This window comes from Pantherophis guttatus, chromosome 4 (genome assembly GCF_059756535.1).
Source record: "Pantherophis guttatus breed Tessera chromosome 4, ASM5975653v1, whole genome shotgun sequence".
Lineage (NCBI taxonomy): Eukaryota > Metazoa > Chordata > Lepidosauria > Squamata > Colubridae > Pantherophis > Pantherophis guttatus.
In genome coordinates, this window is record NC_142066.1 from 30,752,419 (window position 1) to 30,989,674 (window position 237,256).

Sequence of the window (237,256 nt, forward strand, 5' to 3'; positions counted from 1 at the left end):
GCTGAAAGTTCACTTCATTTTCCTTTTCTCAGTCCTTGAGAATTGATCACTATATCAAGGATAATATTGGAACTGTCAGTCAGTGTTGTGTGCTGTACTTCCATCCACTGTATCTTGCTAATAATTCAATCTTTTTCCCAACTTCTAAACATCCTTTCCACATTTTGGCATCAGCAAGTATGTAGATGTCTAAATCAACTGCCCAGCATTGGAAAGAGGCCACCTGCTAAGTTTTAAAGAGTTGTGTAACTGTTATGATCGAAGGGATTGTGTAAAGTGCAGAAGGCTTTGTAACTCTGGTGTGTGTTGTTTCTATTCCCTTCGTTCCTATGAATTACCCTCTGAGCGGTGCTGTCCTTTCAAAGCCGCTTCTACTCTTTTGAAATCAGTTTTAATATTGATGTATTTGACCAAACAGTACTCTTGGCTGTTAATAAATAAGAGATCTCTATATTTCAAATGTGTTGCTTCTTATTGTTTTTGCTTAGGGGTCTACCAGGGTTGGGGAAGAGCCTGGAAAACATTCTCATCCTATTGTCCTGTCCCTGTCCTGTTCACCTATATTTTTCTTAATGGTACTGAATCCTCAAAGCTAAATGCAGGATCATTTCATTGTATTAACTCTAACTGATCCTTGTTTTTTCTCTATCTTAATCCAACCTTCCTCAACCAACACTTACAAGATATTTGGGAGCTATAATTCAAGAATTCCCAGTTAATGTGACTAATGTTCCCTCACTAAGAAGCAAGTTGGGTTGAGGCAATTCAGTGGTGAAAATCCTATATTTCTAATACTATTTTGCCTATATTTTTAATTCATTTATTCTAAAGTGAGTGGAATAACAAAACATTTCCCAAAGGTGCTTTTTCAAAAGGCAACTGGAATTTCTTTGTTTCTTCCTTGAAGATGTTTCTAAAAAGTCCAGTTGCCTTTTGAAAAAGCACCTTTGAGACAACCATGACCTCGATGACTGAGAATCTCCAAGACATAAAATATTGCTAGTTTATATCATAAGGGAGACAGCTAACCATTCCTATTCCATTGGAGTTACTCCCACTCTACAGTCGTCTAAATAAGAGAACTAAGAACCCAAGCACTGCATAATTTGTTAAAGATACCTGAGAATATCATAGAAAACCAAGAAAACAATTAAATCATTAAACAAATCAACCCAGAGTTCTCTCACTGGTGGCACAAATGGCCAGGTTCAAACTATCCCTCTTCAGCCATGTTATGCAAAGATCCAGCTCTCTGGAAAAGGCACTAATGACGGAAGATGGAAGGAAAGAAAGAGAAGTAAAGGACAAGCAGCAGCAAAATGGATGGACTCGATTTCAATATGGAGATGAGTGCATCATTGAGGTGAACCTCAGGTAAAAGAACAGATTAGAGACAAAGGAAAATTTATGTAGTTCTAGGAGTTGATACCAATTTGATGGCACATAATCAACTACATATTAACGTGCCACCTTTTGCAACCAAAGAGCAAAGAGAGTGGTGCAGCTTCTTTCTTACGAGACTGCTGAATTGCCATTATTTATTATGCCCAGACAATCCCTATTAACAATAATCTTTGCCTGGTGCAGTATCAGAGCTAACCTATGTAGGTTGCAAAACTCTGGCCCACCCCTAGAAGGCAGCCAAGACAGTCTTCCAATTTTAATCCCTATAGAGCTGAATGATTTTATTCCATTTATTGCACAGATGCCTACATGTTATTACTCCGTATATTACTTAGGTTTCGGTTAGGCAAAGCAGCACATTAAATTAATACAGGAGCCCCATCCTCACCTCCCCATGCAATAAACTATATTAATACAATCAGCAAGGGAGTACCCTTCTCTCGTAGATAAAACATTTCCCACTCTGGTTTCTTCTATTTTAAACTTCTTTTAACCACCCGGGAGCAAATCCGATAGTCCTCCCCGCCCCCAAGCAGTTCATGACTGCATCCACAGAGACTTCTATGTTATTATGACGGCAGATTAGCGAGTACATATAATGTACGCCTAATATAAAAGCGATCTTGAAATGGAAGGAAGGGGTGGAGAAACGCCATTTCATTCAAAACGACGAAGAAGGGGAGAAAGCGTATCTCTGTGATAATCTACGCCAGGCACGCTGCTCCATTACCGCAGGCCCCGTTGCCAGGGAGACCGCGTCCCTGACTACCCGACACTGCCTCGCCTATTTTTCCTTTGCTGGGCTTGGATTGGATGTCGCGCGTCCTATGGCGCGACTGATTGAACCAGGGAGCTGTCTGTCACGACTTCCATCAGGAGGGCGGGCAAGAGGGACCTGCGGCTGGACCCACTTTTTCGGCAGAGGATCGTGGCGGAGGGGAAAAAGCGGGTAACCCCAATTAAAGGCAAACGGAGGGGAAGGGATGGCGGAATAGACCGGAGTGATTTTCAGTGCCGGTGAGCAGAGCAGGCACACACCCAGTGGTTTTAAAATTAAGTTCAGTGCTGGAGGAGGTTAAGGGAAACTCAGGGTAAGGGATGGGCCAACTAAATGCAGGTAATCCTCGATTTACGACCACAGTCGAGTCCAAAATTTCTCTTTAAGTGAATTTCGCCCATCTTCGTTGCCACAGTTGTTAAGTGAATCACTGCAGTTGTTAGTGATGTGGTTGTTAAGTGATTCTGGCTTCTCCATTGACTTTATTATTAATTAATTAATTAATTGAACTTGTATGCCGCCCTCTCTCCGAAAGGACTCAGGGTGGCTCACAACAATAAAAACAAGCAAAATCAATGTTAAAAATACCCAATAAGGTTATAAAAAGACCATTAAAATCCCCTTTAAAACCCCTTCTGTCCAAACCAGCCAGGCGAAATAACCATGTTTTAAGGTCATGGCGAAAAGAGCAAAGGTTAGGGGCCACCCGGAGCTCCAGTGGGAGTTGATTCCACAGGGTAGGTGCGCCCACAGAAAAGGCCCGCTCCCTAGGGGTTGCCAGCCGACATTGTCTGACCAACGGCACCCCAAGGAGGCCCTCCCTGTGAGAACGCACCGGGCAATGGGGAGCTGTTCCTGGCCGCAGATGGTCAGCCAAATACTGAAACTTTACTTCTCAGAAGGTCGCAAAAGGGGATCACATGACCTCGGATCACTGCAACCGTTGTCATAGGTATGAGTCCATTGCCAAGCCTCTCAATTTTGATCAGGTGACCATGGGGGTATTGTAATGGTCATAAGTATGAAAAACAGTCACAAATCACTTTTTTCAGTGCCGTTGTAACTTTGAACAGTCGCTAAACGAACTGTGGTAAGTTGCGGACAACTTGTATGAATATCAGATATCAAGGGTCATGCCATGTTGTTGCACAATGAATATATTGCTTTAAATCTCTTTATTGCCATTATGGTACTGCCTCATCCTCCTCTCACAGACTATTACCTAATACCATAGCATCTTAGGTGCATTATGCCTACAATTTACTCAGAAATAAGCTGGGTTTTTTTTTTTTAATTTGATTTATATGCCGCCCTTCTCCGGAGACTCAGGGCGGCTTACAATGCGTTAAGCAATAGCCTTCATACTTTTGTATATTTATACAAAATCAGCTTATTGCCCCCACAAACTGGGTCCTCATTTCACCTACCTTAGAAAGGATGGAAGGCTGAGTCAACCTTGAGCCTTGGAGAGATTCGAACGGGCAGTAAACTGCAGGCAGCTGTGTTAATAACAGGGTGCATAGACCACTGTACTATCAAGGCTCTTGGTTTGAATTCAGTGGCACATTCTACATAAATATATGTTTCAGACAAACTATCCAAGCCAGTATTTTTCAAATTTGGCAATTTTAAGATGGGTAGACTTCAAGTCCCAGAATTCCCCAGTCAATATCTGTGAGTTGAAGTCCACCTATCTTGCCAAGTTTGAAAAATACTGATATAGATCAGTAGTTCTCGAATTGTAGTCTGAGAACCTCTGGGGGTTCCTGAGACCTTTCAGGGCATCCTCAATGTTGAATAAATAAATATTTTAAGATTTCTCAGTTTTAATTTCTAATACAGAAAATATTGATAGGTATAACCCACATAAGCCTTTGGAGTTCTCCATTAGTGTTTCCTAAATTTCTTTCTCCCAGGTCTCCTTCCCAGTTTTAAAATTATGTAGGACTCCAAAAAACTTTTATTACTATGGGTTGTATTTATCAATGTTTTCTATACTAAAAAATAAAATTGATGTGTTTGCTGCTCCAACCATTTCTCACAATTGTTTAATAGGATTTTAATGTATCATTTTTCAATACAGGCTGGCAAATAATTTTGATTTCACAGACCCCTTGGACCCCTAACACTTTGAGAAATACTGATTTAGAATAATATTAGCTGGATTGGAAGATTGTGCTAAGCCATAATGTAGTAAGATTAGAGCTATTTCATCTTTTGCAGCTTATTTTATTATTGCAAAATTAAGAGGTGAGATCCAATTTCTGGTTACATCTATTTGATGCTCCATTTTAAAACAGATTAGTAAGCACTAATCAAAGCACCCAAAATCTGCCCTATATAATTAATTAACTTAACTCACAATTGTAATTATTTATGGGTAAAACCCTTTACCAGGGTTTTAGAAAAGAATTTCTCCAGCTTTTCCTACACAGGCCAGAAAATGAACTCATGATAATTGGCAGGTATTTTATTGCTGAAATATAGCCCTTTCCCTGCATAGCTCAGTATGATTGGGAAAAACCGTAACTCCTAATTCTTCCAAGAGAGAAAACTGAATGAAGACCATCAGAGGTAGACTATGCCATGCAAATGTTATATATTTATTCACATGAATAAATTGAATTTTTACTCCTAGTTCAAATCAATATGGTAATAATCATATATATGCCCCATGCATTATCTTTCCACCGCAACCTTAGAATCACATTTTACACTGCTGCCTTCTTTTTCATCTTAAAAAGAGCTTGCTACGCAGAATAGATGAGAAAATCTAAAACTAATCATCCTACTCAATTTATTGGGCTAATTTTTGGAGCCTTAACATTATGAATTCTGCTATAAGCTTGCACTTTTGAAATAAAATGAAAAGTTGGGAAAAGAATTGGGTGTCCTGGATATTAGTAGATAGATGGTCCCTAGTCTCTGCCTGAGGCCATTGTGGGAATATGACAAATGCCTTCGTGTTATATCAAATGCTGCAGCAAAGCCTTCTCTTCTGATTTTTTTTTCCATCTCTTCTAGTGAATTTTTATTTCCCTTCAATGCAAATGCTCTTTTACTTATCCCTGATTCTTGGCAAATTGGTGTAATTAGGGATTTGTATTCTATGCCTGTTCATGTCCTCTCTGAAAAGATTTGCTTGAATTAGGAACAAAGGTGTATATGGTCAGGTCGCTTAAATATGGAGATAAGCACTGGAAGTAACAGGGAGTCTGTTGTAAACAGGTTTGTCCTTTCAATTTTAGAATTTAGGTTAGCCTGAACTGTGTTGATTTACAAATGATGTAAGTCAAGTTGCCTTTCAGAGAAAGGTATGTGGTATCTACTTAATAAATTGCCCTAGGAGTAAAATCAAAAGAATAGCATTTTTTAAATTATCTTCTCCAGTCTGATAGAGTCTAAAAACATTAAAGTATTCAGTAATTCCAAGAACTGGAGTTGTTCACAAGAAATTAAAAATCCAGGCATCAATTTGCACAAGATGGGAGATAGCAATCCTATAAGATAGATCAGTTCTGTGGTAAAGGATGAAATTGAAAAGAGCAGTTTTCTTAGATTAACAAGGTCACGACAAAATGAAGACCTTGCTGTTTGGATCCATTTGAGTGGAGTTCCCTTCTAATTGTTTACTTGCTGTGTTTGGATGCCATTTTATAATTTATACATCGGGTAGCTTTTTTTAATGTATGGTAATTTGTTTTGGTTATTGTTTGTTTCTCTTACATGCTGCCCAGAGTGACACTATTAGAGGAAGATCAGGTTCATATAAGAATGTGAAAAGTAGATAACCATTATAGCAAGAGAGTAAGTCAACTGTGGTGGGTTCCTGAAACATAATTCCTAAATTTTATGTTTTTCTTATTATATGTTTTCTTTGCAGCCATGTTAGCAGCAGGTACTGGCAATGGTTTTGGCACTACAGCTTGGTGGGGGTTTTCTCCGGCACTCAACTTGCAAGCAATGTGTAAGTCACTTTTTTTTTCAAAATGCACAGTTCCTTTTTCCTCTCTGCTTTCATGTTTTATTATGAAATTGGAGCCTCATCCCACAAATGTGGAAGGAGCTTTTTGCATCCACTAGCAAAAACTCTCTTGACTCTGCTTCTATGTGGGCTCAATAATGTGATGCTACCTTTAGAGAGCAGGTACCTCTGAATAAAAAGTATTTCTTGGTCCACCAGATATTGATGTTCTATTGCATAATAGTCTATATATGTGTTACATACACAAATATACATACACACAGAGAGACAACCTGATGCTCCTGTGTGGTAATATTGCTCTTCCCTCCTCCCACCTTTATACCCATTATCAATATTTTTAGGTTCTGCCTATCCTACTCCTGCTATTAATTTTTAAGGTGTTTTTAATTGAAAATATGAAATTGATATGTTGCAAAGCAATCCATTTCTTTTTCTGGGTTTGTGTTTATTTTTAAAAAATGCTCTGGATCTGCAGGGTCATTGCATCATCCTGACAGAATCTTTTAAAAATAAAAATGTTAGCTCAGGGCTTTGTCAGAAAATGTCCTCTCCTAACTAGGAAAAAAAAAAGCTAAAAGAAGACCAAATGAGCTGGTTTGCCTTCAAATAAATGGGCAGTTTGGTAAATAATATCTATCCTGGCAGCTTTTTAAGAATAAGACAAAGCCTTCCACAATGGTCATTTTGTGAAAACAGTCACAATATGCTGTCAAATCTCAACATGCTCACTGCTGTAAAAAGGCTGTACCTCCTTGATATGGCTACATGCAAAAATTTAGATTCTCTAGTCAAATTGTCTGATTCCATAATTAAACAGAAGCTAACATAATTGCTACATGGCACAAAGTTAAAACAGCCTCTTTCTGCCATTTTCCATTTCTGCAAATTACTATTTACTATATATGCAATTGTTTACAGATGCACAATATGAAAACATTCCTTGCCAGTTTTTGAACATACAGGATTTTCCTATTAGGAAAATAACATATGCCTTTAACATAGAATATTGGCAATTGTGAACGAACATACTAATTATCTCTGTAGCTCTAGAATCCTCCACGGACCATCTGAAGCTATCCCAGAATGGCGTTCCTGAACTGAACATCCTGCTAGTGGGATCAATAGATGCACGACACATCCTAAAAACGATGAGTCAGATGCATCGGCAGCCTCGGAGAAAAATCAGTGTGCGTAACCTTTTCCTTATATGCCAGATTCCCTTATGCTACTTTTGCACTTTGGTTTCTTCTGATAATTATGTTGCATTTTCCCTCATTTTATGTTTTATTTCCTCCTGCCCACTACATTCTGCAGAGACTGAATGGTTTCTTGGGTTATTTGGCTAAACTTTGCAGATTTATTATTTTGTTAATAACTTAATAAAACACCTATAGCAGGAATCTCAACCCCCAGGCCATGGACCAGCATCGCTCCACGGCATGCCAGAAACCGGGCCATGCAAACAAGTGAAGCCCCATACCTGGGATGCAGGCAGCACACTAAATCAGTCCCTTCCAGTCCATGGAAAAAACTCCCTGTGGAACTGGCCGCTGGTGCCCAAAAGGTTGCAGCCACTGACATACAGTATTTCGACAACAGGACAAATCAAATTCTATAGCTAGGATGTAGATTTCTTTGCATCTGCTGCAGGAATAGCATTTCTCTGCTAGTGAGTGGATTTGCAAATTATTTGTTTCATTAATAAATTGCTGTCATTCTGTTAAATAATTTAGAATTGTCTTCATTTATTGTATTTTAGTCTATAAGATTTTGTCTGTTGCTCATCAAAATGGGAGTTTTCTTGGAATAGGCTTGCAACAGCGATAAGCTGTTGTTATAACAAAAAATCTTGGTTGCATGATGCAAAATGATGCAGTAGCAATCTTGCTGAAACTAAAACAAGTCTGAGTCTGATCTGGAGACAGCATAGGAACTTTACTATTGTAACACTTATTAGCAGTGTTCCAGTATCTCAGGGACTGCCACAAAGAAGGGAGGGGGTCAACCTATTCTCCAAAGCACCTGAGGACATGACAAGAAGCAATGGATGGAAACTAATCAAGCAGAGAAGCAATCTAGAACTAAGGAGAAATTCCTAACAGTGAGAACAATTAACCAGTGGAACGACTTGCCTCCAGAAGTTGTGAATGCTCCAATGCTGGAGGTTTTTAAGAGACTGAACAACCATTTGTCTGAAATGATATAAGGGTTGGACTAGAAGACCTCCAAGGTCCTTTCCAACTCAGTTATTCTGTTACTGATTTCCATGATGGAGAGAAGGCAGGTAATAAAGTGTAAATAAAAATAAATATTTGAAATCATTTTTAAGACACAATTGTCCATTCCCGTTGCAGTATATTCAGTCTTCAAAAAAAAAATAATGACCCTAACAGACTGGCTACAGAAATTATAAAAGTTTATACTTTGCAAGTATAAACAGTGATACATAAATGCTTGACGATGCAGTTGAGAATGTTTTGAAACATCAAGAAAATACCAGAATTCCTCCTGATATTTAATTGCTTTTCCATAAAAAGTCTATTATCAGTAGCTAAAATTCACCAAAGAGATTGAGAAGAACTGCACTTTCTTCTACAGGGGAAAGGATTTCTTTGTTGAGCTATATCAGAGGCACCAAAACTAGTGAGTTCTCTTCTCTTCTCAAATTTAAGTCATTCTGCCCATGTGATAAAGTGATGGTGGTTTATTGCCTCCTCTTTTCCTTTTCCTAAAATGTGTGATGACATTAATTAATTCCCGTCATAGTGAGGAGTCTGACAGGGCTGCTTTGGTAGCTGTCCACCAATGATAGTCCTTCAGCTCATCACAGTGCTGAAGTTCATGCGAATTGTGGTTGACATGTGAGGTGGAGGTGTGGAAGTAAAGATGAACAAGGGCATGTGTGACCACAGATGCAACATCACTGCAATCCCCCATAGCAACTCCTACATTCACACGGATGTCCTTTGGTGCCCTTCCTTCATCATGAGGCTATGAGTCAACGGTTGTGATTCTCACAGCAAACATTTTTTTCAGTGTCATTTCATAACAAGAGGATTGATGGGGGAGAATGGAGCAGGGCTGTGAAAGAAAATTTTGAATTCCTGGTAGTGGTCTCATAGGAGCTTTGCTTGAATCATTGAATTCTTTATGATAGGAATGAAGCATTGGAGTACAACAGTTCTTGGATAGTGAATCAGTTTGTAGAGGACCAATTGAATAGTAAAGTGGGAAAGTTTTTATAATGGAAAAAGAATTTTCCGGAAGAATGTAAGGATACAGGGAGTGAGATCTTACCATGTGGGTTACAGCTGAAGAATTTAGGATCCAGAATTTTTCTCTAGGAAGCTTGTTTGGATGTTTTCAACATCTAAATACAGATAATTCTCAATTTACAACATTTCATTTAGTGGCCGTTCAAAGTTACAACAGGACTGAAAAAAGTGACCTATGACCATTTTTCACACGACTATTGCAGCATCCCCAAAGTCATGTGATCAAAATTCAGATCCTTGGCAACTGAGTCATATTTATGATGGACGCAGTACCCTGGGGTCCTCTGATCACTTTTTGTAACCTTCTGACGAGTAAAGTCAACAGGGAAGCCAGATTCATTTAACAAGTTGTATTACTAACTTAACAACTTCAGTGATTCACTTAACAACTGTGGCAAGAAAGGTAAAATGGGGCAAAACTCACTTAATAAATGCCCCACTTAGCAACAGAAAATTGGGGCTCAATTGTGGTTATAAATCAAGGATTATCTGTAATGGAAAGAATGAGGGGTAGATTTGCTGCTCTTTTGGGATGCAACAGTATTGAAGAGCTGCACTATCTTTGTAATATCTTCTTTATTTACAAATACAAACAGTGAAGAAAAAAAGTCCAAAATATAAACGACAGAACGCTGTCTAAAACAGGAGACTAAGAGAACTAACTAACTAATTAAGAGAAGCCCTACCATCCCAAGCTTCCTGCAGTCAACTCTCTCTCTTCCAATTTATATTACTCTGGTGCACTGCACACCATATACTCAATCTCATTCCCAGACATATTTGCTTCTGTCAGCTTGAGTGGGCACCTCATTTTAAAAATGGATAAGAATTCACATCTCCCAGGAAATAATTTTCCGATCATGTCTTTTACTGATAAAACATCAATTGGTTATTCTGCTTTATAACCAGTAAAGAGGCAGGAGTGAGGCCAGTTTAAGCGCTGCAGGCCAGACAATCAGATATTTCATTTTGTGCTAAGCATGTCTTATTTAATTAAGAGACAAACTTAATAAGATGTTGCAGATCAGTGATGTTTCACATCTTTTTAATCTGCTTTAAAAAAAATTGGTCTTGATGACTCAGTAGTCCAATCGATGTAAGGCAGTTTCCATTTTGGTATTCACAGTGTAATGAGGAAAAATTTCCACTTTGCTCAGCTAATTGCCTCTCTCATTCACTTAGTTCTACATTCTGGAGAACAATCTGGAGGCTGTAAGTCGGCAGCTGTTGTTCTTGAACCTGGCTCTGGAGCCTCCAGACAAAATGGGCCTACAAGGTAAGGAGAAAGTATGGTTTCTCACCTACTCCAGCTTCATTCCCTCCTTTTGCAACCAATTGATTTGGGCTTCGGGATCACTCCTTGATGGTTGGGGATAGGTGGCAGATCCAGAAAATTGAATCTTAATGCCTTATAATTGGTATCTCTTTGCTACATCCTCCTTCACCCAAGAGAAGGGTGAGACATTCTTGGAACTAATGGGGAACACTCACCTCCGGAGCCAGACCGCTGCCTATCTGCAGGAGAAAGCAGCCCTCTTCATCCGTTATATCACAGACTCTGACTTCCAGCTGGCTAATCTTCCTGTTTTGGACTTCTCTGCACTCAAGGTGAAATGCAAAATAATCCAGCAGTCAGGTTATTATCAGTGAAGGAGCCACATTTACCATGCTGTCATGGCTCTTTGGGATCCACAATCTATAGCCACACATCCTGGATTGTGGACCCAAGTTACTGAACTCCACATTTTTATTTGTTTGTTCCTCACAGAGAGACTCTGGACACTATTTGATAAACCACTAAAAGCATAAAAGAGGCAGGGAATGTTTAAAAAAGTAATGAAAAGGCAGGGGGGGGACATTATTTTTGGGATTTAGCTCCTTGATGCTCTCCCCCCCCCCCTGTTTTCATGGGGTTCAGCAACTTCCTAATTCTTCCTGTTTGGATAGTTCAGGGAGCGGGACCAATTAGAGGCCATTTTTCAGTTCTGGCGGAATCCAGACCCACAAGCTTTCCAAATCAAGCAGCTTTGGGACCTGCGTCTCCGGCAATATCTGGGCACCCGTTATGATTCTCGCCGTGGGGTGTGTGACTGGGATCTCACCATGAAACTGCACGAGCATGGGGTATGTAGCTAAAATGTGGGAAAACATTAACCAAGCACATTTGGGGTGTGGGACTACAGAGACCATGGTAATGGCACTCCCCCTGCCCTTACAATACAGGTAGTCTTCAACTTAAAACAGATCGTTTAGTAACCATTGGAAGTTACGATGGCATTGAAAAAAGTGACTTGTGACCATTTTTCACACTTACGACCATTACAGCATCTCCATGGACTAGTGATTTACATTCAGATGATTTGAAACTGGTTCATATTTATGACGGTTGCAGTTCCCCAGGATCATGTGATTATCTTTTGCTGACAAGCAAAGTCAATGGGAAAGCCAGATTCACTTAACAACAGTGTTACTAATTTTACAACTGCAGTGATTCACTTTAAAAATGTGGCAAGAAAAGTTATCAAATGGGGTAAAACTCATTTAACCAACGTCTCACTTAGCAACGTAAATTTTTGGCTCAATTGTAATCGTACGTTGAGGACTACCTGTATTCTTTTTCTCCATCTAGGCCATAACAATAAACTTCCATGAGTTTTTCCATTGGCGTAATACAGGTGTGGCCTTTGAAATGCGAGAAGCCACCTATGATGTCCCCAACAAAACCTTGGCATCTGGACGTCTCATCAAACACGTGAGGCCTTTCATTTTCTTAAGATGCTGAGAGCTGGTAAGGGAATTCTGGGAGTTGAAGTCCACAATAAACTTCAAGTTGCCAAGGATGAGAAACACTGCTCTAGGTGATTGCTAAAGTGTGAAGAGAGAGAGGGGTAGTGTGATGTAGTTCTGATTGGACAATGATGTAAAATACAGATAGTCCTTGACTTACTATCACAATTGAGCCCGAAATCTATTGGTTTGTTTATAAAATTTATTGGCCATGCATCTTACCACAGGGTAATTCTGGGCAGTTTACAGTTATAAAAATATACACACAATTAAAACATAAATAAATAAATAAATAAAATCAGACATTAAAACCTAAGAACACATGGAGAGGGCAGAGGTTGAGTGGGGGGAATTGGGATCTGTTATTATTCAATCAACTTGACTTATGTGCTAAGTAGGACATTTTTAAGTGAATTTTGATCCATTTTACTATCTTACTTGCCACAGTTATTAAGTGATTGTAGTTGTTAAGTTAGTGACACTTTTTTTAGTGAATCTGTCATCCTCTGTCACTTTGCTTGTCAGAAGGTCTCAAAAGGAAATCACATGACCCTGGGACATTGCAACCGTCATAAATATGAACCAGTTGCCAAGCATCCAAATTTAGATCACATGACCATGTGGGTGCTGCAATGGTTGTAAGTGTGGAAAAACTGTCATAAGTCACTTTTTTCAATGCCATTATAATTTCAGACCGTTATTAAACAAATGGTTGTAAGTCAAGAACTACCTGTGTACATGTTATTTAAAAACCCTATCTTTTGTCCAAATTCAAAAGAGCACATTTCACTGCAACATATACTGCACAATAATGAGTAATGAGGGATTTAAGGAATGAGGAAATTGTATTAAAATCGCCTTGCCCCCAGACTCTTAACTTTCATATGATATAGTCTGGTAAAGCAACAGAGTGAAAGTGACATGTAGCCACTACTAGATTTTTCAAAAAGAATAGGACAAAAGTATCCAATTCACAGCCACTCTTTCAGAAATCCTTAGATATTTGTTGTGCTTTGATTATGTACACCATATACTAGTAGCAGATCTGTTGTGGGCTCAAAGAGTAACATTGCCTTTCTTTCAGCATTACTACAGATTTCTAATCTTCTTTGGTCCTACTTTTTTCCCATTTTCCCAGCCATTTACTCAAATTTCTCTACAGGATGAGAGACCACTTTCCTTATGATGGATCCTGGCAACAAAATTACAAAGAGTTTTGTGCTACCTTCATTTAAGATGTGAGAAAACCTTTTGTAGTTCCCCATGTGAAAGAAGTATAAATATTATTAGAATCTCAAGCAGTCACAAATCTAATTTGCAACTGTTAGTTCTCCCATCATGAGACCAGAGTCCACGGTCCAAAATGAATGGTGTTTTCCCACATTGGCCTAATTGTGCATCTGCAGGGAAGAAATTTTAGCAAAAGTTGGAAAAAGGGGATTCACTTTTTGTTTTTGTAACCCTAGCGCAGGGTCTCCAAACTTTGCAACTTTAAGACTTGTGGGCTTCAACTCTCAGAATTCCTCAACCAGCCATTTAATGTCTGAGCTGATCAATATTTAAAGAGTGGTACATATCATAAATCAGCAAGTTCACTATTAGATTATATTTCCTGTTTGTCTGTTAAAAATGTTTTAAGGCAACTTTAAGACTTGTAGACTTCAACTCCCAAAATTCCCTAGCCAGGCTGGCTGGCTGGGAATTCTGGGAGTTGAAGTTCACAAATCTTGAAGTTGCCAAGTTTGGAGATGCATGCCCTACTGCATTCCCTTTCCCCATTCTCCTTCTCATCTTTATAATTAAAGATGAGTTCTCACACACCCTAACTGGGAATTAATTAGGGATAAATAAGAATGATATTACAGACCAAATTAACTCATTCAGATTTCTCATCTCCTAGAAAGGGGAACCCATACCAGCACGAGGATATTGGGGAGATATCGCCACTGGCCCATATATCATATTTGGCATTGAAGCTGAAGATCCCAGTCTGCTGAAAACCATCAACGGCCGCCCTAGTAACGTAAGCATGACACTGGGGGGAGGGGGAGAGGCAATAGAAATTGATATTTATGAAAACTATGGCTGCATCAAGAGTAGCTCAGAACAAGATCTTGTGCTGGTGCACATTTTCAAGCCGATTATCTTTTCATTCACAGAATGCCCAAGAAATCTCCTTGCAAAATGTCACTGCCCTATTGTACGAACTGAGATATCACACCCGTTACGATCCTTCAGCCCCATCTGAACAGGGGAAAGATAATGATGGTCTTCAGAATGGAGGTGCCTGTACTGTGTTGGGTACTACACAAGGTACATGATTGGTACTTTCTCTTCCTTTTAACAAATACAGGTAGTCCTTGACTTACAACCACAATTGAGCCCAAAATTTCTGTTGTTACGTGAAACATTTGTTAAGTGAATCTTTGCCTCATTTTACGAACTTTCTTGCCAGTTAAGTGAATTACTACAGTTGTTAAGTTAATAACATGGTTGTTAAGTGAATCTGACTTCCCATTGATTTTGTTCAATATAAGACTGACATGACCCCGGGACACCTCAACCGCATTAATATGAGTCAGTTGCCAAGCATCTGAATTTTGATGACGTGACCCCAGGGATGCTGCAATGTTCTAAGTGTGAAAAATAGTTATGTCACTTTTTTTAGTGCCATTGAAACTTTAAACAGTCACTAAATGAACTGTTGTAAGTTGAGGACTGCCTGTATAGGTTTTATATGCTTCTTCTGCTCTTGTACGTAGTCATCAGTAATAATTTCCCAAGAATCGCACCTTTATAAATGCAGACTTTTCAAAAAGTGTTATGTACATCTGCCTGATCGAGGCTTCCTAAAGGAAAAGGGAGGCCAGGATGATTCAAGTTTGTGTATTAGATGATCACTTTGCTTTTATTCACCTATTTGTTTTCCTTAGTGCTTCTCTTCCTCAAAAACCATTCCTTGGGGCACTGCAACTACCTTATCTATTAGATCTATTTGTACAGGAGATTTTTACTCAGACTGCTGGGATATATTTACATATCCTCTTTTTAAGCTAGCTCTTTTTCCAACAACTTTTAGAAATGTAGTCTTCAACTTGTCCCAAAGGTGCTTTTTCTGGAAGCAACTGGGCTTTCTTGTTTCTTGCAACACCCTAATTTTATGGTGAGGTATCTGAATTTACTAGTTGAGTAAATTTATTCCTCTAGAGACTCTAGTCCAACTCTTTTTGTTCCTCTCCCTTTTCACTAGTTTGTGTTTTTCTGATGCTATAGGACTTCCTGCAACAGAAGATGTCCGTGTCCATTTCCTGCCTCTTGAGTGCCTTCCTGAACTCCATCACAAAGCCAAATATCAGCAACTTTTCAATCTCTTCTTCTTCTCTTGCAGGTAAGATTAGGGCAGCATGGAATTTCTCTGCTGGGGAGCCAGAATTCTTCCTTATTGGTTTCCTACTGAGATGTGGGAAATAACCAACATCACTGGGAGCTGATCTGTCTAGATTAGTGGTGTTACCAAATAGCTATTGGCCTTGTTAGAAAGGAAAACCTCCCCACTCATCATATTTGGTTGTTTCATAAATTTCATGATACAGCCAGCTCTCCAAACTCTTTTACAGGTAGTTCTCAGCTTATGACCAGTTGCTTAATGATCATTAATAATAATAATGCCAGCCTTGAAAAAAGTTACTTATGATCTGTCTCAGAGTTACAACTGCCATACAACCCCGCAGTCATATGATTGCATTTCACAAAAAATGGCAAAAAACACCCATTAGATATGCTGAATTTGCATAACAGCCATATGGTTTGCTTAATTATCACATGATTTGTTTAATGACCATTTTGGCTCGCTTTATCAGATCATAACAACAATTGCAAAAGTTGACTCAATGTGGTGACTCAGTTTACTACTGCAACAACTTATGACCAAAATACTGGGCTCCATTGTTGTAATGAATCAAGGGCTACCTGTATGAATTTTTTAAAGTTACTGACAGCTATCCATATTTAAAACCATTCCTCCATAGATACCATGTGGACAGAACATATTTCAGTCAGTATAACAATGCAAGTTTTTGTCACCATTATCATGTATATGTCAGCATAATAAGACAAGTGGAAGTTTGGGGAAATTTCATTAATATTTTTCTAAGTTAATAAACAAAAACCTCATAATTGCACAAACCACTCCAGATCAAGCTGAGGGACCAAGATGCTTACTTCCAATTAAATTCATTTCTTCTTTGTTTGCTTTTTTGTAGTATGGTGCATTACCTTAAACCAAATTTGAGTCTGCTGTCAGCTCCAAAAGCCACTCTTATTGCTGAGTTAACAAAGTAAGTTTTGCTTTTTTTCATTCTCTCATTTTCAGCAGGACAAGGAAACAAAGCTCCAAATTCTACACTGGGGTTGAATTTTTTTGAGAATTGATGTCACTCATGTTTGTTTCCATTCAGCTGCAGTGCTTGTACGAGTAATCCTCAACTTATCACAACAATTGACCCCAAAACTTATGTCACTAAGCAAAACATTTGTTAAGTGAGTTTTCCCCCATTTTACTACTTTTCTTGCCATAGTTGTTAAGTGAATCACTGTCATTGTTAAGTTAATAACCCAGCTTCCCCATTGACTGCTTGACAGAAGGTTGCAAAGGGGGATCAGATGACCCTGAAACACCGCAACCGTCATAAATATGAACTGGTTGCCAACCATCCAAATTTTGATCATGTGACCACAGGGATGCTGCAACAATTGGGTGAAAAACAGTCATAAGTGTTCCCAGTTCCAGGACAAGAAAAGAATATGGCAAAACTGATTGCATGAATAAGAGATAAAGACAATTTCCTCCTAACTCTCATGGCTGCTGATATGGTTTTTAGCTGTTGTTTCTGCCTTTGGACTGTAAATTCTGTTTGTGTGTGAAGTAGATTTTGTTCCAATGTCCTGGGTAATAATTTTTTCCATTGTAAATCTTACATCTTTTGAAAATGGTCTTATTACATTACAGACTAATGCAATAAGGGTCTGGCTTCTCTGCTGAGTGAATACAGTGTTTGCTCATTAATCAAACAATGCATTAAAGCAAATGACCAAGAAAAAATGCTGGACAACTGAATGGTTATCAAGACACAAACGACTCACAGCCTTTCCTTGTCAATTTGTGTGTCCTTGTAGTTTCTTGCCTGACCTCCGCAAAGAACAAGTATCTGAGTTCTCCTCCAGAGTGACTCGTCTGGCAAGAGACGCAGGATTTGTGCCAGTTGAAGAAACAGACAAAAAACCTTTTTCGTTGTTTCAACTTGGAGACCAGGAGGTTGCAGATAACCCCCATGAGATAATTCCACCAGAGATAGAAGTCCCTGGTCCCTGAGCCTACCGTTTTCTTATACACTAACTTTTTTAATGGTCCTTTAATAAAATAGGTTCTTACTGAAAATCGCTATTTGTTGATCAGTGTCTCAACTGTCAGATCAAGGAAAAAGGAGAATGTCTCATGCTTCTGAGACAATCTTATCTAATGTTTCTTAACCTTGTGAGCTTTCAGATGCGTGAACTTCAACTCCCAGAATTCTCCTCCCAGAGTTGAAGTTCACACATCTGAAAGTTCACAAGGTTGAGAAATACTGATCTTATCTGTCGGATGCATGGAAGAATTTTATAGGCACTCATATACAGTATACCGTATTTTAAGGTGTATAAGACACACCTTTTTATCCCCAAAAAGGGGGTGAAAATCTGAGTGCGTCTTATACGCTGAATATAGCTCCGCCCACCCACCGGCCCCCACCCTTCAGCCATTTTCAGCCAGTTCCAGGCGGCAGAGATCTGGGTCGGGGCACAGCCTGAGGAACAACCCTCCCTCTTCGGGACAGTGGGGGGCGGGAATCTGACCAGCAGCTTTGGGGAACAAGGTGGGTGCCACGATTTGCGGCTGGTCATCCCTCTGGCCGCGCTGACTTCACTCCCCAGCAATGTGAGAAGCCGCTGCCGCCGCTGCCTAACCCTCTCTACACCCAGGAGCCAAGCCGAGCTGAATAGGAGCCCCTAAAGGGAAAGGTTCCTCCTTTCCAACCATCGCTGCCCGGATTCCAAAATGCAAACCTCAAGAGTCGCGCTTCAGGTGGCGGCCAGTTCCCCTGCAATGTGCAGCGGGGAACTGGGAAGTGCTTTGGATTCGGGGAGGAGATTGTAGCGCTGACGGCTAAAAGTGTTTTTCTGCACATTGCAGAGCCACGCGCCCCTGTCCTCCTCCTCAGCAGACTCTTCTCTTTCCTCCTGGCCAGATCCGCTGCCTGAAACACGGTACACTTTTTTTTGTCTCTGCACACACCCCATGTTTGGAATCGGGAAGGGGATCGCGGGTCTGCCGCCCGAACTTGCGATCCCCTTCCCGATTCCAAACATTTATTCCCCAAAGCTGCTGGGGAGATTCCCCCACACACACTGTCCTGAAGAGGAAGGGTTGTTCCTCAGGCTGTGCTCTGTCCCTCCCCCCAGAGCATGCTAGGGGTCTCTTTGGGGGAAAGCGAGTAGTCCCTGCACCTCTCACTTGCAGGAGGAAGAGGAGGGCGGTGCCACCTTAAATGCTAGTAGGCAGAGGTAAAATACTTTTTTTCTTGTTTTCCTCCCCCAAAATTAAGGTGCGTCTTATACTCCGGTGCGTCTTATACACCGAAAAATACGGTAACTTGTTTCCTGCCCCTAGACATGATAGACTGGTCTTTTAGTACTTCAACATTGATGGGATATCTTCACTTAAGATGGGTTATCAACAACTTAATCCTGTACTCCAGGCCCCTTCATAAAACAGCCAAGCCTGTTCCCCAATAATGCAAGTGGGGAGGAATCTCTCCCTCTTCATGTGTTACCAAGTTGGTTGGATTCTTCTCTGGATATGTTCCCTAAATAGGCAGTCCTTTCAAATGCACCATTGCCTCTGGCTTCCTCCACAGGAAAACCAGCTGTGGAAGACAACAATGAAAATTTATCATAAAGATGGCTTGCTTGCTACATCTAATAATCCCCCTACCCCTTTGCAGGTTAAAGCTGTTGGTTGGTGTCCATTTCACAGAGAGGGACAGTGAGGCTCATCAGCCTCAGTTGCTTAACCTAATAACTTTGTGAACCTTCTCTAGAATCTGGCAGGCTGATGAGAACAGGAGAGGATTCCTTGAAACCAGGAACCTTTCTGAGCTGCTGCTCTAACATCTTTATTGGTATCTTGCTTACTAGGTAAAATATCAAGAATATTCTGGACTGACTGCAGTCTTTAAGAACTGCACTTCCGAATAAATTAATATTAAGATCTGTGTTGTGATGATGCAGAAGCAAACTGTGAGCAAGAATCACTTTCCCTGCCCTGTTGTTAATTACATCTGTATCTTGCTCTTTCACCCAAGTGGCTCAGAACAAGCTGTGTAGCCTCTGAAGTTTTTCCTTCTCAATAATCCCAACAGATAATTTGGACTGGCAGTAATTTGGCTTAGAAAGCTTTGGGGAGATTGGAACATCAGCCTATCCAGCTGCAGATCCACTCTAGACAAAAAACAAAACATCAACTCTAGGAATTGAATGCTGTCTTTTTCCATTGTAGTGTGTGACTATTTGAAGCAGGCAAATGCAGTGCCAGTTCCCAAGGTAGCAGGATTAGACGCAGCAGAGGAGCAGCTGCTAAACCAGACTATGAATCTACTCAACCTCATTTTCAGGCACTCTGAAAGTCAACAGCCTTAATCCCATCGTCGTATAGGTAACCCTCGATTTACGAACACAATTCACCACCACTGCAGCTCTTAAGTTAGTCACACCGTTCTTAAGTGAATCTAGTTTCACTAGTGAATTTGCTTGTCAGAAGGGTTGCAAAAACATGATCACATGACTTCAAGACACAGCAACTATCATCAATAAAAGTCAGTTACCAAACATCTGAATTTTGATCACATGACCATGGGGATGCTGCAAGTGTAAAAAATAGCCATAAGTCACTTTTGTCATTTTTGCCATTTTAACTTCAGTCACTAAATGAAGTTTTTTAAATGAAGGATTACTCATAGCTTACATTCGGGTAAGGGGGAATTCTGGTCTTTCCCCAGCCATGAATGCTCCAGAAGGATTAAGGTTACAGCCAGGGTATTAACAAGAGGGAGACAAAAAAAAGTCCAAGATGGCAGCCACAATCAAAGAGGCAGGACTTAAATTGCATGTTTGTGGCCAGCATCTTGACTTGGTTGATGCCCTCCTCCCTGCAGACATCCTGACTACAACTCCTAAAATTCCCAGATAAATGGGAATCTTACTGGACATGCTGGCTGGAAATTCAGTAAGTTTTAATCTTGGCACATCCAGAGGACAAGCTGAGAATGGTTAATCTATGCTGACAGAGTTGGTCACCACTTATTTATTTATTTATTGATTGATTGATTGATTGGTTCGATTTATATGCCGCCCTTCTCCGGAGACTCAGGGCATACTTTTGTATATACCTGCTTAGTAGGGCTTTCGCCCCGCCCCCAAGCGGTGTTCTTTTTTATACAAAATCAGCTTATTGCCCCCACCAACCAGGTCCTCATTTTACCTACCTCGAAAGGATGGAAGGCTGAGTCAACCTCTTGTATGAACCTCTTGTAACTAAAGTGCCAAGACAACAGTGTCTTTGGCATACAGTGGCCATGAGTAACACAGAGACTACAGAGCTGAAGAAGCTTCTTGGATGAGAAGCGAAATGTCTTGAAAGAAAAACAAGAAAGTCCAGTTGCCTCTTGAAAAAACAGCTTTGGTACTATGATCGTACAGGTGTGTGCCTGGCCATCCCAAATGTAGAGCATTTGCATAAACAGGTTTTATAAGATCACGTTTTGGACTTAATCTTATTCCACCCGATTGTTTCTGCAAGTCATGGGGGAACTTGGAACAAGAGTTTGAATGTACAGGTAACACTCGACAGACAACCACAATTGAGCCCAAAATTTGGGTTGCTAAGTGAAACTTTTCTCAAGTGAGTTTTGCCCCATTTTACCACTTTTCCTGCCACCGTTGTTAAGGAGATCACCGCCGTTGTTAAGGTAGTAACACGGTTCTTCAGTGAATCTACCTTCCTCATTGACTTTGCTCAGCAGAAGATCACAAAAGGTGATCAGGTGACTCCAGGACACTGCAGGATGTCATAAATATGAACCAATTGCAAAGCATCCAAATTTTGCTCCCATGACCAAAGAGATGATGCAACGGTCGTAAGGGTGAAAACCGGTCATAAGTCCCTTTTTTCAGTGTCATTGTAACTGATTGATCATTAAGTGAACCGTAGGGATCCCCTTGCTTTGATGGGATGCATGAAAGAGTTGGAATTAAAGGGACAGCAGTTAACCAACACCGGCCTTTCTATTGGGGCTCTGTCAACCTAAGCCAGTCGTCCCATCCCGTCCCCCATCCCTCTCCCCCCACCGCACCATCCACTTTTCCATCCTTCTCTTAGGCATATCAGGGCCATTCTTATCAGAGGAATGCATTCCTCTCTCCTCCTTCCCTAAAAAGGCTTAGCTGATGCTCGACAGCTCTCTTTATAAAAAGCCACCAGCCACTTTGGTATCCACACATCACCAGGAAACTGATCTCTTGCTGGCTGCCCGTTATCCAGGTAAATCAGAGGGACCATTCTGTTACTTTGGGGAAGTGGAGGGGGATTTTTCAGGTACATAATATATCCCTGTCCTCGGTTGGTAAATAGTTAATGAGCAAACAAGCAGTACAATGGTTAGTTACATCCTTATGCTTTGCCCTTTCTTGGTCTATGGGAAGATCAGAGCAGCCTTCATAAAGCATGCAAGAGGGGCTTCCTCCACCACCACCTTGCTGTCCGTATGTGGACAGAATATTCAAAATCAATGCAAAACAGGGTTTCCTGATGCCCTCCCCACTCCAACAGAGTTAACCCTATTAGTATAGAATAACAATTTAATTTCCTGAACTCTTAATCCTGGATTTTAAAGGCTGTGGGGACATTTTTGTTACTGCTGTCCTTTAATCACTGCTTCTTTGTTCCTCCTGCCTTCTATATCGATGGGTATTACCTTGTTCCCTTATTAACCAGCCACGCTGAGACCCCTTCAAGCTGATAAGGAATATTACTATGGGGAAGGGGCATCATTTTTTATCCGTCTGGCCACAAAAAAGGCTCTCTTGGAGTATTAAGTAGGAGGGTCTCCTGATCCCCACCAGGATATTGGAATTAGGTATTTTCTGACAGATGACAAGGCCAGAGCAATCTGGCATGACCCCAAACACAAGGGTCGCTGGGCAAGGCTTACTGGGATCCGGTTCCTTGGAAGGAGGGGACCAGCAAACCTCGGTTTCAAAGGAATCTCTGATCTAGCTTTGGCCCCACTGGCTGAAATTAAATAGACCTGTTTTTGTTTTGAATAAGTTTTGATCCTGGCAACTACAGGTAGTCCTTGCCTTCCGACCATAATTGAGCCCCACATTTATGTCGCTGAGTGAGACCCTTGTTAAGTGAGTGCTGCCCCATTTTACAATTTTTTTTCTGACCACAGTTGTTAAGTGAATCATTGCAGCTGTTAAGTTAGCAACTCGATTGTTCAGTGAATCTGGCTCCCCCGTTGACTTTGCTTGTCAGAAGATCGCAAAAGGGATCATGTGATCTTGGCACATTGCAACCGTCATAAATATGAAATTTGATTGCCAAGCATTCGAATTTTGATCGTGTGACTGTGGGGAATGCTGCAATGGTCAGTCAATAAAGGTGGAAAACGGAAAAGTCCGTTTTTTCAGCGCCGTTGTAGCTTCAAATTGTCATTAAATAAACTCTTGTAAATTGAGGACTACCTGCACACCAAGTCCATGCATTTCTTGGCAAGAGAGGTGTCTTGCCGTTGCCTTCTTTCTAGGGCTGAGAGAGAGTAACTGGCCAGCTGGTTTCCATACCTAAAATAGGACTAGGACTCTGGTTCCCCCCACTCCTGATCTAAACCATAGAATCAAACTGGCTCAGCCCAAACAAGCATTGGCAGTGCTGTTCTTTTCATCAGCCAGAGAATAAGAGAGAGAGATAACAAAGCTTTGAGAGAGCTTAGCAGGGCCCCTCCAGCTTTATTTCTGAGTCTCACAGCAGATGTCTCTCGCAAGAGTGCTGAAGGATTCGTTTCACACCTCACGCTAAGAATAAAGGCCTCCCAAGAAAGGGGAGGGCTGAACACGCAGCCGCTGTATTTTTGTTTTCCGCTGTATTTCTGCCCATACCTCTTCCCTCTGCCCAGCTTCCTTTCTTTGAAAGAGAGAGAGAGAAAAAACATCTTATTTTAAAAGCCTTGCTTTAAAATAATCAGAGTTGGGAATTTAGCCTCAATCCAGCTTTCTGTAAAAATGGTTGTGTGGCTGCACGCACGCACACATCATGCCATATCAAGTTGAGCGAACAAGCAGCCTTCCATCTGCTGTTAGTTTTGGAGCACGTGCTTTGCCTGCAAAGCTCACTGCCTCTCTTCCCTGTGGAACGACCTGGCCCCGTTTTTTTGAAGCGATAAGACAGCACAAATTTAGCAGCTCAAATTACTCAAGCGATAACAGGATGTCTCGTACAAGGTCTGGGCAAATGCGAGTTTCCAGAGAGGCCAATACTTGGCTGCTGGTGGGCCCGAGTGAGAACTGAACTTATAAAGCAACAACAAGAGGTTTTCAAGAGAGTTATAATCTCTTGATTACAGCCAGAGCAACTTTGCTCTTGCTCTTTTGTGTGATGATGTATGGTGAACCAATATTCTTTTAAAGTTCCAGGCCATAATAAGTTAGGGTGGCATAAATTGATTCTCACCACACAGTAAATATCCTCTTAAAACAAGGGTTTCCAAAGGTGTCAACTTTAAGACTTGTGGACTTCAACTCCCAGAATTCCCCAACCAGCCAGCCATGCTCACCCAGGAGTAAACAAACCAAAAATTAGCTTAAGGTGATGTGTGAATTCAGCCACAAGATAATCAGCAGGAATCTCTCCACCAGTGTACCTCACAGGATTGTTTTGCATAAATTGAAAGAATGATTTAATGTGATTATACATGAATAAATATATGTTTAAATTGAAATGGCCTCTGGTAATCTCTGGCAATCACAAAAATATTGCTATTGATAATTTAGTATGCATTTGTTTCTTCTTACAGGCTCAGACATCACTTGATTTGGCAATGTCTGAACTGTTCAGTATTTAAAGAGTTGTACATAACCATAAACACGCGACAAAATTAGCTGGCTGATCGGGGGATTGTGGGAGTTGAAATCCACAAGTCTTAAAGTTGCCAAGTTTGAACACCATACCTTAAAACATTTTTAGCAGACATGCAGGAAACATGGTCCAATGGTGGTGAATTTGTTATTTTTGGTAGTATGTGTATGGTATGTATTTTTAATTTGGCCAGGGGCCATTTCAATTTAAACATTTATTTCTTAATATATAATCTCTTAAAATCATCACTCCAATCTATGCAAAACAACCCTCTGAGGTAGACAGGTGAAGAGATTCCTGCTGATGTAAAATTATTTTGTGGCTGAATTCCCATATCATCTTAAGCTAAAATTTGGTTTGTTTACTTCTGAGTGACCATAACAATGCAACCAGGGTAGCCATGTCTGCATATACACATATAGAGACACACACCAAAATACATTGAAGAAGCTTATTTTGAAAGATGATAACAAAAGACTTAAAGGATAATGTTCCCACCCATTCTTATGTAAGCCGCTCTACCAGTCTTTTGGAGGATGAGGGAGGAAGGGGAGGTAAAACAGCAAGATAAATTGCTTCAAATAAATCTGTATTTCACATACCACAGACCTGCAGAAACAGTGCAAAATGCCAAAAGTATTTCCCAATTGGCAGTTACAGGTGTGACATTCGGGATTATGATCATCATATCATATCATAAGTTTATTTGTCAAGCATATATAAGATAACAGGCAAAAGTATAAACATAATTTGAATACATGAAAAGAGTACGTAAAAAGGAATATTAGGACAGGGACGGTAGGCACGCTGGTGCACTTATGCACGCCCCTTACAGACCTCTTAGGAATGGGGTGAGGTTAACAGTCGACAGTTTAAGATTAAAGTTTTGGGGGTTTGGGGAAGAAACTACAGAGTCAGGTAGTGCATTCCAGGCACTAATACAGTTAATACACTAATACAGATCCTAATAGCCTGAAATGACATCAAAAGAATAGGGCTTTTTGGCCTGCCTTAAAACCTGCCACAACTTGTTTTAAATGCTGCTTTCTTCTCTGCTACACAGACAGGTGCACCCACCCACAAAGGGCAAACATTTCTCAGGTTGCCTGGACATCCAAGAAGAGTCACGAAGGATAAGCATGACTGATGCTATTGGTGTTTTATAAGATGCTATTATTAGAAAGAAGCTTTTGGTCTCTAATGGAAAAGTGAAGGTAGTCCTCGACCTACAACCACAACAGAGGCCAAAACTTCTGTTGCTAAGCATGACATTTGTTAAGTGAGTTTTGTCCCATTTTATGACCTTTCTTGACACAGTTATTAAGTGAATCACTGCAATTGTTAAATTAGTAATACAGCTGTTAAGTGAAGCCTTGGTAGTACAGTGGTTTAAAGCACCCTGTTATTAACACAGCTGCCTGCAATTACTGCAGGTTCGAATCTTACCAGGCTCAAGGTTGACTCAGCCTTCCATCCTTTCTAAGGTAGGTTAAATGAGGACCCAGTTTGTGGGGGCAATAAGCTGACTTTGTATAAATATACAAAAGTATGAAGGCTATTGCTTAACGCATTGTAAGCCGCCCTGAGTCTCCGGAGAAGGGCGGCATATAAATCAATTTTTTTTTTAAAAAAAATCTGGCTTCCCCATTGACTTTGCTTGTCAGAAGGTTGCAAAAGGGGATTGCATGACTCTGGGACACTGCAACCGTCATGAATATGGGTCATGTGACCATTGGGATGCTGCAATGATCATACACATGAAAAACAGTCATGTCATTTTTTTCAATGCTGTCGTAACTTCAAACAGTCACTAAATGAACAGTTGTAAGTCAAGGACTACCTATAGACAGATGAGAGAGAGAAGAAAAGAAAAAGGGAAGAGGGAGGGAGGAAAGGAGGGGGAGAGAGAGAGAAAGGAAGAGAGGAAGGAAGGAAGAAAAGAAGAAAGAAAGAAAGAAAGAAAGAAAGAAAGAAAGAAAGAAAGAAAGAAAGAAAGAAAGAAAGAGACCTAGACGCATAATAGATGTTTTTTTTTCTTCTTTTTAATCATGTCTGACCCTTGGAAACTGCCTGAAGAAAATCTCTGCAGTTTTCTCCACAATTTTTTTTCAGTAGTTTGCCATTGCCTCTTTCTTCGGGTTGAGACAAAGTAACTGGCCCGAGATCACCCAACTGGCATTGTGCCTAAGAGAGAGCAAGAACTCCTGGTCTCCCAGTTTCTCGCCTGATGTTTTAACCACTACACCAAAATAGTTCCTTATAGGATAGATATTGTATTTGCATATTATTATATATTACAGTGTGCACGTACAGTATATGCTTATGTATTCAAGATGATAGAGAGATAGAGATGACAAAGACAGAGTTATGAATAATGTATTTTTCTTGTTCTCTTCATTCCAGTGGACCCGAAGGTTGCTTTCACAAGATGGCAGAAGAGTGAGTAGTTTTGTCTTTTAAAAGGCATGCCAGTGGGAATTATCGTACATTATTTACCAGAGGGAAGGGGGTACGGGGTGCATCCTGGGAAAATTTAGTGAGCAAGACATGAGTTCAAGAACCGCAGAAGAAGAGCGCTGTTCTTTGAGCTGGCAGACAAGACTCACTCCTTAGATTAAAAATAATCCTACTAAAATGCTGACAGCAGGGGGAAAGCTAGGAAGCAGTTTAGGGTCCTGGGGGATGGGGGAGCAACCAGGCAAAACAGAATTATTCAGTCTGATTGGTATCTTTCTGTTTTTTTCACAGGGAAGAGATCACCGTAAGTACAAATGAAGCAATTTCACCAGAACTGATAAAGAACAGTGTCCTTTATTTTATACAGGCATCTTTCTCTCTTCTCTCAAGAGCCTTTAATAAATTGGGAGAAATTGTCAAGGTGTTCACTTCATATGAGTTGAGTAGAAGGTAAATTATCCAGGAAAATGTTACTGTTACTGGAATTGTTCAGTCATTGCAGGCAAGTAAATACCTACACCTTCACACTTACATGCTTTCTGAAAAGTAATGTGTAAAGCCAGTTTGGTCTAGTGGTTAAGAAGCAATGGAAAGAAACTAATTAAGGTGAGAAGCAACCTAGAACTAAGGTGAGATCTCCTGACTTTTAGAACAATTAATCAGTGGAACAACTTGCCTCTAGAAGTGGTAGGTGCTCCAACACTGGAGGTTTTTAAGAAGAGATTGGACAGCCATTTATCTGAAATGGTAGAAGGTTTCCTATCTGAGCATGGGTTTGACTAGAAGACCTCCAAGGTCCCTTCTAACTCTGTTATCGTTATTTACATTAGGTTAGGAACAGGAGTGAAATTTAGCAGGTTCTGACAGGTTCTGGAGAACCGGTAGCGGAAATTTTGAGTAGTTCGGAGAACCAGCAAATATCACCTCTGGCTGGCCCCCGAGTGGGGTGGGAATGGAGATTTTACAATATCCTTCCCCCTGGAGTGGGGAGGGAATGGGGATTTTGTAGTATCCTTCCCCTGGAGTGGGGTGAGAATGGAGATTTTGCAGTTTCCTTCCCCTGCCTTGCCCACCAAGCCACGCCCACCAAGCCACAGCACGCCCACCAAACAGGTAATTTAAAAAATTGAATTTCACCATTGTTTAGGAGCCAGGAGACTGTGAATTCTAGTCCCACCTTAAGCATGAAAGTTGGCTGGGTGACTTTGGACCAATCACCAGGAGACTGTGAATTCTAGTCCCGCCTTAAGGATGAAAGCCAGCTGGGTGACTTTGGGCCAATCACCAGGAGACTGTGAATTCTAGTCCCGCCTTAAGGATGAAAGCCAGCTGGGTGACTTTGGGCCAATCACCAGGAGACTGTGAATTCTAATCCCAAAGTGACTTTTGGCCAGTCACTTTCTCTCAGCCCAACTCACTGGGTTGTTCTTATAGTGAAAAAAAGGAGACAGAAGAGTTATTTCTTTTGAATTACCTATAAAGTAATAAAAGATTTAAAAATCTAATAAATACGTAAATAAGTGTGCCCTACATCAGGTTTTTGAATCTTGCCATGAGGCACTTGTCTTTTGTCACTTAGGATCAACTTGACAAAAGCTTCTTTGCCAAGTCTAGCCAGATATTAGCTCCTTAAAAAATAGTTTAAGATAAGCTTTGCAAAATGTCACCAGCGTCACTCCAGATTAAAATCTATAAATAGTGCCTTCATGAAAAAAAACAAAACAAATAAACCATCTTCATACATGGCAATTTTTACAGACTTTTCTGTTAGCATATTTAAACATTTCATTTCTTAAAAGAAAATTATCTCTGTTCAAGCACTCTTGAATTCCCCCCCACCCCTGTCTTTCCTATTTGATATCTAGTCAGGGATGTCCACAGATCCCTCAAAATAATCATAATGGTGGTTGGGCCTGTGCAATTTAGTTCCTGCCCTTTACAGACAACATATATAAAAAGGGACACCATCTGAATTTTTGGCTTGTCATTAGACGACCCCAGATATATTGATCTTCAATTATCATCCTTCCTAGTTAGCATGGCCACTATTAGCGGTAGACCATGCTGGCTGGGAATTCTGGGAGTTGAAGTCCACAGGCCTAAAATTGGTGAGATTGAGAAGCACTGCTATAGAGCAGTGTTTCTCAATCTTGGCCACTTTAAGCTGCGTGGGCTTCAACTCCCAGAATTCCCCCAAAGCTGGCTGGGGAATTCTGGGAGTTGAAGTCCATGCAGCTTAAAGTGGCCAAGGTTGTAAAATATTGCTATAGTAGAACAACTGATACAGAAAGCATTAATGGGGCAAGGTAGCTCTAGGATGTCTCATTTTAGGCCTACAGAGACATGACACCTAGAGAAATTCACACTGTATCCAAAAGCACCCTTTTGTCCATCAATATGCCCATCCTGATGAAATCACAGCAAAAAATGTAGAAGTCATTCTGAGGAATCACGAACCTGGAAAACGAAGGAAAATATTGTAATACAGGTAGTTATTGAGTAACAACAGTTCATTTAGTCACCATTCAAAGTTTAGTGACTATTCAAGGTTCAACGGCACTGAAAAAAGTGACTTATGACCATCCTAAGTTGCAGCATCCCCTTGGTGGTGTGATCAAAATTCTGATACTTGACCACTGGTTCATACTTATGACTGTTGCAGGGTCCCAGAGTCATGTGGTCGCTTTTTGCAACCTTCTGACAAACAAAGTCATAGGGGAAGCCAGATTCACTTAACAACTGTGGCAAGAAATGTTGTAAAATGGGACAAAACTCACTTAACAAATTCTCCCTGAACAACTTAAATTTTGGGCTCGATTGAGGTCACAAGTCGAGGACTACCTGTATTGTCATCTTCCATAATGAATCCAAAATTCAAATTCCGCTCACTCAAGCGCCATCTAGTGGCAAAAATCAGTCTATGCAGAGGTTGAAAAAATAAAAGTTATGCATTATTGTTAGTAGCATTTCTGACTTTTTCATTTTTAATTTTCATTCTTTTCCACATGGTATTTGTAAGTAAGAGGATTTGTCAGGAAAATATTGGTAGTCCATAACTTGCAACCATTTGTTTAGTTCAAATCATTTGTTTAGTTCATTCAAAGTTATAAGGGCACTGAAAAAAGTGATTGACAACTGCTCCTCAAACTTACAACAGTTGCAACATTTCCATGGTCACCTGATCAAAAATTAAAGTACTTGGCAACTGGTATCTATTTTTGACAGTTGCAATGTCCTGGGGTCATGTGATTACCATTTGCAACCTTCCCAGCTGGCCTCCAACAAGCAAAGTCAAGCTGGATTTGCTTAACGACCGCATGATTGATTTAACAACTGCAGTAATTCACTTAACAACTGTATCCAAAAAAGGTAATAAAATCAGGCATGACTCATTTAACAACTCTCTTGCTTAGCAATCTGTTCTCAATTGTGGTCATAAATTGAGGACTAGCTGTAGGACCATGAAAGCCAACAATTAAAATACAAAGTACTTAAATGAACAGGAGCGGGTTTGTACCATTTCTCTCGCTTACATAAATATCCTCTCTCAAAATCTGGAATTTGGGGGTCAGAGCAGCAAGCGCAGTTGGCCTTTATATGTCAAAAACGTGGCTGCAGAAAGCATTTTGGAAATAATACATTATTTAAATCTGTAGTATGAGGAAGAGGAAGAAGAGGAATACATAGAGGAGGAAGCACAGGAGACCATTGTGGAGACAAAAAAGGCGCCAGTGGCTCCCAAACCTGCTCCTCCTCCTGCAACGGTGCCTCCCCTACGCCGAAAATCATCTGCCAATTACCGGGCCTATGCCATTGAGCCACATGACAAGGTAGGTTCCAGTCACCTTTCCAGCTGAATTGAAAAAAAGAAATGCAGAAATACCCAGGGCACGATTAAGAATAAGGGGCTCAGAAAATCAAAGGGGGACACAATGGGAGAAGAAATGCAGAAATGGAAACAATACAGCACTTTGTGTATGTGTGTCTCTGTGTGTTTTCAGAGAGCAATGTAAATTTATCATCATGCATGAAAACAATACATCAAGATAAAGTCAGGATAAATTTGCATGGTCTCATAGTGTAAGCTCAAAGTGCAATTTAGAAGTTGAACACATTGGTCTGCTATGTCTCACATCGACACTCGCCTTTGTGCATTTTGTGTCGCAGAATCAGAAAATTGGGTGTCCAGTCTCAGGCTTAGCATCTCAAATTTCCTTCTCATTTCAGGATGTTTCTGCTCCTTAAAATCTGGTCAAATCTTTCAAAAACATGGAGGCTATGTGATCTTTTCCAAATGGTCTCTGTTAGAAATTCCATTTATATAAAGCACCACACAGAGCAAACAAAAAGTACAGTCACGATGTGCTTTACTGCTCAACTATACAACTGTAACAAGAAACAGGAAACTCTACTCAAAACAAAAGAGCATAAATTATATACCATAGATCCAAACTTGTAAATAATGCCATCTAGTGGCTGACTAGTACTGTAATTATTGCATAGAAATACATTCCAACAATGAATTCCAACAGTCTCTAGGTGTCAGTTAATCTAGACCAGGGGTATCCAATCTTGGAAACTTTAACACTTGTAACAGTAACAGAGTTGGAAGGGACCTTGGAGGTCATCTAGTCCAACCCCCCTGCTCACGCAGGAGACCAAACGAAGGATTCGAACTGCCGACCTTTCTGATCTTGTGGACTTCAACTCCCAAAATTCCCCAGTCACGCTGGTTGGGAAATTCTGGGAGTTGAAGTCCATAGGCCTTAAAGTTTCCAAGGTTGGACACACTTGATTTACATTGATCCCATCTATTATTCATTTAGAAAGAAATTAAACCCATTGGACAAAGCAGATTATATTTTATTTCCTATCTCTCCTTTCCTCTAAGTGACTGCGATTCTTCCTTTGGAAATTTGTCACTTCATCTAGGCTAACCAGACCTAAACCAAATCAGATTATTCTGCTTCTCTCCTTTTCTATTAAACTGCTCCCCATGTTATGAACAGGATAAGCAGTTATCACTGTAAATTTAGGAAGTTCCTCTCAGCACCATCCTTCCGGAATGTGAAATATGCCTCTTAATCTCTCTTCTTTTGTTCAACCACAGATAAAATGCAAGATATCAGCTTCTCGGAAATTGCAACTCAAGGTAATGTGGAAATAGTGAGCTTCTGGGTATTGATACACTTAGAAAAGAGCACAGGGTGGCAAACACTTCTGGGGGCACATTTGGCAAGTTTCTAGGCGATTGGAAGGCAAAATGTAGTACGTGTAGTCCTTGATTTACAACCATTTGTTTAATGATCATTTGAAGTTACAAAGCCACTGAAAAAAAGTGACTTTTGACTCTTGTTGACTCTTAGAATTTTTGCAGCATCTCTGTGGTCACATGATCAAACTTTGGCTGCTTGGCAACTGGCATGTACCTTTGACAGTTGCAACCTTCTGACAAGCAAAGCCAATGGGGAATCCAGATTCACTTAACAACCGTGTTACAAGCTTAACAACTGCAGTGATTCACTTAACAATTAAGGCAAGAGAGGTCATAAAATGGGTCAAAACTCACTTAACAACCGTCTTGCTTAGCAACAGAGGTTTGGGGACTCAATTGTAAGTTGAGGACTATGTGTAGTGTGTAGAATCTGGTGGAAAAGACACACGGTAGATCAGATTCCAAGAGAAGAAAACAACCACACAACCACAACCACCCACACACGTACTTGATGCAAATACTTGGTAGGAAGGAACACTTGACAAAATGGACTTGCCCAACCTGAATGCCCCCCAGATGTGTGTGATTCAACTCCCAGAATTCTTGGATTAGTATGACCACCATTCTTGGGGTCCATCCATACTTCTGCAGAGTCCCTTGGAAGGGAAATGCTGGTATATTCATCAGGTTGGAGGAACGCAGGCAAGATATAAACCCAGTTTATTGACCCAAACTCTTGTCTTTTCACCCAGTCACTGATGCTCCAAGTGGCTAAGAGGGAAATGGAAAAGGAAGAAGAAGAACGCTCCCAGGACAAAGAGAAGTTTCTCTCCGACCGCTGCATCCCCTTAGAATTGGCAGGACTCAGCCTCACAGACCTTCAGGTCAGCATAGAAGTGGGGAAAATGAAAGAGGGAGAAAGCAGACCAAATTGCAGAAGATCTCTGACTGGTTGCTTTCCAGATGTGTTCAACTTCCGATGAAAAGTCTCTAGTTTGAAGAAAGATAAAGACAGATGCCAGATGAAAGGAAAACTCTAAAGTGTATCTTTGATCTTCAGGATAAACTAATTTAGATGTTGGCTTTTGTTAAGGAAGGTGATAAGCTCCTTGAGGACACCATTATGCATTTGCTGTACAACTTGCTTTGTGTCAGCAGCTCTAAAGCAAGAGTTGGACATCCCATCACTTGCAACATGATTCACATTCCACTTACTTTGAGGAGCAACATTACTTTAGATTAGAAGAAGCCACCCAATTAAAATTTTCATGTAAGCCTATGTTCAAAATTAGCTTTCTTCAAACAGTTGCACTCCGGGTATATGAACTAGACATGGGGTTTGTAGGACAATACAACTGGAAGGGCAGCTGATTGGGGAAGACTATTCTAAGAGAGGTCTTAGCTTTGAGAAAAATGTATAATTGTGGGTATTAATGGAAACTAAATTTCAGCATATTTGGAGATATTGGAGCGTTTTGAAATTGTTGTCTTTTTCTTTCTCCAGTTGGACCATTCTGATTCAAGTGGTTAATGTCTGAAAAAGTCAGTTCTCTGACTCATCTCTCAATAGCCTTCAAAAATGCACTTTGCACTTGTTCAGGAACACCCTGCTCTTTATTCGTCTCGATTCTGATGCTTGGTTTGTCTTATATTACCTTGTTTACTATAGGAGCTATGTCGGCAGTTCCATATGCAAATCGACAAAATTGATGAGGAGCGTTATGACATGGAGGCCCGAGTCAATAAGAGCATCAATGAGGTGAGCTTCTGAGCATGGGCCTTGGGTGGGATCTGGGCCACAATTGTCTTTACAGGGCACCACTTGTGGCTCCTGATCGTACAAGATAGAAAAAGAGCTAAGTGAATTTCAGATGAAGGATTTAGCCAATGGAATTTGGCATTTTAATGACAATAAAAGGGACATGCAAAAAACACAGCCTTGTCTTTTTCTCCCAGCTTTTTTTTTCAAAAAATCACTTAGGGCCATTGGGTAAATCAAATCAGGAAAAGTGAAACATATGCACACTATGATGTTCTTGGGAAGAAGGGTGACTTTTAAAGACAACTACAATATGCCCATTGCACTAGGTTTGCAAAGTTCAGAAAAGGAGTAAGAAAGACATAATAAGCGAAAGAAACAAATGACGTGAGATAAGAAGAATAAAAGGGAGTCCAGATAAACCTAGTTTGCCTCAGCAACGTTCACTATATCTCTCCGTATCATACAATCCTTGAAAAGCATTCTAGATCTTCTGCCATGTCCACCTGCTGCTTTACATTTTGACTGTTCATAATTTTTACCTCTCCATTTTTTTAGGATCTGGTCAGTTCCATCATGGATTTCCCAGCCTTCTGTTTCTTCTCACTCATTTACTCTTCTTTGTTTTGCAGGTTAATTCTCATTCATTTCCTGTATGTGACCAGATCATCTCAGTGTACTTTTTCATACTGTTTATTCACTTTTCCATTCAGTCCACGTTTTTTCAGAGCCAGCTCTTCTATTTCTACACTCATTTCTTTTCTGTCACATCCATTTTCCCCCCAAGTTCCACACTTGATATTAGTAAGGCCCTGCCCCACCTTCAGAAGTTCTTGTTACCTTGTTTCTTTCACTAATCTTATATTTTTTCTTAGATCTTCTAAGATCTAAGGCAGTGTTTCTCAACCTTGGAAGCTTGAAGATGGGTGGACTTCAACTCCCAGAATCCCCCAGCCAGCAGCGCTGGCTGGGGGATTCTGGGAGTTGAAGTCCACCCATCTTCAAGCTTCCAAGGTTGAGAAACACTGATCTAAGCGGTCACCATTTTCATTTATTCTTGGGGATCAGATTGCCCCAATCGCTTTTTCTGTAATTCTGTTACTGCATTTGCACCCATCTAATCTAGAATTAAGAATAATTTTTACCCTGAATGCAGTTATCCTATAGGTTTCTATTTTCAAATGCACCTACAAAAGCTTTAGCTCTTTCACAGATCATTAAACCTACATCTTCAGAGTTTGCAACAGTGGTGAATATCTGTAGCTCAGGCGTAAGATGAGTGTGAAGGTTCGTTGTCCGAGCTTGTGGGTTGGTCTCTGAACATTTTATTACCAGGCTAGGTACCATCTTCAGCAGAGTTTAGGGGATGTCAGTATTCTTCTGCTTATAAGGGCTTCAGGTGTGGGTATGTCAAGTGAGGGTAACTGCAGTGAGGAGTTGCATGGGTTGGCTGAGGGCCGGTGCTGCCTCTGGGTGGCTGTGCAGTTGGTCTGGATTCGTAGGGGTTTGTAGGCTGATTGTAGGTCCATGTGTCTGTTGATGGAATTGTTTGTGGAGTGCCAGGCTCCGATGAACTCATGAGCGTGGCGGGTGGTAACGTGACTGATGATTTTTGTGTTGCTCCAATTGAACTGGTGTTGTTTGTTGTTGGTGTGGATAGAGATTAAAGATTTGGCAGCCAGCATCCTCCAATCCAGGGATGGTATTCACTTACCTTCGCTACCAGTTCACAAATGTGAGCGTGCGCAGGATGTGATTATGTCCAGGTGGGGTGGGCGGAGTCTCCCACCGCCGCTATTGGTTCACCCAAACTAGATAGAACCGGCTGAATACCACCACTCAGTGGTGAAATGTAAAATTTGTTACTACCGGTTCTGTGGGCGTGGCTTGGTGGGGTGTGTGTAATGTGAGTGGGTGGGCGTGGCCAACTTTTTTTTTTTTTTACTTTTAAAAGTATTTTTTCTACAACCTTAAGAGGTTGTAGAAAAAAATGCTTTTAAAAGCCTCTGACAATCAGGCAACTCAGCTGGGATTGTCGGCCGAAGAGGTTGTAGAAAAAATGCTTTTAAAAGCCTCCGACGATCCCAGCTGAGCCACACGATCATCAGAGGCTTTTTTTTTTTAACCTTTAAAAGCATTTTTTTTGGCCGAAGAGGTTGTAGAAAAAATTATTTTAAAAGTTAAAAAAAAAAAAAAGCCTCTGATGATCGCGTGGCTCAGCTGGGCATGGGGGAGCAGGGACTTTTGCTACTGGTTCTCCAAACCACCCGTCGCCATTGCTACCAGATCGGGCGATCCAATCCGAACCAGGAGCATTTCACCCCTGCCCACCACTGCTCCAACCCCTTGGAATAGGAATAGCCCACAAACCCACAGCCACACTTCACCAGGAATTATTCAGAACCAAAGACAAGATACAGAAGGATGAAAGAAACAATGTAATCTACAAAATCATCTGTAACCATTGCAACTAATTGTACATGGGGCAAATATCACGTCAGTTAAAAACCAGGATCCATGAACACGGTCTGGCAGTCATACACCACAATCCCAAATCCTTCAACTCCACTGAAGATGTTACCTAGCCTGGTAATGAAACGTTTGGAAACCAACCCTCAAGCTCAGAGGACAAACCTTCACCCTCATCTTCAGAATTCTTGGTACTCTCTGAACTTGGTTGTTTGCTTGGAAACATTTCATTGCCCTATTAGATAACATCATCAGTGCTAGAGAATGGAGAGTTTGAAACATAATGAGGCCCAGCAGACCTCATGATCTTGCAAGGACAATGTTCTACAAACTTGGCAACTTTAAAATGTGTGGATTTTAACTTTTTCTAGTCTTCTGGTTGGAGAATTCTGGGAGCCGGAGGCCACACATCTTAAAATTGCTGAGATTGAGAAATACTGATTTACAATTTCAGAATCAGTGGTGGGTTTTAAAATTTTTTACAACTGGTTCTGTGTGTGTGGCTTGGTGGGCATGGCATGACATGGTGGGCATGGCTTGGTGGACATGGCAGGGGAAGGATACTGTAAAATCTCCATTCCCTCCCCAATCCAGAGGAAGGTTACTGCAAAATCCCCATTTCCTTCCAATCAGCTGGGACTTGGGAGGCAGAGAATAGATGGGCCAGTCAGAATTTTTACTACCGGTTTTCCAAACTACTCAAAATTTCCGCTATAGGTTCTCCAGAACTTGTCAGAACCTGCTGAGAACCACCTCTCTTCAGAATGCTCTTAAATAAAGACAGTTTATGGGAAAGTTTGAGGAAATCTGGAAGGACAGTACAACATTTCACTCCTAACTGAAGTTTTCTTCATATAACCTGACTTTCCACAACTTTCAGATGTGTTGAGACTAGAATTTCCAGTCACAATCACCTAATCTATGTATCTGGAGAGCATCCAATTGTGGGGAAATTGTGAAGTGAATTTGGTGCCCGGCTGCTACTAAATTTCAAGTGTGTTAGCAGGTTGTCTATTCTGATTCTAGATCCAAGATTTGAACCAGAAGATTTTTGACCTGCGAGGCAAATTTAAGCGCCCTGCTCTTCGCCGGGTGCGTCTCTCAGCTGATGCCATGATGCAGGCCTTGCTTGGCTCCAAGCACAAGGTCTCTATGGATCTGCGGGCCAACCTCAAACAGGTCAAGAAAGATGACACAGAGAAGGTAAGTCCGGGAGGATCAGCAACCAAGAATGAGAGGGAGAGAAGGAAGAGGAAGTACACAGATAGTGGCTTCAGAGTCATTCATTTCCTTCATTTAGGAAAAGAATGGGTAATCTTTGTTAGCTAGAGCAGGGTCTCCAATTTTGGCAACTTTAAGCCTGGAGGACTTCAACTCCCAGAATTCCCAGCCAGCAAAGCTGGGACTTGAAGTCCTCCAGGCTTAAAGTTACCAAGGTTGGAGACTCCTGAGTTAGAGACTGTGAAGGTGGTTTATGTTTTTTTTAATGGATTAAGAGTCATTTAAACACTCACTCACCTCCAAAAGAGCAAAATTAGTTTGAATATATTTTGCCCCTCAAACCTCTTCTGTGGAGGCTCTGCAGACCATACATGGGGTGTTACATCCCTTTGTTCTCTCCAAAAATTCCCCATTCCTGGCCTAGGATCGTTGTAGGGTGGCTGAAGTCGTGAGATTTGACTGAACCGCCCAAACTTTGCATACTTGCCTGCTTATTTACTTACAGCCTGGCTGATCATTCATTAGTGGTGAATAATTTCCAGGCACAAATTTCCCATCAGTGACGTTGTATGTCAAAGTCTTAAATTTAGTTCTTGGCACCTCGGGCTACATTTTACCACCATTGCAGCAACCTTTTATTTTTGTTATCCTTAAATAGCAATCTTAAAGTTCACTAGGGAGGAAGAAAGTTGATTTAGATGGCCAGTGAACCCTTTCTTCAATTCCTGGTTTGCATAAAAAGTCCAACATTACTTCCAAAGCTGCAGAAGAGTGCACAGGGAAGAGGTCAAAAAGTCAAGAGGGTAGCCAAAACAATGCAAAAAGACATTTTCATATGTATTATGAACACTATATATATTTTTTTTATTATTCCTTCCTGGAGGACAGCCTTGCAAAACTTTTTTTTCCAAGACATTACTTGCAAGGGTATAAAGCAGAGTTTCTCAACCATAGCAATTTTAAGATATGTGGACTTCAACTTCCAGAATTCCCCAGCCACTCTCATGCTAGCTGGAGAATTCCGGGAGTTGAAGTCCGTTCATTTTACAGTTGTCAAGATTGAGAAACCCTGGTATAAAGGAACATGTATAAAGTCTACTTGGGGAAAGGGGAATAGTTTGAGTTTTGAAAAACCTCTGCATTTCAAAAACGCATGTAGTAGTGCCTCTCCTTTCCTCAGTCTGAGTACTTATTCAACCAAGACCACAACTTAGACAATGTGGAAAGATTTCTCATAACAACAGAGATCCCTCTGGTCTCATCTGGAGAACTGAAAGAAATATCTGATTGGTCCAGGTCCAATCAGGGAGAAAGGCACTGAAGACAAAATGGAGGCTGGAGGCTAATTGGAATGAGGGTTCATTTATTGATGAACAGAAGCATATGTTTATGGTTCTGGTGCAGCTGAACACATGGAGTTAAGAGTAGGGGGATTTTATACCTTCTCTTGGGCTTTGCACTTGAGCTTCCTGTTCCTGTGCAAGGACATATATTCTATTGGCTGTTGTCAGACTCCCATGGGGCCCTGTAGGGGTCATGTTTGTCTGAGCTAAGATTGCTTGAAGTTTGGGCTGCTGATGCAATGTCCTTAGGAGATTGTGCCATATGGTGAGCTCTGCTGATAGATGGGCTAATCATCTATTATATCCTGGAGGGTCATGTCTTAATCCCATCTCCCTGGAGCTGGAAGTCTTTTGTCTTGAAGATAGGCTGGGCCAGTCTTTCTTAATGGGCACCAAATATCTGCTGGGGGCAGGGAGTTGCTTTCTGTATTTAAAACATTTCTTTTTCTCTTCTTCTTTTTTATCATCCAGGGAAATATAATATTCTGGCTTTTTTAATATTTCCCAAAATATTTCATTCTTTTAGGAGAGGGGTGGGTGCTAACTTTCTACAGAACGGTGCCAAATTCAGGAACATCCAGCTACATCACTGGGCACAAGTAACCTTTCCAAATTTGTGGGTGTTATAGATTGCTTCTCCAGGAGAAGAGGGACATTCTCAACAGTAAGAACCTCTCTTAGCTGTGAAAGGAATTCCATTCATTAAAGTTTCCTATGGCTTAGTTTGATGATTCCATAGAACCAGGGCTTCTATGGAATACTGGACACAGTGATGTACTAAGAACATAGAAATCCAGATTGTAGTCCATTCTCAGCTTTGGAAGCTCCATGAGGGACCTGGGGACCAGCCAATGTCTCCCAACCAATCACATGGGGTTGATTTGGGGAAGAATATGAGAAAATTGAACTGTGTAAGCTATTCTGAGTGCCAAGAAATAAAAATATAAATTAGCTAACAAGTTACTCCTCCCACAAAACCTGGGACGCCATTGATTTCCTGGCCTTTGGTCTCTCTCTCTCTCTTCCCACACCCCAGGAGAATCGGGAAGTAGGTGATTGGCGGAAGAATATCGATGCTCTGAGCGGCATGGAAGGGCGCAAGAAAATATTTGAGACCTCGGTCGCAGGGCAAGCCTGAGGCACGCAAGGTGAGAGAAATTCCTTCGGGGATGTATGAGTTGAAATACAAATAGTCCTCAATTTACGATCATTTGTTTAGTGACCATTTGAAATTACAGCCGCACCAAACAAGGCTATTTACAACTGATCCTCACACTGAGGACTGTTGCAGCATTCCTGTGGTCATGTGATCAAAATACGGTCGCTTTGCCACTAGCACTTTTTTTTTAAATTCTGGAGTCATGTGATTGCCATTTGGGACGTTCCTATCCGATTCCCGACAACCAAAGTCAATGGGAGAAGCCAGATTCAGTTAACGACCCTATGATTCACTTAACAACTGCAGTGATTCAATTAATAACCATGGCAAAAAAAGGTTGTAAAATAAAGTGTGACTCACTTAACAACTGCCTTGATTGGCAGCAGAAATGTTGATCCCAAATGTGGTTATAAGTTGAGGAATATCTGTTGATGGGTTGCTTGCATATTTATGTGAAAGGATAGATGTGATGGCTGGTCGAATCCAAGAGCATTACTGCTATTCAGTGATTGCAACTAGAAAAAGGCCTCTTCTCTCCCAGATGTTTGTCTATATCAGTGTTTGTCAACCTTGGAAGCTTGAAGATGGTGGACTTCAATTCCCAGAATCCCCCAGCCAGCGCTGCTGGCTGGGGGATTCTGGGAGTTGAAGTCCACCCATCTTCAAGCTTCCAAGGTTGACAAACACTGGTCTATATGTTCAAAGATTTATATGGCCACCCACCTGGTGATACATAATTCACAAGCAATAAAAATAATACAACTAAGAATCAAGAAAAATCAGCTGCCCAACCCAACAATTACTACACCCATTCATTTCTACAATATTTGGGCTCCAATCTTACTATTTTAGCCTCTGGGAGCTGGGAGCCCATGCAGCTCATCAACATTGGTATAACATGGGCAAACTGAGGGATGGCCAATACAGTGTGAGCTACCAATTCAGGACGGTTGTAATTTCCAAATGGTCTCCAAGGGCAGCCCCATGTAAAGAGTGTTGCAGTAGTCCCATTAGAAAGTCACTAAGCCATGAATGACCATGTTTTAGGTTGTTCTTACACCAGCCTTCCAAAATTCAGAGTCCTCCAAAAAGGTTGGCCATGACACTTAAAATTCCTATCCAATTTTTCCATACTACTGGTAGTCCTCGACTTATAACTGTTCATTTACCGACCGTTCAAAGTTACAACGGCACTGAAAAAAATGACTTGTGACCATTTTTCACACTTATGATCATTACAGTATTACCGATGACTATATGATCAAAATTTAAATGCTTGGCAACTGACTCATATTTATGACGGTTGCAGTGTCCTGGGGTCATGTGATTATCTTTTGCGATTTTCTGACAAGCAAAGTCAATGGGGAAGCCAGATTCACTTAACAGCCAGGTTACCAACTTAACAACTGGAGTGATTCACTTAACAACTATATCAAGAAAGGTCATAAAATGGGGCAAAACTTACTTAACAACTGTCTCAGCAACAGAAATGTTGGGCTCAATTATGATCATAAGTCGAGAACTACCTAATTCCCAACAACTTTTGCTACATTAGTCCAATATTGCAAAATAATCCTAAATCTGAAGGACTTTAGAAAAGTGCTTTTCTTCTGGGTGATGAGAGGTTGCAGACCCTTGCAAACTAGGGCATGAGTGTTCAGAACTGTTTCCTAAACTTTCTCGTATCTTTCTCTCCTCCCACCCCCACCTGGTTTCTTCCCCTTTTTTCAGGTTCCTGTGTGATCTCTGATCTGTAGATGCTATCAATCCCTTGTGAAACCTCATCCTCTGACCACATTCATCAATGGAGCAAAAACCTCACCTTGGAATTTTGTTCTGCAAACTATAATTTCCCTTTCTGTTGCTTTGGGGAGCATCTTAGCTCTGACCCTCACCCCAAAAACAATGCATTTAAAACTTGAAGTATACATGCCTACATACATGGGTTGCATGCCATCAAATCTTGGTGGTCTTCAGAAATGCTGCAGAAGATAAACTTTAGACCAGGGGTGGTCCAATCTTGGGAACTTTAAACCCTTACATTTCAACTCCCAGAATTCTCTAGCCAGCAATGCTGGCTGGGGAATTCTGGGAGTCGAAGTCCACAAGTCTTAAAGTTCCCAAGGTTGGAGGCGCCCTGCTTTAGATCTTGAATTTGCTCAGTGCCTCTCTGTTCTCTTTAAAGCAGCTCAATTCTTCTTTCAGGATTCCACACAAACCGGAAAAATAAAGGAGTGGCTGCTTTAAAGGTGGCATGAAGAATAGATCTCTTTTAAAGCATTTCTCTTTTTTTAAATTCTTGCTGAGATTTTAAAAGAGTTGGGCCTCACCGTGGTTGGGTTACTTTAATCAAGAGAAGAGAGTTGCTGTATTCCTTTAGCAAAAATAATTCTATAGCAAGCAAAAGCAATTCCAACACATACTAATAGTTGGATGATACAATTGCGACCACTAGATGGCTGTCAAGAGTTAAGATTTTGAGCATCTCTGCTACAACCTAATGGTGGAATGGTTTGTTACAGCTCAGATACAGTACAGGTAGTCCTCGATTTACAACAGTTCATTTAGTGACTGTTCGAAGTTACAACATCACTGAAAAAAATGACTTAAGACCATTTTTCACACTTAAGACCTTTGCAGCATCCCCATGGTCATGTGATCAAAAATTCAGATGCTTGGCAACTGATTCATATTTATGACTGTTGCAGTGTCCCGAGTTCATGTGATCCCCTTTTGTGACCTTCTGACAAGCAAAGTCAATGGGGAAGCCAGATTCACTTAACAGCTGTGTTAGTAATTTACCAACCACAGTGATTTGCATAAAAACTCTGACAAGAAAGGTCGTAAAACGAGGCAAAATTCACTTTACAAATATCTTGCTTAGCAACAGAAATGTTGAGCTCCATTGTGGTCATAGGTTTATGACCATTCTTTTAGTGACCATTCCAAATTACATCGTCACTGAAAAAACTGACTTGCAACCTGCTCCTCAGAGTTACAACTGTTGCAGCTTCCTTGTGGTCCCAGGATCAAAATTCGGTCACTTGGCAATTCACATGTATTTATGACACTTTTGGCATCCTGAGGCCATGTGATTGCCATATGTAACCTTCCCAGCTGGCTTCTGACAAGTAAAGACAATGGGAGAATCCAGATTCACTTAACAACTGCATGATTTACTTGGCAATTGCAGTGATTCGCTTAACAACCTTGGCAAAAAAGATCGTAAAGTCAAATGCGGCCCACTTAATAATATCATTTAGCATCATACGTTCCAGTCCAAAGCATGGTCACAAGTTGAGGACTACCTGTATGCCTCTTGATACAAACAATTGGCCTGGTACAGGTAGTCCTCGATTTATGACCACAATTGAGCCCAAAATTTCTGTTGCTGAGTGAGACATTTGTTAAGTGAGTTTTGCCCCATTTTATGACCTTTCTTGCCACAGTTGCTAACTGAATCGCTGCTACTGTTAAGTTAGTAACATGGTTGTTAAGTGAATCTGGCTTCCCCATGGCTTGTCAGAAGGTCACAAAAGGGGATGACATGACCCTGGGACACTGCAACCATCATAAATATGAGACTGCTGCCAAATCATCCAAATTTTGATCACTTGACCATTGGGATGCTGCAATGGTTGTAAGTGTGAAAAACAGTCATAACTCATTTTTTTTAAGTAACTTCAAATGGTCACTGAATGAACTGTTGTAAGGTGAGGACTACTTGTACATGCCTGTGTGTGCACACTTGTCCTTTTTTAAGGGTGCCTTTTAAGACTGGTATATGCACAAAGAGAAATTGCTGTCAAAGAGCATTCTTCTTTGCAATTCTGGTAAGGCCTAGGGACACCAGAGCTTTCTCCTGATCCAGCAGATGGCTGAAGGTCCGTCAGATCCTTCTTAGCGGGCAGGCATCCAAGGGACAGTTCAAAAAGACCATGATGGCGGCTGCAACCCTCCCACTGAAGCCCACCTCTTTTTAATGCACAACCACAGCAGCCATCTTGACTTTTTTGACTGCCCACTTCCTGCAGTTGCCCCTGTCTGGATGCTGCTTCACCCTTACTTGAGGTTCTTGATGCCAAGGAAGGAAGGAAGGAAGGAAGGAAGGAAGGAAGGAAGGAAGGAAGGAAGGAAGGAAGGAAGGAAGGAAGGAAGGAAGGAAGGAAGGAAAAAAACCCTGTGCCATCCAGTCAGTGCTTTTGTAGCTACCATGGTTATATTAAGGGATGTTGTAGAAAAGATCACAATGGTTTTTTGCATGGTGTTCCAGTCAGGATGTTGTCCAATCACTGACAGCCAAAAAGTTGCCCATTATACTGGCAAACACTGCCACTTCTCAAGGACACTGTCCCCATCAGTGCCAAAGGAAAGCGGTTGGATCCTGCGTTTTGCTTCCCAATTCCGATCACTTTCACTTTCTTGTGAATTCCCGTCAGTTTAGTTTGGGAAAACCAACCAACCTTTGATCCCTTGGCAACGGCAATTTGGCTCTTTGTCTAACATGGCTCCAGGGCATCTCCCTTGGCACATGCCAGCTTCCTGTACCACATGAGTTTTGGGATTAAGGTTTATTAAATGCTAGTATTTTGCAACAGTTTCTAGCCTCATTTCTATCTGCAAAAAATATTCCTTGGCCCTATACAGACAACATACTGGTAAATGGTGGGTGGTCTAAGTTTAGTCTTGGTTTGGAAAGATGCCATAACTTCCGCCCAGGGAGAACCATCATTAGACACTGGATTAGGAGCAGGGTGATCCATCTTCTAGTCCACTCTCAGCCCTTCAGTGGGTGACTTTGAGCCATTCTCAAGGTTGTTGTGAGGGGAAAGGAGAAGAGGGAGCACTGTGCATGTCATCTTGAATTTCTGAAAGGATGGAAATAAATAAATAAAAGACCAGGGGTAAAATTCAGCGGGTTCTGACAGGTTCTGGCGAACCGGTAGTGGAAATTTTGAGCAGTTTGAAGAACTGGCAAATACCACCTCTGGCTGGCCCCAGAGTGGGGTGGGAATGCGGATTTTGCAATATCCTTCCCCCAGAAGTAGAGAGGGAATGGGGATTTTGCAGTATCCTTCCCCTGGAGTGGGGTGGGAATGGAGATTTTGCAGTATCCTTCCCCTGCCACACCCAACAAGCCACACCACGCCCAACAAGCCACGCCCACAGAACCGGTAGTAAAAAAATTTGGATTTCACCACTATAAAAGACATACAGATTCTGAAACTACAATGAGTTGGGGGAGGACCAAACTGTGCGATGAAATGATGGTTTTTGGACATTAGACAGATGTCATATCTTGTATAAGAGCCATTGAAAGCAGTATTGAATGGATGGAATTGAATTCTGACTGATGACTTCTGAGTAACCCCAAAGTAGTAGGAACCCTGCCTGGGAGGGGTGTCCACCAGAGTGAGGGGCTGTGTCAAAATGGTGGATATGATGTTCCCTTTGAACATATTTGAGACGCCCAAAGAGTTGAGGATTCTCATGCACTGCTGTGCGGTCTGACGTTTTTGCCCTCCCTGCCGACACCCTCTATTGTTTATTTTCTCATTAATTACTGTTGCCCAATGAAAACATTTCTAAGAACTAACTTATTTGCTGTCAATTAATTGCTTCTTTTTCTTTTAAAAAAAGCCTTTTATTTGTGTTCACATTAAAATACACCATTCACGCTTCAGCTCACTGACAGTTAACACTGGTCACAATTAAAGCACAAGGAAACAGGTATTTTTACATAAAAATGAAGAAACAGAAAAAGAATACAACAATTTGCAGATTTGTGTCAAGTCAGTGAATTGTCAATAGGACATGTTTGACCAGAAACAGCTGCTGCTGAAACACACACAGCAGAGGCACATTCTTTTAATGACAATGTAGTATAGCTTATAAATAAATAAACATTCATAATCAATACATGTGCCTTTTTCTTTGTTTTTCTTATTAGAGTTCTCTCTTTCAAGTGGTACGATGGCTTACATAGGCACAATACAACCTTTTTTTAAAAAAAGGCAAATAAAAATGGGGCTCAAAGGGGATTTTGGCCTCTTTTGATTAAACCTCATTGCAGGGGAGTCTGTTGGGGTCAAAAAAGTCAAGATGGCGGATGGAAGCCCTGCCTTGTTTTTACATGCAGCCCCCAACCTCTTTGCAACCATTGCTATGGCTCATGAATTGATTTTTGCAGAAACAGTACTCAAAAAAATACAGAAAGGGGAGGTAAATACATATCAGGCATAAAATCATGATCATATGTGCAATTCAGATTTAAAATTCAGTTGGCTGGCCCTCGCCAGAAAGGGAAATAAATATGCAGGCTGAAAATATACACACATAAACGGTTGCATATAAATAACAATATATAAATATCTGTGCACAAAAGATTTTCACATTATGCCTTCCCTTTCTGCTTCCTTATCGATCTAGCTTACTTCAATAAATAAACCTCATATAATATATAAGTTACTTAAATAGTTGGATAAATAGAAATAAAACCTTGGATTTTTTTTTTTTTAAAGCCAGCAAGATTAACAATGGGAAACTGAAAATTTGAAGTGATTCAGACAGAACAGGAATTCTGTGTCTGTTTTGGAATTTGGGAATCCCACAAGGCTTCAGTCAATTACATCCATCCCTCTTATCATTCTGCTCCTTTGCCCTGATTTGTCTTCCTCATATTTACTCTTCATATTAATGCAATAAAATAGAGGTGGCAGAGCTTGTCCTGCTCTATCTGAAGGCAAAACTTGGGCTTCTCAAGTCCTGATTTTGACCCATTATGTTGAAGGGATCAGCTGACTCAATGTCATGTACCTGTTGAACATATTCGTAGTCCACGATCATGGGTTCAAGGGGAACCTTGTTTACTAAAGGTAGGAACTGGGAGAAAGGGGGCAGCTGACGGCTTTGGGCCAAATTCTCCATCAAGCTGAGGCTAACAGGAAGATTGTAGGCCTCTGAATAGTACACGTTATAGCCATCTCGAAGAACCATCTCGCGGAAGTTACAGGCCTCTTCTGAGTACAACAGCTGCAAAGGGAAGAGATTATTAAGTCTTCAAGAATGCAGAGCCTTTACAGACAGCCAAGAATAAAGAAGCAAAAACAACTGAATTTCATTTCATTTACCTTCGATGAGGCTAGGCTTAAAGTGAGTTTATTGTTATCTTGCTCCTATAATTGCTTCCTACAGTACGTATTAAATTCTATTCTGTCACATTAAAAAATACAATCAAGCAGCAAATGTTAGGGGCCGTGGTGAAATTCAAATTTTTTTTCCAGTTCTGTGGGTGTGGCTTGGTGGGTGTGGCAGAAGAAGGATACTGCAAAATCTCCATTCCCACCCCACTCTGGGACCAGCCAGAGGTGGTATTTGCCGATTCTCCAAACTACTCAACATTTCCGCTACTGGTTCTCCAGAACCTGTCAGAACCTGCTGAATTTCAAATTTGACAGACTCTAAAAATGGGACTTTTGACCCTATTCCAATTCCACCTCTTCCGCAGTCACATGATTGCAATTGGGCATTTGGCAACTAGCCTGCATTTATGTATGGTGTTCGGCAAAAACTGGCCCACAGCAAACAGGGTTCGCTTAACAACTGCTGCAAAACAGGACATCAAATCAGGTCCAGTCACACAGTGACCTGCTTTAAGACTGTCATTATATACGATGGTAATTGCAGGCTCTATTACTGGTGTAACTCTAGGACATGGATGTCAAACTTGATCAGGTCATGTGACATATCACGACGTATTGTGATGTTTTTTGCCTTTGCAGAGCTGGGATGGTCGTGGCCTGCGCATGATGCATCTGGCCCCTGGGCCGCCAGTTTGATCCCTGCTCTAGGAGTACTTATTGCCAGGAGATTATACAACAATTATCTGTGCAAATTGAGCATAGAATCAACAGTGCAGGATCATACCAAGTTGGTATGCCTGAGGGAAAAATTTTATCCAATCTTCTGCCATCATCTCTGTTATATTATTTCTTGTAGCTTCAGTTACCCATGTACTTCCTACTGTTGCATTTTAAACTAAGGCAATAATTTCCTTAGGTAATCTTTTCCACTGTCAGACAATTCTTATCACCAAGAACTTTCTTGTAGCATCTAGTCAAATCTGGCTGTGCACAATTTTCGCCTACAGAATTAATTCAGAGAAATTGAAGGTCATATAATCCATAGGTATACGTAGTCCTCAATTTACAACCACTATTGAGCCCAAAATTTCTGTTGTTAAATGAGACATATTTTAAGTGAATTTTGCCCCATTTTACAAACTTTCTTGCCACAATTGTTACGTGCATCACTGCAGTTGATAAGTTAGTAACCCGGTTGTTAAGTGAATCTGGCTTCCCCATTGACTTTGCTTGTCAGAAGGTCGCAAAAATGGATCACATGACCTTGGGACATAGCAATGGTCATAAAGATGAACCAGTTGCCAAGCATCTGAATTTTGATCACAGGAACATGGGGATTCTCCAAAGGTAATAACTTTGAAAAACAGTCATAAGTCACATTTTTAAGTCCCGTTGTAACTATGAATGGTCATTAAACAAACTGCTGTAAGGACTACCTGTAATTCAGCCCTATATACATTGCTGTACCTAAACTAGGCATTCAAACTACACCAAAATATAAATTGATTTCAGCTAAAGAAATGCTATTTTCACTGCTCAGGGGTTAATAGTGAATATAGTGTTGTATGATCAACAAATGTGCAATTTCTCCACGCAGGCTCAGAATTTGGCTTGAACTCTGCAGTGTTAACATCTTTACCATTTGTTTATTTGCAACGTTTATATCCTGAGCATCTGCCAAAAGTTTCTATTTCTATGCACTACGGTCAACTTGTTGCAGCATACAAGTTCAAATTTCAGAAGTCAAAAAAGTCGGATTGCAATTTGCAACCTGCATTATTTATTCCCTTCGTTTTCATAGACACAACGATTCAAAATAAAAAATATTTGTTTTTAAATTGTTTTTCTCCCTTCACAAAGTATTTCTGTTTCACTGGCCCAGTAATTAAATGTTTAACTCAAAAACACACTCCCCTTGAAATGAGTGTTTTTACCTTGTTCTAGTAGCATGCTAGAATACCCATGACCTGTTGGGTCATTGTTTCAGAGATAAATCCTTTGGAGACGCCTCAATATCTTCAACAATGACAGACCTTCTAATAATATATTTGAAAAGTTCTTAAAAATCCAGGGTGATATTCAGTGTTGCATCTCCCTTCAAAGTAGCCCATGTCAACACAGGAAAAGTTTTATGATATTTTGCATGATGTCATAATATGCTTCATGATAATTTTTAGATCTTAAAATGGTTTTTTTTTTAAATTTCCAAATTTCAGTTTCACAGGAGTCACAAGTCCCAAATTTTGGACGCATTCTAGAAGTTAGCCCATTTGAGATATCTCAGTTGAAAAAGTTTTACTGTACGATGTATCATTTCACCCAGTGAAAGATTATAGAACACGAGTTTTATTCTATATAGATGCAGATAGTCCTTAACATACAACCATTCATTTAGTGACCATTCAAAATTACGACACTCAAAAGTGACTTACAACTATTCCTCGCACTTACGACCATCACCGCATTCCCATGATCATGAGATGTAAACAAATACCTTGCTTAACAACTGAAATTCTGATCTCTATTGTGGTTGTAATTCGAGGCACTACCTGTAATACACATGCCAGAGTATATGAAGGACCCCTTTTTCCTGATTATTATATAAGACATAGTATACTGTATGTCTTAGTTTTTATTTCTATTTAATTTCTTTTTTATATTGTATTTCAACTGTATTAATTACTTTTATGAATCACCATTCAGACTCACCGATTTTAGATAGGCAGCTATGCAAACTGAATGAATAAATGAATATAGGGGACTGCAAACATAAATGCTGCTATGACTTTAAAAAGAAGACAGACAGCTTCTTAATGGATGTCACTACATTTTAGTTTGTTCCTAAAAATGTAGGTTTTTTATTATGATTTCAGAATATATCCACTAGTGACTAAACTATTAAGTCCCCTCAGCATCAAGAAGATTAAAATGGTTCAGTCTGCAGGAACAGTTTGCTTTGATTTTAATAACGTACTATCACACATTATTTTTTGTATGTATGATTTTGTGGGTGAAAATTTAATTTGTGAATGAAAACAACTTGGCTATCTCTGGAAAACACCTGTGTCTTTAACTGGTGCTTGAATGTTCTGAATGGCAGACTTAAAACTGTTGCCATATAATGTGTGAGATGATCCGCAAAAATGCATATTTTAGAAATGGGTGAACTCATAATCAGACAGGTGGATCTTTCAATATATAGCTTTATTTTACTCCATTGATCCTTTGCTTTAAACCAGTGTTTCTTCTTTGGAAATTCCCAGATGTGTGGACTTCAACTCCCAGAATTCTCCAACCAGCATGCTGGCTGGAGAATTCTGGGAGGAAGCCCACACATCCAAAAGCTGCCGAGATTGAGAAACACTGCTCTCAACACAGAGACATAACTAAGATAATTATACTTACTGAGCCATATAGATGTCCTTCAGAATCCATGCAAAGAAATCTAGAGGTTTTCTTAGCCAATATACGAACGACCCCCAACTTTACTGCTTTGATTTCCATCAAACCTGCAGATTGGTGGGGAAAAGAATGAAAATTATTTGTGAAAAAGTAGAACTCTTTAGAATGGTTATAACTCTAAGAGCCATCAACCTCTTCAGATCCTCTTCAGTCTTAATTTGTAACATCTGTAGAGTATAGCATAATCTGTGGGAGGCCACCAGAACACCTTCTATGGTTCCTGTTTCTACTACCTGTTTTACTCTGAAAGTTTCGTGTGACCATCTGCAGCAGAGGACAAAGTTAACATTTGTTTTATAGATAACACATGTGTTAAGAAGCTACGTGTTCTGAAATGTCCTCTTCTGAAAAAAAACATATTTCATGATCTAGTACCAGATGCTTCTCCAAAGAACCCAGCTGACTGTGCCCCAATTCCACATATAACTCTGGAAAAACTCATTTGGAGGAATCCAGAGTGATTCATTTCCCAAATACTCACTGAAGAGGTTCTGGTATTTGGAGCCACGCACTGTGCCATCCGAGAAGATCTCCAGGTGGAGGTGGGTCCGTTCATTGGCTGTGTAGAGATGGCGAAGCCGGACTTGCCCATCAAACTGGTACAGAGGGTTGGAATTTGGCACTGGAGAGGCCACAGTCCTGGAGACCAATGCAGCCCAGAAAAGCAGATTAATGGGAAGCAGGAAATAACCGTTGCATTGGAGAAGAACTGAAATGGACAGCATGGCTCAAGGATGGCTGATCCAGGCAAAATGTAGTTCTGGGATGGCAAAGATAGTCTCGCCCTCAGAAGAAATTCAAGGAGGAATGCAAGGTTCGAAGTCTTAGCCTAGTTTCGCCAGTCACTGGATTCTATTGTTCTGAGGGAAGACTATAGAGATTCCTGCCCTTATTGGTCTCACCCAGGAATTATGTCCAGAATTCAAAAAGAAATGCAGTCCAGAACTTCTGTAGGTTGTTATTCTTGGGATGGGAGCTGGGGAGTCTAGTAAACTTCCAGTCACCCAATCAATGGGAATAGTCAGAATAAGGAGAGTGTCTTCCTTCTTGCTCTGTCTTGTGCCAAGTTTGTTCCAAATCAGCAAACTCACCAATATATATACAGACACGCTCTACAACAGAGGTAAACGACCTTCCCCTTGACTTTTGCCTTGCCTACAACTCTCCGCCCACTTCCATTTCCCCACACACTCACTAGGTTCCCCAAGGGTGAGTCAGGGGGGGCTCTTGCTCCTACTGCTCCTAACATGGGGTCACGAGGATGCCAAAGTCTAAATATTATCATTCTGCAGCTGCTTTCAAGCTACCGACAGGAAAGGATGATGTAACTTAGGGAATAGAAGAAAATAATGGTTAGAAGGAGGGGGAGAGAAGAAAGGGGAGGGAGATGATGGAAAAGCTATGATTGCTTCAGCATCCTGGAACCGCTCTCTGACTTATCCAACCTGTCCTGTGATTCTATTAATATGTGTGTCTCCTGACTATTTATGCTCTGGACTCAAGCAGTTATCAGCTGTAGGTGCAACCATACAGTCATGCTCTGTCTCTGTGTAACTCTCACTGCCCTTATCCTGCAGAAAGAGATCATGTGCTTCAGATGCCAAAGACCCCTGGTTCAGTTCCTGAACATCCAGAGGATCTGAGCAGAGCACAGATCCTGCTGCAAACTCTGGGAAGCAATAGCAGTAGCATTTAGCACTTAGACTTATATACCATTTCATAAGGCTTTACAACCCTCTCTAAGCAGTTTACAATGTCGGTATATTGCCTCCAACAATCTGGGTCTTCATTTTACTGACCTCGGAAGGATGAAAGTCTGAGTCAACCTTGAGCCAGTCAGGATCAAACTGCTGACAGTGGGCAGAGTCAGCCTGCAATATGGCATTGTAACCACTGTGCCACCACAGCTCCACCTGGAGAAGCCAGTTACTATAGATAGTGGTAGGTAGGTCAGAATCTACTGGTGGATCTCAAGTTGTTGATCATTTAGAGGCTCTGATCCTTAGATTGTGTCCCCACCTGAAGCTAACTTTGATACAGAGAGATCCTGAGAAATGAAAGAAAGAAGAAATAATGAAGTGGCTTCAGATATTCATCACAGCAGTTATAAGTAGAAATATTACATCATCCACTCTTCTTTCTATAACATATTCTACCTAATCATCCAAACCATAAATCACATTTTTCATTTTTATGGAAAAAGTCCATAACAGGCTTCCAGTCACCAATAAATGTAGGTCATGATTTTTCTCTAAACAAAGAAGTCAATTTATCCATTTCAGCAAAATCTATCAACTTCACCAATCATTCCTCCATAATGGGTGGTGTCAAATCTTGCCATCTTTGTGCATATAGTAATCTCTCCTCAGTAACCATACTGAAATAAATATTATTCCCTCTGTTTATTCTGAGATTTTGCTGGGCAATCTCAAAGTACAGAATACTATTTAGAGCCACTGTTAGCTGGATGGAAGTGTCTTCAGTGTAGCACAGAATATGACATAAACGGACCCACCATGGCAATTTGATTTTAAAACCTTAAATGGATCTGGGTATCTAGAGATTGCCTTTCCCCAACAGATTTTTCTCACCTCATCTGGACAGCTACCAAGCTCCTAAGAATTCCCATTATTCCTGCTCTATAATAGTATATAAACAGAGTAGAAAAAGAACTAAGCAATAGTCATAATGAAGGATCAATGCTTTTCTAAATTCCTTTAAAGTTTTTATCTGAAGAATCATCCTGGTTTGCTAGAGATTTAAAAAATGTATATGTACTCACACCTTAGTCAATTCCTATTTGGATTATTGCAATGTGCTTTATGTGGTCCTTAAAGACCACTCAGAAGCGCCAACTGGTCCAGAATGCAACAGCACACAGACAGCTATGGTTATACCATCCAATTACATCGATGTTGTGCAATCTGTACTGATTCCCAGTTTCCTTCTGGGTGCAATTCTGAGGAAGATGCTGGTTATCACTTTTAAAGCTCTACATAGCACAAGATCTGGTTATTTTATTTGTGGGACGGTCTTGCCATAAGAATATCCACCCATCCCACTAGATCTGATAAGGGAGTGTTAGAAATATATAGCACCACAGAACAAACAAAGAGTACAGTCACCATGTGCTTTACTGCTCAACTGTTTAAACTGTAACAGGAAACAGGAAACTCTACTCAGAACAAAAGGAACCCTAGATTATAACTATAGATGCACACTAAACATTGCCATCTATTGGCTGAATAATTCTGTTGTTGTTGCAATACAAAATACATTCTAACATATATGGAATGTATACAGTAGGCATGCTCTGGTCCCTTCCCTGAAATTCTGTAATCTGGTGGGACCACAGAAGCGGGCAATGGTGAAATCCAATTTTTTTTACTACTGGTTCTTTGGGTGTGGCTTGGTGGGTGTGGTGTAGCTTGGTGGGCATGGCTTGGTAGGCGTGGCAAGGGAAGGATACTGCAAAATCTCCATTCCCACCCAACTCCAGGGGAAGGATATTGCAAAATCTCCATTCCCACCCCACTCTGGGGCCAGCTAGAGGTGGTATTTGCTGGTTCTCCAAACTGCTCAAAATTTCTGCTACCAGAACCTGTCAGGACCTGCTGGATTTCACCCCTGGAAGCGAGCCTTTTCCATGGCTGCCTCTACCTTATGGAACACCCTCTCCCTGGTGATTTTGCAGGGTCCTACGTTTTAGGCCTGGCTTGAGGAGGAGATGAAGGCAACAACCCTCAAAATTGCAGGATTTTCCGAAACAATAATGGAAAATTAGTTATGTTCCTCATAATTGGCAATATAATCCTATCTGCAGACTATACTGTATTTTTAAAGATCTCTAGATGGTTAGCATCAGAAATGTATTCATCAGATAAAGAATATTTATTTTTATATGCGGAACACATGGCCTACTTACTCCATGCATTTTCTTCAAATTAAAAAACAGCTAACATTTCCTTAAGAAATACCACATAGCTACGGCAATGAGCATACGCAAGCTGTATGTAACAGAATATGGAATAGAAACAGAATAACAAAACCCTGGATTAATTCCATGGCTGTGATTGATATTTCCTAGGAACTAGCGAAGGGTTAGTTCTGTATACAACAAATGTTTCTGAATCTGTAAAAGGAAAAGTGTATATGTTTTTGTGTGTGTGATGCACAAAATAGAAAGGAGAAAATGCAATTCTTCCTAAAGTTTATTTATAATTCTCAGCTGCACATGAGGGGGAAAGATCAAGGAAATTAATCAGGAATGGCCCCTTCGGGAAAAAACTGTTTTGCTACTGGCATGAGGTCAGCAAATGTTGCTATCCTTATTTAGAGTGTAGAGGATATATTAAGGACAGGGTTTGGTGAATTTCCCTAGTTTTATTTTTCTCCCCTCCTATTGGCAGCCAGTGGGAAAGCATCAACCAATTACTGATGAGAGGTGGGGCCTGAGGAAGAAGCAGGTTTTTACAAATGGCTAGAGGAGTAGGCTTAGCCACCCATTAAAACTTGCTCCAGCTAGCTTGGAATATTGGTTAAGGTGCCAGGCTTGAAACTAGGAGAATGTGAGTTGGGTGATCAGCTGGGGGATCATAGGTCAGTCATTCTCTCTAAGCCCTAGGAAGAAGGCAAGGGCAAACTATTTACAAAATCTTGCCAAGAACAATGGAGAAACTTATTCAGAAAGCCACCAGAAGTCTACGTGGATGTGCCTACACACATACGTATAGTAGTATGGCATGAATATTTCATATAAATACTTCAAAGAGACCCCAACCATCAGCTGTTCCGGAATACAGGTAGTCCTTGACTGTGGATCACCATTGAGCTCAAAATTTCTGTTGCTAATTGAGACAGTTGTTAAGTGAGCTTTGCCTCATTTTATGACCTTTCTTGCCACAGTTGTTAAGCGAATCGCTGCAGTTGTTAAAACTAATAGCACAGTTGTTAAGTGAATCTGGCTTCCCCCGTTGACTTTGCTTGTCAGACGTTTGCAAAAGGGACACTGGGACCATCACAAATATGAGTCAGATGCTAAGCATCTGAATTTTGATCATGTGACCATGGGGATGCTGCAAGGGTCTTAAGTGTGAAAAAGGGTGTGAAGCAGTGGTGAAATCCAATTTATTTTACTACTGGTTCTGTGGGCGTGGCTTGGTGGGTATGGCAGGGGAAGGATACTGCAAAATCTCTATTCCCATCCCGCTCTGGGGCCAGCCAGAGGTGGCATTTGCCAGTTCTCTAAGCTACTCAAAATTTCCGCTACCAGTTCTCCAAACTGCTCAAAATTTCCGCTACCAGTTCTCTAGAACCTGTCAGAACCTGTTGGATTTCACCCCTGGTGTGAAGTCACTTTTTCCAGTGCCATTGTAACTTTGAATGGTCACTAAACAAACAGTTTGTAAGTCGAGGACTACCTGTAGTGCCTCAAAGCTCTCCCCTTAAAATAGACTTATTTCAAAACCCTTGTGTCAAACCAGAGCTGATTATGGGACTCCTTCTGGGCTACAGGAGTGCCGTTCCCATCATTTGGGGTGATGCATTTGGAGTGTTATATTTCCATTATTAAGTCACAATAAGTATGAGACAGATAGGAATGCTTTTCTTTCCCACAATGCTCAGAAAGTTGGAATTATACAAGATTGGAATTGATGCAATATTATCCAGGAATACCACTCCCAGCAGCCTAGATAGCTTTTTATAACGTTTCTAAGAAATAATTCTCATTAGGCATAAGATCTGCAGCCTTTAATTAATCTTTCTATAAGAATGATAGGGAAGTTGTGAAATAATTATACCTTTGGGATAATTCTCTTTCCTTGAGAAATGTTGCTATTTCATGGCAACTCAAAAGAAAAAAGAAAGGAAGGAAGCCAAACATTGAATATCAGTACAAAAATTTGCTGGCAGTGAGTTGCTTAGATTTTTCCCCAAAGACAAGTAATGTTAGCTTTGTCCTTTTTTTGCCTCCCCTATATTAAATTTCCATTGACCACTCTGCCCACATCCATGTATGGGTGGAGAATGTTTTGCATAGGGAAATATATAAAATATGTGGACAACCTATGGGCCAACAGCCACATACAACTCACCCTCAGAACTCTTTTTCTGCTGCCACAATCCTTTGGAGTGGACTGATCCAAAGACTTTCTTCTGACTCTTTTGATCCATTGCTCTTCTCATTCCCCCCTTCTGCCCCCCCTCCCCCATTTTGGAGAATAAGGGAGGTAGCTAAAGCTTTTACAGAAGCATCTGCGACTGCTGATGTTATCCATTCAATTGTATCCGACTGTTGATGGTTCTACGGACCAGGTCTTTCCATATCTTCCAATCTTGTTGTCAACTCGCAAAGCATCCCTGGCCTGCTCTCGAGTTGCCATAGGCCAGGGGGGATGGTAAACCGGCAAAAGGGCACAGCAGCCAAAGACAGATGTACATTCCACACTTATCTCTCTCAAGGTTGTATCCCAGGGCTACCTACAGCAGCCGAGGGGAGTGACCTCTACAACCCCGAAATTGCTCCATTGGCAAATGTGAGTGATGACACACCCTGGGGGGAGGGGGGAACAGGGTCATAATTGGAGCGTAAATTATGTAGGGTCAGAGCTGGCTTCACTTGGGAATGTGCCAACATGAAGCTCCTAATAAATAACTGGATTTCTTTTGAAGCTTGGCTCAAGACCCATGATTTAATCAGGACATCCGTCGGAACCCTGACCCTTGCACTGCTTCTTTGAGCTTTTCTATGTTGTGGCTGGTGTCAGCTTGGACGGCGTCCAATCACTGTGTTCCTTAATGGCCTAGTTTCCTTTTACCACCAACCTTCCAGAAGCACCTATTTGGTGCCATAAAACTCCTGCAAATCCAGGCTGTTGGGGTGATATTACAATGATACCAACTATATCTTCAGGGAGCCCCCATTTCTTGCACATAGGAGATGCAACTAAAAGTTTACCACTCTTACTTGTCCTCTAGATCAGTGTTAACCTTGGCAACCTTAAGATGTGTGGATTTCAAGTCCCAGAATTCCCCAGCCAATAAATTTGAGAAACTCTGCTTTACTGTAGATAAAGCTGGACTATGAAGTGCAATTGGTCAGCCTGGCCAATAGCGAGCGATGCAAATAATTTTAGTTATCCAATGTGTGAAGGACGCCAAGTACCCCCATCCCTTGTTTGAAAACTGCCAAATTTTTAAGACTGACATTAAACAATGGTAAATTGCTGCCTTCTTAAATATTCTGAAAGCTATGCTGCCTTTGACATCTAAGTAGGCTTCCTTTAGCAATATATACAGTAGTCCTAAACTTACAACCATTTATTTAGTGACCATTCAAAATTTCAACAAAATTACAACAAAATTACAACAAAAATGACTTATGACCCTTTTTCATACTTACAATTGTTGCAGCATCCCCCATGGTCACATGGTCAAAATTTGGATGTTTGGCAACTAGCTCATATTTATGACGGTTGAAGTGTCCTGGGGTCATGTGATCACCTTTTGTGACCTTCTGACAAGCAAAGTCAATGGGAAAGCTAGATTCACTTAACAACTATGTGACTAATTTAACAACTGCACTGATTCACTTAACAACTGAGGCAAGAAAGGCAGTAAAATGGGGCAAAACTCACTTAACAACTATCTCGCTTAGCAATGGAAATTTTGGGCTCAGTTATGGTCGTAAGCTGAGGACTATCTGTATTTGGAAAGGTAATTTTGAGCTTCCTCGTGGCATAGAAATGATATATTTCCCAGAGGGCAGAATTTGGAAATCTGAGATACACTTATCAAAGGATGTCATTGACCACAACAGGGAATGTAATGCTGTTAGTTAATGATAACTAACTTCCTTCACTTTCTTCCAGTCCTTGAGTCGTTACAGGAAACACACTCACATTGCTTAGTAGTTAGTCAGTTTCTGTTTCCCAGTTTGGGTAGTGATGGAGGTCTTGTTTCTTTCCCTTGTTTCTTTTTTTCTCTCTTGTGAAATTTTGCTGTACAGTACTGCAATTCAAAAGAAGCAAGGGAGGGAAAAAGGAAATGAGTAAGAAGACAGTAAAAAAAAAAAAGGATACTCAGGAGCTGACAAGGATGTGCAAGAAGTTGTGTTACTTCCAGATGACGAAGTAATTGCCTAATGATTCTATCTCCTCTATCGTTCACTGTCTCCCATCTGTGATTCTCCCTTGTCTTCTGACAATATCTTCCATTGTTTCATTTTCCAAAGATAATTTGTTAAGGAGTTTGGAGGGGCAGGGAGAATGAGAGAAGACGAGCTACATACTGTACAGTAATCCTTTTAACAAGCTGCCTTCTATATGGATCACTTGGTTGAAAAGAAGAATGAATGAAGAATGACATTTTCAGAATTAAATGCTCCCCTGTATGAAAAAATAGTGTTTGTGAGTATAAAATAGTGCTGACGTAAGCAATACAAGTAGTAGTCGACTTAACAACAGTTCATTTAATGACCGTTCAAAGTAACTACTACGGCACTGAAAAAAGTGACTGCTGACTGTTTTTCACATTTAAGATCCTTGCAGTTACGTGATCAAAATTCAGATGCTTGGCATCTGACTCACATTTATGACGGTTGCAGTGTCCTAGGGTCATGTGACGCCCTTTTGCAATCTTTCTGACAAGCAAAGTCAATGGGGAAGCCAGATTCACTTAACAACCTTGTTACTAGCTTAACAACTGCAGTGATTCACTTAACAACAGTGTCAAGAAAGATCATAAAAGGGGGCAAAACTGACTTAACAAATGTCTCACTTAACAACAGAAATCTTGGGCTCAATTGTGGTCATAAGGGCTACAGGGGCAATTTAAAGCAGCCTTGTATTTAACATGTCTCTTAATACTCAGGCGTTATCAAGATTTTGTGCAGGTAAATGCATGCAATTCCATACAAGCCAGAGATTAGGCTGGCAAAAGAAGGGAACTGGCTTCCACGCCAGGCAGAGAAGAATGAAAACTTGTCCTTTGCAATTAGCACATGAAGAAAAATCCAAAGCCAGCTTGGAACTGAACTGTTGGAACAGGTTCAGTTCCAAGCTGGGAGAAAGACACTGAAAACATGGAGGCTGACGGAAAAGAAAAGTTTATTGATGAAGTAGAACCACCATTCACATGTGATTCTGGGCAGCTGACCAAATGGTTGAATGAGTGGATGAAACCCACCTCTGGCCAACTCGCTGCGGTCAACTTGTGTGGCCAACTCGCCACAGGACAACTCGCCATGGGAGAAAAGTTACACTAATATAGAAGAAATGGTGGAATAAAATCATTAAAGAAAAGACACAAAGGAAGGACAGAATGAAATGTGAATGACAAAAAAATAAATCAATTATTTAATTATTTAAAATAATTAAATGGAATTATTGAATTGTCCCACAGTGAGTTGCCCCATGGAGAGTTGGCCACCGCGAGTTGTCCCATGTCAAGTTGTCCATAGTGAATTGACTAGGGTAAGTTGGCTATGGCAAGTTAGTCACGACAAGTTGGCCATGGTGAGTTGTCTCATTCAGCAGAGGTGAATTGTAAAATGAAAATGAAGAAATGTATTTCTCTGTTGGCCTAAGAACCAGAAGAAAGGTGATTGGGCAGATTTTTCCAGGACCCCAATTGCATAAATCAGGTGCCCCCGCAGGAAAGACTCTGTCCAAAAGATTATCTTAGTTCATCTAAGTTAAATAATTGTACATGTGCCTACTGCTTCTTTAAGAGCCCGTTTGGTGTAGAGGTTAAGGCACAAGTCTAGAAACCAGGCGACCGTGAGTTCTAGCCCTGCTTTGGGCACAAAACCAACTGCGTGACTTGGGACCACTCATTTTCTCTCAGTCCTAGGAAGAAGACAAACTGCTTCTGAAAAACCTTGCCAAGAAAATACAGTTGTCAGGAGTCAACACTGACTGGAAGGAATACCCTCCCTCCCCAAAAACCCCTTTGCCCACCTGATTTGCACAGACAAATCATGAGACTGATAAGATTTTAAACAATTGCAGCCCCCTGTAAGTGGCTCTTGACTCTCCTGGAGCTTCCAATCCATCAACCGAACATCCAAGTTCTAAGTTTAGAGAGACAATAGAGAAACACCTGACCTGATTCTAATTTAATCCTGCTTACTCCTTCAGACTAAATTGAGAAACCTCTGTGAGTTCTCTCCTGTTTATTTTACGTTCCCCTTAACCAATAGACCATGCTTCCTTCAGGCCAGAGGGCTGCTTTATTTCAAAATGAACGGATGTGACTCTTAAGGAAGTAACTGATCTCAACCTCATGGCATCCCAGTGACTTCAGCAGTGTACCAACCACGTCATGTCAAGAATTGTGTTATATTTGTACCCAAACAATGCACTTGAAATTAATGGGCTATGCCAGTAATAATTTTACAGGCCAGGAACGTTTGCAGCTTCTGTCAGATGAGTTTAGAGAAAGTGAAGTGTGCAACTAGTTACCTCTAGGAAACGCCTGTGGTCTAAACATGCTTGGAAATGTATGAATTGGAAGGACATCATGAGATGGAAACTGTTTCCTTTCTGGGAAGTGCAATCGCTAATCCAGGAAAGGTGGTGTCTGGTTCCCAGGCCAAGGGAAAGGCAAAATTTAGAGAGTAAATTGTGGCTAAGGATGTGAGCTGTCATCCAGTCCTTAGCCTCAGTGCTTTCTTTTCCAAATGGCTTCAGCTACAATATTTGGGCTGCAAAGATAGGGATGATTAAATTGGCAACGAAAGGAAGAATATTCTATAGCTATCCAATAGTTAGACATTTTTGCAACTCAGATATGGCAGGCAAGAAGCACAGCAGCTCAACAGTTAAAGATAGCAAAAGCACTTAGACATACTCTCAGCTCTCTCGCTTCACACCCGAGGTCGGTAATAAGCCACGCTGCAGTCAAGGCTCGTTAAAGCAGGAAACGGTTTATTCAACGCCCAGAGGTGCTGCAAACGCTTGCTGAGTTCAGGTAAAGATACACAAGAACGCCCCGATATAGATGCTCATGTAACACCTCGTTTATAACCTGCATAAACATGGCCGGGGCGCCTTGCAACCCAAAAGGCATGACACGAAACTTGTAGCTCCCTAATGGGCAGTTGAAAGTTGTTTTCCATTCATCTCCTGCCCTTATTCTTATTCTGTAGTAAGCTTCTCGTAAATCCAGTTTCGTGAACACCTTCCCAGTCGCCAGCGTGGCTAGTAAGTCCTTCAGCAACGGCAAAGGGTAAAGGTGTTCGACACAAACAGCATTCAAGCCCCTGAAGTCAACACAGAGACGGAGACCACCATCTTTCTTTTCGCGGAATAGAACCGGGGCTGCCATACGCGCCTGACTGGGTTGGATAAACCCCCTAGCTAGGTTCTTATCAATGTAGCGCCGCAGCTCTTCTAACTCTGGTTTTGTCATGGCGTACATACGCGGTTTAGGAAACTTCGCTCCCGGTATCAGTTCTATTGCACAGTCTGTCACTCTGTGAGGTGGTAACGTCTCACACTCACGTTCGTCAAACACAGCTGCTAAATCCTTATATACTTCCGGATATGCTGACCCAGCGTGTCCCACTCCATGACACTGCTGGATCTGTGGTTGGGGTTCAGGAATTGGGTCTGGCCCTAAACAAATCTGTAGCTTCCGGTAACCTCCCTCCCACCATATAGTGGGACGCCACTTATCCAACCATGCTAGGCCCAGGATAAGCGACTCGACCATCCGGTCTACTACAATAAACCGGATCTGCTCTGTGTGTTCCCCGATCTCCAAGTAGACGGGCTCTGTAACGTAAGAGGCCGGTGAACCCCCTAACAATGACCCATCCATCTGTTCAAAACAAATAGGGGTTTTTAGTTTCACCCGTTGTAGCCCCAAGATATCCACAACTGTACTCCGGATAAGACAACGAGTACACCCTGAATCTATGAGCGCTCCCTGTGGAACCCCCTTTAGAGTGTGTATATTGCGCAGCACTACTGGTATCACAAACGGGCGTATAGGACCGCTCACCATAGGGTCCTCTGGTCCACTGTCATCGCTGCCATCCGTTAACGCTGGCAAAACTCCTTCCCCCGAAGGGCTCTGCACACCGGTTAGTGTGGATCGGGAACAGCTAGTGGGCATCGGCGTGGACATGGCTGTTCGCTCTGATGTCGACCGTGCCCTCTCCCGCACCTTGGCTCCGGACGGTGGGGTGCGTGCCGGTGTAGCTTGCAAGGGGGCAGCCCAGTGTCCTAGTTGGTTGCACCGGAAGCAACGGAAAGCCCCTTGTCCTCCGCCTGCTGTTGGTCTGCTGGGTGCGGGGCTTACCCCATACTCCTTCGGTTTCATTCCGGTTGACACAAAACGTTGGGGTTGGCCCACGTGCCCTCGAAACTCCCGTAGTCCAACCTCTAGCTCCACTGCTGCCTTAAACCATTCGGACAGTTTTGGTGGTAGCCCACGGTATACGCATGCTTGTTTCACCTCCCTGTCCAGGCCAGATCGAAACTGGTGTACTAGTAACCGTTCTGGCCACGACCTAAGTCTTCCCGCCAGTGTCCGGAAGTCCTTCACGTATTCTTTGGCCGGCCGGCCTCTCTGTCTCAGCGCCAGCAATTCCCCCTCGGTGACTTGGACTCTGGCGCTATCTTCGAAGCGTCCCCGCAGCCCCTCCAAAAACAGCCCCACGTCGGCCAGTTCCCTAGCATGCTCGCTATGTAAGTCCGCAACCCAATTAGCAGCCTCCCCCTGGAGAACTGCGGTTATGGCCATGACTACAGCCCACTGTGAGGGATACAGATGGCCATAGAGATCCGTGTGACTGAGCACTTGGCTTAGGAAGATAGATACCCGATCAGGGCTCCCGTCAAAAGAGGCCTGTATAGGGGGAGGACCCCATACAGCGGGAGGTTGCTGTGGCCACATTCCAGGTGGCAACACCATGGGGGGGGATGGCCGCCGGTTCCACCGCCCTGTGCAAGGGCCCCTCACCGAGGCTGTCCTGGCCGCCCCCCAACACCAATCTGGTCCATCCCCCTCCTTGCCACCCTCGGCTGCCATTCTTGGTCAGTGTCGCGGGGCGGCTCGCCTACTGAAGAAACCCTGGGTCGAGACTGTCCCATTGGTTGGCCCCTGCTGCCTTCCCTTCTTTCTACCCGCAACTTTGGGCTTGCTAAATGGAAGCGGGACTCTCGACCACCTCCTCCTCTTTGCCACGAGTCAGTAGCCTCCGTTCCCATCCAGGGTTGCCAGGACGCTGCATCTCTAAAACTCCCTTCCCCGAACTTTTCCCTTAAGACATCCAGGGTGGATGCTCCAAGGCCAGTGGACTGGCTCCAATCGCATTCATCGTCGTCTAGCCACTTCCTCTCCCTCCAGCCATGGAAGGAAGACTCCCCCGAGTAACCCCCAGGGGTTGGGGCTTTATAGGTGCCGGAGCCCACGAGAGCGGAGCTCTGCCACCACTCCCCTGCTGAGCTCTTCATCCGCTGCGTTTCGGTCGAGTCCTGGGTCTCAACGGCACCTTCTGCATGGTGAGGCTTCTTCTCCTTAGCTCTAACCACTGGAGGGTCTTTGGGGCTCGGTTCCTCCGCTTGCAACACGGTGTTGTCTTCCTCCGGTCCCTCGGGAGTCGCCGCCCCAGCCTCCGCTCCCTCCGCCATCCCTTCACTCTCGGCGGTACTCACGGTGAAAAGGGAAAACGCCGACTTTCTCTCAGCTCTCTCGCTTCACACCCGAGGTCGGTAATAAGCCACGCTGCAGTCAAGGCTCGTTAAAGCAGGAAACGGTTTATTCAACGTCCAGAGGTGCTGCAAACGCTTGCTGAGTTCAGGTAAAGATAATACAAAGTCGGCATTGGGCGTCGCCGCCACTCAGCACAAGTTAAATAAGCGCGCCCATTAGCCGTATTTCCGGGCTTCTCCCTGCCGGCGCATCCCAGTACTCAGGAACGGCAACGCGCAGCAGCTGCTCACCATCCTATCACGGCCGCATTGTGACCGTCCGTCTACTTCTTCTCACACCCGCCTTCACCAGATCGTGCTCAGAACTTACATCCCGGTTCTCACCCCCACCACCCCCCTTCTCGGTGCTTCCGCTTCTGCAGGAGAGATCCCATCGTCAGATTGTCGAGCGTGGGGTCTCGACACATACAGTATATACCGCTTTACAGTGCTTTACAGCCCTCTCTAAGCAGTTTACAGAGTCAGCATATTGCCCCCAGCAATTGGGGTCCTCATTTTACCCACCTCAGAAGGATGGAAGACCGAGTCAATGTTGAGCCTGGTGAGATTTTAACTGCCAAATTGCAGGCAGCCGGCAGGCAGCAGAAGTAGCCTGCAGTAGTGCACTCTAACCACTGTGCCACCTAGAAAGTTGACAGCTCAGGTTCAAGGCCCAGGTGCTGTGCGACGGGTTGAGCTCCCATTACTTGCTCCAGCTTCTGCCCACCTAGCAGTTTGAAGGCATGCAAAGTGATAAATAGGTATCACTTTGGTGGGAAGATAACATGTTCCCTGTGCTTTGGTGTATAGTCATGCTGGCCATATGACCATGGAAATTTCTTTGGACCATACTGGCTTCTTCGGCCAAGAAATGGAGATGAGCACTGCCTGCTAGACTTGGACATCACTGGACAATGGAAACCTTTTCTTTTATCTTTATATAGCAGGCCTGATCACTATTTCGAAACATTGATTCATCCATTGATTGATTAATTCATTCATTCATACGTCAAGCTTCTGCCCCACCATAATCAAATAAATCTTAACAGCATACATAGAATATAAGAGAAATGAAAACATCCACAATCTGATTAAAGCCCATCATAATCACAGTTGGAACTACAGCATGAACCCCAAACCTGGATCATCAAAAACAACATCAAGGATAACAAATAAAAAGTATAGGTTTTTTTATTTTTATTGTATCCTTATTACAGTATGTTTTAGATTTATCACCCATGTAAACCCTGTATTAACATAGTAATAAAGAAGTAAATGTTCTATTCTGTGACTTATTCTGCTAGCTGTTAATATATTATTGTATTTATTTGTTTTTACTTATTTTACTTTATTTGTATGTATTTGTCTTAAATTTGTGCTGGCCATTGACCAAATAAATATTATTGGGTGATAAAAAGTAGGAAAAGAAAAAATAGAAGACAGTGTCATATATAAATTTAAGAGAATACCCTATAAAATAGTTGTTCGTTTCTCCTTAAAAAATCAGCAAGAGGACAAAGTTAGCCTAGTTTACATCGGGAGGCAGTTCCCAAACACCAGCACAGATACAGTATGTGGTACTGTAAGTAGCTTTTCCATGGATGTTCTAATAAGTGATACTGATGACAGCCCTGTAGTTATCTGGGTACCAAGTCATAAAGGGCTTTATAGGTTGAAGCCAGCACCATAAATTGCACCCAGAAATCAATTGGCAACCAGTTCAGGCTCTGAAAAATCAAGGTTATAGGCATAGGTATATGTAAATAAGTAAGTGATTGTATTCTGGACTAGCTGCAATTTCCAGCTAGCCTTTAATGGCAGGTCCAAGTAAAGAGGATTTCAGTAGTCTAACTGGATTGTATTAAGGGCCTGAGTTTTTGTAGTCCATTCTTCCTGCCAAGTAAGCCCATATACTGATGCACCAGCCAAAATTGGTCAGAAATTCCTCCACCACCTCTTCTTCAAACAGGAGATGTGAGCCCAAGAAAGCCCTGCAAATTTGCCTGCCCAACAAGGGAAAAACACTGATGGTAACAGAGATCCAAAATACATCAGAAACTCCATCTTACTTGGACTCAACTTCAGCCTGTTTTCCCCCATCCTTACAACCTCCAGGCACTGGGAAAAGATTTTGGCAGCATCTCCCTTATGACCAGGGGTAATGATGTACAATGGAGTATCATCAGTGTATTGATGATACTGTACCCCAAAGTGTTGAATAATCTCACCCAGCAGCTTTATATGGATGTTAAAAAAAATAAAAGAAAGGAAAGTCACCCCATATATCCAAGGTCATTAGGCTGATCTCTGCACTCACCCCACTACTGAAACCATCCCCCAAGGAAGAAGCAGAACCAATGAGCATCAGTGCCTCTAAACCCTCACTCCTGCAGGCAGTCCACCAAGATACTAATATGTTGTATGCTGCATTAGATGCAGAGGTGGGTTTCAGCAGGTTCTGACCAGTTCTGGAGAACCAGTAGCAGAAATTTTGAGTAATTCAGAGAACTGGTAGTAAAAATTCTGACTGGCCCCGCCCCCATCTATTCTCTGCCTCCCAAGTCCCAGCTGATCGGGAGGAAATGGGGATTTTGCAGTAACCTTCCCCTGGATTGGGGAGGGAATGGAGATTTTACAGTATCCTTCCCCTGCTATGCCCACCAAGCCACACCCACCAAGCCATGCCACGCCCACCATGCCACACCCACAGAATTGGTAGTAAAAAAATTTTAAACTCACCACTGATTAGATGCCATGCAAAAGGTGCATCAAAATAGTTTAATATAAATTCCTATCTGCTAAAAAGATTCTCTGAGATTAGGGACAGACAATCTTATGCGATTTACTGTGTGCTTTTGTGTGTGTTTTAACCATTACTGCGAGCCATATTCAAAACAATGGTCTTGGAGATGATGGGGGGAGGGAGACATTATTAAAACTAAGAAACAAGGATGGATTTGAACATCTGTTCTGCTCAGAAATTAGTTTTCAGAACCTGAAGTGACCTCAAGCCACCCACACAAAATTCCACTCCTGGTTTTCCGACTCAGAAGGAAACAATCGGATTTATTTGGAAGACATGAACTTTCGTTTTTTGCTTTTAATGTAGAAAGGGCCAAAATCTCCCTCTCTTGCCAACTGATAAAAATATACAGTAAACTACTGGTTGAAACAACTCCTTTTATATTCTAGTGCCGCACCTCTTCCTTCTGCTTGTATAAATGGGGCCTAATAATTTCCTTTTATGAAGAAGAGTTTAACGGTTTAATAATCCCTAATAGAAGAGAATAGTTGTATCTCAAAGTTGAACTGTGGGGTCCTTGATGCTTTCTGAGCTTGGTTGTTTTCTTGCAGACGTTTCATTACTGAATTAACTAACATCATCACTGCTAGAAGGGAATGGGGCCTTGTTCTCATTTTATATAATAGTAATTTTTATACACTTGCTCTGTCAGTGTTGGTAGGAGTCATCTTGGTGAGTCTTTGATTTGTTGTTTACTGTTTGATTGTCTGGGTTGATAGTGTGGGTCTAATGTGTGGTCTTCCGGGTGCGATTCAAGGTGTTGGTTACCACCTTTAAAGCGCTCCATGGCATAGGACCCGGGTACCTTCGAGACCGACTTCTGCCACCAATAGCCTCCCACCGACCAGTCCGCTCCCACAGAGAGGGTCTCCTCAGGGTGCCATCGGCCAAGTTATGTCGGCTGGCGACACCCAGGGGGAGGGCCTTCTCTGTGGGAGCCCCAGCCCTGTGGAATGAACTGCCCCCGGAAATACGTAAGATATCCGACCTCCGGGTGTTTCGCTGCGCACTGAAGACCCTGTTGTTCTGCCAAGCCGGGCTATCAACACAATAGTTTTAAATTGGGGTATTTTAAATTTCTGGGGTTTTAATTGAGCCAAATTTATTTAATCATTTTAAATTTTAAATTGCTGTTTTGTCTTGTGTTTTTAAATAGGCTGTACACCGCCCTGAGTCCTTCGGGAGAAGGGCGGTATAGAAATAAAATTATTATTATTATTATTATTATTATTGTTGTTGTTGTTGTTGTTGTTGTTAATATTAATATTATTAATATTATTCTTAGTGTTAATATCTGCTTATCTGGGTAGTGATTGCTGGTGGAGAAGTGTTTTGAATATTTTGGTTTTGTTTTTAACTTTTGATTGTCACTTTGAAATAGTATATAGATGTCGTTTATCTCTATGTGCCTGTTGATGGCTGATTTGTCTGATGCCAAGCTTCCAGGGATTTTCTAGCATTTTCAGATTTAGTTATATCTAGGATGCTTCATTTCCAGTTGAAACTATGTGAGGTCTTCCCATGTGTTGTGCAACTAAGGAGTTTCCATCATGTCTTCTGACTGCTAGTTGGTATTCATGGATGCACTCTGCTAGCCTACTACCTGCTTTTCTTGCATAGCGGTTGTTATAGTCCTTATGTTACAGGTTGTAGATCAGTGGTCCTCAACCTTTCCCACTCCACAGACTGGCAGCAGTGCTGGTGGCAGCAGTGGTGGCAGAGGGAAGGGATGGCTTCCACAAATGGAGCTTTGTATGCTCATTCACTGCTCGTAGGGCCCGGTTCCCAACAGGCCGCGGACCGGAGATCAAGGACACTGTTGTAGATGACTCATATTTTTTCTTTAAGCTCTTTAATTCTGCTGGGGGATCTTTTCTCTTTCAAGATCTGTTTTTGGCCCATAGTCTAATTAGTCAAAGATGGGCAAGGCCAAGCCTCTATGGGGAGGGACATTAATAAGGCAAGATGATGTCTGCAATCCATGTGATTGAAAGTGCATCTTTTTAATGTTTATTGCTTCAATCATATAGCCGTATATATCATCTTGACTTTTTTTACCTGTCTTGCAGATGCCTTTGGATGTTAAAGCCAAAATTGATACAGATAGATTTTCAAGTGTTCAGCACCTCTTTCTTTCTTTCTTTCTTTCTTTCTTTCTTTCTTTCTTTCTTTCTTTCTTTGTTTCTTTCTTTCTTTCTTTCTTTCTTTCTTTCTTTCTTTCTTTCTTTCTTTCTTTCTTTCTTTCTTTCCGGAATAGAGCTGGAAGGGACTTTAGAGATCTTCTAGTCCAACCCCCTGCTCAAGCAAGAAACCCTATACCCGTAATGGCGAACCTATGGCACGCGTGCCATAGGTGGCATGCAGAGCCATATTAGTGGGCACGCCAGCTCAGCTCTGGGGCACATGCGCGCGCCAGCCAGCTATTTTCGGGCCTTCTGGGCCCACCAGAAGTAGGGAAACAGGCTGTTTCCTGCCTCTGGAAGGCCTGGGGGTGGGATGGGGAAGGCCCGTTTTTCTTTCTTACCTGGCTCCAGATCCTCTCTATGTATCTGGGAAGGGCAAAAACAGCCTTTCCCACTCCCTTGAGGCCCTACGGAGGCTGAAAGGGCCCATTTCCCGACTCCCGGTGGGACAGGAAGTGACGTTTTTTCCTATCCCCAGCCTCCAGAGACTCCTAGAGAGGCTCCTAGAGACTCCTAGAGAGGTTCTGGAGGCTGGGGACAGCAAAAAATGTCACTTCCTGTCCCACCGAGAGTTGGGAAATGGGCCCTTTCAGCCTCTGTAGGGCCTCCAAGGGAGTGGGAAAGGCTGTTTTCGCCCTTCCCAGATACACAGAGAGGATCTGGAACCAGGTAAGAAAGAAAAACGGGCCTACCAGGCCATAATGTGCCAGGAGCGGGGGGAGGGGGTTGCGCACGCATGCGCATGGGCACGTGCGTGCGCGACTCTCCCCCGCCCCCCCTCTCCTGGCACGTGATGGCAAAAAGGTTAGCCATCACTGCCCTATACCATTTCAGACAAGTGACTGTCCAGTCCCTTCTTAAAAACCTCCAGTGATGAAGCACCTACAACTTCTGAAGGCAAGCTCTTCCTCTGGCTAATTGTTCTCACTGTTAGGAAGTTTCTCCTTAATTCTAGGTTGCTTCTCTCCTTGATTAGTTTCCAACCATTGTTTCTTGTCTTTCCTTCTGGTGCTTTGGAGAATAGCTTGACCCACTCTTGTTTGTGACAGCCCTTCAAATACTGGAATACTGCTATCACGTCCCCCCCTGAAAGGCCTTCTTTTCTCTAGATTAGCCAAACCCAAACTCTGCAACCGTTCTTCTATGTTTTAGTATCCAGGCCAGTAATCATCTTAGGTGCTCTTCTCTGCACTTTTTCCAGGTTCAACTTCTTTTTTGTAATTCATTCATTCTTTCTTTCTTTCTTTCTTTCTTTCTTTCTTTCTTTCTTTCTTTTCTTTTCTTTTCTTTTCTTTTTTCTTTTTTCTTTTTTCTTTTTTTCTTTTTCTTTCTTTCTTCCTTCCTTGTTTTCTTTCTCTCTCCCTCCCTCCCTCTCTCTTTCTCTCTCTTTCACTTTATTACTTTCTTTTCTCTCCAACCAACATACATGGACAAATAGCTTTTGCCAGTAATTTGCTAGTTTATTGAATCTAGGCCACAGGTCACATGGAAACTAGGCTAAAGGAAGCAGATGGCCCACTCTTGGTCTGAAGCAAAAGGACTCTTAAAAAGTCCTCATTAAGAATCTGAGCAGTCTGCAAACAGATGTTCTGTTTTCTTCTCACTTCAATCAAAGCCAGTGTAATTTTTTTTTTCTTCATTGTTTTTTTTTTAACACTGAAGTTCAAAGTCTGGTAAACAAAAGCATATGGAAATATTGAAATAACATTTTGGGTTATATTTTAATCCCACTTTGGGGGTTGGTTTGGGCTGATAAAGAAGGCAGATAGGAAAGGAAGGATTCAGAAAGGAAGAAGACTGCATCAGACAGCAGCTTTCTTAGATTTTAAGGATCCTCTTCTGACACACTGTTTGTTCTCAATCAGCCTTCCTCTGTTTCAACATTAGTTCCCTTCTCTTCTCCCACACTGTTATTTCAGTGTTTGGATGAACGAGTAACTTCCATTTTCTTCTGCAACATCACCCAGCTGCCAAATGTTTGCACCCTGAAGTCTTAAATGCAGCAAGAGACACCCACTTCCACATCCAAATAGTTATGAGAAATACAAACAGAAAACTTGGCTGTTATGGATTGAGGTGACCAGAGGGAACATCTTCATCGTGTTTGGTACATGTGAAAGTGGGATGCAAAAGATTCATCAGAGTGCTGGAGACTACGTGAGAGCCAGAAAGCTGGTTTTTCAGGAGGCAACTGGACTTTCTTGGAAGGTGGGGAAAGACGACTCTCTAAAAGGATGCAAATGACCAGCCTCTCTGCAAGGAGCATAAATCCTTCCATTCCCCACCAATCCAGTCAGAGGTGAAGAAGCTTCTTGGGTGAGAAGTGAAACATCTTCAAAGAAAAACAAAGAAAGCCCTGTTGCCTCTTGAAAATAAAGCAATTCTGGGAACCCACCCCCCACCCTCCTAGAAGAATGAAATGTTTTGAGGAATATTTTAAAAAGGCAGGATAAAATATTTCCCCTAAAAGAGAAATAAAAAATCTTCAGGGAAACAGAAACTCAGAGCCCCAGCTCCCTTCCCCCAAGCAGATACTGAGCTGGGTCAGCTTTTAGAAATGCAGATTTGGTAATCCATTACTCCCTGCAGCAAAGTCTGAACAAAAGCAGATTAGCCCTCACCCAAGAGCCAAAACAGGGCAAAGCCATTAAACCAAAATAGGAACTATTGCATCACCTTCAGATACTTCAACTAAATTTAGCTTAGAAAATCACCTAGAATTTGTACCTTGCCTATAGAGCCAGCTATGACTTCTACATAATCCCTACATGGCATCATGGGAGCCTGACAACTGTCAATAGAATACATGTTCTTGCACAGGGACAGGAAGCTCAAGTGCAAAGCCCAGGAGAAGACATAACCCCACCCCCTCTCAACTCCATGTGGTCAGCTGCCCAGAACCACCCATGTGGTTCTGCTTCATCATTAAACCATCTTTCCAATCAGCCTCCAGCCCGGTGGTGAAATCCAAATTTTTATACTACCGGTTCTGTGGGTGTGGCTTGGTGGGCATGACAAGGGAAGGATACTGCAAAATCTCCATTCCCACCCCACTCCAGGGGAAGAATACTGCAAAATATCCATTCCCACCCCATTCCAGGGGAAGGATATTGCCAAATCACCATTCCCACCTCACTCCAGGGGAAGGCTATTGCCAAATTTCCATTCCCACCCCACTCCAGGGGAAGGATAGTGCAAAATCTCCATTCCCACCCCACTCTGGGGCCAGCCAGAGGTGGTATTTGCCAGTTTTCCGAACTACTCAAAATTTCTGCTACCAGTTCTCCAAACTGCTCAAAATCTCCCCTACCAGTTCTGCAGAACCTGTTAGAACCTGCTGGATTTCGCCCTTGTTCCAGCTTCCATTTTATTTCCAGTGTGCTTCTCCCAGCTTAGAACCGGAACTGGATATTTCTTCCAACACACCTTTGGGACAACTATGACCTGGATGACTGAGAATCTTCATAGACAGACAGAAAACTGGGTTTCTCATTTCTTCTTCCCTTACAGATTGCTTATGACCATTCATTTAGCAACCATTCAAAGTGCTGGAAGAAAGCACTGAAAAAAGTGACTACCAACTAGTCCTCAAACTTACAACAGTTGCCAGGTCCCTCAGTCATGTGATTGAGATCTGAAACTATTGACAAATAGTTTCCAAGGTCAGTAAAATGGGGACCCAGATTGTTGGGGGCAATATGCTGACTCTGTAAACTGCTTAGAGAGGGCTGTAAAGCACTGTGAAGTGGTATATAATTCTAAGTGCCATTGCTATTGCATTTACAGCAGTTGCAAGCATCCTGGGGTCACATGATCACCATTTGCGACATTCCAGTCAGCTTCTGACTAGCAAAGTCAAATGGAGGAAGATGGAAGTTCAAAGAATGTAAATCATACAATCATGTGATGTCTCACTTAATGACCATGATGATTTGCTTAACAACCACAACAAAAAAGACAGTAAAAACAGGTGCAGTCACATGATATCTTGTTAATGACGAAAGTTATGGCCCCAAATGTGGTTGTAAATCAAGGACTATGTGTACCGGTAATCCTTGAGTTATGATCACAGTTGTTAAGTGAAAGTTTGGGCTCTATTGTAGTCTACCTGTACATATAGTCCTCGATTTAGAACCACATTTGGGACTATAACATTAATCATTGATAAGACATCATGTGACCGCGCCCATTTTTACTGTTTTTTTTGTCATGGTTGTTAAACAAATCACCATGGTCATTAAATGAGAATCACATGATCATATGATTTATAATTAAGTAATCATGTTAAGTCATTCATGTGGTCATTAAGTGAATCTGGCTTCCCCCATTGACTTTGCTTTCAAAAGCCGGCTTGGAAGGTTACAAATGATAATCACATGACCCTGAGACAGTGCAACTATCCTAAATACAGGCCAGTTGCCAAGCACTCAAATTTTGATGCTGAAAATGGTTAATCCTATTGTAGGACTTTTTCTTGCCTTCTGGCTCAAAATGGTGAGTCAATTTTCATCAGGAAAGTTAATGGAATCTCCAGGTCCACGAAGACCTGTCTGTTCACCCTACCACGGGATCACGTTTTTTAGAATAATTTAGTTGAAAGGGACCTTGGAGGTCTTCTAGTCCAACCCCCTGCTTAGGCAGAAAACCCTACACCACTTCAGACAAATGGTTATCCAACATCTTCTTAAAAACTTCCAGTGTTGGAGCATTCGCAACTTCTGGAGGCTGATTAATTGTTCTAACTGTCAGGAAATTTCTCCTTAGTTCTAAGTTGCTTCTCTCCTTGATTAGTTTCCACCCATTGCTTCTTGTCCTGCCCTCAGGTGCTTTGGAGAATAGGATGACCCCCTCTTCTTTGTGGCAACTCCTGAGATATTGAATCACTGCTATCATGTCACCCCTAGTTCTTCTTTTCATTAAACTAGACATACCCAGTTCCTGCAACTGTTCTTCATATGTTTTAGCCTCCAGTCCCCTAATCATCTTTGTTGCTCTTCTCTGCACTCTTTCTAGAATCTCAACATCTTTTTTACATGTGGCGACCAAAACTGGATGCAATATTCCAAATGTGGCCATACCAGGGCATTATAAAGTGGTATTAACACTTCATGTGATCTTGATTCTATCCCTCTGTTTATGCAGCCTAGAACTGTGTTGGCTTTTTTTGGCAGCTGCTGCACACTGCTGGCTCATATTTAAATGATCAAGAAAGATGCATTTAAGTTCAAGATAAGTTTTGGAATTCTGGAGTCCATCTTTCTCTTCCATCCAACCTTTCTGGTTTGATCCTGCTTGAAGATGTTGGCATTGTATTCAAATGTGTTGTGTGTAGGTCTGGAAGGATGATCTATATGAAGTCACATTTACTAGAAGAGCCACAGATTGGAAAGGCAGCGGCTGCGAACATCTTGAGCAGCAGTCTGATTCCCAGCTTCGCTTGGACCGCTCCTCAGTTTCCAGAAAGAATGTTAGTTTCTTTTTTCCAATTCCATTTAAAAAAACAAGGATTTTCCTGTAAAAATGAGGTCATCATCAAGTGGAAATATGTCTATTAGCAATAATTTATAGTTCCACCCCCAACCTAGCACAAACAAGAAGAGTGCAGCTGCATGGACAAAATTTAATGGAAAAGAAATTGCAAAGACAACCCAAAGGAAGCAGGTGTTGCCATCTGGGCTTGTTTAAAGCAAAAGACCAAAGAGACAGAGACAGACACTAGATGGGAATGAGATAGAACAAGGGCTGCCATTTAAGAATTTGAGTATTCAGTTTACTGAAATACTGTCATGGAAAACACATATAGCATCAATAAAAACAATGGCCATGAGATCAATGAGAGCCATTTGCTTCTCTTTCTATTCAAAAACAGGATAGTTAGTATGTTCTGCCCTTAAGATATCATCATCATCATCATCATCATCATCATCTCTTAATGACCTCGTAATCCCTTCAGGATGGAGTCTGGGCAACTTAAATACTAGCAGCGTGTTTAATTGCCAGATGCCCTTCCTGTCGCTCATACTTAAGATAGTTCATATACTGTAAGAGCCCCAGATTTGGGGTTTCAGTAAAGTAGAAGAATTAGGTTCCATAATAAATTCATAAGATTAATCTTAGGCTTATATCTATGTATACCACAATGTTGAGTTTAGAAGTGGGCTTTCCATCAATAGATATAAAGGTAATGAAAGCAATAATCTTATATTAGGAGACTAGTTTTCATGCCCAATATTTATTTGACCAAACTATGCCTCCACAAACAATTTAGCAGTAATAGATGGGTGAATTTGTGTCTAAAACTAGTCTCATACTTCTCACTAGATCAGGAACTGCTGAATGACACAAATTATCACACACTATTGAGGGACTACTTATTTTTTAAAGATTTTAAACATGACAGACAGGCATGTAAACTTAAATTGGCTAAGTGGTATTAGTATTTTAAAGAAGGACAAGGAATGTTATATTGTTAGAAATTCTGTTTTATATAAAGCACCACAGAGCCAACAAAGAGTACAGTCACCATGTGCTTTACTACTCAACTATTTAATTAATGGGAAACAGGAAACTCTACTTAGAGCAAAAGAGTATAGAGTCAGGGGTGTCAAACTGGTGGCCCACGGGCCAGATGCATCATGCACAGGCCATGCCCACCCCAACTCCGCAAAGGGGAGAAACATCGCAAAGTGTCATGTGATGGCAACATGACACTGCAGGCTTGACACCCATGGTGTAGAGTATATACTATAGACCCAAACTTGTAAGTACTACCATGTACTGGCTGCATACTAATGTAGTTGTTGCATAGAAATACATTCCAACAATGAAGTCCAACACATATTGACATAACTTTGCTTTCAAATAATGCCAACAGTCTATCTGGATGGAAGATACAAGGGGTTACCAATTACACACCATTTATGCATTTTATAATAAGTTACAGGTAGAAGATTTGACTCATTACTCATTACATTGCAAACTTTATCGAGAACCTAGAGCTAGGTTCATTAGATCCTTATTAATCCAACTAAATCAATCTAGTTTAAAAGAAAAAAAAATTCTGTTGTGTGATGATGAACATGTCATAGAAACAAGTTGCATTGTTTGCAATGGTTTCAAAGAAGATATGAAAGTTGTTGTTGTTGCTAGTTGCGAAGTTGTGTCCAAACCATCGCAACCCCATAAACAACGTTCCTCCAGGCTTTCCTGTCCTCTACCATCCTCTAGAGTCCATTTAAGCTCACGACTACTGCTTCAGTGACCCGATCCAGCCACCTCGTTCTCTATCGTCCCTTTATTCTTTTGCCCTCAATCTTTCCCAGCATTAGGCTCTTCTCCAGTGAGTCCTTCCTTCTCATTAGGTGGCCAAAGTATTTGAGTTTCATCTTCAGGATCTGGCCTTCTAAACAGCAGTCAGGGTTGATCTCCTCTAGGACTGACCAGTTTGATTGTCTTGCAGTCCAAGGGACGCGCAGGAGTCTTCTCCAACACCATAGTTCAAAGGCCTCAATTCTTTGGCACTCAGCCTTTCTTGTGGTCCAACTTTCACAGCCATACATTGCAATGGGAACATCATAGCCTTGATTATACACACTTTTGTTGGCAGAGTGATGTCTCTGCTTTTTAGTATGCTATCTAAATTTGCCATAGCTTTCCTCCCCAGGAGCAAGCGTCTTTTAATTTTGGCTGCAGTCCCCATCTGCGGTGATCTTGGAGCCCAGGAAAATAAAATCTGTCACTACCTCCATTTCTTCCCCATCTATTTGTCAGGAATTGAGGGGGCCAGATGCTATGATCTTAATTTTCTTAATGTTGAGTTTCAAGCCAAATTTTGCACTCTTCTTCTTCACCAGCATCAAGAAGCTCTTTAGTTCCTCTTCGCTTTCTGCCATTAGAATGGTATCATCTGCATATCTGAGGTTGTTGATATTTCTCCCGGCGATCTTAAGTGACAAATAGTACTGTTAGTATAAGAGGCAGTATATTGAACTGATAAGGAAAGTTACAATTTTAAATGAATTTTACTAAAACCTATGGCTGCACATGAGTAGAGTAGAGTAGAGTAGAGTAGAGTAGAGTAGAATAGAATAGAATAGAATAGAATAGAATAGAATAGAATAGAATAGAATAGAATAGAATAGAATAGAATAGAATAGAATAGAATTCTTTATTGGCCAAGTGTGATTGGATACAAAAGGAATTTATCTTTGGTGCATAAGCTCCCAGTATATATACAAGCAACAAGTGATAAATCATGATCACAATCATAAAATACAATCATCATAAATCACCAGATACAACACTCAGTGATAGTCATACTAAATAAGCAATCATCATAAATCATACTGGGAAACTAAATAAAGCAATTAATATAAGTCGTAAAATACAAGCAACAAAGTTAGAGTCATAAGAAGATAAAGAAACAGGTAATAGGAAAGAAGAGAATAATAATAACACAGCCTTACTAGGTAGTTTGACAGAGTTGTCGGAATTAGTTGTTTAGCAGGGTGATAACACAGGAGGGAAAACTGTCCTTATGTCTAGTTTGTTGGTGTGCATTTTTCTGATAATGTTTCTGATAATAAATAATCTGATCCCAGATTATGAAGGTGTATGAAACTAATTGAAGCTTTCTCACCGGCGGTTCAAATCCCTAGTATAGGTCTCCTGCATGAGCAGGGGATTGGACTAGATGACCTCCAAGATCCCTTCCAACTCTGTTACTGTTACCTCACCTCTTTTGACTGCAATGACTTGAAACAGAGGTAGGAGACCAGACCAAGAGAACAGAAATTTTGATTTTGCCCATTCAAGGAAAATGAAAAAAGCCCCATAATTCAGATGTAGGTAAAGGCCTGAGGTTTGGCACTCATTCTCCAACCCCAATAGTATTTGCAGAACCCTCATTGTGCAAAAGGATTTCTAAAGCTCTGCCTCCCCGTTGACACAACTAGGAATCTATACATATTTGCGGTAAACTGGGAATAACTTTTGTCACACAAAGAGCCCCGGTCAGGCGCCAGCCTAAGTGTGATGTTTGTTGCAGCATCGGCCCTATCTCATTCTTCAGCAAATACCTCGAGAAAGTGGAAGGGGGGAAAATCAACAACATCAAAGCAAATGAGTCATCTAGTTTGCCCTCCAGGGATGATCTGGGAAAAAAATGACGTTGGTTGGATATGGCCACTTCCTTCCTTCAATGGTGATTGTAGAAAAGGAATCCCCGTTGCAAGGCTATTGGGGACGAGTGTGAGGCCTGGGGAAGAAGGAGATTGAAATTCCTTAGTCAAGAATTTAAAATGATCCCCGGAACCCAGCCGCTCTGTCGCGGTATACAGTTTGCCACTCATGGCATCTTGTATCATTGGCCACAGAGTATAGCTGGGTCTTTCCATTTTGCAACTCAAACAGTGTAATTATATAGGATAGAGAATAATGGGGTTGGAAAGGACTTCGGAGGAATTCTAGTTCAACCCCCTGTTGAAGCACGCTCTTCCACTGATCAATTGTTGTCACGTTTAGCAAATTTCTCTTTAGTTCTAGGTTGAATCTCTCTTTATTGATCTTCCACCAGCTACTTCTTCTCCTGCTCTCAGGTGCTTTGGAAAATAGGTTGACCTCCCTCTTTTCTGTAAGGGTCCCTCAAGTACTGGAACACTGTTATCATATCACCTCTAGTCCTTTCTCTTTGTTAGACTAGACTAGACATACCTGGTTCCCTCAATCATTCATTGCATGATTTAGCATCCAGACCCCTTATCATTTTTTTTGCTCTTCTCTAGAGCTTCCCTAGGACTTTCAGCATCTTTTTTTCTATTGTGGCAGCCAGAACTGTTGCAGTATTCCAAGTGTGGCCTCACCAGTACAGTATAAAGCAGTACAGTTACGTGATCTTGAAGCTATCTCGCTAGGTCTTTGGAGTCACTAATTCCTCTTCAGTGGCTCCCGCAGCAACTGGCCTTAGATGGGGGTGGGGGGTGATAATTGGCAGAGGGCAAGATCAAAATGAATCCCTATGGATTTGTTAATTAATGAAGAGCCTTAGCGTCATTTGCATTTTGTAAAAGGGAAAGTCTACCTCTGTTCAAGCTCACCTTCTGATGACTTCACAATGGATACAAGCATGTCACCTCCTGACAATGATTTGACCTTGTTTGCCCTCTTAAACAGGCCTCAAAGATTACATTTCCCCCATGCTTATATTCTCTATTCATTCAATGGCTGTGCCAAACCAATTTTCACTCATCTCAGTTCTACGGTAAGCAGGAAGTGGTTATGCAAACTTCTTGAAATAATGCGGTGTGAAGCACCATCTAAATTTCTTCAAAAGGAAATTGAAATAAAATTTTCTTGGAAAACACATGCAGTGGTACCTTGGTACTCCACTGCTTTGAAACTCATCAAACTTGGAACTCAACACATTTTGACGCAAAAATTTTGTCCCGGTATTCATTATTTGCTGGTACTCGACACATAAGCTAGAAATTGTTGGTGTTGGCTGCTTTGTGACTCATTGTATTATTCCTTAGGGGGAAAATGTGTTTGGTACTCATTGTTTTTGATACTCACTGTGCCTCGCGGAACCAATTAATGAGTACTGAGGTACTACTGTATTGATGAGTTTAAAATATATAATGTATATATCAGCTATATATTGTGAAATGCTGGTTTCAAACCCTCATCGTTTTCAGATTTTCTATACCATAAATCATCATTTGCAACCTTCCTAGATGACTTCCGACAAAGTCAATTCTGGAAACTTGATTTCCTTAACAACTGCACAATTCACCTAACAACTACAATGACTCATTTAACCAGGACAAAAGAAAATGTTATAAAATTGGGTGCAATTCACTTAACAACCAATTTGCTTAGCAATAGAAATTCTCATCCCAACTGTGGTTGAGGACTACATGCATGAGTTTAAAAATTACATTTGATGCTTCCAGGTATGGCATTCTTCTGAATAACTCATTCCGAGAAATTTACAGTAGGTTTAAACCAGGACAGGCAGATGTTAGATTGCAAGGTTTTGGCAGATCTCTGGATGGTTGGATGCAATTCAGGAAAAATACTTGATTTCTGATGAATGTAGAAGAATATTCTCTTCTATTCTAAATTACTTTGCTGAAGGAATAAATTTTGGGGCATAACCAAAAATGAATTTAACCCATAAGGACCATGATTGCTATTTTGGTCTAGACTCTAGAGTTTAAAGTATTATTGCTGAACCCAAATAAATGTATTATCTTGTACATTTCAGGATAGCAAATAATGAACTTCTAATAATATTTAAAGAGTTATTTCTTGCATGTCAGTCCACATTTGGTGTAGATATCAGGTCATCTTCCATTCCTTTACTTTTTTCCATTATTCTTTCATCTTTTTAAAAAAAAAAAATAAACACAACAAAACTCCAGTGAGATATATGAGTTGCGAATATCCACATAACTTTTCGGCTGAAAATACTAAGATCCTTACATCTTCTCCACCCCAGGTTTTTCAGAGTTCCAAAATGCACTGGGCATGCACCGTATATTATGGGCTATGTGGTTTGCAAGGATAGCAATCTCCTTTATCTCTTCCTAGCATATGCCAGAATCCTTCTGGAGTTACATTCTTAGGAGTGTCATCATCTCCAGTTTGGAAAAAATGTAGTTTTATTCAGAAATCTCCAATGGCAGGTTCCAAAATTTTTCTATTTCCCAATGTTTAGACCCATTTGTTGCACAATGCATAAAGATCTTCTTAAAATGTTGTGCTCTCCAAATTAATCCTAAATCACATGTCTGTTTCCAACCTGAATTATTTTATGAATCCCGTGCTATAATATCAACTCTTCACTGGTCAAGAACAATCTTCAGCAAAAATTTGCAGATAGAGAAGCTGGAGGCAAGTGGATCTTTAGCCCAGTGAAATTCCTTTTTTTTTAATCACATTTTTAAAAATACTTTTCATTTGGATTTAATTGACCAAGATCACAGATTGACTTAGCCAGCACATTTGGACTAATGTACTCAAGACCTAATCAATCTTCACTTAACAACCTTAGTTGGAAGGTTGGAATTTCCATTGCTAAGTGAAGTTGTTGTTAAGCGAAACATCACGATTGTACCACTTAGCAACAGTAATTCTAGTAATTCCCACTGCAGTCATTAGGTGAGGACCATGCCATTGTTAGGCGAGGACCTCAAGTTTCTCCTGCCCTGTGGTGCTCGCCTCAAATTCACACAGCCTCACAAAGGGCCAACAGCTGTCTTGTCTTAACTAACAGCGGAAGGAAGAAAACACTTCAGCGGAGGGCAGCTGAGATTGGCAAAGGTTGGCAGCAGTGACAGAGGCAGAATAGCCAGGATAGATGTGGGGGGGGGGAGATAGTTGGGGGGGCAGCTGAAGTGTAGGCAAATTTCAAAAGAAACCGTTCCAGTACAATTGGATCATTTTGATGGCTACCAGACCTCCAATAGGAAAAATATCATCCACCATCACCTTTAGCCCCCTACCAATCCAAACTTCCCTTTGTGTTGTTGTGTTTTCCTAGACAGGCAGGACCTTTCCACACCAGTATCTAACCTTAGCAACAACCGGCCAATAACTTTATTTTCTAATAATGTCTAAAATGAACTTCTAGAATTCTTCCTGGAAAATGGAGAAAGAAAATTCCTGGAAATGTTCTAATAGTCAGAGGAGACTCAGCCTAGTACAGTGATGGCTAACCTTTTCCAGACCGAGTGCCCAAAATGTGCACCCCAACCCCCAAAATGCAATGCGTGTGCAGCCCCTGTGCATGCCCCCCACCCTCTGTGCATGTGAGTACGGCTCCACGCCTGCGCCCTACCCCCCCGTGCATGCGCCCATGGCCCCTGCCTGTGCTCCACCCCCCACGCATGCACATGCCCCCCTGCAGTGCCCCACCCCACCCCCCCACTCATTCATGGTAGAGACCTGACAACTGGCTGGCAGGAGGCGTGTGCACATGCGTGGCAGAGCTGAACTGGGGCAACAGCTCGCGTGCCCACAGAGACGGTGCTGCGTGCCACCTGTGGCATGCGTGCCATAGGTTCGCCATCATGGGCCTAGTAGGTACCGAGTGTGATCCCTAGCTTTATGAGATATGTGAATTACAGGTAGTCCTTGACTTAAAACAGTTATTTAGTGACCATTTGAAATTGCAACTTAGGACCATTTTTCACAATTATGACAATTGCCGCATCCCCATGGTCACGTGATCAAAATTCAGATGCTTGGCAACAAATTCATATTTATGATGATTGCAGTGTCCCCGGGGTCATGTGATCCCCCTTTGCGACTTTTTGATAAGACAAATCAGTGGGGAACAACTGTGTTGCTAACTTAACAACTGCAATGATTCATTTAACAACTGTGGAAAGAAAGGTTGTGAAATGTAGAAAAACTCATTTAATAAATGTCTCACTAAGCAACAGAAATTTTGAGCTCAATTCAGGGGTGAAATTCAGCAGGTTCTGACAGGTTCTGGAGAACTGGTAGTTCGGAGAACCAGCAAATACCACCTCTGGCTGGCCCCAGAGTAGGGTGGGAATGGGGATTTTGCAATATCCTTCTCCTACACCCACCAAGCCACACCACACCCATCAAGCCACGCACACAGAACCAGTAGTAAAAAAAAATAATTCGACCACTGGCTCAATTGTAGTTGTAAGTCAAGGACTTATCTCTGCAACCCTAGTGATAATGCAGAAAAAAAAAAAATTTCTGCAAGGAATGTTTAGTCCAGAACAGCTTTGTTCAAATAACTGAACAAAGAATTCTGGGAAATCATCACATGATTTAGAACGATTATATACCACCCAGGGTCTCTTCTCATGAGGTGGGCGGCTATATAAATTTGATAAATAAACAAACTCTCCCAAACTACATTGCTTATAGACTACTGTTTTTAAACCTTAGCAACTTTAAGATGTGTCAACTTCAGCTCCCAAAGTTCCATAGTCACCTATCTGGAGAACTCTGGGAGTTGAAAATCCACTCTTCTTAAAATTGCCCAGGTTGAAAACACTAGAATAGACATTGCTTACTACACAGAACAAGAAAGTCAGAAATGGGTAGCAGGAGCCTTCTCCAAGATGCAGTTTAATTTTGTTTATTTATTAAATTTATATGCCATCCTTCTCACTGTCACATCACTGTTGAATCATTTTCCACCTTAACAAGCCAACCGTGGCTGTAAATTGTAGCTCCATGTTAATTCTGAAGGCTTCTTTTATCTATCCAGCAGATTTAACTTAAAAAGTGAAGAGTCATCCACACGAAACATTTCTGGAAATGTTCAGTTTAAGATATAGGAGCCAAAATTTAAAATTTTGGCCCCATTCATAAAGATACCAAAATGAAAAAAACTTTTATAAGAGTAATATGATTTAGATTACACTTTTTTTTTACATGTGCTTCTACATGAATTCAAGCGACTAATTTTTTTTAAAAAAAATTGGCAATCATGCACATGAAGTATTAGAGCTTTGCGTACACCCCACATTCCTTCTTTTTCTCCCACTCTCTCTCAATATTGCACTTAAAAGCAAAAAGCAGCCGAGTTTTGGAGTGGAGAGAGAGAAGCAGAGCAAGCCACTTGAAGTTCAAAGCTTTGTTTCCATCGCAAAGAGGTTGATCTGGTATTCTTCTGGATCCTGGATCAGGGCAGGCCTTCCTGATGTGGAGTGCTTCGCAGTCATAAAGGGCCTGGATTTATATCAGGGAAACTGTAGTTCTCCCAAACCAGGCAGAAGGTCAGTCAAACCGCTGACAAAACGGAAGGCAAAATTGGAAAAGCTTCAGAACCATGTCATAAATACAACTGTAGTGAAGAGAGTGAAGCTGAACAAGAGCAGGAAAAGTCAAATCTTCACCATCTTCAGCAAATCACCTGGGCCCAGTCACTTGGGGTGCGTCCGTACTGTGAAGGACCAAAAAAAATACAGTCAGAGTTTGTGGTTGTAGCCTCTCAAAATATTAACCAGAAGCAGAGCTAATCCGAATTCCCTTCCCCACCATACACACACCCACTAATTACAAGCAATGATGTGGAAAAGGGGAGATGTTGTCACTTTTTCAGTGCAGACCAAGAACTTCTCCCCCAAGAACTTTGGTTACTGTTGTTGGCATAATTGATCTTCATCCCACTTTTTTATTTATTTTTAAAGGGGTGTGTTTCGGCTACTCATAAAATTGAACTACTGGGTGGGTGTTAATTTACCCCCAGTGTATCTTGAGCAAATTCCTAGAAATGTGGGAGGGAGAAAATTAAGAACTACTATCCCATACAGGTAGTCCTCAACTTAGGACAGGGTTGCTTAGTGATTGTTCAAAGTATGAGAAACTCCTGCAAAGGTGCTGGCATGTACTTATGACCTGGTTCCAAACTTTCAGTGGCCAGTATTCCCCTCACATGACCCACGTTTCAGATGTTTGACAACCAGCCCTCATTATGGCAGGTTATTAGTTTGGTGTATCAGTTAAGGTATCAGGCTAAAATCCAGTAGATGGTGAGTTCTAGTGCCACCTTAGGCATGAAGCGAGCTGGGTAATCTTGGGCCAGTCAATCTCTCTCACCCCTGCAAGCAAAGGAGGTGATGGCAAGCTACTTCTGAAATCTTGCCAAGAAAACTGCAGGAACCTGCCCAGGCAGTCTTCCTCAGGTGTCAACACTGATACAAAGGCACACAACACAAACATTCCATCACAAAGCTATTCTGCCCTCTTGTGGCCCAATCAGGGAAAGATGGGATAAGCAAAATTCTGCTTTCATTTTGAAGTAGGGCCTAAAAATGAAAACTAATCTAGGACTGTGTATCAAAGTAACTTAGTAATTTTAATGTGAACTTATACAGTTTTCTGTTTGTGAATCTGTGTATTGGGATGGGTAACCTAACCTAGCCTTGGGACCCTATTTTAGTGTTTTGATTTGGTATGCACATACCCTGTTTCCCCCAAAATAAGACATCCCCTGATAATAAGCCCAATCGGGCTTTTGAGCTCATGGCAAAAAGGCCAGGGTTCAAAAAAATATTAGACAGGCTCTTATTTTCGGGGAAACACGGTATATCTTAGTACAGATCATAAGATATTTTCTTCCCAATAACAACCACCCTATGAGGATATTTGGGATGAGAGGGGTTGACTGGCTCAAAGTCTCCCAGTGACCTTTGTGGCAGAGAGTGAACTGAAACCTGGGTCTCTTCACTCCTAGTCAAATATTTTATTCACAACACCACACTGCTTGGACAGAAAAACAGATTACTTCATTTGTGTAAGGTACATCCCCAGGATTGTCCCAATCAGATATCAAGTTATGGTACACTTGAAGAATCTAACATCCAGGACAGGAAATTGCTGGTGTTCTTTCATCTCTATGCTTGCTAATCCTGATTCTGCTTATTTCCTGAGCCCCTCAATTTCAGCAATATGGTGCCATTTCTATGTACTTTCTTTTTCTGCCCTAAGAGGCCACAAGGAGCAAAACCAGAGATAGTGTGAGGTCCCTGGAACAGCCCATCCAGCATCCCAAGAATCAGCATGGAAATGTTTTGTTTTTGACAAGAGGATATGAGGAAAAGTAGGCCGCTTTTGCCTTGCCAAGGCTGAAATGCAACAAAATGCTGAAATAGGTACTTTTTCAAATGCAAATCAATGCAGAAACAGGACAGAAATGAATTTAAAACTGGAAACATGAAAAACCAAGCAAACACAACCTGTCAGATCTGTTTTCTGTCTCCCGCTGAGAATTTTACCTGAATATCTGTCAACTCCTTCAGAAACCGTTTTGCAATCTCAGGTCCATTTTCCATTGTGGGGATATGATAATTCTGTGCCAAGAGAGACAGAAACCCAGTTTGTATCAAGAGGAACAAAATAGATGTAGGGAAACCAGAAAGTTGGGAATGTCCCATGATTCTCACCTTGCCCTGGTAGAGAATTCTGTCCACGGGACATACCACACAGGCTGTGCCCGAGCCAAATACCTCCTTCACTCTTTTCTCCTCCAAGCCTTTAATCAGGTCAGACATGGTGATTGTTCTCTCTGAAACCTTGAATTCCCCCTGGGTAGAGACAAACACATTTAAATCTTGCTGTCAGCCATTTTTTAAAATGCAGAAAGATCTAATTTTGAATGAAGGCAAATATGTGTCCCAGGATAATGTTGCAAGATTGAATCTGGGTCGGTCACTGGGATCAGCTTTCGAAAGGAAACAACAGCCAATTGCCAGCCAGCAACATATAAATCAACCACATAAATACGACTCGCAGAACAGCCCACATATTCCATAGGAGAGAAGTTCCCTCAGGATGGGCTCCAGCATGAGTCCGAAATCTTGGAAGAGTGTAAACCTCTGGTCCCAGTGACCAACCCAGATTCGATCTTGTAACTGAATTTTGAGTCCAATCCATCTATTTCAGAACCAGCTCTTGGTTGCACTGCACAGGCATTGCACGCAAAACATCTCAAGAGTCAAGCCATTCTATCTAAAATCTTGGGGATCACTACCAATCAAGGAAGACTAGGGACCAGTGGCCCCTGGAGTCTCCTCATCCCACCACAGCCAATTTGGGTGGCAAGAAGGTTAAGCATTTGTAGTAAAGCTTCCTACCCTGTCAAAAACATTTGAAAATTATCCTGTGAGATCAACAATCAATGTAATACCGTATTTTTCGGAGTATAAGACGTTCGAGACTATAAGACGCACCTACCTTCTTTGGTGAGGAAAACAAGAAAAAGAAATCTGCCTCTGCCTCCCAATAATTTTGCCTCTTGGCAGCAAACATCAAATAGCCTGCTTTACTTTCATTTTCAGCATAGCTTGATTAGCACAAGAAAAAAAAAAATCTGCTCCAACAATTTATCTCCTTGCAGCAAGCAGCAGAGCCTTCCTGCAAAACAGCTGAGAGCAAAGCAGCTGAGAGTCGGGAGACCGATCCAATCAACTTGTGCTAATTTGGCTGTGCTGAAGCTGAAAGGAGCTGTTTCTTCTTGCTGTTTGCTTGCAAGGAGGTAACTGCTGGGAGGCAGAGGCCAAAGGGTGGGGGCCAGTGGGGGGGGGCTACATTCAGTGTATAAGATGCACCTAAATTTTCACCCCCTTTTAGGGGGGGGAAAGGTGCATCTTATACTCCAAAAAATACGGTAGTTATTGTTATTCAATAGCACAAAAAGATCAGGGAAAAAAATCCCATCCCACTAGAAGCACCAACAGAGTGAGGAAGCTTCTGCTACTTTGCAATCAATCTTTTTTTGTATGCTAAAAGTGAAGGGTGCTTTTCAGTTGTACAGTTGCAACCACTGTTTTGACTTGTTTGACCTCCCTGCCCCCACTCCACCTCCTGACATCATCACATCCCATCCTTTGGCCACCTTGGAAAAATGGGGAAATCCCAACCTTACTCTCTTTACAATACTGCTCGTTTGTATGGTCCTAAGTCACCCCACCGAAATGTAGAATGTGAGTCTCTCCTTAACTCAGGTTTTGACATCTACAGCCTTATTTTTATCCAGCCAATTGTTCTCTCTGCTGCTCTCTCAATTAATTATTGAGTGCAAGAATGAATACTAAAAAAGAAATGTTACAAAAGTGTGGGGGGAAGCAGCAGTTTCAATAAGGGACGTGCAACCTCCCCACCAGTGGCAGGTCTACCCCACACTTCTGCATACTCACCCACTTGCGGGCCAAATCCAGAAGGCTGTGTCGTATCACACCAGGTAAAATGATTCCATTAAGTGCAGGGGTGACCAGCTCCATAACTGAAAAGTGGACATTATAGTTACACATTTCCAGGGATGGATGCATGTCATAGCACCAAAATATTTCCGAAACCCCAAAAGATAGAATTAACTGAGGGGAGGGAATGTAATTATAATTAAAAGAGAAAATCATGCCTGTCAGCTTTAGAAAGCTGAATTGCATGGGAACTTAGTCCTATACAGAGTTTATTTATCAATCCGAATGGCACAAAGTTGCCATGGATAAGTTCCACCGGTTTCAATTGTCAATTCTGCACATAACTCTGGATCCAGCCACTAACTATGTTTAATCAGAGAAGAGCAACAAAAAATATACATGTATTATTTTCATAAATGACAATGGGATAATATTTAATATACATTCTGTCAAACTTTCAAGAGATTTAATTTTTGGAACGTATAATACAGCAACATTTGCATTAAGTTTTTATCTTCTTTTTAAATTATTTAAAATTTCAGAACAAGGATACAGATGGATGGATGGATGGATGGGGTGAGAGATGACTGGATAGATAGATAGATAGATAGATAGATAGATAGATAGATAGATAGATGGATGGATGGATGGATGGATGGATGGATGGATGGATGGATGGATGGATAGATAGACAGACAGACAGACAGACAGATAGCTAGAGTGAGCAAGCAAGCAAGCAAGCAAGCACCAAAGATTAAGGAATCTTAACTAACTAATGTGGCCATTTTTCTTGATTAATCAGTTTTTAATCTGCATAAATTTGTATCTGGGAAACAAAATACAAGCACTCCTCGACTTACAATTACAACTGGGGGCAGAATTTCCACTGTTAAGCAACGCAGTTATTAAGTGAGTCATGCCCGATTTTACGATCTTTTTGGCCATGGCTGTTAAGCAAATTACCATGTCATTAAGTGAATCAAGTGGTTGTTAAGTAAACCTGGCTTCTCCCATTGACTTTGCTTGTTGAAAGCCGGCTGGGAAGATCACAAATGGTGTTGACAAGATTCAAGGACACTGCAACTGTTGTAAGTACATGCCGGTTGCAAAGTACCTGAATTCTGATCACATGGCCTGCAATGATTGTAAGGGTGGGCTCCTGCTGTAAGCCACTTTTCCAGTACCGTTGTAATTTCAAATGGCTATAAGTCAAGGATTACCTACAGGACTAAAGGAAAAACTCAAACATATTTTTCCTGATGCCTCTGGGTACTACTTGTATCATGTTAAGAAGTGACACCCTTTTCTCTGTGGTACAAAAAAATAAAGCCACTGGTCCTTTTGAGTAAGTACTTGCATTGAGTACAGTATTAATTTAATAAGTTTTAAAACCCACAAATCCAGAGAATGCATAGCTTGGATGCTAAGATATTTTTAAAGATTCACCAATGTTGCCTTCTCCTCCTTCCTGCAAAGGTGGGTGTCTGCAGGAAAGTGGCAAACGAAAAATACACATCATGACACAAATTTTGCCCTTGCATGCAGTAGCACAATGCAAATATGAAAGGACGGGGAGGTGTGAGGGGGGTTCCTACATTTTGGTGACAACCATTTCATCATTGCACAGGGAATCCTCAGCTTATGACTAAGTCACTAAGAGACTGTTGTTCAAAGTCAGGATGGATCCCTCCCAAAAGGTACTCACGACCCAATTTCAAAGTGACAATGACCACAATACCATCTCTCCAGTCACATGATCACATTTTGGACACTTGGCAATTGGCTCATCTTTACAATGTCCTGCAATCGTACAACCACAATTTTCTACATTTTTTGCTTGTTTCCAGCATTTACTTCTGGTTCCCGGCAAAAAACATCCATTGGGTATAATGGATTCACTTAATAAGCACAGCATTCAGTTAATGAACTGCCATTAAAGATATTGTAAAGTTGGGTCCAGTCACATGGTGACCCACTTAATGACCACAACGAATTACAATTATAATTCCAGGCTCAATTATGGTTGTAAGTTGAGGACTAACTGGTAGTTAGGAACAGATGCCTATGCACGACCCCCAATAAATATATCGAGGAGATGAAGAGAAAAGATTGAACAATTTTGGTTGAAAAACCAAGATAAGTTTTTTTGGGTAAGTGAAGGAATTTCCCTAATGGTAATTTATTTTAGGAATCAGGAATTAATATTTAATCAATACGCTGAATCAGCCTTACCACAGGACCATCAAAGCCCAAACAATGGATCCACCACCGCCCAGAGATAAAATTCCTTACCTCCCTCTTGGTCCTTCCAAAACAAGAAAATATTCATGGTCCCAACTTCAGTGATTTGGTGGTCGTCTCCATAAAGCCACAAAACCTGCTGGCAACCCAGTTTGGCAGCCTCTCTTTGCACGTATATGGTGGGGCCATAGTTGCTAAGGGACGACATAAGAGCAGGACAAGACTCTGATCAGATACAAAAGCATTGATCCGTTGATGAAAATGGATGCAAAGCCAGCCTGAAAGACTAAAAGGGAAAGAGGAAAGGGACAACAGATGGAGGATCAAACGTATCTCCAGTTAAACCAAGGGCCTCTGCCTTGTTGGAAAGAGGCAGTCAAGAGGCTGAAAGAGGCTCCCGGTGGTCTTCCGGGTGTGCTTCAAGGTTTTGGTTACCATCTTTAGAGCGCTCCATGGCTTAGGACCTGGTTACCTACAGGACTGCCTACTACCACCAATAGCCTCCCACCGGCCGGTACACTCCCTTAGAGAGGGGCTCCTCCGGGTGCCATCAGCCAAACCATGTCGACTGGCGGCCCCTAGGGGGAGAGCCTTCTCTGTGGGGGCACCTACTATCTGGAATGAGCTCCCCCCGGAGATATGGAGGATCCCGGATCTACGCACCTTCCGCCGCACTTTGAAGACCTTTTTATTCCACCAGGCGGGCCTGGCCTAATCTTTTCCCTCTTTTCTTTTAATATGCAAATTTTAATCTGTTTTTTAAATGATTGGGGTATTTTAATCTGTCTGGGCCAAATTGTTTAATTCGATTTTATCCTGTTTTTAAATTTTGTATTTATGTATTTTACTGTTTGGCTGTTCACTGCCCTGAGTCCTTCTGGAGTAGGGCAGTATACAAATCAAATAAAGATAAAGATAAAGATAAAGAACAAGGCTTCTCTAAATACCTGGCTGAGTATTCCCAAACTCTTCTCCTCGCCAAAACCTTTCCTCCAGTCAAGACCTGGTTGTGGTTACTCTATTCCTCTGCATTTTGAAAAATGGACCACTGTTTAAGTATTAAAACAGGGGTGGAACATCTATAGACTGCCTGTGGCAACCCTCACTTTTTTTCAGTGTCACCCAAGACCCTATAACAGAATAACTGAGTTGGAAGGGATCTTGGAGGTCTTCTAGTCCAACCCCCTCCTCAGGCAGGAAACCCTATACCATTTTAGACAAATGGTTGTCCAATCTCTTCTTAAAGATTTCCAGTGTTGGAACATTCACAATTTCCAGAGGCAAGTTGTTCCACTAATTAATTGTTTAACTGTCGAGAAATTTCTCCTTAGTTCTAGGTTCCTTCCCTCCTTGCTTAGTTTCCATCCATTATTTCTTGTCCTGCTTTCAGGTGTCTTGGAGAATAGTTTGCTCCCTCTTCTTTGTGGCAGCCCCTGAGATATTGGAAGACTGCTATCATGTCACCCCTAGTCCTTCTTTTCATTAAACTAGATGTACCTAATTCCAGCAACTGTTCTTTATATGTTTTACCCTCCAGTCCACTAATCATCTTTGTTGCTCTATAAAATTTAAATATGTTGGCAAATTGGCAATTTTCAGGGGTGAAAATTTTCCCCTTGGGGAAAAAAAACACAGTTAAAATATAAACTTTATGCTTCTGCTAGGGTTAGGGAAAAGGATGTATTTTGAGTAGGATGCCTATTCCATTTTGACCCCCCCCCACCCAACCTCTCCAGTGTCACCTTAACATAAATTCCTGCAATCCTCAAGGGCTTAAATGAAATTCAAAAAAGTCCAATTCTTGTCTCAAGGAAAATGTCCCATCTCTACAAAACAAATTGGGCTAAAGTAGCCTTGCTCTACCTGTACGCCTTCCAGAACTGTGGATTCAAGACCCGGAATTCCCCAGGCATCGCCAAGAATGTTAGGTGGTGAAATCCAGGTTAGGAAAGTCTGACTTAAAACTGTCCAGTTTCATTCACTCACTTATGTTAAAACAGAAGCCCTAGACTTACCCGCCTAATTTGCAATTGCCAACGCCACCTATCCAGGCACGGACAAACTGGGGATCAGCCAACAGGGAAACGGGATTGAAGCTTCCGGTGGTAAAATAAGGACCCACAGGGCCCAGGATCACAAAGAGCAGTGCGTGGTTGGAAATGGCGACCCCCAAGGAAGGCTGCAAAAGGCAGAAGGGGAAAATGCCACGTAAGAGGCTGATCAGCAAACATGATTAGAATCAGCAGATTTATAAGGTCTGGGAGTTGAGTCATGGCGGCTGAGCTTCTTTTCTTTTTGGTTTGAAATGGCCCTCCTAACCGACTTGCTCAGACTGAAGAAGCTACCTGGATAAACAGCGAAACGTTTCAAACCAAAAAGGAAAGAAGTCCATGACTCCGCTTCCAAGACAACTCTACACGCATGGCTGAGAATCTCCATTGACAGAATTAACAAGGCAGCAACTGGCCAATTTTATCAGCTGCAAAGCTAAGCAAAGCCGGGCCTACTCAGTGACGGAGAGTCAGACCACCAGTTATCCACAGGCCAGAGGGAGAAGTTGCAAACCAATGTGAAAAATTGTACTGGCAAACTATTTCCATGCTCTGGCCAAGAATACTGTGTGAAGCTGATTTCAGCATCTCCAGAAACTGAGCTGGACTCAAAGAAGATTCAACTTTTTTGACACTATTTCTTATATCTCCACTAACTGGATTGACTTACTACTGCCTTGCCCAACATGGTCATAAGTCATAAAATGGATTGACCATGTGACCAATACAATTTTACACCTTTTTTTTTTTTGTGGCAGTCATTAAGCGGCCATTGCAATCATAAAACAGCCACCACAGTCGTTAAGTAAGTGCCGCAGTCATTTGATGAACCAATGGTTTGCTATGGGTGCAGTTTTGCTGAAAAATAGAAGTAAATGCTAGTTTGGGGCAAAATCATCATAAAACATGGTCATGTGACTGCCGGATGCTGCAGATGGATGTGAATGCAGCCCAGTTGCTAAATGCGCAAAGTTCCGTTGGTTACATGACGGGGGGTGAGTGGGGTAGCAACCCTCAGAACTTTGAAACTGGGTCATAAATAGCCCTCTGCTACAGTGGTGAAATCCAATTTTTTTTACTACCAGTTCTGTGGGCATGGCTTGGTGGGCGTGCTGTGGCTTGGTGGGCATGGCAGGGGAAGGATACTGCAAAATCTCCATTCCCACCCCTCAAGGGGAAGGATACTGTAAAATTCCCATTCCCTCCCCACTCCTGGGGGAAGGATATTGCAAAATCTCCATTCCCATCCCACTCGGGGGCCAGCCAGAGGTGATATTTGCTGGTTCTCCGAACTACTCAAAATTTCCGTTACCGGTTTTTCAGAACCTGTCAAAACCTGCTGGATTTGACCCCTGCTCTGATAGGTCCATCATAATTTCAAAAGGTCACAAAGTGACTGGCCGAACGTCAGGAACTATCTGTAAAAACATAGGGCATGTATTTATACATGCTAATCTTGGTTAGTTTTAAGTATAGCTGGCTTCTTTGGCTTACAATGTGCATACCCGGCCTATTTGATGGGTAAATGGAGTACACGGTTAAAATCCATAAAAATGGTTCATTTGGTAAGAACAAAAGTGAGAAATAGGAAATGGAAATGCAAGCCTGATGGTATTATTTCTGAATCTATCTATCACCTTGTTTTGATGAAAAGGGATAAACAAGGAAAGGACAACATTTAGAAATGGCAACCCTGTTTAAATAACTGTTAGGGTTAGATTATGGAAATCCCCAGACATCTGCTGCCTAAAACTTCTAAAATACACTCATACCCACCTCGGTGCCAATAAAGATGGGGCGGATGTAGAGACTGGCTGTGCTGGAGTGTGGGACCCAATCTTGGTCCACCCGAATCAGCTGCCGGATGCATTCAAGCAACTCAGACTGATCAAAAGCCTGCAAGAAGATGAGAACATGATGCTCCTGCTGTTTGTCCTTGCACAGAGAATAAAGGACCGTGTTGGGTACCTTGAAAGAGCCAGCTAGATAGAACAAAGCCCCATCTAGTCTCTAGCATCCCTTCCCCAATGGAATCAAGGAGAACATCTGGGAAACCCAGAAGCAAGACTTGGTGCCTTCTGCTCATACCTCTCCACAGCTTCCATTCAGAAGCATCTGATTCCGAAGGAAACACATACAATAGCACATGTACTAAGAACAATAGCAATAAAACAACCAAATAATTTTAACTAACTTTCTTTTTATATTGGTTTATTTACATGTTTGTTAATTATGATTATAGCTATAACCCATCTCTATTATTAATACACACATTCATAGTCTTTCTTCCTCTAATTTCTACCTCTTGTCTCTAACCACTCATAAAATCTGTTCCATAATATTCTGTGTCTTCTTTATCTTTTATTTTTAGAAGATTTTTAATCTTTTTTATTTTTTTTATCCATTTCAGCATAGCCTAAAATTTTTTGAATTACGTCCTCATCTAGCAGGGTGTTCTCATTTTTCCAGTATTTGGCAAATATAATCCTTGCTGCTATCAGTATATGTAGCACTAAATATGTGGTCCCTTTATCAAAACCCTCTGGCATTATGCCCAACAAATATACTTCTGGTTTCAAATCTATATTTTGTTTAATTACCTTTTCCAGCCAGCTACGTATTTTCTCCCAATATTTTCTTGCCTTAGTACAGGTCCACCACATATGATAGTAAGTAGCAGGACAATGTTTTTCACTCCCTCCTGTAGGATGCTACAAGAAACTTATTTTTCCTTCTACTTCATATTGCCTGCTCTGAATCCAAGAGTCATTCCTCTCATCATCTGATAGGTATCCCCGTTCACAGAAAATATTAAGAGGTGTGGGTGAAAGTTCGTTTCCAGAGCTTGTGGGTTGTTTTCCAAATGTTTCGTTCCCAGGCTAGGTAACATCTTCAGCAGAGTGTAGGGGATCTGCTGAAGATGTTATCTAACCTGGTAACAAAATGTTTGGAAACCAACTCATAAGCTCGGAGAAGGAACCTCCACCCTCATCCTTATACCTGAGCTACAGATATTCACCCCTATTGCATATTAAGAGATGTTAAAAGCACTGGAAGTTGCCTCCTACTAAGCAAATGATGGAGTCATCTTGATTAAAATACGTCTCATACACACGCCACTTCTCCATATTCATCTACCAATTTACCTGGGTGGAAATTATACTGTCAGAAGCCAAATAACAGGAGTACACTAAATTGGGGTCTATTTCAATTGCCTTCCCCCCCCCCCACACACACACACAAGGTTGCAGGGAGAGGCTTCACCCAGTCTTTCTTGAAATATATTGGGAGATTGTCCAAGTATTTTCTGTCCCTGGCTACTTCCTTTTATTGAACTCAGATTGAAATCTTTCAGTTTCAGGGTTCCATAGATGGCCCCAGGGAAAAGGTCATAGTTTAAGAGGAAGCTGATTCTGGATTTAGGGCAAGAGAGAGAACAAGAGGGTGTGCCACATACTCACAGGCAAGCAAGCTCGATGAGAGGATTGTAACATGCGATTCATGTTGAGCATGGGACGAAAAAGCCGGATGCGCTGATCCGAGCCCCGGAAAGCTTTCATTCCTTCAAAAAGCTAGATAAGGAAAGGGGGAAGGGGAGATAGAAAAAGTAAAGTGAATTATGCGGTAGAGATCATCTGCTGATACATGACCTGGGCTTAAACTTTAGCAGGTTAATGAAACAAAATGGCTACCTTATTTTTATGGCTTGATGTAAATATGGGCAATTAACATTTCCCCTACAACCTATTTTGGCAATTCACAGACCTTTGGGACAACCATGATGTGGATGATTGAGAATTTCCATGGACATCCCAGAACTCTCTTTGACCATGCAAACAGAGAACACTGTTCCACTGTGCCTCTTTGATCTCCCAGGAAAAGAAAAACCAATTCCCAGCCCCAATGTAGTCATTTGCCCATTGTCTTCTGTCAGGTTTCTTTCACCCCCAATGTTAAATACTTGGTTTAACATTCCCAGATCACTCTACGATTATTTTCCTCCGTGACACTGAATCACAAATTAGCCAAGCCCACTGTAGCCTAGACCTCAGTTTTCAATCTTTTGTGGATGCTGAGAACAGACAGCAGCCCAGAAAACTAAATGGATATGTCCATTAAGTCATTAAGCTTCATCTCCAAAGATTTTACTCCTATTGATTTATGGAGTGCAGTGAGACTCTCCCTGTTAAACACATGTGTAATCCAAAATTAATGTAACGAAGATACATATCTTCTTCCTGAATTCTAATCATGGTACGACTCATTAGATCCGTTAATCAGTAAAGATTTCTGGGACTTGAATCTTTACTCTGAGTTATCTCATGAATAGCAACTTAACCCAACAATGTAATCTATCTTTTCCCCAATTTGGTAGATTCCAGATGGGCAGGAATACAAAGAGATGTCGATCTCCTGCACCCAGATTAGGGAAGATTAATCTAATCCATTTTAATTTTTTCAAAGATTCCTTTCAATATTTCTCTCCGTGATTGGTTGAACACATCAAGCTAAGCTTGCTGAATTATGTGAATCCAGCTTGGCTGAGCTGGATTCAACCAGGCTGAACTCAAGAGAAGGATCAAATGTGTCATCCATCTTGAGCCCCTTTGGTATGTCCACAAGAGAAAAAGGTGTGGTAAGCCCACACCTTGAATTCCATTGACTTTTATCTACCGCTAATTTGCTTTGATAGTAGTTCAGATTCTTGTAGAGATCATTAGCATACAATAAACCTATATTCATTTGAACTGCCTGGATTCCTGATTTCCTATACCAAGCTCATGGTATAGTGAAGAGGTATCAAACCCGATCGCATTGTGATATCGTGACATATCAGGCCATATTGCGATGTATCTGGATGTTTTTTGCCTTTGCAGAGCCAGTGGGTGGGTGTGGCCTGTGCAGAGCCAGTGGGGACTGTATCTGGCCCATGGCCCACTAGTTTGACAGGCCTGGTATAGTGCATGTATGATCAAAACCTGGAATGGTTTGCCCACCGGGCTTAGGACAGCCCCCGACCTCCTCTCCTTCCTCCGCAAACTGAAGATGTGGCTTTTTCATCAAATGGACTGACCCGTCTAGGGGCTTTTACATTATAATAATTTTAATTAATTTTAACTGGATTTTAATCTACATTTAAATTTAAATTGTTGAATTTTATTCTTTGTAAGCTGCCCTGAGTCCTTCAGGAGAAGGGCGGCATATAAATTGCATTAATTAATTAAAAAAAAACCAACTATGGTTTGATAACCCATAGCCTAGATATGAGGACCATCTCTAATCTGTCATATTCCCAATTCTTCCTTTGAACCTGTGACTTTCCTCATCTATCACTCACCTGGGCTCCATCCGCCCTTCATCATCTCCCTGATGTCTATCATACATCAAGTCCTGACATAAAAACCCTTTCCAGCAAAGCAGCAGAAGAATGGAGGGTATATATATCTGTAACTCTTTAGAATGGAAACCATTACCTCCACTGAGTAATGCAGGGCTGAAGAGGCTGGGTGAAGAGAGAGATTCTGGAAAGGTTTGATGTGTGGTTTTCCCCAGCCATTTTCTTTGCTCCACTCCACAGTGAGCATATGGTCCGTGAAATTTTTCCCAAAGATCAGTTTGCTAGAATCTGGTTTGGGCTTTAGATGTTTGTTCAATTCAATCTGGAGATCTGAGGCCTGGAAGAAATGCAGGTTCATTGACTTGACTTTTCCCCCCCTCAATGTCAAATTAAAAATTGAAAGTTACCCCAAACATGTGGATTTATATTCTACCCACCTCTCCCCAACATGGAACAGATTCCCTTCATTGGGATGTGATGTGATGTGATGGGGTGAAATTTTCTCACCTTGAACGTAGTACTGAAAAATCTCTGAGGAGCAAGAAGTAGAAAATTTCCAGTTTTTCCTCTCAAAACCTAGAAGGAAATGGGGGGGAGGGGAAATACAAATCTGAATGAATATCTGCCCCCGGAATAGGGAAGCGGTCCTGCAAATATCCTTTTCTAAATTGCATGACTTAAACAGCTGTGCCTGAAAAATCTCTAAAGCAGATGTGCAGGTGTACTTCTTGCTTTGTTTGTCAATTACCCTGGAGCTTTCCCCATTTTAGGGGAAGAACCATAGTAAAAACTAAGCACATGCTTTGTTGCGTGCAAGTGACCCTCAGACTGAAATCTCCTTCTGGTTAAATTCATCTCAAACAGTTGGCTGGGAAAGACTGTTTTGTCCCCAGTATCTCTGGAGAAGAAACATGTAGTTATTCAGGATGGGCACAGTGAGCAGATGGTCCACAGGCTAAATTAAGCCAGAACATTTAACAAAATGGCTAATCGTTAATGCTGTTTTCCAACCCACGAACAAGCATTTGTGTTCCCAGTTCTAATTTCAAAAGACTGTGATTAGTTTTAGAGAGCTGCTAGAGGAAAATGCCAATAGGCTGACAAGAAAACAATAAGCAAATTGCTTCATTTGGTTTTCATCGATTCTCACCATGGATACTAAAGATCTGGGTTTTATTTTTAAGTTTCAACTTCTTTATGGCTTGTGATTAATTAAAAAGGTCAACTAAATTAAGGGCAATTACATGTAGTCCTATTCCTCCTTTTTGTTAACTGTTAGAGTCTGCTGAAAACTGCTGAAAACTGACAAGATGTGTTCCTGCCATTTTGAGGCAGGAAATATGTGAAAACCATAGTATAGATCAGGGATGTCAAACTTGATTTTATTGAGGGCCGCATCAGGGTTGTGTTTGACCTTGGGGGACCGGGGTGGGCATGGCCAGCTCAACATCACTAGTGTCAGGGGCACCTATGGTGGCCCAAGTGCTTTGCTAGCAAAAATGGGCTTCCGAGTTCCGTTTTTGGCTACAATGGCCTCCTGCAACCCTCTGCCAGTGAAAATGGAACCCTCGCAAGCTCCATTTTCACTGGCAAAGGCACTGCGGGCCAGTCTTTTGCTGTTTCCAGGGCGGCCCCATGGACCGTATCTAAGCATCCCATGGGCCGTATCTGGCCCCCAGGCCTTGAGTTTGATACCCCTGGTATAGATCCTAAAACAGTCAAATCATGGTTTAAAAGCACCCAAACAAACAAACAAAAACCTTAAAAGCACTAGTCCCACTTATTTTCTACAATTTCAAATATAGCTCTTGGTAACCTATTTTTCCCTCCCTGGACTTCAAACTTGAGTGTCTTTCTACAGTTAAGTATATGGTCCACAACATTTATTGTGTACTAATTTGTTGTGTACTAAACATCTGGTGTACTAATTTAGTAGTCAACAGGCCATTGATCTCGTGCAGAAATCTTCCGTGTTCAGATCAATCTCACCAAACCAGGTTTGGCGCGCAAGCCCTATGATTTTATGATTCTGTGACTAGAACTCACAGACTCCTGGTTTTTAGCCTGGTGCCTTAACCACTAGACCAAACTGGTCTTCTCATTCACAGATGTTTCATCCAGGATGATGAAAGGAGCAAGGGGGCTACAGGTTCCACACCTCTAGCATAAGACTCTTGCAAAAATCTTAGAAAGCGCTATGACTATTACCTAATTTTCTATATCTCCATCTAAAAAGACCGGCAGAAATAGAAGATATTCTCCCCAGCAAGGCATCAGGAGGGTAACAATATAAAAATTCAGTACCAAGAGTCTCAGTGACACAATTACCTTCCTGCAGCATGACTTGTTCAGCTAAAATCTCTGCACTGATATAAGCAAAGACCCAACATTCTTAAGCAAACAACTTCAGTTAATATGTAATCCACAAAGATAAACAGGATGATTGGAAAGCAGTAGGTGACATCCCATTCTGGTTGTGTTGTGGGAAGGGGAGTTCTGTATTATTTGTCCTGCCTGGGCTAAGATGGCAACCAGAGGCACAGTTTTTGGAAGAATAGCCTTTGCCAGTTTTCACTGGCAAGGCCCATGCACAAAGGGGGCAATTGACAAGGCAGGCGTGGGAAACATATTTCTGCAGAGATGAGTTTCTGCCAATCAGACGCTGGAGCAGATCCCCCCCCCTCCCCGCTTTCAATCTGGACTGAACTTCAACCCTGTTGAATCACAACTGACAAGAGCCTGGATGCAAACTACATCAGAAGGAAGAGGCTGCCATGACTAGAACGTTCTCTACGGAAAAATAAAACTGCAGCTCTCACTGGTGATGAAAACAAGGAAAATGAAAACAAGGTAAGTCTGCATGAATCTGGGAAGCAAAATCATTACCTTTTCTCACCCCATCTGTCCTGTCCTGCCTCGATGGGGAATTGTGCAATTTGTTAGAAACCGAGAAAGCAAAGAGAAGTTCAGTGCTTATGCGGAGAAAATAAAAAACAGTGCAGGTAAAAAATGCTGCGGTGAATTCCTAACAGTAATTAGGATTAATTAGGATTAGTTAACAGTAATTAGAGATTAAAGGAGTTCCCAAAGTGGCTAAACTGATTGGAAATTCTGGGAGAAATTGTTCCAGTTCATCTAGAGATTATTTCATTGGAGCAGAAGGTATTCAAGGTTTAAAATAAACTTTAAAGTATAAAGGGAGATGATTTCCACCACTACCTCTCCTGAGTTCCAGAAGAGATGCAAAGATAGGATTTATACCTTGCACCTCTGTTTCTCACCCTTGGCCACTTGAAGATGTGTGGACTTCAACTCCCAGAATTCCCTAGTCAGTCTTGCCACTCTGGGAACTCCTTGCTTCCTGGGGAATTCTGGGAGTTGAGCAGGGATAGGCTGCTGGGGGTTCGCAGGGGTTTGGGAGAACCTCTAGCTAAGTCTCTGTGCAGTTCAGAGAACCCCCAAATCCCACTCCTGGCCTTGCCCCGCCAACCCCTCCCAGGAGTCCCCACGCAGCCCATTTTGGATGCAGGTATGTGCAGGGCGCATGCAGAGGCTCAGGGAGGGTGAAAAACAGGTCTACTGGAAGTCCCAGAGGGCCCCTGGAGCCTGGGGAGGCCATTTTCGCCCTCCCGGAGGCTCAAGGAAAGACTCCAGAGCTCAGGGAGGGCAAAAACACCACACACACACACACCATGGTGCAGGAGGCTGACTAGGCCACACCCACCATGGCCACGCCCACCCAGCAACAGGGCAGAGAACCCCTTGCTAAAATTTTTGAAGCCAACCCCTGGAGTTGAGTTCACACATCTTCAAGTGGCCAAGGTTGAGAAACACTGTCTTACACTAAGCTATGCTTTAACAGTTAACAAGCCACAACTCGATGAGTTCACACATCACACGATGTTGTAAATGACAAACTATGGCTTAGAGATCATAATAGCCGTATGGACAAAGCATACGAAGACAATGTCACACAGTTCACATGATGGCTGAGGGTAGTTATGTGACCCTCAACCAAAGATACCATGATGCCTCAATTAAACTGCTAAACAAAAAATGTATTAAAGCTAACCTGGATTTTGACTGAATGCATTTAACAGAGTAACAGAATTGGAAGGGACCTTGGAGGTCCTCTAGTCCAGCCCCCCCCCCCCGCCCTGCTCAAGTAGGAGACCCTATATACCATTCCAGACAATTGGCTGTCCAGTCTATTCTAAAAAGTCTCCAGTGACAGGGCATCCACAACTTCTGAAAGCAAGTTCTGTCTGTGATTGATTATGATGGATAAGCTGAAAGCAGCTGACCCAAGTTTATCTATTCAGTTTCCTTGAAAAGCAGGGATTTCAGCTCTGATCTCCCACCCTTGGTGAGTAAAGTCCAATCTTCTACTGAGGTTAGGTTGGCCTGCAGTTTTGAATGTCTGCCAGAGAAACTACAAAGCTGGAGTAACAACTTTCAGGGCTGAAGTTCAATCCTGAGATTTTTAAAAAGATCGCGAGGACGAGGGGGAGTGTGGGGGAATCTGCTTCCCTTCTCAAAGGAAAGGCCACAGCCTTGCTTACCTCCCAGGATTGTTGTTGTGGAGGAAAAAAATGGGGGGAAAAGAAATCACATTGCCTTAAAAGCAGGGAAAGCTGGATAAACTCAAATAAACAGACACACTGAGAGGCATTAAGAGCACCGAAGCGAGGCAAGAACAGCTGAGAAGCCACAATACCATTACAGAGCCTGATAGTACAGTGGACTAAAGCACTGTTATTAACATCTGCTGCTTGCAATTACTGCAAGTTCAAATCTCACCAGGCTCAAGGTTGACTCAGCCGTCCATCCTTTCAAAGGTAGGTGAAATGAGGACCCAGATTGTGGGGGCAATAAGCTGACTTTGTATAAATATACAAAAGTATGAAGGCTATTGCTAAACGCATTGTAAGCCGCCCTGAGTCTCCGGAGAATGGCAGCATATAAATTAAAAAGCAAAAAAAAAAAAAAGCAAAAAATTATTCCATGTCACAACTGGATCACCCCTAAGAGAGAGAGAGAGAGAGAGAGAGAGAGAGAGAGAGAGAATTTGCTTAATGATTAAAGCACCAGGCTTGAAAGCAAGAGATTGCAAGTTCAAGTCATGCCTTAACCATGAAAGCCATCTCATCTCACAGAGTTGTTGTTGCGGGGAAAATAGAAGGAGAAAGGCATGTTAAATATATTCTCTGCCCTGAGTTATAAATCAATCAATCAATAAGGCAGCTGAACTTAAAGAACCTTTCCCCTGGAGCCTCCCTAAACTTCTCTGGATCTACTAACCTCTGGATCAATCAATCATCAGCTCAACAGGGATTTCAAAGGTTGGCAAATTGGTTTGTAAAGAGAGTTTCTCCCTGCTTTCTTGCCTAAGCCTTTTCAACCTGGAGATGCCACTGGACATTCCTTGGGCAAAACAAGTATTTAAATCTCTGAGTTTTCCATGACAGGTTATGGTTTGAAATCAGGTGGAAGAGAAGGACATGGAAACCCTTATTTTTTAAGTTAAGTTGTAATTCTAAGATTTTATATTCATATAATTCTCTACTTTTACTGCAGGGTATATATCCTATGTGATATTTTCAGTTACATTGGCCACCAGGAGGCACTACGTTTCCTATTATGGGTGACACCTAGTAAGGATGAAAGTGGTGTATGCCAGTGGTAGGATTCAAAATGTTTTTATTAGCGGTGGGTGTCGCTTGGTGAGTGTGGCATGGCATGGCATGGTTTGGTAGGCATGGCAGGGGAAGGATACTGTAAAGTCTCCATTCCCTCCCTACACCAGGGGAAGGTTACTGCAAAATTCCCATTTCCTCCCAATCAGCTGGGACTCGGGAGGCAGAGAATAGATTGGGGTGGGGCCAGTCAGAGGTGGTATTTACCGGTTTTCCGAACTACTCAAAATTTCCACTACCGGTTCTCCAGAACTGGTCAGAACCTGCTGAATACCACCTCCTGGTGGCCAATGAACAGTATTTCTCAACTTGCAACAGTTTGTTTAGTGACCGTTCAAAGTTACAACAGGACTGAAAAATGCAACTTATGACTGTTTTTCAGAGTTACGACGTTTGCAGCATCCCCATGATCAAAATTCAGACGCTTGGCAACTGGTTCATATTTATGACCGTTGCTGTGTCCCAAGATCATGTGATCATGACCTTCTGCAACCTTCTGACAAGCAAAGTCAGATTCATTTAACAACCAGGCTATTGACTTCTTAACCAGTAGTCTCGCCTGGACTACTGCAACGCTCTCTACATGGGGCTCCCCTTGAAGGGCATCCGGAGGCTCCAACTGGTCCAGAATGCGGCCGCACGGGTAGTTACGGGAGCTGCTTGGTGCTCCCATACAACACCTCTCCTGCGTGAGCTGCACTGGCTCCCAGTGGTCTTCCGGGTGCGCTTCAAGGTGTTGGTTATCACCTTTAAAGCGCTCCATGGCATAGGACCTAGATATCTTCGAGACCGCCTGCTGCTACCGACGGCCTCCCATCGACCTGTGCGCTCCCACAGAGAGGGCCTCCTCGGGGTGCCATCAGCCAAACAATGTAGGCTGGTGACCCCCAGGGAGAGGGCTTTCTCTGTGGGGGCACCTACCCTCTGGAATCAGCTGCCCCCAGAGATAAGGAGAATCCAAGACCTCGGTGCCTTCCGCCGTGCCCTTAAAACCTTCTTTTTCCAGCAAGCCGGGCTGGCCTAAGATTTTTTAAAATGTTTTTAATTGTTTTGTCATTGCTTTTAATTATGGGGCCAAATATATATATATCTCTTTTTAATTGTATTTTAAGGTTTGTAGTTTATGTTTTTACTTTGGCTGTACACCGCCCTGAGTCCTCAGGGAGAAGAGCAGTATATAAATTTGATATAAAATAAATAAATAAAAACCACAATGATTCACTTAACAGCTGTGGCAAGAAAGGTTTTAAAAGAGAGCAAAACTCACTTAACAAGTATCTCACTTAATAACAGAAACGTTGGGCTCAATGGTGGTCGTAAGTTGAGGACTACCTGTAATTGCAAGCAATAAGAGTTTTATGTACATTGTGCAACAGATATCCAACAATGGATGGAAAGCATTTCTCCATTAAAATGAGTGATTGTAAAGCTCTTTTTTAAAATGTTGCAACACGACATCTTGGACTTCCAAAGGTTGAGTACTCTCAAAAGATCCCCTTTGGATAGTGAGATAGAAGGCATATAAATTTAATACTATACGTATCTGGATCCGTTCCAGTCGGGCTTCAGGCCCGGGTATAGCACGGAAACGGCATTGGTCACATTGGTAGATGATCTTTGGAGGGCTCGGGACAGGGGGTGCTCCTCTGTCCTGGTCCTGTTAGATCTCTCAGCGGCTTTTGATACCATCGACCATGGTATCATGCTGCACCGGTTGGAAGAGTTAGGGGTGGGAGGCACCGTGTTGCGGTGGTTCTCCTCCTTTCTCTCTGACCGGTCACAGTCTGTGTTAACAGGGGGGCAAAGGTCAACCCCAAGGCCCCTCATATGTGGGGTGCCGCAAGGGTCGGTCCTCTCGCCCCTCCTGTTCAACATTTATGTGAAGCCGCTGGGCGAGATCATCCATGGTTTCGGGGTGAAGTACCACCAGTACGCTGATGACACCCAGCTGTACATGTCCATCCCGGACCACCCCAACGATGTCCTTGAAGTGATGTCCCGGTGCCTGGAGGCCCTGCGGATCTGGATGGGGAGGAATAGGCTCAGGCTCAACCCATCCAAGACTGAGTGGCTATGGTTTCTGACGTCCCGATATAGTCAGTTAGCGCCATCACTGACTATTGGGGGCGAATCAGTGGCCCCCACGGAGAGGACGCGCAACTTGGGCGTCCTCCTGGATTCACGGCTGTCTTTAGAAGAGCATTTGACGGCCGTGACTGGGAGGATTTTTCATCAGGTCCGCCTGATTCGCCAGTTGCGTCCCTTTCTGGATTGGGACTCCCTATGCACAGTCACTCATGCCCTCGTCACCTCCCGCCTGGACTATTGTAACGCTCTCTACATGGGGCTCCCCTTGAGGAGCACCTGGAGGCTCCAACTAGTGCAGAGTGCGGCCGCGCGGGTGGTAATGGGAGCAACATGGCGTTCCCATGTAACACCTCTCCTGCGCGAGCTGCACTGGCTCCTGGTGGTCTTCTGGGTGCGCTTCAAGGTTTTGGTTACCACCTTTAGAGCGCTCCATGGCTTAGGACCTGGTTATCTACGGGACCGCCTACTACCACAAACAGCCTCCCACCGGCCGGTACACTCTCATAGAGAGGGGCTCCTCCGGGTGCCGTTGGCCAAACAATGTCGACTGGCGGCCCCTAGAGGGAGAGCCTTTTCTGTGGGGGCACCTACTATCTGGAACAAGCTCCCCCCGGAGATACGGAGGATCCCGGATCTGCGCACCTTCTTGAGACCTTTTTATTTCACCAGGCAGGCCTGGCCTAATCTTTTCCCTCTTTTAATTACACATATTTTAATTGATTTTTTTAAATGATTGGGGTTTTAATATATTTGGGCCAAATTTGTTTAATTCGATTTTACTTTGTTTTTAAATTTTGTATCTATGTTTTTTACTGTTTGGCTGTTCACCGCCCTGAGTCCTTCGGGAGTAGGGCGGTATATAAATTAAATAAATAAATAATAAATAAAATATTTTTAAAAAAACAACATGCAGATAGAAGATTTTGCCAGCCAATGGCATTTGAAAGCATGCAAAAAACTCATTTAACAGTAGAGGGCAGCAAAAGCCAAACCACAGACAAGTCTTCCCTACATAAAAATATACCATAATCTACATTCCATCTGCTTTAATAGCTTTAAACAACCACTTTCTTCCGGTTTTAAGGTTTGAGTAGCCTGGACAAAAGTTAACTCCCTGCAGGTGATAAGGCAAATAGTTATTACAAGCTTATCCAAAGTTTCTCTCTCTCTCCCTCCATCCCTCCCTCCTTGTCTATTGAGAGAGAGAGAGAGAGAGAGAGAGAGAGAGAGAGAGAGAGAGAGAGAGATAAACAGCTATCAATCTCTTTCTCTGTCTCTATCTCTATCTATCTATCTGTCTATCTATCTATCTATCTATCTCCCACTGTCTTTGTCTGTCAGTCTGTCTTTCTGTCTCTTTCTCTAAGCACAAGGACTAGAAAGTTGTGATTAATTTTAAGCTTCAATATCTTACATTTTACCCTAAATGTTTTACTTGAATAGCAAACCTATTTACCTGTAGAATATCCTGCCCTTGGGAAAATCAGTGACAGGAACAGAAGGACTGACTAAACCAGTTTCTTCCCTTCCAAATTGGTATCTGGGATCACAGCCAGGAAGCAATGACATTTTCCCTTGCCTAAAGCAAAGGCTCAGTTTAGAAGTAAACCAGATGGATTTGCAGTGAATTAGAAAGACTCTGCCTCCACCCTTCTAAGAGAAACAGAAGAAGCATTAACAACGGCAACACACTGTCAATGTCAAGAAGAGAACATGAGCATGCAAGTAGGGGCAGAAAGCCCCAAATATTCCAGTATGGAAGTTTTGAATCTAAGGAGCCTGAACTGAAATCCTACCTCAGCTACCCATTACTAGGCATTGGTTTCAATTTGCTCTCTGTAAAATAGTCTCGCAATCCTTTTAGGTTTACAAGAGTAGCTGCCTCACCAGTTATCTAACCTCTCCCTCAATGCGTACTCTGCTTTAAACTACAGAGGAGTTAAAGAGTGCATTTATTAAATTTCTACACCACCCATCTCACCTAAGTGCCCCTGGCAACATCTGCAACACCATATGAAAACCATAAATAAAACACAAATTAAAAACAGGGGTAGGAACAAATTACAATTTACAAGTAAAAATAAAAAAACAGTTAAAATTCAGAAGGTTAATTAATTTGAGCTCCCGGGCAAATTCAAAATCCCTCTGGGAAAAGGGAAAGCAGAGAAAGCAAATCCCCAGGAAGGACTGAACAGGCGGCTGCCATAGCCATAGCCACGTGGCAGGGGGCAAATCTTTTCTACAGCCCAGTGAAATGCTATCCTGGGTGTCTCCTGTCAGCCTCTAATTAAAGGGATTAGAAAGCAAACAGGAGATTAACAGCCTCAAGAGAGTGTGTTTAATGTCTTCTAGGAAACCAGACACCTCACTACCCATCTCTTGGGGCAAAATCTATAAATTCAGGTTACATGAGGGAGTTCCTCAGAACCAATACAGTACAGCTTCAAGTGGTTCTTGCATATGTCAATCTTCTTGGCCAGATTCCTTCTTCTCTATTTTTCCTTTCAATTTCTTTCTCAACAAAGCTTAACCATACCGAGCATTATGAGAAAACTGTTCTGTTCTGCTTTTCCTTCCATTGTTTTTCAATTCTCAAAAGTCCTAGCCAGCAGCTAATGCTTCCTTTAACAGTAAAGTAAGATTTGACCATTATATAGGTTTAAGGGATTGACTTTAGTACTGTTACTGTAAACTTCACCAACCAGAGATAGGTACCAATGGGTCATTTATTCAAGGTGCTAGAATCAATCCCCTGAATACCCCATAGACTGTGCCAAGATCCAATTGCAGATATGATTTCTTATAAATCCAGAATTCCAACAATTCCTTTTGGAAAACTAGCTTTTAGGTAAGGTGACCAATTGTCCTCCTTTAGCAAGGACAGTCCTTCTTTTGTAAGTTCTGTCCTCTCTCGAAAAGTGTCCTCCTACATGTCCTCCTTTTTGATATTTGAAGACTAATCTGTAAATCTTCGTATTTGATTGATGCTGATCCGATCCGTTGCATGTGATGTGATGTATTTGTATTTGACATGACAATTCATCAAGGCTCGGTACAGTGCGGTGAGATGTGATTATGAGATGCATGCGCTCCACACAGGAGAATTATTTTGAGAGAATGCACCGCGCGCAAGAATGCGCCAAGAGCGCAAGTGGCTTTGTTTACTTCTTACTGAAACATAACACGGCACACATGCATGTGTCTTCCTTCTCATTGTAAAAAAGTTGGTTACCTTATTTTAGGACTTATTTATAACTAAAAATTTGAACCTGATAGTAGTTGATGGGATTTTCTTTATGACTTACATTACTAAGGAATGCAAGTAGCGCAATCAAGCATATTCTCTCCCCCACCTCCAATGCTCAAATTAGCATTAGGAGACAGTGTAGGAAATTGATAAAGATCATAGAATCCAAAGGGCTGGAAAGAAGAACCTAAGATCTTCTAGTCAGTGTAACCTACTGCCCAAGGCAATTATGTAAGTTTGCGAAACCCAGTAACAATGGAAAAGATTTGCCTGGGTATTTTGTGCAGTCCTCCAGCTGGAGACAATCCTGTGAATTACTTCTTTTCCCCCACCTCATGTAAATTAACCTGAATTTCCTCTCCACAGGATTGAGATTCCTTGTTAAAAGAATATGCATACTCCTGCATGCAAACTACAAAGAATTGGGTTTAGTGATGTAATACTAAGAAAAGAAGATTTCCTGATCCTAACAGAGGGGCACAGCAGTAACTTCAATAATAATAACTACCCTGATTCTTGGTCTTTCAAAATTTTGGGCTTCTTTACATTCCTGGCAAGTAATAACACATTGATTCTCCTCCCTTTCTTTCAGTAGACAGAAACCTGATCATGTCACCTCCCTGAATCACCTTTATTCTTCAGGAAGTTTCAGTTCTCCTAAGCTGAATGTCAAAAAGTCAAAGGTGAGGAAACAAAATGAATAAATAAATAAAAGGAACATGATGTTCTAAATATGAGGAGCTTACATTTTAAAAAGCAGTTGAAAGATTACAGCCATCAAGGGAGGACCTGAGGCAACAGATCTGAAGTTTACAACAATGCAACAGTACTGGGAAGAGAATTACTAGTCAATCTATGGTAGCACCTTCTGCAATGTTCATCAGCCCACTATGACTAATGATCAGGAGTTACAGGAATTGTATCACAAACATCTGGCAGACACAGTATCAGGTTGACTTCAAAATTTCTCCAGATGTTATGGCCCCGATGTATGTCCTTTAAACAAGTCTTCCCCAACACCTTACAACAAAGTTGGAATTGAAGCTCTCAGAATTTTAAACTGCATGAGCAAAGGCTTTGGGTTAACCCAGGGATCAGCAACCTGCGGCTCTGGAGCCGCATGGGCTCTTTCATCCCTCTGCTGCGGCTCCCTGTCGTTCAAAATATGAGTTGCAACCACCACGATTTATTGAGCTTTTCGACTTCTGGTAGGCTAACCATAGATAAATCTAAGAAAAGAAAAGTTTCAGAAGAAAACATAATGTTTAATTCAACTACATATGCTAGTTTTGTGGTCGCTCAGGAAATAGTCAGGCATGGGAAGGGTTTTGTAGCTCCCAGAGTTTTCTTTTGTTTGGAAAAAGGGTCCAAATGACTCTTTGAGTGTTTAAAGTTGCTGACCCCTGGGTTAACCTGTACTTTTTGAAAATGGTGTTATGGCATTTGCCACAAGTTTTAATGGGAAAATTGGTGTTGGTTGGGAGTTCTGGGTGTTATGGTAAGGAGGATGCCCCATTGGCCAAATCTATCTTCAATGAATCAGAAAAGTACCATTCTCTAAATTGCACCTTTACAGATTAGCAGTTTACTTTGAGAAGAGATATGTCTTAGTTCAGCCTAAGAACTATTATTTGGGCCATCCAGGCTAGAAACATGCATTGAAAGAAGGTACAAAAGTATGTTTAGAGATGGAGGGTGCTTTCTTTGAAAAATGCATAAAGAAAAATTATGTCCTTATCTATTTTTTCTTTGTGAGTTTAAGACTTTTTAGAAGAAAGTTCAGCTTTAGAAATCCCTCAGAATTGCGCTATACTGCAAATCATCTTTTTCTGTAGGTCACGTTGTTATATATTCTATGAAATGAATAAAGAATTATTTCCCCAAATATTCAACTTTTGTAACTCTATTATCAAAACCACAGGAGGGTATAAATTTCTTCATTGTTAGCATAAGAAACATAACTTGAAGAAGAATGTTTATTTTTTTTTTTATTCAGAACCTTTTACCCAGATCCAGAGAAAAAATTTCCTTAATGTTAAACAGGAAGAGAAACCGGGGGGAAAAAATAAGAACGGAATAAGTATTTTTCCATTCTCAAATATACACTTTAGTTATTTCTAAGAAACTAAGACTGTTTTGCAGAATGACTTAAGAGGATAAGAGTAAAAATATTTTGGGGGGGGGAATCTAACCTCATCCAGGAAGAATTTAGAGCTGAAGAGCTCAAATGAGTGTAATTGAAAGGACTGCTATCTTAAGGAGATGTTGGGGAAATTCCACCGACTTAAAAGAAACAAAAGCATCTGTCAAATCACAAATGAAAAATCCATTTGACAGAAGTATCTATGGAGCGGGCAAAGTAATTCAGGCAATTCCAGCTGGGAGAGTCTCTCCCCATCACCCCCAATCAAAGAAGCAACCTATTCAGAGGTATAAGTTCTAGGTCTCCTTTCCAAGACCATAAAACTTTTCCTGGTGGGGAGACAAAAGGAGGGGTATTTCGTTCCCACCATCCTTCGTTCAATCCCGAAGGTGCCTTTGAGAAACTGCAGGGCGGGGGAATCAGTGCATCCGAGAGAGAGAGAGAGAGATGTTTGCCTTGGTGGGCTCAAGGAGGGCAGAGCTCATTTGAGGGGAAAAGGAGCCAAGGGGGCATAGAGGAAGGCAGAAAGCAAAGGGGTTGTTTTGCCAGATGGCAAACCTAGTGTGGGGTTTATCCCACAGGGAAGGGCAAAAAATTGGGGGATCGAGGGAGGCAAGATTTGGGTTTCCTGGCGGAGATGCAGAAAAAGACCTGACAGCTGGGAGGACGTGAGGAATGCCACTTTGGGGACAGCAGAGAGAAAGGAGGAAAAAAAACCGCAAGGGGAGCATTTGGGAAGGGAGGGGGGCATTTTCTATCAGCAATGTTTCCGCCCGGAGCTATTTATAAACAGAACCGGAAACGTGGGGGCCCCCCCCTCTCCTTTTATGCGAGAGGGATGGAGGCCATCCCCCCACCGCCGTTTCCTGTACCCCAACTTACCTGCCGTAAGCACCCCGGGACTCCCATGGTAACTGCCATGCTGTTGTTGTTAAGGCTGTGGTTTAATGGGACTGGGCGGGGCCTGCGGGAAACCAGGCCCCAAAGCGTCCCTTCCCCCCCCCCCCCACCGCCCCGCCCCGCCCCGCCTCTGGCGACGCCTCGTTTGTCCGCTCCCGGAGGCTGTTTTGAGTTGAAGTGGGGAGGTTTTGCGTGGCTGGGGTGCAACTTTTGGGGTCGGGCTTCTGTTGTCGTAGAGAGCACCTCTGGGCATGTACAGAGCGCCGCTGGCTTCCGTGTACTTGTCTGAAATTGTGCAGGGTCTCCTGCTTGAGCAGGGGTTGGGGGTGGGCTAGAAGACCTCCAAGGTCCCTTTTCCAACGGTTATTATTATGTATTCTGTCTGGACAAAATCCTGGAGTTTTCCTGGCAGCATTTTTGCAAGCGGTGTGCACTCAAGGTCACCCGCAGCTGGCTTTGTGTGTCTTCAAGGCAGGACTAGAACTCACAATCTTAGGGATTCTAGCCTGGTACCTTAACCACTACACCAGCACGTAATGTGGTTATTCATTGAGATATTTCTGCCAAGGGGTTCTTTGTTATGAAACAGCCAGCCATATTTCCTCCCACATTCTGGAGAAAAACAAAAGATTTTGCTTTGTGCATCCACCTAATACAATCTCCTTGTCTGAAAGTAGAAATAAAAATAGAATCAAAATCAAATCAAAACCAGCCTGCCTCCTATTGAAAAGAGGCAATTTAGTGGAGCAGATAGTGGCCAAATGGATAATGTCCCAGATACAGGGGAAAAAACAAAAAAGAGGCTGTGGCTGGGAGTTGGGAAGTATCTTTGAGGGGCACATACAAGGTATTTTGCACATAAAAGATGGTTAATTGCTTGGTTTTGTTTACTTGCACACACATCTTTCTTGGCTCCTACTCTTCTACACAGTCAAGTGCAGGGGGGGCACAGCCAATCACACCCAGGTCCTTCTAACACACCCTTTAACACAGCCAATAACATGGCTGGCATATACACCCTTCAAGGAGCACATGTTTGTTTCAGCCCAAATGTATGCAGAGCAAACAACAGCTGCTTTGGCACATAGCCAGTAGGTGAGGCACCAGCAAACTCTGTATTTCATCTGGCTATGCATTGTTTGCTTAATATTACAGCCTTTCCAAAAACATAGGGCACATTGAAGAGGAAATGGGAAAACATTGCACATTAATTCCTACCTAAAATCAATGCAGGCTGAAAAACATCAAAAGGAAGCCAAATGACCTCTTGCTGGACTAAATACAACCACAAAATGCTATTTTTTGTTAAAATTTCTAAGTGGGTTGTTTTTTTTAAAAAAAATGCCGAGAATCTGCTGAATTATATGCCATTGAATAGATATGTGCATTATGTCTCCAGTCTTGGTCTGAATTCTTAAATATTATTTGTTCAAAGTATAAATGATGAATTGGAAAGCTGCTACTTGATCGAGAACAACTGAATCTTCCACTGTCTTCGTCTCTCAAAAAAGGGGGAGAATAATCAAAACTGCACTCAATTTAAAAGGTGATTGTACTTAAAAAAATTGAAATCCCCTACAAAAAGGATTCTGATTACTTACAAACATCAACTTCATCCACTTCTCTTGCTTTATTATGTCCTTGAACAAATCATAACAAAACCCCAGCTTCATCCCTTAAGCAATAAAAGTGAACAACCTCGGGTGACCGTTATGAGATAAAGGAGGAGGAAGGTTAAAGGAATTAGAAAATACTAAAAATGCTTTTGAATGATTGATGTTTTTATTTTAAAAAGGGAAGCTCTATTTCTGAGTTCTGTTTTCATTTGTTATGTAACAGTCAAGTCAAATGAAAAATTGCCATGCAGGACGGAAGAGAAATGGAGGAAGTTAGGCAGGCAAAGACTTCTGAAAACTGCTTCATCTCGACTCTCTCACATGTCATTCATCAGGGACTTTACCATCATGAGCCCTGTGGAAAGAATCCCGGAAATACCCATTTAATCTCTCTTTTTTTAAAAAAATGTATTTTGGATTGTGAAGCTTTTTTGGCAAGATTGGTGTCTAAAAGGTGGAATGATAATGACTGATTTGATTTATATTGTACTTTATTTTGAGAGTTCCTGCCTAGCTTTCTCCCCTAAGAACCCTATGAGATACGTCTGAGAAATTTCCTGACATTTAGAACAATTGGAACAGTGGAACAACTTGCCTCCAGAAGATGTGGGTTCTCCAACACTGGAGGTTTTTAAGAAGAGATTTGTCTGAAATGGTATAGGCTTTCCTGCTTGAATACCTCCAAGGTACCTTCCAACTCTGTTAATCTGACCCAAAATCATCCACTGAGCTTCCATGGCTGAAAGTGGACTACTGTATGATCTAGGGCTCCTTGGTGTGGGTTCAACACCTTAAGCATTGTGCCATCATACCAGCTCTTCATTATGATAATACAGGTAGTCCTTGACTTACGACCACAACTGAGCCCAACATTTCTGTTGTTAAGTGAGACATTTACTTTCTTTAGTGCCGTTGTAATTTGAATGGTCACTAAGCGAACTGTTGTTGAGGACTACTTGTAACAGCAGCAGTCATTTGTTTTAATCAACCATAATATTCTTCCATCATGTATTACTCTTAGTGTTACATTTTAATTATTTGCTCTCTGGAAGATTGATAAACCCTCTGCCAGCGAAAACAGAGCTCGGGAGGCCACATGCTAAGAGAGAACAGCTAGATGCGGCCCTCCCGAGCTCTGTTTTCACTGGCAGAGGGTTGCAGGAGGCCATCGCAGCCGAAAACGGAGCTTGGGAGGCCATTTTCGCTGGCAGAGCACTTGGGCCACCACAGACACCCCTAATATGAGTGACGTCGAGTTGGCCATGCCCACCTCGCCCCCCCCCCCAGGTCAAACACAACCAGTGGTGCAATTCAAATAATTTAACAACAGGTTCTTTGCCCTAATGACCAGCTGGGTGGGCATGACCATGGTAGGCGTGGCCAGAGTGTGTGACAGGCAGCACTTGGCCTCCTGCACCCCCTCTGGGAGCTAAAACGCGGTGCAGGGAGGCCGTGCTGCACACACACACATGCACCCTGTTTTGGGCCTAGTAGGCCTCCCTGCACTTACCTGGGAGCCAAAACGGAGCACAAGGGAACTCCTGGAAGAGGCGGGGCCAGCCAGCAATTTAACAATCAGTTCCCCCAAACCGGCTGAATCCCAGCACTGAACACAACCCTGATGAGACCCTCAATGAAATTGAGTTTGACACCCCTGCTCTAGAGGTTTTGGACATCCACTTCCATGGACTTTGCCATTGCTCACGTTGTCTAGGCTAATGGGAAATAAGGTCTAAATGTCCATAGATTGCCTACTGGGTTAAGGCAATTGGGATTTAGCTCCTCCCCAAATTGAATATGTAAGCCTATTTTACAGGCCTCCTTGGAGGATTAAAGAAAAGGACCAAGATTTAATATTTTTGGAAAAAAACAGGAACAAAATGTTGATGGCAATAATATTTTTTTGTTGTATGCCAACACCAGAACCAGCCAAGGCAAATATAGGCTCCACTTTGTCTACACATTAATCCAGAGAAACAATGGTTGATAAGGCATTTCATGGTCAGGGAATCAGAAGTGGCCAGTTAAACATTTTCATGCTTAACAAAGCAAGCTTTTTTTTTTTTTTTTTTAAACAGATTTAGCCTCAAGGTCTAGTTCACCTTAGGCACAACTGTGTGAAAAACAGGTCTGTGCTGTTATCAAAGGCTTAATTTGGAATGTTCACTGGAGCTGAACTCAGAATTTGTTTTTATTGTTAAGGTCAGGATTTGTGCAGCTTCTGTTCACAATGTAGTTATTTGAATTTGAGGGGAGGGGGGAGGGCAGTCCTTGAAGTTGCAGTCCCTTTATCTGGCGGGCATCGCCAAGGGGAAGAGTGATGAAAAGTAACATAAAGAATGGAGTTTAAAATGAACTTTGTTGACGAATTTCCTCTCCAAGTTCCGGATGAGCAACTGTGAACTACAGAAGCACCTCATAAGGTGAGGCAGTGAGATTGAAGATAACGTGGAGTTGATATTTTCAGCCCAATCCTTAGGTTTGGGGGGGTGGGCAGAGAGGGAATTAATTAAAAACAGATTATTTATGCTCCCCAAGTTTTGACTAATATTATTTTGAATCTTTCTTTTTTTAACCTTCTCCCCAAGTCACCTTGCCAACAATCAGAACAATTAAACAGTAGAATCACTTGCCTCCAGAAGTTGTGGGTACTCCAACACTGGAAGTTTTTAAGAAGAGATTGGACAACCATTTGTCTGAAATGGTTTCCTGCCTGAGCAGGGGGTTGGACTAGAAGACCTCCAAGGTCCCTTCTAACCCTGTTATTCTGTTATCAGTATTTTGGTGTTGAATTTTGGTAATCCACCGGGACAAAATGGAATCTGAGGCTGAATAAGCACACACAAGTTGGCAATTCTTTTAGTTCCATAGTTTTCAGCAGTCTGAAGTGGTGCTGGTTTCCCCTCCATTGCAACATAGTTTGAGTGTGTTACTATTTCAGCCCTGCACATGCATTCACACATCCACACTTTTCCCTCCCCTCAAGCAGCCAATTGCAACCTGCAGTGAAAATTTGGCAAGCAGGATCTTTTGGCTTCTTGCCATTAAAATATCCTACTGGTCATGCCATTATGCCAATCAATGGAAAAAGTGGGTGGGCTCCTGATTTTGGCATGCCAGGCCTTTCCTTGCTGAGGACCAGCTGTTCTGCCAATGAATTATTGCTGCCTACCACACAAGGGCAAGGCAAGAGAGCTTTCTGGAGTGAGAAAAGGAGAAAGCCTCTTCATTTTTGTGGTGGATTAGAATTTATTAAAACCTCAACAGGTCCCAGAGCTCTTATGAACACAGTATTTTTTACTACCACAAATCAATGCAGCAGTGGAACTGTTCCACTTCAGTCTCACGAAGCAAGCTTGAATAGATCTCCCAACGTGAGTTTGTAATTTGCCAAAATCGTTCCATCTCGGAAGGCTCTTGCTAGCTGTCAAAACCAGAATTAGGGTCTTGATGGCTCTTCCTCCCATAGCCAAGTTCAGCTCCGCCACTGAGGAAAAGGTTGATCCCTGTGCAAAACGTAGCATCCGAAGCGAGGTAGAGGGCAGCTTTTGCACACTCTGCTGGTGTCCCCATCCGTCCCATAAGCTGCAATCACAACAGAGAAGAGAAAGAGGGAAAGCTGGACTCTCTGTCCAAGGAGGTACATACACTGCCCTGATACATTTATTTTTACCCATGAACATTGGGCCCTAATTGAAGAAAAAACAAAGATCCCAGAACTCAGGGTTCTGTGCTGAGTTTATTATAATTCAAAAACTAGAACAGGGACCCCAAATCACAGGCTCCAATACATCCACATATTTCCCCCCTTGTACCTGCTAGTGTCAAGTGCCAGGGAAATCAGCAGATCCAGGCAGTTCAAATGGGTATAAAGATTTATTGCAAGTTAAGCTCTCTACAAGAATCTGAATAATGGTCAAAGCAATTTGGCAGCAGATAAGAGTCAAAGGAATTCAAGGTGGGCTGGACTTAAATCTCACAGGTGGGCACAAAGAGACTCATGACTGATGACACATTTGACCCCCCTCCCCTTCAGCTCAGCCTGGCCATCTTCTACATCTAGAGTCTATCTGTGAATTAAAGGTTAAGTACAGGTAGTCCTTGATTTAACAACGGCTCATACAGTGACCATTCAAAATTACAATGGCACTGAAAAAATGACTTATGACAATTTTTCACACTTATGACCGTTGCAGCATCCCCATGGTCACATGATCAAAATCCAGATGCTTGGCAACTGGTTCATATTTAGGACAGTTACAATGTCAAGTGATCAGTTTTTGCAACCTTCCAAGAACAAAGTCAATGGGGAGTCCAGAGTCATTTCATCACCATGTTACTAACTTAACAAATGCAATGATTCACTTAATAACTGTGGCAACAAAAGTCGTAAAATGGGGCAAATTCACTTAACAAGTGTTTCCCTTAGTAACATAAATGTTGGGATCAACTGTAGTCGTAACTCGAGGGCAACCTGTACATAAACCAGAAGAATTTACCATCATCTTTACAGATAGTAAAATGTTGACTTACAACACTTCACTTAGTGACCATTCAAAGTTACAACAGCACTGAAAAAAGTTACTTATGACCATTTTTCAGACTTATGACCACATTGCCGCATCCCCATGATTACATGATTTACATTCAGATACTTGATAACTGATTCACATTTAATGACGGTTGCAGTGTCCAGGGTCATGTGATCCCCTTTTGCAACTTTCTGACAAGCAAAATCAGTAGGGAAACTGGATCCACTTAACAACCAGGTTACTAATTTAACAACTGTAGTGAATCACTTAACAAATGTGGCAAGAAAAGTCGCAAAATGAGGTAAAACTCACTTAACAAATTTCTCACTTAGCAACATAAATTTTGGACTCAATTGCGGTCGTATGTTGAAGATTGCCTGTATTTCCCAGCATGCCATGAGAATGTTTAAAAAAATAAAAATGGATGACTGCAGCCTGTAATTTGGTTTGTCCTTGGTCCATTAAAGCCAAAAACAAATGGAATCTAGAAATCCTGCAGCCCCGAAGTTGTTGTTTTTATTCCAGGTTCCTATCTTTGTGGAAGTTGGAGAAATGCAGGTGGATCAACTTTTCTTTCATTGTTCTGTGATAGCATAGCTGGCCATCAACACCCCAATCAACCATTAAAAAAGCCACATGCAATCAGGTGCCACATAAATATTAGGCATAGAATAGCCCAAAGCACTCATTCTGGTAAGAGGGAAGTTCCCTGAGGATGTTGGGGCTCCAGCACAAGTCCAAAAGCTCACAAAACTAAATCTCTGGTCCTGGTGACTGACCCCAATTGGATCCTGCGGCATTATATAGTTTTGTATTTTTATTTGGCTTTGATAAATATCTGTTTTGTGATTCACTTCACTCTGGAAATTTTTGAATTAAAGCCCACCTGGGGAAGTGCTGCAAAGATGCCTCCTAAATTAGCTCCTCAACTTAAAATTAATGGGGACTCCAAGTTAGAAAGTCAGGCTAAGAGTTCCATTTGGCTCACCAGAGAGACTTCTAAAGTTTCTCCATGACAAGGAAAGCAACTAAACTAAGATAATATATGCAGGTATTCTTAAATTGCACAATGCAAGAATCTTGCTGTTCTTGGTGCAAGAACTTTGGTTGTATTTTCACAATGTTTATATATGAACTTCTGAAATATTATATAATTGCCCAACCTTACATTCCCCACTTTCCCACAATGCACTTGCCTGAGCATCTTTGCCTTCCTTGATCAATGTCTCTGTACTGGCTGCCTGCCTTGCAAACTTTTCCCATCCGGGAGTCCAAATATTGCTGGGTGAGATGCTGGAATTCCAATGGTTAGAGAGTGCTGATGAGGAAAGCATCGTGGAAGAGCAACTGATCTACTTTTATGCAAAAAAAATGCTTCACAATTCCATATTTTTATTTTTATAAATGTAACCTCATTAAATTAAATCAAAACTGCCTTATGCTGGTGCAGAGATTGACAGCACAGTACTTATGACTACCAGACCATCTATCACAGTGGGGAAATCCAATTTTTTTTACTACCAGTTCTGTGGGCATGACTTGGTGGGTGTGGCTTGGTGGGTGTGGCAGGGGAAGGATATTGCAAAATCCCCATTCCCTCCCCACTCCTGGGGGAAGTATATTGCAAAATCTCCATTCCCACCCCACTCTGGGGCCAGCCAGAGGTGGTATTTGCCGGTTCACCAAACTGCTCAAAACTTCCACTACCGGTTCTCCAGAACCTGTCAGAACCTGCTGGATTTCACCCCTGATCTATCACCTCCGAAACAGCCACCCTGCAAATTCTGAGCATAATTCAAAATAAACTCTTTTCCAAAAGTCAAAAATATTTAAGAAGATCATGGGCCTGCCAAATATCATCCAATGCTGTGAATCCTATATTAGAATGATACAATCTTATGAGACATCTGTGTGTATTTATTTAGAAGCAATTTCTACTAATTTACTCTGAAATACCTTAGCTGTGCCCCCAATAAAATGAAGCTCCTTGATGTTTTAAAGCTAAATTAGCAACCAGGAAATCCTTATAAACTAGATTGGGTTAGTAAAAAAAATACAGGTAGTCCTCCACTTACAACCACAATTGAGCCCAAAATTTATGTTATTAAATGAGGCAGTTGTTAAGTGAATTTTTCCCCATTTTACGATCTTTCTTGCCATAGTTATTAAGTGAATCACTGCAGTTGTTAAATTAGTAACACTGCTGTTAAGTCAATCTGGCTTCTCCATTGACTTTGCTTGTCAGAAAGTTGTGAAAAGTGATTCGATGAACTCGGGGTACTGCAACCGTGTAAATATGGGTCAGTTGCCAAGCCTCCAAATTTTGCTCATGTGACCGTGGGGATGCTGTAAGGGTCATAAGTTTGAAAAATGGTCATAAATCACTTTTTTCAGGGCTTTTTTTGAACTGTCACTAAATGAACTGGTGTAAATCGAGGACTACCTCTATATTCTGGGAAAACAAACTAGCAAACCACTTCTGCAATCTTTCCAGAGAAGGGTATCTATTGTTTAAAACACAATCTGTCTGTCTATCTAATTTCTCCTTCTCAACTCTTATCATATTTCTCTATCATCTCCCTCTGTGTCTTATATCTGCCCATCCATCCATCCATCCATCCCATCAGTAAGGATGGAACTAATGTCTGAATGGAACTACTGATCTCCTTTCTATATTGCTTTTCTGTCAAGGAATTAGTCCTTGAATCTATTTATTTATTTTATTTATTTATTTTATCATATTTGTATACCGCCCTACTCCCAGAAGACTCAGGGTGGTGAACAGCCAAGATAAAAATACAAAGAACATACAAAAGTTAAAAACTATTAAAAATAGATTAAATAATTTGGGCTCACAAAACAAATTTAAGACATCCAATTTATCTAAAAACATTTAAAACCCAATTTAAAAGGGAGAGTTAGGCCAGACCAGCCTGTTGGAGTAAAAACGTTTTTAGGGCGCGGCGGAAGATGCGTAAGTCTTGGATCCTCCGTATCTCCGGGGGGAGCTCGTTCCAGATAGCAGGTGCCCCCACAGAGAAGGCTCTCCCCCTGGGGGCTGCCAGTCGACATTGTTTGGGCGACGGCACCCTGAGGAGCCCCTCTCTATGGGAGCGAACTAGTCGGTGAGAGGCTACTGGTGGCAGAAGGCGGTCTCGTAAGTACCCTGGTCCTGAGCCAGCAGCATATTCAGACTTCTCTGTGAATACAACTTTGATGAGACATAGATGACTGAAGTGGCTTTTTTCTAGCAAAGGCTGCATCTCCTTGAAGTAATCCATTGAGAACTAAAGGTCTGATGCTAAGAGCTACACAAAATCAGCAGGGGCTGCATTTGACCAAAGGGTTGCAGGTTGTCCATCCCAGCAGGAAAAAAAAAAGTCTCTAATGTTGTTTTTGGAAGAAAAACCATTAACGAATTTCCCCCCTGAATCGTGGCAGTTTGTTCAGCCCTGTTCCTCCCTCGCCATGTTGGGCCCCCTGTTCCTGTGCTTGGTGTGTTTGAACGGTCTCTTTCGGCTCTGGTTCGGAGGGAGGGGAAGGCTGAACGAACCACTACGATTAACAACTGATTTTTCTCCCCAAAACAACATTAGGAAAGTCTTTTTTTTCCCTTAAACCCCTGAACTGATACTGAACTAGTGTTTATCACAAAACATTCTGCAGAGGGCCATGTTTGCTAAGTGTGTAGGCTGATTGACAGCAACCATATTACCTGTTGACTCTGACGCCATATTGGCTCTCGTCTATAGCCATAGCTTTAGTCATCGCAATCACAGCACCCTGCAAATTGAAAGCACTGAAAAATTATAAAGGGAATCAGCAACTTGACTAAGCTACAACTTCTCTCCTGCCTATCAGGCCACCTTTTCATGTCATTAGCTTCCATCTGCAGTACAACCTCAACCAAAGCAGGAGAAGTTGATTCTCTGTCTCTTCCTCCCTCCCTCCCTCCCTCCGTCTCTCTCTCTCTCTCTCTCTCTCTCTCTCTCTCTCCCTCCCTCCCCTATTACAATCTCCCGACACTCACTTGCTGATAAGGTGAGAGTCCTTCAGTTAATTAAGTGGCTCTAGTCCTTAAAATGAATTTGTGGTGTTATTAAATTCTAACGCAATTTAACCTTCCTGGAATTGGAAGGTTTTTATCTTGCATTTAGGGTAAAAAAGCTCCCCCATACCACAACATGGAAAGCACTTCTGGCCGTTTAAACAAAATTACCAAAATCAGAGAAATAAATCCAACAGGTGCCTACAACTCTCGGGAGCAACTTGATATAGAGAAATGAGCAAAAATATTTTCATTCTGAAAGATTTTATGACTTGACAATTCTAGAGGAGAAAATGGACCTTATAAGACTGGAACATTTTGATCTGGATTACCTTGGTTGCCACATATGGTACAGCTAACTTTTGTCCAAAGTGACCAACGATGCTCGCAACATTAATGATGTTTCCATTTGTTTTCCGGAGGTACGGCAGCGCAAACTGTTAACAGCCAAATGCAGAGAATTAAAGAATTACGATAAGAAAGTGTAGCAGCTCTGGACATTTATTTAGCATTGATTCAACTGAAATCTTTTTTTTTTTTTTTTGCCACAATAAAGTAATTATGTTTAGCCATTCCTTAAGTAATCACAAAGGCTAGGATACACAAGGAAAGGGAATAGAGAGGAGGAAAGGGGCTGGATGGTGGTGGATGGTTCATTGTATTAGATCAGGGATCAGCAATCTGCGGCTCTGGAGCTGCATGTGGCTCTTTCACCCCTCTGCTGCGACTCCCTGTCACTCAAAATATGCATCATAGCCGCCTATGTGCGACACCCACCAACACCCAATTTATTGAGCTTTTCAACCCCTGGTAGGCCAACCATGGATAAATCCAAGAAAAGAAAAGTTTCAGAAGAAAACAGAACATTAAATCCAACTACATATGTAAGATTTGTGGCCACTCAAGAAATAGTCAGGCACAGGAACGATTTTGTGGCTTCCGGGTGTTTTCTGTGAGAAATGAGTCCAAATGGCTTTTTCAGTGTTTAAGGTTGCAGACCCCTGAACTAGATGGATAGAAAAAGTTATTGCTTGAAGTTGAGTAGCAAATGCCATTCTTCTCCCACCGACCTACCTCCAACCCCCCAAGTCAAGTAGGACATCCTCCAAAGTCATTCAAATTCTTTTGGCACCTAGGAAATCCATACCATCCCTTACTCTGATAATAAAAGTGTGATAATAACAGCATCAACAACTAATAATTTTCTACTCAAATATGATGCTCAAGATCTTCTTCTCAAGGCAGTTCCACTCTCTGTCTTATGGTAGAGATGGCCCTCGGTGGAATTATAAAAAATATTTTGTCCTGTTCCTTAATTGTACTGTCTACAAAACATGGAAATAACATTGATCCCATCCACTCCAGAAATTGTCATTAAGTAGGAGTCCATGAGCAGTGCCAATAAGGATTTAGCTCAATATTTTTCCATAATTGTCAGTGATTCACGATGACTGTTCTCAATTCCCATCTTTTTCTTACGGCCCAAGGCTTTCCAGATGCATTGAGACTACAATTCCCAGGATCCCAAACCAAAAAGGGTGTTTCTAATCATTGTAAAGCCAATATTACTGAAGAGTACCAGTATAAAATAAGATAGAAATGAATCTTGGGCTCTTTCATTTGCAAAAAAAGATACTTCATCATGGATCTGGAGCAATTCTCCACAAAGCTGTTTCCAGAAAAGCTGCTGAAAAAATATTCCACCTTCAAACATGATCCTGAAATATTTCGTTCCCCCTCTCCACTTATCACAAGGGAGACATCACGGAGGAAATGTGGATTTTACATGCAAAGTGGAGACAGATTTGATCTCTAAGTAGGACAGCAGGATCCCGTAACCATGGAAATGCAGATGCTGATCAATCGCCAAAGCATTGGGGAGGGAGGCTCTTCAGAAGATATGAAATTGAGATTTTCAATGGAACATATGGGTAAAATGTAAATGCATGAGCCACAGTAGCGCAGTGGTTCGAGTGCAGTACTGCAGGCTGCCTGCAATTTGGCAGTTCAAATCTCACCAGGCTCAAGCTTCCATCCCTCCTAGGTGAGTAAAATGAGGATCCAAATTGTTGGGAGCAATATGCTGACTCTGTAAATCGCTTGGAGAGGGCTGTAAAGCACTGTGAAGCCGTATATAAGTGCTATTGCTATTGGAGAGTAAAAATCTATAGTGAAATCTCATTTAATGAACTAATTGGGTGGGCTGGGTGTCTGAGGAAAGCTTGCTGAATTGGAGAATATGGCATTATGGGGCCAGATGGCATTTATTTTCATAAATGCCATTTGGCATAATAATGTAATGATACAAATAATAATGTCACCTGTATACTGTAATGATGTCATCATGCAAATAAACAAATGAAAGAAATAATAACTTGTCTATGTAAAAATGTAAATCGCAGTGGTAATGGAAGTGGTACATGCAAAGCCAGTTATACTGAGGTCTGATTTTAAAAAATGGTTCTTTGCATGTAATCTTTTTTACATTTGAACTTCAATGAAATCATGCTTAGGGCCTGTCCCCTCCTACCATATCTGCCTTGGAAAGTGGTTCATGGTATGTTATCTAAAGTCTCCTTTGCTTTTAACCCAGAAATTGTGCATCCTTACAGGAATAAATTATTCATCCCCAACTACGGTATGTGCCATTTAAATCAGCGGTTCTTTGAGCATATACTGGGGTAATGGAGAAATCTGTGAGTCAAGGATCCAGTTTGGGAATACTACTGCTGAAATGTTGTATAAAACAAGAGTTTGTTTGTGTATATGTGTGCAGTGGATGGGTGGGTCAGGGAATTACATTATGTGAGACTAGGAAAAGTTGTGCCTGAGTCAAGCAGTTTAAGAACCACCGGTCTAGATCGATTAGACTTTCCATAACCTTCATCTTAAATAGCCAGCAGTGATCAGGATGATTTCAAAGTTAGGTTGTAATCTAATCCCTCTGGATGGATTCAGATTTGGGAAGACTATCACGTAGTTCTAAAAGTGAATAGGTCAATCTGGGACTGAATTGAATTAAATCCATAATTTCGAGTCAACAATCACTGCCAAGGCCCGTTCATCTTGGTGAAGTAGGAGTAAGCTATAAGGGTCCCCAAGTAATTATAGATAGGAAGCAGTAGATAGCACAAAAAAAAAACCTCAGTGTCCTAAGAAGCTTGGCCACTTTAGATAACAGATTAACAGAGTTGGAAGGGACCTTGTAGGTCTTGGTCCAACCCCCCGCCCAAGCAGGAGACTCTACACCATTTCTAACAAATGGCAGTTCAGTCTCTTCTTGAAAGCTTCCAGCGATGAAGCTCCCACAACTTCTGAAGGCAACTTCTGTTCCATTGGTTGATTGCTCTCACTGTCAAATAATTCCTTCTTATTTCTAGGTTGAATCTCTCCTTGATCAGTTTCCATCCATTATTCCTTGTCTGGCCTTTGGGTGCCTTGGAAAATAGCTTGACACCCCCCACTCCTCTCTGTGGCAGCCCCTCAAATATTGGAACACGGCTATCATGTGTCCCCTGGTCCTTCTCTTCACTAACCATACATGAGCACATCCATACAGGTCGTCCTCAATTTACAACAGTTCAGTTAGTGACCATTCAAAGTTACAATGGTAGTGAAAAAATTGGCTTATGGTCGTTTTCACAGCATCCCCGTGGTCATGTGATCAAAATTCAAACACTTGGCAACTGAGTCAAAGCTATGACAGTTGCAGTCTCCTGGGGTCATGTGGTTCCCTTTTGCGCCCTTCTGAGAAGCAAAGTCAATGGAGAAGCCAGATTCACCTAACAACTGTGTTACTAAACAATTACAGTGATTCCCTCAACAACTTGACAAGAAAAGTTGTAAAAGGGGGCAAAATTTTTACTTAAAAACTGTCTCACTCAGCAACAGAAATTTTGGGCTCAATTGTGATCGTAAGTCGAGGTCTAACTGTATTGTGTCCACATGAACACACGGCCCAAAGGAAAGAGCAGGTCATGAAAGGAAGTTCCAGTAGATTGTTCTTGCCACTTTGACTGGCCCATTTCTTCACTATGAAGAATATAGATAGGAATCTAGGCAAGAAAGTCCCATCAAGGATTCTGTATTGCTCTCTCTCCAAAACTCTGCACCAATCCTTGATCTACAACTGCAGGGTAAGAAATGAAATGTAGACAATAGCAGTGTGGTAAAAAGCCAACTTGTATGCATATGTTGTGCTATTTGTGCATATAGAAGAATATATATAATTCAGATAGATAGATATATCTGAAAAGCTACCTTGGCCATTAAGAAACCGCTGACAATGTTGAGGTCCATGAGATTGCGGAATTCTTGGGCAGATACATCATCGATTCTTTGATCAGGGGGATCTATTTGACAGAGAAAGAGAGAAAGAATATTGCATAAATCTATATAGATTGCCTTCCTGCCTGCTGGTGCGTGTATTTCGCTTTTCTAGCACTGTAAAGGTCCTTATTCCAAATTAATCCTGAGGACCATACATCACCTAGATCAGTTTGTGCACCAAATAAAAGTCATGCTTAATCAACTTTGTCAGTGTTATCCCTGCTGGTTCTCTTTCTTGTTTCTCCAAGGTGATGACTGGGGAGAACCAACTGGATTGGTTCAACTGGTTAATTACATTCTCTGGCTATCCAAATATCTCACAGGGTTGCTATGGAGATAAAATTGGAGAGACTTTCACAGGGTGATGGAAGTTGTAACCTAACACATGGGGGAGTATCAGGTTGAGGAAAGTAATCTATCCCGCTCATAAAAATCAACAGATGCCTTTATAGAAATGTACAGGGACTCAATGTGATAAAAGCAACCTTAAATAACTTATAAACAAATGAAAAAACTGTTAAAATAAATAAGAATGGGTGGAGGTTTGTTCTCCGAGCCTGTAAATTGGTTTCTGAATATTTCGTTTCCAGGCTAGGTAATATCTTCAGCAGACTTTAGGGGATATCAGTGTTCTTCTATTTATACGGGCTTTGTGTGTTCAGTAAGTCTTGTGACGGGGAAGTCACATCAGGTGAGGGTCTTATGATGGATTTTGTGACCTCCCCATCACAAGACCTACTGACCACATGAACAGAGGAACATTGACACTGACATCCACTAAACTCACCTGAAGATGTTAGGTGAGGTTAGCCTGGTAACATAACTTTTGGAAACCACACAAGCTCGGAGAACGAACTTCCACACTCATCCTCCACCCGAGCTACAGATATTCACCACCTTTGCATAAATAAGAATATTGTCAGGATTAGTAGGGTAAGTAACAACATTTTAAATGGTTAGCAAGACAGGCCCAATCATTTTGGAAATGACTCACGCCCGCCAGCATTGTTCACCAGGCAATCTAGTTGTCCATACTGTCCTATGGTCACCGACACCAACCTCTGTAGAGAAGGTACAGGGTAAAAAGAGAAAGATTTCAGGGATGGTAGGAGCCGTGGTGGTGCAGTGGTTAGAATGCAGTATTACAGGCTAACTCTGCCCACTGCCAGCAGTTTGTTCCTCAATGGCTCAAGGTTAACTCAGCCTTCCATCCTTTCGAGGTTGGTAAAATGAGGACCCAGATTGTTGGGGGCAATATGCTGACTCTGTAAACTGCTTAGAGAGGGCTATAAAGCACTGTGAAGTGGTATATAAGTCTTATTGCTATGTGGAAAAAGATCAAGAGGAGAATCAAATTATCTGGCACTTTACGAGTTGCAATCTTCTTAAACAGCCAAGTCCAAGCATAAACTTTTGTTATCAGTATCAGAAATGTGGACAGTTGGATGCTACTGCAGCAGTAATAGAAGAGGGTAGATTTAAGGCAATTTTCCAAGGATGTGGACTGTGAAGCTATAATACAGCCATCTTTCTGTAGCTAAGTAGGTATAAATCTACACAGTATCAGTATTTGGATGGGAACCATGTAAGAAACCTGAGATGATAATGGCAGGTAGATATTTAATCAGCTAGATAGGGATCCCATACATATATTTGTACAAAGTAAAGACTAAAGAAATATGAAGTAGGCATATTCAACCAGAGGTGATATTCAGCAGGTTCTGACCAGTTCTGGAGAACCGGTAGTGGAAATTTTGAGTAGTTCAGAGAACCAGTAAATACCACCTCTGACTGGCCCCACCCCATCTATTCTCTGCCTCCCAAGTCCCAGGTGATTGGGAGGAAATGGGGATTTTGCAGTAACCTTATCCTGCCACACCCACCAAGCCATGCCAGGCTCACCAAGCCACGCCCACAGAACCGGTAGTAAAAATAAATTGAATCCCACCACTGTATTCAACCAATGAGAATGGGGAAAGGTTTGCCATCTTACCTATTCCTCCGCAGCTGTTATTCAGGGGAATGTTGTCCCCAAAGTTGTCTATAGATCATGAATTGCTATTGTTAACTTCACTGACACTGGTTACCACTTGTTCTGTCCATTTACCCAAAAATCAGGATAGTGTTGATACACGTGACCCTTTGAGCTAGCCCTGCGCTAGATTTCCACAATGCACAAAATCATAAGTTCCTTTTAACTACTATTTGTTGAATAACCTAGACAAGCCTCTTTACTCAGAATACAAAGAAGCCACAATTTACAAACCCGACTGGCTGACTTTGCATTTTATGTTAAATCAAAACCAAATTTGTCACATGAAACTAGAGTGCAATACATGAATCCAGTGGTTGTCTTCCAACTTTCAACTCAGCATTATATCCGAAACAAAGAATAAGACGAAGAGTTTTGGCTAGGGTTTTCCAACCTTGGCAATTTTAAGATGCCTGGACTTCATTTCCCAGAATTCCCCAACCAACTGTGCTGGCTGGGGTATTCTGGGAGTTGAACACCACACTTCCGTAAAGTTGCCAAGGTTGGAAATTCCTGGATTTGCTGCATTTGCATTGAACTTCAGTGTGAGAAGTTACATTGCAGAAGCGATGGCAAAATGCAGAAGTTCAAGAAAACCATAAGAAATAAACTCCAGATCTAGGAAAGAAACCATCCAGGAAGACAAATTCAGCCTACCTTCATGTCTGCTTCACAGAGGACATCACAGACCACAAAGCGACCTTCTCCAGATCCACCACCTTCTGCAAGCTCCCTCTCAAGACCTTTTCCTTTTTCTTCTGCAAAGAGATGCGAAGTGGGTTTAGTGCTGCCATAGGGAAATGGAAGGGAAAGATAACAATTTTATCCCAAGTTATTTATACCTGAAGTGTTTAGCTGCCTCTCTAGTTTCAGCCGTGGTCCAAGTAAAATTAACAGGTGCACCACTCACATCTGAGAAATTGATTTCCACCAACTCCTGGAAAAGTTTTCACAGCAGGAGTTGAAAACATGTGGCCCAACAGCTTCCATTATATATTTTTTAAAATTGGTTTTAGAATACAGTGGGAATATATCTAGCTATTTCTAGTCAATTGGAGTTGGTAGTTACAACAAATTTGAATAATTAAACAAAAAATGGAAGCTGCTGGTGTTTCCATCTTGCCTCAAGATCTACTCATGAGTAGCATTCTTAAACACAACTCATTGTGATAAGGTTTGTCCATTTTAATGCCAACTTTCTATTAAGTTTATATCATTGACAAAACATTTTGCCAGGCTGGTAAGCGTAATTGTTGTTATATGTTTTAACCCAGGAAAATCCACCGCCACAGACTTCTACCTACTATTAAAACTAGCCTTTATGGCATTGAAAAGGCTATTTAAGCCACTAAGGCAAATTGTCTACTGTACTTAATGAAGGAAGTAATCTAAATTACAGCAAGAAGAAAAGAAAGGCTGAGAGCTAATTCGGTCAGTTAGTGCTAGTTTGGATTCATCCTTCCTTCCTTCCTTCCCTCCCTCCTCTCTCCCCCCCTTTCTCCTTTTTCTTTCTCTTTCTTTCTCTTTCTTTCTTTCTTTTCTTTTCTTTTCTTTTTTCTTTTCTTTCTTGCCAAGTCAGATAGATAAGCTTACTTTATCTATCATTACACTGGGTAAATTTAGAAACAGTTTGATTAATTTAAAAAAAAAACCCTTTTTACAACCCTATAATCCCTTAATTCAGGGTAGATTCAGGGCAACTGGATGGAGTATTTACTGGACGGATGCCCTTTCTGACACCACACAGAGTTCACAGCAGGTATTTTCTCTTTGCAACCTGAGAGAGAAACATCTGTCACTAACAAGGATTGAACTTTCAACCTTCCGAGTGGGAGGCACGCACCTTCACCACTAGGCCACCATGCCACAGTTTGATTCACTAACAAAATAAAATAGGTAGTCAGAACCCAAGCCAAAATTAGCTTAGTGAGCCTTAGATGATAGATCTGTATGATGAATACAGCATCCGGCAGGTTTAAACTGCTGCTCAGTTGCAAAGGTCATTATATATTTTTGCTGTTCCTTAGGAAAGATCACACATCCCATTTTCCTAAATGAAAATCATCTCCTCAGGAAAATATTAAATTGCCTTTGTTGCAAGTAGGCTTGCTAGTGATTTAGTGGCATCTTATTTTTCTGGCTGGAAAATATTGGTTTTTCTCATTGCTTCCATTTTCTGCAAAGGTAGATTGCTGAATTCTAGCAAAGCTCCAAGTAGATACTTACTTTCTTTCATCTAAAAATCTGAATGTGGCCTTCTGAATGACACCATATGATATAGATGGTTTTTATTAAAAGGCATGGATGAATTTTATTAAAAGGCATGTGCTACTATGAACTATAGCTTGCTTCATTTGCAATGCATGGAGTTTATCATTTATTCATCTGCATTTTTTTACCTTAAAGATTTTGCAACTTTCTGTTGTCCAAACCTGGCATTTCCTTTTAGTCTGTCAATCTGGTTAGTTAAATTGGGAGCAGGATTATAAATAATGAAATATAAAGCAAGGGCAGTGAGAGTTTTCTAGATCTCACCTTCTGATGCTGGTGCACAGAAGACCACTTTGGCTCCATGATGAACTGGAAAGGGAAAAAAACAAGTGGAATATTTCAAAACAAACCCCAGTGACTTTGTTCACCACATCATTTGATGAGGAATGTGATAGAGCAAGATAGTCCTTGACTTACAACCATTCGTATAGTGACCGTTTGAAGTTACATCAGCACTGAAAAAAGTGACTTATGTCTGGTCCTAACACTTATGGTCATCACAGCAATCCCATGGTCATGTAATCAAAATTTGGGTGCTTGGCAACCAGCATGTATTTATGATGGTTGCAGCATCCTGGGAATTACGCGATCGCCATTTGCAACCTTACCACTGGTTTCCAACAAGCAACGTCAATAAAAGTTGGATCAGAATTTGGGTACTTGGCAACCAGCATATATTTATGATGGTTGCAACATCCTGGGAATTACGCGATCGCCATTTGCAACCTTACCACTGGTTTCCAACAAGCAAAGTCAATAAAAGTTGGATTTGCTCAACAAATCTCTGATATACGTAACAACTGCAGTGATTCGCTTAATGACCATGGGGAAAATGTTGCAAAATCAGGAATGACTCACTTAACAACCATCTTCTTTAACAAAGGAAATTCTGGTCTTAATTGTTGACATAAATCAAGGACTGTTTCTATAATATTGATTCCTTTCACCCAATAACAGCTTATGAATAGAAACTATTATGTGTCAGACCAGTGTTTCTCAACCTTGACAACTTTTAAAATATGTAGATTCCAATTCCCAGACTTCTGGGAATTGAAGTCCACACATCTTAAAGTTGCGAAGGTTGACTATTAGTCCATTAGGTTAGATTATTAGACTATTGATCGATTAAATCAATATGATCTGGGACGACTTGCTATAGTTTGAAAAGCATGTCTCATTACCTCCCAGATAAGCGGCAGCACCCAACTGACCTTCATTGATCTTGAAAAATAAGCAGAGTAAGGTCTGGTGATTATTTTGTTGGGAGATCACTAGGGAATCCCAAGACTTTGGGCTAAACTAGGGTACAGATAGTCTTCAACTTATGACTACAATTGAAAAACAAATTTCTGTTGTTAAGTGAGTCATTTGTTAAGTGAGTTTTGCCCAGTGGTGAAATGTAAAATTTGTTACTACCGGTTCTGTGGGCGTGGCTTGGGGGGGTTAATATGACTGAGTGGGCGTGGCCAACTTTTCTTTTTTTTTACTTTTAAAACCATTTTGTCTACAACCACTTCGGCTGAAGAAGTTGTTTAAAAAATGCTTTTAAAGCCTCTGGCGATCCCAGCTGACTTGTCTGATCGGCAGAAGCTTTTTTTTCTTTTAAAAACATTTTTTCTATAACCTCTTTGGCTGAAGAGATTGTAGAAAAAATGCTTTTAAAGCCTCTGACGATCCCAGCTGACTTGCCTGATCAGCAGAAGCTTTTTTTTTTTAAAGCCTCTGATGATCTCAGCTGAATTGCCTGATCGGCAGAGGCTTTTTTTTCCCTTTAAAAACATTTTTTCTATAACCTCTTCAGCCAAAGAGGTTGTAGAAAAAATGTTTTTAAAAATAAAAAAAAAAGCCTCTGATGATTGCATGGCTCAGCTGGGCAATGGGGGGGCGGGCAGGGATTTTAGCTACCGGCTCTCCGAACCACCTGCCTCCATCACTATCGGATCATGCGATCCAGTCCGAACCAGGATCATTTCACCCCTGATTTTGCCCCATTTTACAACCTTTTTGGCCACAGTTGTTAAGTGAATCACTGCACTTGATAGGATAGTAACCTGGTTGTTAGGTGAATCTGGCTTCCCCATTGACTTCACTTGCCAAAAGTTTGAAAAGGGGGATCACATGACCTTGGGACACAGCAATGGTCATAACCATTAGGTTATGACCATTGGTCATAACCAAATAAACTAGTTGCGAAACATCTAAATTTTTATCACATGATCATGGGGATGCTGCAAAGACTGTAACTGTGAAAAATGGTCATAAGTCACTTTTTTCAGTGCCTTTGTCACTTTGAACAGTCATTAAATGAATTATTGTAAATCGAGGACTACCTGTGTTGAAAACTATGCTGTAAGAATATGGCAAGCCACTTTTGGATTGATAACATAAAACTACAAGTCATGTCCATTAGTCAGTAGGAGTCAAGATTGATTCAATAGAAACTTTCCCTTTATGTATATGATTAAACTAATCCAATGATCATTAATTCCAAGCCCTTCGCAATTTTCTCCTTCAATTGTATAGCTGCCAGTTTAATGTAGTGATTAAGGCACTGGCCTAGAAACCAGGAGAATGTGAGTTCTAGTTCCACCTTAGGCATGAAAGCTGGCTGCAGGACTTTGGGCCAGTCTCTCTCTTTCAGCCCAACTCACCTCACAGGATTGTTGTTGTGGAAAATTAGGAGGAGAATGGTGTTATTGAGTATGCTCACTGCCTTGTTTTATTTATAAAGTAGTAAAAGGCAAATAAAAATCTAATAAATAAATATTAAGTATTGTAATTTAATAGCAATTTTTTGAGGGCCCTTGGCAGTTGCATGTAAAATGTTAAGGGAGAGTGCAGATTGTGTACACTTGTTTTAAACCTTTGTAATCTGCTAAAAGTCCTACTAAAGTTCATTTGTCTCCCCAGCCTCTATTTAATTTTGTTCTTGGCTGTTGGGTCTCATTTTTTTAAACCAATGTGTTTAAAACCATTACACTGTATATTGTTTAACATTGAGTGATTAAACAACTGTTTCCTAAGTTTCTATGAACTGGCTTGGGGGAGAATTTTTGAAGGCAGAAGAAGAAACCAATAATTTTAACTCACTTTCAAGCTATGGTGAAAAACTGGGGATGGAAACTGAACCAAAAGAAATGTCAAAGCTAATTCATTAAAATATATTTCTACCCTTGAAATATGAAAAAGTTTAAAAATAAAGGTAGTCCTCAAAACTTAAATAGTTCATTTAGTGACCATTGGATGTTATACTGGTCCTGAAAAAAATGACTTATGCCCATTTTTCACATGACCATTGCAGCATCTCCATGATCATGTGATCAAAATTCAGATGCTTGGCAACTGACTCACATTTATGATGGTTGCAATGTTCTGAGGTCATGTGAACTTTTGTGATCCACTGCCAAGCAAAATCAATGGGCAAGCCAGATTCACTTAATGAATGTGTTACTAACTTAATTACTGCAGTGAAGCACTTAACTGTGGCAAGGAAAGTCATAAAATGGGGCCAGATTCACTTAACAAATGTCTCACTCAGCAACAGAAATTTTGGGCTCAATTGTGGTCCTCAATTGAGGAATCTGTGCTATAAATATCCATATAGAGAGAGAGTCTCCATCAATCTCTTTAACAGAAATTCAGTTTTCTGAATTTATTTTGTTCCTCATTTAGTAGCACAGACGCAATCTGTGTTTGTGTGCCCTTCAGAAAGACAGGATGTTGTTTCCAGTCTGTTTCCTGGATGCAAGGGCCTTTCTGACACCACAGGCAGAACTTGTTTTGTTCTAGTGAAGGATTTTTCAACTTTGGCAACTTTAAGTTTTGTGAACTTCAACTCCCAGAACTTCCCAAGCTGATTGAGCAACACAGCACACTAGTAGTTAATCTTTGAACAGAGGGGTTTCAAGCTAAGAAGGCTGAACTCTGACATAAAAACTGATAATTAGGAAAAGTACACATTCCAAAGTCCTGCAGTTTACACAACTGTTGGATTCACACAAAGCACTAAACCCTCTGATTACAATAGACAGCCATGTTTCAACCCCAAAAAGATTCTTTCGTTTTCTTTTATAGCATCCTAAAAGGCTAAGGAATTTATAATATGCTAAACTAAATGGCAATTCTGTTCAGGAGTAGTCCCTGATAGCGGATGCTGCTGTGGGGGAAAAAAATTGGGATTTCTTTGAATCTAGACACCTACTCCAGTTCAACACATTAACTTTGAGGATAAAGCTTCATGCCAGACGCTGCACTGAAGATACTAAGACTTTTCTTTTTTTCTTTTGTAAAATCTCCCTGCTCCTCTTCCCACTCCCCACTCCATCTCCCTAATCTCACCAAATTCTCTCACGATGCCTTCGCCAATGCCGCTGGTACCCCCCGTTACTATGACGACCTTGCCCGGGTACCGCTGCCCGCTTGCCATTCCGGCTGCGATCGAAATCAATCTCGATTTCCAAGCGATCCAGATAATCTTTGGACACAAAGTTTCAGCCTCCTGTGGTTTCGAGCTTTACGCATGCTCCTTCTCCAGCGGCATGCTGGGAAATTGAGTCTTTTTGCTTTCTGCTGTTTTCATTGGGAGGGGGGGGGAAACCCATCATAATTCACTCCCACGTTTGAAAGAGATTACTCCGAAGCAGTAAATGGAAATAGGACTGCAGTAATTTTATTTATTTCATTATTTATGTACAATCATACATTATAGTACAGAGTTAAAATGTAAAAAAATAAAAACAAAACCCTGCTAGCCCTATGGAAGAGAAGGATGGTTGGGGTGGGACATAATAACTGCCTTCCAGTACCTGAGGGGCTGTCAGAGAGAAGAAGGAATTGATTTATTCTCCAAAGCACCAGAAGGCAGGACAAGAAGTAAAGGGTAGAAGGTTGTTAAAGAGAGATCCAACCTAGAAGTAAAGAGAAACTTTCTGACAATGAGAACAATTAATCAATGGAATAGCTTGTCTTCTGGAGTTGTGGGTGATCCCATCACTGGAGGTTTTCAAAAATAGACTGAATAACCATTTGCCTGGGATGGCATAAGGTCCCCTGCCTTGAGCAGGGGTTTAGACTAGAAGACCTCCGAAGTCCCTTTCAGTCCTATGATTCTATGCTGGTTGGGGGATTCTGGGAGTTGAAGTCCACCCATCTTCAAGCTTCCAAGGTTGAGAAACACTGCCTTAGATCTTAGAAGATCTAAGAAAAATATAAGATTAGTGAAAGAAACAAGGTAACAAGAACTTCTGAAGGTGGGGCAGGGCCTTACTAATATCTAAATTCTAGATTAGTTGTAATTTTATAACAGTCTTATAAAACTGGAGTTTCATGGGCCCCAGATAACTGCAGGTCTTGAGGTCCGCCCTCAGGGACTTCCAGAAAATGCTGCTAAATTGGAATCTTTATTATACCAGAGAAATTTTATTAAATAAATGGGAAACAATGTTGACTGCATCAATTTCATCTTAATGAAAATGGAGCAGAATGAAGTTTAATTTTGCCCTGACAATATCTATCTTTTGGAATATGCTCTCCAGCATTCCATTCAAGGCTGTCATGCTACCATTAACTCTCCAAAAGTTGTGTGTTCCTGGTTGCTGACATCATTATATCAAATATCAATGAAAAGGAATGAAAAAGAGAGAGGAAGCTTCTTACTTGTAACTTACCTGGTAAGTACAATTACCTGGTAAAGATATGAAAAGTCTGTTGAATAAATAAAATAATAATAATAACAACAACAACAACAACAACAATAATAATAATAATAATAACAACAACAACTTTATTGTCATTGTACTTGTATACACAATATACCCATACAATGAAATTCACTTAACACCCAAAGACCAGGTCCAAGACACATAACAATCCCCAAACACACCCCCACCCACCACAAATTCCCCACCCCTAAACCACCCAAACATCCACACAACAGACCAAGTAATGCTGTCCAACAGCTCACTGATGTGGCCCTTTAGTTCATTGTTGAGTGCAATTATAGCTCTGGGATAAAAACTATTCAGAAAACATGTGGTCCGAGTTTTAATTGTTCTGTATCTTCTGCCAGAAGGCAACAGTCCAAAAAGATTGTAAGTAGGATGGGAAGAGAATGTTATGCAACTTCCTCAAACAATGAGATTCGAAGATGTTGTCCAGGGATGGTAGCTGGAGCCTGATGATATTCTGGACAGTTTTGATGATTCTCTGTAGAGCCTTTTTGTCCGCTACAGAGCTGCTCCCATACCATGCAAGAATGCCGTATGTCAGGACACTCTCAATGGTGCTGCAATAGTAGGAGAGAAGTAGATGCTGAGATAGATTTATCATCCTTCCCCACTAAATTATTTCCTTCATGATATAGACCAGAAGGATCTATATCCTTCTTGTCTATAGATATAGAAGGATCTGCTGGCATCCTATTTCCCCAACTCCATATTGCTGCCATTGGGTACATGAAAGGCTGAAAGAACCATGCTAATCATCTTCAGCATTGTTTTCAGTGGCTCCAGAAAGTGTATCTTGAGATGACATGACATGTAGGAAGATAGGTTGTATATATTCTTGACTTTGTTTGCAGGTAGTCCTTGACTTACGATCTCCATTGAGCCCAAAATTTCTGTTGCTAAGCAATTGTTAAATTAGTTTTGCCACATTTTACGACCTTTCTTGCCACTATTGTTAAGTGAATCACTGTAGTTGTTAGCAACACGGTTGCTAAGTGAATCTAGCTTCCCCATTGACTTTGCTTGCCAGAAGGTCGCAAAATGTGATCACATGACCCTTGGGTCATGTGCAACCATCCTAAACATGAGTCAATTGCCAAGCATCCAAATTTTGATCATGTGACCATGGGGATGCTGCAATGGTTGTAAGGGTGAAAAATGGTCATAGCTTACTTTTTTCAGTGCCGCTGTAACTTTGAACGGTCACTAAACAAATGGTTGTAAGTCGAGGACTATCTGCATTTTTTATTCTCTTGCCTTTTACTGCTTTTTGTCTCACTTTTGCCATTAATTGTTTTGATATTCGCTGACATTTAACAAATAAATAAAAAACTCTGCCTGCTGCATTAGTGGCCTATGCACTTGCTCTTCTCTAAATGTAAGAACTGACTAGGAAAGTGCCGGGTGCAAACTAACCTGGAACTTATCTACAGAAATTGGGATAATTTTATTTCAGCATTGTCTAAGAGCATCCATTATTTTGGAGAGAAAACAGGTTATTTTACTGCAGTGCTTGGGAAGAGAGAAAACAGATACGGATCAGCAGTAGGGGCAGCAACCTTCATGCTAAAATTGTTCTTTGTTGATTCCAGGATGGGTGGGGAACAACTGAGCAGTGGGGAGAGTCAGAGAGTATAGCTTGCTTTGATAATCACCGAATAAAATCACAGCAAAAGTAGGATTTTTGAACTGCAATCAATAGTCCAGGATATCACCTGTTCAATGCTCATTTTCCTTGCCATTAGTTCTAATTTCTATAATTCTCTCTCTTCATTGTTTATGATTACAGAAGCACTAATTTCATTATATGTGTGTTGATTGATACTAGTGCAATTTAAATGAAATATTAAATATTTTAGAGAATGAGTAGAAAATTGCAGGAGAGTGAAAAAGAGTGAGATCATGAAACTGCAAATAAATAAGCCTTGTGAAGAAAGTAAGTCTTTTGGAAAACTGAAAGTTGGGATTCTTAGAAAGACTTTAAGGCTGGCAATAAGATGAGTAGAAACCAAGAGATTCTAACAGAATGTTCTCTGTAAACTAATTAATTAGCCCAAGAGTTCAAAGAATAGTATATTGGTATGCAAACCATGCTTTGCAGCAAATAATATTGTATGATGCAATTAGGAATATGGATCTGAAAATTATTTATCAAGACCTAAATAGTTTTGATTGATGGGCAAAACTAAGTGAATGATAAGTTATCGATAAATGGCAAAAAACCCCAGAACAAGTAGATATTTTATTTAATATTATTAAAGATGGAGAGATGGAAAAAAAATAAGATATTCAAAATATGGCAAAAGGTTTGGTGTGGGATCTGTTGTGAGAAAATAATGTTAAGAGAAGCAAAACTGGCTGTAAGACTCACTACAAGAGGAGTCCCCAATCCCCGGGCCACTAGCGGGCCCTGCCTGTTCGAAACCGAGCCACAGGAGAAATGGGCAAGCTCACACACATGAAGCTCCACTCACATGAGCAGTGGATAAGCATATGCAATCATGTGCGTGCAAGCACCCTCTGTTCACGTATGGAGCTTTGAACAAAACACCCACCACTCAAGTGCCCTCTGCTCGCGTGTGTGGAGTTTCTCTCACGCAAATGGAGCTTTGCACATGAGTACAAGCACTCTCCGCTCGTGCACAAAGCTCCATATGCGTGAGTGGAGGGCCCGCTCACACAAATGGATCTGTGCACTCACATACACTGCCCACCCCCATACCAGGCCAGGGCCAGCAAGTTGGAAAAGTTGGAGATCGCTGCACTATAAGTCAAACTCAGCATGAAATTTTACTTTTTAACTAAACAGATCAACTAATCCAAAATAGAAATCCTAATGGATCTGCCCAATCCCTTTCTCTAAAGCAGTTTCTCAACCTCATTAACTTTAAGATGTGTGAAAGTCAACTCCTAGAATTCTTTAGCCAGTGTTCCATTGGAAGTCCAGATGTCTTAAAGTTGTCAAGGTTGAGAAACACTGCTCTACAGCTGGGGTACCAAATCACCGGGCTGCTGCCCACTACCGGGCCTTGAGCCCTTCAAAACTAAGCCACCGAAATGGCGAGGGTGCGCACGCACATTCATATGAGTGCGTGCATTACATTTGCGTGAGCAAAGGCTCGGGCAAATGGAGTTCCTTGTGCGCTTGCCCGCCCCATGCACGGAACCATCCCCTCTTCCCACCCCATCCCCACCTTCCCCCACCCCGCCAGTCTGCAAAGCCAAAAAGGTTGGGGAACTCTGCTCTACAGTGATTCCTTTTTCAATCCTTTTAGTTAATATTTTAAATTTTTATTTAAATAAAATAAAATAATATTTTAATTTTTTTAAAAAAACTTTCTTGATTTTTATGTATATTTGTTGTTTTTAACAGTCGCTTGGTCGACTGTCGTTGTGAGCCGCCCTGAGTCCTTGGAGATAGGGCGGCATATAAATTTCATTAAATAAATAAATAAATAAATAATAGGGATTGCCCCATAGAACTCTAGATGCAGGCAAATGCCTAAGCTACAGGATATGTTACCCTGGGCTCCTATTGGGAAAAATATGTTTCAGTATTCTCCAAATTGCAGAACCACATTTTGGCAAATTCATTCTCTTTTCAAAAGAATTTTCTCAAATAAGGCTCCACTTGAAAAACTAGGAAACCAAAGGAGATAGCTGGAACTCTGTTCCTGGATTATTACTGTCTAAAGACAATATAATTTGTGGATAGAACGTTGCTTTGAAAAAAAATGGCACATGCCAAAAGACTGAAGGGGAAAGAATGGGATGAATTGGCCAAAATGTCATTGTTTCATCGTGTTTTCTAAGAATATAATATATGTTCCCCCAAGATTCAATTATTCCTATTTGTTTTGTTTCTTCTAAATGTATGTGGTGGGTTGCCCCACAGTTCTGACCGGTTCGCAAGAACTGGTAGTTAAACCGGTGGGAGGCTCCGCCCACTAACTCGGACGTCATCAGAAGTGATCTACGCATGCGCAGAAGAGCACGCGGGCATGAGCATGATGCGAACCGGTAGTAAAGGTAAGTAGAACCCACCCCTGAAATGTATGTGTATGTATATATAAAGGGGAAATTGGGTGAAAAGTATTCATTATTTGTTATTTGTAAGTAGCAGGATCTGTACATTTAAAAAAATCTTTATGTTCTAAAGCGAATTTATAAAGAACAGATAAACAAATTATTTGGACCAGGAAGCAGTGTAGCTAAATTAGAAATAGGAAGGAAGTCCCTTACTAGACATTGAAGTTAACTGATTTCACTTATTTGGAATGTTGAACAAGTTTTCAGATGTTGGTTTTTAAAATCTTTCCTCCTCAGCTTCAGAGTGGGTAGCTGTTCTCAAATTCTAATCTGTCAGCATCATTCAATGAATAGGCAAAGGCTCAGAGATACATTAAAATGTTTATTGATTATACAAATTGGAATAATTCACACATGGAAAGGCTTAGTGTTTACATGTCTGAGGAAATTCCCGCAGTAGCTGACACATTCTCCTTAAATACAGTAGAAATAGTCTGATTCTTAAAAGAGAATTATAATTCTGCATGGGAAGACAGGTGCCTCAACAGAGCAAGGAGCTGTTACAACAGGAAACTTTGGCTGCTTTGTTTAGATTCTTGAGCTTTTGTGCTCCAGGATAGGTTTGGGGGCTATTAGTTAACTTTCTTATCAAAGTCTGTACAAGAACCTTTTAGACAAATTTCTCAGCTAATTTACCTCAGCGATGTTGGTGTTGTGGCTAAGTACGACCTGCTGAATCTTTTGGGACTGTTAGAAAGACTTTAAGGCTGGTGGATAAGTCCAGACAAACACGAGCTGGCACCCAAGAATTAGAATTTCTGCTTCTCTTTGCTAATCTCTACTGGTTGCCCACATGTTCTAGCCTAGCCATCCCAGATTTAATCTGGAACAGCTAGGGAGTAATGGACCCACTGCAACTACAATATAATTTTTTTTCTTCCCATCTGATTCTTGAAGATTGGTTAGACAAGTCCCTGCAGTTTTCTTGGCAAGTTTTTTTTTTTTCAGAAGTAGTTTGCCACTGCCTCTTTGTTTGGGCTGAGAGAAACTGACTGGCCCTAAGTCACCTAGTTGGCTTTGTGCTAAGGCAGAGCTACAATTTACAGACTTCTGGTTCCTACCCTGATGCTCTCACACTATGGTAACCCTGTTTAATTCTCCAGGTAGCTTCCAAGTAAGCAACTCCTTCATTTAGGTTCCTACATGAAGAAGTTGTCCATCATTGTCAATAATTCCTCACTATCACTTTTTCTTCTTCAGCTTTTCTAGCTGAAGCCCTTTTCCTTGTGTCATTTTTTTTTTCTGAAACCACTCCAATGCCATTCAGTGTATTCTCACTTCCCACACTTCTCATCACTTTCCTGTTCATTCCCTTACTGACTTCTCTACCTTTGTTTGCTGCAGCTCTAGGCAAAATGACATGTCCATTCTGGTCAATAACTATGGGATGTGTTCCTGCACAGGCCACTGACTGTTTATACTGGGAACAAGTCAGCCAGTCTTTTGAGTTGCCTTCAAAATATAAATCACTGCCTTTGTTTTAAGAGGCACCAATTTTCATGAGAAACATTCCTTGTGCTTGCTAGGACAGATCCAAATGTTTTTTCAATACAGCCATTGCCCAATCATTCTCCCCACACAATCAAACTATTCTTTCTCTTTCCAATTGGAGATAAAACTCCCATTCACAGATCTTAGTGGCGGTTTCCTTGCAATGTTTTCTTCTTCTTATGCAAGTACAGCTGCTTCTTAAGTCCTCTAGAAGGAGAGCTTACATTTTGATAGGGCATTCCAGGAAAATAATCCTTATCTCTGAAACCCCATCCCTATTTACAGAAAAAAAGATATCCATTTACAACCCAAAAGACAACCTTAATAAAACAAATTATGAAAAGAAATAAGCAATTGCTGGAAAAAAAAACCCTTTGTGTTCCTACATTCACCCCCAGGGATGCTCAAATAACTTCCATGCTGATATGAAAAAGAGCTTTTTTTCCCCCTCCCCAAATTGCGGTCTGAGAATTGAATGATGTTTCAAAAATGACAACAGCTCTGAAACATAGGTGCTTGCAAGATGGAATGAGAAATTACCTCTCTTGAAGCCAGAAATTTCTGCAAAGTTATAAGCAAAAGTAAAATGTGAGTTCTAATCCCACCTTAAGCATAAAAGCTGGCTCCGTGACTTTGGGACAATAACTATGAGATGGTAAATTCTAGTCCCACTTTAGGCATAAAAACCTGCTGGATGACTTTGGGCCAGTCACTCTCTATCTCAGCTCAACTCACCTTACAGAGTTATTATTGTGGGGAAAATAGAATGGAGGAGGAGTATTAGTTCAGTTTGCCATGTTGAATTATTTATAAAAATAATAAAGGTGGGATCTAAAGCTGCATCTTTTTTAAAAAATGCAGAAAGTATTAGTATCATCCAACTAGGATGTACAGTATAATATGCCTTTGGAATGGATTTGTTGAATATGAATATCTGCAGAGACCAATAGTCAGGAATATCCACCGATGTCTATCTATTTATCAAACATTTGTGGTAACCTTATTTTTTAGGAGTTTCCCACTATAAACAGGCATCAGTACATGGATACCTTAGCTTTTTTTTTTTTTTTTCCTTAAAGGGAAAACACTTCCTGAAGCAATCTTGGTGGATTTTGACCTCCTAAAAGAAATAAGAGCATTCTCTGCCACAACTACTAAACTTTTTGAATACATATGGATTTGAAATGGGGTGCTCCCATTTCCCAACCCAATATATAAATCTGTAGACCAGTGTTTCTTAACTTTAGCAACTTTAAGATACCTTGAAGCCCATGTACCTTGAAACTGCCAAAGTTGAGAAACACTGCTATAGACCAAGACCACAGAACTCATCGTGATTTATTTCTGGGAGTGTCTAGGACTGCAGCAACAATGAAAACTAAACCAAAAATAAATCATGATTTTTCTAGACAAGATGAGTTGGTGAGAAAGTAACTGAGAAAATTTGATTGGGAAATACAGATGATATGCTGGAGACATTCACATGCAGGAGATATGGTGTTTCTGATCTAAAAGGCCAAGGTTTTATCTGTTCTTATTTTGAATATTTCTAGGATTTAGAGTAGGCAACCATCTCCAGGGACTTGCCCCTATTCTTTTATGACACTTTAGATCTTCTCTTCATCCGACTTTAGTTAAAAACTTGATTTTATCAAGGTGACCTTAACAGGCTGTGCCATTTCTCCAAAATATGCTGCTACCTGTTGAGGCTCACCTCTCCAATGGATGCATCTACCATTGTTTAGGCTTGGATTGCCGACTAGCTTTTGATCAGCTGCCCACATTTCTAAGTCCCATACAGGAGGCAGAACCCAATTGGCTGTTCTGCAAAAACATGCATTCCAATTGGTTGGCTGAGGCAAAGGTTCCTCCCAATGAGGATCGCCGAGTAGGAATGACTCCTCTCTGGCTGGGTCAAGCAGGTGGGATGTCGGCTGTGGAGTCTTCGGCTTGGATGGCAACCAACTTTCCTCGCAAGGACAAGGCAAGGACCAGTCAGAAGCTTCTGAGGCACTGAACATTGCTTTGGTTGCTTGGGCTGAAGCTGGCACCTGATTTGCAACTTTAGAGTCAGTGCTACAGCTGGGACTCTGAGTAATCGTTTGATTGTGTCCAGCTGTTGTACTGCTAGAGTCTAGCTTTATGCAGGTGCCATCCCCAGGAAAATAGTGATGATTCAAGCCATCTTCTGAGGCAAGCAAATCATCTAGGGAGGAGCGAGAACTGGTCCTTCCTGGGGAGAAAAGGACATGAACTAAATTAAGAAATCTTGATCTACCAAGCACTCAAGCTCTGTGGACAATAGGCATAATCACTTGACATATAAGATGGTCAATAGTTTCAGTAAGAGGACAACATTATCCAACATTGGCTGATCTGGAAGCTAAGCAGAGTCAGCTCTGATTAGTAAGTGAAGAGGGGAATGGCCAGAGAATCACAGGGCAATTGGCTAGAGTAAAGATGCTGGATTGTGTCTACCAGACAAGGCACCCTTAATAAAGTATTGTGAGCTACTACTTCATTCACATCTTCTGGGAGACAGCAGAGCCTTAGCTGCAAGGCCCACAAATGCCAAAGTCAACTCTGATTGTGAAGCTAGAAGACAACCACAAATCATATTTTTAAATTTCTAACAAGCTGCACAGAAATTCAGAGGGCACCTGTGAATGAAATTGTGAAGGGGTGTTGCAGAAATAGGAACTTAAAAAGCTCTGATATGCTACAGTTCATGGTGTTGCCTCTTGTAAAAAAAAAAATACAGCAAGAGAAATCTAGAGATAGTCATCTCATTGCCGGCTTCAGAGAAATGGTGGGTGACTATTTGTGACTTTCTTTTTTTAGAGTTTGGCACAGAGCTGTAATTAGAAATGTCCTGAAGGCATAAATTGGTCATATAGGAGAGAGCAAAAATAAATGACAAAAAGCAGAAAGGATTAAACTAATCCCAGTCTACTGTAAACATTCCCTGGGGTTCCAGGCACAAGCCTGTGTTTTTATTATATTATGTAAGCAGTGATAGGTTTTCGTCTGGCATCTTGGATGGGCTTTATTTGCAAGTCAATCTCAGAGTTCAACAAACAATGAATGGTTGGTCCATGCAATGATAAGGGAGTAGTGGAACAACAATGCAGCCTCTGTAGCCTCGGCTTGAACATCCAGGTAGTCCTTGGCTTACAACCATCCATTTAGTAACCTTTCGAAGTTAGAATGGCACTGAAAAAGTGACTTATGACCAATCCTTGCACTTATGACTTGTAGCAGCATTCGCATGGTCATGTGATCAAAATTCAAGTGCTGGGCATCTGGAATGTATTTCTAGTGGTTGTAGCATCCCAAGGTCACATGATCACCATTTGCTCCTGACCAGTAAAATAAACGGGGAGGGTGGATTTGCTTAAGATCCACACAATTCACTGAACAACTGAAGTGATTCACTTAACAAACATATCCAAAACAGGTTGTAAAATCAAGCATGACTCATGCTTGGCAACAGAAATGCTAGTCCCAATTGTGTTTATAACTCTAGGACTACCTATACAGGGCTCCATGGCTTAAACAGAGTTGTATTTGCTCACAGTGTTAATTCATCTGCCTTTACTCAACTCATATGCATGCTGAAAGAGGGCTACTAGCTTGTTTTTAAAGCATTGGGCCCAACTTATTAGGTGAAAACTCTATGCGGCATCCTACATAGTACTTAGACTATACTAAAAAGGGCTACAGGCCAGGCTGGGTAGCTGAAAAAACTTTCTCAAGAAGGCAGCGATGAATTACTTCTGTATCGTTGCCAGGAAAACATCACGGATCTGTCCAAGTAATCACCAGAAGCTGACTCAAGGGAGCCTTTACTTTTTTGGTAAGAACACGTAAGTGAAAACAGTTTTATTATGACCTCTGCAGCTAACAAGGTCTGTATTGCGTGCAGGATTTTGGATAGGAAAACGGATTGACCATGGAAAAAGTCCAGGTAGTCTTTATACACAGTCTTTAGTCTTTATACACAGAGCCCTATATAAGGGAGATGGATGGTTAAGAAATCTGATGTATAAATAAATAGTCCTCAATTAACAATCATTCATTCAAAGTTATGAAGGCCCTTTCAGCTGGTCCTCAAGTTGTTTTGATGGCCATAGTTGTTATGGGCATGATCCAAATGTTTGAGAACTGGCTTGCAATTATGATGGTTGCAGTGTCCCATGTGATGGTCATTGGTGATCATCACTGCCAAGATCAAGCAAAGTCAATGAGGGAAGATAAACACAACTGGAACTGCTATCATAAATCACATGATGTCATCTTTTACAATTGTATCACTTAGCGATGGAGTTCTCAGTCCCAATTATCGTTAACTGAGGACTATCTATATCTGTTGGGAAATGGCTGACAGGAAAATAAAAATTATGACACTACAAAGGAAAATCACGTGAAGTTTAAGGCTCTTGGGCTGTATCTAACACAATGATGATGTCCTGGGAATGCCTTGGAAAATGTGTGAATAAGACATACTAGTGTCCAGAAACTATTATTTTATAGTTGGTTCTTGACTTAAAACAGTTCATTTAGTGACTGTTCGAAGTTGCAAGGGCACTGAAAAAAGGGACTTATGACTGTTTTTCACAATTATGACCATTATAGCATCCCCATCGTCATGTGATCAAAATCCAGACACTTGGCAACTGATTCATATTTATGACGGCTGCAGTGTCCTGGGGTCATGTGATCCCCTTCTGAAACCTTCTTATAAATGAAATCAATGGGGAAACCAGATTTACTTAACAACTCGCTTATTACCTTAAAAACTGCAGTAATTCACTTTACTGTAGCAAGAAAGGTCGTAAAATGGGGCAAATTTATTTATTTATTTACTTTATTGTTTTATTTGTCAAGAACGTATTCACTTAGCAAAGGTTTTGCTTAGGAGTGGAAATGTTGGGCTCAATTACAGCCGTAAGTCAAGGACTCTGTATGACTTGGCTAGTGCAAGTCAGAATAAGGCATTTACTTTCAGGCAAATAAAAGGCAAAACAGGAGAACTAAAGAGGCAATGGATAATTAAAGAGGCTGTAAGTTGTACCTTTTGGATCAGGTTTTGCAAAAAAAAAAAAACCAACCCAAAAATGTCGCCTCTAGGGACGATACCCTTGCCTATTAGGGATCTGTGTCAGGATTTTACCTACTTAGGTGCATCGACACCCTAACATGGAGCTATCTGGGGGGGGAAAAAACCAGGGGATCAAAAGGCAGGACATACACGCTTGGGACAAATAAACAAAGAAAGTGGCCTATCCTAGTACCTGTGAGGAGTTTTCCCCGCTGCGAAGCCTCGGTCGCCAGCGCATAGGAGAGCTGGATTACTCGCTGTCGCTCCCACTCAGGGGTTGGGGGGCACCGAGGAGGCTTGACTTCCCCAATTTGCATTCCCTCCTTGGGTGATGACTCAGGGGGGGCAATGGGGAGGGGCTGAAGGAGAGATTAAACGATGGGAGGGGAACGTGGCGTGAGCAACAGAGATGTAGCCCCAGCTCTTGACAAAGCACCCCTCGTTAACCATCTAAACTAGAAATTAAGCACCACACCATCCTTTCCTTCTGGTTTTGATTTACAAAGCCTGGAAGACAATCCTTCGGTTTCACTGGATAAATACGAAAAAATCACAACAACCCTTGGTGGAAAACCTTTCCTTTCCTCAGCCCCCACGCCCACCCCACCCAAGAGCGGGATGTAGCCCCCTTCACTCCTATCTCTGAAGACCCAGCTTTCTTTATCTGAACCTTCTTCTGGCTTCCCCTTAGCAAACCCAAGCGGCTGGGTTCCACCACAGCACGAGAAACCCTAGAAATCTGTCTTTCTCACACCCAACGTATTTTGGCTCCTCTCTGGGCCAAAGAACCTCTCTGTTTCACTCAAGCGTCCACCCAAGACCCCTGCTGCTCTCCTACGCTCCCCCTCCCCACAAGGCTTCACACCCACCCGGCTAGACCCATGCTTGAGAGAGTCTCGCCAGTGGCCCAAGGGTGTGGGCTGGGCAGCCTCAGATTTCCGTTTGGCCTGCTGGTGCCGCTGCATCCTGTCCAGCTGTTCCTGGGCGCTCATGCGGGACCGCCGAGGGACCGTCGTTTCGGAAGAGGCCACCTGGGGGTGAGGGAAGAAAGGAAGGTTGGGAGAAGTCACTGCCCAGGTGCCACACTTTTACCTGAGAAGGTTTTCTTTTCCTTTCAGTCCTTTATTACAACTGCAAAAATGAGTAAGCTGCACCCCAGGGTGATGGGGAAGCTATCTCAGCACCCTCTTTGTCTCCCCTGGATTGGCCAGGACCCTTTTTTCCATGAAGGGATGAAATTAACAGCTGTGCAGAAGCTGAAGTCATCTGTGGCATTCCTTTCAAATCGTAAGCCAGCTCTCAAATCAGGCCAATTTTCCAGTTCTTAAGGAACCATATATTGCATCTCCCTGCCCACTCCAGGGATACCATGATGTTAGAAGGCACATCCCTCATGGCTTCCAGGCAGGGAATAAAGAAATGTGTGGCCCATTGTTGAGCTGCTGCTTTGCCATGCTGGCATTCTTTTACCACCATCCACGGCCTTTGCCATCATTTGTGATTTGACTGCCATCCATCCATTACAACAGGATTGGGAAAACATGGCCCTTTTATGACTTGTGGACAGCATGGTTCATGGCTGGCTTAAGAATTCTGGGAGTTGAAGTCCACGTCATAAAAGGGCCATGGTTCCTCACCCCTGCATTACAACTTCATCCCTTTCCTCACAAATTCCAGAAACTGTTAAAACAAGTTGTTTTAGTTTTAGCTCCAAGAGCCACTGAATGTTCATGAACAGTTAGAAATTCCTAGAATGAATAAAATGACTATTTAAATCCCTTCAACTGCCATCCCTCATCAACCTTCCCCAACCAGATGTCTTGGAACTACAGTTCCCAGAATTCCCAGGTCACATCTGAAAACCACTAGAGGAGAGCCAGGATGGCATTGTTGTTAAGGAATTGGTCCAGATCAGTGTTTCCCAAGTTTAACATTTTGTGGACTTCAGCTCCCAGAATTCCCCAGCTATGGCCAGTGGCTGATTTGCTGAGATTGAAAAACACTCATTTAGCACTATGGAGAATCAATTTAACTCCATTCTCATGCTGCCTGGGGACTACTCGCTGTCTCTGATCCCAACCTACCTCACAGGATTGTTCTTTGGAAAAAGAAAAGGGAATGCTACGGATGAGACTTTTGAGCTCCTGGAGGAAAGGCAGGGTAGAACCTAACAAATAAATAAATAAATAAGCAAATGAGAAAGGCAGAATATTTTTGCCATCCCATCATACCTTGACAATGCTGTGTTCAGGACCTTCGCTTCCATGGATGCAGCCTTCGTGGTCTATGGAATGGAAGGGAAGCAAAGAAAAAAACAACAACTTTCAAGATTAAATTTCCTGTCTCTCTCAGTTTCTGCTTCCACACCGGAAGAAACCATTTGAGTAGGCAATCCAAGATCAAATCTTATAAATGCCATACTGTTAGTTGAAGGGCACTGAAGGATTCATCGTTCAATGCTAATGCAGATGACAGATGTATCCTGCTTGTCCCATGGGAACATTTCTTGACCAATGGGAAAGCAGCCTGAAATGGGAAGGAAAAGCGGAATTGTGGGTAATTTAAGGAATTAAGCAGGAAGAGATAAAAGGAGGTAGGAGATGACCTGGCCATCTTCTCAAGCCTTAATTACATTAAGATTATAATATTTAAGGAGATGCCTTTATTCTATCCTAAAGTGATGTGCAGGTAATCCTTGACAGGATTCAAAAAGATCTTGACAGACTTGAACGATGGGCCCTATCTAACAAAATGAAATTTAATGTGGAGGAAAACAAGGTTTTAAACCTGGGCAGGAAAAACCAAACATACAAGTATAGATCAGGTGAAACTTGGCTCAAAAACAGTAACTGTGAGAGGGGGCTTGGAGTTCTAGTGGACAATCACTTAAATATGAGTTAACAGTAGCCAAAAAAGTGAATTCAATCCTTGATTGTATAAACAGAGGCATAGAATCAAAATCACGTGAAGTATTAGCACCACTTTATAAAGCCTTAGTAAGGCCACATCTGGACTATTGTATCCAGTTTTGGTCACCACATTACAAAAAAGATGTTGAGACTTTGGAAAAAGTGCAAAGAAGGGCAACTAAGATGATTAAAGGCCTAAAGACTAAAACATATGAAGAACGGTTGCAGGATTTGGGTTTGGGTAGTCTAGAGGAAAAAAAAGGGGCTGGGGTGATAGCAGTATTCCAGTATTTGAGGGGCTGCCACAAAGAAGAGAGGGGTCAATTTATTTTCCAAAGCGCCAAGATTGGAAATCAATCAAGGAGAGAAGCAACCTGGAACTAAGGAGAAACTTCCTAACAAGACAATTAATCAGTGGAGCAGCTTGCTGTCAGAAGTTGTAGGTGCTTCATCATTAGAGGTTTTTGAGAAGAGGCTGGACAGTCACTTGTTTGAAATGGTATGGTCTCCTGCTTGCGCAAGGGTTGGAATAGAAGACCTCCAAGGTCCCTTCCAGCTCTATTCTGATTGATTGATTCATTGATTGATTCATTGATTGATTGACTGACAGGCTGACTTATGGCCACAATTGGGACAAGAATTTCTGTCCTTAAGTCATTGCAATTAAATGTAAGTCAAGTCAGACCTGATTTCATGATAATTTTTACAGCAAATATTAAGAAATCACACAGTCATTAAGTAAACCCAGTTTCCCTGACGGACATTTTTTGCTGGAAAATGGCAAAAAAGGTCACAAATTGCAATCACAACTTGCAACGATCATTGCAAATGGTAAATGTGAGCTGGTTGCGAAGTGACCGAATTGCAGTCACCTAACCACAGGGGTGATGTGATAGTTGTAAGTGTGAATAGGTCATAGGAATTTTTTCTGAGCCCATTGTAACTTTGAACCATTATTAAATGAAATGGCCATCGAGTCAAAGATCACCCATAGTCCAGGACTTTACCAGTTCATTCTGCTGTGTGCTGTTTGGAAGATTTGTTATTTCTGATGGAAATTTCCATTCTATTTTTTTTAAATGCATTATCATCTTCATTATTACTATTGATTATAATAAATCCTGTATTTATTTAGTCCTCGATTTACAGCAATTCATTTAGTGACAATGAAAAAAGCATTTTTCACACTTATGACTGTTGCAGCATCCCCGCAGTCAAGTGATTTACATTCAGACACTTGGCAACTGATTCATATTTATGACGGCTGCAGTGTCCCCAGGTCACGTGATCTCCTTTTGCGAACCTTCTGGCAAGCAAAGTCAATGAGGAAGCCAGATTCACTTACCAGCCGTATTACTAATTTAACAACTGCAGTGATTCACTTAACAAATATGGCAAGAAAAGTCGTAAAATGGGGCAAAACACACTGAAACTAATGTTTCACTGAGCAACATAAATTCTGGGCTCCACTGTGGTTGTAAGTCGAGGACTACTTGTATTATTAGTTCTAGTATTACTGCGGTTCCTGCTACTTTTACTGCTGAATGCGTTCGAGGGGACTCTTATTTGCGTTCGCAGCAAGCGCACCTTCACACCGCTTACGGGAATCATCCCCTCCCCCACCACCATCCTGGTTTGCAAAGCTGGAAACGTTGGGGACCTTTGTCCTAAAACAGTGATGGCTAACCTTTTCCGGGCCGAGTGCCCAAAGCACATGCGGACACCCGAACCCCCAAAATGCAATGCGTGCATGGCCCCTGTGCATGTGTCCTGCACATGCGCCCACTCCATACATGGCCCCCGCCTGCGCCATGCCCCCTGCACATGCCCCCATGTATGCATGGCCCCCGTGCATGTGTATGCGTGGCCCTCTGCATGCATCCCACACCCTGAGCATACACAGCAGAGACCCGAAGACCAGCGGGGTCGGCGGGAGGCATGCACGCATGCACAGCAGGGCTGAACTGGGGTGACAGATCACATGCCACCTCTGGCACGCGTGCCGTAAATTCACCAACATGGTCCTAGAGAGAAAAGCAAAAGCCGTATTTGGGAGTGGGAATGGAATGGAGGATGTAGCGCAGAAAACCTTATGATAAAACATTGCTGTTCATAGCAAATAAACAAAGGTTTAAACTGCTGTGGTGTTAGCTGCATTAAGAGTTGTAGTAGTGTAGTGGTTAGAATGCAGTATTGCAGACTAATTCTGCTCACACTGCCAGGAGTTCGATTCCTTTGATCCTGACCGGCTCAAGGTTGACTCAGCCTTCCATCCTTCCAAGGTCAGTAAAATGAGGACCTAGATTGTTGGGGAAAATATGCTGAAATATGTAAACCACTCGGAGAAGATTATAAATGTAAATCTAACTGCTGTTTTCAGGCCCACCATCGTGTCCTGCCATTCTGTTGGAAGTGGGGGGAGGTAGCTTGCTGGCATTTTTGCATGCTTTTGATGTAACTGCTGGGGAATTAGAAAGGTTGATTGCCTTGGGAGATGGAGCGGACTCCCTCCCAGCGGTTCCAAGGCTGTCATGCCCTGAGGGTGAACTGTTATCTGTGTAGCACCTCAGTGTTCTCAGAACAACTTTGCGGCATCACATTGGCTGCTGGTGGACTGGTCAGGAGAATTGGGCTTGGAAAAATAAAAAAATTGCTTTGTGCTTTGCATGGAACTTTTCAGATTCTGCCTTGTTTTCCTACAATCACTTTCTCTCAGTAAAAGTTCTTTTGATTGGACCGAATGGACTCAAGAGTCTTACTTTCCTGAAGGACCGGCTGGGGCAGCTGTTGCTATTATCACAATCAAAGCAAGAATGTGAAAGTCAAAAGCTCCAAGAATGAAACCTAATCAAATATCATGTGCATAAATATAAGATAAAGCTGCCTCAGCTGTATCTCATGATGTTGCCTTTAACTCATAATACATACCAGAGGCAGCCTGTAATGACAAGTGAGAATGACCTTGGGAGACAGGGAGAAGAGCCACAGTCAGGGGATGAGAGGCAGCTTAGCCCACAGAAGAAATGTGGGCATAGCAAATGTCTCAGAAGAGACCCTCCCTAGTTTCATGCACTGTGAATGGGTGGGAGGTATATGTACTCTAAGATTTGCAAAATTCACAGATACATGAATCTGGGTGGGTTACAAAGTTAAAAACACAAAGTGCCACCAAAAATAACCAAACCCATAACAACAAAACCATCAAAAGCTTCTTAAAAACCAAAACATAATTAGCAAGACAGCACAATGTGACTATCAATACAGCCACTCTAGAGTTCTCACTCCAAACATACCGGTAAATGACCTAGCCCAAATTATCAAACTTGGGATACATATTGCAAGGACCCAGCTCTCTGGAGAAGGTTCTGATGGTGCAATGGTTAGAATGCAGTATTGCACGCAAACTCTGCCCGCAGCCAGGAGTTCGATCCTGACCGGCTCAAGGTTGACTCAGCTTTCCATCCTTCCGAAGTTGGTAAAATGAGGACCCAGATTGTTGGGGGCAATATGCTGACTCTATAAACCGCTCAGAGACTGCTGTAAAGCATTGTGGAGTGGTATATAGCAATAGCACTTAGACTTATATACCGTTTCACCGTGCATTACAGCCAGTGGTGAAATCTAAAATTTGTTACTACCGGTTCTGTGGGCGTGGCTTGGAGGGGTAATGTGACTGGGTGGGCGTGGCCATTTTTTTTTTTTTTACTTTTAAAACCATTTTTTCTACAACCTCTTCGGCGAAGAGTTGTAAAAAAATGCTTTCAAAAGGCTCTGACGATCCCAGCTGAGTTGCCTGATTGGCAGAGGCTTTTTTAAAAAGTGTCTGCTGATCAGGTAACTCAGCTGGGATCGTCAGAGGCATTTAAAAGAAAAAAAAGGGTTTTTTTCTTTTAAAAGCCTTTGACGATCCTAGCTGAGCCGCGCGATCATCAGAGGCTTATTTTTTTACTTTTAAAAACATTTTTTCTGCCGAAGAGTTGCAGAAAAAATGATTTTAAAAGTAAAAAAAAAGCCTCTGATGATTGTGCGACTCAGCTGGGCATGGGGAGGGGGCAGTGATTTTTGCTACCTATTCTCTGAACCACCAGCCTCCATCGCTATTGGATCGGGCGATCCAGTCTGAACCGGGAGCATTTCACCCCTGATTACAGCCCTCTCTTAAGGGCTTTAGAGAGTCAGCATATTCGCCCCAACCAACTGGGTCCCCATTTTACTGATTTTGGAAGAATGGAAAGCCGAGTGAACTTTGAGCCAGTGGGAATCAAACTCTGGCAGTCAGCAGAATATAAATCATTAGTGCTAGTGCTAATGATTTATTAGCACAGTTAGTGCTGAAGATGGGAAAGAGAAGAAAAGGATGACCTGCAGCAAGATGGATAAACTTAGTTACAGTAGAACAAAGAGCTACTGCAGCTGAAGAGGTGGAAAACCAGGTTAGGGAACGATTATCACGAAGAAAATCTATTTGCAGTATGTGAATGCTGAGGGTTGACAATGATTTTATAGGACATAAATCAATCTACAGCCATTTAGCAGGCTCTAACCGTTGCTACCAAATCCCCAGGCTGGGTGGCAAAGCCGCATCTTCAGTCCTTCCAGAAGGCCAACAAAACCAGGCTAGTCTGGTGTCAGGGGAAATGATGTTCCATAGGGCAGGTTACAAAGCAGAAAAGGCTCTTCTCCTAGTTCCCAACAGGTGATATTCCTTCCTTGATGGGGCCTGCAATATACCCTTTCTACTGGACCTGATGGGATGGGTAGGTGTGATTATGCATTCTCCTCTGGACAAAAGAGGAGATGAATAGCAAGGGAAAAGAGGGGGACGCCTACCGTACCTATAACCCCTCTTTCCTGTACAGTCACCTGTTAATTCCACTCCTATGAAGTCTGCTAACTGCTCTTTCCAAAGAATACTTAAACCTAGGTTTAATAAAAAATAACTTCTAGGACCTTTGTGGGAAGGTCTTCTCCAAGCTATTTCTCAGGCACCCATCTCCTCCCACGTATGATTGTAACTTTGTTGCTGGTATCCTTAAGATTTATATTGACTGTTTCCCTAATACTATCATTAAGTGTTGTACCTTATGATTCTTGACAAATGTATCTTTTCTTTTATGTACACCAAGAGCCTATGCACCAAGCAAATTCCTTGTGTGTCCAATCACACTTGGCCAAGAAAGAATTCTGTTCTGTTCTGTTCTGTTCTGTTCTGTTCTGTTCTGTTCTGTTCTGTTCTATTCTATTCTATTCTATTCTATTCTATTCTATTCTATTCTATTCTATTCTATTAATAGGTGTCACAGGGCTGCACAGTCATAGGCAGCAGGGAGGAACAAAATTAAGGGAGCCCACCATTGCTTCTCTTGCCCTTCCCTGCACACCATATAGAATAAGAGTTGGAAGGGACCTTGGAGGTCTTCTAGTCCAACCCCCTGCTTAGGCAGGAAACCTTACACCACTTCAGGCAAACAGTTATCCAACATCTTCTTAAAAACTTCCAGTGTTGGAGCATTCACAACTTCTGGAGGCAAGTTGTTCCACTGATTAATTGTTCTAACTGTCAGGAAATTTCTCCTTAGTTGCTTCGCTCCTTGATTAGTTTCCACCTCTTGCTTCTTGTCCTGCCTTCAGGTGCTTTGGAGAATAGCTTGACTCCCTCTTCTTTGTGGCAGCCCCTGAGATATTGGAAGACTGCTATTATGTCTCCCCTAGTCCTTCTTTTCATTAAACTAGACATGCATAAAGAAGGACACCACCATTTGATGGCCTCCATAACTGGGGATAGCATTTGGGGCAGCACAATTAATGCCAATAAAGTTTTTTGCTGGGTGAAGGCTAAGTGGACAGCTTTTCAACTTCCCATAGGGAAGTGGCTCCATGCTCAAATTGTGACCTAGATATGTACTTATCTCTCAGTTTCATTCACCTGGTCTAACAGAATCTGCTCCTCTGCCAACCTTCCCTTTCTCACTCTCTGGGGGCTCAATGGAGGGATGGTTTGGGGACCCCTTGAGTCCATCCACATGCTGAGATGCTCCCAACTGCCCTCTGCTGGAAGTAGGTGGACTTTGCTGGAAGGGAATAGAAAGGTGGGTCAAGTTGAGGGCAGTGCCCAGAGCGGGGAGCAGAGTTGGGGATGGGAACTGAGCCCACATGCGATGTGCTAGAAACATCCTTACCTTCCAGTTTGCTGAACCAGGGCCATCCTGCGGTTTGCTCCCCATTCTGGCTGGTTTTCCTGTCTCCGGCCCATAGCTGGGGGTAGATTCCTGGGATAAATGGTAAAAGTTGGAGAAGCTGTTTCAGATTCCAGCAAGTGGCTTCCACAGCCAAGTGAACGTTTAATTAATGCCATATTCTCAGGTTACATTCTGAAATACCACAACACACAGCACACATTTTTCAATGGATAAAATCAGGATTATATCATCATGTTATGGATAAGAAGACAGGTTAGAGGGACGTCTGCTCTTTTTGGGAAGCAGAAAATATACCGAGAGGATGGGAGAAAAACACTGAATCAGTTGAAATATTCACAGAATCCAGTACAGGTAGTCCTCGATTTATAACCGTTCATTTAATGTGCCTGTTCAAAGTTACAACAGCACTGAAAAAAGTGACTTTTTCACACACACAGCATCCCCATGATCACATGATCAACATATAGGCGCTTGGCAACTGACTCACATTTATGACAGTGCAACATCCTGGAGTCACATGATCCCCTTTTGCGATCTCCTGACAAGCAAAGTCAATGGGGGAGCCAGATTCACTTAACAACTGGGTTACTAATTGAACAGCTACAGTGATTCACTTAAGAACCATGGCAGGAAAGGCTGTAAAATGGGGCAAAATTCATTTAACAACAGAAATTTTGGGCTCAATTGCGGTCGTAGCTTGTATAAGTTGTATAGGTAGGCCTCAATTTACAACCATTTGTTTAGCAAGATTCAAAGTAACAACAGCACTGAAAAAAGTGATAAGCAGTCCTCACACATATGACCACTGCAATATCCCCACTGTCACGTGATCAAAATTCAAGTCCTTGGTAATCAACTTGGTATCTACAATGGTTGCAAACATCCACTGCATTATGTAATTTCCATTTGCAAACTTCCCAACCAGCTTCCAACAACAAAGTCAATGGGAGAAGCCAGATTTGCTCAACAATCATGTGATTTAAACCATCATTTGCTTAATAAACCTGGCCAAAAAAAGGTCATTAAAAAGGTCATAAAACTGGGTGCGACTCACTTGAAAAACATCTTGCTTGGCAACAAAAAATTCTGGTCTGAACTGTGGTCATAAATTGAGGACTACCTAGAACTGTTTTACAGAATGATGAGCCAGTTGATTAGAGGAAGCTCAGACTCTGGTAACAAAGGAACTTTTGTATAAAACCTCCACATTTTTTTCAGTGAGTGTTCTTTGTTGTTAAATTGATATCCACTGCCATCTACTGGAGGATTAGAGAAATTTACAATATACTCTTCTTGCTTTGACCAAATTGTTGGATTGGTGATAAAAATTGTTCAGGTTTTGCCACTTTTTAAAAACACATTATGACACAAAAATCAGAGGAAGAATAAAATAACTAAGCAAAATCTAAGTACTTCTTTCCCTTAAATGGAGCTTTTAGTTCTCTCCAACACCAATACTTTTTGCAAAATTATTTGCTTTTCTGAAGCAATGCTAAAAGATTGCATGTCATCTGTGTGAAACCCTTTTGTAACAAATTGGTTTTACAAACTGAAAGCCACAGGAAAGCTACCACAAAGCCCAATGAAGCTTATTACCGGGTAACATGGTTTTGTTAACTGCCCTGATGATTACATGATGGTTAACTGGAATGCACTGTTTTTCCCCACACGATTTTGCTTTCTTATCTTTTTTATTTATTTTACTTGTATTTTAAATCAATTTTTTATTTAGTGACCGTTCAAAGTTACAATGGCACTGAAAAAAATGACTTATGACCAGGAGTGGGTTCCACTTACCTTTACTACTGGTTCGCAATGGGGCCACTCGCACACACTCTTCTGCACATGCGCAGAAGCATTCTGATGATGTCAGGGTCAGTGGGCGGAGCCTCCCATCAGTTTTACTACCGGTTCTATAGAACCGGTGTGAACCGGGGGCAACCCACCACTGCTTATGACCATTTTTCACATTTATGACCATTGTAGCATCCCCATGGTCACATGATTTATATTTGGATGCTTGACAACTGACTCACATAGATGACAGTTCCAGTGTCCCAGGATCATATGATCACCTTTTGTGACCTTCTGACAAGCAAAGTCAATAGGAAAACCAGATTCATTTAACGGCAGTGATTCACTTAACAAATGTGGCACAAAAAGTCATAAAATGGGGCACTTAACAAGTTTCTCACAGCAACATAAATTTTGGGTCCAATCGTGGTCGTAGGTTGAGGATTACCTGTATATTAGTGGTCTTTGAATGTATACCCTTATATCCACACACACACACATGCAGAAACATTCCCTTATCTTCTGGCAAGATATTCCCAAATTAAATACAGAGTCAACATCAAGCACAGAGAATGCTCAGCCTCTAAAGAATGTTTATAAAAATAGAACAGGACAGAAGTCTGAGAGAAAGACAGAGGGGGAGAGCCCATCACTCTTTGGAGCCAAAGTCCAGAAAAGGTGACTTGTTCTTTTTGAAGTACCTCTGTTTCAGTGCACGGTAGCAGAGAGTGATGATTTGCCCCCAAATGAGAATCTAGAGGTGGAGGCGAGCTTGGAGACGCACCTACAATGAAGGAAGCAAAAAGATATTGCAAAGGATTATTTTCTCCCACGGTCCTTCTCTTAGTCAGATCATCATCAGGGATTTCTCTGCTGGGGGATACACAAGAAGGTTGCTGCTTGGTTGCTGCACTCCAATGTTTCAAACTCCCTCCCCAACGATCCAAGATGAGTTGCCTGATCGTCAGAGGCATTTAAAAGAAAAAAAAGCCTCTGACGATCAGGCAACTCAGCTGGGATCATCAGAGCCTTTTGAAAGCATTTTTTATAACCTCTTCGCTGAAGAGGTTGTAGAAAAAATGGTTTTAAAAGTTAAAAAAAAATTGGCCATGCCCACCCAGTCACATTACCTCCTCCCCCCACCAAGCCACGCCCACAGAACCGGTAGTAACAAATTTTAAATTTCACCACTGGCGCGCATGCTCCAGTTTCGGCACTCGGTGCCGAAAAGATTAACCATCACTGGTATAGTTTCCTGCCTGAGATTAGGCTTGGCTTAGAAGACCTCTAAGATCTTTTCCAACTTTGTTATTCCATTAATTGGAGCTGAGACCCCCACACCCTCCCACCAGGGAATAAATAACAGGAGTGTAGCAGACTGGGAAGCTGGAAGCCATTTCAGAAAACTGAAAAAAAAAATCTGCATTAGAGGATCCAGATAGTCACCAAGATTCATATTGAATCAAGGGGATCTTTATCTTCTCAACTACATTGTTGATTTTATTTCTTTGATAATAATCAACAATTACTTACATCTACTACTGGCAAACTGGGGTACCATTCCCAGAAACAAATCCCAGGTATAATAATGGGGCGTACTTGATGAAGAACGAACCCCTTGGTTGCAATGCTGTTTACTCATAACAGAGAACTATCCCACTCTCGCCCCCATCCCCACCCCCTAGTGCAGTGCTGATCCCATGGCATTAAGAACCTGATCTTCGGTTTTCCAGGGTGCGATAATTTGCCGGGCTGCATCTCAATCCTGCCAAGATGTCATGGATTCGCCACAAATCCTGTTGAGCTGCTGCTTGATCCTAAGGGAAGGAAATTGATGGACGAAATGGAGACAACCAACGCACCTCCTACCTTTCTGCCTTTTCCCATCATCACTTCTGGATGAGAGCCGAAATCTCTCAAGTGACAGGAGCAGTGCTACAAATTACTCCCTTAATTTTTAAAGGCCAATCGTTATTTCTAAAATTATGCAGTATTTCTTCCACCAATAGGAATGTTCAGTATGTGTTGATATCAAATGTACAGCTACTGAGACCTTTTTAGTTTTGTTTTGTTTTTTCATTGTTTAAAAGTAACTTTCTAGTTTAGTAATTAGTCAAAGAGAAACAGGAGTTCCTATAGATTAGAAAAGAGGGTGGATGGACCCCGAAGAGGGACATTCAGGTTGAATCCTACTTTCTGTCCCTATTATTAAATAATTAGACTAGGATATATATCTGTTTGTGTGTATTGGTTGTATAAATACGCCCCTATCCCCATCACATTTCATAAAATGAAAGCAATTATTTTATTTTATTCTTTTTACTTAAATACCACATTGTTTATTAGCTCCAGGCATTCATTTTAATTATCATTAAGATTCTAAAGCTGGCATAACAATGAAACTCTTTTATAGTAGCCTATGACAATTAACCTACATGTATATTATTTAAAAATAACAACTAAAAATCCAGCAAATTCTGAATTATTAATTTAATAACAGAAACAAGAAAAAAACATGACATATTGTATCTTCCAATAAAGTGTAAACTCAATCAAAGGCTCATGTCAGTGAATGACTATGATCTACTTAGCAGGAAAGCCTAGTGGGTATCCATTGGAATATGTTTGAAGCCACTATTGAGAAAGCTCTGTCCCTCATATTTACGATTTACCTGGGGATGCCCAGAAGTCCGGATATGCTCCAAGGAGCCCTTTAGCATCTGCACATCATTTTCCAAGGCCGTATAATCCTCCCACACCCGTTCGCTGTCCTGGACAAAAACAATGACTCAGCTACTTAGTTAGACATTCCCCCTACTGAATACATATTCATACAATAACCGAATCTTAAGATATGGTCCAGTTTACCTGTGCTACGTGTGATAAGGGAGAAAGCTGATGAGATACAATACAGTGGTACCTTGGTACTTTGCTGCTTTGAAACTCATCAAATTTGATATTCAAAGCATTTTGAAGTGAACATTTTGTCCTGGTAGCCATTGTTTGTTTGGTACTCAATGCACAAGCTAGAACTGGTTGGTGTTGACTGCCTTGTGACTCACTATATTATTCCTTATGGGGAAAAAAATTGTTTGGTACTCATTGTTTTTGGTACACATCGCGTCTCCCGGAGCCAATTAAACAATGAATACCAAGGTATCATTGTACTTTGTCTTACTGAATCTGTGCTGCAAAATATCAGGACAACCACTAGGTGACTAGCGGTCATCTGGATTATTGCAGCCCAATAATACATGTACACACAGAAACATATCCAGGTAGCTGGCATTGTAAGGGTGAGACTCTCCCAAGTTCAGATGGGAGATTCCACAGAAGGTCGTGGAGAATAAGAGGATTACGATCCTGTGGGATTTTCAGATCGACAGACAGGCAGGTACTGGGCAATCAACCAGACATTGTGGTAGGGCCAGAAGACGGGGATGACGATAGATGTGGTATATACCAAGTGACAGAGACACCAGGAAGGAGGAGGAGCACCAGGGCCTGAAGGAGGAATTAGAGAGGATATGGAAATAAAGGCTGAAGAGCTCCCAGGGATGGTAGGAGCACTCTGAGTTGGGAGAGTGGCTCCAACAGATCCCAGGAGCAACTTCAGAGCTCTCTGTCCAGAACAGTGCAATGCTAGGAACAGCTAAGATCCTGTGCAGAACCCTCAGTGCATTTGGATGTCTCCAGGCTGGGAAAGACAGTATTTCTTTCTTTTTTCCTATTCATACCACCAGTGGATGATCAGACCTGACCTGATATGCAGCTACCAATTGATCTATGTGCAGATCTAGTTAGGGTGTTTCTTCAGAAAATATTTTCACTCAAGTATCAGGGAGCTGCAACCACTCACCAACGCAAGATCGCAGAGACGGGCACGGATATGTACCAGTTCATCTTGTAGTTGTCTTTGTTGGTAGCAGATCTTCTCCATGGTGGCATCTTGGCCTTTAAACTCCTCCAGCCTCAAGTGTGTTACTTCCAAGGCCTTTTCAAGACGTTCCTGAAACAATATCACATCCATTTCAAGAACTGTCCATCCAGCACAGATTTTCCTTCATTGCAGTTTGACAAATCAACAAAACGACGTTTGTTTCAAGGCATTTTGCAGAATCACAGAAATGCACCGTATTACAGACTACATAGCATAGGGAGGAAACCAGTGGTGGGTTCCTCCCGGTTCTGTCCGGTTCTTTAGAATCAGTAGTAAAAGCAGTGGGAAGCTCCGCCCAACCACACATCAAAATTGACAATCTGCGCATGTGCAGAAGCACGCACATGCACTCCGGTTGCAAACCGGTAGTAAAGGTAAGTAGAACTCACCCCTGGAGGAAACCTTGCAGCTGATATTTGGTAGCAAATAATCACATGACAACAGGTCTTCTGATCAATTTGAGGTGGAATATAACAGTGGTGGGTTGCCCCTGGTTCGCACCGGTTCTGTAGAACCGCCCACCGACCCCGATGTCATCAGAACGCTGCACATGCGCAGAAGAGGGTGCATGCAGCTCCGTTGCGAACCAATAGTAAAGGTAAGTAGAACCCACCCCCGGAATATAAGGCGATATAATATATGTGAACATGATCTTGGGAGACAAGAGGAAGAGCCACAGACTAGCTAGACAAAGGTAAAACAAGTGGGAAATTTATTCCACAGAAGGAATGGGGGGAGGGGCATGGCAAGCATCTCAGAAAGGATCCTCCCTAGTTTCTTACACTGTAAAGTTAGGAGGAAGAGATGTGCCTTTAGATTTTCAAGGTTCTGTTGATGTCATTTTTTTTTTTTAATTTGATTTATATGCCGCCCTTCTCCGGAGACTCAGGGCAGCTTACAATGTGCTAAGCAATAGCCTTCATCCTTTTGTATATTTATACAAAGTCAGCTTATTGCCCCCACAACTAGGTCCTCAATTTACCTACCTTAGAAAGGATGGAAGGCTGAGTCAACCTTGAGCCTGGCGAGATTCAAACCTGCAGTAATTGCAGGCAGCTGGTCTTAATAACAGGGTGCTTTAGACCACTGTACTACCAAGGCTTTATTTTACAATAAAGATAGCGGTTTTTGTCTGGACTACCTCCCAAAACTGATGACGAAAACATTTAAAAAGAGGCAAATTAGCTCTCTCTTCTGGTGATGGCATTGCTCCATCAGCTTTCTCACTGAAGACCTTGACAGGTAAAGAAGAAAAGTGCAGACAGACGGAGAGGTTCTGTTCCTGAATTGACACAACTCTGGCTACAGGGAATAAGGTAAGGCCAAACATCTTTAGTAATCCACTAGGTGTTCGGTTCTGGTAACTCTATTTTATAAAAGAAATGTAACACGGACCATTAAGGAATGTCAGCCTTGCAAGGTAGCCCAGACAAGAAGTACATCCAGAAGTACTAGCTGCAACTTTAATGTAAGGATACATTAAAAAATCAGAATAACAGAATAGCAAAGTTGGAAGGGACCTTGAAGGTCTTCTAGTCCAACTCACTAATTAATTAAAACATATTATGAATAAAATGAATAAAACATATTGTGAGTAAAATAAATAAAACATATTGTGCTTGATCAACGGGGCCTGACTTTTGCTACAGCCTGTACGTTTCAGCTCAATGTCTCTCTCTCTATTTCTATCTCTGTCTCTGTCTGTGTGTGTGTTATTGTAAACTGCCCACAGAGATTTGGCTACAGGGCAGTTAAGAAATTGTGATTTATAAATCAATGAATACACTGATCCATGACAAACTTTCTTCTATGTAGCAAGATTCTGTTTTTCCCATGGCAAGGAAGCCATGAATTGCCAGTTTCATTTAGGCTAATCTGGATCTTTCCCCCTTATATCCCAAAGGTGACGTGTACCTTGCAAATCTTTTCCCCACCATAGCAAAAAGAGGGGAAGATTCCAGAATGATTAACCAAACACAATATTCTCAAACATAACAGAGCTAAGCAAATGCTCATTTGTTCAATGGAAGTGGAACTGCATACCTTTTCAATACGGAGCTGCCCTGTCTCTTCTTCCAGACCTCGAAGGATCTTGTCTTGGCCACACAATTTTGTCAAGAGAGCCTGAAAACATAGGGAAAAAATGTACTGATTCCAACTAAAGCTCTCCGATTAGAAGGTGTGGTGGCGCGCAGGCACCTGGTTTTAAAGGGCTTAGTTTACAAGTCAAATTTCTTTGAAAGAACATTTGGGCTTTTCATGATGAGGACTGCAACTTCCAACATTTTTGGACATCCTAGGTGGGAGTACTGGAAGTTATAGCCCCAACTCATCCGGAGAAGGCTAATGAGAGACTTTTAGTACTCGTGGAAGAAATCTTTGCTTTATGATGATAAAAGTTTCATGGTTTCAAAATTCAATTTATCAACCTTTGAATTTAATTCACTGAAAGGTTCCAAATTAATCAGATGCTTCTGCCAGCTGCTTGACCAGTTACTACAAACAGATCTTTATATTGTGTAAAGCTTTCGCTGCTGATAAAAGTATGGCATGGACATAAGTACCCTCAGTCCCAATGAGCTACCCTTTATCCATACAATGCAAGAGAACCTATTGTCTGGCTCTAGGGAGTAGAAAACTGATTGGAGAAGTGCAGTAGCACTTAGATTTATATACCGCTTCACAGTGCTTTACAGCCCTCTCTAAGCAGTTTACAGAGTCAGCATATTTCCCCCAACAATCTGGGTCCTCATTTACTGACCTCGGAAGGATGGAAGGCTGAGTCAACCTTGAGCCTGGTGAGATTTGAACTGCCAAACTGCAGGCAGCTGGCAGTCAGCAGAAGTAGCCTGCAGTACTGCATTCTAACCACTGCGCCACCGCGGCTCATTATCCAAACCTGAACAAGTTATCCAAAATTGGGTAAAAGGGGAGGGGAGTTGGGGGGGGGTAACAATACAGAAACCTATTACTCCAGAGTGGGATGGAGCCCGTCAAATAGCTCATTTGACTGTGCGTTGTCGCGGTGGGGGGAAGGTGTACTGTTCTTTATTCTTTTATATTGGGTTTTTCATTTTTTGTAACAGCCCAGAGTCAGTAAGAGTGAGTGGGTGGCTATATACATAAATCTAATATATACATGCATCAGTGGTGGGTTCCTCCCGGTTCAGCCCGGTTTGGCCGAGCCGGTAGCGGTGATGATATGACATCATCAAACCAGTTCTCTTTTTCCAGGAGCTGGGCCCTCCCGCCTGCCCCCGCATTATTCATATCTTTTATTTCTTCTTTTTTAGCCCACCTGATAGGGCGACAGAGTGGATTCCTGCATCTCAGCTGGGCAAATTCCCAATGCGCTTGTGTGGAGCGAAGCGTATGCACGAAGAGAACTGGTAGTAAAGCCAGTTAGAACCCACCACTGACATGCATACATACATACTCGATCACAGCAGAGACATTTAAATAAGGATTTTCTGATAAAGTGAAAGGGCTTTCTGATAAGCGTGTTTGGGTAATGAAGGAAAAAGTTTGGGAAGCACTGGATTAGAGGGCTACCAGAGATAGTATAAGAGCCAAACTATAGTTCTGAACCCAGAGCCCCAAGATCAAAAGACAGAAACATGTGGCCAAATGACGCAGTTTGATCCAGTGATTAAAGTGCTAGAATAATTTTTTAAAAATGCCTCTTCTACTAAGTGGGAATGATAGTGTGCCTTCAAATCAGTTTTGACTCTTGGGGACTGCCCAGACTAGTCCCTGCAAGTTTTTTAGCAAGGTATTTTGGAAGTGGATTGCCATTGCCTCTTTTCTAGGATTGAGAGAGAATGACTGGCCCAAAATCAGCCAGGTGACTTTGTGCCCAAGGCATTAAAAGAATTCAGGGTCTCCCATTTTCCAGCCTGACGCTTTAACCACAACCTCTTTCAAAGAAGCAGTAGGCCCAAGGTAAAATTATTTAACTTAGACTAACTAAAATAATCTTCTAGACTTGGATGGAATCTTTCCTGTGGGGGCAGCAGATTTATGCAATTGCGGTCCTGGAGAAATCTGCCTAATCACCTTTCTTCTTGTTCTTAGGCCAACAGTGGAACATAGTTCTTCATCTACATTTTACAATTGACCTTTAACATTTTCTTTCTTTCTTTTCTTTCTCAAATGGTGCATTTTTATTGCCACTGCATTTCGAATAGTTTGGTTTTATCCAGTTTACTTTTCCAACACTATTTGTGCCATTCTCAGATCTCAGCTTGATGATAAAGACTCTAGGAAGAGGTGGAAGAATGACCTCTTTCAGGGATAGGTAAATAAATACAGGCAGTCCTCAAGTTACGACCACAATTGAGCCCAAAATTTCTGTTGAAGTTAAGTTCAATGAGTTTTGCTCTTACCACCTTTCTTGCAACAGTTGTTAAATGAATCTAGTTTCCCCATTGACTTTGCTTGTCAGAAGGTCACAAAAGGTGATCGCTGACAACTGTCATAATTATGAGTCAGTTGCCAAACATTTGAATTTTCATCATGTGACCATGGGGGTGTTGCAACAGTCGTTAAGTGTGAAAAACGGTCGTAGGTCACTTTTTTCAGTGCCGTTGTAACTTTTGAGTGATCGCTAAAGGAACTGTTGTAAGTCGAGGACTACCTGTAAGGGAAATTGGCAAAGCAAAACCATACACATCATCCATTGGTAAGAAAAGAGAAATGCATACATCAGTGTCACTTTCAAACTGCTGCCTGCCAGGAGAATGGCTGCTTCTTTCCCGCAGTGCGTTTCGACCCTGGAAAGACAGCAAAAAGCATCCATGTTTTCACCCCATAAATAGAACGGGGAAGAGATGGCAGATGGTGGCTTGAACACCATGCATATGCTGAAGAGCAGGGGTGTCAAACTACCAGTTCTCACATGGTCATGTGTGGCCCTCCCAAGCTCCGTTTTGACTGGCAGACGATTGCAGGAAGCTGTCTAAGCCGAAAATGGAGCTCGGGAGCCCATTTTCTCTGGCAGAGCCCTTGGGCTGCCACAGGTGCCCCCAACACAAGTGATATCGAGCTGGCCACACCCACCCTGGCCACACGAGGTCAAACACAACCCAGATGCGGCCCTCAACGAAATCGAGTTTGACACCCCTGTTCAAGATCTTTCCCCAAACCTGGATCTAACAAAGTTTCTATTAGTATTTATGCAACCCTTGCATAAAGAAACCTAGCTGGTCAGGGAGAAAGCGAGGCAAAACATTAGTTTAAGGGACTAGATTTTCACACGTGGGGAGATGTTGATTATCATGGAGGATTCTGACATATTATGACATATTACCGTATCTCAAAAAAAAAAAGGAGCCCAAAAGAAATTGTTTAAAATCCAAATGGTGGCTCTTGATAAAATTAATCGAGTAAAAGTGATTCCGTCAAACAGGGTTTAGCCAAAATCTTGCTAAGCTACTGTGTATATTACCTCAACAGCAATACAATATTCCAATGGGGCATTCAAGATTGGAAATGGCAATCACATAATTCCATAAAGCTGCAGCCATCATAAATATATGCAAGTTGCCTGAATTTTGACCGCATGGCCATGTGAGGACTGGTAGTAAGTCACTTTTTTCAGTCCTGTTGTTAACTTTGAATGGTTGCTAAACAAAAGATTGTAAGTGAAGCACTATCTGTACTTATCTATGTATTACTAAAATTCTTGTGTCTGTTTTTGTAACCTTCAACTGGGCAAAACGTTGCATCATCGGGAAACGGTTTTTGAATCAACCTATCTCAGATAGGCTAACTTAAAGAACGTGACCAAAATCCAGGAACCCTGACTCCCATGAAATTTGGCAAAATTGTGACAAGTTTCAGTGCCACCAGCTACTGCACTGCCGCAATGCGCCACAGTCACATGACTGTCATTCTTATTAACACTTCCCAGAAACAGCCCTTTGTCCCACCTCCCTCTGGCCTCTGCTGCATCCAACTGGCTGGCAGCAAGGCCCATTGGCTGAGCAGCAATTGACTGCTTTGAAACCAAGGCCAAAATCTGAAATTTCTTAACAGCAGCGGGCAGCGAGGAATGGATGAGGATGTGCCTTAGATGTCTTCTGGCAAAGTAGGGCTGGCTGGGGGTTGCTGGAGACTGACAGGTGATTCTCCCTGTAGGGAGAGACCCAGGGGTGAAATCCAGCAGGTTCTGACAGGTTCTGGAGAACCGGTAGCGGAAATTTTGAGCAGTTCAGAGAATCGGCAAATACCACCTCTGGCTGACCCCCAAGTGGGGTAGGAATGGGGATTTTGTAGTATCCTTCCCCTGCCACACCCACCAAGCCACACCACGCCCACCAAGCCACAGCCACAGAACCGATAGTAAAAAAAACTGGATTTCACCACTGGAGGGACCCCACAGATCCTTTGGTTCCCCCTATCCCCAGCACAGTGGCAAGCAGTTCCATGGGGGGGGGAGGAGGAGGAGGAGGAGGAGGAGGAGGAGGAGGAGGAGGAGGAGGAGGAGGAGGAGGAGAAGGAAGCGTCAGCAGGACTCTACTAAAGGTCATGAGGAAACAGAAGCAGTGCCAGCCTATATTATATGTGGAAAGTAGGATAACACAGCGGGTAGTAAGTTGCCTATCACCATATACCATTATATTTGGATACTTATAGTTCTCCCAAACCATTTTGTATCTAGTGGTTCACATCCCTGCCCAAATATCTACTGTGCAACCAGGAATAAATGTTCCAGGTACTGATTGGTTCATGTTACTCTGAACAATGGTAGAAAAGAGTCTATAAATATAACAATTAGACATTCCATGCAGTTATCTAGTTGATTATTTGACTTAATATTGCCTGGGATGGTGGGGTTGTTGGCTGAGTAACAGAGAAGCAACCGAGTACAAATCTACATACCGTGATCCCTATAGATGTCCTTTTCCCTGGGGTGGGCCGGGTGGACAGGGGAGGAAGGGGTGGTAGGTGCAGGTAGCTTGATGAGGCAGAGTGGGGGGTTATCTGTAGGAAAAGGGAAGGCAATATTAAGGAATATAGCCAAGAAAGGGTAGGACCAAGTCTGTGTTTTATAACATAATTCCATGGGAATGCAGAAAAAAACTGAGTGTGTATTAGACACAAAGCACTTTTCCGAAAACTCTTGAGCTTTTATTCTAGACAGGAAGCAGATTTCTAGCTCTAATGATCACAAAAGAATTCTTGAACACAAACGTGGAAATTTCAAAAACGGTTGAGGACAAGGATCAGCTTTCTGCAAGATAATCAACGTCGCTAGAGGTAGCCTTCAGCCTGGCAATTATGGTTGTAAATTGTGTCGTAAAGCAGGTCATGACCAGACACAATTTTACTTGGCAGTGGTCATTAAGCAAACACAGTGATCATAAAGAAACAGAGCAGCTGTTAAGCAAACTCATTGATCACTATAAGTAAAGGCCAATTTCTAGAAAAAAAACATTTTAAAATGCAGCCACATGATCACATGCAAATAGCCATAAATGTGGGTTGGTTGCCAAGTGCCTGACATGTGGTACTGTGACCTGGGGGGAGGTGGCTATTGGAACCTTGGAATCAGGTACCCCCCAGGAAGTTCCACTGTAACATCCAATGGTTGCTAAGCAATTGGTTATAAATTGAGGATTATGCTTTATTGGCACAATTTATATCAATTATGTAATTGGGCTGCAGAACTCAGCTTTTGCTGATTCAGAATTACAGATAGTCCTCAACTTGTGACCACTACTGAGTCTAAAATTTATATTGCTAAGTGAGAAATTTGTTAAGTGAGTTTTGCCCCATTTTACAACTTTCCTCTCTACATTTCTTAAGCAAATCACTGGAGTTCTTAAATTAGTATAATGGTTGTTAAGTGAATTTGGCTTCCCCATTGACTTTGCTTGTCAGAAGGTCACAAAAAGGGATCACATGATTCTGGAACATTGCAACCGTCATAAATGTGAGTCAGTTGTCAAGCATCTGAATGTAAATCCCGTAACAATGGGGATGCTGCAATGGTCATAAGTCACTTTTTTTCAGTGCCGTTTTAACTCTGAAACGGTCACTAAATGAACTGTTGTACGTTGAGGACTACCTGTATTTAGCCACAGATTTCAATATTTTCACAAAAAAATACAGGTAGCCACACACAATCCTAGTCATGATGAATGTGGAGGACATATTCTGTCTGTAAATCAGTGGTGGGTTGCCCCCAGTTCGCATCAGTTCGATAGAACTGGTAGTAAAACCGGTGGGAAGCTCCGCCCACTGACCCCGATGTCATCAGAACGTTTCTGCACATGCGCAGAAGAGCGTGCATACGAGCGAAGCAAGCAAGCGCATGGCCCCATTGCGAACCGGTAGTAAAGGTAAGTAGAACCCACACTTGCTGTAAATGTGATACTCCAGACCAGAATATCTAGATTTTGTAGGCTAGATAAGAGATGTGAGGGAGCATAGCCTACTGAGCAGGAAAAGGAAAAATATTACCCATTTCTGCCTCTCCGATACTCACCAGTCGGCCATGAAGCCGGGACATGACCAAAGCACGGGATGGGCCAACTGATGGAGAGAAGTAACCTCGGTCTGTAAACTTACAAAAACAGAGAGAAATTCATGAGAGATTCAAATTCAGATTACAGACCAAATTTAATTTATTTGCTTACTTGATTTGTACTGGCCTCCTCTTATCTTAAAATAGCATCAAAACACAAAAATGAATCAATAAAATAAACATACAAACAAACTGAACCAGCAGTAGAAACACAAAAAATAACCAGAATATATCTCATGCAATGCAACTATTGGAAAAATTCTCCATAATCACCAGACTGCCCCCTATGGGTGATGGCAAAATCACTACCAAGCCTAGGAAATCAGGAGCCAAGGCTGTTCAAATGAATACAGGTTTATTGCATGCTCTCTACAACGGAGATCCCCAACCCGCCGGGCCAAGGGCCACCTCCAGGTCTTGAGCCATTTGGCACTGGGCCACAGAAGTGACATGTGAGTGGTTGCATCCCCACTTGCGCAAACAGCGGGCGAGCGTGTACTGGTGTGCTCCATTTGTGTGAGCAGCAGGTGTGCATGCCTGCTGCTCGCACAAATGAAGCTGCCCGTGCACGTGCCTGCCTACAACTTGCGCAATATCATCCCCTCTTCCCTTCCCCCCGAGTCCACAAAGCCGAAAAGGTTGGGGAACTGTACAAAAATCTGAACTACTAATGCTCAAAGCGAAATTGGCGGTAGATAAGAGTCAATGGAGTTCAAAGTGGACTGGATTTCTTGTGGGCACAAAGGGATGTTAAGACTGATGACATGCTTGACCCCTCCCTTGAGGGCTCAGCCTGGTCATCTCCTACAATTGCATCTCCAGAAGTCCAGGAGGATCATGATTAGTTTAAACTCAGGAAGAACGATATTCCAATGAGCTTGTTGTGCTTACTGAAGCCAACATTTCCACTTACTCTGTTTTGTTGCGGTCTCCCTACTGAGGGGACTAAGCCATCTTCACCCACCGGCCGGACTCTATGGAGGTGAGGACTTTGAATGTATCGCCTGGTATAGGAATCTTCAGAAGTAGGGAACACATCATACCGGTCTGCAGGGGTCAGAGAGTGGCCTTTGTGGGCCGATGATGCAACAGCATAAGGGTTATTGGGAAGGCCTTTGTTGGGGGCAATGTCCACCCTCCCCATGGGAATGTTGGCATGCAGAGTCCTTGGAGAGCTCATGATTGAGAGATCATCACAGGAGGCAGCCTGTGCAACTACAGATCGCGGAGGGCTCCGATGGGCATCATGAGGGCTCCGATGGGCATCATGCATGTTCGGCAGGTGAGCCTGTGGCAACTTTGGGGACCCAGCTGGGGCTACTGGGAGGGAATAAGCGCGGGAGGAACGCAGTGAAAACACAGGGGAAGGCTGAGATATCTGAGATGGAGAAGAAGGAGGTGGACTCTCAGACGAAGACGGTAGTGGGGTCCGTGGCCGGGCAGAGAACTTAGTGCAACTAATAGGAGAGGGACATCCATGGGTCTGGGACGACAGGGAGCTGCCAAGAGAAGATGAAGGGGAAGATAAAGTCAATCATGGTGATCCTTAAGCCCTCTTCCAACAACCAAAGTCTGTACAGCCATCTGCTACTACATCCTTCCCATTCTTTAAAGTAGAGGTGTCCAATCTTGGCAACTTTAATAAGACTTGTGGACTTCAACTCCCAGAATTCCCCATCCAGCCATGCTGGCTGAGAAATTCTGGGAATTGAAGTCCTCAGATCTTAAAGTTACCAAAGTTGGACATCCGTCCTCTACAGTAGGGGTGTCAAACTGGTGGCCCACGAGCCGGATGCGTCACGTGCAGGCCACGCCACAAGCTCCGCAAATGGGGAAAACATTGCAAAACGTCACATGATAGCAATGTGACGCAGCGAGTTTGACACCCATGCTGTACAGCATCCACAGCGGTGAAATTGGTTTTGCTTCTCCTTACCTCAATTCTGGCTGTTCTTTCTTTTCACGGCAGTAGCTCCCATTGAGCGAACTGGATAAAGAAGCCCTCTTAAGGCAAGGAGATCCTGTCTGGATGTCAGGCAGGTGGAGGCTCTCGGACGAGGAGGCCCGGGCCTCCTGGATCTCTGAGAGATGGGCAACTTCTAGTGACTCAGTGCTTTTGGCACAATCACCCTGGGGAAGCCGGATGTCCTCAAAGCTGGTGTGGGCAGACACTGACTGGCTGTGGAGACCCCCTTGGTTGCTGAGATGGAGCAGAAGGGGAATTTTTAAATTTTAATTATTTATTTTGTAACCCACCTTTATTGTTTTTACAAATAACTCAAAATGCCGAACATATTCCATGCACCTTCCTTCTCCTATTTTCTTCACAATAAAAACCCTGTGAGATGTGTTAGGCTGAGAGTGAGTGGCTGGCCCAAAGTCACCCAGCCAACTTTCATGCCTAAGGCAGGACTAGAACTCACAGTCTCCCGGTATTTGACCCAAAGTCACATGCAGTTGGTTTTCATGCCTAAGGCAGAACTAGAACTCACAGACTAACTTGTTTTCATGCCTAAGGCGGGACTAGAACTCGCAGTCTCCTGGTGATTGCCCCAAAGTCACCCAGCTAGCTGTCATGCCTAAGGTAGAACTAGAATTCACAGACTCCCAGTTTCTAATCTTTTACCTTAACCACTAGACCAATAAATCCAAGTGACTGTTCCAGGTTTCCATAACACTGGCCGTTATTACCAGTGCAAAATCTGGTTCCTTCCTCTTCCATGAAATGCTGCTCTGTCCAACTGACTCCACCAAGATCTTTCCCAGTTCTTCCACAAGGATACTTACACATGCAGGTTTTCTTTTCAGAAAATTCAGTTCTTCTGATCTTCCACTATCCTTTTTCTCCTGACCAATTCTTACTTAAATAGTATTCACCCTCTTTCCAAGAGATTGTTCTTTCTGGAACTTTCTACAATACATTATTCCCCAACTCCTTAGACATCTGACTACACAAAATTGGCCATGCATCAACAACAGGGTTGTGTGCCTGTCCCCATACCCAGCCCTTACAGGTTTCCACAGTTGCACTCAGCAGCAGCTGACTGGTTCATGGCCCTGATCCAGCTATTCATATCCAACTGGGTGTCTGCACTGAAATAGTAAGTCCGCATGCCAGGGTGTTCAGCCTATGGGAAAAAAGCAAAGGGAAAGAAATTCCTTGTAATGGCTGGAGCCTCCTGAAGAGGGCAGAAGATACACTTAGAACACCAGCAGAAAAAGGAAGAGTGGGAATTGTTGGTTTCCTATACTACTCCTGACAAATAATGTTACTCTGCTTTATAGTGGTTGGGCTTTTGCTCAGTTCTTTTTGTGGAGTGCTCCAAGATAACTCTGCAGCAGTATTTCTCAACCTCGGAAGCTTGAAGGTATCTGGACTTCGACTCCCAAAATTCCTTAGCATGGCTAGCTGGGGAATTCTGGGATTTGAAGTCCACGCATCTTTAAGCTGCCAAGGCTGAAAAAACATTGTTCTGTAGGATGGTTGCAAGACTGCCTTAGCAAGGAGACACCACATGGCTATTTCACAATCCATCCTTCTGAAGTCACCCGTTAGAAAAAACTAGAGAAATATAGTGGCAAAGCATTCTGGGTAGCCTGAGATCCAGTGAAGGACAATGAATGGGCTTGGACTGCCCCTGTCTGCCATCCAATGTGGTGGTTTTGCTGCCCTAAAGCAGCGGTCACCAACTGGTGGTCCGTGGACCACTGGTGGTCCGCGAGAAAATTTTGGTGGTCCACAGAAAAATTATTTTCATTTTATATCTTGCACTAAATCAGGGGTCTTTAAACTATGGCCCCTGGGCTGGATATGTGCAATGAATATTTGTGTTGCTGCAGAGAGCCTCACGCTTCAGGGTCTTTTTGTGCGGGTTGGAGGGGGACAGAAATTCCAACTCGGGGTCTGCTTCGGCCTCCTGGTGTGGGGCTTTGAAGGAAGTGCCGCTGGTGGCAAAGAGCCAGAGAGCCAGAGAGCCTTGTTCCAGTGGGATTGCATCATGGCCTGGAACTGGCTGACCATCTCAGCCCGCTGAGCTTGCAGGTGCCGGTACCTGGCCTTGCACTCCCAGAGGTCTTCCCTCTGCTTGGAAAGCCTATGCTCGTAGTCCTCAATGAGGTGCTTCTGCTGAGCCTCCTTCTCAGCCAGATCCAATATGAACTGAGCTGTTTTGCCAACTCTTTCTCATGGTGGCTGCTTAGCTCCAACAACTGCTTCCTGTTGGGGCCCTCCTGGGCGGGCAGGCGAGGAGTGGCTGGGAGGCGAGGGGTGGGTAGGGGCTGGCAAGGCGCCCCTCAACACGAGTGACATCAAGTTGGCCATGCCCACTCAGTCACATGCCCATCTAGCCACGCCCACCCAGACGGTCATTAGGTAGATCATATTAGTGGTCCGCGGGATTTAAAATTATGAATTTAGTGATCCCTGAGGTCTGAAAGGTTGGTGATCCCTGCCCTAAAGGAAGGATAGGAGCTTTTGTAAGCATTTCTAAAACCTTGCCAAGAATGCTGCAGGGATTTGTCCTGGCAGTCACTAGGAGTCAACGCTAACTCAGAGACACCCTTCCCCCCCCAAAATAGGTCCCGAATTAGATTTTGTACCATTTCTATATCTTCCAATCTATGCATCTCATGGTATTAAGCAGGGAATTGGACTAGGAGATCTCCAAGGTCCCTGCCAACCCTATTATTCTGTGTTTTGTTTGAAAGTCTCTGTAAATCAACTGCTACCAGGCAGAGCAAGAAATCCTAGTTTTAAACTAACTGAAGTGAAGCTTCTTTCTAGAAGCTGGAAACACACGTGCCCTTGAATTCCTTGATGAGAAAAAAGCAGGCTCAAAGATTCTAAATCAATATATCATAGAGGTTGTCCTCAACTTACAACTACAACTGAGCCTGGAATTTTGCTTATAAGTCATTCTGGTCATTAAATAGGTCACCAAATGACTTGGCTTGATTTTATGACCATTTTTATGATGATTCGTAAAGCGAGTCATCACAGTTGTTAAGCAAAAGGCATGGTCCTTAGGCGAAACCCATGGTTGTTAACCAAATCCAGCATATGCAATAGGTGGCTTTTGCCATTTTCTGCTGGAAAACGTGAGCCAGCTGCCAACTACCCAAAATGCAATCAGTTGACTGGGGGGAGGAAGGGGTGGCAGCATTTGTAACTTCAAGGATAGGTCCTAAGTAGTTTTTACAAAGTCTGTCATAATTTTGCATTGTCATTAAGCAACCAGTCATAAGTGGAAGACTACCTGTATTAGATAAATGAGCCAACAATACAGGCAAATAGAATAGAATAGAATAGAATAGAATAGAATAGAATAGAATAGAATAGAATAGAATAGAATAAGGTAGGGTAGGGTAGGGTAGGGTAGGGTAGGGTAGGGTAGGGTAAGAATGGAATGGAATGGAATGGAATGGAATGGAATAGAATAGAATAGAATAGAATAGAATAGAATAGAATAGAATAGAATAGAATAGAATAGAATAGAATAGAATAGAATAGAATAGAATAGGGTAAGGTAAGGTAAGGTAGGGTAGGGTAGGGTAGGGTAAGGTAGGGTAGGGTAAGAATGGAACGGAACGGAACGGAACGGAACGGAACAGAACAGAACAGAACAGAACAGAACAGAACAGAATAGGAATAGGAATAGAATCTATTGTCACTTTAAATATACTCTAATCAGCATACATTAAAATGAAATTTCATTGCATTCAGCTCTCAAAAGATAACCATTATGCATATCCCCTCATACACATATATATGGTGCAGAGAAACATCAGTCTAGTTTGGATGTATACATATACATGGTAGGAAAAAAAAGAATCCTGCGAGTTTACAAGATGGATGGCACAAGGAACAAAGCTGTTACAGAATCCAGTAGTCCTGCTACTGATATTTTGAAACCTCCTCCCAGAGGGGAGTAACAGAAACAGACCATGAAGTGGATGCGTAGATTCTCTAACAATGCTTTGAGCTCTAAGCACATAGCGCTTTATAAGCAGTATCTTGAATAACAGGAAGCGAACTTCCTATAATCTTCTCTGCTGTCCTTACCACTCTCTGTATGGACTTTCTAACTGAGGCACTGCTACTACCAAACCAAACAGGGATGCAGTTTGTTAAAACGCTCTCCATCGCGCCTCTGTAAAAAGTGGCCAGGACAGAAGGAGAAAGATATGCTCTGCTCAGTATTCACCACACATAGATATTGCCTTGTTAAAGCTGAGGCAATGGTCAGATTCTAGGGTGGTTTCAAGGAAACGGTGACCATGGACATTTAAGAAAAGTTCCATCATCACAGTAGAGACAAAAGCATAAATGAAGTCCTTCCTCCTGACCTTGAATACAAAGCGACGGTTCTTCTTCTCCTTGGAGAAAGCTGTCCGAATCTCATAGCTGGGGAGGAGGATACTGCCCAAAACCATCTCTTCACGGCTATCTGGAATACACCCCGCAAAACCCCACAGAAAGAAACTTCAGCGTGTGCTTCTCAGGGCTCCTGCTCAGAAAGTTACAACTCCCCAATTTCCACCAACATGACTGTTTCAAGGAACTGGGTTATGCTTACAGCAATGTTCCTCAACTTCAAACCGTCATTAAACGAACAGTCATAAACTAAGGACTATCTTCATTTCTTTTTTAAACTTCTGTTCCCAGAACTTGGGAATGTTGCTTTGATCTCTGCCTGCTGATGCATCGCCATACCTGATCTACAAAACAGTCCTACCTCCAAAATGCTTTTCTTCCATCTCAAGGAAACTGAAACAGAAACTCAAGAAAATCCAAATTACCTCGGTAGTAGAAGAGGCAGTAATTGGAAAGGACAAACCAGCGCCGTTTCCATAGTTTGAGCCCAGAGCTATCCTAAAAGAACCAAAAGGAAAAGATGGTGCGTTAGTTAGTTGAAAGCTGTGTCAAAGTTTTACCTCAGTAGAACAGGATTGCATGGTTTTAACTGTTTGTAGAGCCCAGATCCATTACAGTTGTACAATGATATCCCATGAGTCAGGGTCATTTAGTACTCATTTAGTACTCAGAATTTTCCTCCCTTTTTTTTTTTCTGGGGTTTTAAAAGGGAATTGTGAATAGTTATTTGGTTTTTAAAAGATGTTAAACCCAGCTACAGTTTTAGCATGTTTCCGAACTCAAAAAAACAAGAAAACAACATACTTCAGCAAAGTACAGGTACTCCTCGGCTTAACAACCATTCGTATACAGGTAGTTGTCAAGTTACACCCACAATTGAGCCCAAAATTTATGTTCCTGAGTGAAAAATTTGTTAAGCGAGTTTTGCCCGATTTCTTGACACATTTGTTAAGTAAATCACTGCAATTGTTAAATTAGTAAAATGGTGAATCTGGTTTCCCCATTGAGTTTGCTTGTCAGAAGGTTCGCAAAAGGAGAGATCACATGATCCTGGGACACTGAACCCGTCATAAATGTGAGACAGTTGCCAAGTATCTGAATTTTGATCATGTGACCATGGGAATGCTGCAATGATCATAAGCGTGAAAAATGGTCATGTCACTTTTTTCAGTGCTATTGTAACTTTGAAATGATCACTAAGCAAACTGTTGTTAGTTGAAGACTACCTGTAATAAACATTTGAAGTTACAAGAGTTGTTATGAGCATGATCCAAATGCTTGGGAACTGGCTTGTGATTATGATGGTTGCAGTGTCCCGTGTGATGGTCATTTGTGATCTTCACTGCCAGCTTCTGACAAGCAAAGTCAATGAGGGAAGATGACCACAACTGGAATTGCTATCATAAATCACATGATGTCATCTTTTACAACTGTATCACTTAGCGATGGAATTCCCAGTCCCAATTACCATTGGGACTATCTATATCTGTTGGGAAGTGCCTGACAGGAAAATAAAAATTATGACACTATATCCAAATAAAACACAAAGGAAAATCATGTGAAGTTTAAAGCTCTTGGGCTGTATCTAACACAATGATAATGTCCTGGGAATGCCTTGGAAAATGTGTGAATAAGACATACCAGTGTCCAGAAACTATTGTTTTATAGTTGGTTCTTGACTTAAAACAGTTCATTTAGTGACTGTTCGAAGTTGCAAGGGCACTGAAAAAAGGGATTTATGACTCTTTTTCACGCTTACAACCGTTGCAGCATTCCCACGGTCACATGATCAAAATTCAGATACTTGGCAACTAGCTCATATTTATGACAGTTGCAGTGTCCCAGGGTCATGTGATCCAGGGGTGAAATGCTCCCGGTTCGGACCAGATCGCCTGATCTGGTAGCGATGGAGGTGGGTGGTTCGGAGAACCGGTAGCAAAACTCCCTGCCCCTCCCCCCCATGCCAAGCTGAGCCGCACAATCATCAGAGGCTTTTCTTTTACTTTTAAAAGCATTTTTTCTACAACCTCTTCGGCCGAAAAAATGCTTTTAAAAATAAAAAAAAAAAAGCCTCTGATGATCGCGCGGCTCAGCTGGGTTCGTCAAAGGCTTTTAAAAGCATTTTTTCTACGACCTCTTCAGAGCGAAGAGGTTGTAAAAAAATGCTTTCAAAAGTCCTGAGGATCCCAGCTGAGTTGCCTGATCGGCAGAGACTTTTTTTCTTTTAAATGCCTCTGACGATCAGGCAACTCAGCTTGGATCATCAGAGACATTTAAAAGAAAAAAAGCCTCTGACGATCAGGCAACTCAGCTGGGATCGTCAGAGCCTTTTGAAAATATTTTTTTACAACCTCTTTGCCGAAGAGGTTGTAGAAAAAATGGTTTTAAAAGTAAAAAAAAAAAATGGCCATGTCCACCCAGTCACATTACCCTCCCACCAAGCCATGCCCACAGAACCGGTAGTAGCAAATTTTAAATTTCACCACTGATGTGATCCCTTTTTGTGACCTTCTGACAAGCAAAGTCAATGGGGAAGCCCGATTCACTTATTAATCATGTTCTTAACGTAACAACTGCAGTGACCCACTTAACAACTGTAGTGAGAAAGATAGTAAAATGGAGCAGAACTCACTTAACAACTGTCTCGCTTAGCAACATAAATTTTGGGCTCAATTGTGGTTATAAGAAGTCTCTGTAATCGATTTTGTGAAAGCTTAAGGCTTTAAAATAAAAATTGCTTAAGTCTTAAAAGGTCCTATCAGACTCCTTCTGAGTTTGGCCTACTTTGATTAACACCGTTTCTTTCCTACAGATCTCCCTTAAGATCCATCCTCCCTCAAACTAAGAAACCTGCATTTCTCAGAAACTGTTTACCTGCTTATAAAGCCAGCCACGCATTATAACAGGAGAGTTAGGATCTCTCTTGATGGAGTTTGCTCTCTTCCCAAACGTATGCACTTTCCGGATTGGCCGGGCTACGTGTGGCTATGGAGAAACAAATGGATAAATGCAAAATCAACTTACTGTATAAACAGCACACTCTCTATTGAGCTATCCATCTGTTTAGCTCGACATTACTGATCTTAAACATAGTTTTCCAGAGTTTCAAAGCAAGAGTCCTAGTTGAAAAGCTAAGAACTGAACCTAAAATGAGCCCAGGTGGCGCAGTGGTTAGAATGCAGTACTGCAGGCTACTTCTGTTGACCGCCCAATGCCCGCAATTTAGCAGTTCAAATTTCACCAGGCTCAAGGTTGACAACTTGAGCCTTCCATCCTTCCGAGGTTGGTAAAATGAGGAGCCAGATTGTTGGGCCAATATGCTGACTCTGTAAAACCACTTAGAGCTGCAAAGCATTGTAAAGCAGTATATAAGTCTAAGTGCTATTGCTATTGCTAAAACCTCTATTAAGAAAATCGTGTCTCTTTCTCTTGCCCATAACAGGGCGAAAAAGGTGTTTCTGCTGCTCTCAAGGAATTTAAAATCTCAAAGTTAGAAATAAGAGGAAAGGGATGCATTAACAATGTATTTGAGGGCCAGGTGAAAAAAACCTGAGAAGACAGTATGTGGTCTCTTATGAAGAACATACTTGCCAAAAGAAGTGAAAAGAATGTGCATCTATACCAGAGGTCTTCAAACTTGGCAGCTTTAAGACTTGTGGACTTCAACTCCCAGAATTCTCCAGCCAGCATAGCATAGCTGGCTGGAGAATTCTGGGCATTGAAGTCCACAAGTCTTAAAGCTGCCAAGTTTGAAGACCTCTGATCTATACACTCAGTTACAGAAATCCAAACATAAATTGCAACAATGAGAATATAGTAAAATCGATGGAATGGATGAATGAGTCAGTGAAATACAGGCAGTCCTCAACTTACAACAGTTCATTTAGTGACTTTTAGAAGGTACAATGGCACTGAAAAAAAGTGAGTTATGACCATTTTTCACACTTATGGCTGTTGCAGCATCCCTGTGGTCATGTGAATCATATGCTTGACAACTGACTCACATTTATGATGGCTGCAGTGTCCCAGGGTCATGGGATCTCCTTTTGCCATCTTCTGACAAGCAAAGTCAATGGGTTCAGTGAAGCCAAATTCACTTAACCATGTTGTTAATTGAACAACTGCAGTGATTCACTTAACAAATGCGGCAAGAAAAGTCGTAAAACTCATTTAACATATTTCTCACTCAGAAATTTTGGACTCAATTGTGGTCGTAAGTTGAGGACAACTTGTAATGAAAATGAATGAATGTGAACAGAACATAAAAGTGAATCATTATAGGAAATATCAAGGAAGCTGGCCATATACAAAGAACAAATGAGAATTGTATCAGAAAACATTTTTTTCTCTTCCTGATGTTTTCCCCATAGGTATGAGGTCTGTTTTTTGGATCAAATGTTGATCCATTAGTTGCAACCATTAGTGGCAGAAAAAAAGTGACTGGATCAAAAGGAAGTGGAAGAAAATAAGTTTTGTCTGGATGAAATTGATAAGATCCTCAAAAGGAGAACTTCAAAGACTCAAAAGAATTGATGGACTTGATGGATGTCAGTATAGTCTGAACTAGGACAGAAAGAGCCCTGGTGGCGCAGCAGACTAAAGCACTGTTATTAACATCAGCTGCCTGCAATTACTGCAAGTTTAAATCTCACCAGGCTCAAGGTTGACTCAGCCTTCCATCCTTTCAAAGGTAGGTAAAATGAGGACCCAGATTGTGGGGGCAATAAACTGACTTTGTATAAATATACAAAAGTATGAAGGCTATTGCTTAACGCATTGTAAGCCACCCTGAGTCTCCGGAGAAGGGTGGCATATAAATCAAATAAAAAATAAAAAAATATACGGTGAATGGTACAAATGGATTTAACAGTATCTTACTTTGTTTTCCTTCATTACTTGCCTCCATTATTTTTTACTTATTTCTTTTAATTCCTTTTCTGTACTTTGTATAATGTTGCTTAGCTCCAAAGAGAGTATGCTTCCTGTTTCTCATAGTAAGCAATGGACATTTTAATTGTTATTAATGCATCATAAGGTTTAAAGAGCCTTGGTGGTGCAGCGGACTAAAGTACAGTTAAGTAGCACTTAGCTGCCAACTGCGTGCAATTATTGCGAGTTCAAATCTCACCAGGCTCAAGGTTGACTCAGCCTTCCATCCTTCCGAGGTAGGTAAAATGATTATGGGGGCAATAAGCTGACTTTGAATAAAAAAAAACACCGCTTGGGGCCTCCGAAAGCCCTACTAAGCAGGTATATACAAAAGTATGAAGGCTATTGCTTAACACATTGTAAGCCGCCCTGAGTCTCCGGAGAAGGGCGGCATATAAATCGAACCAATAAATAAACAATAAATAAATAAATAAGATTTTTAAACCATTAAAATTTTATCTAGGTGCATAGGAGACTGTTATATTGTGGCTTTATTCCTTGAAAAGTGCTTTATCTTTCTAAGGAACGAAAGGTCACACGCTGAGATTTTCTTTTCAAACCATCAAGATACCACCAGTGGCTAATGCAGGTATATAAGGACAAGAGTAAATATTTGAGGATTAGTAGTTGTTATGCAACTTTTTAGCTTTCTTTCTTTCTTGGAATAGGATTCTAGTGTTGTTCTTTTAAAAAGCACAAGTGTTTGACCCAAAAGATAACCAATTACTTTGAAGTTCTTTGAAAATAAGACTGAATGACAGCCCAACACTCAGGAAAAACAAATATAGGTGAAAAATGGTAAGTGACTCATTTTTATGTCTCATCTGTCAGGTTCCCACCAATGCCAGGTCATCACCTTTGTTCCCATGGAGACTGAAGAGATGGTGGCTGTACTGCTGGCTAAACTCAGACCACTTTTTGGTCGATCCCCTTCTGACATGGTCCCTGGTGAATTTGATGTTAATCTGCAAAAAAACAAACAAACAAACAAAAAAAAAAATAGAACATTATGTTATAAATGTGATGCTTTAGAGTAGTGTTTCTCAGTGGCAACTTTAGAAAGCATGGACTTCAACTCCCAGAATTCTTCAGCCAGCAATGTTGATTGGGGAATTCTGGGAATTGAAGTCCAAGCATCTTCAAATTGCCAAGGCTGAGAAACACTGCTTTAAAGGGAACTCACAAGTACAAGACCCCCAATTTGAAACAATCTGCTTTTGAGAAAGATAGAGCATATGTCTTCAGCTTTTCAAAAGGTATCAAATTTACCAAACTGGAGGTTTCAAGCAATTGGACAACTATTTACAGTATCTAGAATGGTATAAGATGTCCTGCTCAAACAGAGGGTTAGACTAGAAGACTTCTAAGGTCCCTCGCAACCTTGTTATTGTATGCAATTCTAATCCTAACCAATCAATTGGTGAATTTATATTTGATCAGTTCTTTAATCTTTACCTCTCTCTCTCCTCTTTGCAGACTTTCCTTTCCTTCCTAGTTTCTTTTTCCAACTCTTAACAAAAGTGAACTGAGCCTCTGCCTAGAATAATATATTGTCCTAATCCAGGTTTATCAAACAAGCCAGAGTGGCCTATTTCAGGAAATACGAACTCACTTCTCATAACAGCCTTGTAAATGAAGGTTCCAAATCTACAAAAGAATTTATTGGCCAACTGGGATCAGAGAGAAGGGAAGTCTTAAGCTCAGGGTTTCTTGCTGAATGTCTGTAATGAATCAGAAACTTTTATGCTAACTTCAGACCACAAATGGGAGACAACCTTTTTCCATCGGCCTGATCGTTGGATCTGCCCAGAATTCTTCTGTCACCTATGGCAACTAGATAATACTTAAATACAAAACTGGCTTATGATATCTGTAATTAGAATTTCGTCATCCTGAATTCCACCCAAAATCCAATGCATGACATGGAATTTGGATTCCTGAGCATATCAGCACTCTTGTTTCTATTGTTTCTGTTTTTTAAAGCCACAAGTTAAATTATTCCTATTTTTAAAGAAATGAGTCATTGTTCTAGTTATTTTTTTTTTATTAGCCATTTTCCAAAAATCCAAAAGATATGCATATTCAGTAAATAAATATAATGCTGTCCTTCATATTGGTAGATATATATTTTTTTTTGGTAGAAAATATGCAGGCCAGATTTGCTAACATATTTTGTTGTCAGGACATTTTATTAACAAAGCTCTTGGCGACTTTAGTTAGCAGTAAAGTTTTTTTTAGTTCTGTTAAGCATAACACGGAATAGGAAAAATATTGTGCCCTGCTAAGTCTTTATTTCCGCCCCACAAAACTAGCACCCCCATAAATCTCTGTATCAATTCCACCCCCTCCTCCCAATTTAGAGTCCTGGATCATTTTCTTCATATTTACAGCATAATCTTTAGGAATCAACCCCACCCCCCTGGTATCAATTAAATTTATGTTGAAATCTGTATTAACCTGTTTTGTTCCCTTCCTTACTTTATGTCAGAGCAAAATTTCAAAGAGGAGGGGGGGGCAGAATTAAAAGTTTTTAGAAGCAGAAAAGCTTACAAAGAATCCAGCCTGCTTTCATTAAAACCCTTTCATTCATTCCTCCATCTAACACATTTACTATGAGTTTTTGCCTGCTCCATTGATCTTTTCTTTTTCTTTTAAATGGAGCCGAAACTCAAAATGGAAGTATTGAAACTACAAAAGTTATTCCTCTGTTTGGCCCTCAGCCATTAATTCCCTCTAGTTATTTTTGGATCAAACCCACCTGCTCGTGTCTGGCATCTCTTTCCAGACAGTATCGACTTGAAGATGGGAAATTCCATCCCTTTTGCTGCCAGCAGAATTCTGTGGTTACTTGTCCCCTTTGTTGTTAAACACCAGAACCTCCACATTTTTAAATATCTGAGATTTTAACTCTCTCAGGCCAGTTTTGATTCACGCTTAATGGCGTTTTGAGCTTCCTTCTTCTCAGTTACCAATGATAGTCTTTGTTATTGTTGATTTCCATGCATAATTCATATTTTGTTGAGAGCAAGCATTATTTGACACCCTAAAGGTCTACCGGGCAGCAATTACAATAATTTTAAAATACCACAACTTCTGCTTACAGGCATGCCATTGGTGCGAATTATACCTACATTTTTAAAAATCTTTAATTATTAGTGGATCCCTAAGCGGTTAAGGGAGTACAGCATGTGACCTCTCCCGAACAGCTATCAAAACATGAATTTTAATGTGAAAGAAGTATTAAATAGATAGGAAGTAATTTAATTGTATCAAATTATGGATTTTAAATTACATTTAATATTTAAATCAAACTTTTGCAAAACTCAAAACTTTGATCTGTCCTGCCCAATTTTTGGACCCCTCCATCCCATGATGCCACTTAACACCAAAAGCAGCCTTTGCCCACCCCTCAAACAATGACACAGCTCCAATGTATAATATAAAATATGCTAAAACAATCCTGTAAAATTACAGTACAGGTAGTCCTCAACTTACAACAGTTCATTTAGTTCACAGTTACAAGGCCATTGAATAAAGTGAGTTGTGACTGTTTTTTACACTTATGACTACTGCAGCATCCCCATGGTCACATGATCAAAATTCAGATGCTTGGCAACTGACCCGTATTTATGACAGTTGCAGTGTTCCGGGGTCATGCGAGCACCTTTTGCAAACATCTGACAAGCAAAGTCAATGGGAAAGCCAGATTCACTTAACAACCATGTCACTAATTTAACAACTGCAGTGATTCACTTAACAATTATGACAGGAAAGGTCGTAAAATGGAACAAAGTTTACTTAACAAATGTCTCACTTAGCAACAAAAGTTTCGCACTCAGTTGTGGTTGTAAGTTGAGGACTAGCTGTATTTCCATACAACCAATCAGAATATCAATTTCGCACAGTAGTTCAGTGATCACAACAGAGACTGGCAATTTGGTCATTAAGCAAAGCAGTCAATAAACAAAACCAAGACTGTGCTTATGACCTTTAGCCTTACAGATCTGCAAAGGCTATAAATCTGAGCGCTGGTCATAACATTACATTTTGATTACCATCGTAACTGCGAATGGTTACCAGTTTCCAAATGAAAATTACCTTATCAAATATTGGGAGAAGAGACCTGAGCAAAGAGATAAGAGTTTAAAACAATCTTGGATGGTTGTATGTCGAGGACTACTTCTTAACCAATGGTAATTTGCCATCCACCATAACAAGGCAAAGAAGACAACAATGAAACAAAGCATTTTGCGCAAAACTTCTTCCCAAACAACACTGACTAGCAACACATTTTGTCTCATGATCTCCAACCAAAGGGCACCTCCATAACTCCTGGCACACTTAGCCTTTGCATTCCATCTCTCCCTCCCACCTCTTACCCTGGCTATGACGCCAAGTGGATGAATGGAGCATTGATTTAGGAAAGACCCCCCTCACCCCGGCTTGATCCTGAACAGCAAGGGGAGCACTGAAGGCCCTTATTCAAACACCCACATTGAGTTTGAGGAACGTCATGTTTCTGCCTTCGCCTGGAGCCATAGAGAAAGATGGAATATTTAGCAGATACAATGAGGGAACTGGAAAACAGCAGCTTGACCTTCCCCAAAATCATGGGACTGGTCTGGAAAAGAACCATCTTTACAAATGCACTACATGATGCAAAGTGCAAGACTTGGATAGGTTGCTTCCAAGTTTGGTATTTAGGACCATAAAGTTTAGCATGAGGAAGACACTTTATCGCAATGCAATTTAAAGAGGCGAGCGATATACAATGGCTCTTCCCCTTGCTTTAATTTTTAACATGCTAATTTGTACTATTCACTACTTAGAATGATGCTTCATGCTAAATTATGATTTATTTTAAATTTTGGGAGGAGTAAGCCTCAATGGTTGGGTCCCCACTTGATATCAAGTCAATGGCTATATATGGCTAGTTCATATATAACAAAAACTTATCACATTTTGACTCAATGCAATGTGTGAATCTTATCAGAAGCTGCTACAGCCATCTGCTTGTTTCCAAATTCAAGGATTTCAAGATTGCGAACTGACCATGCAAGAAAATATACCAGTGAATGGCAACACGTTATACTTTGGGAGCAATAAAAATGAGGAAAAAAGCCAACTTTGGTGATGAGACATGATCCCAGTTTGTAATTGGTGAAGATAAGATTCAATTTTGAATTTATATCCATCAAGTTTAACATTACTCATCTAAGGCTCTAAAAGATGTCAGAATTCCAATTCCCAATGTTCCTAGCCCAATTCTAAAATGTTTAGCAAGCAAGCAGACCTTCAGCATTTAGGGCAAGCCCTACCATTAAGCTAGGGTTTCCCAACCTCAGTGACTTTAAATATGTGGACTTCAACTCCTAGAATTCTCTGGTATGAAATGCTTCCTGGAGAATTCTGGGAGTTGAAGTCCATGCATCTTAAAGTTTCCGAAGGGAGGAAACCGTGCGTGCACTAAACAAAGTAAGATAGCTGCCAGGAGAATACATGCCACATGGAATGGCCCATGTCTTTTAAACTTGCTTTCTCCCTTCACATGTAGCTCAGGATACAGTTCTATTAAAGGGACAATCAACTGTCAAATCAGTCGAATTCTGAACCTGTTTTGCAGCAGAGACCAGGAAGAGAGGGGGCAGTTACCATATTGCTTATTGAAGAAAAGTATCAAAGCTAATCTGTCAAATCTCAAGTGTCTTTCTAGGCCTTCCAGAAGACACCAGAGATTGGACTCTCCTGCTTGAAATAATCTGTTCCATCACAGAGATCCTGTCAAGATGGGAGAAAGCATGCAATTCTCTAGAACTTCCCTTTCTAGAATTTGTAAAAATGCTTAGCAAGAATTTAGTATGAGGGACAGGGGTGTCAATAAAAAACACATCATGCCAAACCAATCTTATTTCATTCTTCAACACAGTGACTAAATTAGTAGATCAATTAAACACTGTGGACATAATATACTTAAACTTCAGCAAGGCATTCAACAAAGTAGATCACAGCCTACTTCTTGGTAAACTAGAAAAAAGTGGCATAGATAGCATCACCATCAGATGGATTTGTATCTGGTTGACAAACCATACTCAATGAGTAGTCCTTAATGGTACTACATCTACATGGAGGGAAATTATCAGTGGTAGGGTTGCCAGGTCTGCTTCCAAAAAATAGCGGACAAGCGGGGGTGGGGGGGTGGGGGCTTAAGTAGTAAAAAAATTAAAAAAAATTTACAATTAAATTATATATTTTCTTACAAACATTTTAACACGTATTAAAATAATCACTTCAAAACTTTGCTTAAAATTCAAAACATCAAATATATTATAATAATATGTAAAATATTAAATTACATTTTACTTTGCTGTCGTGTGTATTTTTTATTTGACTGCGCAGCTTTGATCAATTCTTTGTGTTTAAGGAATAATTCTTTAATTTCAGTACAACACTGAGAAATATTAAAAAATATACAAGGTTCACTTCGAACTGATGGTACAAGCAGTCGGTTACGTTCGTCAGTCCACAAATTTCCCATGACGCTGAAAATTCGTTCAACATTTGCATTTGATACCGGAATTGATGCACAATACTGGAACAGTTTCAATAAACTCGGAGCTGGCTCTTTCATTCTAACTTATGAAAAAAAAGACAAAAAGCGATTCTCCTATCCTTATTCTCTTAGACTGTACAGCTTTAGATTACGTACCATTTCATCATAAAGCTTTTGAATAAAAAAAATGTCCACTATTTTGTGAAAAAAAATAGTGAAGATAATGTGAAAAAAGCGGACTGTCCGCTCAAATAGTGGACACCTGGCAACTCTAAGTGGGGTACCACAAGATTCCATTGTAGGCCCAGTACTCTTCAATATCTTCATAAACAACTTAGATGAGTGAATAGAAGGGGAACTTACCAAATTTTTGGATGATACTAAGCTGACAGAAATAGCCAATACGCCTAGATGATAGGCTCAGGATCTGTTTTAGAGGAGACAAAGCTTTAAAGAGCTAAAGCTCCTTCAGCTTTAAAGAGACAAAGAACCATCCAGGATGCTAAATTGGTGTCCTCCAAGCACCCTGAGTCAGATTACTGAGTATATACCATTTCTGATATCTACAATACACTCAATGTTAATGTCATTCCAGGTTCCCAAAGAAAACTTAAATCAGTGTTTCTCAACCTTGGCACCTTTAAGATGGGTGGACTTCAATTCCCAGAATCTCCTGGCCAACAGGATTCTGGGAGTTGAAGTCTACCCATCTTAAAGTTGCCAAGATTGAAAAACACTGAACTAAGTGCTTAATTAGTCTCATTAAAAAAAATGCCCCAGGGGAAAAGCTTGTTTTTCTTTCCCTCCAGGAAGCTTGGAATAAATGCTGGTTATGAGTTCTACTGAGAAACTGGAGATCTGGCAGCTGTCCAAAGATGCCAGGGCTGGATGCCTAGCTTGCAATGGACCACCCAGGTTAAGTAATGTAGTTTCATTCTCAGCTGCCAACTGTAATAAAACATTACAGCATATATTGCTGCAAATATTGTTGTAAACAATATTCAAGAAACAAACACAAGCTGCTTCAAATTCTCTGAAATGGCTATATAAATATTTTGGGGTGTAGATGAAGAGCTGCTGAAAAGTGGATGATTTACCGCATCACCAGATTAAAACTCCCATCGTTCCCAGCCATGGCAGTTGATGACCCTACTAAAGTAGTTGAATTGATAAGGTTGCATGCAATCTTCCTCCAAAAGTCACCAATTGCAGGATTGCTGGTTGAGCATCAGAGGCGTAATGAGAAGTCCTGGGAAGTTTCTTTTGATTTAGTTCTATGTATGAATAGAATTCAGCAAACTGGCTTTCTCAGGGCATTATCCAACAAAATACTAATATGAAAAAAATATTTAAAAATGACATGTAATTGTCGTTTCTTTTTTCTTTTTTAATTGAGTTGAGTAGTTAAAAGCTAGATAGCAGTTTGAGTTTGCACGTTTTAGCATTCAAGGTGGGCTATGCCATTGTGTTCCCAACTCTAGCCTGATACACTTTCTCCACAGCAGTGCCTTGCTTTGTTCAGGTTGTTAACTCAAATTTCTCTCTCTCCCTCCCTCCCGCCCCCCACCCCACCCTTCAAACAACACACAGAAGAGGTTTTGAAATGTCCTAATACCATAGCTTAGTTCTGGCACTTCACAGTTTGACCAAAGGTCAGGATGAAATTAAGTATTTACATGGTCAAATTTGGTTTTTTGCAGCTGTCTGGTAAGTTTAACTCTTCCCCAACAACTTCTGAAGAGAGAAAAAGTTCTAGAGAAAGTACACAAACACAGAAGGCTCCAGATAAAGAAGGAAACTCCAGATATGATTTGCAAGAAGACAACAATTGCTCCACCCACAAAGACACACAACACGCTCCAGTTTGTTTGGAAACCATTCATGTTATGGTAGGCCACTGTTCTTCTGTTAAATCCATGGTTAGAAAGAGAGGGAACTATGAAGACTTGCTGAAATGACCAAATTGCCCTGTTTGATTAGAGAAAAGACAATACCTCTATCAGGGGTGAAATTCAGCAGGTTCTGGAGAACTGGTAGCAGAAATTTGGAGTAGTTTGGAGAACTGGCAAATACCACTTCTGGCTGGCCCCCGAGTGGGGTGGGAATGGAAATTTTGAAATATCCTTCCCCTACCACGCCCACCAAGCCAAGCCAAGCCAAGCCACACCACGCCCAAGCCACGCCCACAGAACCGGTAGTAAAAAAATTTGAACTGCACCACTGACCTACATCTACTGCTCACTAGCAACCACTTACAGACTTTTTTCATAAAACAGAAAACAATGAACTTCTGATCTATGGTTTTGACTATTAGTATAGATTAAGGAAAGAAGAGAGTCATGATGTAACTTTACAGAAAAGAGTAACTTTACATTTACTGGTGTAAAGATTGGAAGCCTCTATCTCTTTTTCTTTCTTTCCTATTTTTCTTCTATTTTTTTTCTTTTTACAATTTAGCTTTCTCTTTTATTGCTTTTTTCTTTCTTATTCTATATTACTTTGCATTTTTATTCTTTTTTAAACTTTCAGTAAAATCCTTTTTTAAAAAAAAGAGAGAGAGAGAGAGACCCTATAAAGTGTTTCATTCCACATTCATTCATCATAGTCATTGTATCAACACTCCTAGGGGTGATTAATTGCTTTGAAAAGGTTCAAAACTCTTAACCTATCTACTTTAGTGCTTATTTTGCTTGTAAAATGAATTAGGCATGTCCTTCTTAGAAAAACAGGGCTATTTACTACAAATTCTGGTGATGCAATCCCAAGGGATTCAAAGACTTGGGGCCCTATATGACTATTCCCACCTACCTTACAGCATTTTTCTCTTACTCTATACATGTTTGCTTTGAATTTAAGTTCCACTGAATTCAATAATATATTACATTTAGGAAAACATAGTTCTCCTCCCCACACAAACTGACCTCAAAATGTGCATCTTATCCTTCCTCTATTTTCCAAGGTTCTATGCCGTACATATTTCTTCTACAACAGAGATGGAAACCATTTTAAGTGTTCCTGCACGTCAGTTTTCATCAGATGCAACCAGGGGAGTCAACAGAGATTATAGGAGTTCAAACAAATTTAAGGGGCCACAGGTTTATTATTCATGCCTTTAAAACTTTAGGTTAAAATAAAGGGATAGCTTTTAACTATGAAGTTCAATTAGAATTGTGAACTTCCAAAATAATTCCATGCACTAAACAGGATTTTACAGTAACGAGCTGGTTGATATTCACACTTTACACGACATCTTGAAATGCTGCAGCAACTATATCTGGCACCTACAAACATCTCCCCCGGTCTGTCCTCCCCCAAATATATCTTTATGCACACATCATTTTTAAAAAATTTCTCTGCCGCTCTATTCTCTTCAACTCCCACCCAATGCTAATATTTTGGATAATCTAACCCTGACCTCTTGTTTAGACTGTACCCCTAAAGTTATGTAAAGAGAGAAAATATTCAAGGCATTTTCTACTATCCAATTTCAAAGCCACATAGTTCAACTGAAACCTGTTCAAGATTCTTTCATTGCTATCCTGCTCTGTTGAATGATCTGTTTCTTGTTTCTGCATCTTTAGAATGTATGTTTATGTAAGAATTATGATTCTAATTTATAGGTTACATGGCAGGAATGGGGGAACTTTCAGCCCATGGGCCTACTATGGCTATGAATGAGGCCTTCCACAAATCACTTTCCTTTAAGAGCTCCAGAAAGTGCTGCAGATACAAAACCTACAATCTCGACTTTCACCTCGTCCATCCTGTGGTTCTCAAAGGGAAAGTACTAAGCCAAGCAAGCATCACATTTGAAGCTGCTCTTCAAAGGCAGTTCTGTCTTGGCCAACCAGTAACTTCTGCAAAGGAGGACGTCATGGAGCAGCAAAGATTAGACAAGCCAATGTGCACATTTTGTATTGGATCATATTGGACTTTTAGCATGATTTTGGTTCAGTCCAGTGATAAAATTCTTTTTTTTTACTACCGGTTCTGTGGGCGTGGCTTGGTGGGTGTGGTTTGGTTTGGTGGGCATGGCTTGGTGGGCATGGCAGGGAAAGGATACTGCAAAATCCCCATTCCCTCCTCACTCCTGGGGGAAGGATATTGCAAAATCTCCATTCCCACCCCACTCCTGGGCCAGCCAGAGGTAGTATTTGCCGGTTCTCTGAACTACTCAAAATTTATTTATTTATTTATTTATATTTGATTTTTATTTGATTTATATGCCGCCCTTCTCCAGAGACTCAGGGCGGCTTACAATGCGTTAAGCAATAGCCTTCATACTTTTGTATATTTATACAAAGTCAGCTTATTGCCCCCACAAACTGGGTCCTCATTTAACCTACCTTAGAAAGGATGGAAGGCTGAGTCAACCTTGAGCCTGGTAAGATTCGAACCTGCAGAAATTGCAGGCAGCTGTGTTAATTACAGGGTGCATTAAACCACTGTACTACCAAGGCTCCTTTTCTGCTACCGGTTTTCCGAACTACTCAAAATTTCCACTACCAATCTCCAGAACCTGTCAGAACCTGATGGATTTCACCCCTGGTTCAGTCCACTTGAAGTTTCTCCAATTGATCAAACATTGATAGCTACTTTCAGGATAGCAAAACTGGGATCACGGGTTCCCTTCCTTGGCACCTTAACTTTTTTCCATACAAGATGAGATGATTTGTGGTCTCATTGTGGAAAGAAAAATGTATGCTAACAGGGATGAAGCACTAATGGCCTTGTCCTCTGTCATCCTCTGATTTGTTCAATATATATATATGTGATTCAGTATTATAATTCAGAAGTAGATTCAGCCTTTAGACTGAAGCAATCCCATAAGTACACCATTGTGTGTCAACAGATCAAGAAAATGTTTTATCTTTATTGCGCACATTACTACTTCACTATTTCCTCACTGGGTTCATTTTCTTTCCTCTGTTCTAGCCACCTTTGAAATAGATTGAATCTATGGGACTCAAAATTCCCATCCAGCTTGAAAATCAGTTCAGAATTTTGGAATTGCACCATTACATTGGAAGGGCTACCTGGTTCCAGGTGAGAGCTGTACTTCAATCTCTTAATCTTATATATTTCTAAAGCTTGAGGACACTAGCAAACCAAAGACACAGCACAGCTTTTCCAACTGCTTTCTTTAACAGATTACTGCAGCCAATCTGGCAACGGAAACACCTGAGGGTTACCACCAGAAAATTTTTTTTATTTTATTTTATTTTTCAATTTATATACCGCCCTTCTCCCTGAGGACTCAGGGCGGTGCACAGCCAGAATTAAAAACATGAAATACAAATATTAAAAACAATTAAAATCTATATAAATTTGGCCCAAAATTTAAAAAACCACAAACCAATTAAACATTTAAAAATTTTAAAAAAATTTCTTCCTAAACCAGCCCGGCTTGCTGGAAAAAGTGGGTTTTAAGGGCACGGTGGAAGGCACTGAGGTCTTGGATTCTCCTTATCTCTGGGGGCAGCTGATTCCAGAGGGTAGGTGCCCCCACAGAGAAGGCTCTCCCCCTGGGGGTCACCAGCCTACATTGTTTGGCTGATGGCACCCTGAGGAGGCCCTCTCTGTGGGAGCGCACGGGTCGCTGGGAGGTCGTCGGTAGCAGCAGGCGGTCTCGAAGATAGCTAGGCCCTATGCCATGGAGCGCTTTAAAGGTGATAACCAACACCTTGAAGCGCACCCGGAAGACCACCGGGAGCCAGTGCAGCTCGCGCAGGAGCGGTATTACATGGGAGCGCCATGCTGCTCCCATCACTACCCGCGCTGCTGCGTTCTGGACCAGCTGGAGCCTCCGGGTGCCCCTCAAGGGGAGCCCCATGTAGAGACCATTGCAGTAGTCAAGGCGAGAGGTGACGAGGGCGTGAGTGATGTTCTCTGGACCCAATGAGAAGATTGGGTTCACATATCATGATAAGCTATGATTTAGGGCTTGGCTCAATGATAAATGAGCCCAGTAAATTGGGTATATTTACCCAATGCTAATATAGGTAGCAGTGTTCCAATATTTGCCACAAAGAAGAGGGAGTCAAGCTATTCTCCAAAGCACCTGAAGGCAGGACAAGAAGCAATGGATGGAACTTAATCAAGGAGAGAACCAACCTAGAACTAAGGAGAAATTTCCTGACAGTTAGAATAATTAATCAGTGTGGACAACTTGCCTCTAGAAGTGGTGGGTGCTCCAATGATTGAGGTTTTTAAGAAAGGATTGGGCAATCATTTATCTGAAATGGTACAGGATTTCCTGCTTGAGCAGGAGGTTGGACTAGAATAGTGATGGCTAACCTTTTTGCTGTCACGTGCCAAAAGGGGGTGGAGAGCGGGGGGATCATGCGCGTGTGTGCCCACACCCATAATTCAATGCCCACCCATGCCCTGCCCTCCCGCACACATGTGCTCCTCCCACGCTCCCCCCACTTTTGGCACGTGATGGCACAGTGGGCCCGTTTTTCACTCTCCCCATGCTCCAGAGGCTTTCTAGGAGCCTGGGGAGGGCAAACGGCCTTCCTCAGCCCCACCCCGGAGGCTTTCCGGAGGCTGGAAACAGCCCATTTCCTGACTTCCGGTAGGCTCGGGAGGCCCGAAAATCAGCTGGCCGGTGGGCACATGTGTGCTGGAGCTGAGCTAGGGCAACGCTCGTGTGCCCTCAGATATGGCTCTGCGTGCCACCTGTGACACCCGTGCCATAGGTTCGCCATCACAGGACTAGAAGGTCCCTTCCAATTCCGTTATTCTGTATCATAGTTGTTGAAGGGTGAACCAAGCACAGATTTACCTGGAAACATTTCTAGCTCATCTCCAGCAAAGAAATGAAGTGTACAGCCTAACCTGGATATGAGGGGTCCTTGGTGCCCTCTGAGCTTGCTTGTTTTCTTGCAGATGTTGCATTACCCAAATTAGGTAATATCATCAATGCTAGAGTAGTTTGGGTATTGAAATGTCTGTAAGAATACAAGCAAGCTCAGAGAGCACCAAGGATCCCTCATGTCAACCCTGTGTTACCAATAATCCTTCTTTATTAGTAACCTGGATGTGTTTACTCAATAGCAAACCCCAAAGCATTCATCCAATTTGTTTCTAGGTCCATTCAGTGGTAGCTACACATTGCAATCCTTCACATGCCTACTATGCTGCATAGGTTATCTTACAAAAGGAATTAGAACTGGAAAATAACTTTGCTTATGCAGCTTTGCTCTTCCAAAGCTTCCTTTCCTTATCTGCTGGCATAGCTCAAGAAATCAAGAGAAAGGTACCACCACTGACGTCCTGCTTTGAGGTGACACCTTCCTAAGGGGAGAATCATGTCTGTGAAGAAAAACATTGTATCTCAAAAGGGTTCTCCACAAAGTTATAACCAAAGGTATCCTGCTGCCTGCAATTCATTTCTCAAGAATCCACAGGAATGATCAATTCTATAATGGATTCCACATGGATTTCTCCATAGGACTTCAGACTATCCCCCAAAAGGTCTTGCCAAGCAATTAACTTATTTAGATGAACTGTGAAGCTTTATGAACCAGAAAATCAATCAAAAGTAAATTGTATATATTGCAAAAGCAGAGCGAGAATAGCAAGATCTTTTGAAGTTGGTTATTTAAGAGAGCATGATTAAAAATAATAACAACTGTAATGATTTGCATAACATGGGAATATTTAAAGCACTCTGCATTCCTCAGCAAAGGGAATCCTTTGAAGATGGTTATTTAAGGCAGCGTGATTAAGAATACAACCAGTACTGTAATATTTTGCATAACTTTGTAATATTTGAAGCACTTCTCATTCTTTAGCTAATCATCATCCTTACAAATTTATACAAATTAATTTACTTTTAATAGAGCACATGGAGAAAAGTGGAGAAACAAAAGCTCAATCAAAATTATGGCACAGACACTACTTGATTCTCAACAGTTCATTTAGTGAAGTTCAAAGTTAGAGGCACTGAAAAAAAGTGATAACCATTGCAACATCCCCTATGGTCACATGATCAAAATTCAGATGCTTGGCAACTGATTCATATTTATGACGACTGCAGTGTCCCAGGGTCACCCTTTTGAGACCTTCTGACCAGCAAAGTCAACGGGGAAGCCAGATTCATTTTACAACCGTGTTAACTAACTTAACAACTGCAGTGATTCACTTAACAAATATGCCAAGAAAGGTTGTAAAATGGGGCAAAATTCACTTAACAAATATATCACTTAGCAAGAGAAACTCTGAGCTCAAGTCAAGGACTACCTGTAACGCATTATCTCTGTTAATCATTGTATTAGGTCAGCAGTTCTCAAATGGTTTGGTCTCAGGATTCAATTCTTAAAAACAATGGAGAACCCCAAATACACTTTTCTTTATATGGGCTACATCTATTGAAATTTACTGTATTAGAATTTAGGAATTTTAAAATATTTGACTTTGTGGACCCTCTGAAAGGGATCCGGGAATCCTGAAATCACATTCCTTTGAAAACTGCAGTACATTTCTATGAATAGGTACCATTTCAGGTGACTCATGGTGCTCCACAATATCTGATCATACACTTTATATAAATTTTTAATATTTTTAACCCAGGGGCCCCCAACCCCTGATCCATGGATCAGCACCGGTCAATGGCATGCCAACAGCCACTCTGTGCAAACAAGCAAAGCCCCATCCATGGGATGCAGGCAACTTGCAAAATCATGCCACCTCCGGTCCAAGGAAAAACCTTTTTCCCTGGTGCCCAAAAGGTTGGGGGCCACTAGTCTGACCCAAAGTATTTAAAGTGATAAAATTGCAACCTCACCACACTTATGCAGAATAAAGATGCTATCGCCATATAACACAATGCATCTGAAGAGGCAAAGATAACAAATTTAAATTGCCTGGGAAAATGCATACATTATAATCTGAAGCTAAATTTTTAGAAAGCCCTTTCAAAGGCCACACAAGTCATGGGGCCATTGAAACCAAGATCCTTCTCTGTGCCAACACAGCATCTTAATACAGGTGGCTTCTGCTCCTTAGGGACATGCATTCTATATCCTTTAAATGGAAAAGTGACATATAATTTCAAATTATTAGGATAGCGGCATGGCAGGAAAAGCTGCCTCTGAGTTTTCATCCCATCTGTGGAAGGGAAAAAGAAGGAGATCAAAATAGCTAGAATTCCTTTTTAATGCCCTGGAAACACTGCTCGGTGGTTGCAGCAAAGGCACCTGTTTCTTGCTGCTCCTGGAACTGGTACATTGGCAGCCCTGCAGCCTCCCAATCCTTTGCAGGTGTTTGGAATTGTGTCAATTCCCAGCATACCCCGGAGATCCTGCTTTTGCCCTTCCAGGGTTTTGCAAACCAACGTGCCCTGGCTAACGCTCCGCATCACTTTTCAAGTAAAACTTTCTGCGAGCCGGTTATAACAAAACTGGTTAAAACCAGACGTAACACCTCCCGGGAGGCTAGCGGCCAGCCAACTGCGGGAGGAATTCAACAGGTCGAACTCCCCACCCAGAAACTCCCCAAAACTCACAGCCCTTGAGCCTCCGCTCGTAAAAGACCCCCGTCCTCTTCCTCTCTCCCTTACTTCCAGCGGGGCTGATCCTCTCTGGGAGGTCCGGCGACGCGAGCTATGCAACAAGGAGCCCCGATTCTCGCGCAGGGTGTGCCGAAGTGAAGGGCTGGGTGGGGTTTTTTCCCCTTTGGAATAGTGTTTAAGTGTAGCTGGCGCTGCTTCCTCAGCCGTTGGATGGCTTCGTTTATTCATCCGCTGGCATTTGAGGCCGGCAGCTGAGACAAAGGGGGTCGGGGCAGCTGGTCGCGGGGGCGAAAAAGCATACTTGGCATCGGTCACAGCGGTTGTGTCTCCGCATAACCCGGGCCCCACCCAGAAGCCAGAAGGCGCCTCCTGCCACTTTCGCCCTATGCTTAAAGTGGGAGGGTGGGAGATAAGGATCTTAGATGGGAGTCCCAAAGGTGATTTTTCAAGAGGCAACTGGACTTTCTTGAAGCCGCAGAAGCTTCTTGGATGAGAAGTGAAAGGTCTTCAAAGAAAAACAAAGTCCTCTTGAAAAAAGCACCCTGACCTGGATGCCTGAGAATCTCCACAGATACCTTAGATGGGAGAACTGGCAACTAATGCCAAAGTAACCTAAGTTTTTTTTTTCCTTTTGTTCCTTTACCAGCACTGCTTCCTCATGGGAAGGAAAAACAGCCCAGCATGGGAAAAACTCACATTCTTAATTTACAGATAGTCCTTGAATTTAACAACAGTTCATTTAGTGACCCTTCAAAGTTACAGTGGCACTGAAAAAAGTGACTTAGGTCTATTTTTCACACTTAACAACCATTGCAACATCTCCATGGTTAAGGGATCAAAATTCAGATTCGTGGCAACTGGTTCATATTTATGACACTTGCAGTATCCCAGGGTCATGTGATCTGCTTTTTTGCAACCTTCTGACAAACACGGTCAATGGTGTTACCAACTCAACAATTGCAACGATTCACTGAACAGCAGCAACAAGAAAAGTCATAAAATGGGGCAAAACTCACTTAACAAATGTTTCGCTCAGCAACATAAATTTTGGGCTCAATTATGGTCTTAAGTCAAGGACTACCTTCTGGCTGGTTGTGATGTGTAATGAAAAAACACAGGAGCCCAGCAACCCTTTAAAATCACAGAATTGGCAATCAGGCGCAGAAGAGTTTGGGAACGTGGAGTCAGGCTGTAAACTAAACCATAACTCTGTTTAGCCAGATAGAACATAATTACCTGAGATTAACTAACTATGGTTCATTCAGGTAGGGCTATGGGGTTTAGATTGCAGAAATTTGGGGAACCAATAGAGGGCAAGACAGACATACAGGAACTCTTTCCGGCCGTCTATTTGTCCTCTGGAGTTAAGATAACTGAATAAATAAAATAAAATATAAAATTTTAAGCATCGCAGTCCCCCGCCCCATACGCACACACATGCGTACACAGATTAGATAGAATCATGCAGCACGTTAGGTTAAAATAGTCAAAATACACATAGTCATTATTGTCAAGCTTCAGTATGAGATCAATGTTGTTGCTAACTGGCATCTGTTTTAAATCCCGGTGGCCCCTTTAGATAGCCTAATCTAGGTATGAAGCTCTTGGTAATAAACAATCTCTCTTAATAGGAAGAATGAACAGGCGTTGAATAAATGCATTTTAAATAAATGAAGTCATGTTAGTTGGTCTCCACCCCTTAAGTTATTTTCTGGCCATCTGAAACCTCCTCTGGGCTTGGATTCCTGTACTTTGGCCCTGAAATTAAGCCTCATTAAGGGTGTTGGTCCCAGCAGGGCAGGAAAAGCCTCTGGGAGTGCAAATAAGGATTTTATCCATATCTCCAGTGTTTCCCATAGCCCTGTGGTGCAAGCCACAATGACATCATCAGAGGTGGTATTCAGCCGGTTCATACCGATTCGGGCGAACTGGTAGCAGCACCCCACCCACGCCCACGTAATGCCGTCCTATTTAACCACATTTTCGAGGCCGGGCGCATTTGCGAAAGGCGTGCATGCGAAGAGCACGCATGCGCATGGCAAACCGGTGGTAACAATATGTGGAACCCACCGCTGGACATCATATGCTTCACTGTGCCATTTGGGTGATGATGTCACTGCTCCCCTTATACATGTAGTTTTCAACTTACAACAGTTCATTTAGTGACCATTCAAAGTTACAATAGCACTCAAAAAAGTGACTTATTACCATTTTTCATACTTATGACAGTTGTGGCATCCCATAGTCACGTGATCAAAATTCAGGTGCTTGAGCCTTGAAATTACTAGGTTATGAGATTCAAAGGCCCTGCCAATTCAATAAGGGACACACCCCTTTCCATAGGTGTATCCCTAGTTAAAATATTCCCACTGGTTTCAGTGGGACAATTGGAATTGTTTAAATTGCCAATTCAACTGTATTTACTTCACAAAGTGAAAACAGATTGGAGAGAATAAAGAAAAGAGAAAATGAAACTAGAAAGTGACGTACTCCTTCCTCATCTGTTTCTGAATGCTAGCAAAAATATCCATATACAGATAGTCCTCGACTTATAACAGTTCATTTAGTGACTGCTCGAAGTTATAACAGCACTGAAAAATGTGACTTATGACCGTTTTTCATACTTAACGACATTTGCAGCAACCTCATAGTGACGTAATCAAAATTCAGATGCTTGGCAACTGGTTCATATTTATGACGGTTGCAGTGTCCTGGGGTCATGTGGTCACATTTTGCAAACTTCTGACAAGTAAAGTCAATGGCAAAGCTAGATTCACTTAACAAATGTGTTACTAACTTAACTTCAATGATTCACTTAACAACTGTTACAAGACATGTCATAAAATGGGGCAAAACTAATTTAACAAATGTCTCACTTAGCAACAAAAATTTTGGCCTTAATAAAGGTCATAAATCGAGGATTACCTGTATATCCATGGGCCTTTCTTTTTTGGAATGTGCTTATCAACTAACAGGGACTTATCTTTGTAGGGCCCCCTGAGCCACAAATTAGCCAATTATATCTTAGAATTTTGCACACTCAGCCTGTGCTTCATTTGCAATTGTGGGCATAACATGAACCCTAAATAATGCAATATAGTATAGAATGGAATAGAAATAGAAATAATAGAAATAGAAAAGAATAGAACAGAATAAGAGTTGGAAAGGACCTTAGAAGACTTATTTATTTATTATTTATTGATTAGTTCAATTTATATGCCACCCTCCTCCGAAGACTCAGGGCGGCTTACAATGCACTTATAGCAATAGCCTTCATTCTTTTGTATATACCTGCTTATTAGGGCTTTTGGCCCCCCATAAGCGGTGTTTCTACAAAGTCAGCTTATTCCCCCCACAATCCGGGTCCTCAATTTACCTACCTCAGAAGGATGGAAGGCTGAGTCAACCTTGAGCCTGGTGAAATTTGAACTCGCACTAATTGCAGGCAGCTGGCAGCTAAGTGCTACATAACAGCACTTAGTCCGCTGCACCACCAAGGCTCTTCTCTTCTAGTACAACCCACTGCTGAGGCAGAAAACCCTATACCGTTTCAGACAAATGATTGTCCAGTCTCTTCTTAAAAACTTCCAGTGTTGGAGCATCCACAACTTCTGAAGGATAGTTGCTCCAGTGATTAATTGTTCTGTCAGGAAATTTCTCCTTAGTTCTAGGTTGCTTTTCTCCTTGATTAGTTTCCATCCATTCCTTCTTGTCCTGCCCTCAGATGCTTTGGAGAGTAGCTTGGCTCCCTCTTCTTTGTGGCAGCCTCTGAGATATTGGGACACAGCTATGATGTCTCCCCTAGTCCTTCTTTTCATTAAACTAGATATATTCCAGAAACTGTTCTTTATATGTTTTAGCCTGCAGTCCCCTAACCATTTTTGTTGCTCTTCTCTGCACTCTTTCCAGAGTTTCAACATCTTATTTACAATGTGGCAACCAAAATTGGATGCAGTATTCCAAGTGTGGTGTTACAAAGGCATTATAAAGTGGTATTAACACTTAACATGGCTCTTGGCTCTATCCCTGTCAGCTTTGGAAGACATATTAGGCTTCCAAGCTTCCACCTTCTCATGTGTGGGAAAGTAGGAGGGGGGATTTAATTGAGGGTTTGAATTTAAGACAAAACAGCATTCTTCCCATCGGTCAAGGTCAGGACGATCCTGCATCTGGAGAAGGAGTGGTTGGAGTGATGTCTCGAGATGGGACGGATGGTGATTGGAGCACGTGATGGACCGATGAGTGAGGGGATGGTTTGGGGGGTTTTGATTTACTGAGGGAAAACCCGGACTTCTCAGATTCGGGTTTTCCCAAGATGTGCCAGTATACCTACTCTAATAAATGGAAGTTTGAGAAAATGCTTACCTCAGAGTTTTTAATTGGAGCAAAGGTTTTTCTGGAACTCTGACAATCCCTCTGTTAATGCAGCCTAGAACTTTGTTGGCTTTTTTGGCAGCTACAGCACACTGATGGCAGTAAGCTATGGTTCAGTTAATTATGGCTGATTAGGATGCTGTAGAGTCACAACTACTACAAGGCAGGAAGATAAAGTTGCTCTTGAACTCAAAGAATTACCTCTGTGAACACACAGCTTTTATGGAGGCTCCCCAGAGCAGAAATTTATTATGCACATAATAAGCAGTAGAGCTTCAATACTATGGCCCCTTATTTTGTTTGCCCCCACCCCTTCTGCAGATATCTATTCTTCAAACCTCTCTTCATTTTTTTCTGGGAATCCCAACTTCTGTGTCTGCTGCCCTCTTCCCTTCTTGTCCCTGATTGCAGGGAAATATCACTTTTGTTTGCAATCTTGCATTGTTTGTTTGCAAAGAGTTGCTGGAATCCAATGGTGGCCAGTAAGCAGTGGTGGGATTCAGCCAGTTTGCACCACTTCGGGAGAACCAGTTGTTAACTTTCTGAGCAGTTTGGCAAACTGGTTGTTGGAAGAAATCATTAGGGCAGAGAACCGGTTGTTAAATCACTTGAATCCCACCACTGTCGGTAAGTCACCCACCCCCAACCTGGGAACCTGCAAATACAAGGGAAATAATAAGATGAAAGGGATGAATCACTGCTCTTACCTGGCTTCTGTGTGGTAGCCAAATCTCTAGGCAGATTGAGGAGAAAAAGTTGGACCACTCTCCTTGGAAACGTTTTGATCCCAGGAAATTTTCTGTCTTCCTTGGTTCCCACAGCTGTAGCTCTTGGGCATTAGTATCGGGGCACGGTACCCTCTTCTATTTGTGCCAGTTACCTCTCATCTTCCTTCTCTAATGCTACCCATTCCTTTCAGCACTGCTTCTGGCTGTTCCCCCACTTCTCTTATCACTCTGTTTCTCCTCCCACTGTAGTCCTCTTATCTATTCTTCTGTTCTCCACCTCCCCATTTCCCTCCACCTCCCCATTTCCCTCCAATTCCCCCTCTTGTTTGCCTCTGTGTTGTTCAGCTTCCTAGTTCTTAGATATTGAAGTCTTCAACCCCCTGTGATTAATCTTCCTAATCATGTTTTTTCTCTCTCTCCCTCTGTTCTTCTGGCTTTTCCTTTGCCGCTTTAGGGAATGAGAGGAGAGAAAGAATAAAGGAAAGCTATTGAATTTCAGTCCTGAGGTTCTATCACTCCACCTTCCTGGGGGCTTGGCTTGGGGGAGGGTAAACCATACAGAGAAAGGGAGGGAGGTTCACAGGAGAGGTGATGGGCGCCACAATTCCTGACCTTAACTCTGGGAAAGGAGTGGTCTCAAAGCTTTAGAAAAACAGAGAACTAGGAAGTTGACAGAAACATTTTTGACTGGTGAGCTGGAGTGGGTTTGATGTCCCCTTGAGGTTGGGAGAAGAAGCCAGAGCCTCTGGCACCCCCTGGTGGCTAAACCCTTTTAGAAAATGGGCCATCGTTGCAACAAAGGCCATCTACTTCTTAAAATATTTTTGATTCTTAGCTCATCCATGTGTCTGGCAGGGATAGTAGAGTTGTTTTAGATTGTTCCTTCATATTAGGGGTGAGGAAGCGAAACAAAATAGCAGTAGCATTGAGAGCTGTTTGAACAATCCCCCTTTCCTGAGTCAAATATATTTTTCTTGAAATGAAAAATAAGCTCAGACAGTTTTATTTATTAGAATAAGGAATAAGTTGAATCTTTTGTAAAATGATGATAAATTTCCGTACAAATACAGACACTCTAAACTGGGTTTTAACACAAAATACCTCAAACTTCCCCAAAGCAGCAGAAGTTAATTATGGCCAGATCAATATTCTTCCAAGATATGAAAAGCAAACATGCTGTTTATGGAAAGTTCAAAGTATTCTGTGATCCTCTGGGTTCCAGATGTGTTAAGATTATAGCTTCCAATTATTTCTGTGAATCATAGCCCTAATATGAAAGACAAAGAATGACTCTGACCAGTTGTGAGTAAGAGCACAAATTAGGGAAGACGCTGCAGTGATAACAGTGGCAAAATGTAGTTATTTTTTCCACTGTTGTTCCATTTGCAGATAGTCATCTAGTCACTTATATTTCCTGAGGAAGGTTGAAGCACAACATCATTTACAGGACTACTCTGAAGAATATTCCGAGTATTTGGAGATAAGTCTGTTTGGAATTGGACTGGGCAAGTTCTATAACCTTTCTATATTACAGGATCGTCTTCTGCCACCAATTGCCTCCCACCGGCCAGTTCGCTCCCACAGAGAGGGCCTCCTCTGGGTGCCGTCGGCCAGACAATGTCAGCTGGCGACCCCCGGGGGAGATCCTTCTCTGTGGTGGCACCTACCCTCTGGAACAATCTACCCCCAGAGATACGAGTGATCCCAGACCTCAGGACTTTTGTCGGGCCCTTAAAACCTATTTTTTTCAGTTAGCCGGGCTGTCCTGATTTTATGGTGGGTTTTTAAAATTTGAAATTGGTTTTGAATTGAAATGTTTTAAATTATGGGCCAAACTTTATTTAATTATTTTAAATCTATTTTAACTTTGTGTACAAATGTTTTACTTTGGCTGTTCACCGCCCTGAGTTCGAAAGGAGAAGGGCGGTATAGAAATCTGAAAAATAAATAAATAAACCTGATGCAAACCCCCAAAATGCAGTGTGCATGTCCCCCGCACATACCTTGCCTGCTCCCCTGTGCATGCGCATGCCCCTTGCACATGCCCCGACTCCAACCCCAGCACATGCGCAGCAGAGACCTGACGAGCAGCTGGCTGGTGGGAGGCGCGCACGTATGTGTGGCGGAGGTGAACTGGGGGGGCAGCTAGTATGCCCATAGGTTCACCATCACGGACGTATTAGATCCATGCCCATCCTAGTGTTGGAAGAATGTTCATGTGGTTCAATTCCATGCCAGGAGAAAGGCACTGGAGACAAAATGGAGGGTGGAGGCTGATTGGATTGATGAAACAGAACCACCAAGTATGTGTGATTCTGGGTAGCTGACCACATGGAGTTGAGAGTGGGTGGTTTTTATACCTTCTCTTGGGTTTTGCACTTGAACTTCCTGTACCTGTGCAAGAACATGTATTCTATTGGCTGTTGTAGGGGTCATAGCTGGCTCTGTAGGTTGTCTCAGCTAAGTTTGGTTGAAGCCTGGAGGGTGATGCAATGTTCCCAGGAGATTATGCAATGTGGTGAGCTCAGCTGCTAGATGATAGTGGGTTAATCCTGGGGGGTCATGTTTTAACCCCATCATCCCGGAGCTGGAGGTCTTTTGTTTTGTAGATAGCGTGGCCCAATCTTTCTCAATGGGCACAAAATATCTGCTGGGGGCTATTAAGAAAGCCTCGGGGGATGCTTTTTTTCTCCGAGAGCATGTTTCTCTATTTCTCCTTTAGGAAAATATAATATTCTGCCTTTTTAATATTTCTCAAAATATTTCATTCTTCTAGGAAAGGGGTGGGTGCTAACTTCCTACACTAGCAAGTGAAGTCCACTTGGGAGATGATCTGTAGTTGGGTCCTTGTGGTGGTGTCATCATCCTTAAGGGAAGATATAGCTTTGCCTGCCTTGAAATAGCAGTAGTACACTGCTTCTTCAAGAAGCCATTGATGGACTCAACGGTTCTGGAAAAAATCTCTTCCATCTCTCACTTCATTTTTTAGAAGATTTTTGAAAAGGTTATTGGGCTATGGTTTCAGAGACTCCTGGAGGAAATGGGTTGTCAAGACCTTTTTCAGTCAGATTTCAGATTGGGAGATAGTATTGAGACACCATTGTTTGCTCTTGTTGATGACCTCTGGTGCAGCCTGGATGGCGGTCATACAAATGCCCTGGACTTTTTCATATCTTAGCAGCTTTTGATAGCATCTATCATGGTATCCCTCTGGATGGTGTACTTGGATTAGGAATAGAGAGCATAGTAGTGTGATCATTCTCCTTTTACTACGGTTGGTTCCACTCAATGTTAACAAGAAGGTGCAAGGGAAAGATTGAGCCCCTAAAGCAAGATCATCCATCACTTGGAAGTCAGAATTCTGGGAGCTGAAGTCCACAGATCATAAAGGGGCCATAATTGCCCACCCCTGCAATAAACCATGCAAGAACTCCCAAGGACTGCAGAAGGGATCAAGCACAACAAACTAGCAAGCTTCTCAGGGCCTGCAAATGCCTTTTCACTACATCTCCCTAATGAATATTGCATAGCGAAATACGCTGCTTGTCACACTTTCCTGTATGCACTCTAGCTGCTGTGGAATCTCATCTCCTCCATCAGCCAATATCCCGTGATTAAATAAGCACAGTGAGTACTTGCAGAATTGTTTAGCTGAAGTTTCTTTCTTTCTTCTCTATCAACAATAGAGAAGGTATATAACTACAATCATCATAATTAACAAAAATGTAAATAAGCCAATATAAAAAGAAACTTAGTTAAAATTATTTGGTTATATTATTACTACCCTGTTTTCCCCAAAATAAGACATCCCCTGATAATAAGCCCAATCGGGCTTTTGAGCGCATGGCAATAAGTATATCCTGACAATACACTGTATTCAAAAATGTTTATGAATAAAATTATTTTTTTTTTAAAAAATAGTGGTTCTCTGAATTTGAGAAAGTGATAATAGAATGCATGGCTTAGTTCCATATCCTGACATTTATCAGACTTGACTTCGGAACCTACATATTTTGTCCTTGATGTGACTCTTTTAGGAGATAAAGTTTTTATAATCCAATACAATTTATAGGGGGGGTCATAGCTACATTCACACTTTGTACTAAATCATTCTCAGCTTTATCATAGTTTACTGAATATATTTAAATTTAAGTTCCCATAATACAATAAACCAAATCAAACAAACTTTGTGGAGCATTGCAGTACAATTCCCAAAAATTGATAAAGGGATGACTAGAGGCAGAGATTTATTCAAATTATTCCACTGATTATCATTCAAATGCACAAACATTCAACTGCCAGTCTGACCACTGAAGTCTCACTAAGAGGGTTGTCACTCTAGAAAAAGCTGGTCTAATTCCTAGCCCTGATAAATCATGATCCAGAGCAGTATTTCTCAACCTAGCAACTTTAACAGATGTGCAGTATGCTGGCTGGGGAATTCTGGGAGTTTAAATCTGTGCATTTTAAAAGTTTCTGAGGTTGAGAAACACTGATGCCCAGGTGTCTCCAGATTAGGAACGTAAACATCCCCCCAAAAAAGTAAATTAGTATCCGCTTCTAGAACAGTCTATGTAATTGGTGAAATATAGTGTCTTCCATCAACAAATCACATCTTTGTGATCTCTGGCAATACAATCCTGTGCATCTCTTCACAGAATTATTGTTCTACTGACTTCAGTGCCTCTTGCTTCAAGCTAAGCACTTATAGGGTTACAGATTGAGTTCTGCTGTTGAAAAAGCCCATCAAGTTCAACTTCTGATCTGCTAATCCTTTGTTATCCTCATAATCTTGTTTTTGTAAACTCTATCCCATTCTGGTATCTCATTTCGCCCTCATTTTTATCCTCCTATATCACCAAGCAGCAGGACACCTCAACTGGTGTTCCACCTGCTTCACACAGTTATGCACAGTGGTGGATTGCCCCCAGTTCGCACCGGTTCTATAGAACTGGTAGTAAAACCAGTGGGAGGCTCCACCCACTGACCCGGATGTCATAAAAACGCTTCTGCGCATGAGCAGATGCTTCTGCACTTGTGCGCGCGGCCCCGTTGCGAACCGGTAGTAAAGGTAAGTAGAACCCACCCCTGGTTATTCATAAGATTTTTCCATAGTGTCCTCAATTTGTTTTCATTTGCAAAGACAGATATAAATTAGTATCAGATTTAGTCAAATAATTTTTATTTCATTTAATTCAGTTTAGGTACTGCCTGATTCCAGACTGACTTTGGGTGGCTTGCAATATACAGGTAGCCTCCACTTACAACAGTTCATTTAGTGACCCTTCAAGGCTACTACGGCACTGAAAGACTTATTACTGCTTTTCACACTTATGACCATTGCAGCATCCCCTGTGGGTCTTACGATCAAAATTCAGAAGATTGGCAACTGATTTCTATTTATGATGGTTGCAATGTCTGGGGGTCATACGACAAGCAATGTTAATGGGGAAACCAGATTCACGTAACAACTGTGTTACTAACTTTACAACTCGAGTGATTCATTTAACGAGAGTGGCAAGGAAGGTCGTAAAATGGGGCAAAATTCAATTAACAAATTTCTCGCTTAGCAACAGAAAGTTTCTGTAAGTTAACCCACTTGAGAGATATTGCTTCAAAATGTTTTGTTCCATAACATATCATTTTGCCCAATTAAAGGTTACAGATATGACAAGTAGTCCTCGACTTACAATAGCTCATTTAGTGACTGCTCAGTTACAGTGTCACTGAAAAAAGTGACTTATCATTGTTTTTTCACACAACTATTGCAGAATCCCCATGGTCGTATCATCAAAATTCAGACACTGGGCAATTGAATCATATTTATGACGGTTGCGGTGTCCCCAGAGTCATATGATCTCCTCTTGTGATCTTTTGACAAGCAAAGTCAATGGGGAAGCCAGATCCACTTAACCAACCGTGTTACAAACTTAACAACTGCAGTGATTCACTTAACAACCGAGGCAACTGTAGCAACAGAAATTTTAGGCTCAATTGTGGTCATAAGTCAAGGACTACCTGTATGTTAAAGACCAGCACCTTGACTAGCACCTGGAAACAAATTGACAACCAGTGCAGCTTGGGAAACAGAGGTTCATGTGGGCATACTCATCATGCTTATGTCCCTTCCTTCTGGACCTGTTGAAGTTTCTGAGTTCTTTTTTTTTTTCAAGTGCAGCCCCATATAAAGCACATTGCAGTAGTTGAGCCTTGGAATTACTAGGTTACGAGATTCAAAGGCTCTGCCAATTCAGTAAGGGACACACCCCTTTCCATAGGTGTATCCCTAGTGAGAATATTCCCACCGGTTTCAGTGGAACAAATGAATTGTTTAAATTGCCAATTCAACTGTATTTACTTCACAAAGTGAAAACAGATTGGAGAGAATAAAGAAAAGAGAAAATGAAACTAGAAAGTGACGTACTCCTTTCTCATCTGTTTCCATATATAGGTAGTCCTCGACTTACAACAGGTTGTTTAGTGACTGTTCAAAGTTATAACAGCACTGAAAAAAGTGACTTCTGGCCATTTTTCATAGTAACAACTTTTGCAGCATCCCCATGATCATGTGATCAAAATTCAGATGCTTGGCAACTGGTTCATATTTATGATAGTTGCAGTGTCCTTGGGTCATGGAATGACATTTTGCGACCTCCTGACAAGCAAAGTCAATGGGGAAGGCAGATTCACTTAACAGTCAGGATGCTAACTTATCAACTGCAGAGATTCACTTAACAACTGTGGCAAGAAAAATTGCAAAATGGGGCAAAATTCACTTAACAAATGTCTCACTTAACAACATAAATTTTGGCCTCAATTATGGTCGTAAATTGAGGACTAACTGTATAATGAATTATCTCTGCTCTGTCTTGATCAGATCATACCCAGAAGATTATATCCAGGTGCGGATCCTGCATTTTAGAATGAACACAGAGAAACTGAAGTATGGAAAAGAATGTTTAAGGAAAAACTTACAAGGAAACTTTGGAGGCATTGAGTACATTTAAGCTGGAGAAGGGAAGACTACAGGATATAAACGTCTTTACAAACCACGAGGGTGCTGAAATGGACACATGTGGCATGAGATAATTGTGCAAATGATACATATTAGATATTGCATCATTTCATGTCATGACCTGAGGCAAGTACATTATCTATGTTATATGGATGACGCACTGCATGTTGTTGCATGCTCTTAGTATAGAAAAAATGCCTTTAATATTTTTAAAATCCTAAAAAACATTACCTACATTAGAACTTTGGTGTTTATATTTAAAGGACTGCAGCTGAAGGAGCAACTGAGGGTCAGAGGTGGTTAAAAAAAAGCAAAGAATATTAATAAGAATAATTTGTGTTGGCAAGGCTTAATTATTTCCTGAGCTTTATTGCTTGCTAGGAATGCCAAGTATTTAGAGCTCATAATCTTAGGTTCACAAGAATGAAGGATCTAGGAATATATTAATCGTATTTCTGCATCAATGATGACAGACATAATTCTTTTAGAAATAAGATAAATAAGTAAACAGTATTGTTCCTTTGCATAATGTATAGGAAAGAAGAAGGAAAAAAATACATACAGAATTAATCACCTCTTCATCACAACAAGTATAAAAATTTTTAACACCTTATCACCTTCTCTTAAAATACAATAAACAATCTTTTCATCCCATATTTCATCTCACCTATAAACAGATCCTTAAAATTCAGCAAAAGTCCATTAAGAATTACCAGAAATAAAATCGTATCTATTTTAATCTTGATCCAATAAACTCAAATTGTATTTCTTCCTTTTACTTTTAAAAATTTTGATTTTTAATCCCTTCAAATAATGTCCTAGAACCTGTTTTCATTTTCTTTGTCCCTTCTAATAAAATCTTTCAGAACTTTAACAGATCTCTTATGTATGTCCAATATAGAACTAAGTCCTTCTTTTGATCTGCCATTTGTATATTTATATATTTAAGTCTACCTTTATTTTTTTTATAATTTTTCCTCTCCCTATATGCCTCTGCAACAACAACAACCTTGTTAAGTGGATTGGATTGTGAGAAAAAGTGACTTAGTTTTCATTATTAAAGCATCATCTTGTTTCATTTGTATATTCGGTCTAACATCTTTTTCCATATCATTCTTCCTCTTAAATCCACTTTTAAATCCACTTTCAGATCAGTCTCAGTCTCAGTCTCAGTCTCAGTCTCAGTCTCAGTCTCAGTCTCAGTCTCAGTCTCAGTCTTATTTATTTATTTATTTATTTATTTATTTATTTATTTATTTATTTATTTATTTATTTATTTAATGTGTATGCCGCTCCTCTCCAAAGACTCAGGTTGTTGAATAAAACTTGTTCCTTTTCAATAATGTATTTTAAAAACAGTCTACCAATAATGGCAGACACTTTTAAGATTAATTTCTGGATCCATTGCTCACCAATATTTTGCAATATATTCAATGTTAAAATATTTTGCTCCATTTTGTGTTGGTAAGTAAAATTTAAATGCTCTTTTCTTCTAATTGTAATCTTTAGTTCCTTCTAGTTCCCTATATTGTACAATGTTCAAATTTTCATTTGACCATGTTTTAATAGTTTAAAGCAAGAGCATGTTCCCACAAAAGTCTTTTCTTTTCCTTCCTTCCTTCCTTCCTTCCTTCCTTCCTTCCTTCCTTCCTTCCTTCCTTCTTTCAATTTTAATTAATTTCAAAATCTTATTTCAGTCCATCTGGACCCTTAGTTCAAATGTAAGTTTCCAAAATTAATATTTTAATAATCTTTTTTGCTCTTTATCTCAAAAGAAGAGGTATTTTTTTTTAAAATTCACTAAGGATTAAAGAAAACTCAGCCAGTGCATGTTTTAAAATTTATCGATTGAAAGGTTCTTAATAGTTGAAAAGCAATGAATAAGCAGTTTCCTAAAGTGATTGAAATGAAGGTTGACAATACAGGTAATCTTCTACTTTTGACCACAATTGAGCCCAAAATTTCTGTTGCTAAGTGAGGCATTTGTTAAGTGAACTTTGCCCCATTTTATGACCTGCAGTTGTTCAGTTAGTAACACGGTTGTTAAGTGAACTAGCTTTCCCTTGTCTTTGCTTGTCAGAAGATCGCAAAAGGGGATCACGTGACTCTGGGAAATTGCAACAGTCATAAATATGAGTAAGTCACCTTGTTCAGGTTGGCAACTTTGCCTGTCAGACATCAACTCCCAGAATTCCCTTTGCTGGCTGGGGAATTCCAGGAGTTGAAGTCTGCCAGGCTTAAAGTTGTCAAGATTGGAGACCCCTGACCTAGTTCCTGAATTTTGATCACATAGCCATGGGCATGCTGCAAAGGTTGTAAATGTGAAAAAATGATAATAAATCCCAGAGGTGGGTTTCAGCAGGTTCTGACCAGTGCTGGAGAAACGGTAGCGGAAATTTTTAGTAGTTCGGAGAACCAGTAAATACCACCTCTGACTGGCTCCACCCCCATCTATTCTCTGCCTCCCGGGTCCCAGTTGATTGGGAGGAAATGAAGATTTTGCAGTAACCTTCCCCTGGATTGGGGAGGGAATGGAGATTTTACAGTATCCTTCCCCTGCCAGACCCACCAAGCCACACCCACAGAACCAGTAGTAAAATTTTTTGAAACCCACCATTGATAAGTCCCCTTTTTCAGTGTCATTGTAACATAAAATGAACTTATTTGTACTTTATATCCATAAGTCTGCATTGCGGCTGTGATCTTGGTGAAAGCAAGAAAAGTCATTTGGGGAAGGCAGATTCACAACCACATGATTTACTTAACAAGTGCAGTGAATGGCTTCACAGCTGTGGCAAAAAAAGTCAATAAATGAGGCAACCTGCTTGGACATCAGAAATTTTGGGCTCAGTTGTGATCATAACCACTGTAACCAAGTTTTGAAGGATTTCGTGTAAATCAACAAGAATGGATCATCAGGGGAAGGAATGTACCATAAGGTGACAGAAACATTAAACAGAAGTATTTTATAAACCTTTGTTGAAAACGATGCATGATAAAAACGTGTTAGACATTAGGAATTTCCACTCAGATTAATTTACATATTATTCAAATAATCATACATCCTACTTAAGAATAACTACATTTGACTAATTTGTATTAATGCAAATTAAGCTAACAGTTATCATACCTGTAAATGTATCTGATCACTTATACGTACTAATAATAATGCAGCTAGGGTTAGAGTTATCTACTCCTTTTACCTACTTGGGCTAATTTAATTGTACATTAATTTTCAATCATCAGCAAAAAAAACCCATGAATTTCACTCTTTAAGTTTTGGGAAGTGTTGGTTTAGAAAATTATACAAGGCAAAATCTCTAACAAGTCAGAGGCTATGGAAGCAGAGAAAAGACAAATATATTTTTTGGTAGTTTTCCAGTTTTTATCTTTTGATTTTGTTGGTATTCCTTGTATTATATATTTTTCTTCTTTTTCCTTTATGATGAAATTGTTATCTGCCTAACACCTGGGTGTCCAACCTTTTGCTTGCCTGGGCCACACTGAGTATAGAGGAATTGTCTTGGATTCCATGTAAAATATATAGTATAGTTAAGGTATATAAATCATTGTTTGGTGCTGTATGTGGCCCATGGGTAGCGGATTGGACATGTCTAGCCTAGTCTTTTGGGATTGGATAAAATACACAGAAATTGGGATTAAAACTGCTAGACGAAATACCTTATCAACAACTCAGATATGCTGATTATACTATTTAATGGGTTGAAGCAAAGAAGGCTTAAGAAATCATCTTGTCGAATATGAGAATAAAATGGCTATTCTGCAGCTGAGTCTTTAAAATCTAAAATTATGTTAGCAAACAATACCAGTCTAATCCAAATAGGTAAAAAGAAGCTGAAGAAGTAACTTTATCTTAATCTTTGTAGATTTAATCATTATAGGTAGTCTTCAGTTTATGATCATAACTGAACCCAAAATTTCTGTTGCGAAGCAAGGCAGTTGTTAAGTGAATTTTTCCCCATTTTATGACTTTTCTTGCCACAGTTATTAAGTGAATTATCACAGTTGTTAACTTAGTGACATGGTTGTTAAGTGAATCTAGCTTCCCTGTTGATTTTGCTTGTCAGAAGGTTGCAAAAGGTGATCATATGATCCCGGAACACTGCAACCATCATAACTATGAGTCAGTTGCCAAGCATCTCAATTTTGATCATGTGATCATGGGGATGCTGCAACAGTCATAAGTGAAAAATGGCCATGTCCTTTTTTCAGTGCCATTGTAACTTCAAACGATCCCTAAACAAATGGTTGTAAATCAAGCACTACCTGTATAATGCAGAGACATCGTGAGGACAGTAGAATAAATTATGGCCATTATTTTTTTAGTGGAAACATAAAACTGTGAAAGTGGATTATCAGAAAGGCTGAACAAAGAAAAAGTGATACCTTTAGATTGTAGTACTGGAGAAAATTTTTGACAATACTTATGACTGTAAGAAGATGAAACAATTCAATAGTAGGTGAAGTAAACTAGACTGGCCATTGGAAGCACTGACAATGAAACTAAAGCTTAATTTTTAAAAGCATATATAGTGCAAAATAAAATAAAATAAAAGAGTCAACAGAAAAGACCCCAGTCTAGGAGGTATAGTAACTGAAAAGGAGGCCCAGAAGAACAGATGACCAGATATTAACTCTGATCGCATGAGCATGAGATTCACAAGAATCTAAATAAGCAGTAACTGACTAATAATCCTGGCAAAATGTGGTCTATTTTGTCACAAAGGATCAGAAGTGCTTGAACAACTTAACAGCAGCAGCAGGTGCAACAACAACAGATTACAAATGGCATGTTTTAATTATTTCAGAATACCCCCAGATGTTTGGGTTCCATCTTCATAACATTTTCCCTGTATAATGTAGAGACAGTCTTCCTGTCAGGTTCATACATGAATTTATTTATTTATTTATTTATTTTATTCAATTTGTATACCACCCTTCTCCTAGTGGACTCAGGGCGGTGCACAGCCAGAACTAAAACACATGCCAACACAAAATTTAAAATTATTAAAAGAATTACATACCTGGCCCAATTTAAAACAATTCAATTAAAACCCAATGACAATTTAAAAACTAAAAAACTAAAAAGACTAAAAAAGGGGGAGGGGGTTCACGCCAGCCCTGCTTGATGGAAAAGAAAAGTTTTCAGGGCATGGCGAAAGATCCGGAGATCCGATATCCTTCGTATTTCTGGGGGCAAATCGTTCCAGAGGGCAGGAACTGCCACAGAGAAGGCCCTCCCCCTGGGGGTCACCAGCCGACATTGCCTGGCTGACAGCACCCTGAGGAGTCCCTCTCTGTGGGAGCATACTGGCCGGTGGGAGGCTATCGGCGGCAGAAGGCGGTCCTGCAAATACCCAGGTCCTATGCCATGGAGCACTTTAAAGGTGGTAACCAACACCTTGAAGCGCACCCCGGAAGACCACTGGAAGCCAATGCAGCTCACACAGGAGAGTTGTCACATGGGAGTGCCCCTCGCTCCCCCCTCGCTCCCAATCCCCCGCGCGGCCGCATTCTGCACCAGTTGGAGCCTCCGGGTGCTCCTCAAGGGGAGCCCCATGTAGAGAGCATTGCAGTAGTCCAGGCGGGAAGTGACGAGTGCCTGAGTGACTGTGCGTAAGGAGTCCCGATCCAGAAAGGGACGCAACTGGCGAATCAGGCGGACCTGATAAAAAGCCCCCCTGGCCACGGCCGTCATATGCTCTTCTAAAGACAGCCATGCATCCAGGAGGATGCCCAAGTTGCGAGCCCTGTCCGTGGGGGCCAATAACTCGCCCCCAATAGCCAGCGATGGCACCAGCTGGCTATATCGGGATGCCGGAAGCCACAGCTACTAATAGTTCCACTTTTCATCTTAGTTCATGTCTCTTTATCCTCATCTCATCTACTGACTGTCAACTTTCATCATCTCCAGCTGGCCCCCTGGAGCTGATAGAAATTGATGTTCAATGTATTTCTAAAAAACAATATGAAGAAGAGACAATCTAGGTAGGTCACCAAAACCAGAGATTTACTCTTCTGAGCTTTCGGACTCATGCCGGAGCCCATCCTCAAGGAACTTCTCTCTCACCAGAATATCATTGGGATGAGAGAGTGGTTCCTGAAGATGGGCTCCAGCACAAGCCAGAAAGCTCAGAAGACAAAACCTCTGTTCCTAGTGATAGACCCAGTTTGGATCCTGCAACATTATCCTGGGACACATATATTCGCCTTCATTCATAAATTGGGGAAGACTGATACATAGACTGTGGATTTGGCTTGTTTTTCAGATGTAAACCAGAAGAATGTAAAATTATGCATTTCTAGAAGAGGTGACATTTAATACCAAGGATACCAAGTATTGTATAGTGGGCTTCAGTAGGCAAGAAGCAGACCAGCATAGCTACAACATTTATTGACTCAAAACTGGAACTGAGGAACAGCAGGCAAATGCATGTAATTTAATACTCTTGGCCCGGGTCCTTAACCAATCACAGTACTTGAAAAAAGCCCGCCCAAATATGAATGTTCTAAGTTTCCCTCCAAAACAGTTAAAGTTAACAGTTAGGGTCATCTAAAGGTTAGTTTCACTTTAGCAGGGCTTAACACAACTATATGTATTCAATACATAATACCAAGGATACAGTAGCACAGTAGTGAACTGCTCAAAAGGGTTGTTAACAATAAATTTTAAATCTGAGCAGCCATACTTCCTATTTTAGAAATGAATGTAGTCAGTGTCTATTATGCAAGAAAACCATCTGAACTCCTGGTGTCCTTTCCTTGTTGCACTTTATTACAACATGCAAATTAGTGTTTTTGTGTGTATGTGTTTATGAGTGTGTTTGGTTATGCATACTCAACCATAGCAACTTTTAAGATGTGTGGACTTCAACTCCCAGAATTCCTTAGCCAGCCATGCTTAAAATTCACACTTATTAAAGTTGCCATGGTGGCATAGTATGTATAAAGTTTATCTCTCTCCTCCAAAATACCGTTCATTTCCTGTCTTGCTTACCAAATGGGAAAGAATTTTGAAGAAAAAAAAGTTTAAAAGAAGTGTTTTGTTTACTTTGCTTCCAACTATTCTATTCCTACTGTAGATTTATTTGTGTGCATTTGAACAGGACTAAGGTTTTGGGGTTTTTTTGGTCTCATGTAAAATATCTGTGACCATATCAAAGGTAGAAAGAACGACTTGTAGACTTTTCTATTTGTAATTCTACAAATTTGTAGCATCTTGAAAAAGCATCTTTGGCATCAACCATGACCTGGATGACTGAGAATCTCCCTAAAGTCTTTCAACATTATTCTCTTAATCGCGGTGGATATTTTTAAAACAAAGTGAGTTTTTCCTAGTAATGTATTTTAAAACTCCAGAAACGAAGATTGAAAAGTATTCGGTAAACTTCGAATTCCCCACTCCCGTCCACCCTACGCCTTCGGCCACCAAAATTTTCCCTGACGTCACCACTTCCTCCGCGCCCCCTCCCCTTCTAGAGCCCTCACGTCTCTCTCCCTCTGCGGCTCTGGCCACGCCCCGTGCCTTCGACGTCACAATGCGATGACGTTCGCCTTGCGGAAGGAGTCTATATAAAGCACCTGCGGGTTTCGCTTTGCTCTCAAACATTCCCTTCTAAACGACACAGAAAAAGCGAAGGTCATTCTCGATAGGGCGAAATGTTTCGTGCCGAGAAGAGTTGCTGTTTTGCAAAGCCTACCGTCCGGCCGCTTATTCGCGTTTATGCCGCGGTTACATGTTGGAGCGAGTTTATTACAGGCTAAAAATCCACAGGTAAGTGGGTTAAAAATCATTAGATCTTTCTTTGGGGCGGCGGGGGGCGGGGAACCCCAAAATACTGTATTGGCCTCTTGGTCTCCTGGACCCCTTGGCCTATTAGGTGGTCGGCTCAGCCGCTCGATCTCCTGCTCATTCCCGGCAAATGCGGGTTTCCAAGCTGACTCCCCGCCCCGTGTGTTCTGTTTCTCACGTGCTTAAGGCACTTATCGAAGGCAACGCCTGTTTTCAGAAAAGCCCTGGTTTTCCGAACTTGGGCCAGGTGTCCCGGCTTGGCATTATGATAGCCCTGCCACCTCCGCCCTCTCGGTTGCCTTCCCAGGCATCCACCCAAGCGATCCGCCCTTTTTAATTGTCGGTAATCTTCCTTCTCGCTTTGTGCGGTTCTCAGAACTGTTTTTCCTCCGTTGGCACAAGAGTAAGTGGGTGGCCTCCCCTCGGCTCTGGACCCCAATCCAAAGTCTAGATGTTCTTAGCTTTTGCCTCCGCCATCACCCAACACCCACTGTAAAGTGCTGTCGTTTTTTGCTCTGATCCTTCAAAATGTCATTCTCTTCTCTAATTTGTGGGTCCCTCTTTCCAGGCAAGGTGAATTTTTCAAGTCATGGTCTGTGGTTCTCCAAAGTGTAGGATGGAGAACTAGTGCCCTCCAGAAGGGTTAGTTGAGATTCCTCATCCAAAGAATATTCCAAGTTTTTTTTTTTTTTTGCAGTAGAATAGGGACTGTTATGGACTCTCTTGAATCTCTTTCTCACTTCCCTCCCCTTTTTCTGTTCCCCACCCCCAAAATAATCAGCCTCCTCTTTCTGACTCAGCTTCCAATTTTACCAGCCCACCCACCCACTTGCTGGCCTTCCAGTGCTACTGCTTGTTGTCCACCAAATGCTTCTTAGGAAACTCTCATTGGATCCTCTTTACTCTCCTCTTTCAGAAAGAACCAGTTATCCTCAGTAAAAGCCACCTTGCAACCACAATATTCCTCTACATTCCATTAGGAACTTCTCACTTCTTGAGAATCCAAGCTCTTTGTACTGATAACCTCTGATCATTCAAATCAACCATCAAAAAGAATTTGAGTCCACAAATCATTTGCAAACCTTTCTGCTCTTTTGTAATACCTGTCGCTTCTCATACATTGATGATTCCCTTTGTGAATATATTCCCTTCCTCCCCCCTCTTCCAGATCTAACCTGTTGTGGGTCAGAAGGGTTGTCTCTCCTCCTCTCTCCCCGGCAGCTGCACACTCAGCATCCGAACTCTGTGTGTGTGTGTATGTGTGCGCGCCGTTCCCCCCTTCTTCCGGACTGGGGTGTTGCCAGCGTTCCAGGGGCACTTGCTCCAACTTGTCTGGGGCGCGCCCTGAATTCAGCCTACACACCTCAACTGGTGAAACCTTCCCTAAGAAAGCTGGCAGGTGAACTGCCCTACAGGTAGGGGGCAGAAGGAATTGTGCTGGAATTTGGGAGTAAGGCACCTAAGAATGTGGTCTTCCAGCCTCTTCCTTTTCCCGTGCCTCCACTTGCCAGCTCTTGTTTCTGAAATCTTATTTTAAGTTTAGCCTTTCCTGAAAAAAGTGGATTAGCAGAGGAACAAGGATGCCCTGGAAGGGAATTTGTTCCACTTTGATATCCAAAGAATGCTGGAGTGGTGACTTTCCAAATGCCAGAACCTGTTTTCTTTCAGGCTTCACTGGAAGTTTTTAAGAAGACAACCATTTGTCTGAAATGGTATAGGGTTTCCTTCTTGAATTGGACTAGAAGACTTCCAACGTCTCTTCCAACTCTGTTATTCTGGCTTTGAGGTTCAGCATTTGAATCTGATACCAGGAACATGACTTAGTATAAAGCAAGCATTAAAAGCCCTTCTTTTCCCTCTGAAAAAATTAAGAATATTCTTGCAGACCTCGCAGTAAAAGAATATCATGCATTTTTAGTCATATTAAAAAAATATTAAAAATTTGTGCCAGAATGCCAGTTATTTTTCAGGACCAACTTAACAGGTTTTAACCAGAATAGTTTAAGAAAGTTGGTGGGAAATTATGATTTTTCAGATGTTCTTGAACAGCAATGCCCAGAAGTCTTGGCTACAACTGAAGGGTGTTAGGAGTTATGGACCAGAATATCTAAAATGAAATATAGTCCTCATCTCATGATCACAACTAGGACCAGAATTCCTGTTGTAAGTCAAATCAAATCCGATTTTATGATTACGATTTTTACAACTGGTGTTAAGTGAGTCATGCAGTCATTAAATGAATCCAGTTCCCCAACAGGTAATTTTTGGCAGAAAGTGGCAAAAAAAAAAAAAAAGTCACAAATTGCAATACCTGGCCACAGGCTGCTGCAACAGGTTGTAAATGTGACTTGGTTGCTAAGGTCCATAATTGCATTCACGTGACCACAGGGCTGGTGTGACAGTCATAAGAGAGAGAACAGATCATGAGTCACTTTTTCCAAGCCTATTATTAAAAGAATGTTTATAAGGTGAGGATTCCAGTGACTTGATTTTCAATCACCCCTTCGCTTACTACTGTAGGTTCACATAAATGATCATCCTTAGAAAATATGTCAAAACGTATTTTTTAACTGATTGGTCTATTACATTATTATGTTAATTGATGTTTTCATGTTTTTTAAAATTGCTTCATTCTTCTCATTTTTATTTTGTTATTATTTCCTGCAATTAAAAAAAAAACCTACAGTAAAGTATTTGGTAGATTAGTGTGTGTGTGTGTATGTTTATGTGTGTGTCTGTGTATGCACAATACAACCACAGCAACTTTTAAGATGTGTGGACTTCAACTCTCACAGTTCCACAGCCAGCCATGCTTAAAATCCACACATCTTAAAATTGTTATGGTTTAATGCATAAAAATAAAAAAATACTACTACAGTAAAATGTTTGGTGGAATGCTATGCAAGTAGTGTGCAGTACTAAATAGGTATATTGTTAAAAAAAGGTTTAGATGGGAAAGAGCTCTGTATAAGACTAAGGACAGTGCCAGACTTGATGTACAGATCTAACCTCATATAAAATACAGGTAGTCCTCAACCATTTGTTTAGTGACCACTTGAAGTCACGTTACTGAAAAATAGTGACTTATGACTGGTTTTCACCCATATGACAGTTGCAGCCATCCCTGTGGTAACATGATCAAAATTTGGGTGCTTGGCAACTGGCATGTATTTATGATAGTCGTATTATCCTGTCAATCCTGTCACAGTCAATGTTGAAAGTCATATTCGCATAACAGCCGAATTAACTGTAGTGATTCACTTAACTGTGGCAAAAAAATGGTAAAATGGGGCGCAACTCTCTTACCTGTCTTGATCAGCAACAGAAATTTTGGGTTCACTATAGTCATAAGCCAATTTGTAATTTGTTATAAGTCCAAGAATCTTGAGTTTCAACTTACATGTTCTTACTCTAAATTCCAACATTGATTGCTTCTTTTCAGATTTAAAATGCCTCCATGTATCATGGCCAGCCAGTTCACCTCACCCTTTGAACCCCAAAATATTCTCCTCAACAGTTGTTATTCCTTTGGACCTGGAATGACAAAAACTCTACCTCTTGAACCAGTCAGCTCCATCCCTGCTGGCACGTTTCCAATCCTTCGACATATGTTCAAGCTCACCATGGTCTGGTTGCGAAGATTTTTACACTTTTGCCAGCCTTTCCCTACAAACCTGGTGAAGACTGTGTTGATGGGCATTGCCAAAAGAGCATTGCCCATCTTAGAGAAGATGAAATATTTAAAGAAGGCCGGAGAACTTAAAAGAAATGAAAACCACCCTGAGAAGATATTGGGGGAAGACAGCTTTCAAGCACACAGTTCTCTGAAGAGTAATACAAACTATCTTTCAGAGGGAAGTTTGGTTATAGATGACTCTTTTGGAGAAGACATTGAACAAATTTTGATCGATTCAAGCAGCATTACAGTGAATAACATGCATTTGGAAGAGGAAGGTATTTCTGAGCTGTGTTTAATAAGTCCTACGATAGTATTTGATTTGAGAAATAATTGGCAAGCTTCTTCAGGAAAGGACATAGAATGTGTGACTATAAAAAGTTCTGAGCATGTCTCCCCTAAATTGTTGGAAGATTCTTACAATCCTGAAATCTTTATAGAAGAGTTGGACCTCTGTGGATGTTTGGAAAATACTTTTGACTGCTTAAATCCTAATGGACAATTAAATTTTAATACAGGCCTTGATGAGATTTTGGAAACCACCTTAGTTCCCCAGGAACTGGAGACGAACATGAAATCTAACCGGGATCCGCCAATATGTGGAAAACAAAGCTTAACATGTTCACTTGGTTCTTCAAAGGATGAGGAACAACCAGAAATGAAGCAAAAGAGTGGGAAGAATGAAGATACATATAACATGGAATCCCCTGCCAATCCCAGTAGCTTCCAAAGTTCTCTGGTACTTTCCTTATTCTACAGTCCATTAGAAGATGAAGAAGATGACAATGATGACAGTTCAGAAGATTGGTGGAGTGAGGATGAGATGGAAGACAGTAGTAAGACCCAAACTTGCTCTGATGGCAATAATTCAGGAGACCTAGAGAATTATCAGGAAGCAGAAGAGGAGGACTCTGTACAGAAGATTGTTTTTGAGAATCCCTGTGGATCTCTATCCCTGAACAGTGATCCCTTCCACCCACTTTGCTTTTCCAAACCCATTCAGGCCCTCACAGATGTCACCACTGCTTCACTGAAGCCCCAAAACCATCAAGAAACTATTGTCTCTTCTTATCAGACAAGAAACAGTTCTAAACTTGAAGAATCGTATCATCTCCCAAAGCAGTCATTGCCCAGAGAGGACCAAAAAGTTGAAAGAAATCAGGAGACCTACCTATGCTGCCAACCAAGTCCCAGGAAAAACGCTTCTCCTCTCCCGGCAGAAATAGTTTCACAGCAGGAAATCCAGGTGAAAAAGAAGGTGAGAGTCCTAAAATACTTAGGTGTGCTCTATGAATGTGTTTGGAATGAGGATTTTCAAAATCCACCTTTGTTTTGTTTTATGTGGCTCCTTAATTAGGAACCATGAACACTTGTATTTCTGCTCTTGGCTCTGACTGATTGAAATTTAGACTTGCCTACATGATTATGTTTGAGAAAATGTGTTTTTTAAAACTTTTCACCATGATGATGAAGAGTAGAGATGATACATAGTGCTGTTGAGCTGTTGTTTTTGAAGCAGTACAATTGCATCAATTGAATTTCTTGCTGAGGTTAAAAGTGGGGATTTTTGCTCCGTTTATTTATTTAATATGCTGTCTGATTCTTGGTTACTTTGGGTGGTTTACAAAATGTGAAAAACGAAACAAGCAAGCAACATTAAAAAAAAAGGAGTAAAAACAGCAAAAATAACTAACCCAGATGGGAACAAGGAAAAAGAAGAAAAGAGGGCTTTCAATCCAAGTTGCCAAAAATCTGGATGAAAAGTCAGTTTTTTGGGGTCCATCGAAACACCAGTAGCATGGGGGCCACTTGGATCTTGGGAGAAACCTCATTGTAGAGAACGGTTCTATGGAATCAAATAGAGAAGGCGTGCTACTGGGGCCTCGATAGGCAGCATTGTTTAGTAGGAGAAACCTCGAGCATACCAATCCTGTCAGACGAGATCAGTCGGACAGATACTATAGGACAAGGGTCTCCAACCTTGGTAACTTTGCTGGCTGAGGAATTCTGGGAGTTGAAGTCCACAAGTCTTAAAGTTGCCAAGATTGGAGACCCCTGCTATAGGAGACAGATAGACCCTCAATTAACCAGGTCCCAGGCTATATGATGCATTTTAGTGGAAATATATACAAGTATTCCTTGACTTACAAACACAACTGAGCCCAAAATTTCCATTACTAGATGAGACTTTTGTTAAGTGAGTTTAACCCCCCTTTATGACTTTTCTTGCCACAGTTGTTAAGTAAATCACTGCAGCTGTTAAGTTAATAACATGGTTGTTAAGCGAATCTGGCTTCCACATTGACTTTGCTTGTCAGAAGGTTGCAAAAAGGGATCACATGACCTTGGGACACAGCAACAGTCATGAATCAGTTGCCAAGCAACTGAATTTTGATCACATGACTATTAGGATGCTGCAATGGTCTTAAGTGTGAAAAACTGTCATAAATAACTTTTTTCAGTGCTGTTGTAACTTTGAACGGTCACTAAATGAACTGTTGTAAGTTGAGGACTACCTGTATAGTAGTTATTAAAGTATTGCGCAATTTATCAGCCAGAGGCATACATATTAGAGGAAAAGGTAGTCTTTTATTGAAGAGGTGTTAGGATTAGACTGTTGGAGGATTCTTTTCAAAGAACATGTTGAAGAACAAAAGGCTGAATGCCTGAGGGAGGAAAGGTGAAGTGTTTTTATCATTCACAATATGCCATTCCCATTCAGTAATTTCAGGGAATTCAGCTCCAATTGAGTAGACCTCTGGAAAACCAAATAGGGGAAAGATTCATGTGATGGGACATGATTAATTTACAGTCACCAGATCAGTGTCTGAATTAGGAAGAAATGGAGGTTATGTTTTTATTTAATTGTCGCTGACTATGAATCACAAGTCTCTTCCAAAGGAAACAAATGATGTAACATTAGGACATTTCCCAGTCGAGCAAACTCATTTCCCTGCCTCCCTTTAAGAGATTGCCTAATATAAATTAAAAATGAAGATTCCTGGCTTTGTTTTCTACTTCCTTTTTGCCTTACTAGCACTTCTGCACAAATGTGCCAAGTCCACAGACAGATGCAAATTCTGTTCTTATTTGACTACCCTAAATCCATAAATCTCTTTGCAGAAGAGCATGAAAAACAGCAAGCATACAAGCCAGACAATTTTATCTGAACTTAGGCTGGGCCTCTGTTTTAAAATAATTTTTGAAAGGTGGAGATTGTGAGTGGGAAATAGCCTCTCTTTTATTAAGGTAAAAGTTAAAAAGACATTCAACCACCCTTACATATTGACATGTGAAGGATTAGCTTGGGAGTTGATCATGAATTATGGTGATTATAACCCATGGGGATTCTTGGGTGTTGGAGGCCAGTGGCTACCTATTAGCTCACCAGATTTTATGTGTCTTCTTGTGAGAGTGAAATTATTTGATTTGCACTGCACCCAGAAGAAAAATGGGATATAGCTCTAATCTCAGATTATAGCGGGGATATAGTGAAATGAAAAGGACTTTACTGCTGAGAAGAAAGTGTCAGAACTGTTGGGAAACCACCTAAACTGAGTCAAATGAACAAATGTCTTGTTTTATTCCCTCTTTTCCTATAAAAACACCAGGGGAACATACAAAATATTTTTCCTTTCAGTTGTATCTTCATAACAGCCCTGTGAAATAGTTGGGGTGAGAAATGATTAGCTAAAGTCACCTAGTGAATTTGGCTGTTAAAGTGGTTTGGAACTTTGAGTTTCCACAAATCTCAGTTCAACAACTACATACATAAATATAAAGAACAAACTCTAATTAAAAGATGGAGCAAGGAGACCATTGAGTAAGAAATAACATTAAAGGAGGATCTGACCTCCTTTATACTACTTGGAGGATCCTGACTAGGTTTGCGAGTTGGAGTGCCTAAGTGTAAAACCAGCATAGTCAAGTGGGAAGCTCATGGTAGATAACAAACATGCCGTGTGAATATGGAGAGACGCTGAGCCCAGCCTATCTGCTAGAGAAGGAGAGAAAAGAAGAGAAGAGACAAGAAGAAACAAGAAGAAAAGAAGCAACAAGAAAAAGAAGAAGAAACAACAAAAACCACTGGTTTAGACCTAAATTAGATTTAGAGTCAGTTGGTGTGGTGGTTAAGGTGCTTGGTTGGAAACCAGGAGATTGAGTTCTACTTCCGCCTTAGACATGAAAGCTGGCTGGATGACTTTGAACCAGTCACTCTCTCAGCGCAAGTCACCTCACTGGGTTATCATTGTGGAGAAAATAAGAGGAAATGTATGCTTCCTGGCTTGAGTACTTAGTAATACTCAAGTAATAAAGGCTAGATAAAAATCTAATAAATATGATAAGAGTGTGTGGTAGAATATAATGTAATTGTGTACTTGATTTATAGCAACAAGCACCCCCTTAGAAATATCAGCCTCATTAGCTCATATTTTCTTTCCTTCATTCTTAGGTCCGATTCTCCCCAGTGGTCACTGTCCACTCACTAGTAGTCTGGGACTACGCTTCTCGGGCTGCCCGTCGGGGCCCATGGGAGGAAATGGCTCGTGATCGCTGCCGCTTCCACCGAAGAATCACTCAAATGGCGGCCATCTTGGAGCCTTGCTTGGCAGAAGATCATCGGGACAAAGTTTGGAAGAGGGTCCATGGGGTTTCCACGTTTTCTGGAAGAAGCCGCTGACAACATTCCCCTCGGTTCCATCAGAAAAGAGGAAAAGAGTTAGGAATGAAAAGCCTTTTAGATAAAAAAAAAATAGTTGATGTGCACATAGAAGTTGAGGATTCTGGGGAAATTCTGGTCTGTGTTTTCCATCACTAAAAGAAGAATGTTGCTTTTGCTCGTCTTCTGTTTGGTGTTTTATAGTGTGGCGTGAACTAGAAGCTCATTGTTCATAAGTTTGAAGCAATTTCAAACTGGTGACTCTGGGGATATAGTGTAGTAGGATTGAGTCTGAGCCAAAACATTATGGATGAGATAAAAATATGTTGACTTTATGAAGGAGTAACATGAGTGAAAATATCAAGGCTTTTTTTTCTGAATAAATATAATCCTGGGTTACTACTACTACTATTACCTCTGAAAAGTCATGAAACATGGCTGTTTTAATGAATATATGTGAAAAATAATTGCTTTTAAATATAATATTAAGTTCTATATTGCAGTTCCATTTCACAGGCATTACTTGGGCTCCATCGTATGTGGTATCTTTCTGAATCTTTTGAATCACAAGCCCCATGATTCCCAGTCAACCTTACTTGCTATGGAACTGGGATTTGGAGTTGGTCCCTCTGGAGTTATCAGAGAGGCAACTTGAAGGTTATTGGGGAAAAACTATAGCTAAACATACAGTTGAAAAGGCCAACCAAGGCTGGCTCAGATTTCTTCACCTCTGTGGTCTGATTTCATGGCTAAGCTTTTTCATATGTACCAATCAGAGGACCAGAATTGGATCCAAAATTTGACAATTTACAGTTTGTATATTGGGAGGAATTGGTTTGCTTGTTTGTTTATTTGCAAAATCTCTGCTAGCTTGTATATGTTTTTAATTGAAGAATTTTTTTGAAAGACCTATATTAATTGATATTAAATTACTCTTTTAAAATCCCTGGTTATGTCTTAACTGTACCATAATTGATTATTAAATTGTAATAAATATATTTTTTTAAAGAATGTACGTCTTCATTGTTTTCTTGATATTTGCAATAACAGATGGTGATTAAGAATATAAGAAAAGCCATTTGACATCGAAGTAGAAACCTAGCCAGATCTATGTTGTTTTCTCTACTGTAGTTAGTAAGAATGGTTTTGCAAAACCCACAAGCAGGATATGAGCAGAATATCCTGCTTCTAGTCCCTAGCACCTGTTGTAAACTCTGTCACACATAAGAATAATTGATAGCTTTATTCTTCAGGAATCTGGTAGCTCGATCTTTGAAAGACTATTTCCCAGGTTTTCCATTCTATAAAAGACGTAGTAGCCGTTAAATTTTTTTGTAGATTATCACATCAGCTTACAATTGATAACAATTATACCCTCCTAAGGATCATGGCAGATGTGATTCTGCTAGGAGGGTCCATGAAACCCCAAATATTAAATAATGAATATATGTAGATGAATAGAAGATATGTAAATATTGCCAGATATTAACAGCTCTTGCTCAAGTTTCACATATTGAAATTTTCACAACCTCTTGCCTTCTTTTATCAAATCTAACCCCTCCCCTTCTACACCACCCACCTGATGTTTACTATGCTAATTGGTTATTCATGCATACACGGTGTGGCCAAAATATTTTGTTTTTCCTGTCCTTAATCCCAGTTGAGGGCAACAACAGCTTTCTATATAAAATTTCATTCATAGAACCTTCTAAACCATGATTATTAGAAGAAAACATTTGCCTGGATTTAAGCAGCATGTTAAGCCACAACAGTCGTTTACGAAGCCATTTATGTAGCACTCTGAACCAAAAACCAAACCAATCAATCAAGGCTGCTTATGGCTGACATGATGTGCAAAAACCAGATCGCAGTGTGAGATTGCTGGTTCGTGTAGTAGTTTAGCACTGTCCACGCCAACCTTAGTCACTTTCAGATTTGCAAACGACAACCCTTGATGTTCTTGGCAGTAGCTGTGCTGGCTGGCGATTTCTGAGAATTGACGACCACAAATGTGGAAGTAGCAACGGTTGAGAAATGGTGTTTACATAAATGTCCTTCTAGGGCATAAGATTCCTTTCCCAGCCTACATGGAGAAGTTGATAACTGAAACTGGGAATTTCTCCAGGCTGTTATCAGAGCAATAGTCCTCCTTATCCCTCCACCTTCCATACGTGAATCACATCTGCAATTTCTAAGGCTGTATTAAAATTGGTGTAAAACACAAGTTTAGTATATTCAGATTTGCCAATTGAAGAGAGTGCTTTAGACAGTATCCGGATTGTTAAATTATGTGATGTTCTCAAAGCTTTTAAGCTTGGATTTTTCTTTTTTTTTTTAAATCAACAGCTTTTAAATGTCGGGTAGGGCAGTTTTGGGTCAGCTTGACTCAATTTATGAACTGCCAAATACAGTTCATAATGTCAAATACATGCCAGTTACCAAAAGCACCAAATTTTGATCATGTGAGCCTGGGGATGCTCCAATGGTTATAACTGTAAACACAATTTAGCCCAACATTTCTGTTGCTAAGTGAAACATCTGCTGAGTTCTGCCCACCAAGTGAATCACTGCAGTTGTTAAATTAGTAACTTGGTTGTTAAGTGAAACTGGCTTCCCAACTGACTTTGCTTGTCAGAAGGTTGCAAAAGGGGATCACTGATTAATATGAGTCAGCGGTCAAGCGTCTGAATAATCATCATGTGGTCATGGGCATGCTGCAACGGTCCTAATTGTGAAAAACAGTCATTAAGTCCCTTTCTTCAGTGCCATTGTAACATTGAATGATCACCTAAATAAACTGTTGTACGATGAGGACTACCTGTATCAGAGGAAAGATATTTCTTCTGGAAGAAACAATCAGTGTAAAAGAACCCAAGTCATATCCACAGAAATGACTTGTGCTGAGTCTGGATCTTTTCATGCAACAGGAATTTAAGCTTACATACCAAAGGCGATTCAGTCATCCATATTAAAAATAACCCAAGCCAACGCCTGACACAAACAGCTCTAAGGAACCATCCTAAAATAACTGAGATGGAAAAAAATATAAGAGTATTATTACACGTTTTATTAGATAACCCCTGACGTGAGATAGACTTCCGTCAGTACCATAATATTAGACCTAATTTTGGATGACAAATCAAGATTGGGATCTGAGTTACCCAGCTTGGAGGCTTTACAGATAACTTTAGACTACAATTCACAGAATTCGCCATATTAGATACTGTATTTCCCCAAAAATAAGACCCTGACTTATATTTTTTTGAACCCTGAAATAAGCGCTTGGCCTTATTGCCATGCACTCAAAAGCCCGATTAGGCTTATTATCAGGGGATGTTTTATTTTGGGGAAAAGAGGGTAGAAGTTATGGGAACTGTAAATTAAAGTAATCTCGAAGGCTTGTGATTGGGGAAAACTATAACTATTGAAAGGAAGAAGTGAAAAGAGCAAAAAATTTGCACAAATCTCCATCCATACATCCATATCTAAATACATGCCTATCACACTATATTCAATTTCATTATGGCAAGTAAGGAAAATGAATAATAAATAGCAAGCCAAATATGTTGATGACATAAGGGGAAAATAAAGGAAATACAATTAAATTTAGTTTAAGCCAACATCATTTACATTTTTCTGTCCTTGCAAACATTTTAGCCTTTTTATTTATTGATTGTCTGTTGTTAGTTGTTATTTTTTGTTATTGTCACCCTTATTGTGTATTTATGCTGTAGGCCAGCCAGAGACACACAGTTTGAGTTACGTGGTCTTATAAATCGTCAAATAAATAAAATCCAGATTTTTAAAAAATATTTTTTTTATTTTTAATATAATACACACCATACATATTTTGTGGACAGTGTATTGACTGAGTCAAATCTTTTTAAAACAATGCTAACAGTAATAATACAAATAAGTATGCATAATCCTGATCTTCCAACTTCAACAGTACTATTCTCTCTTTATAATTCTTTATCATTTTTCCATTAATTCATTTAAGCATAAATAACATTTCTTTGCGCCATGTATTTATTATCCTATTACTAATATTTAATATTTTGAAATTTACTCATTATTCCACCATAATTTCAATATCCCTAATGTCTAGTACTAATAAGGCCAAATATTAACAAAATTTAATCAATCCCAGTAATATATCTCAAAAACCCCACAATTTCTAATCCTTAAAAGTTTAAGTTCACAATATACTTTAACACACTATTAATATTAATAATACAATTAGATTACCTAATCCTAAACTTCTAAGATACTAAGTTTAGTTTATTTTTAATTCTAATAGATTCTATTATCTGTTAATATGTATACTACTATTTTCCCTATTTGTATTTTCTATTTTATCTTTTTATTAATATATTTTATCATTATCTATCATCTCTTAACCTTTTTGGAGTTCCATCATTTATTGACTTTTTAATCACCCTTTTATTTCTCTCTCTTGGAGTCTTATAACTCTTTTTGGCATTTTTATACCTACTGAACATTCCCTTTTTGGATTGCCCTTTGTCTCTTTCTGCTGTATTATTTGAAACCCATCAATAAAACTTTCTTTTTTTTTAAAGAGATTTTTTTCCCTCTAAACCTGTCTCTTTTTTTGAAGAGATTTTTCTTTTTTTCCCCTGTTCTATTATAAGCTTTTAAGGAATTATCTGATTGATTCCTACTTATTACCGTAATCCTTTCTCTTCATTATCTTTCTCTTCTTGCACCTCATTTCGATTTTTTCCTTCCACTGCTTCTTCTAACTTCTTATCTATTTCCTGAATATCATGTTCATCTTTTCCTCCAATTGTTCCGTGGCTTCTACACTCATTTCTTTATGTTTAGACAATCTCCTTATCTCCTTATTGTTCTTTATAGTTTCATGCATGTTTTTGAGCATCAAAATTATTTCTTCATTTGCCTCTATTATCCCCTGTAGTTCCATTTTGTAACAAATTAATTTTTTTTGAAGTTTTTCAGTTTTATTTCTTATACACATAATATAAAATGTACATTTTCTTATACATAATTAATCATACATATGTTTTCTTAAAGAAAGCATTAAAATAAGGCATTTTAATTACATTCGGAGTTGCACTTCTACCCTTTCTTCCCTCATTTCGCAACAAGCGAAATGTTCTTTCCCTTCCTCCTCTCCTACTTTCTCCTTCCTCCTCTCCTACCTCATCCTATTTCCCCTTCCTTTTCCCCACTTCTCTCTTCTTTTCCCCCTTCCCACCTTCTCTCCTATTCCTGTCCCCTACCCTTCCTTCCTCTCCTTTTCCCTTTCTTCCATTCCTCTCCCTCCCTCTCCTCTTCCAACCCTCCCCTCCTCTCTCCTTTCTATCTTCTTTGCTGTATTTTGTAACAATTTAATAAAGATTAAGTTGGAGTTTTTAAATATTGAGATATTGGAACCAAAGAGATATATTGAGTAATCATTTCATAACAATTTAATAAAGTATACCTCAGTATACCTCTTTGGTTCCAATGTCTCAATATTTAAAAACTCCAACTTAATAAAATTCAATCAATCCCATAATTATACCTCCAAATCCCCTAAATTTATAATCTTTAAAATTCTTTAGTAGTTTACAGCAGTGGTGAAATCCAAATTTTTTTACTACCGGTTCTGTGGGCGTGGCTTGGTGGACACGGCAGGGGAAGGATACTCCAAAATCTCCATTCCCACCCCACTCCAGGGGAAGGATACTGCAAAATCTCCATTCCCACCCCAGTCCAGGAGAAGGATACTGCAAAATCTCCATTCCCTCCCCACTCCTGGGGGAAGGAAATTGCAAAATCTCCATTCCCACTCCACTGGGCCAGCCAGAGGTAGTATTTTCCGGTTCTCTGTACTCAAAATTTCCGTTACCGGTTCTCCAGAACCTGTCAGAACCTACTGGATTTCACCCCTGGTTTACAGCCTTGTGATTTTCCAATTACATATCTTCCCAATTGTCCAAATTTTAAAGTCTTATTTAACTTTTCTTCTTTTCTCTTTTGTTCTATCACCTTTCTTCTTTTGCCTCATAGAATGTTCTGTCAAATAGCCTTAATAATTCAAATCCAAATTAATCCACTAGGTTCCGCCAATCTTTCAAATCCATAATTCAATAGCCAGTTTCAATAAAGTTTAGTTATTTGCAGTTTAGTTCATCTTAGAAATCTTCAAGAGGAAAAAGAAACTCATTAGGTATTTTCAAAATATCCAAATCGTCTTCTAGAATAAAGTCAAGGTCAGGACACTTTCCAGGTGTTATTTACTTTCTTCTATTTTGTGTATTAGACTTTATGTGTATTGAACCTCACTTTCACAAAGAGTACTGACCCTGTAGTGCTCCTCTTCTTCCAGTAGATGGCTATCCTGCTCCCACCCAACATTAAACAGTATGGGAAAGACAACTGATTATCCAATAAGTCCAGGGGGTTTAAAAATACAAATAAACAAGACAGTTTCTCCCAAAAATCACCTCTCAAATTCTTTAAGCTTTTTTCCAGACTTTCTGTATTTTAAAGCTTCCCTTGGGCATTTCTTTCGCTTCTTAATTTTCAGTCTTTAATCTTCTCCGTGTGTCTAATCACTACTTCCTTAATACTTACTTACTTACTTACTTACTTACTTACTTACTTACTTACTTATTTATTTATTATATTTCTATACCGCCTTTCTCCCATAGGACTCAAGGTGGTGTACAGTCAAGAAAAATATAGATACACAAACTTCATAAAATTGCTAATTAAAATTATTACTATAACATAGTTTGGCCCAATTAAATAGAACCTAAAATTAGATAACATTTTAAAAACATTCACATATTCATATGTTTAGCCCCGCCTGTTGGAACATCAGGGTTTTGACAGCACGGCGGAAAGCACGAAGATCAGGGATATTTCTTATTTCAGGGGGCAGTTCATTCCAAAGGGTTGGAGCCCTCACAGAGAAGTTGGAGTTTATCTTTTAAAATGCTTGTACTTAAATTAAATCTTTGGAGTAAGAGTTGGAAGTTATTTCATCCAGTTTCAGTGTTCTGTCCGTAGACCGTTCCAGCATAAATCTTATGATCTTGGTTGTCCCAGCTTGTGACTGCCAAAAATGGCTGTCGTCCCTGCTGCCGTTCGGGAGAGCTTGCTTGACCTAACGAAATTTCCAGTTCCTTGTGGTCCACGAAACACCTCTCCTTTCTTCACTGCCACTACAAGGCGGCTTTGACCCCATAGGGTCTCCTGAAAGCGGTTACTGGCTGAAATTCACAGGGCTCGGGGGAGCCAACTATTTTCCAAGCCATTCTCACCACGTCAACCAGAAGTTCCTAAAATCCAGATTTCTACCATGCACATATACAATAGTGGCCAAAATTGTGGAAACCTTTTGAGAAAAGTGTATTTTCTAAAACTAGCTAATAACACCACTTTTATTTGGAGTAGTACCATAAAATTATATATTAATGGAAAGATAATTTAATCAAGAATGTAATGCAATAACTTTTATGAAGGATTTGCTATTTGAATAGCAGTTACAGTATCAAAAAGAAAAGTGAAACACATAGAAAAAATGAGATATACAAAAATTATCACCATAGAAAAAAACAAGATATAGAAAAATTATCACGTCAGTTAATACTTAGTTGGGTAACCTTTAGCATGAATTACGGCCTTACGTCTTCCCATGGAGTGAACCAAGTTTTTTAGTTCTGCAGTTGTTATAATGTGAAACCAAGATCGAATGATTGCCTCTATTAACTGGGTTTTATTGCTGCTCGTTTCTGATTAACAAGTTTCTTTAGTCGGCTCCATAGATTTTCAATTGGGTTAAGGTCTGGGCTATTCCCAGGCCATTCCAGCAGTGGAATATGATTATCTTGAAACTCCAAAAAAAAAAAAAAAAAAAAGTAGTGTTATTAGCCATCAAACCTCAAAAATGTACTTTTCCCAAAAGGTTTCCACAATTTTGGCAACTACTGTACTAATTCATATGTTGCCTTTGGTTCTTAAGATTTACCTTTCTTATTCAGTTTCACCGTCTCTGTCTAATCCTAATTTACTTTGTCTTTCCCTTCCTCTTAACCTACTTTATTTTTCCTTAATGGGATGTTTTGTACCTTGATCCCCTTCATTCTCTCTGATTAAGCCCCTTTGTTTTATTCAACTTGGTCATTCCATTTCAGATTCGGTCCATATTCATTCATGACTCTTTTTCTTTGTACACCATCACACAACTCCTTAAAGTAACTCATTCCCATGTCCTTCAACTTATTTTTGTTTCTTCTGACAGTCCCTGTCTTAGTCTATATAATTAAGCAGAAACACATGAAAGCCATGGGTGCTTCTGTTGACAAACCCTTTGTTCCTTACAACAGATTACATAGAGCTCATTACCTTTCTGACAGCATTTGGAAATACTTCCTGTTTAAATTTTGTGTTATTATTTTAAGAATTTTTCCACCCCTACAATAAGAAGCACATAATAGAATGAAGAGGCTTGGATTGATTTCATTCAACCTGTTTCCTTCTGAGACCCTCCAAATGTGTTGGACTATTAATTCCTATCAGCAGTGTTTCTCAACCTAGGCCACTTGAAGATGGGTGGACTTCAACTCCCAGAATTCCCCACCCTGCTTCTTGGAGTTGAAGTCCACCCATCTTCAAGCAGCCAAGGTTGAAATACACTGCCCATTAGTATAAAGATAATGGGGGTATAGTATGAAATGCCAACACTTCAAGAGATTACTAGGATGGGGGAAGATTTGTCTAATGTAACTTCTAAGCAACATTATAAGATTTTTTAAATCTTACCTTTATTATTTTTATATTTAACTCAAAATGTCAAACATCCTTAATACTCCTGTCTTCTCCTATTTCCCCAATGAGATGGGTTCAGCTGAGTGACTGGTCCAAAGTCACCCAACTGGCTTTCATGCCCAAGGTAGGACTAGAACTCATTGTCTCCCTAGTTTCCCCTCACTATGAAACCTTATCAAGACAAGGGTTGATGTGATCTGGCATAATATATTCATTCATGTCTCTAGTTAGCCCACTTATCTGATGGGAGAGGTTTTTCTTTCTTGAAGGAATTCTTCATCCAACACCTAATTTATTTTTCGGATTTAAATTTCTTATACAACACTGCATACCATAACAGAGAACCAACAGGCACCCACATTATGTACATTCTGTTCTCTGGGGCTAATATCACATTTCATTTACTTGCGTTGTGGAAATTATGTATAAATCCAATTCAGGTTGATCCAGTCATGACAAAACCACAATCACTGATTTAAACTCTTGCTATAGAATCTGTGGAATATGGGTTCAAAAGGATGTTGAGTCCACGTTTTCAAGTGGCTCCATTTCTTCCTTGCTCTGAATAACTTAAGCCTCTGAGAAATCATGAGGGAAAAAGATAATGACCTATGTTCTAATTCTTCTCACTGACTCAGAAGTAGTTGCTGAATAGGTTGTGACCACAAAGAGAATAATACATTTCTTAGATCATTAGCAGGTTCCATGTGGAGGTGTATCATCTCTGGTTTCCAATATAATGTACCTTAGAAGGACAGGTATATTTGTGTGTACACATGCACATGTCTACATGCAAGGACCAGGTTTTGCTCTGTGGAAGTCCAGGAAGATAATGAGGCTGATTTAGTGAGTGACCAACTGCAAGGCTTGTACAGTTCAGAACATTTAAGTGAAAATATGGAAAACAATACATCAATAATTACAGTTTGAAACATAAGCTTCCTATGGCTCATTACATCCCTCTCAAATTATTCCTTCATAGATGTGGTTGAGCTCCTTTAGCAAGTGTTGTTAACTATGACTGGATTGTTGGAATGACTGTTGTAAGACATATTTCAATTAAGCAAGTGTTTTGCAGGCGATGTGACATAATGTCATAACTAAGTTTGAAATAACATCAGCTGCCCTATGGGCAGGTAGTGTAGAGAAAGGAGGAAGAGACATAGCCATCTCACAGGTGGTTTAGTAAGGTTGTCTCAATGTCTGGGACCATTGCAACCAATGGATCCCTGGGAAGGATTCTAGAAATACCTTCATGCTCATTTAAATAATATATTTATATTACTATTAACAAGGTTGGTCACAAATTAGATTAAATCTAATCTAATATTTAGATTAGATTTGGCAATTTTATATACCTTTTGAGAACTTCACTAAATCCTTGGACAGGCAGATAGATGTTGTTATGTGATAGTATCAAAGATACAGACTATCTTCAACTTACAAGCACAATTGAGCCCATCTCTGTTGCTAAGTGAGATAGTTCAATTTTACAATCTTTCTTGCCATCACTGTTAAGGGAATCACTGCAGTTATTAAGTTCGTAACACAGTTATTAAGTGAATCTGGCTTTCCCCAATGACATTGTTTGTCAGGTCGCAAAAGGTTATCACATGACCCTAGGACACTGCAACCGTCATAAATACATGCCAGTTGCCAAACATCCAAGTTTTGATCACATACCATGAGAATGCTGTAACTCTTATAAATGTGGAAAAAAGATTATGTCCCTTTTTTCAATGCCATTGTCAAACATCAAACAGACATTAAACGAATAACCGTAAGTTGAAGACTACCAGTATTGTCATAGGATGTAACCTTTTTCCAAGTAAAGCTTTTACAATTGGCAATTGTGTCAATGCTGATGGTGTTCAAATGATGCTCCAAATATTTTGGGATTGCACCTAAGGCACTTATCACTCCCTTTGCTTTTTTTTTTTTTGCCACCAATCATTTTATTTCTATTTGCAACTATTATTATAAACTATAATATTAAGTCTAAAAGTTTTACAATCAAAGCTTAAATTATATGAATGTTTTTTTCAATGTTATTTTTTAAAAAAACCAAGGTCATTCACAGTGGTACCTCACTTGTCAGTAATTCATTCTGGAAGATGGGACAAATACCAAAACCGACAAGTACTGAGAAAACCACGTGCTATTTTGGCTGAAAAAACAGCGAGTCACGAGGCAGCCAATGTTAGCAAGTTCTTCCTTGCACATTGACTACAAGGAGAAAAACAAAAGAGTATAAAACAAGGTTTCTGCTTCAAAATGAATACTGAATTCAATAGCTTTTGAAGCAGTCGAGTGCCAAGGTATGACTGTATTTAAAATTTGCCATGGTTTATATCACTTAAAAGCCCAGTTGAATAATTGGAATCAGTAAAATAAGTTCCAGGATCAGAGGTGAATCTCCTCCTCCTAATCTTGAAAACATTCCACAAGTT

At 41.2% G+C, this 237,256-nt stretch overlaps 7 protein-coding genes and 2 long non-coding RNA genes across 28 annotated transcripts; 5 read left to right on the top strand and 4 right to left on the bottom strand.

Moving 5' to 3' along the window:
• Window positions 1-2,265: 2,265 nt before the first annotated feature.
• On the top strand, window positions 2,266-17,666 carry DNAAF3 (dynein axonemal assembly factor 3). Of its 6 annotated transcripts, none has more exons than XM_034423239.3 (12): window positions 2,266-2,421; window positions 6,066-6,149; window positions 7,212-7,354; window positions 10,625-10,718; window positions 10,893-11,050; window positions 11,390-11,566; window positions 12,072-12,194; window positions 14,130-14,252; window positions 14,389-14,542; window positions 15,503-15,617; window positions 16,492-16,566; window positions 17,405-17,666. In XM_034423239.3, exons 2-12 carry the CDS (start codon window positions 6,068-6,070, stop codon window positions 17,598-17,600), a joined length of 1,440 nt encoding a protein of 479 aa, XP_034279130.1. In that variant the 5' UTR covers window positions 2,266-2,421; window positions 6,066-6,067; the 3' UTR covers window positions 17,601-17,666. The 6 variants fall into 6 exon arrangements, with proteins under 6 accessions (XP_034279130.1, XP_034279132.1, XP_087747982.1 ...); XM_034423241.2 differs by having other exon boundaries at window positions 2,266-2,353; XM_034423240.3 differs by having other exon boundaries at window positions 2,279-3,134.
• Window positions 17,667-21,789: 4,123 nt separating this feature from the next.
• LOC148113947 (uncharacterized) lies at window positions 21,790-27,333 on the top strand. 2 transcript variants are annotated; one of them, XR_015733698.1, is made up of 4 exons: window positions 21,829-21,863; window positions 25,522-25,737; window positions 26,862-26,897; window positions 27,207-27,333. It is a non-coding gene; the product is annotated as an uncharacterized LOC148113947 (long non-coding RNA). The 2 variants fall into 2 exon arrangements; XR_015733699.1 differs by lacking the exon at window positions 25,522-25,737 and having other exon boundaries at window positions 21,790-21,863.
• Window positions 27,334-30,702: 3,369 nt separating this feature from the next.
• Window positions 30,703-45,998, top strand: TNNI3 (troponin I3, cardiac type). The gene is made up of 7 exons (XM_060692785.2): window positions 30,703-30,745; window positions 32,026-32,067; window positions 32,883-33,014; window positions 33,800-33,889; window positions 37,385-37,561; window positions 39,959-40,070; window positions 41,813-45,998. The coding sequence occupies exons 3-6, from the start codon at window positions 32,889-32,891 to the stop codon at window positions 40,058-40,060; spliced, it is 495 nt and encodes a 164-aa protein (XP_060548768.2). The 5' UTR covers window positions 30,703-30,745; window positions 32,026-32,067; window positions 32,883-32,888; the 3' UTR covers window positions 40,061-40,070; window positions 41,813-45,998.
• Window positions 45,999-46,085: 87 nt separating this feature from the next.
• Window positions 46,086-51,733, bottom strand: FGF21 (fibroblast growth factor 21). The gene is made up of 3 exons (XM_034423243.2): window positions 51,167-51,733; window positions 50,629-50,732; window positions 46,086-47,113 (listed from the first exon to the last, which is right to left on the bottom strand). The coding sequence occupies exons 1-3, from the start codon at window positions 51,408-51,410 to the stop codon at window positions 46,814-46,816; spliced, it is 648 nt and encodes a 215-aa protein (XP_034279134.1). The 5' UTR covers window positions 51,411-51,733; the 3' UTR covers window positions 46,086-46,813.
• Window positions 51,734-83,465: 31,732 nt separating this feature from the next.
• BCAT2 (branched chain amino acid transaminase 2) lies at window positions 83,466-111,938 on the bottom strand. 3 transcript variants are annotated; one of them, XM_034423252.3, is made up of 11 exons: window positions 111,747-111,938; window positions 98,198-98,266; window positions 97,827-98,027; window positions 95,814-95,924; window positions 94,129-94,248; window positions 92,317-92,480; window positions 90,353-90,495; window positions 88,058-88,143; window positions 86,306-86,446; window positions 86,138-86,212; window positions 83,466-84,303 (listed from the first exon to the last, which is right to left on the bottom strand). In XM_034423252.3, exons 1-11 carry the CDS (start codon window positions 111,783-111,785, stop codon window positions 84,262-84,264), a joined length of 1,191 nt encoding a protein of 396 aa, XP_034279143.1. In that variant the 5' UTR covers window positions 111,786-111,938; the 3' UTR covers window positions 83,466-84,261. The 3 variants fall into 3 exon arrangements, with proteins under 3 accessions (XP_034279143.1, XP_034279144.1, XP_060548767.1); XM_034423253.3 differs by having other exon boundaries at window positions 98,128-98,266; window positions 111,747-111,813; XM_060692784.2 differs by lacking the exon at window positions 111,747-111,938 and adding an exon at window positions 104,654-104,672.
• On the top strand, window positions 100,429-159,761 carry LOC117669106 (uncharacterized). 2 transcript variants are annotated; one of them, XR_015734201.1, is made up of 3 exons: window positions 100,429-100,540; window positions 109,314-109,404; window positions 159,633-159,761. It is a non-coding gene; the product is annotated as an uncharacterized LOC117669106 (long non-coding RNA). The 2 variants fall into 2 exon arrangements; XR_009622843.2 differs by lacking the exon at window positions 159,633-159,761 and adding an exon at window positions 140,211-140,345.
• Window positions 116,610-135,135, bottom strand: HSD17B14 (hydroxysteroid 17-beta dehydrogenase 14). Its single transcript, XM_034423254.3, has 9 exons — window positions 134,931-135,135; window positions 130,857-130,901; window positions 128,979-129,079; window positions 127,284-127,350; window positions 126,221-126,312; window positions 122,293-122,397; window positions 121,628-121,695; window positions 119,109-119,205; window positions 116,610-116,965 (listed from the first exon to the last, which is right to left on the bottom strand). Exons 1-9 carry the CDS (start codon window positions 135,016-135,018, stop codon window positions 116,801-116,803), a joined length of 828 nt encoding a protein of 275 aa, XP_034279145.1. The 5' UTR covers window positions 135,019-135,135; the 3' UTR covers window positions 116,610-116,800.
• Window positions 140,714-219,137, bottom strand: PLEKHA4 (pleckstrin homology domain containing A4). Of its 11 annotated transcripts, none has more exons than XM_034423246.3 (22): window positions 218,844-219,137; window positions 182,528-182,636; window positions 179,617-179,727; window positions 177,168-177,240; window positions 176,715-176,815; window positions 173,382-173,497; window positions 172,306-172,569; window positions 171,283-171,868; window positions 170,331-170,408; window positions 168,722-168,823; window positions 166,543-166,611; window positions 163,883-163,963; window positions 161,759-161,908; window positions 160,572-160,670; window positions 159,614-159,716; window positions 158,601-158,683; window positions 156,085-156,174; window positions 155,832-155,976; window positions 149,081-149,163; window positions 147,866-148,027; window positions 147,190-147,355; window positions 140,714-144,128 (listed from the first exon to the last, which is right to left on the bottom strand). In XM_034423246.3, the coding sequence occupies exons 2-22, from the start codon at window positions 182,609-182,611 to the stop codon at window positions 143,530-143,532; spliced, it is 3,345 nt and encodes a 1,114-aa protein (XP_034279137.1). In that variant the 5' UTR covers window positions 182,612-182,636; window positions 218,844-219,137; the 3' UTR covers window positions 140,714-143,529. The 11 variants fall into 11 exon arrangements, with proteins under 11 accessions (XP_034279137.1, XP_087750041.1, XP_034279136.1 ...); XM_087893915.1 differs by lacking the exon at window positions 149,081-149,163 and adding an exon at window positions 149,228-149,280; XM_034423245.3 differs by lacking the exon at window positions 218,844-219,137 and adding an exon at window positions 202,820-203,513.
• PPP1R15A (protein phosphatase 1 regulatory subunit 15A) lies at window positions 217,440-226,181 on the top strand. Its single transcript, XM_034423251.3, is given in 4 exon segments — window positions 217,440-217,650; window positions 221,111-222,602; window positions 225,798-226,006; window positions 226,008-226,181. Coding segments are annotated over 4 exon segments (1,800 nt in total). The 5' UTR covers window positions 217,440-217,612; the 3' UTR covers window positions 226,069-226,181.
• The last annotated feature ends 11,075 nt before the right edge of the window (window positions 226,182-237,256 follow it).

What these genes read in the sequence shown, in the direction of transcription:
- PLEKHA4 (XM_087893912.1), bottom strand. An exon ending in GTGGCTGGCTTTATAAGCAG is followed by an intron (nt 177,241 to 179,616) that starts GTAAACAGTTTC and finishes TGGTTCTTTTAG; the next exon opens with GATAGCTCTGGGCTCAAACT. An exon ending in AAAGAACAGCCAGAATTGAG is followed by an intron (nt 171,869 to 172,305) that starts GTAAGGAGAAGC and finishes TTCTCTTGGCAG; the next exon opens with CTCCCTGTCGTCCCAGACCC.
- HSD17B14 (XM_034423254.3), bottom strand. Translation starts at nt 135,018, where the DNA reads ATGGCAAGCGGGCAGCGGTACCCGGGCAAGGTCGTCATAGTAACGGGG. An exon ending in CTGTGCACCAGCATCAGAAG is followed by an intron (nt 129,080 to 130,856) that starts GTGAGATCTAGA and finishes ATCTCTTTGCAG; the next exon opens with AAGAAAAAGGAAAAGGTCTT. An exon ending in TATGGCGTCAGAGTCAACAG is followed by an intron (nt 119,206 to 121,627) that starts GTAATATGGTTG and finishes TTGGAATTCCAG; the next exon opens with CATCTCACCCAGCAATATTT.
- BCAT2 (XM_034423252.3), bottom strand. Translation starts at nt 111,785, where the DNA reads ATGGCAGTTACCATGGGAGTCCCGGGGTGCTTACGGCAG. An exon ending in TTGGAAGGACCAAGAGGGAG is followed by an intron (nt 88,144 to 90,352) that starts GTAAGGAATTTT and finishes TCCACTTTTCAG; the next exon opens with TTATGGAGCTGGTCACCCCT. An exon ending in TGGATTTGGCCCGCAAGTGG is followed by an intron (nt 86,447 to 88,057) that starts GTGAGTATGCAG and finishes GTCTCTACCCAG; the next exon opens with GGGGAATTCAAGGTTTCAGA.
- DNAAF3 (XM_034423239.3), top strand. Translation starts at nt 6,068, where the DNA reads ATGTTAGCAGCAGGTACTGGCAATGGTTTTGGCACTACAGCTTGGTGG. An exon ending in TGGACTTCTCTGCACTCAAG is followed by an intron (nt 11,051 to 11,389) that starts GTGAAATGCAAA and finishes CTGTTTGGATAG; the next exon opens with TTCAGGGAGCGGGACCAATT. An exon ending in TGAAACTGCACGAGCATGGG is followed by an intron (nt 11,567 to 12,071) that starts GTATGTAGCTAA and finishes TTCTCCATCTAG; the next exon opens with GCCATAACAATAAACTTCCA.
- FGF21 (XM_034423243.2), bottom strand. Translation starts at nt 51,410, where the DNA reads ATGCTGTCCATTTCAGTTCTTCTCCAATGCAACGGTTATTTCCTGCTT. An exon ending in CAAATACCAGAACCTCTTCA is followed by an intron (nt 50,733 to 51,166) that starts GTGAGTATTTGG and finishes ACCAATCTGCAG; the next exon opens with GTTTGATGGAAATCAAAGCA. An exon ending in AAGGACATCTATATGGCTCA is followed by an intron (nt 47,114 to 50,628) that starts GTAAGTATAATT and finishes TTCCCTTTGCAG; the next exon opens with CTGTTGTACTCAGAAGAGGC.
- TNNI3 (XM_060692785.2), top strand. Translation starts at nt 32,889, where the DNA reads ATGCTCCAAGTGGCTAAGAGGGAAATGGAAAAGGAAGAAGAAGAACGC. An exon ending in TCAGCCTCACAGACCTTCAG is followed by an intron (nt 33,015 to 33,799) that starts GTCAGCATAGAA and finishes TGTTTACTATAG; the next exon opens with GAGCTATGTCGGCAGTTCCA. An exon ending in AGAAAGATGACACAGAGAAG is followed by an intron (nt 37,562 to 39,958) that starts GTAAGTCCGGGA and finishes CCCACACCCCAG; the next exon opens with GAGAATCGGGAAGTAGGTGA.